The sequence below is a fragment of the Balaenoptera acutorostrata genome, chromosome 10 (assembly GCF_949987535.1).
Source record: "Balaenoptera acutorostrata chromosome 10, mBalAcu1.1, whole genome shotgun sequence".
In the NCBI taxonomy this organism is placed as follows: Eukaryota; Metazoa; Chordata; class Mammalia; order Artiodactyla; family Balaenopteridae; genus Balaenoptera; species Balaenoptera acutorostrata.
The window spans coordinates 74,338,496-74,610,127 of record NC_080073.1 but is presented as its reverse complement, the minus strand read 5'-3'; the positions used below and the strand labels follow the sequence as shown (position 1 = coordinate 74,610,127).

At 39.3% G+C, this 271,632-nt stretch overlaps 4 protein-coding genes, 1 long non-coding RNA gene and 1 pseudogene across 14 annotated transcripts in view; 3 read left to right on the top strand and 3 right to left on the bottom strand.

The window, feature by feature from the left end:
• The window catches only part of BICRAL (BICRA like chromatin remodeling complex associated protein), a 106,855-nt gene extending 85,095 nt beyond the window's left edge, over nucleotides 1-21,760 (bottom strand). Inside the window, exons 1-2 of one of the 4 annotated variants that reach the window (XM_057554415.1) lie at nucleotides 21,689-21,708; nucleotides 12,569-12,650 (exon numbers count right to left, since the gene is read on the bottom strand). The gene's annotated coding sequence lies outside the window, so the exon portion shown is untranslated. Of the gene's footprint in view, nucleotides 1-3,799; nucleotides 4,055-12,568; nucleotides 12,651-21,637; nucleotides 21,656-21,688 lie in introns of those variants that run through there. The other 3 variants (XM_057554416.1, XM_057554417.1, XM_057554418.1) reach the window with 3 other exon arrangements.
• TBCC (tubulin folding cofactor C) lies at nucleotides 21,411-24,485 on the top strand. The gene has a single exon (XM_007197855.3). It carries the CDS (start codon nucleotides 21,661-21,663, stop codon nucleotides 23,005-23,007), a length of 1,347 nt encoding a protein of 448 aa, XP_007197917.2. The 5' UTR covers nucleotides 21,411-21,660; the 3' UTR covers nucleotides 23,008-24,485.
• A 17,328-nt stretch (nucleotides 24,486-41,813) lies between these two features.
• On the top strand, nucleotides 41,814-55,453 carry PRPH2 (peripherin 2). Its single transcript, XM_007197856.2, has 3 exons — nucleotides 41,814-42,394; nucleotides 52,123-52,369; nucleotides 55,241-55,453. The coding sequence occupies exons 1-3, from the start codon at nucleotides 41,814-41,816 to the stop codon at nucleotides 55,451-55,453; spliced, it is 1,041 nt and encodes a 346-aa protein (XP_007197918.2).
• A 4,380-nt stretch (nucleotides 55,454-59,833) lies between these two features.
• On the bottom strand, nucleotides 59,834-176,793 carry UBR2 (ubiquitin protein ligase E3 component n-recognin 2). 6 transcript variants are annotated; one of them, XM_007197858.3, is made up of 47 exons: nucleotides 176,406-176,790; nucleotides 166,498-166,757; nucleotides 142,769-142,847; nucleotides 140,798-140,911; nucleotides 133,958-134,088; nucleotides 131,885-132,023; nucleotides 131,307-131,369; nucleotides 127,154-127,274; nucleotides 125,263-125,370; nucleotides 124,829-124,917; nucleotides 123,799-123,897; nucleotides 118,175-118,338; nucleotides 117,986-118,085; nucleotides 116,041-116,169; nucleotides 113,141-113,324; nucleotides 111,961-112,022; nucleotides 110,981-111,091; nucleotides 110,212-110,277; nucleotides 108,040-108,162; nucleotides 107,836-107,899; nucleotides 106,760-106,884; nucleotides 104,423-104,475; nucleotides 103,137-103,239; nucleotides 102,076-102,124; nucleotides 101,108-101,262; nucleotides 99,284-99,386; nucleotides 96,037-96,146; nucleotides 95,850-95,930; nucleotides 95,331-95,509; nucleotides 94,028-94,227; nucleotides 91,876-91,969; nucleotides 90,912-91,073; nucleotides 89,288-89,391; nucleotides 88,501-88,579; nucleotides 85,456-85,604; nucleotides 84,989-85,044; nucleotides 81,071-81,167; nucleotides 80,746-80,813; nucleotides 79,372-79,507; nucleotides 78,756-78,846; nucleotides 77,265-77,395; nucleotides 69,467-69,575; nucleotides 67,195-67,251; nucleotides 66,805-66,882; nucleotides 65,887-66,057; nucleotides 63,523-63,624; nucleotides 59,834-62,073 (listed from the first exon to the last, which is right to left on the bottom strand). In XM_007197858.3, exons 1-47 carry the CDS (start codon nucleotides 176,481-176,483, stop codon nucleotides 61,932-61,934), a joined length of 5,268 nt encoding a protein of 1,755 aa, XP_007197920.2. In that variant the 5' UTR covers nucleotides 176,484-176,790; the 3' UTR covers nucleotides 59,834-61,931. The 6 variants fall into 6 exon arrangements, 5 of the variants coding, with proteins under 5 accessions (XP_007197920.2, XP_057411046.1, XP_007197921.2 ...); XM_057555063.1 differs by lacking the exon at nucleotides 123,799-123,897 and adding an exon at nucleotides 123,630-123,728 and having other exon boundaries at nucleotides 78,756-78,843; XM_007197859.3 differs by lacking the exon at nucleotides 123,799-123,897 and adding an exon at nucleotides 123,630-123,728 and having other exon boundaries at nucleotides 89,288-89,388.
• Nucleotides 176,794-176,862: 69 nt separating this feature from the next.
• LOC130709072 (uncharacterized) lies at nucleotides 176,863-261,141 on the top strand. 2 transcript variants are annotated; one of them, XR_009009538.1, is made up of 3 exons: nucleotides 176,863-177,051; nucleotides 221,691-221,805; nucleotides 260,544-261,141. It is a non-coding gene; the product is annotated as an uncharacterized LOC130709072 (long non-coding RNA). The 2 variants fall into 2 exon arrangements; XR_009009537.1 differs by having other exon boundaries at nucleotides 260,541-261,141.
• Nucleotides 261,142-263,079: 1,938 nt separating this feature from the next.
• On the bottom strand, nucleotides 263,080-263,789 carry LOC103021147 (40S ribosomal protein S3-like; annotated as a pseudogene).
• Between the last annotated feature and the right edge of the window lie 7,843 nt (nucleotides 263,790-271,632).

Sequence of the window (271,632 nt, the reverse complement as noted above, 5' to 3'; positions counted from 1 at the left end):
TACAATTAAATGTTCACTCCTATGATGCTCGTCTGTGTATGTGACCTAGAAAGAAGGGCAACTGGACACAGGAGAAAATAAGAAGTTGTAATTATAATTTATATATTCTAGCATGTGTTTGGGCCTCTAAATAAACAGGTCCAATGTCCACATAACAAGTAAAAGTGGAAATGTTCCTCTTTTTTTGTGTTCTTCCTCCAAATGTTCCCCTTGGTTGGTTAGCTGTTCTCAGAGGGGGAGAATGCAAATGCTGGAGATTAAGTGGTGATATGCATGACCAGATGTGTCCAGATCACAGAAATCTGAAATATACCTGATAAGTTAGTAAGTGTTTGTGACATAAAAAATTTAAAGTTTTCAATGTGCATAAATAAGGTAGTTACTTTTATTTGTACCTTTTGAGGTACTTATATTCTGAGACTTAAGGGCACTGGCTGTGTACTGAGACTGACCAGGGTTCAAATTCCACCTTTGTCACACACCAGGTGTGTGGCTCTGGGCAAGTCACTTCACCCCACAGAGCTTCAACTTCCTCATCTATAAAACCGGGATAATTATAGTACTCACATCAGAGAGTTATTTTAAGGATTCGGGAACTAGCACACATAAAATGTTTAGCGTGGTGCCTGAAACATAACGAGAGGTCAGTATATTCAGCTAATATTCTATCGCCTCATTTTCGTTATGTGTCGAGTTGAACCATGTGAAGTCTTCCCATGTAAATTTCCAATGGCAATCTCACATGATTCCACCTAATATATTTCTCTCATGTTCTGTCCAGGATAGGGAGCTCCGCAAAGGCTTTTTATTTTCTAAGGGCCTAGCAGAGTACTTTGTATACAGTTAGCTCTCACAGTTAGCTCTCAATCAGTACTTGTGGGATAAAAGAAAAACAGGCCCAATCCACAAGATGTATAAGAATATAAGAAATCAGGGACTTCCCTGATGGCTCAGTGGTAAAGAATCCGCCTGACAATTCAGGGGACACAGGTTCGATCCCTGGCCCGGGAAGATCCCACATGCCTCGGAGCAGCTAAGCCCGTGCGCCACAACTACTAAAGCCCGCGCGCCTAGAGCCTATGCTCTGCAACAAGAGAAGCCACTGCAATGAGAAGCCCGTGCACCACAATGAAGAGCAGCCCCCGCTCGCTGCAACTAGAGAAAGTCCGCACACAGCAACGAAGACTCAACACAGCCAAAAATAAAACAAATAAATAAATAAATTTATAAAAAAAAAGAAAAAGAATCCGCCTGCCAATGCAGGGGACACGGGTTCGAGCCCTGGTCCTGGAAGATCCCATATGCTTCAGCGCAACTAAGCCCGTGTGCCACAACTACTGAGCCTGTGCTCTAGAGCCTGCGAGCCACAACTACTGAGCCCATATACCACAACTACTTAAGTCCGTGTGCCTAGGGCTCTGCAACAAGAGAAGCCACTGCAATGAGAAGCCTGTGCACTGCAACAAAGAGTAGCCCCTGCTCGCCGCAACTAGAGAAAGCCCTTGTGCAGCAACGAGGACCCAACACAGCCAAAAATATAAATTAAATAAATAAATTTATTTTTAAAAAAAAGAATACAAGAAATCAGTGTATTTCTACCTAGATACCTATATATTAAGAGGGCAATACAGTAAGTCTCCCTGAACCACATAAAACCATTGCCCAGTTGATCACAGGCATTATCACCTAACGGTTTAGAAGTTCTTCCTCTCCCTCTCTCTCTTCCTCTCTCATCAAGTAGACCTTTATCATTGCCACTTTTTAGCCATGTAAACTTGGCCTATTTTTTTTTTTAACTTCTGTCACCTCAGTTTACTCATATGTATAGTGAAGGTGACAATATGTATATCTCGGGTCAGTAGCAGGGAGAGTTCAATGATATTAGGATGCAAAACCCTTGTTTTAGTGCCTGGTATACAGTAAACATTCAATATTAGTTGCCATTACTGTTGTGGTTGTTAATACTATTATTAGAAGTAATATGGGGACTTCCCTGGTGGCTCAGTGGTTAAGAATCCGCCTGCCAGTGCAGGGGACACAGGTTCGAGCCCTGGTCTGGGAAGATCCCACGTGCTGCGGAGCAACTAAGCCCGTGCACCACACATACTGAGCCTGCACTCTAGAGCCTGCAAGCCACAACTACTGAGCCCGTGTGCCACAACTACTGAAGCCCGCGTGCCTAGAGCCCGTGCTCTGCAACAAGAGGAGCCACTGCAATGAGAAGCCCGTACACCGCAACGAAGAATAGCCCCCACTTGCCGCAACTAGAGAAAGCCCACGTACAGCAACGAAGACCCAACACAGCCAAAAATAAATTAAATAAAAGAAAAAAAAAAAGAAGTAATGTGGAACTGTTTTCAAAGCAATGGTAAACAAGCAAATTACTGGAGTAATTACAAATGTTTTCAATAACTTGCCTACATTATTATTTTATTTGATACATGAGTATAAACACTTTAAATCATTTTTGTAGAGACTAAGGCTATTCTAGTCCTGACACATTTCAAGTTGGTTATTTTCCTTGACAGACTTTAAAAAAAAAAAATCTGAACTCCTACAAGCTTCTAGTACAAGGATAAGGAATATAGCAGAACTGTTTAAAAAAATAGAGGCATTGGCACTCCCACTGGCCTTGCTGTCTTACACATCCAGCCTGTTTCCCCACAGAGTATGTGAGGGGGAGGACAGTCATCAGGTTAGGAGGATGCCACACACATGCCTTGGAGGTGTCACTCACCAGCTCCCAGGCCCCTGTGGTACCAGAACTCCCAACATCTCCTCAACAGAGCGTCCCTTCCACTCCACCACGCCCAGGAGGATGGTGGGTTGTAGAGGCAGTGGAAGAGAGGTCTCATAAGCTCAGAATTTGGTGAGAAAGTCAGCCTTCAAGATAGGATACCCATGCAAAGGGGCTTGCTCAATAAATAAATGTCAGTGTCCTTTCTGAAAATGAAACTAAGAGGTAAGACATCTGAAGAAAGAACCACCCCTAAAAGATGACTTGTAAAAACAAGTCGAATACAAATAAATAAGTCGGTACAAAGCAGGCACCAAGATATATCCTCAACAACTGAAGAAAAACACTGAAGGAGTAGAGACACTGTATCACCTCCACAAGTATTTCCATCACATTATGTGAGCATAGTAAAGTTAATAAGGCAATTGTAGAGCTCCCATGAAATACCCCTCAGACCATACAATTCTCTCTTTCCTAAATCTTCTAATTACTAGTGCCATTTCCCAGGTACTCTGATACTGAACAAAGGTACAAGTACTTTTGTACCCAAAAAGGTTTAGACGTCTCCCTCACTGTATATCATACTAATCAACCAGCAGTTTGGGTATATTGATCAGTCCCTTGTGAGTCAGATTAACTTGAGTCAGGTCTAAGACAGCAAGGAGGTTGTTCAGAGATGGGCAATCAGAGCAAAGGACATGTACTCTCAACATATTTTAGGATCGTGTATGATTCCTTCTTATTCTCTCACCTACCTTAACCCATGCAACCCACCTCCAAAATCTCCCTCAAATCCAGCCCCTTTTCGCCACTAACTGACTCACCTAAATTCAGGCCCTTACCTCTTGCTTGGCCTCCCAATTTTACTTCCCTCCAATTAATCTTCTATCTAAATTACTACCCAAAATCACCTTTTGAAAACCCAGAGTTGTTCATGTCACACCTCCATTAGCACCTCACTGCCTGGGGAAGCTTATTAGAAATACAGATTCTCAAGGCCAAACCCATCACTAGAAAAATGGAGTTTCTGGGGAGAGCTGAGGCCCTGATATTTGTACTTACAAGTGGTTTATTAGCTCCACCTGTCTTCCCAGGCGCATCTCTAGCCGCTCCTCTCCTGGTACCCTGCAGTCCAATCACAGAGAATACCTATCTCTGAACAAGAACAAACTCTTCTCCATTTGGGCATATCCTTTTCCCTCTGCCTGGAATGTCCTTCTTCTGGGGCAAGCCCGCCATTCTGCAAGGTCCAGTTCAAATGCTACCTCCTCTGGGAAGACTTCCTCCACCGCTTCATCAGTGGCTTCAAAACATTGTCTGAGATTCAATTTCAAGAAATAAATTTCACATTCCAATGCAATAGATATATAACTGAAATGAAGGTTTCAGAAAACAATACCTAAACTTACTGTGGAGGATGTAACTTGATCTATTTCATTCTATCATCCCATTTTAAAAAATGCTGTTTGCCACCTTATACATCATGGATTTCATGATCCACTAAGGGAGGCAACACTCATTTGAAAAATACTGCTGAAAGTGAACAAATGACTCCCTTCCCTATGCATGTGATATGTACTCTATTATACTATTTATCACACTCTACAGTAATGATCTGTTTACAGTCTGTCTCCCCCTCCACTTCCCTCCCCCCAACATGCACACACCACAAGGAAGTCAGCATATCCTTGGGCAGTTACCCAGCCGTTGACAAATGCAGAAATGAGAATATTGAAGAAGGAATAATTTAATTGCTTTTGCTCATGTCTAATTTTTTTTTTTTTCCATTTCTGGTTATGGTTCACAGCATAGTCTATCAGCAATTCCCATGAGCCTGGAAATCATATTAGCTTCAACCTTTTAAGTTAACAGCAGTTTTTAAAAAATAGCCATTGTATTTCAGTACAATTTAACCAAGGTGTAAATTTTTCTTCCCCTCAAAAATAAAAACCACGTATAGGCAAAACCAACCAGAAAATATTGTCGGGTTGCTAGCTTGCCAAGATAGTACAAATGTGGGCAAACAAATCTCTTACTTAAGATACTTAGAAGCAAATATTCAAAAACCTCAAAACCCTCCTTCCGTACCACTTCAGAAAGGAAACCCCCCTCCCGCAGGGCGGGTGCAGATATAGAGGCCTTTCTATCTGTGCTGCCTAAAGCTCCATGTCTCGCTAGGCTGTCCCCATCGACACAAGCACATGCAAAAAGTAGGGGAAAAAACCCAAAAAACAAAAAGAAACCAGACCAGCTAAAATGAACCGCAGCAATGAACCTAAGCGGCAAGTTCCGGTGCGAATTGTACCTGTGATGGATGCGCGGGGGAGACACCGCGGACTCGCAGGGGGAGGGATCCTTTTTCTGCAGCACGTGGCTCTATCGACAGGAAACCTGCCTCCAACACCCCCCAACTCTGCACACTGCTCATTTGCAGCATCGTCATTTGTGTGATGCTAATTTGCTCAATGTCCTCCCAAACGTACTGAGATTCAGTGAAAATATATTGTGGGCTTGGAGGAGCTGGCCCTAGGACAGGCTGGAAGTGCAGGAGGGACCAAGTGTCAGTGAAATGTTCTGGGGGCCAGAGGATGGAGCAGGCAAGTCTTTCCAAGGAGAGAGGGGAAGAGGGGTCACTTTAAAGCTGGGTTTTAAAGGATGAATAAGAGTTCTCCAAACCATGTGGGGAAGGAGAGGAGAGAGCTCCAGGTAGAGGAACTTTATGTGGGGGAGTCATTATTAAATATGAATGAGGGGGGAGCTGCAGACAAGTAGATGGTGAGGGGCTTTGCTGCTCATGGCAGAGAGTCTGTATGACCCTTTAGGCTGCCACTTTCCACTCTGCAGGTCACAATGCGATAGGTTGTGAAATCCATGACAGTGTGACCAGCTTTCACAAAAATGAAATTGCCTAGAATAGAAAATATTTGAATATATTGCGGGCACTGAGGGTATAAACTCTATTGTGAAATTTGTTCCCAATATAAATGTGTCTACGTATATACTGGTTTGTGATATAAAATGTATTTCTTACTGTGGTGGTGATTTAAACTTAAAAAAACAAAACATCTGGGCAAGAAAGGGACCCATTTGAGGATGATTAAATAAGAGACTGCTATGAACAGATGTGAATTTCATGAGGATAAGTGTGATAGCTCAGGAAACACATGGTGGTGTTTTTAAAAGGTATCCCCCCACCAGACAGTGAGCTCCTCAAGGACAGAAACTCTATGTCACATAGCTCTCAATTCCTAGCACCTGGCACACAAGAAGGCACTAAATAAATGTTGACTGAGTATGGTAACTAATATTCAAGAAGATTCCCAAAGAGCCTCATCTCCTGGCATCCCCACCTTTGTGTATCCCCCTACCACAGTGTACCAGGGTTGGTCTGTGTGACCAACAGAATAGGGCAGGTGATTGTCACTTCTGAGGGTAGGTTATAAGAGGCTGCAACTTCCATTTTAGGTGCTCTTTCTGGAACACTCGCTCTGGGGGAAGCCAGCTGCCATGTCCTAAGGATACCCGGCCTATGGAGACACCCATATGGCGAGGAACTGAGGTCTCCAATAGCCAAGAGCCAATAAGGAAAGGAGGCTTTCTCCCTGTCATGGAAGCAAATCATCCCCCAGCCCACCCTTCAAATGACTGCAGTCCCGAGGGACAGCTTGACTGACTCTGAGGCAGAAACACCCAGCTAAGCCGTTCCTGGGTTCTGGACTCACAGAACTGGGTATATAATATAATAAATGCTTATTATTTAAGCTGCTAGGTTTTGGAGTACTTTGTTATACAGCAAAAGACAACGAGTACAGTGAATTATTCATGAAGTCTAGAAAAGCTGAACAATAATACCAGTATACTAGAGTTATCCAGGGTTGACTACCATTTTTTTTTTTTCTCTAAGAATCTATCATGTCACATTTTCAGCCTGACTAGATTAGGAATAGGCCCCTGACCCAACTTGGACAAATGGGAACCTCTCTTCTATTATTAGTACTTGAGACACAGAAACTGGGTCAGCTGTGAAAAGCAGACTGTAAGTCTGGAAAGACTAGGGGTCAAGGCCACCAGTCTGGAGAAGTTATAATGGGGCCCATGCAAGTGGATGGGAACAGAAAGGCCAATGTGTCTGGAAGAAGAAGAAAGCAGATTCTCAGTGGACGTAGAGGGAGGGAAGTGGGGAGGGGAAACTGCCTGAGATATTCTAAGTCCCAGGAGGTCTGGCTGCTTTTCTAGTATTAGGGTTGGAAGATTCCCCTTCCTTATAATTATTTCCCATTTTACTTGCTCATTGATGACTGAGTTCCCTTTCTTGAAACCAAAAGATCCTCCAATACGCCTCGGGCCAGCTTCTCTCCAGCGCTGGCAAGGGGAGTGGCTCCTCCTGCTGTGGCAGGCCAAGGATCTCTCCAGAGAAGAGCAACAACTGGCCAGAGACTAAGCTGTGTTATTACTGCTATGCAAAAATGGCTATGGATGGAGCAAACGGTCCTTTCAGACCATCCAACTCCTTTTGCCTTAACTCCATTTTCACCAAATAATCCTTTGATTATTAATGTACTTCAATTTAAAAAGCTGTGTTCTGGCCAGCTGAATTAATCATTCGAGTGGTTGGGTAGGTTCATGCCCATTATAAATTCACAGATTGGCTTTCAAGTACAAATCATTCTGGAGTAACCTCCATTTCATTTCCACTGTCCTCGGTCAAGCCCTGTCATTCATCCAGTGACCCACTACAGTAGCCTCCCATGGCACTAGCCCTGCTCCAGTCCATCCTCTTCAACCTCTCTTCCTAAAACACAAAGAATCCGATGCCTTGCTCTCTGCTCAAAACCTCTGATGGTCCCCGGTGCCTTGGGAATGACTGCAGGCAACAGCCCCATCTTCCACCACACCCCTCGACACTCCTCCTGACTCCTTCTTGCCACGTGGCAATATTCCAAGTTCCTCAAATGCAACTGGTACCCACGCTGCTCTGCTCCTGTTCTTCCCATTGCTAGCATCCCTTTCCTCTGGGTACCTCCCCTGCCTGCTCACTTTCCCTCACTCCTCTCTGTGCCCCTCCTCCCTCTTCCCTTTGTACTTCCACAGAATTTCCTCTCTCCTTTATAACACATGCTGCAGTCGACTTGACTTATAATTAGTTGTCTTCTTGTCTGTCCCTGTATGGTGAGCCTCAAGGAGACGAGGACTAAGCTTTTTTCATGTTTATCTTTCTCTCATCGCAGGGCTGAATAAAGCATCTTGCATCAACACTTTAACATTCATTGAGTGTTTTCTGTATCCAGGTGATGGAGGTAGCAGTCACTCAACAAATGGTCACTGAATCGATGACAGTCAGTTAGGTGGCAAGAACAAGTTTCCCCTGGACCTGATGATGTTCAGGTGAGGTGCCCACTTAGCCTCTGCACGTGCAGAGGTGAGACAGCAGAGTCAGACTCCTCGTGACACCCACGGTGCAGCAATGAATGAATGAATCTCAGCCTCACTTTTTTTTTTTTTGAATAAAAAGCAAGGCGCTATTTCTCATTTCCTGATAAACTAACATGCTGCTCCCCTTTTCTTCTCTTTCCCCCTCTTCCTACAGTTGCAATTATGACTCACAGGCACATTACAGAATGGAAGCTTTAGGTCAACAACTACTGGAGAATGGGAATGGGGGCGACCTCCACAGTTATATAATTTACATGTTTTAGAAGAAGGGCACGTGGGTCAACCCACAAGTGACTTTATTGCCCTTCTTTCAAAAGAGTCAGCATCGACATGTGAAGAAAGAAGCAGACTCTGGTCCTGATTTGTCCACTGATAATCCTTCTCCTGCCCCCAATTCTTCCTCTCCCTCCCAGAGTTGTGGGAAGGACTAGCTCTGGGAAGACATGAGACAGACAACCCAGAATCCTAAAGAAAATAGCAGAGAAAGTCACACAGTCATTCCTAAAGCAATGGATCAAGAAGTATCGGAATTAATAAGCAAAAAAACAACCCCCCCAAAACCCATACACATGTTTTCTCTTTTTAAACAAAAGTGAAGATTTCTACATTCTAAATTCCTATCTTCCAGAGGCTATATATTAAATGAATATTGCCTCAAGTCAATGCTTACCCCACAGGTTCTAAAAAGGCAGCAAAGCATATTGCATAGACCCCTGACAGCCTCTAGAACTACCTACACAAAGCACCAGGAATCACCAACTTGTAGAACACCGGAATACCCGCAGCAGCTTTGGCTTTCTGGGGAATCACACTTTTGTCAAGAGGCTATCTTTCTCAGCTTATCTTCAGATCCCAAGTTTCACTCAAACTTCACCTTTCACTCTGTGGTCATTCTTCACACATAAACAAACTTTTTATTACTTTAAGAGAATTGTGCTCTTAAGACAAAGAATAGAAAAACTCTCATGCTCTGTTGAAATGCAGATGGAGGGCAGGGGCCGTGGCTCACTCATGAGCTAAATCGCTGTCTCTACCCAGCCACAGGCCTTCTAGGATGTGCTCAGATTTGTGCCCCAGCAAATTTCAAATTCCGACAGGTCACGGACCACTGGATCCCTCTCAGAGAGTGGAACTCACACATGTCAGAGCCACATGTGCCTTATGCTCTAGCTCCCGTCACACAGCCACATCCCTGAACTTTATGTGCCATTGTTCCCACATCCAAATTGGCATCTTTCACTTTTTGCAAGCAAACGTTCATTATCCTGACAAATGAAGGAGGAGAAAGTATCTGCAGCACAAATGCGTTCCCACTGTGCATCCACATTTCCTTATCGTTATCACATCATAATGACACAAAGACATCGCTTTATCCATGTCAATGAGCATGTTTGAACACCATAATGTGCAAGGTATCAATCACCAAACCATTTTTTTCCAAACTTTTTTGACCATAACTTATAAAAAGAAATACATTTTTATCCTGCAAGTCATGTATATGTATATGTAAAATGTATATGTACACTATAAACCTGCTTATGCAGTACAATGCACTCCGACATTTTCTATTCTATTTCTTTTGTCATTTTTAAAAAAAATGCAGACTTCCATCCACTAAATGGATTTCATGTCCTTATTGGGTTGGAACCTGTGGTTTGAAAACATATAGTATTTCACAGAAAAGTGGTGTTTTGTAGAAAATAATGAAATCCTATCTAAAGAAGAGAACCTTTCAACTTCTAGGCAGAAAAGTTGAAGAGGAATACTTTTTTTGCTTCTTCTCTAACTTTCAACTGCCAGGACATTTTAAAAGCACTTGATCTCAATAAATGAGCCATTTCTACAGAAACATATCTCAAAACTTTGTGGGTCACTATTCCCCTTACACTGAAGAAAAAAACTGAGGTTGAAAAGGTATTCCCCCAATCATGTGTATTAAAAGTGCACATCTGTTTGGGAATTAAAATTTGGCTGTATCTTTTAAAGAATCTTAAAATTGTGTTGCTTCAAATTTTTACCCTCCTGGCAAGGTTACCGTGAAGATTAAACGAGATAATGTGAGAGAAGGGCCTGGTGGCTCCTGCTATCTTTCAGGTTCTTGGATTATCTTTTCCTGGACATGCCTGAACTCTGTGTGACCTGGGGTCTCATTCACTGAACACCTACCCTGCTGGGCAACAGAGGACAGAGGATCCCACAAGGAGTTTACTGGCTCCATCAATAAGAATAAATATCATCACAAACTAGGATTCTAGAGTGCCTGGGTTGAGTATTTCACTTATTCCTCCAAAAGATAATTACTGTGAGCCTTCCATGCCAGGCATGATCTGCCTGTGTGCAGGGATTATGGGGTATGAAAAATAGAAGACACACCACAGCCCTCATGGAGCCTACAGTCAAGTAACAGCTTAGAGTTTGTGAAAATACTTCACATTCCATTAATGTTACATAGCATGCAAGTGTTTTACACTCCCTTATCTGTAAAGGGAGGTAAGATTAGATCAATGGTTCTCAAAACTGAAGCTATCACAGATAAAAAGGATTTCATAAAAGAAACTGAAAAAAAAGGGGGGGAGGAGAAAAAAGAAAAAGAAAGAATATGATCTCACAACACAATTCTTTAAACTGAATGACTTGTCACTAAAAAAAAAAAAAAAATCATTACATAGCCTTATTTTTCCCTTTTACTATATAAGCCAGTTTTTGTCCTGGAATTTAAGGATCCCTCAGGGCTTGCCCAGCTCTGACTTTAAAGGATTCTTTGGTTTTCTTTTGCAGTACTACTTACATGTAAATTCTGGCCAAATATCCCCCAGAATTGCAGAAAGGCCAGAGACCTGTTCCTAGGAGAATCATTACAGGGTCCTTTCTGAGAAAGTCATAATATACACAGCAAATTCTGGCTCCATCCTTGACCCTGAGCTCTGGGAAATGCAAAGGGACAAAGGTCCTGGTGACTGGAAGGCAGAAAGGAACACTCGTTGAGGATCTACTACAGGTCTGGCCCAAAACTTGGTACTTTCCCACACGTTACTTTAACATCACAACTATCCCATGAGAAATATATCTTTTTCTTTATCTCCACATTTTAGTTGGAGGAAACTGAGCTCAGAGAGGTTAAATATCATGCTCAATGTCACACAGCTAGTAATCAGAATTTAAACTCAGATCTGTCTACTTATTGCCACCATCACACCTCACTGGAAGGAAGAGACATCAGAGAAAGAACAGATGCAGAAAAGCTTTAAGAGATTTATGTGCCTTTTGACCTGAGAGAAATTTGAAACTATGTTCAAAAGACAATTCACACTTTTGGTGGGAATGTAAATTGGTGCAGTCACCATGGAAAACAGTATGGAGGTGCCTCAAAAAACTAAAAATACAACTACTATATGACCTGGCAATTCCACTCCTGGGGATATATCTGAAAAAAAGAAAATATTAATTTGAAAAGATACATGCACCCAAATGATGTTCATAGAAGCATTATTTATAATAACTAAGATGTGGAAGCAACCTAAGTGTCCATCAACAGATGAATGAAGAAGATGTGATACACACACACGTGTGTGTGTGCACATGTACAATGGAATACTACTCAGCCATAAAAAAGAATAAAATTTTGCCTTTTGCAACAACATGAATGGACTTGGAGGGTATTATGCTTAGTGAAATAGTCAGACAGAGAAAGACAAATACTGTATGATATCACCTAAATGTGGAATCTAAAAAATAAAACAAACTAGTGAATATAACAAAACAAAACAGACTCACAGATATAGAGAACAAACTAGTGGTTACCAGTGGGGAGAGGGAAGGGGGGAGGGGCAAGATAGGGGTAGGGGAGTAAGAGGTACAAACTATTGATACTATGTATAAAATAAATAAGCTACAAGGATATATTATACAGCACAAGGAATATAGCCAACATTTTATAATAACTATAAATGGAGTATAATCTTTAAAAATTGTGAATCGCTATGTTGTACACCTGAAATTTATATAATATTATACATAACTATACCTCAATTTAAAGAAGACAATTCAGATAGCTGACTACATATCGCTCTATCTTAGAGTCAGTGGCTTGACACCTCTTTAACTAGGCCTCTTTCCTGATCAGCTCAGCAAATATCCTCTTCTCTGTCCCTGGACTCCTTCCATCCTTTACCCTAGGAAAGAGAACAGCAAGCCCCCAGACCCACTTCTATTCACACTCCTAGGAGAAGTCTTGCTTCTGGCCCAACTCTCCATCCATTATTCATCTATTTAACAAGCATTTATTAATGTGTATCAGGTGTTGTGCTAGGCATAGCATAAAACACATTCCTCCTTGGAGGAGTCCAAGCTACAGAATAGATATCTGTAAATACAGTCAGGATACTGACAAACACTCACCCAGAGCCAATGGAGGGGAGAATCCAGATAGGCTTCCTGGAAGAAGAGATGTGTAAAAGAGGTCTTACAGGAGACAAGTGCCCTGTCATGCAGAGAAGAAAAAGCACAAGATTGCAGGCAGCAGAACAAGGGAGCAAGCAGCAGGTCCCACATGGACCCACCAGTTCTCTCTCCAAACCCGCTCGTCCTGGCACCAAGCCCACTACAGACCCAGCTCTCCAAGCTGGAACCTTCCACAACTCTTTGCCCTCCTGTAGCCCTTACTTCCAGTGAATCCCTGAGTCCTGTCTAGTCTCCTTCTAAGTCTCTCTCAGACATTTCCTCTTCCTTCTCTATCCTCACTCCCCTCACCATAGCCCAGTACCACCATTTCTCATTGGCTCCTGCAACAGCCTCCAAAGGGACATCAGTTTACTTTTGCTCCAAGTGAATCCATTCAGCACAGACAATCTAGACTGAGCCTTTGTTAAAGGGAAAAAAAAAAAAAAAAAAAAAAAAAAAAAGGTGGGTGGTAGGAATCACCTGATCCTGTCATTATCCTGCTTAAACTTCACTAGATCCCAGTGCCTTCAAGTTTAAGACAAAACTTCCTAACAGGATTTACAAGACCCGTGGTCATCTGGCCTCTGCTCACCTCCTTAACCTCATCTCTGATCTTCAGTTCCTCTAACACGGTGGCTTATGACCCTGGTTGCCCAGCAGAACCACCTGGGGGGCTTTAAAAAATACCAACGTCATATCCCACTCCCAGACATCATGACTGAATTACTCAGGGGAAGGCCCTGGACATCAGGGTGTTGTAAAGCTCTCTGTGTGATATTAACACGCAGCCAGGGCTGAGAAGCTTGCCCTAGTCCAACACATCTGACAGGTTTGCTGCACATGCCCCATCTCTGCTGCCAAGGGCACTGGAGCTCTCCAGGCTTGAGGTCCGGAACTTTCTGTCTGTTTTGTTCACTGCAGTATTTCCAGCACCTAGAACAGTGCTAGAATGACTCTGCTTTCTCCCTTCACCTGGTTAGATTTCACTAATTCTTTAAGATCCAGCTTCGATTTCCTAAAAGACACTCCCTCCCTTGATTCCCCTGTTCTGGGTTAGGTGACTCTGTGTGAGCTCAGCACCCAAGATTTCTCCCATTATAGTATATATCACACCACCTTGTAATCATCTGCATCCCTCACGTAGCCTGTAAGCTCCAAGGGAGCCCTGTCTGTGTGTTCATCAGTATAGCACCTCCATCCCCTAGCAAAGCGCCTAGCATAGAGTCAGTTCTGATTTAATAAGCACAGCATGAATAAACGGAAGTGAAGGAGCACAAGTATGGGTGTAACAGCACAGTATGGTGCAGCTGGGGTAATGGCAATGGTAGGAGATGAGGCTGGAGAGGCACACTGGGGACACGGCCTGGCATCCACACCAAAGACTCTGAACAGTATTAGACAATAGGGAGCCAGCAGAAGTTTTAGGTAAAGTGACACGATCAGCTTGAATTTTAGGGCAATAAGTGGCTGAGGCATGGAGGACTGGGGGAGTTCAGGGAAGCACAGGGGTCGGGGACCAGATGGGGGTCTAGAGCAACAGCCCAAGGAGGAGATGAGGAGGGGGCTGAGGCCTGAAGAGAGGGAGCCAGCTGAGAGAGAGAGAGAGAGAGAGAGAGAGAGAGAGAGAGAGAGAGAGAGAGAATTAATGGTATTTGCAGACTGGGTGGCCCAGTGAGGAGGAATGAGGCTCTGTGGATGACTGATTTCCTGCTTGTAAGAGTACGGATGTGGTGTCAGGAGTGTGATCAGATGTGGTATCAAGACCAGATAGGTGGTGTTAAAAGCCTGGACTCAGGAACTCAACTGCCTCAATTAAAATTTTGGCTCCACTGCTTACTAGCTTTCGGTCCTGAAGAAGTCACCTTCACCTCCTCAGTTCTTCATCTGTTCAGTGCGGATAACAAGTAGTACCTACACCACAGGGATGTTGTGAAGGCTCAATGGGGTAATATGTATAAATGCTCAGCCATTGCCTGGCACATAGTAAATGCCATATAAGAGTTAGCAAAACTATTTATATACAGCATGCTAGATTATCTGCAAAGAGTTATTGTCTGCCAACAATTCCCTCCATCCCTCTGAATGCCTGTGCTCCACCCATCAAGAGGTGGAGTCTCTTTCTCCCCATCTTGAATCTGGGCAGCTTTATGATTTGCTTTGACCAAATGAAGTGACATTGTACCAATTCTGGCCCAGGCCTTAAGAGGCCTGGTGGCACCTACTTTTGCCCCTTTGGGAGCCAGCCACCATGCAAAGCTGGAGCCCAATTACTGAATGCTAGGAGACCAAGTGGGAGAGAGGCTGTGTGGAGGAGATGAGGTACATAGGCCGACAGCAGCACCAAGGCCCCAGACATGTGAGGGAGGCTGTCTTGGAGACTCCAGCCCCAGCTCAGCCCACAGAATTGTGAGAAATAATGAATTATTGCTGTTTCAAGCCAGTAAGTTTGGGGTTGGTTTGCTACACAGTAATAAACTGAAACTTATGTAGAAGAAAAAGGACATCATCGGGACAATAAGGACTTCATTTTAAGCCATCTTAAAATATGAGATATTTTGTACAGTAAAAATATGGAGACACGGAAATATCAAAAAAGGTGTTGGAAGTTCAAGTTTGGGCTCAGGAGAGAAGTGGAAGGAGGAGATAGGGATTCGAGAATCAGTCAGCATAAGGACAGGACCTGGTGCCCTGGGAGGGGAAGGTGAGCTCAACAGAGGAGGTTCGAGGAACGAGAAAAGGGGTACCAGGATAGAAATCTGGCCCTGTGGATGCTTAAGGGGTGGATGGAGAGAAACTTATGAAGAAGACAAGGAACAGTGATCAGGGATGGACAGAGAACTGACAGGACCAGGGAGCCATACTTTGAGAAGAAGGGGTCATCCAGTGCTTAGAGCTACAAAGAACAATGGACTTGAACGTTAGGAGGGAATGGGGATTTTCAAATAAAGTAGCAGAGGCAGCAGTCAGATGGCTAAGGAAGGAATGAAATTGAGAATCTGAACATAGCAAATGTAGATGACTATTTTTAAAAGTCTATTGAATCTGGGGGCTTCCCTGGCGGTCCAGTGGTCAGGACTCCGCGCTTCCACTGCAGGGGGCACGGTTCGATCCCTGGTCAGGGAACTAAGATCTCGTCAGCCGTGCTGCTGAACCCATAGAAACAGAGAGTAGATTGGTGGCTGCCAGGGGTGGGGTGGGAGGTGAGGAGTTGGATGGAAATGAGTGAAGGCAGTCAAAGGGTACAAACTTCCAGTTATATGATGAGTAAGTTCTGGGGATATAACATACATCATGGTGACTATTAGTAACAATACTGTAATGTATATCTGAAAGTCGCTGAGAGAGAAAATCTTAAAAGTTCTTACCACACACACATAGACACAGACACAGACACACACACACACACACACAAAGGTAACTATATGAAATTATGCATGTGTTAACTATATGGTGATCATTTCACAATATATACATATGTCAAATCATCACAATGGGTACCCTAAACTCACACAGTGGTATATGTCACTTATAGCTCAACAAAGCTATAAAAAATAAACCTAATTACCTCCCCCCAACATTTTTTTCAAAAAATAAATAAAATTAAAAGTCTATTGACAAGAGAAGGAGAAAAGAGCATTCGCTTGGGTAGATGAAAGGACAAAAGGAAAATTGTTTTAAGTTGAGGGAACTTGCTTGCTCAGAGGCGATGCCAAAGAAGAGGCATTAAAGATCACGAAGAAAGAGAGGATGGAAGTGGCTCGAGGTCCTAGGAAATGGGAGGGAAACAGCTCAGGTGGAGGGCTTGGCTTTGAAGAAGGACAAGAGGCAAAGGGGTGGATCTTCACGGAGAAGTCATTAGTGAGATGGAGGCAAGGTGAGGTTCACATCTGATGGCCTTTTTTTCTCAGAGAAGAGTAGGTAAGGTCATCTGCTGACAGGCAGTGCAGGTCTTGGAAGAGTGATGTAAATTTCTGAAGATTTTGTAGGGAATGCATGAGGGGCAACAGAAGTCAAGCCTCTAGACTCTTCGACAGAAGCTGCTCTATGGGGATTCCTGCCTTCTGAGGGTCAGGCTCTCCACACCAGCTTCTCTCCTCTGGCCTGACCCAAACCCAGCTCCTTCCCCTGAGTCAGTCTAGACTGCCACCTGGAAGGTTTTTCACTCTCCAAGTATTTGCTGAACATACACACCTTGAGCCCCATTTCTCTGGGCAACACGCTCTCCCTCTTCCCACAGAGCTTCCAAACCTTCCCCCTACCTTTGCAGACACCCCCACCCCTTTCCCACCCCCCACTGTCTACAGAGCACACAGACACCATCAGACTCATCTGTCAACTACCAAACATGCAAATTTACCTACAGCTGCACCCTCTCCTGCTGATACACCATTTTAAAACTGCCATTGAATTTAGGGGGTCTTGACCAACATTTAAAAATACAATAAAAAGAATAGAAAACAGCATCTATTGTACATCCTAAGAGTATTTACTGTTTCTTAAAGCTTCTGTTTCAATTATGATGCATCTGTTACTATGAGTTGAGGTCAAAAAGTTTGTGTACGTTTGAAAACTTTCACAATAAAAAGTTAAAACAACACTGCCATAGAGAAAGCTGTCTTTCTCTCCATCTACGGCTAATCCTCACACCTGTGTTTTGGGTCCCATCCCCTCCAGGACCCTTATATTACGGACCTTATGTCTTCTTTCTCTGTAAAAAACAAAAACACCTCACTGGCCTCCTCATACCCCCCATTTATTCCCTCTTCCCCCCTCACAGTCAAACTTCTCCAAAGAGTTATCTGGGTTCAGCATCAACTCCATACCATGCTCCCACCCCTTCGTCTCACCCCTTCGGTGTGCCTCCTGCCCACAGCACTCCTGGGACACAGCTCTCCGCAAAGTCATCAGTGACCCCTGAGCCCACACGTCTAGAAGACACTTTCCAGTGTTCATGACTCCTTGTTCATTCCTGCTCCTTCTTCCAGCCTGGGCTCAACCCCTCCTCCTCCCTCCGGAAGGCTTCACTGACCTCCCAACAAGGTCAAACCTCCCACTAGGGGCACTCACTGTTCCTCTGTCCTTCCTAACAGTTGTCAATTGTCACTGTTACTATTTTACATGTTTTTGTAATTATCTGCCCAGATTAGGCCTCCTCAAGGAGGAAGGGGACTCTGCCTATCTTCATGCCCCTCGGCAGCCCAAGAGCCTCCCCGGCTCAGTGCTGGGCACAGTGCTTAATAAACTGACGTTAGATAAATAATCGGCACCAGCCCCTGTGCCAGGCATTACGTGTAAAATGATGAAAAACATCCCAGAAAGTGAAGGGTGTTGAGGGGGAGGAGAAAGCCAGGGGCAGAGGTGGAAATAAGGGGCAGCTCCTGTCCTGCTTCCCAGACCAATCTGGGGCCTTTTGCAGAACAGCACATGCCTTCACGGCTGACACCTTTCACTGTCTTTGGGTCAGAAAAGTCAGCAACTCAGGTAGGAAATTTTGCTTAATATTTCATACTTGACACGCAGAACTCTTAATGAATCCTTTTAAACCACTACATGTTCAATATTTGCTGAAAGATGAATAGGTGACACCTCCTTCTGGCATCGAGCTACTAGAAAACAGGGCCTGGATCTTTTCATTTGCCCAGGTGTGGCTGGCATGTCCCACCTGCACAGGGTCCCTGATAAACTCCAGAGAACACAAAAGGCCTCATTCTTCGCTGTCTAACCACACCCAAAGACTATCTTATTGTGTTACACACTTTTACTACTTGGTTACTGATTTCCTGTGGCATATCACTATACAAATATTCACTTAAGGACTTTAAAAGACCAAATAAATATGACAAGTATTTAAAATTAGAAACAAAGTATGGAGATGCAACCAGCGAAATCCAGACTGTGGGAAACTCTATTAAACAAATGACCGTTTGTTTTTTTTCCAACAAAACACTTGGGAGATGGGGGAAGGATTTAAAAGTGATTAAAGAGACATATTAACTAGGCATGTTGTATAGAACCTGTTTGGCTCCTTATTCAAATACAGTAACTTTTTTTTTTTTTTTTTTTGGCTGTGTTGGGTCTTCATTGCTGCGCACTGGCTTCCTCTAGTTGCGGTGAGCGGGGGCTACTCTTTGTTGCAGTGCGCAGGCCTCTCATTGTGGTGGCTTCTCTTATTGTGGAGCACGGGCTCTAGGGTGCGCGGGCTTCAATAGTTGTGGCACGCGGACTCAGTAGTTGTGGCTCGCGGGCTCTAGAGCGCAGTCTCAGTAGTTGTGGCGCACGGGCCTAGTTGCTCCGCGGCATGTGGGATCCTCCTGGACCAGGGCTCGAACCCGTGTCCCCTGCGTTGGCAGGCGGATTCGTAACCACTGCGCCACCAGGGAAGGCCCAAATATAGTAACTTTTAAAAAAGGAAATTATAGGATAATCAGAGAAATGTGAATATAGCCTGAAACTCTGATGATAATGAGGAAATAATCACCACTTTTTTGGAGTGTGGTAATGGTATTGCAGCTATGTTTTTAAAAGATAGTCTTGATCTTTTTGAGATACATATTGACATACTTATGGTTTGTAAAATATGAAATAATATAAGGTTTGGGATTTGCTGTAAAATAATCAGAGTGAGGTGGGGTGGGGAAGGGCTAGGGTTGTAGAAGGAACAAGACTGCCAGTTGGGAATTGTTGAAGTTGGTACACATAACACTCTGCTCTCCACTTTTCAATTTTCGAAAAGTTAAAAAAGAAATCTAACTAACAAACTGAACCATTAAAGTATCTAAATTTTTGTTAAATAATTTTTAAAGTCTGGAACACCTTAGAATTCTTTCACTTTCCAAGATGTCTACAATAGAGCAGTACTTTGATTCACGAGCTCTGTAAAGTATCTTTGAAAGTGGGATTCAGCACTCACAGGCTGCTTGCCTTTTGCCACATTTCCACTGTAATGCATCACCCTCTTTCCTTCCATCAGAACAGGCAAATACAGTCTGGCAATGCCTTCCTACTGCTTTTGAAATGCAGCTTTAAACCCATGTCTTGACCACCTACCTTGGCCTGCAGTTGTGCTGGGGTCTGTCAAGAACTGTCAAACCAATGCTTCATGATGAACATACTCCTGACCCCTGTCCATTCCCAATGGGGTCTCACATCAGTCTTTGAAGGTGCCTCCCACACACTGGGTCTACAGGGTAGCCTGTCCATTCTTGTCCTTTACTTCTCCCTTTCCATAAAAGTTTGAACTAGCCAACTTAAAATATTCGGAAACTTCCAAAGTCTACTGGACTCTATGCCAAAACCTCTTCATTGGGCAGAAATGAAGTTCTTGAAAGGGTTTAACGATCTTCCATTCCACATCTGATACAGACAACACTACCCCCTACCCATAGGTTCACTACAGCTAATTCAAAAATGTTGCCTAACTCCAGCTGCAACTCTCAAGGCCAATAAACTTTGTTTGGCTACAGACTTTCTTAATTTGAGTAGGACACATTGAACTGCTGAAAAATTTAAGGGAGGCAGGTCAGATTTTTTTCCCTAGCAAAAATAAATCTTCTCTAAACCTTCCTTGGGTAAATCAACCCTTCATAAAATAAAGCAGCTACTGCATTCCCCCGGACTACCCAAAGACAAGATAACCAGTTATATTTCATTCACCAGCCTTGGAACCATACCTCACAAAAAAACAAAAGCATCTATCTCGCCCATGAAACAAAGAGAACGAAAACTTAGAATATATACTACAAGCGCAAGCATAGGATTTTTTTTTTAGCAACCCCGTTTCCATCAGGTGCACGTCTACCCACACAAACACACAATAACCCTCACCACCACCACCCCCCGTGGAATTTGCCAGTGTGACTTGTGCTGACTTTCAGCGGAGGAACACGGGAATTTATGTTTAGTTGTGGTTTTGGCTTTCAATGGGAAGGAAAGGAAGAGTGTGGGGCGTGAAAAACTGGAAATGAGTCTTAATTCTTTTGTTTCCTCCCGTCCTTCTCTGCATCAAAATGCAGGTATATCATTGAAATTTCAAGTGAGTTTCTCGGGCAGTTAAATACCCCGACGGAGTCTGGGAACAGGGGGTGGAGATAAAGGTGAAACCGAAGACTGGAAGGGAGGGCCGGGTCAGAGCCCCCGGCGCTCTGCCGGGCTGCACCGAGCACGCGAGGTCACCCTGCGCCTGCTGCCGGCCGCGCCCTGGTTCTGGCCTGGCCAGCTGTCCTGGGTTTTGCCAGCGACTGCGCCGTCCGGGGTGCCCACTCACATCTCTGCCTGGTCCCGACTTTAGGCTAGGTTCATTCACTTCCGGTGACAAATCCCTCCCACCACTTCTAGAAATAATGTAACATTTCCCCCATCACTTTCCTAACAACCGACGGCCCCTCAGACAGCCGCCGAGTCCGGGGCTCGGGTCTCACCCCGGCGAGACCAGCAGCGCCCAGCTGCGGAGGGAGTGACGGCCAAGGTCGGGGTGGGGGGGAGGGTGTGGGAGGAAGAGGAAGGAGGTGTGGAATCTCACCTCCCCCCGCCCCCACCCCTCCGACTGCAGTAATTGGCAAAAAAAATAAGCCGTTTTTAGACTTCCCCAGGGCCCCCTGAACCTGGCTGCAGTGAGGAACCCAGTCTCTCCCATTCCGGTGCCCCTCGCCGTCTCCCGCCCCCGTAAGTGCCTGCAGGAATCCTGGAGCCCCAGGCCACGCGGAACTGCAGCGGCGGGGGGGGGGGGCGGGGCGGGGGGGTAGGATGAGGGTTTAGGGGCGGCAGGAATGGGTGGGGGGAAGGGGTGGTGGAAGGGAGAAGGAGAAAAACAGAGGCATGCAAAAGGCTCCGTAGCCAGCTGTTCCAGCTGCCGCTTCCTCCGGCGCGGGCCGGGCGGTGTAATATTCCCCCCCCTCCATCTTTCTCGCCACTACCTGTCCCACCCACCCACCACAGGCACACATTCCCCCCACCAGTAGCGGATCTCCGGCCTGTAAGGGGGTAGTAGGAAGGAGCTGGGGGGGAGGGGGAGGCCTGCGAGTTTCTAACCTTGTTCTTATAAACAAACCCACATGTGCAGCTGCCGCTGCTGCAACTCACCCCACAATCCCGGATATAAGTCCTGCCCCTTTAAGAGGAAAAAAAGCTTCCCCCGCCTGCCTTCCACCCTACCCATCCACAAGGACCTTTGTCTTCCCACCCCCTCAGTCAGTCGGCCCCGCCCCATATCCCCGCCCCCTCCGATGCTGAGGAACCAATGGGCGAAGAAAATAAGGCCGGGGCCTGACGTCAGCATGTCCGGCCAATCACAGGGCGCGTTGGTGGGAGGCCTCGCGGAGGGCGCGCCCGGAGGAAGGAAGGCAGGAGAAAGGAAGCTTGAAGTCAAGATGGAGACTGCTAGTGGCTCTGCCGCTGCTGTGGCGAACGGGGACTTGGGATCCCAGAGGGACCGGAGCCTGGTGCCTGAGCGGCTTCAGAGGCGAGAAAATGAGCGGCAACTGGAGGTGGAAAGGCGGAAGCAAAAGCGGCAGAACCAGGAGGTGGAGGAGGAGAAGAGCGACTTTTTCGCCGCCGCCTTCTCTCGGGAGCGATCGGCCGTGGAAGAGCTTCTGGAAGGCGGGGAGTCCGTCGAGCAGCTGGAGGAGGCGGCCGCTCGGCTGCAGAGGCTGCAGAAACTTCTAAACGACTCGGTTTTGTTTCTGGCCGCCTACGACTTGCGGCAGGGGCAAGAGGTGCTGGCGCGGCTGCAGGAGGCCCTGGCCAAGCGGCGCCAGGAGCTGCAGCCTAAGAAGCGTTTCGCTTTCAAGACCCGCAGGAAGGATGCTGCTTCAGCCACCAAAGTAGATTCGGCTCCCGGCGCCCCGGCAGCGGAAGGCATCCTGGCCTCCCCGCCGCCCTTGAAGGAGGAGGAAGGCTTCGGCTCCAGCTGGATCTGCGGCTTCTCCAACCTGCAGTCCCAAGTCTTGGAGAAGAGAGACGAGGAGCTGCACCAGCGGGACGTCCTTTTGACCCAACTGACTAACTGCACAATCAAACTGTATGGCAATCCCAACACCATGCGGCTGACCAAGGCTCGAGGCTGCACGCTGCTCTGCGGCCCGGTGTCCACCTCCGTGTTCCTGGAGAACTGCAGTGACTGCGTGCTGGCCGTGGCCTGCCAGCAGCTCCGCGTACACACCACGAAAGACACCCGCATCTTCCTGCAGGTGACCAGCAGGGCAATCGTGGAGGACTGCACCGGGATACAGTTCGCCCCGTACACCTGGAGCTACCCGGGGATCGACAAGGACTTCGAGGGCTCTGGTTTAGACAGGAGCAAAAATAACTGGAGCGACGTTGACGATTTCAACTGGCTGGCCCGTGATGTGGCCTCCCCAAACTGGAGTATTCTTCCTGAAGAAGAGCGAAGGATCCAGTGAGACTAAGCAGTTGTCACTCTTTTCTTCACTCCTACCAAATACACTCCTTTGTGGGACTGACTCCAGCTAATGGGACCCCAAAATTTACTTCTTGTCACGCTGTTTTCATTAATTTAAGACTTTAGATTGTGATAGGCTCCTACTTTCGATTTCCATTAAATTTGTGGCAGGTCTAGCACTTCAGAGAACTTTTGCTATTTTGGTGATGTTTCGGAGCTTTTGTTTGACGGTGATAATTTGAAGCCATAAGGGGAAGAGAGTGTGGTTGTGTGTCGGTTTTTAATGACTTGTGGTGCTTAAAACATTGCAGAATAAAGTAAGCCTTCAATAAATATTTGTTTAATAAACGAATTCAGTAGGGCTAGTAGGAGCTAGTTAATGTTGAAGTAAGGTATCAAACGTATTCAAACTGCCATTAACCAAGAGCTTTTTTGAATTGCAGGTTTGACTTCCATACGTATTTTTCAGTGGGGCAATGGAAAGACTCCTCTCTGGTCTTCAGTTACATGTTAGCTTGGGTTTTTGGCATCCAGCTAGTCATCGACTTATTTGGATCCAAACTTTTGGCACGGACCCCAAGAGCCTCATGAGTCTTAATCACCTGTAAAGCCAAAATAGTTATAGCTACCAGTTTTTTGTGCACTTAAAATGTTATCGACACCATTGTAAGCACCTTACTCATGTAAACTTGTTAAGTCCTCAAAATATTATGAGGGTAGCTTCTGTTAACTCCATTTTTCAAGTGAGGAAACAGATAAGTTGCCCAAAAGGCACACAGCCCAAGTGGTGGACTGGGATTTGAAATCATGTAGTCTGGCTCCAGAGCCCACGTTCTTAACCTCTACTAGATACTGATTTTTGAATAGTGTTAATTGAGTTCGAAAGAAAGCTTCCATAAGTAAAGAGGGCAAATTGCTTTTGTTAAATTCTCAGGCATAATGGCGCTACGTATCCTCATACAAAAAGAATTGAGGCAAACATCTGGCTGAGTCTTAATTTTTCCACTCATTTTGCTGTAATTCGCTACTGTTACAAATTTGGCTTTCTGCTCTATATACTACCACTCATTATTCTTAAATGGAAAGTTGTAAGATTTTCAAAAAGCTTTTTTGGGTCTAGTGGCCTTGTAACTGCAGATGTGCTTTTTATTTAATAGTTACCACAAGTATTAAGGTGCTTAAATATCTCAAGTATTTATGTATTTAATATTATATGTTCTCTTTTGTTCTGAAAAAGGATTTCAAGTGGCTTCTAGGATATGTGAAATGTAACAAGATAATAAAAACAAATGACAAGGAGGAACAAGGGTAGAATGACGGATTGGAGGCAGAAATGAAGCCAATAAAAAAAATGAGGGAAGAGATATGGGAACATATGTATATGTATAACTGATTCACTTTGTTATAAAGCAGAAACTAACACACCATTGTAAAGCAATTATACTCCAATAAAGATGTTAAAAAAAGAAAAAAAAAATGTAGGCTGCCAAGCCCTATTCCTTAGCTGGAGGTGAATCCAGATTTTTTTCCCCTCAACTATTAGCTAACTTGAAAAGGGATCCTAATCAGTTTCACAATTTGCAGCATCCACAAACAAGAGGGAAAATCGTTTGCTTGGGAGAGTTAATCCTGATGATAAAAAGAAATAACTTACAATGAAATTCTCAACCATATCTTTACATTAGAAACTGACTGGTATCCTAAAGCTGTGCCCCTAGAGACTGATAGTTTAACACAAGTGCACTTAAGAATAAACCATGCTTGTTTTTTTTTGGTTGCGCCACCTGGCTTGCAGGATTCTTGTTCCCGACCAGGGATCGAACCCGGGACCCCGGAATTGGAAGCGCGGAGTCCTAACCACGGGACCGCCAGGGAATTCCCAACCTTTTTTCTACTAAAGCTCACAATTTTACACCTGTAACTCTGCTGACCACCCGACCAGTTGTAGGCCATCCAACTAGCTGCCCCTGACTGACGTCCCTCAATATTTGAAAACATTTCCATCTTTGCTGGTCTTCTTCCTTACTAGAGGCATATCTCTTCTTGCCCAGAGATTCCTCTTCCGCTTGTGCCCATCCCCTCCAACCTCCTATGGCCTCCCTTTCCACTGGCCTTTTTTCTTTTAAGACACCGGATCCTGAGATCCTCCACCCTACATGTCACTGAATGATGTTCCAGCTCCTTCCCTGTGTGTCAGACATCTTAGAAGAATAGCTGTGTCCACATACACCTACATCTATTCCCTCTTTCAGTCTTTGTAATTTTAACTCTTCTCTGCTGAAACTGCTCTTTGATGGTATTAGTGGCCTAATCACCAAATCTACCGGCTCCCTCCCCTCCCCCTCCTTAGCTTTTTTACTCTTGGTACTGTTTACCTTTTTTGTTTGTTTGTTTGTTTTAGGTACAGTTTACTCATCCTTGAAGTTCTCTCTTTCCTTGGCCGTAACATTGCTCTAACCTGTTTCTCTTACGTCAGCTTCCTTCCCTTCATTGGGATTCTGATGATTTATAGCCCTTAAATATGAGTGATGCCCAAAGTTTTGCCGTTAGCTTCTTTGTATTCATTCTCTCAGAGCCTCAACTGTCAACCTATATGCATAGTCTTGTGTCTGTATCCCTAGCCTCCACCCTTACTGGGCTCACCTGCCTTTCAAATTCCATATATTCTTTTTTTTTTTTTTTTTGGCCACGTCGCGCGGCTTGCAGGATCTTAGTTTCCTAAGCAGGGATGGAACCTGGGCAAACAGCAGTGAAAGCACCGCGTCCTAACCACTGGACTGCCAGGGAATTCCCTCCCTCAAATTCCAAATATCCTTTTTTAAAATGAATTACTTAATTTATTTATTTTTGGCTGCGTTGGGTCTTTGTTGCTGTGCGCAGGCTTTCTCTAGTTGCGGCGAGTGGGGGCTACTCTTCATTGCGGTGTGCGGACTTCTCGTTGCGGTGGCTTCTCTTGTGGAGCACGGGCTCTAGGCGCATGGGCTCAGTAGTTGTGGCACACGGGCTTAGTTGCTCCGCGGCGTGTGGGATCTTCGCGGACCAGGAATCAAACCCGTGTCCCCTGCATTGGCAGGCGGATTCTTAACCACTGTGCCACCAGGGAAGTCCCTCCATATATTCTTAAAATCTCCATTTTCGCTTCTTTCCCTCCCAAGTTCCATGTTTATTTTAAGGATGTCACTCTTCTCCAGGCACCTAATGCTACCAGGGCCAGGCAGGTGAAGTCCATGAGTAAGGCTGCTGAGAGTAAGTCGCTAGGGAGTGGGGGACCAGATAACTTGGCAGACAGATTCAGGCATTTAAAAAACATTGGCGGGGACTTCCCTGGTGGCGCAGTGATTAAGAATCCGCCTGCCGGGGCTTCCCTGGTGGCGCAGTGGTTGGGAGTCTGCCTGCTGGTGCAGGGGACACGGGTTCGAGCCCTGGTCTGGGGGGATCCCGCGTGCCGCGGAGCGGCTGGGCCCGTGGGCCACAATTGCTGAGCCTGCGCGTCTGGAGCCTGTGCCCCGTGACGGGAGGGGCCGCGATAGAGAAAGGCCCGCGCACCGCGATGAAGAGCGGTCCCCGCACCGCGATGAAGAGTGGCCCCCGCTTGCCGCAACTGGAGAAAGCCCTCGCACGAACCGAAGACCCAACACAGCCAAAAATAAATAAATAAATAAATAAGAAAATCCTTAAAAAAAAAAAAAAAAAAGAATCCGCCTGCCAATGCAGGCGACACGGGTTCGAGCCCTGGTCTGGGAAGATCCCACATGCCGCGGAGCAAGTAAGCCCGTGCGCCACTACTGAGACTGTGCTCTAGAGCCCGCGGGCCACAACTGCTGAAGCCCGCGTGCCTAGATCCTGTGCTCCACAACAAGAGAAGCCATCTCAATGAGAAGCTCGTGCACCACAACGAAGAGAAGCCCCAGCTCACAGCAACTAGAGAAAGCCCATTCGCAGCAACGAAGACCCAATGCAGCCAAAAATAAATAAATAAATAAATATTTTTTTAAAAAACAAACAAAAACAAAACAAAAAAACCCAACATTGCATAAGACAAGCAAAACTTTTTCTGCAGTCTGCGTCTGGTCCTCGAGCTGGCCAACTTGTAACTAAAATAAGTGATGCCCCAAGTGATGAATGATGCTCATATCATGTCAGTTCCTTTCCTGGAAAGTCTTGCCTATTCATCCTGTCCTCTCAAGTCTTTCTGCCGTTTCAGGAAGATAGACCCTATATGTTTCCAGACGCTTAAACTGGGATGGATTTTTTTTTTTTTTTTACAAAGACAACAACAAGACAAAACAAATCTATATTAAAGTCACACCCCTGAATTAAAAGCATTGACTTAAAGTCACTTTAGTAAGTTTTTATCAAGCAAATCTAATGACAATGGTCATTGCAATGAGGGCATATTCACCAATAAGTGTAATGACCATACATTTTCATTAAGATCAACTCTGGAAAAGCAATAAAACTGCATATTAGTCAAGCAATCAGTTTATTAACCTTCATTTATGATCAGGTGTGTTAAATATAACTTAGTACAGTATTATATGAGTATTGTATAATTATAAAAGTGTCACTCCAGGGCTTCCCTGATGGCGCAGTGGTTAAGAATCTGCCTGCCAATGCAGGGGACACGGGTTCGAGCCCTGGTCTGGGAAGATCCCACATGCCGCGGAGCAACTAAGCCCATGCGCTACAACTACTGGGCCTGCACTCTAGAGCCCGCAAGCCACAACTACTGAGCCCGCATGCCACAATTACTGAAGCCCGCACACCTAAAGCCTGTGCTCCGCAACAAGAGAAGCCACCGCAATGAGAAGCCTGCGCACCACAACAAAGAGTAGGCCCCGCTCACCGCAACTAGAGAAAACCCGTGCACAGCAATGAAGACCCAATGCAGCCAAAAAATTAAAAAATAAAAAACCCAGTATGTACAAGATAATGCAAAATTTAAAAAAAAATTGTTACTCCAGTCTCAACCGCATAAGAATAGAAGAAATGGTCAATTATAAGTTTTAATGCTGAACTTCTGATTGCAATGCAAGAGTCATTATTTAACAAAAAAAATTTAGTTTTACTTGTGTTAATCAGGCAGAAATAAACAAAACCAGCAAGATGTAAAGATTCAACTTTCTATGGGTAATGTTACATGGTAATACGTTTTATAAACATTGTGGCAATTACTGTAGTACCACAGAAATTGGACAGCCAAATTATATTTAATTCAAAAGTTTCACCACCAACTCAAAGACTTAATCGCACTATTTGACAATTTTCTTCTCTTATAAAGAAAATGAGTTGGCCATTACAATTAGATGGTCAATTATTTACCAGCTTTAAGTTTCAAGAAGGGCAGGGACAATATGACACAAAAGCCATGTTCAATTCAACTGAACAAATATTTGAGCATCCACTATGCAGCTTTTCCATGTTGGGTGCTAAGAGCACAATGGTAAACAAGGTAAGCGTGTGCTCTTCCTTGATGGAGGTTACGGCCTAGTTGAAGATCAGATGAATGAAAGAACAATCATGAGAGAGAAACCCTGAGAGCTCTGATAGGGTGGTGCCCTATTATTATCAATATAACCTCTCCTGGTTAGAAGGGACCTTAAGTAAGGCTTCTATTTTAACCACCAATCCAGGGTTTGAATTCCCTGGCTGAACTCAGATCAGCAGCAGTCACAGAAGGAAGTAGTTGCTATTCAAAAGCCTGCTTTCCAAATTTTCAGATACTGTACACTCTGAACTTTAAGAACTGATAAGACCAAGCAAAAAATTCAAGGCCATTTACTCACCTGGTAACCAAGCTCAGCATTCTGTGCAGGCATTTAAGTACTTTATTATATTTTGAAAAATATTTTTTAGTTGAATACCTTTTAGTTGTGTTTATTTCACCAAGAAAGCTATACATAAACTAATTTTTAGAACTGATAACAAGGTAGTTGTTTGATTCTGAGATGATGGCACAATGGATTTTCAAAACAGATAATTCATGTACAGGTACAAAAAGATTAAAATAAAATCTCCCTCCTTCCTTTGATCCCAGCGATTCAGTTTTCTTTGGAGAGCAACCACCCTTTACCCTTTGTATTCTTCTGGTCTATGCATTTACAAAGTTATGTGCAATATATCCTTCTATCCTCCCACCCCAGTAGAAGCACACTATGTATACGCTTGGGCACCTTGCCTTTGTCCTTAACATTATATGAGAGATCTTCCCATATAAGTATGTAGTCATCTCATTCTCTTTAACTGCTGCCTAGTGTTCTGTTATATGGAATGTGCCGTACTTATTTAACCAGTCTCTAACTGATGAACATTTAGGTTGTTTCCAATCTTTAGCCAGTAGAAAAATGATACAATGAATATCCTTATACATAAATTATTTAGCGTATGTGCAGTGGGTTCTTAGGGGTAGGCTAAGTACCTAGAAGTGGAATTGCTGGATCAATAGGTTATGAACATTTATTATGTTGATAGATATTATCAAATTGCCTTCTGAGGAGGTTTATCAACTTACACACTCACTAGCAATGACTGAGAGTGCTATTTCTTCACATCCTTATTGACATACTGTGCTATCAAATTTTTGGATCTTTGCCAATCTGAGAGTTACAAAATGTTATCTTTCTGTAATAGTAATTGTCTCCTAACTTGTCTCCTCACCTCCAATTTCTAAAGCGTTCTGCATGCAGCTACCAAATGAGTTTTCTTAAAGCATGTCACTCCTGGTCTAAAACCTTCTGAGATTCCCATAGCCTGCTGGACTTCCTGGCTTGGAAGACAAGTCCCTCCACCACCTGCTTTCAGCCTACTGTTCCTACATGATGTTTTACTGTTTCATCACACACACTTCATGCTCTAACTAGTCTGAAATAAGACCCATTAATCAAACACACTGTATCAGTGAGGGACCTGGCAGGAAACAGATGGCACACTTAAAATGGATAATTTGAGAAAAGCCTAACACAGGAGCTATTTACAAAGCTGTGGGCAGAGTTTAGGAAAAGTAATAACAGATAGTGCAATACCTCTTATCACTCCTAGGGCTGAAGGGACAAAACTGTTACCTGAACCCAGAAAGAGAGCACGCTACGTGGCAGGAGCTGTGGCCTTCAGTAGAGGGATGTAGCCAATCCGTTGTGACCTGTGGGCCAAAGAGCAACAGGAATTTCAAAACTCTCTTCAATTGTGCCTTCCATTGGCTGAACCCAATTAGAATTTTAGGGCAAGGACGTCTGTTTCCCAATTTTAGGGCAAGGAAGTCTGTTGATGCAGTCCATATGGGCCAGCTCCCAGGACAGCTCCAGGGTGGAGAAAAGTAAAGAATAGATTTGGAGGAACAAATGGAAGATATTCGCTACAAACACCTTCTGCCATACTTTCTGGCCTTTTCTCAAGCAGTTTCCACACAGCTTGAGTCCATGTGCACTTGCCAAAATTTTGCAAAAGCCAATCTGGGAAGTCTTCTGGGATTTCCCTCAGTCTCTTTGAGAACAAAGCATGATATTTTGAGACAATAAGAGCAAGAAAGAAAAGTGAATGAGCCAGTCTCTGAGGCCAAGTTGTTGCATTCTCCAGTAGAGACAATTTTTGAGGGAAAGAAAAAAATTTGAAGAAAGTGAGAAGTGTAGGCCAATTCAGACGACATTCATGTGATGGCAGAACTTTAGAAGGCCTGGCAGCATGATTAGATACAGAGAATCCGGTATGCCTCTGAGTCAAGCAATAATTTCAGCAGTCATTGTCTTTTAAGAAGTTTAAGAAAAGATACGACATCAAAGGAAAAACTTCTTGGGACTTCCCTGGTGGCGCAGTGGTTAAGAATCTGCCTGCCAATGCAGGGGACACAGGTTCGATCCCTGGTCTGGGAAGATCCCACATGCTGCAGAGCAACTAAGCCCGTGTGCCACAGCTACTGAGCCTGCGCTCGAGAGCCTGCAAGTCACAACTACTGAGCCCGCATGCCACAACTAATGAAGCCCGAGCACCCAGAGCCCGTGCTCCACAACAAGAGAGGCCACGGCAATGAGAAGCCCGCACACCGCAACGAAGAGTAGCCCCACAACTAGAGAAAGCCCACGTGCAGCAATGAAGACCCAACGCAGCCAAACATAAACAATAAAATTAAAAAAAAAAAAAAAGGAATAACTTCTCAGAAAGACCAAAGAATGACCTCTACAGGAAAGGAAAAAGGGAAATTTCCAGTGCCAATACAAAAGTACCAAGACTTACACAAAAGTTAGCTGTAATCTTTGAGGAGAAGGAAATGGAGGAGGGAGGAGGGAGGAGAGGGGGAGGGGCATTCACACACATCTCGTTGGTTATGGAAATTTCCAAGAAAGATGCCTGGAACGTTGAAAGATTTTTAAGATCCCTGAGCAATGAGAAGGCTTATGGACATTCACCAAGAACATTTCATTGAAGCTGTAGTTTAAGAAACATTAGCAAACCCAACTTGTGCACAAATTTTCCTCAAAAAGAACATCAACAACTTAGCTTTTTGACCTCATACATACTTAGTTTATGTTTGCTGTATATTCATATTTTATTTTTATTTCTTTTCATCTTCAATTTTGGCATTTTTATGGTAGGAAATGTGTTTCTAGCACTGGAAATATGGGTGAGACCTGAAGTGGCTTGACTTGTAACTGACTATAAGGAACAAATTAACTTGTTCAGTACAGTAGCTCCTACTGACTGGGATATGTCCCCAGGGGGCTTAATAAAAAGTGCTGCTTGTGCCTCATAGATACAGAGAACAAACTAGTGGTTACCGGTGGGCAAAGGGAAGGTGGGGAGGGGATTAAGAGGTATAACAAAGGACTTCCATGGTGGTCCAGTGGTTAAGAATCCGACTTCCAATGCGGGGGAGGCAGGTTCGATCCCTGGTCGGGGAACTAAGATACTACATGCCGTGGGGCAATGAAGCCTGTGCGCCACAACGAAGAGCCCGAACGCACCCCAACGAAAGTTCCCACCTGCCGCAACCAAGACCCGACGCAGCCAAAAATATAAATAAATAAATAAATAAAAACAACTACTGTATTAAAAAAAATTCTGCCAATGCATCACTAATCTTTAAAAAAAATGTTCTAAGACCCTTGTATTATCCTAAAAGAAGGAAAATATACTTATTAAGTTTAGACTTTATTAAATATACATGAAAAAATTTCCAGGATAATTACTTAAAACATAGTAATAAAGTGTATAACTTGTAACTGGTAAAAAGGGAAAAGTTAAATGAGGAAGAATACCTTAACCAATCCTAAAGAAGTCAAAATAAAGGGAAGAAGAAAAATGAGAAGCATAGAAAAAGTTGGACAATGAAAAAACACTAAATAAGGTTGGTAGAAGTAAATCCAAATACATCAGTAATCACAGGAAATGCAAATAGAATAAGGCTTCCACTTAAAACACAGATTGTCAGTCTGCATTTTAAAAATCAACTATATACTGTTTTCAAGAGATAGATTTAAACATATGGATTGAGAAGTGTTGAAAGTGAAAGGCTAAAAATTATCAGGCAAATACTTTTAAAGAAAGCGGGCACAGATCTATTAATATCAGAAAAAACAGACTGTAAAGAATAACTTTACTAGGGATTAAAAAAATGTCCCTATAAGATGAAAAAGGCTCAATTCACAGGAAGATATAATAGGTCTAAGCTTGTATGCCCCATTACAGAGCTTCAAAATGTATAAAACAAAATTTGGCAAAATAACAAAGAGCAAACAACAAATTCATTGTCAACTGGGAGGATTTTAACCTTCTTCTCTCAGTAATTAACAGATAAGTAGACAAAATTCAAATATAACATGAAAGAGTTAAACAACATTAACACTTTTTAACAAGAGCATTGCATCCAACTATTATATAAGACACATTCTTTTCAAACACACATGGAATATTGACCACATGACAATTGGCTACAAACAAGGCCATAAAGCAAATCTCAAAATTTTTTTCTAGGTTTGGTATTGTTACATCATTTTACTACAATGCAACTGAGTTAGAAATCAATTTTTTAAAAAGAGAGAGAAAATCTGAAAGTTATAAGGACTTAAAAGAATGTAACAAAACTTACTCCGTGTGTATTATATGATCATAAGCATAAAAATTCCAAAATAATCTATAGAGCAATTATTAGTGCTAATAAGACCATCACATTTTTATACATCAGCAATAAACATCCAAGATATACTTTATGAAAAAGGAAAAGGTGTGTGTGTATGTGTGAGTGTGTTGCCTAATCAAATATGAAGACCTTTTTTTTTTTTTGGCCACTCCATGAGGCTTGCGAGATCTTAGTTCCCTGACTATGGATCGAACCCAGGCCTATGACAGCGAAAGCCCAGCATCCTAACCACTAGGCCACCAGGGAACTCGCAAGACTTACTTAATTAGAGCAGAATGATGATGGCACAGGAATACACAAAGTGACTAATGGGACAGAATAGGGAACTGAAAAACAGATCCATGCACGTATGGAAAACTAGTTCACGACTGGGCAGTTAAGACTATTGGGAAAAGGAGAGATTATTCAATGAATTGTGTGCTGGGACAACTGGTTATCCATATGGAAAAAAATTAAATCATATTCCTTCATCACACCATACACACAAATCTACTCCGGATACACTCAAATCTTAAAGAGAGAAAAAGTATAAAATTTTAGGAGGCAATGGAGGATAGTACCTTTGTTTCTACGTATGGGGTAAGGAATAATTTCTTAAACAAGCACTAGGAAAAGATTGAAAAATTCTACTATATTAGTAAGCACTTCTGATCTTCAAAAGATGCCATAAAGAAAGTGAAAAGTCAAGTCACAAATTGGGAGAAAATCATTGTAACACATATAAACACCAAATAAATATTATATGGAAAATATAAGGAAGTCAATCAGAAAAATATTAACTACTGATATGAAAAATGGGCGAAAGACAAGAACATACATTTTGCAGAGGAAACACAAATGGCAAATAAATTTATGACAATGTACACAAACTCATTAGTAACCAGGGAAATGCAAATTAAGACCACAGTCGAAACCGGGAAAACAAAAATTAAGAAGTCTTGACTCAATAGTAATAGTTGGAGAAATTGTGGATGATAAATGTTCACTGCAAGTGGGAGTAAAAGTTGGCTTGATCACTTTAGATAACTATTTGGCATCACTCCATAGAGGTGAAGATTTATATACCCTACTTCTCAGCAGTTCCCCTCTTTGGCTACACCCCAGAGAAACTTCTGCTCAGTGGGAGACAGGTACAGAATGTTGAGAGCAGCTCTGTTCATAAAAGCAACACTAGAAATCATTAAAAAATAAACATTAGAAATCACCTCTGTATCCACCTACAGGAGAATAGATCATATGTGTTATGATCAACATATGAAAATAAACTGAAGCTGCATGCAGCAACATGCATGAATCTTAACACATAATGTTGGGTAAAAAAAGATCCCTGGAGACTATCTACTCTATGATACAATTTTGTAAATCTCAAAAACAAGCAAAAATATATATACATAGGGAAACACTACATGCTTTTTATATGAAAAGGAAAAGCTAAGGCATTTAGAATAATGGCTACATCTTGAGCAGGAGGGAAGGTGTATTAGTCAGCTCAGGCTGCCATAACAAAATGCCACAGACTGTGGCTTAAACAACAGACATTTATTTTCTCACAGTTCTAGAGGCAGGAAGTCCAAAATCAAGGTAGTGGCTGATTTGGTTTTCTGGCAAGAACTCTCTTCCTGCTTTCTTGCTATGTCCTCACATGTCCTCTTGCTATGTCCTTTCCTCAGTGCCTGTGAGCCAAGAGAGGGCCCTGGTCTCTCCCCCGCCCCACCCTTGTTTTTGGCTGAGAGGCTTGCGGGATCTTAACACCTGGGCCCACAGAAGTGAAAGCACAGAGTCCTAACCACTGGACTGCCAGGGAATTCCCTCTCCTCCTCTTCTTATAAGGACACCAGTCCTATAGGATTACAGCCCCATCCTTATGACTTCATTTGACTTTAATTACCTCCTTATAGGTCCTATCTCTAAATACAGTCACATTGGGCTTCCACATATGAATTTGGAAGGGACTCAATGAGTCTAGAACAGAGGAGAATGTGATGAGAAGAATCATATATATTGATACAAGTTATGTGTGATATTTGAGTTGGGTGATGAGTGAATATTTAATGTATTATTATGATTTATAACTTATGCTACATATATTCTTTATATCAAAAATTATATTTAAGATTCAATGCATCCTATGAAAATTCCAATGGCATATTTCACAGAAATAGAACAAATAATTCTAAAATTTGTATGGAACCACAAAAGATCCTGAGTAGCCAAACAATCTTGAGAAAGAAGTACGAAGCTGGAGGTATCACACTCCCTGATTTTAAACTATACTACAAAGCTACAGTAATAAAAACAGTATGGTACTAGCACTAAAACAAACACACAGATCAATGGAACAGAATTGAGAGACCAGAAAGAAACCCACATTTATATGGACAATTAATTTATGACAAAGGAGCAAATAACACAATGGAGAAAGAATGGTCTCTTCAATAAATGGTGTTGGGAAAAATGTACAGCCACATGCAAAAGAATGAAACTGGACCCCTATCTTCCACCATACACAAAAATTAACTCAAAATGGATTAAAGACTTGAATGTAAGACCTGAAACCATAAAATTCTCAGAAGAAAAAATAGGCAGTAACCTCACCAACATCTCTTAGTGAAGTTTTTGTGGATCTGACTCCAAAGGCAAGGGAAACCAAAGCAAAAGTAAACACATAGGACTACATCAAACTAAAAAGCTCCTGCAAGGCAAAGGAAACCATCATCAAAACAAAAAGGCAACCTACTGAACAGGAGAAAATATTTGCAAATCATATATCTGATAAAGGTTAATATCTAAAATATATAAAGAACTCATACATCTCAACAACAAAAAACCCAAACATCCCAATTAAAAATGGGCAGAGGATCTGAACAGACATTTTTCCAAAGAAGACATACAGATGGCCAACAGGCACATGAAAAGATGTTCAACATTACTAATTATTAGGGAAGTACAAATCAAAACCACAGTGAGATAGCACCCCATACCTGTTAGAATGGATATTATCGAAAAGATAAGAAATAACAAACGTTGGAGAAGATGTGGAGAAAAGGGAACACTCATACACTGTTGGTGGGACTATAAATTGGTGCAGCCACTATGGAAAACAGTATGGAGATTCCTCAAAAAAAATTAAGAATAGAACCACCATATGACCCAGCTATTCCACTTCTGGGTATTTATCCAAGAACACAAAAACACTAATTTGAAAAGATATATTGCACCCCAATGTTCATTGCAGCTTTATTTACAATAGTCAAGATATGGAAACAACCTAAGTGTCCATCAATGTAGGAATGGATAAAGAAGATGTGGTAGGGCTTCCCTGGTGGCGCAGTGGTTGAGAATCTGCCTGCCAATGCAGGGGACACGGGTTCGAGCCCTGGTCTGGGAAGATCCCACATGCTGCGGAGCAACTGGGCCCGTGAGCCACAATTGCTGAGCCTGCGCATCTGGAGCCTGTGCTCCGCAACAAGAGAGGCCGCGACAGTGAGAGGCCTGCGCACCGCGATGAAGAGTGGCCCCCGCTTGCCACAACTAGAGAAAAGCCCTCGCACAGAAACGAAGACCCAACACGGCCATAAATAAATAAATAAATAAATAAATAAAATTAAAAAAAAAAAAAAAAAAAAAAAGAAGATGTGGTATATATACACAATGGAACACTACTCAGCCATAAAAAAGAATGAAATCCTGCCATTTGTGACAATAAGGATGAACCGTGACAGTATTATGCCAAGTGAAATAAATCAGAGAAAGACAAATACTGTATTACTTGACTCATATGTGGAATATAAAAAAAAAAAGAGCAAACCAACAAACACAGATATAAAGATCAGATTAGTGGTTAACAGAAGAGAACTGGGTTGGGTGTAGGTGAAATGGGAAAAGGGGGTCAACTGTATGGTGATGGATGGTAACTAGACTTGTAGTTTATATAGACCGCTTTGTAGCAACCTCTTTGTAGTATATACAGATGTTGAATTATAATGTACACTTGAAACTTACATAAAAATTATATTTAAAGATTAAAAATTAATGAACTATAGCTGTGTGTATTAATATCAGTGAAATTCAAAATAAAATGTTAATGCTGATTGTACGTTTATGATATGTGTGATTTTCTGTATGTACAAAAGATTTAAAAGTAATGTTTGGGTGAAAAAAACAAAAGCAAAAAGAATACTTACCATATGATTTTATTTATGGTAAGTTCAAAATCATGCAAAACTAAACAATATATCGTTGAAGCACACATGCATAGGTACTAAAGAAAATCAAGAAAAGAATAATTACCAAATTCAGGTTACCTCTGGGAGTACGGAAGGAGGGGCACCCAGGTTGCTTCACGGTGCTGGTGATATTCTATTTTTTATGCTGGGGGAGGGAATATGGGGGAGGGGGAATGTTCATTTGAGCATTATACTTTTTTTACTCATATTAATTTTAATTAGTCAAAGATTGTATATAATTGGTTCCTTAAGATGACTATTTTCCAAATGCTTATACTCTCCTTTGAGATACATAAAAACGAACCTGTTTAGTTACTATTTTCACTTCTGTCTTCTTCCTGCTTTAGTCTAAATTCAGCAAACAATTAAATATTTGTCAAGTGAAATCAAGTGGTGTAATCTCACTCTTCCACTCAGATTGGCACCTGTAGGAGGAACACTGCACTCCTCTGCTATCTTGGAGATGTTTACATTTTGGCTGTAAAGCTCGGGGACATTATACCTGCAAGCCAGCTCCAGGTCAAGCTTTTGGGTTAGCTGGCTGTTGCAGAGGGACACTCAGAGGGATATTTTCTTGCTCTTTAACTCTTTCTGAAATATTCTTTCATAAACAGTCCTTATGATCTTTATTTGTTTGTTCTTATCAAACTGGAGTTTGTATTCATTATGGAATTTTCAATTTTAAACTGGTTCTAATGGCTCTGTTTGATTTTCATTCTGAGGAGTAACCAGGACTATACCTGAAAGAGGGAGGGCAAAGATTCATGAGAAAAGGTTTTTGTTGCTTTGCAGTTCCTTCCTTTATTTATTTAATGAGCATTATTCTTTATGCTCTTTATGTATAATATATTTAACAAGAGGAAAGGAAGAAAGAAAGAAGGAAGAAAAAGAAAGAAAGAAAGAAAGAGGGAAGGAGGAAGGGAGGAAGGAAGGAAGAAGGAAAAAGAGTAAAGAGAAGTCAGGATGACACGGGAGAGAGGTTAAGAAAGCAAGAGTCAGTTAATTCTTCAAAGAGCCAACCTGTGCCTCATTCTTCCTTGGGTGGGAAGTCCAGAGAGATGATCTCTTGGGTTCCTTTATTTTTTGTTTTAAATGTATAATTTCATTATTTTCATTCCATTATTATAATAACATTAAAGGAAATTCTAAGGAAGAAAAACTAATCACCCCTAATTCAATTAATCTATTCTACTATCTTTGTAATAGATTTATAGCGTCTAGACTTACATCCATTGGTCCAGCAGGGGAGGTAGCCAGCTTTCCCCATTCTCCAGCAGGGATGCATTATTCCTTCCTCTGCAGTCTGTTTTTCTTTGCTCGTTCCTCAGCATATCCTGCCTTGCTTCCTACTTGAAAAGTTTGGCCAGGGACATTTCTGATGTGTCTGGTCTTTCTCTTTTGCCTTTCTACATAATTTAACATCCTCAGAGATTCTAGCCTGAGAGGTGAAATCTCCCTTTCCCATCCACTGAAGTCATTATATTTTTGGCCACCAGGGGGCATCCACAGACTTGCCATAGACTCAACCCCGCCCCTCCTCAGGATATACACCTCTGGGTCATTTGAGGAGAAAGAGGTCCTTGACTAATTGGTTTATCCCTGTAGAACTATTTTTAACTTTTGTTTCTGTTTTCTACAGCAAATCTTTCTTCTCCTTCCCTCTGATTGTCTCACATGCATGTGTGCTCCTAAGAGATTCTCTGAGACAGCTTCACACTCATTCATGTCCCTTTTCTCTTGGGACATTTGTCCTCAGATTTTGTGTATATGAGGTAGAAGTCTGGTCGTACTTCTGCTTGTCTGAACGTCCTCTCTTGGGGGGAGGGGGAACTTCAGAAACTGCAGCACATTCTATTCAATGTCTCCGATGATGAAGAGTTGAAATCCTTTGAAGGTCCAAAGCTACTTAGAAGCTGAATCTTGGCTGTTAGAAGAGTGATCATCCTGGGTAATATTGTTTTTGACTCAAAATGTGGTCTGACAATAAAATAACAAGACTGATTTCCCCAAATGGCTCAGGACCTGGCCTTGGAAATCACTCTCAAATTGGAGTTTAGACTTGGGTCCAGCAATGGAATAAGTGTTTTGTTTTCCGAGGTGACTACGCTGGAGGACAAAAAAAATCAGGTCCCATTGCTTTGTTCTCACACCTCCTCTATATGTGGAGAAATACTTCTTCGATTTTACTTAGTGATTTGGAGATCTTAAAGAGGAGTGTGTAGGTGATGAATCTAGTGGAACCAACAAACACATAGGGAAAAATGGAGATTCCAGGTTGGAGATTTGACCCTCTTACTGCCTTGAGCTCATGGGCCTCTTATTCTAATCATGAAGACTTCCTTGGTATTTGGTGGACATGAATTTGAGAACAAGATCAGTTTCTTCTTAAAACGGCTTGTGCTTATGCACAGGCTGTTCTGAGAAGTGGAATTGCTGGATCATTGGCAATGTGCATTTTAAATTTTAATAGAGATAGATAAATTACTCTCCCAAAAGGCTGTAAAAACTTACAATCTAAAGAAAATAATCCAATTAAAAAGTGGGCAAAAGTGCTGGACAGACATCTCATCAAAGAAGATATACAGATGGCACATAAGCATATGAAAAGATGCTCTGCAACGTATGCCATTAGGGAAATGCAAATTAAAACAAGTGAGATGCCACTACACACCTATTAAAATGGCTAAAATCCAGAGCACTAACAATACCAAATGCTGGCTAGGGCGTAGAGCAACAGGAACTCTCATTCATTGCTAGTGGGAATGCAAAATAATACAGCCACTTCGGAAGATAATTTGGCAGGTTTTTACAAAGCTAAACATGATCTCACCATATGATCCAGCAATTGCACTCCTAGGTATTTACCCAAATGAGTTGAAAACTTATGTCCACACAAAAACCTGCATAGTAGAGTTTTGGTAGCAGCTTCATTTATAATTGCCCCAAATTGGAAGCAATCAGGATGACCTTTAATAGGTGAATTGATAAACACACAATGGTACATTCACACTAATGGAATGTTATTCAGCGATAAATAGAAATGAGCTATCAAGCCACAAAAAGACACGGAGAAACATTAAGTGCATATTGCAAAGGGAAAGAACCCAGCCTGAAAAGGTTACATGCTGTATGATTCCAACAATATGACATGGAAAAGACAAAACTATAGAGACAGTGGCTGCCTGGGATTGGGCAGGGAGGGGAGGAGGAATGAACAGGTGGAACACAAGGATTACCAGAGCAGTGAGAATATTCTGTATGATACTATATGATATAATGGTGGAAACGTGACATTATGCATTTGGCAAAACCCATAGAACCATGCAACACAGAGTTAACCCTAATGTAAACTATGAGCTTTAGTTAATAATGTATCAAAATTGATTCATCAGTTGTAATAAATGTATCACACAAGGGCAAGATGTTAATTATAGGGAAATTGGTTGGGGGAAAGGAGTATTTAGGAACTCTCTGTACTTTCTGCTCAGTTTTTTTTTTGTAAACCTGAAACTACTCCAAGAAATAAATTAAAAATAATAATAAATTTACAGACTCATCAAGAATGTATATCTCATTTCTACTATCTTTGTTTACATTGGTGACAGAATTTTGACAGATGTGCAAGTTTGGTCTTTTATTATTGTTTTAATTGCATTGCCCTTTGTTCTACGCAGATTGACAAGTTTTCCAGATCCTTGGACTTTCCAGGTTTGCTTGTTATAAATCACCTGTTCCTTTCCTTTGCCTGTTTTTCCAGTTGATGATTTTTTTTTTTTTTTGATGTGGAACTGTGGCAGTTAATTTTTTCCCTTTTTTTGCTTATTCATTCTGTTTTTTACATGTTGCAAATGTTTTCTCACAATCTGTCATTTGTTTTTCAATTTGGATAATGATGTCTTTTGTCCCATTAGAAAGTTTTAAATTTTGAAGGAGTTTGGCCCAGAAACATGCTCTGGGGAGACACGTGATGTGATCTGAGCCAGACCTCCAGATAAAGCCCATTTCTCTGGCCAGCCTTGTCTTTTTTACTCCTGATTCTTCAAGCTGAACCCAGAGCTCTCTGCTCCAGGGTGTCCATGGAGGCTCCTCTTGACCATGTTCTGAAACTGGCACGGCTTTATCTAATGGGATGAACCTGGCTAAAGAGATTAGCAAGATGTCTTATGGATCCCACTTTTAATCTGCAGCCTTCAGGCTGTCCCTCCTCTGCTGGGAAGGGAGCTGCAGAAACGACACGTGGAGGACTGGCCCCTGCATGAGCTGTGACTCTGAGGCCCCTGCTCCCACTAGTGAGTTTATGGGGGTCCCAGGCTAGGGGACGCAGCATGGGCAGCCCCCAGAGCAGCTCCCTGCAGCTTGGGCCATCTGCACCCTTCCCAAGGCCCTGAGTCTTCAGGCTCCGGGCTTACTGAGGTCAGGAGTAAGAGGCTGCCTGGACTGCACTCTGCAAGTATGGCATTGCTGAAAGTCAAATTTGACCAGAAGAAGCGGGTGAAGTTGGCCCAAGGGCTCTGGCTCATGAACTGGCTCTCCGTGTTGGCTGGTATCATCATCTTCGGCTTAGGGCTGTTCCTAAAGATTGAACTCAGGAAGCGGAGCGATATGATGGACAATTCCGAGAGCCATTTTGTGCCCAATTCCTTGATAGGGATGGGGGTGCTGTCTTGTGTCTTCAATTCTCTGGCGGGCAAGATCTGCTATGACGCCTTGGACCCTGCCAAGTATGCCAAGTGGAAGCCCTGGCTAAAGCCATACCTGGCCGTGTGTGTCCTCTTCAACATTGTCCTCTTCCTGGTGGCCCTCTGCTGCTTCCTCCTGCGGGGCTCCCTGGAGAGCACGCTGGCCCACGGGCTCAAGAATGGCATGAAGTTCTACCGGGACACAGACACCCCAGGCCGGTGTTTCATGAAGAAGACCATCGACATGCTGCAAATTGAGTTCAAGTGCTGTGGCAACAACGGCTTTCGGGACTGGTTTGAGATTCAGTGGATCAGCAACCGCTATCTGGACTTTTCCTCCAAAGAAGTCAAAGAGTGAGTGGCCTCCAGTCCTGGGGTCAGAGTGATATGGGGACACGGAGACACGAGCCTGTGACTCCCCCTGTCCAGTGCCTTTTCCTCCCCATTGGGTGCTCTGTGTGCACAACCTACTACTGCGTGTGAGGGTGTATTTGGTTGGACCATATGTAATTGTCAATATTCTATCATTTTTGACCTATAAAAATAGCAGCTTCATATGGTCCAACCTAATGTTTGGCTAAGATGAGAGGAAAGTGTCAAGTTATAGAAACTATTTGAATGGGGGTCACCAGGGGGAGACCCAGCCAGGACTGTGTGTCTGCTTCATTCGGGAGGAGGGATTTCATGGATCACATATACTGAGACTTTATCTGGCTGCTTGTCTCATTCACTCAAAGTGAATGGATTCGGTCCTAAAAGCATAAATTTCTGGGTTGGTTCCCTTGTTTTCCAACCTTTCAACCCTGAGCAACCATTCTCAAGGTGTTTGTCCTTGGATACAGTGGAAAGAGCAGAGGATGGGGCAGTCGGGGGGTCTAGGCTGTAGTTTTGTCTCTGTTGTTAATTAGATGGTGATCTTGGATAAGTCATTTGACGTCCTGGGCCTTTGCTTGCCCATCTTTTAAAGGAAGGCACCAGGATACACAACTTTGGAGGTCACCTCCTAGCTCTGTCTAGAGCCTGGCATACAACAGGTGCTCAATAAATGCCTGCTGGTGTTTACTACTTAAATCATGATAGTGCAACTCGATCAAGTGTTTCTAAAGTGTTCTTAGCATGTGTAAATAAAATCCTGAGCGGTAGATGTAGGGAGGTGTTGGTGAGAAAGAGAATCTCACCCTTTGTGCTGATCCCAGCATACCCCTTCCCAGAGACCCACCATCGCGGGTCTTGAGTCGTTTTCCAGCGAAAGGTCAGCCTGTCCAGAGCCAGTGGCTCTCCCTCACCTCTTCCTTCTGTCCAACTCTACCCATTCCCTGCCTGAGGCTAGGGCTTCAATTGTTCATCCAGCTGGTTTATCCTCTGAGTGACGCTGGTGAGTCCAAGGGGACATGCACCCTGGGTGCTGGGCACACTGGCATCAGGACATGGTGGAAGCCCAGACAACACCGGTGAACCCCAGATGGCTAGCTTAGCTGCTCCTCAGATGGAAGCGAAGTCAGACTGAAGGTCACTGCTTGGGATTGTATTTTCTCTGTGGGTGGGGATTACTGCTACAAATCCCTTGTCAAGGAGGCTTGTAAATCACTCTGCCCTTCCTAGGGGACAGATCCTCAGGGACAGCACAAAGGGGCATGATTTATATGAGTTGCCCTAGGAGGGTGTGAAGCCAGAGGGACAAGCAGAATTCCTGGGGATGGGGAGAGTGGGGGGAGCAGAAGCTGAGGGTAGAACTAGCCTTTGTGATGGACGGGAAGGGGCTTCTCATCTTCTCCTCTGTCATTTTCCTTGATCATCTTCTGCACAGAGTCAGTCCTTGATGAGACTTACAAGATCTCTCTGTAATCCTCAAATCCCCTTCTGTCCCCTGGGGTGGAGAAATGCTCCAGGGTGAAGAAATGCTCCAGGCTGCTCCACTCCCAATGGTGGGCATATCCAAATTTTCAGGCAAACGTTAAACTTGATCAAAATTACCTCAAGGCCCCACACCAACTTACTGGTGTGAAACAATCTTAACTCTATTGATTTGGAAAAAATTTTCTCTGCTACACACACACACACACACATACAAATATGGTCACAAAATTAAGAGAAACTGAGCATCCCTAACTGAGCCTGGCACTTGTGAGCTTGGACAAGCATGGAGGGACGGCTGGTTTTTGGAGATTTCTCAGGGGAATATTTAAGGTCAACAGCTGGTTCCTGAAGGCTCCTGATCTAAACATGGAGATCAGGTGGGAACAATTCAAGATTTTTTTACAAGAATTTACAAGCCTTTGACCGCACCCCACCCCCACCCCAGCCTGCCCTGTTGCTAAGTTGCTGGGTCTTTGGGGAGGAAAAAGGCCCTTATTTGGTGTGCACAAAACCTCTCCTGGGTGGTTTGTATTTTTGTTGTTGTTATTGTTAATCTCTATTTTGTGGATGAGAAATCTGAACCTCAGAGAGCTTAAGGGATGTTCCTAAAATCTCATAGCAGGAAGTGGCAAGCTGGGGTTGGGGGTGTGGGGCAAATTTTTGGAAAAACCAACCAACCACCTTTATGGAGATATATTCCACACACCATACAACTCACCCATTTCAGGTGTGCAATTCAATGGTTTTTAGTACATTCACAGAGTTGTGCAACCAATACTGAGGTTGACTTTAGAATGTGTTCACCACCTCACAGAGAAACCCTGCACCCTTCAGTGTTCACTCCGGCCACCCTTGCCCCCAAGCCCAAGTAATCACTTCTCTACTTTCTGTCTCTATAGGCTTCCCTGTTCTGGGCATTTCCTTTGAATGGAATCATATAATATTTGTCCTTTGGGGTCTGGCTTCTTTGGTTTAGCATACTGTTTTCAAATTTCATCCATGTTGCAGCATGCATCAGCACCCATTCCTTCTTCTTTTGGGATGGTATCCCACTGTAGCGAGTGCCAGGTTTTGATTCTGCTCCTTCCACTCTGCCTCATACAGATTCGGTGTTAGGTGAGTGCTTGTTCTCCGACAGCTGAAACCTGGGGGGCGTTGGGGGGGGGAGAGGCCTCAGGTCTTCCCTCTTCCTCTCTCTGTCTTGCTCTCTTCTTCCTCCTCCAGAGGGACAGTGGAAGGTGTGGGCAGATAAGATACAAGCTCGACAAACACCTGTGGATCGTGATGGGATTCTGGTCCTTCTGTGCCAGGGTCTCAGATCATCATGAGGCCCCACAGAAGCCAGAACTGCCCCCCCCCCCCCCGCCCAGGCTCTCCGTGGGCTGTGGCACGTGGGGCCATTCTGTGCTCCACCCTCCTGCCTCTGTGTTTCCCTTCTCACTCCCTCCCCAGCCTGGTGGTCCTGGGGTGGGGGTGGGCGGAGACACTCTGTTATAACTGGGGGAGGCCCTCAGAGGGAGGAGTCCAGGAATGCCACCTCCCTCAGCGATTCAGTCTTCAGAGCGAGATATGGGGATGTAGATTTGTGATTCTTAACCACCAGAGCTGCTGTTTTTTTTTTTTTTTTTTTTTTTTTTGCATTTTCAACTTTTATTATGGAAGATTTCATGCATTCACAAAAGTAGAGAGATTATAACAAATCCCCATGTACCCTCCCTCCCCCATAACGTTTTCCCCCTTCTGAGTATTAAGAAGTAAATCCAGGGCATTGTTTCCTCTTACCTGTAAACACTTTAGGAGGAATTTCTAACAGATAAAGAGGGTTTGCTTTATTGTCTTTTTGTTTTTAACAGAAGCACAATATTAATCATGCCTACTAACATTACTATCGTCTCATACCCAGCCTGTGTTCAATATTCTCTGATTGTCTCAAGATGTCTTTTACAGGTGGTTTATTCAAATCAGGATCTAAACCAGACTTTGCATTTGGTTGTTTGGTCTCCTAAGTCTCTTTTACTCTAAATAGTTACCTTTTTCATGCCATGTGTGTCTTGGAGGAAGTTGGCCATTTGTCCTGCAGAATTTCCCACATTCTGGGGTTGGGCCATTGTAGCCAAGTGCTGTCTTCTAATGTGTTCTTCTGTCTCCTGTATTTCCCTGTAAACCAGTAGTCAGGGCTGAGGTGTGGCTGGATTCAGGTTCAGTTTTGGCAAGAGCACCCCCTAGGGTGCTGCTATGGGTACCTTACTGCATCACACCAGGAGGCACCTGAGGTCTTCAGCCAGTTTATAACAATTCCTTTAAAGTTCCCTCCTGTTTTCAGGATGAGCTGAGCTTCAGTGCCTTGGGGTGAGAGGCAGAGCATGAAGCAGCTCAGAGGTCTTGGCACTGTCAGCCTGAAGGAACTGTCAGCCAGGAAAGCCTGGCCTGGGGCCCTCAGTCTGAGAAAGAAGCTGGCACTAAGCTCTCCCACTTTACTGTCCTTCCCACGGAACCCACAGGCTATGACACCTGTTCCCTCTTCCTAAACAATTAATAGATATCTAGAGAATTCTGGACCTTGGCTAGGAGATTCCTGAGGGCAGGGCTGTCTCCCCTCAGACCGGGGCTCCCTGAGGGCGGGGCTGTGTCTCCCTGAGGGCGGGGCTGTCTCCCCTCAGACGGGCTCCCTCAGGTCAGGTCTATTTCTCCCGACAAGACCGGACTCTGTTGCCATCTAGATCTCCCGTCGGATTGGTTCTCCCTGATAGCAGCGCTGTGTCTCCCCTCAGACTGGGACTTCTTTAGGGCGGGGCCGTGTCTCCCCTCAGACCGGGGCTCCTCGTGGGCGGGGCTGTGTCTCCCCTCAGACTGGGGCTTCTTTAGGGCAGGGCTGGGTCCGCTCCTTCTTGTGTCCTCCCTCACCACCTGCAGTTCTTTATATCCAGTGACTACTCAAAAAAGAAATAAAATATTAGTATTTCAAAGAAATACTAATACTGCACTTGTTGTATACCAGGTGCTCTATGTGTATTATCTCAATTAATCGCCACCACACCCGTCAGAGACTTATATTGTCATTTCTCAGGTGAGAAAACTGAGGCTCGCAGAGGTCAAGTGAGTTGCCAAGATTCCACAGGGGCCACTCAGCTGCCATTCGGGTTGGGGATTGACACATTATCAGTTACACTCCAGGCTCCCTCCTCGCCCCTCCCCTGCTCATTTCCATATGGCTTTCCATATTGATTTATTGATTCACCTACTAAATTATGTTGCTTTTTCCAGGAAAACTCCAACATGATTTTCCCAAGTCATATGTAGCTTGGCTATGGGAGAGTGGGCTAAAAGAAAGCCTTATCTTAATTAAGACCCTTACAAGTCTTGGTGAGCCCTGAGCAGAGATTTGTCGCCGGGGAAACACTGATATAAATAGCCAGCTCACCACCTAAGGAGCTCTCCTCTGCCTGACTCTGTCTTAAGAGGGTGAGTGGAGCCTTAATCTGTGGCTGGAACCAGGGCAAGTGCTAAGTCAACAAGACAATGCTTCTGATGGAGAGGGAGGGCTAGTTTCAGAGATGTGGGACCCCAAGAGGTCCTAGGCTGGGGGTCTGGGGGAACCCCAATGTCCACCAAGCCGGGCCTACCCTCAGGGTCCCCAGTCTGAGGGAAGACACAGCCCTGCCTCAGGTAGTATGAGGCAGATCTGTAGGCTTCACCCCACCTTAGGGACACCTGGAGAGTGCATAGGAGAGATGATGGAGGACAACGAAGGGCTCCTGGGACAGGGAACAGGGGAGAGAACTCACACTTTCCTAGTAAGTTTAGCTAGAAAAGCCAACAGGCAGGAAGGACCTGAGAGGCTCTGAGGAAACTCAGAGGGGAGGGGTGGGCAACTGCTGTGGGCTGGACTTCCACTTACTGTGTAACTTTGGGTGAGGCCCTGCCCTGCTCTGGGCCCCACTTCCTCCTCTGTAGAACAGTCTGGTGGGTTGTAGGGTCCCTCCAGATGGCCATGAGTGGGGAGGAGCCAGCATTCTCCCAGGGCCTGTGTCAAGTACATCCTCCTACTGCCTCATTTAAACCTCCCACAGCCCCTGAGAGGGGGTGTGATTATCCCACCTCACACAAGTCCACAGCTCACAAATGCATATTTGAGACTCAAAGGCCAGCTCTCTGTGCTCTACCCACTCTGCTCCATGGGGACACTGGGAATGGCCCAGGTGGGACATTGTGCAGGTGGAAGCGGGCTCCAGGGACAGCCTGCAGGTCAGGAAGAGGGACGAACAGTGTTTGCATTTGGGGACCAGGCCTGCTGGGGTTGGTCCTAGAGGTAGGAGACTATGTCTGCTCAGTCCTGGGGGGGGTTGGCTGGTCCCTCAGGAGGGGGGTGGGAGCCCCAAGCTGAAGGGCCTCTGCTCCAGTCCTCCCACTGGGACCAACCAGGACCACCCCAGCCAGCGGAACCAGATGCCGTGCAGGGCTGTGCAGGGAGAGCTGCTCCCATGGCGCTCGGTGCAGTTGAGCTTCAGCAGCGGCCACTTCCGTCATTGGACAAATGTCTCACAGACCCTGCCTCGGGCTGGCAGTGAGCTCTGCCCCTGCAGTCTTTTTTTTTTTAATTTAAAAAAAATATTTTATTTATTTTTGGCTGCATTGATTCTTCGTTGCTGCATGGGTTTTCTCTAGTTGTGGCGAGCGGGGTCTACTCTTTGTTGTGGTGCACGGGCTTCTCATTGCGGTGGCTTCTTTTGTTGAGGAGCACAGGCTCTAGGCGCGCAGGCTTCAGTAGTTGTGGCAGGCGGGCTCAGTAGTTGTGGCTCATGGGCTCTAGAGCACGGGCTCAGAGTAGTTGTGGCGCATGGACTTAGTTGCTCCGTGGCATGTAGGATATTCCCAGACCAGGGCTCAAACCCGTGTCCCCTGCATTGGCATGTGGATTCTTAACCACTGCGCCACCAGGGAAGTCCCTGCCCTTGCAGTCTTGGTCACAGAAGGCACTCTTCTCCACAGCTGGCAGAGGCCACACCACCCACGCACAAGTGACTATTCCCCAGTGGTGTCATGTGGTCTGTTCCACTGTCACAGCTGCTCCCTGACGACACACAGAGATCACATGAAGTGAAGGCTCTTGTTCTGTCACCCTTCCCAGCCCCAGCCCAGGAGTCCACATTTCTTACACACTTAGTACGTACCAAGCACTCTTCTTAGCCTTTTTACATGGATCCCTTCATACAACTCTTATGTCAACTCCATTTTACAGATTAGTAAGCTGAGGCCTGGCGAGGTTAAGGAATTTTTCCAGAGGGATGAACCAGGAGTAAACTCAGGCTGTCCTGCTCTTATCATGATCCTGGTCCTGGACCACCTGTGCATCCAGGGCCAGCTGTTCTCTGGGCAGTTGGTTCTGTCCATGAAGCAGAGGGCAGGGACTACAGGGTGTGTGGAAATACGGTCGCCATAACCCAGGCGAGGATTGTTCTGGAACCAAGGAGGCCACATTTTTCAGAGCCTTTCTCAGGTCTTAATCATACCGATCAGCAGACAGTTCACTGAAAAGAAACCACAAATGGATCTTAAGCACATCAAAATATACTTAACTTCACTTATGAGAAAGATGGAAATCAGAACAACTCTGAGATACTATTTTTCATCTGTCAGGTTGGCAAAGATCAAAAACAGGACTTACGTGGGTGTGGCTGGTGGGGGTGTGACTGTACAACCCCGGAGAGGAGAAATACGGCAGAGCTCGGGTGCAATCACAGGTGGACCCTTTGATGCAGAGATGCCTCTTCTAGGAATTGATCCTCTAGATATATTCCCAATGTGCAAAATGACCCATGTCCATGTTTGTATTAACAAGTCACTGGGGGGACTTCCCTGGTGGCACAGTGATTAAGAATCCCCCTGCCAATGCAGGGGACACGGGTTTGAGCCCTGGCCCGGGAAGGTCCCACATGCCACGGAGCAACTAAGCCCGTGCGCCACAACTACTGAGCCCACACGTCGCAACTACTGAAGCCCGCGCGCCTAGAGCCCATGCTCCGCAGCAAGAGAAGCCACTGCAATGAGAAGCTCGCGCACTGCAACGAAGAGTAGCCCCCACTCGCCGCAACTAGAGAAAGCCCGCGTGCAGCAACGAAGACCCAATGCAGCCAAAAATAAAATAAATAAATAAATGTTTAAAAAAAAAAGAAAAAAAGAAAAATAACAAGACACTGGGAAAATCCCAAATGTCCATCAATAGGAAATGGATAGTACCCTATGGGCCATCTGCACAAGGGGGACACCATGCACCCCATTAAAAACCTGGAGAACACTCTCCATTTAACAGATATAAAAAGATCTCTAAGGTATGGCTAAGGAAAAAAAAGAAGATTCAAGACAGTGTGTATATAATGCTACCATTTGGATAAACAAACAAACATACAGGAAGAATAAGAACTCTGCAAAATCTGAGCTTGCTTATCCACTCTTGAAGCTTCTGTGAAAGGACAGACAGAGCTGGCCACAGTGAGGGAACTTGGGGGCCAAGGGACAAGAATGAGTGGGAGACTTTTGTATTGAGGGGATTTTATTTAGAAGTTGAACACGAACATCTTTTTTTTTAGAGTATAATTAACTACCATTTCAATGAACATTGTTGGAAACAATTTCTACTATGAACAATTACATGCTTCCTATTCTTGTGCTGTAAAAGTCTGCTGCTATTATGTAATGCATTGTTCATGTGCAACTTAAAAAAAAACTTTTCTACTCAAGATAACATGCACACAGTCAAGGGTGCAAATCTTAAGTGCACAGCTCCAAGAATTAAAAAAAAAAAAAAATTTTTGGCTGCGCCATGTGCCTTGTGGGATCTTAGTTTCCTGACCAGGGATTGAACCTGCGTCCTCGGCAGTGAAAGTGCGGAGTCCTAACAACTGGACCTCCAGGGAATTCCCTCCATTAATTCTGACACGTAAAGTTGCCTGGGTAACCACGAGCAGGTCAGATGGAACATACCCAGCCTGCCTGATGGGGAGGGAGTGAATTTTCATTGTAACGATGGTTGCCCCTTTTGAATTTTGAACCTGCATGAATGTATGGTGTGCTCTAACCAAATATATGTATAAGTAGAGAGATGCAAAAGTTGTGCAAGTTGCATCCTTCAGGTGAGTACGGAGCTCCCACCCAGCTGGGGGCAGAGGTCAGTGTGGATGGAGAGCAAGCCATGGGCAAAGACCCATTCTCTGCTCCTGCAAAGGCCCAGGGACAGAGCAGGCCTTCTGGAAACATCTGTTGAGCAGAAGTGATCTGGCCAGAGGGGACCCTGGTCCCCAGTGATCTGTAAGGAGGAGATGAGGTTGGGGAGGGGGCTGGGGGCTAAAGCTGATGGTCATGAATGCTAGGCAGTCTTGTCTCAACAGTCACCACCTGTCCTGCTACTCTTCCTACCAGCTTGGCATGGACCCAAGAAATCACTGCATGCCAGGGCCTGGCAGCACACAGAGTGGTTGATTTTTTTTAAAAATAAATCTTTATTTTGCACTTTACAATGCAGTACTCCATAGACTGGTGTTAAATGTTGTCTACAGTGCAACATCCATGTTCCAACACACATAATAATTGCCAGGAGTACAGTGCTCTTGTCGATCTTGTATTCAGTCAGGTTAAAACAATGGGCAATAAAAGAATGAACACGTTTCTCATGTGTGTGACTCACTCTTGTCTAAATGCCCCAACTTGTGACTTCTTTACTATCTATACCGTTAGTTATCCAGGATCTTGAAGAAATCCTGAATCTCTAATAGGCCATCCTCTGGCAAATCAGTCCAGTGAACAGCATTCTGGATCTTAGTTTTACCAAAGATTGCTCAGAGGCTTCCAGGGCGTAAATGCCAGGCAGTTTCAGGATCAGCAGGTCCGCAGAATTCTCGAAATGTCATTGTAAGGTTTTGTTGAATCTCCATTGCTCCACAAGGGCTAGAATACATATGTTCCTTATTTACTTGCCTCTTGGTTTATCATCTATCTCAACCCGCTAAACATAAGCTCCAGGAAGGCTGGGGCATTGGCTCTCTAGGGTCACTGCTCCATCTTCAGCACCTAGAACAGTGGCTGGCGCATAGTCGGTGTACAGCAAATATTTCTCAAGGCAGCAAATGAATGAATGAATATTCCAGATTTTCAGAGGTGGGGGATGGGAGGAGCTGGCCCCTGGCGAGAAGTTCAAGAAGCTGGTCTTAAGCCGTCTGTTTCTCCTCCAGTCGTATCAAGAGCAACGTGGATGGGCGGTACCTGGTGGATGGAGTCCCCTTCAGCTGCTGCAACCCCAGCTCGCCACGGCCCTGTATCCAGTACCAGCTCACCAACAACTCTGCACACTACAGCTACGACCACCAGACGGAGGAGCTCAACCTGTGGGTGCGCGGCTGCAGGGTCGCCCTGCTGAGCTACTACAGCAACCTCATGAATTCCGTGGGCGCTGTGACGCTCCTCGTCTGGCTTTTTGAGGTAGGCCCTGGGCCAGTGGGGGGCAGGGCAAGAGGGAGCCACCTGCCCCATTGGGATTTGATGGGGTGGAGCTGGGCCTGGGTCTCCCTCCTGGGAACCAGCCCTCTGCCCGCCGTGCAGGCAGGCCCAGGCTTGAATACCAGCACCTCTATTTTTTGTTTCTGTCCCGTCACTTAAAAAAAAAGAATTTGTTGAGTTGAAATTCACAGCACATAAAATTAACCATTTTAAAGTGAACAATTTGGTGGCATTTGGTACAATCACAATGTTGTGTGACCACCACCTCTACCTTGTTCCAAAATACTTCCATCACCCCCTCAAAAAAACCTCATACCCATTAAGCAGTCAGTCCCCCTCCTCCCCTCCCCCTAAGCCCCTGGCAACCACCAATCTGTGTTCTGTCCTTGTGGATTTATCTATTCTGGACATTTCATATAAAAGGAATCATATACTATGTGACCTTTTAGGTCTGGCTTCTTTCACTTTGCATGTTTCAGAGGTTTATCCTGTGTCTCCACTTTTTGAGTCTAAGGACTCGGAAAGTTATTTAACATCTCTGTTATAGGGGGCTGCCAGCATTTAGCTTTGGAACTACTGGGAGGCAACAGGAGATACAGGCACATCAAAGTGTTCAGTCAATGATTTGTGCTTCTCTTGAGATTCTGGTAGCAATTTACCTGGTATTCTAATTATTTGTAGGTTCATCTTATCTCATCTGTTAGGTTTAATTCCTCTCTGTAGCTGCAGGGCTTGGAATATAGCAAGCCCTCATTCATTCATTTATTGAAGAAATAGTTCTCAAACACCTACGAGTGCTGGGCGCTGTCCTGGGTGCTGAACGAGAGCCCACTGTCAGCGACGGGTAAACCAAGGTGGCACAGAGAGTGACTCATGGGCTCATGCTTTGAGCTGACAGCAGAAATCCAAACTCCAAAACCTAAATGTACAAAACCAGAAACATTAGGTGGGGAAACTTTGCCCATCAGAGAAGATTCACTGAAAGGTTCCCTTAAGTAAGTCAATCTTTAGTGCTATGGAAATTCACACACAGCTGGGCTCTCAGCTGAGACGCACCACTTCTAACTTACCACATCACACCAGAAGAACTGTACTGCCTGTTGAGGGGGTGAGATGGGGAGGGAGGCCTTCTTTTCACATTAAGGCAAACGCAAGCATATTCATGATGATTTATTAGTCACCAGCTCCTTGAGGCAGAGTCTTGGGAATAAGTGGGTAGAATAAGGAGAGAAGCTTACTACTAGAAGTTCAGAAGTTTGCATCCCTTGAAAACGCATGAAAAGAAGACTGAAAGGATAACTGAAGTCAGTGGGAAAATGGAGTTCCATTGGCTGCCTCTCAGTTTACCCACCTTTCCAGGAACCTAGTGACTGCTTAAGAAGAGGAACTGTTCACTGGGAACAGGGAGTTTGAATCCCCTTTCACTTTTCCCCTGAGGCTTTTAGTGGGCAGAGCTCTGTGATGGGCACAAGGGGGGCTGATAAGATTCTGCCCTCAGCCTTGCCCTCCTGGGTCTCACAATCCATGAGTCCACATCTGACTCATGAACCAAAGGGAGTACCATTACCTAGTGCAAAATTCATAGTGCAACAGGGGGCCTTCTTGAGGAAAGCAGGAAGGAATCAGAGTGGGTACACGCACACCAGGAGGACTTCCTGGAGGTGAGTCTTTCCACTGTAAAAATATCTTATTAAACTTTCAGTCAACAATAACAATAACCTAAAACTATTAGTTACTATTATCATCTACTGTTGTAACTATAAAATGCTCCCAGAGCATTCATTCAACAGATGTTTACTGAGGCCCTACCACCACTGGGTGCTGTTCTAGGGGCTGGGACAGCAGGTGAACAAGATGCATCAAGGCCACCCCTGCCCTCAGGGGGTGGATGTTCTCCATTAGTGGGCCTAGGCCTCTCACAGAGTTTGCTATACCATCAAAGGAAGACTGTAAGATGGCAAACCAGGAATTTGTGTAGAAACAAGTGGCTAACACAATACAGGGTTAGAAAAGTGGAAACAGTACTTACCACGCTCACTAATAACCAACTACAGCTGACATTCCTATTCATCCTTGCTGTGCACCAGGTACCATGCTCTACACATATTGAAGCATCACAGCATGCCCATGGAGCAGGTGGTACTTCATCTGAAAATCTGCAAACCAGATGAGTAAACTGAGGTTTCCTGGTCACATGGCTGGCTAAGTGCCAGGGCTGAGGTTTGAACCCAGGCATTTTGGCACCAGAGTCTGCTGCAGTGACTTCTAGTGAACAAATCCAGACAAATCACCCACTCATCCTCCAGTATCAAAATAACAGAAGTAGAGGGAAATCGTATTATCACTATTGTTTGCAAAAAAGGAGATGACTTTTTCTGTCCAGCAAATAGTTGCTGAGCACCCGCTATGTGCCTAGCAACTTGCCAGGAACGAGGTGGGGGTGGGGGTGGACACAGAGAGAAGAAGCCCAGGATTAATGCCCCCAGGAAGGGGGAGACCTGAGGGCAAGGAGGGGAGAATTCAGGTGCAGGGGCACCCATAATGTTCTAAGCAGAGAAAACAGCAAATGGTAAAACTGGAGAGGAGAAAGGCTGGGTGTGGGCAGGATCCAAAGAAACCCAGGGTGACTGGAAAGGGAGGAGAATGGGGTCTGAGATGAGGCTGGAGCACAGGCAGGTATCGCGAGCACCCAGGCCTTGCTGGGGCGGGCAGGGCCTCGCCAACCCAGCCCCAACAGAACCTTGTTTGAAGGGCCCCCAGGATGAGCAGGCTGGTGGCTGCCACGGTTTCCTGGTGACCCCTGCCCCAGCTACTTCTCCCAGATCTCCTCTAAGTCTCCTCTCCCCACACCAGGTGACCATCACCGTCGGGCTGCGCTACTTGCACACGGCGCTGGAAGGCGTGGCCAACCCCGAAGACCCCGAGTGCGAGAGTGAGGGCTGGCTTCTGGAGAAGAGCATTCCGGAGACCTGGAAGGCCTTTCTGGAGAGCGTGAAGAAGCTGGGCAAGGGTAACCAGGTGGAAGCCGAGGGTGTGGATGCAGGCCAGGCCCCAGAGGCTGGCTGACGGTCGCAGGACCCCCTCCCCTCTGAACACTGAAAAGTAGTGGACTCCAGGAAACGCGGATACCCCCTTGATCCAATCTGAATCTCCCAAGGAGGGCGGCTGTCTCACAGAGACTCTTCTGGATGGTGGGATTTAAAACTCAGGGTCCCTAAAAATTTTCGTTGAATGACTGTCTCAAAATGTGAGTGAATGAGTCCCACTCAGGCCCACTGCCCTAGGACGCACCCTCACAGTGGACTCAGCGGGGCCTCTCAGTGGATGATTCTTCATGGCACAGGAATTCAGTTCCACCCTGAGGCTGCTGGCTACACCTGAGGGCTGCTCCCTTTTTATGAGTTGGCTGTTACGATCAGCTCCAAGTTGCTTCATTCTATATCCAAAGTGTCACTTGATGCATAAGCTTAAGAGTCTGAAAAATGTACTGGCCATGCTGTCATGTTTTTCAAATGCGAAGATTGACACATCAGCCATTTTATTTAATTACAGAAGGTGAGGGACAGTTACACTTTTCTAAGAGTAATGGTCTCTCCAGAGCACTGAGGGCTCAAAAGAGGAATTCTCAATCATGAGGCAAGAGAACTTAAAGAGAGGGGATTATGTCCCTCAGCAAAAACAAAGCTTTTGTGTCACCTTCACAAGCCCTCAGTCACTTAGCCAGGAGTGAGCCGCGGGCTGAGGGAGTCGGGTTGTAGGCATGTTCTGGCTAAACTGCCGGGTCACCTCCTTTGGCTCATCTGTGGAAGCACTGGGTTAGACGGCTGCCCTTCTGTGGAAGAGGAGCAACAATCAGACAAGAGTCCACCCTTTGGAGACCAGGCCTCACCTCCTGGGACGCCCACACAGGTGCCGTGACGGGTCCCACGGACAACACTGTCTACAGTGCAGGACAGAGTCCTCTGTGAGCTTCGTCCTGCTTCTTGCCCCAGATACCCATCCTGCAAAACGATATTTCCCGAATGCCTCCGCATTAAAGAAGATTCTTTGAGACAGATCATCTTCCCATGCTAGCAACTGCGAAAGAAGTTTTTACTTCCTTCTGGAAAAAGAGAGAAAGGAAGCTTTCAGGGGAAGGAGGGAATGATTTCACTGCTGTCCTGAGTTTTCAGTGTGGACAAAATAAGACTTCTGGTGCTGCCTGGGGTATGTTCTGGGGCTCTAATTCTCCCAGGCTTAAGGCCAGATCAAAGATGTTTGGACATTCTGTCAGATTTTGGTCCCAGGTTTAATTCAATTCGACTTCTGAGTGTGGAGACCAAGGAATGACCCACATGGACAACACTGAGGGAGTCAGCCCCTCTGATGAGGGTCCCGGAGCTCTCCCCTCCCAGGAGCGCTGAGAACCATCAAGAAAATGCTGCTCTAGGCCCACAGGTGTAACGATGCTGTTGACAGCTGTACGATAGACATTAAAAATTATACTGTATGAAAATCACTTTTGTTAAGTGCCTGTCTTAAATGTATGTGCTACATGTATGTAGCACAGGATCCCTGATTCTTGCTAACATTTGTTAACAAAACCAAACCAAACCTGACACTGAAAGGTAGCACTGCTAATGATCAAGGCAGCTGTTTCAACAGCGTGGGTGTCACCTCTCTCCCTCTTGCTCTTATCTGCAAGAACAGGGACTATTAGGTTATCCAAATAATCTCAACATTTGCTAGTTTGGACCAGAGCTGAGTTCAATATTTCAGTATGTGAAATCTTAATTTAGTGATTTAAGCAAAAATCCCATTTTCTATCCCCCCCCCCCCCCCGCTCTGGTCAGAATCTGAGAGCTGTTGGGAGGATCAGGGGGAAAATGATCCCACAATAAACACCACCAGTTGGTTCAGAGCAGACTGTGCAGGGGGCCTGGAGCTGGTATACTGAACTAAGAACATGCAGATTATGACCCGCTGAATGAGGGGGCACAAGCCACCCACACAGGGTTGGCAGGTAGCTCCCTCAGCACCCCAGCTCCCACTTTGGGGAAGTGAAAACCCCAGGGTTGTTTTGATCAAAGGCAGTTTCAAGGCACTCATACAAAGGGAGTAAATTCACAAGGTCTATTACTCGCAGGTCCCAGAACAGAAGCGAGGGGTGTGTGTGCAATGAGCCAGTGGAAGGGTGGTTCTCCATTCCAGGTCTCGAGAGCAGGAGACAGAGAGCAGGGTAGCAAGCTCCTATTACTTAAGAGGTGGTTGGGACGGGCTCCACTCTAAGTGGTTATTTTGAAACGTGCCTCGGGAAAAGCAAAGCAGGAATTCCAGGGATGGGAAACCTGAGCTCAGGTCCTTATCTAAATGTCCTGAGCAGGGCTGTCACACTGTAAATGCTCAGGCAGCAACTCACACTAGCTCTTTTCTCATTACACAGACTTAGGGTGGGCTGCATCCTCACAGTCTTCTCAGGTAGCCAGGTAGTTGCTAGAGGAAGCTGCCCATCTCATTTGGTCATCTACCAGTGCCCAGCAAGACTGGGACCAGGTTTTTCCTTATGTCTAACCTCAGTCTTTCTTTGGGCCAATGTAGGTTCATTTCTCCCAAGGGACTCAGCCAGCTTTTCAAGTCCTGTCAGCCTAGCCCTGGGGAAGGGTGAGAGGTAAAGACAGTGCCTTAGAACTTTTATTTCTGAAACAATTACTCCATAGCTACTTATTCCCAACATTTAGGAAAATAAGTGTCCTAGTGTCTGCAGCCTCAGCTCAAAGAGCCCATAGCCTCTTGCAACATTTTCAAGCCCAGGACTGAGCCACCAGCCAATAAACCCTTAGTAACCTCAATTCAAGTTAATAAGATTAGAGGCTTGCTCCGCACACTCCCCCCCCCCCCCCCCCCCCCCGCCTCCCCTCATCCGGGCACCTGTAATGCTAGGTCAGCAGGTTTGCAGCTTAGCCAGGGGCCGGGGTGGGGGGGAGGGGGGCACTATGAAAATTATGGTCTCTGACCTGCTACTAGATAAAAAAAAAAGGCTCCTTATGTCAGTGTGGCAAGCCAGCAGCACCATGTGTTAAGGACTAGGAATGTGGGGGAATAACACGGAAGTTCAGGGGGAGAGCGGATGCCCTCTTGGTGTTCAGAGGACATGAGACTGGCTGGAGGGGAGGAAATATCAGCCCTTAACTCCTCATGGCATTATATCTTGTCCTTCAAATCAGAGGATGCATATAAGTAAGCAGCAAAGTCAAAGTGCAAAGTCAAAGTCAAAGAGGATGGTGTAGAGTGGATTAAGATATGAGTCAACTCCTAGCTATTTACCTGACGGGGATGAAAACTTAGGTCCATATAAAGACCTATAACAGGATTGTTTGTCATGGTTCTATTCACAACCACCCAAAACTGCCCAAATGTCTTTTACCTGGTGACTGGGTATACATCTGCACAATGGAACACGATTCAGCAACCGATTCAGCAACCAAAAGGAACGTGGAGGGCTCTCAAATGCATCAGTCTTCTTAGAGAGAAGCCAGACTCAAAACTCTACATATATATTTATATAACATTCTGGAAGAGGCAAGACAAAGGGACAGAAAAAAATTAGTGGTTGTCAAGGGTCAGGATGGGGGGAGAAGGTGCCCACAAATGGGCATGAGACAACTTCCTGGGGTGATGGAATTGTTCTATTCTTGAGTGTGGCTTGTTAAAACAACTGTATGCATTTGTCAAAATGCATAAAACCATCCACTAGAAAGGGTGAATTTTACTATTTGGAAAATAAACGTCAATAAACCTGACTCAAAAAACAAAAGTAGGGACAAAGCAAGGAAGGAGCACGTCAGAGGGAATTAATGAGTCCTGGAGCTGATGACATTAGGACCAGGGAAGGCAGTAAGCTAGCTAGGAGCAGCATTAATGACCAGGAGACACAGAAACCTATTTTTTTTAGTTTGATGCTTTCCTTTTAAGAGGATTTTCAAGAGCACAGCAGAACTTTCATAGGCAATGACTCCCTTGCAAATATAGGATGTAGCTTCCTTCGTACATGTGTCTTTTCTAATCAGAAAGTGTCTGGGGAGTGTGTTAGAACAGGGACCTGGAGATCACTACGTAAGGATAAGCAAGAAGAGTTTAAACCTTCTTGGAGGAAATGACTTGGAGCTGGGAGAGACTTCGAGTGCCCTGTTTTCCCAGTGATTTGAGGTCCACAGTGGTTCAGAAAGGTCACAAGCTGTCATAGTCAGTGAATATGAAACTTAATCAGCTGAAATGATGATCAAGCTTTCTTCAGAAGGTCAAGATCGTTTGGCCAACAGCCATAACTGACACTAATAATATAAGCATCTTAAATTTCAAGCTAATACAGGTGTCCCACTTTATCTATAGCAAGGTGACATGCGGAACACCTCCACTGCATTTAACTGTGTGAAACAAAACAGAAAGACAATGTAGGCAGATGCAAAGTAATGTCAACACCTAAAGCATTTATTTGGATATCTTTAAACTTTTTACATATGATACATTCCAAATTTTACAAGTTGTCCACAGATAATAAAGTTATAGCCAATTTTTTAAACAGATATGATTTTCCCTGATATGGAAAGCATGTTATATAAACATTTCTACAATAAACATAATACATGCGGAACAAATCATAAGACTAAGATGATTCATTAGTTAGGGAAGACAATTAGATTAATGATAACACACACCAGAAGATAAAAGGGCGCATGTGTTGCTATCTCATGTAAATTCATCTTCTCTCAGACTCCCTGACATTCTCAGAGAATGGAATCCAGGGACACCCTCTGCTAACAACAGGCTTATATGAAATCAGCTCTGAAAGCTGAAGTATTGTTATGATTTGGTGAACATGTTTATAATTCAACTACACAGGGAGAAACCTGGTCTTATCATTCTAAATTTAAGCTTGGTTAACAACTGGAGAAAAGCCAAAAGAAGCTGAACTTAAAAGCTAAAGGAATGAGGATGTGACAAAGGCCAAAATAAACATTAAAATCACGATGCCATCCACAGCCCATACCACCAGATCTTATGAATGGAAGGAAGGCCAGAAAAGGGGGGTGAGCGCTGTGTTCTAATGCAGATTTTCTTCCTCTTGGGTGAGAAGCGCCTCCTCTCAGATGGGTGACTCAGTCCCAGGCAAGAAGGGTCAAGGTCATCCTTTCAGAGGAAGGGGTTCTTCACACACCATCCTGGAGAAACAGTGAGTGTGGCTTCTACATCTCCACTTACTTTAGCTGAAAGTCTGGATTTCCAACCTTCCTCCTGGGTGTACCGTGGAGTGTGCAAAGCTGAGCAGGATGGAACTTTTAGATGCAGAGTTCAAAGAAAACTGAGTGAAAGGGTTATTTTCATTGGCTAAAAAAAATCCAAGAGCCTCTAATTATTCATTTATCCCTTAGCCTCACCTCAGAGAGGCTCTGTATTTATTCTTCCACCAAATCTGCCATCACTCTCCATGTACCCAAGCTCTCAGCACATGTGTATCACACAAGAGTGGTACATGGCATGTCATGGTTATAAACTATTTTACTAAGCGGCTATCAATCTAGGAAGGCACCTCTTAGTAAGAACAATAATGTTTAAAAATAATAAAAAGCCTGGGCGCACAGGTGTCCCAGAAATGTACTAAGTGAGTCAGCAGGTAAACAGCAATTCATCTATTCCAGGAAATGCTGGAAGGGGTGGGGGTGAGGGAATTTTAAAACACTGAATTCTCATTTTTTTGCTAGTGTTTGAGTCTAGATGTATACACTCTTTCAACTTAGTCTTAGAAATAAGAGACTATATCATCTGAAAAATTAGGATACTCTTAAGTTTTCAATAAGCCCTTTAACATGAGTTTTTTTCCTCAAAGCCAGAAGTCTTGCAAAAAATAAAAGGGGGGGGGGGCGGGGGAATCCCACCTTGTATAGCCCTGAAAATCACCCAGCACACAAAGACACCACCTTCTCTCCTTCTTCCCACAGGTTCCTCCAGCATGAGTGTCCCCCAACCCCCTCACAGCCGGTGGAGACAAGGGAATGCCACTTTTGAAATCCACTGTTTTGCTTAGAGGTAGGGTCCCATCAGCTGTGGGGACACTGACCCAGGCCCAACGTTGAGAGTCACTGGGAGGGATCAGGAAGTGTGACCCCAAAAGACCAGAGACTTTGTTTCCTGCTGCTGTTGCATCAGCTTCAGGCCTGGAGTTCCCTGTGTTCAGTAATGTGACACGGCTCAGACTACTGGGAACAGTCAAACGCAGTCAGATGCCCACAAAGGGGTTGAGTCCAGCCCAGGAAGAGAAGCTCCTTCCTGGATTCTAAAATTCAAGAAGTTACGTTTGAAGTACACAGCAAACGATGCAAGAAAATCTGCTGACAGAAGATGATTTTCATCAGTCTCTGGAGCCAGAAAACTATAAAAATAAAACTGGGAAGAAAAGCTTAAATAAAGAATTTATTTCCAAATTCAGTAGAACCTATTTCCTATTCTCTTTCTTGAAAAGCGAACTGGGTTACAAAAATCCAAATTTATGTATTTGGTAGTGAAGTAATTATAAATGTTGCCAGTCAATGCCAACCAGTGTCTGATTTGCTTCCTGTGCATGTCCAATCTCCTCTGTGATACTGTGCTGGTGCCAGAGCTTCTGAATCTTCTTAAATCGCTCTCTGCACAAATGTAAAGGATTTCCCCGTCTAGAAAGAAGACACAGGTCACTCAGGATGCATTCGGTTTATTCATCTATTATACTCCAACCTTTCCTGATTTAGGAAAAGTTACAAGTTATTGGTTTTAGATCCTCTGCAGAATATCTCTTTGGCAGGCGCCTGTGGCTATTAATGTGTTAGCTCTGACGGTTTGCTAGGAGCAGCTGAAGGGGAGTAAGTGCTGAAAAGAAGAGGAAAATGAACACAAGCTACACCTACTCAGACTGGGGTGAGGAATTGGGGGTGGGGTTGAGCAGGAGGGTTTACGTTGAGGCTAAAACTATGCATTTATTATCCATTTTGTTGGTAAAACGTAGAACAGGGAGGGGCAGGGGAGAGGATGGAAAAATTGCAGGGGTGAAAATGTTCTTCTAAGTACTGTCTTTCAGCTACAAAGTCTAAGCAAAGCAGTCAAATGTGAATAACTTTGGGGTCTAATTTAACCAAAGCACAGGCACTGGTGAGCTCACGCCTGGGGCCCTGGCTCCTGACTCAGAGCGCCAGTCCTCTCACTCTCCGTCCAGAGCTCTTCCTCCTAAGAGCCCACATTTCTCAGAGCAACGGTAAGAACCATCAACAGGTGGCACAAGCCCGTATCCTTGCAGTCAAGTGCCTGAGGAGCCCATCTACTTATCTTGCCTTGGTTTCCAGGCCTTCAACTTCTGCTCCCCAAGGCTGGGAAGTTACATCTAGGTTAAGACTTTTATCCCATTTGGGCAAAAAGAAATGGTCTGAAAGTTCTTTAACAGTGCTTGAAGGAACTGCTGTTAGCATTTTGCCTTTGATGTAACAGAAGCTATCAAAGTAGAAGTGATTAAGCCTCAAATACTGTTGTATTGCTCTATATGTTCTAAATCTTTGTTCTCTCAGATTCTTATGTAGTAAGATAAGCACATCTCTTATCAATCAAGATTTGCTCTTTTATATCGCTTGAAGAGGACCGGGTCTCCCATACAAAGCCGCACAAGTTACAAAGAGCTATCCCTGCAGTGCTCTGATGCTGTGGATGCCACAGGACAATTCAAACAGCTCTCTGGAGTAAGAAATGGAAAAAGGTTGCACTCTGTCCCATTTTTTCCACAAAGCCGCACAAGTTACAAAGAGCTATCCCTGCAGTGCTCTGATGCTGTGGATGCCGCAGGACAATTCAAACAGCTCTCTGGAGTAAGAAATGGAAAAAAGTTGCACTCTGTCCCATTTTTTCCCCTTATGTATCTTGATGGCCTTCAAGACACTCTGAGGGCTGGGAATGGGAATGTCAAACCAGACAGCCAGGGTAGCCTCCTTGGAAGAGTCCACAGACAACAGCCACTTGTGCTAACCCTTCAGGCAGTTAGCAGGCAGGCTTCAGGACCACAAGGTTCATTGTGTTCACCCCATGCTGAAGGCTCCGGTGGCCCAGAGCCAGTCAACCTAGTTCCCCAGGAGGGGCCTTACCTGAGTCCCTGGTCAGTCTCCCCATAGTCATCAAGGTAAGGAGGAGAATAAAAACAGCCTTTGGTTTTGCCAGCTAAAAATAGCACTTGACATTCCCGTACTCTGTAGAGAGACCATTTATACATTAGTAACCAAGGTTTGGATTCAGTTCCAAATGGACTGAAGTCTTATAAAAGTAAACAAAACCATTGGGAATATGGGGTTAACAGACACAAACTATTATACATAAAACAGATAAGCAACAAGGATTTACTGTATAGCACAGGGAATTATACCTAATAACTTGTAATAACCTATAATGGAATATAACCTGCAAAAAACAAAACAAAAAAACACTGAATCACTATGATGTACACCTGAAACTAGGGCAGTATCATAAATCAACTATGTATCAATAAATAAATAAACATAAACAAACAAAACCACTGTTGGAAGAGAAGAAATGGCATTTATAGCAGAGACACATGAAAAAGTATCAACACCCCTGCCTAAGTTTAAAAATAACTAAAAGGATTGTATTATAACCAATATAAGGAGGGGGAGGGACATTTAGGATTAGGATTCGACAGCTCATATAATAGTGGCATTTAAAAAATTAAGTGTGAGAAAGTTAACTACTTCTAAACATAAGGTAGTTATTTATGTATCAACCACTATTATGAGGAAATTATTCATTTACAAAATTGTACACAGGGCTTTCCTGGTGGCATAGTGGTTCAGAATCTGCCTGCCAATGCAGGGGACATGGGTTCGATCCCTGGTCTAGGAAGGTCCCACGTGCTGTGGAGCAACTAAGACCGTGCACCACAACTACTGAGCCTGTGCTCTAGAGCCCGCGAGCCACAACTACTGAGCCCGTGCTCCACAACAAGAGAAGCCACCGCAATGAGAAGCCCGTGCACTGCAATGAAGAGTAGCCCCCACTCGCTGCAACTAGAGAAAGCCCGGGCAGCAACAAAGACCCAACGCAGCCAAAAATCAAAAAAAAAAAAAAGGGTACACAAACATTACAAACTAGGTTGACCTGAAACACAAAGCAACACTCTACATGACTAAAAGAATTCTGAAATATGCCAAACAAGGTAAAATGCTACTTTTACATTTCTCCTAAGGGTTTTTAAAAAAATGTGTCTCCTGATCCCTTTGAGAGGTTTGCTTAACTTTTTCTGGTGTTAACAATTCAGCCCATCTCAACATTTATTGAGAACCTATCATATACAAGAAATTGTCAGGCACTGGGGGGTACTAAGATGACTAAGGTGTGGATATAATCTATGCCCCAGAGGAGCTCAAACTCATGTCATTTCTCTCCTTCAGACCCTGCGATGGCTTCCATCTCACTCAGAGACCTCGCTAGGACACACCAGGCCCATGACTCTCCCCCTTGTGCTCTCTACTGCAGTAGCAGCAGCCTCCTTGCTGTTTCTTTTCTTTTTTTATTTTTCTTTATTTATTTTCTGGCCATGCCGTGTGGCTTGTGGGATCTTAGTTCCCCGACCAAGGAATTTAACCTGCACCCTCAGCAGTGAAAGCATGGAGTCCTAACCACAGGACTGCCAGGGAATTCCTTTTTTTTTTTTTAAATAAATATTATTGAGGGATAATTTTTTTAAAAAGACCTATCCATTTTTACAGGACAGTTCGATGAATTTTGTCCTTGCTCTTTCTTGAACACGGCAGGCACACTCCCCAGCAATTCTGCACTTGCTGCTCCCTGCCTAGAATGTTCTCCCCACTTCTTTAGGTCTTTATTCAAGTCACCTTCCCAGGGAACCTTCCCTGGTTCCCTATCTAAAATTCAACTCTCCAGCTGCCATTTCATATTCCCCTCCCTAGTTTATTTTTTCTCTTCTGCATGGATCGCTTTCTAAATTCTTATTTTATTTTCTATCTCCCTCATTAGAAACTGAGCTCCATGAAGGCAGAGATTTTCGTATGCTTTGTTGACTACTGCATTCTCAATATCCATTACACAGTCACTGGTAAGTATTTGCTGTACGTTGTCAAATATACACAACTACATACATCAGCCTGTGATATGTATGAATCCAACCATGAGGATACAACAAAAGGAGTAATTCTGACTGTGCTTGGGTAGAAAACCAAAGACAGCTAGAAGTTTCACATTAGAATGAGGCACAAAGAAAGAACAGAATTGTCATGGGGATGGAAATGATAATGAAAGAACAGCACAGAGTTAGCATGAGACAAATATAAGATGTGTGGAGACAAGGCTCCCCATTTTCCTCAAATGAATAAAAGAGTGGCCTCAAATCTCTGCAATGTAGTAGTTTCTTGTTCCACCCCTCAACAGATGCCTACTGTGACAGATCCAAAGCTAGAAAGCTCCTTCCAGGGCCTTACCTCAGGAAGATGCCCACCCCAGAACCACAGGAGTAGGTGTGGGCGGTGCAAGCTCCCACGTCCTCCCCTTCCAACTCCGTCTGACAGCAGTAGCTCTGGGAGCACAGCAGAGTTCCACATACAAGGCACAGAGTTGGGGCTCTGCTCTTGTCACCACCTGATTTGGGGCACCTCCATGAAATAAAAAAGCACAAGTCAAGGCTCTAAAAGACTGGCTAAAGAGCTGAGGGTGGTAAAATTGCCCTGGAAAAAAATTCTGCAATACCAAGTAGAGCTGAAGATGCATACAGACTATGGACCAGGCAAATTTATTTCTAGAATAGGTAACATCTCACATACACACCAACACCAGGTACTGGAAACACTCAATCAACAAGTGGGGAAAAGAGAAATAAAATTATCAATAGGAGGAAAAAAATACGTAAATTAAAAAATTAAAAAAAAAATTACTGCTACTGTCATATAATGAAGTACTACACAATAGTGAAAACTGATGAATTAAAAATTATATGTGTCAAATGTATAAATAAATCTTACAAACAATGCTGAGTGAAAAAAGCTATAGGATAATGTACAATGCTATTCTAAAGCTTAAAATAATAATAATATATGCAAAATAATAATAACTGCTTAGGAATATAACCGTTTGTAGTTAATGTGTTATTTAAAAGTGCAAATTGTTTAGATAACCTCTAATGAATCAAACTTGTCCCTCATCACCCCCTTTCTCATATCTTATTCTGAAACATGGAATCATGCTTTTTACAAGTTTGGTAGTACAAGTTAGGTGGTACTACTGATGTTATGATTTACCTACCCAAACAAAAGAGAACAATGACAAAATCCTTCAAATTCTGTATAGAGAAGTGAGTGTTTCCAGTGGTAGGAAGTGCTCAATAAGCTAATATAAAAACTTACGAGAAATTAGATGCTTGATTAATGAGGCTGCTGTAATCCTCTGGAAGGTCTATTAATTTGTTAGATTCTCTTGGATAGCTAAAACAAAACAAAAACCACACAAAAAACCAGTTAATATGAGGACATATTGTAACAATGACAGGGAAACTCTTAACTTAGTCAAAATAAATAAAGGAAGACAATCTGAGTGACCGGGCACTACCACAGCAGCAAAAAGCCACAGTAAGAACTTTAAAATGCACGCTTAAATAACACAGGGCCTTAGGGTTCACATTTTTACTTGAAGAACTCAGGATGAATTATCAGGACAATAGACTGTACTGTACACTTATATCCTGCTTCCTTCCTACTTCTTGCCTCCAACCAAGTCTTTGACAATCTTCAGCTTACCTTATAGCGTCTCTTTCACCTTCCAGGTATCTCTTAACTTCAATGTTATGACACCAACTTTAATGTAAATGGAGAAAAAAACAATTTTTACTTTTGAAGGGCTAGAACTAAAAAATTTTCTTCTCTAAATCCAGTAAGAGAGAAACAGTCTTCTTGGCTTATTATATTTATCTCTTCATAAGAAGCTTAGAGGAATACCACATATTTTGCCTACCATATCTTAAAATCAGAAGAATATGACCTTTGATTTTCTAAAAGCAACAATGTTTAACATATTAAAATTTGCTATTACCCCCACTAATGGGACACTCTGAAAAACCAGTCTGGGGTATTCCCTGGTGGTCCAATGGTTAGGACTCTGTGCTCTCATTGCCAAGGGCACAGGTTCAATCCCTGGTCAGGGAACTAAGATCCCGCAAGCCACGCAGTGTGGCCAAAAAAACCAAACCAAAACCAAAACCAAAACAGTCTGAATCAATGAGAAGCTCTTATAATCTAGAGCTAGAACACTCATATAAAATAAAAATTTTAAAATTGTGGTAAAATACACAGAACATAAAATTTACTATTTTAACCATTTTTAAGTGTACAGTTCTGTGGCATTAAGTATATTGAAGTTGTTGGGCAATCATCACCACCTCTGTCTCCAGAACTTTTTCAGCTTTCTCAAATGAAATTCTGTGCTTGTTAAACACTAACCCATTCCTCCCCCCACCCCCAGCCCCTGGCAACCACCATTCTATTTTCTATCTCTATGAATTTCACTATTCTAGGTACCTCATATAAACAGAAACGTAATGTTTGTTCTTTTGTGACTGGCTTATTTCACTTAGCCTGCCTTCAAGTTTCATCCACATTGTAGCATGTGTCAGAATTTCCTACCCTTTTAAGGCTGAATAATACTCCACTGAATGCATATAACACATTTTGTTTATACATTCATTGGTTTATGGACATTTGGATTGTTTCCACCTCTTGGCTATTGTGAATAATGCTGCTATGAACATGCGTGTACAAAATTCTCTGAGTTCCTGCTTTCAATTCTTTTGCAATATACACCTAGAAGTGAAACTACTGGATCATAGAGTAATTCTGTATAACTTTTTGAGGAATCACCATACTGTTTTCCAGAGCAGCTGTACCATTTTCTATTCCTACCGGCAGTGTACATGGATTCCAGTTTCTTGACATCCTCACCAACATGTGTTATTAATATCTGCCTCTTTCATTACAGCAGTTCTAATGGGTATGAAGTGGTATCTCACTGTGATTTTTATTTGCATTTCCCTGATGACTAGTGATGTTCAGTATTTTTTCATGTGCTTATTGACCATTTGTATATCTTCTTTGGAGAAGTCCTTTGCTCATTTTATAATGAGTTGTTTGCTTTTTTGTTGCTGAGATGTAGGAAATCTAGATATATATATTCTGGCTATTACTCCCTTATCAGATATATGATGTGCAAATATTTTCTCCCATTCTGTGGGTAAATCAGCCAAATTTTATTCTTAACTTAGTCACTAACTTGACATGATTAACGGGTCAATTTCTCTAGACTTCAGTTTTCTCAAATATAAAGTGAGGACAGGCGGGTCCCTGGTGGCGCAGTGGTTAAGAATCTGCCTGCCAATGCAGGTGACACAGGTTCGAGCCCTGGTCTGGGAAGATCCCACATGCCACGGAGCAACTAAGCCCGTGTACCACAACTACTGAGCCTGCACTCTAGAGCCCGTGAGCCACAACTACTGAAGCCCTTGTGCCACAACTACTGAAGCCTGCGCGCCTAGAGCCTGTGCTCTGAAACAAGAGAAACCACCACAATCAGAAGCCCATGCACCGCAATGAAGAGTAGCCCCTGCTCACCACAACTAGAGAGAGCCCGCACGCAGCAATGAAGACCCAAAGCAGCAATCAATCAATCAATAAAATAAAATAAAAAAATAAAAATAAAGTGAGGATATTAGACTAGATAACCCTTAAGGTTTCTTTCAGTTTCAAAAATCTACAGAACACAGTACTTAACAAGTAAGTTAATATGAGGAAATAAATATTTCCACCACTACTCTCCTTCCAGGCAAATCTGCTTATGCTATTCAGTAGGCCTGGCAAAAATCTTACCATAAAGGTAAATCCTTAACTAAGAAGGCCTAATAAATCACATGGATTGAATTCTGCCAGGCTACCTGAGAATTCTGTAAAATATGTGATAAACTGAAGTTTGTTTCCATATATATATATTCCAATATAAAGAAGAAAAGTGTATAATCGTTACCTTTCAATCAGTAACTTCATTATCTCCTTATTTTCTTGAAAAAGGCAAATGAAGTTGTTTGGCAGGGAAAGGTAGTTACATAAATGTTCAAAATGGCTTGTTCCAGAAGCTGCAAATAGAGAAGAAAACAGTTTTGCATATAACAACTAAGAGTAGATCCTATAGGGCAGTAAGCAACAGCAGAGCTTAAAACAAAAAAGGCACGAGATGAAAGAGTTCAATTTCGCTAGGTACATAACCTGTAGGAAGTAAACAAGATGGCACATGGAAGGGAGCCACAGAAAATGACATAACTGAAAGTGGAGTCAGGCAACTCCTTTACCAAACTGGTCACAATTTCTTGATGTTTCAGTTTTACCATCTGCAAAATGGGGTACCTGTGTGATATACTTCATGGGGTTATTTGTGAACATTAAATGACAAAAATAACATATGGGTAGCTCTGGAAAAGTATAAGGCAGTATAGAGACATAAGATGATTTCATCACTGAGAGATGGATTTGAACACTAACTTAATCATCACTGACAATGATTAGGAAGGGTAAATTATTCTCTCAATGGTGCCTGGACAACTAGCTAAATGGAGATGCTATTCAACAAACTTTTAGAGAGCAGCATAACATGCAGGCACCCTATGACATGTGCCAGGCACTATGAGGTACAGTAAACTTTAAGTCTACCTTTACACTACTTTTATGAAATGAATTGAAACAAAACACAAAAAACAACTGTGAAATAGCAAATTAATTCCTACATTAAAATCAGATTTATGGGGCTTCCCTGGTGGCGCAGTGGTTGAGAATCTGCCTGCCAATGCAGGGGACATGGGTTCGAGCCCTGGTCTGGGAAGATCCCACATGCCATGGAGCAACTAGGCCCGTGAGCCACAGCTACTGAGCCTGCGCGTCTGGAGCCTGTGCTCCGCAACAAGATGGGCCGCGACAGTGAAAGGCCCGTGCACCGCGATGAAGAGTGGCCCCCGCTTGCCACAACTAGAGAAAGCCCTCGCATAGAAACGAAGACCCAGCACAGCCAAAAAAATAAATAAATAAATAAATAAATAAGTCAGGAGCTCTTAAAAAAAAAAAAGTAAAATAAAAATACAGATATATATTAAAAAAATCAGGGGACTTCCCTGGTGGCGCAGTGGTTGAGAATCCACCTGCCAACGCAGGCGACACAGGTTCGAACCCTGGTTCGGGAGGATCCCACATGCCGTGGAGCAACTAGGCCCGTGTGCCACAACTACTGAGCCTGCGCTCTAGAGCCTGTGAGCCATAACTACTGAGCCTGTGTGCCACAACTACTGAGGCCCGCACACCTAGAGGCCATGCACCGCAACGAAGAGTAGCCCCCGCTCCCCGCAACTAGGGGAGACCCACACGCAGCAATGAAGACCCAACGCAGCCAAAATAAATAAATTAAAAAAAAAATCAGATTTATGTGTAATTATGGCTATTTTGAACTTCAAGGCCACATGTTTCACATTAAAAAATACTTGAGAGGGGGCAGACAGCAGAAGCAAGAAGAACTACAATCGTACAGCCTGCAGAACGAAAACCACAATCACAAAGTTAGACAAAATGAAAAGGCAGAGGATTATGCTGCAGATGAAGGAACAAGATAAAAACCCCAGAAGAACAACTAAATGAAGTGGAGACTGGCAACCTTCCAGAAAAAGAATTCAGAATAATGATAGTGAAGATGACCCAAGATCTCGGAAAAAGAATGGAGGCAAAGATTGAGAAGATGTAAGAAATGTTTAACAAAGACCTAGAAGAACTAAAGAACAAACAAACAGAGATGAACAATACAATAATTAAAATGAAAAATACACTAGAAGGAATCAATAGCAGAATAACTGAGGCAGAAGACCGGATAAGTGACCTGGAAGACAGAATGGTGGAAATCACTGCCGCAGAACAGAATAAAGAAAAAAAAAGAAAAGAAATGAAGACAGCCTAAGAGACCTCTGGGACAACATTAAATGCACCAACATTTGCATTATAGGGGTCCCAGAAGGAGAAGAGAAAGGACCCAAGAAAATATTTGAAGAGATAATAGCTGAAAACTTCCCTAACATAGGAAAGGAAACAGTCAACAAAGTCCAGGAAGTGCAGAGAGTCCCAGGCAGGATAAACCCAAGGAGGAGCACACCAAGACACACAGTAATCAAATCGACAAAACTTAAAGACAAAGAAAAAAATCAACAAGGGAAATACGACAAATAACATACAAGGGAACTCCCATAAGGTTATCAGCTGATTTCTCAGCAGAAACTCTGCAAGTCAGAGGGAGTGGCACAATATATTTAAAGTGATGTAAGGGAAGAAACTACAACCAAGAATACTTTACCCAGCAAGGATCTCATTCAGATTTCACAAAGAAATCAAAAGCTTTACAGACAAGCAAAAGCTAAGAGAATTCAGCACTACCAGACCAGCTTTGCAACAAATGCTAAAGGAACTCCTCTAAGCGGGAAAGGGACTAGCAACTTAAAAAATAAAAAACATTGTAGATACATAGACTGCTGTATCAAAACTGCATGGGAGGGCTTCCCTGGTGGTGCAGTGGTTAAGAATGTGCTTGCCAATGCAGAGGACATGGGTTCGAACCCTGATCTGGGAAGATCCCACATGCTGTGGAGCAACTAAGCCTGTACACCACAACTACTGAGCCTGTGTTCTAGAGCCCGCGAGCCACAACTACTGAGCCCATGTGCCACAACTACCGAAGCCTGCACGCCTAGAGCCCATGCTCTGCAACAAGAGAAGCCACCACAATGAGAAGCCTGCACACTGCAATGAAGAGTGGCCCCCGCTTGCTGCAACTAGAGAAAGCCTGCACGCAGCAACGAAGACCCAATGCAGCTGAAAACAAATAAGTAAAAAAACAACAACAACAAAAAAAGTGCATGGGAACAGCAAAACCAAAACCTACGATAGATACACATACAAAAAAGAAAAAGCAACCCAAACACAACACTAAAGATGGTCATCAAAACATAAGAGAAGAGAACAAAAGAAGAAGGGAAGAAAAAAGACCTACAAAAACAAACCCAAAACAATTAAGAAAATGGCAATAGGAATACACATATTGATAATTACCTTACATGTAAATGGATTAAATGCACCAATCAAAAGACACAGACTGGCTGAGTGGATACAAAAACAAGACCCATATACATGCTGTCTACAGGAGACCCACCTCAGACCTAGGGACCTATACAGACTGAAAGTGAGATGGAAGAAGGTATTCCACGCAAATGGAAATCAGAAGAAAGCTGGAGTAGCAATACTCATATCAGACAAAATAAACTTTAAAATAAAGACTGTTATAAGAGACAAAGAAGGACACTACACAATGATCAAGGGATCAATCCAAGATGAAGATATAACAACTGTAAATATATATGCACCCAACAGAGGAGCACCTCAATATATAAGGCAAATACTAACAGCTATAAAGGTAGAGATCGACAGTAACACAATAATACTGGGAGACTTTAACATCTCATTTTCATCAACGGACAGATCATCCAGACAGAAAATCAATAAAGAAGCACAGGTCTTAAATGACACATTAGACCAGATGGACTTAACTGATATTTATAGAGCATTTCATCTAAAAGCAGCAGAATACACTTTCTTCTCAAGTGCACACAGAACATTCTCCAGGACTGACCACACGCTAGGCCACAAGGCGAGCCTCGGTAAATTTAAGAAAACTGAAATCATATCAAGCATCTTCCGATAACAATGTTATGAGGTTAAAAATAAACTATAAGAAAAAAACTACAAAAAACACAAACACATGGAGGCTAAACAATATGCTACTGAACAACCAATGGATCACCGAAGAAATAAAAGGGGAAATAAAAAAATACCTAGAGACAAACGAAAGCACAACGATCCAAAATCTATGGGATGCAGCAAAAGCAGTTGTAAGAGGGAAGTTTATAGCAAAACAATCTTACCTCAGGAAACAAGAAAAATCTCAAATAAACAACCCAAACTTACACCTAAAGCAACTAGAGAAAGAAGAACAAACAAAACCCAAAGTTAGTAGAAGGAAAGAAATCATAAAGATCAGAGCAGAAATAAATGAAATAGAGACAAAGGAAGTAAGAGCAAAGATCAATGAAACTAAAAGCTGGTTCTCTGAAAAGATAAACAAAACTGATAAACCTTTAGCCAGACTCATCAAGAAAAAAAGGGAGAGGACTCAAATCAATAAAATTCGAAATGAAAAAGGAGAAGTTATAACAGACACCACAGAAATACAAAGGATCATAAGACGCTACACGTGGCTATATGCCAATAAAATGGACAACCTGGAAGAAATGGACAAATTCTTAGAAAGGTACAGTCTCCCAAGACTGAACCAGGAAGAAATAGAAAATATGAACAGACCAATCACAAGCACTGAAATTGAAGCTGTGATTAAAAATCTTCCGACAAACAAACGTCCAGGACCTGATGACTTCACAGGAGAATTCTACCAAACACTTAGAGAAGAGCTAACACCTATCCTTCTGAAACTGTTCCAAAAAATTGCAGAGGAAGGAAAACTCCCAAACTCATTCTATGAGGCCACCATCACCTGGATACCAAAACCAGACAAAGATACCACACACAAAAAAAGAAAATTACATGCTGGGACTTCCCTGGTGGCGCAGTGGTTAAGACTCTGCGCTCCCAATGCAGGGGGCCCGGGTTTGATCCCTGGTCAGGGAACTAGATCCCACGTGCATGTTGCAACTGAGAGTTTGCATGCCACAACTAAGAAGCCCGTATGCTGCAACTAAGGAGCTGGTGAGCTGCAACTAAGGAGCCCACCTGCTGCAACTAAGACCTGGCACAACCAAATAAACAAATATTAAAAAAAAAAAAGAAAAAAAAAGAAAGAAAGTTAGAGGCCAATATCACCGATGAACATAGACACAAAAAGTCTCAACAAAATACTAGCAATCTGAATCCAACAATACATTAAAAGGATCATACACCATGATCAAGTGGGATTTATCCCAGGGTACAAGAATTTTTCAGTACCTGCAAATCAATCAGTGTGATATACCACATCAACAAATTGAAGAATAAAAACCATATGATCATCTCAAAAGATGCAGAAAAAGCTTTTAACAACATTCAGCACCCATTTATGATAAAAGCTCTCCAGAAAGTGGGCACAGAGGGAACATACCTCAACATAATAAAGGCCATATACAACAAACCTATAGTTAACATCATACTCAATGGTGAAAAGCTGAAAGCATTTCCTCTGAGATTAGGAACAAGACAAGGATGTCCACTCTCACCACTTCTATTCAACATAATTTTGGAAGTCCTAGCTATGGCAATCAGAGAAGAAAAAGAAATAAAAGGAATCCAAATTGGAAAAGAAGAAGTAAAACCGTAACTGTTTGCAGATGACATGATACTATATACATCAAAAATCCTAAAGATGCCACCAGAAAACTACTAGAGCTCATCAATGAATTTGGTAAAGTTGCAGGTTACAGAATTAATACACAGAAATCTGTTCCATTTCTATACACTAACTATGAAAGATCAGAAAGAAAATTCAAGAAACAATTCCATTTACCACTGCATCAAAAAGAATGAAATACCTAGGAATAAACCTACCTAAGGAGACAAAAGATCTGTACTCGAAAACTATAAGACACTGATGAAAGAAATCGAAGAAGACACAAACAGATGGAAAGATATACCATGTTTGTGGATTGGAAGAATCAATATTGTCAAAATGACTATACTACCCAAGGCAATCTACGGATTCAATGGAATCCCTATAAAATTATCAATGGCATTTTTCACAGAATTAGAACAAAAAATCTTAAAATTTGTATGGAGACACAAAAGACCCCAAATAGCCAAAGCAATCTTGAGAAAGAAAAACGGAGCTGGAGGAATCAGGCTCCCTGACTTCAGACTATACTACCTATAGTCATCAAAACAGTATGGTACTGGCACAAAAACAGATATATAGATCAATGTAACAGGATAGAAAGCCCAGAAATAAACCCACACACCTATGGTCAATTAATCTACGACAAAGGAGGCAAGACTACACAACAGTGGAAAGACAGTCTAGTCTCTTCAACAAATGGTGCTAGGAAAACTGGTCAGTTACATGTAAAAAAAAATGAAATTAGATGGTTCTTTAACACCATACACAAAATAAGCTCAAAATGGATTAAAGACCTAAATGTGAGAACAGATACTATAAAACCCTGAGAGGAAAACATAGGCTGAACACTCTGACATAAATTGCAGCAATATCCTTTTCGATCTGTCTCCCATAATAATGGAAATAAAAACAAAAATAAACAAATGGGACCTAATTAAACTCAAAAGCTTTTGCACAGCAAAGGAAACCATAAACAAAATGAAAAGACAACCCACAGATTGGGAGAAAATATTTGCAAATGATGTGACCAACAAGGGATTAGTCTCCAAATTTACAAACACCTCATGAGGCTTAATATCATCAAAACGAACAACCCAATCAAAAAATGGGCAGAAGACCATTATACAGACATTTCTCCAAAGAAGACAGATGAGAAGATGTTCAACATCACTAATTATTAGAGAAATGCAAATCAAAACTACAATGAGATATCACCTCACACCAGTCAAAATGGCTATCATCAAAAAATCCACAAACAATAAATGCTGGAGACAGTGTGGAGAAAAGGGAACCCTCCTACACTGTCGGTGGGAATGTAAATTGGTACAGCCACTATGGAGAACAGTATGGAGGTTCCTTAAAAAACTAAAAATAGAGCTATCATTTGACCCTGCAATCCTACTCCTGGGCATATGTCCAGAGAAAAACATGGTCCGAAAGGATACACGCATCGCAATGTTCACTGCAGCACTGTTTACGATAGCCAAGACATGGAAGCAACCTAAATGTCCATCGACAAAGGAATGGATAAAGCAAATGTGGTACATATATACAATGGAATATTGCTCAGCCATTAAATAGAATGAAATAATGACATTTGTAGCAACATGGATGGACCTAGAGATTGCCACACTGAGTGAAGTCAGTCAGAGAAAGAGAAATATCATATGATATCCCTTATATGTGGAATCTAAAAAGAAATGATACAAAGGAACTTATTTACAAAACAGAAAGAGGCTCATAGACTTAGAGAACAAACTTACGGTTACCGGGGGGAAGGGTGGAGGGAAGGGACAGTCAGGGAGTTTGGGATCGACATGTACACACTGCCATAATTAAAATGGATAACCAACAAGGACCTACTGTATAGCACAGGGAACCCTGCTCAATGTTATGTGGCAGCCTAGATGGGAGGGGAGTTTGGATATATGTATATGTACGGCTGAGTTGCTTTGTTGTGCACCTGAAACTATCACAACATTGTTAATCGGTTATATTCCAATATAAGATCAAAAGTTAAAAAAAAAAAAAGCAACAAAAAACCACACCTGAATTTGTCACTTTTCACTTTTTAAAATCTGAACAACCCAGTTTATGAATAATGTACAATTGAACAATTTTAACATCTGAAAGCAAAACAAGTACATTTTTGTACATGTACAAAATCAGTACATTTACTGACATCCAAATAAAATCAGATATTTACATAAATATGCATCTAATTCTATAATCTGTACATCACCATAGTCAATTAGCTATGAACTAAACTTTTAATAAGTTTTCATTTTTGCAATGCACTTTAATTCTTAACTTGCTAGAGTGAAAGACTACATACATTTCCTACATTTTGAAAGAAATTAGAAATTACCTTGAATTTCAGGTGGGGAAGGAACTCCATTTAAGTAATGGAAAAACAAAGCAGAACACCTAAGGAAAGGCATGATTCCAGCTCTGACATTCCTCAACAGATGCCAACCAGAGTGCATTTCTTTCAAGGCACTGTGGAAGAGAAAAATGATAACTGGGAAATGTAATTAAAAAATGGTCATTCTAGTTATAGCACAGTGTGAAAACAGACAACTACTATTTGGAATTGATAGCACGTTGGCTTAAAAGGTATGGGTAGCCCTAACTATTACAGGATGTCAGGTATAATTGGTGATATACCCTCCAATGCTGTTATTAAAATTTATAAAAGTTATATAGCTATATAAAGAGAAAATTTGGAAAATAAAAATACTATCCACTATTCTGTAACCTTATATCAGCAGGTATTACTTTGGCAAACTATTTTCATACTAATCTGTCTTAACACAGTTGTACTTGTAACATATAAAATTTAAAATTAACATGATTTTCAGATCATAAACCATAATTTTATTGGAATTTTAATATTCTGGATAACATCAATCATAACCTACACTAAATTACTTCCCTGTAAGCAAACTCTTAGATTGCTTTAAATTCTTTGCTAATATAAATATCAGTGTACATCTTTATGCCTATAGGTTTTTCTATATGTTGGATTATTCTGCTAGTGTGGATTCTCAGAAATGGGATAACTTAGTCATAGAACAAACAGTATGGTTCTTGACATATACTGTTAGAAAGCCAAGTGAAGGGACTTATCTGGTGGCTCAGTGGTTAAGAATCTGCCTGCCAATGCAGGGGACACGGGTTCAAGCCCTGGTCTGGGAAGATCCCACATGCCACCGAGCAACTAGGCCCATGCGCCACAGCTACTGAGCCTGTGCTCTAGAGCCCGCGAGCCACAACTACTGAGCTGGCACACCACAACTATTGAAGCCCACATGCCTTAGAGCCTGTGCGCTGCAACTACTGAGCCCACGTGCCGCAACTACTGAAGCCTGTGTGCTGCAACTACTGAAGCCCGTGTGACTAGAGCCAGTGCACCACAACAAAAGAAGCCACTACAATGAGAAGCCCGTGCACCACAAGGAAGAGCAGCCCCCGCTCGCCGCAACTAAAGAAAGTCCGCACGCAGCAATGAAGACCCAACACAGCCAAAAAAAAAAAGAAAGAAAGCCAAGTGAAACTGTCGTAACCAAATCACAATGACTCCAATAACATGAGGTTCTAAGAATGTCACTGCACTCCTGCCAGCCCTGGATATACCTTAAAAATGTGTGGGAAGTGCTGTATATTACTCCTCTCTCAGAGATTTCCAATCATGTTAGTATATTAAAAGTTGAGAAGTCCTGCAGGTCACTCCCCCATCTCTTATTTTAAACATGTTAACAGACAGCAATTTCCCTTATTTAACAAATGAATTCGTTTTTCATACTACCACCTCCTAATATTTGGGGAACTGCCTATCATGTAAAGATTACGACCTCACCTTCCTGTATACTGGTGAAGTGTTTTATACAAAGCAAGAACTGCTAATTCTTCTTCCCCAGAAGCATTTTCTTGATCCATGCCATTCTCTTCTGAAAGATAAGGCACTATTAGTACTCTGTATTTGCCTACTAAGTGGATTGATGACCACACCATTTAAGCACTCAAATATATTCATACACTCACATGTAATATGAAAACACTCTCACAAAACACACAGAACTTTAATCCCTCAGGTCGGAACACAGTATTGATCTCCATCCTAACAAGGAGCCCCTTAGGGAGAGGAAGCCAAAGTGCCTCAGGGTGCCAGGCAGCAAGCGGTGAGTAAAATCTGCTAAATATACAGCCTCTGGTACTCAAATATAACTAAACTTATGAAATAAAAAAATAAGTAAAAACATTCACATCACTAAGGTTTTTAACAGAAGGGAAATTGTTTCAAAAATTTTCACATGAGGATAAACAGGATTTTACTGTTTATTTTACTAATTACTACTACAAGTAGCCTAATTATAGTTTATATATTACTCTCATCCAAGCACCTTTTCCTTTAGTACTTTTTTTTTAAACTGAAAAAACGCCAGTGCTTCAAGAATCTGACAAAAAGGAGTTACCTGTACATGAGGTAAGTAAGACCTGTATGATGTGTGCCATAGTAACCAGATGGAAAACGTGAAGGTCCCCAGTGCCAAGGCTGATCCCTGAAAAATCTTGACACTGCAATGCCGGGAAGGCGAGCACCAAGCCCACCTGGATACCAAATACAGAAGGTCAGACGGAGCACCTTTCCTTTCACAGCTGAACACGTTTCCATTTTCTGAATGTGATCTCTTTGTGAGCTCAGTCCCTCCCCTTAAGAAATCTCTGTTCTTAAAGGGTACACATGTTAGAAATTCCACTAGGATTGACTAAAGAAAATTATTTAGAGCGTTATTATTTCATTTGATGGGCATTATTATTTCATTTATCCAGTGATTCCCCTATATATAGTTTATTGTTAATAATAACAAAAATAAACCTTGAAATCTTTCTAGGTAGTGAGCAATGGAAAAAGCATGAGTTTTGGACCCACAAAGATCTAGGTATGAATCCAAGATCCTCTTATGAACCTTTTAGACAATTCCTTTGAGTCTCAGTTTCCCTGTTGGTAAGCTGGCGATAATATACGTGTTTTTAATACCTCAGTAATAAGGATGTAAGGACTAAATGAAGATGAATGTGAAAGCAGTCAGGTATACAATAAATGCTAGCTCTCTTGTTAGCCTCCTGCTGCCTGTATGGTGGTGTCAGTGGTGGTGGTTTTCAGCGGAGCGATGGGAACAATAACAATGGCTAACATTTACTAGGGACACATTGCTCTAAGCTCTTTACATTGATTATCCCATTGAGTTTGGCACAGTTATATCAGGTAGGTATTAACCAACTTACAGGCACAGAATATGATGCCCAAAGAGGTTAAGAGGGCAGCACTTGGGGCTGCTGTGCATGGTGGTACACTCAGTGTCCTGAGTAAGGGGACCTGGTTGAGGTGGGGCTGAACTTCAGCCACCCACTGCCTGGCCAGCGCTGACCTGGCACCACCCGCACCTGCTCAGAAGACATGACTTTCCCTAAACCACACAAAGAGACTGTTGCTAAGCAGTGTTACCAGAGGGCTGTATCTGCCCCAAAGCGCCGTATGGGCTGGCAGCAGCCCTTACATTACTAGTGTTTTTTACTTCTCTAGAGTGAAAAGCATAGAGAGGTTACATTACTGACCTCAGCCACAAGGCAAAAATAAGACAGATTGGGTTAGACACCCAGGTCAAGTCTCTCAACTGGATTCCTTAACATTTTCTTTTTGAGGATCTTCAGAAAAGAATTATACTCAGAAGTAGTAAGAATAATAGGTGATAATTCCTCTTGTCTGCCTCTGCATTACTCATCAAGTCTAAGATAAAGCTATATAATATGATAAAAATTTCAAACACAAATTACAAGATACCCACCAATAAATGAAACATGTCGATATCTAATATGCATGGAAGGTCTCCGTGGTTGTCACCAGGCACCAATGCTAATGTTCAAAGAAAAATACATGAGCACATATTATATGTCAATGTAAGTATTAAATTATTTAAAAAATGCATATAATCTAGTTTAAATTTATTTTTTGCAAGCTATATATGAATTCATGAGCTAGAACTTGTATATAAGACAAACAGTATTACCAAAATATTTCTTTCAAAATGGAGGGAAGTTTCACCACTAAAAACAAAACTACAGAAGATGAGAAATTATCATAACATATATGGTACATGTATTAATACTCACATGCAAAAAGTTTACAAAAGTGTCCTTGTACCACTGAAAGTGATGCCACTGTCCAATGTGCTGCAGCAAATCTTGTTAGTGACCTAAGACAGTCATCCTGAAATAAAGAGACGACAAAATTAACAAAGAAGCCAGCATATGAAGTAGTTCTCCTCTTTCAGGAATGTTAGTTCAAAGCACAGCTAGTTGAAGTAAAGCTGGATGCACAATGAAATCTCTAGATGGTATGGAACTGAATCTATGACATCTTTAATGGCATGTCTCTAACATGGAATGCATGGAATGGAAAATATCTAATTGTATGCTGAATAAAACAAGGCTATCTCCTGTTACCATGCTGCTAGTTCTCTGTGGAAAAGTTAAGAAGGACACATGCGTCAAGACAGACAGCAAACAAAAGAGACTCCCAGGAATGTGATGCAGTATTTCTTTATATTTAGTCTAAATAAATACTCTAAAATGTGGGAAACACTTCAAATACTGGGGAAACTACGTGCAAGAAGATGGTTGTACAAAACAGGGTGCCTGTAAACATCAAAAACTGTTATGGAGACTATGTAGGAACAATGAGAAAACTCTTAATGTAAAGTGAAGAATAGAGTAGAAACAAAACTACATGTAAATATCTATTACAATAAAGTATAAACATGTTAATGAAAAAGACAGATGGGTGATTGACTTAAGTTTTTTCTTCCTGCTTAATTCTCTATTTTCTAAATTTTTTGTAATGTTGTTTGGTGCAATAGATATTGAGGACCTACCATACGCTAGTCTTGGTTTTGAAGATCTCAAAATGAAAACTCACTCCCCCACCCCCTGCTCTCAAGGAGCTCACAGCCTTGAGGGTGGGAAGGAAAAGAAAAGGTGGGGAGGGGACAGCTAAAGGAGGCAGCATCACAGATGAGGTACACCGCACTTCATGGCTCAGAAATTTCCCAGTGAAGGCAAAGCTTGAAGAACTTCTTAAAGAGGAGTTATCTGCTTAGGGCACTCGAGCAGAGGCAAAAGATTGGGACTAGCATTTGGGGACCAGTAATGATTCTGCAATCCTGGCCCATGGATGTGGGGATTGGCAGGAGGTGAGTGATAAAGGAGAAGTAACATTTAAGAGATATGATCGGGGTTACTTTTTAGAGAACCTCTCTGATAATATATTAGGAGAGAGTGAGATTCAGGGTAGAGACAGTTACAATAATCTAGGCAAGAAAAGATATAGGGGCTGAACCAAAGCAGCAGAAGTAGGAATGGAAGAACTAGGACAAATATGCAGGAGAGAAATTCAACAAACTCTGCTGATCAATCCGATACGAACATCCAGACCAAATGATGCATCCAAAAGGACTTGCAAGTTTCTGGCTTGGTCACCTGGATGGACAGTGGTGACATTACCTAAGACTCTAAATATAGGAAGAAAAATTAATTTGGATTGTTCAGTTTGAGGTATCCTTAGGAGATCCAGGTAAAAAAATGAAACAGGCACTGAGAGATAATAGATCTGGTTTAGAGATAAACAGGTGGGAATCATTTGGATATAACTGGAATCAGAGACATAGATGGGGCTGACCAGGGAAGAGTATCAGATGATTGAGTCATGGGCCAAACTCTGGGGGTTTAAAATAACATTTACAGCACAAAGGAGGGAAAGCAGACTGAGAAGGAGCCGCCAGAAAGGTAGGGAGAAAACCAGGAATGTCACAGAAATCAAGAGAGAAAATGAGTTTCAGAAAGAAGCAGTTATCAGAATTAAGTAAACAGAATGTCAAATAAGGGCTGAAAAATGCCCACTCACAATGATAATGAGATCATTTGGTGAACTTGGCAAGAGGTGTTTCCGAAAAGTGAGAAAGTGTTGGTGAGGGGTGGTGGTGGTGAAGCCAAACTGCAGGGAGTTGAAAAGTGAAGAGTTAGCAAGAAATTGGAGCCAGAGTATACATTATTGTTTAAAGACGTTTCGCTGTGTATAAAATTTCTCTTAGGATGTGAAGTGAAATTAAAAACTGTAGGTGCGGGCTTCCCTGGTGGCGCAGCGGTTGAGAATCTGCCTGCCAATGCAGGGGACACGGGTTCGAGCCCTGGTCTGGGAAGATCCCACATGCCGCGGAGCAACTAGGCCCGTGAGCCACAATTACTGAGCCTGCGCGTCTGGAGCCTGTGCTCCGCAACAAGAGAGGCTGCGATAATGAGAGGCCTGCGCACCGCGATGAAGAGTGGCCCCCACTTGCCGCAACTAGAGAAAGCCCTCGCACAGAAACGAAGACCCAACACAGCCATAAATAAATAAATAAATAAATAAATAAAACCCTAAAGTTTAAAAAAAAAAAAAAAAAAAAAAACTGTAGGTGCTATTTATCTGTATTTAAACATTTTTCATTGCATGGTGAAGTAAGTGAAATATGCTTTAAAATGGCTTGCTTGGTCATAAAAAGGAATGAAAAAGCTAGGGTGATAAAAGATAATATTGAGGGCAAGAGTAAGAGGAGGAATAATGGAGCACACTTGTGAACAGGGCAAGTGCCAGGAGTGAAAGAGGTAGAAGAAGGGGTAACTGATGGAGAGGGGATGGATTCCAAACAATAGATGGAAAGATAAGCTACTTTTCCCGGAGGTCCCTTATCCTCTGATGTAGGAGGGAAAGGTCAGTGGAGAGGTACGTAAATTTGAACAGCGCAAGTCAAAAAAATAGAATGAGTTCGTCCCTAATGGCTATATACTTTAAAAAATTAAATTTCTCTTATGAACGTAGAAAAAAAACTTAGATAAAATATTAGCAAATCAAATATAATCATATACAAAAAGGATACTCTACATGACCAAGTTGGGATTATTTCAGGAATGCAAGGTTGCTTTAACAATCAATATAAACAGAGTACACAAAATCATATTAGCAGAAAAATAGATGAAGAGCCAACAGTGTACCAAAGAGGCAGAGTGAAGTACACAGAATCAAGAAAATGTGTAAGAACTGCCTTAAAAACCAGACAAAATAAACTCTATTCTATACATTTGTGATTGCCTTTTCAATATCAGCATACTTACCAACTCTTATTTACTGTAGCAAAAGAATGTCAGTCAACATTGATAGTCATATCCCAATCCATCATATATCACAGTTAAGAACACAGGGAACTGCTATTCTGCTGATTTACCACAAAGATACAATTCAGGGCAGTTTTAATACCAGGGTCTACTCCTACATATTCCAATTTAATAAGTCAAAGTGACCAGGTATCTGTATTTTTAAAAAACTCCAAAGAGTTAGGGCTCTTACATCAGTGGTTCTCAATCCTGGCCTCGGGGTGGGGGTAAGCTTTTAAAAAAATATTAATGCCTGGGGCCTATCTCCAGAGATTCTGATTTAACTGACCCATAGTAGGGCCTAGGCACTTTTAAAAGCTCCCCAGGTGATTCTACGTGAATAAAATTACATGCACTTTTATGATTATAAGTTTGAATGGTTAAGTAGAAGAAGAAGCTAACACTAGCTACATTGTAAAAATTAGCAAGCTTTAATTGTATATTCCTTCACTTTTCTAGGCATTAAATGTACTGTTTTGACATTAATTTGTACTTATTTACATGTTGCTTATAATGGGTAGTCAAATGTGGTAGAGGGTATGTTCTGATCTCTATTTCCAACTACGGCACTAAAAATTCAAGAACAAGCACTTTGTTTTTAGTTCCCCATCCCCCCATCTTTTCACATGTTTAACCAAAAGAGATGAAGTCTATTTAAAAGAAAAATAATGAAAAATTAAATTATAAACATTACGTCTTCAGTATTGTTACAGAAAATGGGTTTTACCTCAAAAGGAGTGAACCTATGCTTAAATAACCATTTCAGGTTTTTTGGATTAAAAAAAGCAGAACAATCTAATTTCTACTCCACCATTCCATGAATTGAGTAAACTGATAACTTACCAGTCTGCAAGGCAAAGGACTGAACAACGGTTTATCTTCATCACTTAAAATTCTTTCTGAGGATTAAAAATGGTAAAGATGGTAAATTTTATGTTTTGTACATTTTATTACAAGTTTAAAAAAAAGTAAAAAAAAATTCTTTCTCCCGAAAGCACAATATTGTCAGGTTTTAAAATCTTTAAGTCATTTCACAAGAATTAACTTTGAGTAAGAAGTAAAAATGAGGAAACATTCCCTTAACTGACAAGAAGCTATAACCACCACTAAAATGAGTTCTCTGTTGCTGTGGTTAATTTATAAACTGTCAATCTAATATTTTGTCAGCACACTACATTTCCTGCTCCAAAGTCTTTATATTATTTGATATTGTTGCCCACTTTAAACATCTCTGTTTAAATACAGGATTCTACACACAACTCATGTCAATGTATGTTTGAGATTTAAAGACACAACTCTGAATCTCTTACCTATGCTTTGGATGGTGTATGCGCAACTACCCCAGCACATTATGGGGACACGGGGATCCTCTTCATTGGGATGAACCTTTAGTCCCACCTTATAAGTAGCAGTTCCAAATGTTGTTAGCATTTCTTTTATGCTTTCAGAATAAGGATTCCTAAAGTGAACATGTACAGGATTAGCTCAAAACAATGTGCTCACATCAATCAAAGGGCTCAGTTTCTTAACAGCTATTTTCTATGTTGGAACTGAACCACTGAAACTACCTAAAGATAGTTGTATGAAAAGGGGGAATGAAAGACATGCAAACGGTCCCTGCCTGAGAGGGGTTATGCTCTACTTGGGTTGGCAGCAGTGAGGCACAGGCCTGAAAACAAGGTATTAGGGTGAAGGTCTACACACTGAACTATTGGATCCTGGACCTCTTCTCCATCTCAAGAACATCAGCAATGTGTACCCACTGCCATAGATTTTAGTTTCTCCAGTGAAGAATTCTCAGGAAAAGTCGTTTTTACACATTGACATTTGGGGGTCCCAAGTGAAAGACTGGTGGGGGCCTGATCACCTCATTGTGAGGCTCATAGGTCAGCAAGCTCCAACCTGCCCACCAGGTATCCAGTGAGCTTCTTAGTGCCTTGTTCTTGAAGTCACCGAAGGACCAATAAATATTTAAGAAAAGAAACATCAAAGACATAAACACCAAAATAAGCAGAAAAAAGGAACTCAGGGAAAACAGAGACAGGGTAGAAAACAACCAATTTATAAAAAAATTAGGGGACTTCCCTGGTGGCGCAGTGGTTAAGAATCTGCCTGCCAATGCAGGGGACACGGGTTCGATCCCTGGTCCGGGAAGATCCCACATGCCGTGGAGCAACTAAGCCTGTGCGCCACAAATACTGAGCCTGCGCTCTAGAGCCCACGAGCCACAACTACTAAGCCTGCATGCCACAACTACTGAAGCCCATGGGCTTAAAGCCTGTGCTCCGGAACAAGAGAAACCACCACAATGAGAAGTCTGCACACCGCAACGAAGAATAGCCCCTGCTCGCTGCAACTAGAGAAAGCCCGTGTGCTGCAGTGAAGACCCAATGCAGCCACACATACATACCTACATACACACCTACATAAATAAATAAATAAATGAATGAATGAATGAATGAATAAGGGGATCAGTCCAAGAGGGCCAAGAATGAACTAACAGTAGGACTACCTCAAAAAATGGAAAAACCAAGAGGAGAAAATTATCTAAGGAACAAAATAAAACATTCCCCAACCTGAAGGGTATGAATCTTCAAAGAGCCTGTTGAAAACGTGGCGAAATGAATGAAGAAAGACTCACATGTCAAGGAATATCACAGAGAAATTTCAGAACATTGATAATTAATGAGACAATAACAACAGTTTCCAGAAGTAATAAAGTTACAAAGGAACAGGAATCAGAATGGTGTTAATTTCTCAGTGGGTGCTAGAAGTCAGTAAACACTGCCTTCAAAATCTAGATGTAAAGTTACTTCTAACCTATAATTCTATACCCAAACCATCCATCAAGCATATGGATACAATAATAAATGTATTTTCAGACATGGAAAATTTAACACCCAGGCACCTTTTCTTAGGAATCTGCTGAGAGATGCAACATGAGGGAGTAAATTAAGAAAGGAAGGAGAGGACTTCCCCAGTGGTCCAGTGGTTAAGATTCCACACTCCCAAAGCAGGCTGTGTGGTTTCAATCACTGGTCAGGGAACTAAAATCCCACATGCCACAGGTGCAGCCAAAAAAAAAGAGAGAGAGAAGGATACAAGATCCGGCAAACAAGAGGAGCAGGGCTAGGGGAAGTCTCAGGGTGACAGCTGTGCCCTGTCCTGATTGGCATGGGAGGGCAAAGGCTGTGGGAGGAGGGCTCCAGGAAGGAAGATCATCTGATGAATCTGAGCACTGATAGCTACTGCTAGGCGTCTGACAGGTCTATTGGAACGTTTAGGGGAAAAAAGAGTATTATATACATAGAAAACCAAGTATATGAAAAAAAATAAGGTAATTATTAACCACAGGAAAACAAAATTGTATAAGAAAGGAAATTTAATATACAACTTATCAGTAGAAACAATTATAATATAAAAACTGACAAATGATTTAACCAAAAATTGTGAAATAACTCTATAGGTAGACTGGCGAGGAATAGTGAATAGGGTAGAGGTCAAAGTTGAATCCTAAATTACTAGTCAACAGAAAGATACTGTTTAAAAAAATAATAAATCAAGACACAGCTGATTAAGCATTTTAATTAGAAATATGGAAGTACGTAGCAGAAGAAACAAAATGACAGGACTGGGGATAGGGAGGAGGAATTTGAGAGGCACAGGACTGATGTTCTTTCTGTTTAAGCCCTCCAGTAGTATTTTTACTGAGTAATTTAGTATTTGCCAGGCACAGCTTCCAGGTAACGTTAAATGTACTGTCATTTTATCTTTATAACACTTATGAGGTAGATATTATTATCTTCCCTTTACAAATGAGGAAACTGAGTGAGATACAGAGAGGTCAAGCAATTTGCACAAAGTTGCACAGCTTATAAGCAGTGGTGCTGGAACTGAACAAAAGCAGTCTAGCTCTAGAATCTGGGTTATACCTTGTAACTTACTGGCTATGGGTAAAATTGGGCTGAAAACACTCTGGTTTTGGTCCTGAGTTACTAAGAGGTTGGTGGGGCCATAAATAGAAAACAGAAGTCAGAGGGAAGCATGGGCTTTGGTGGGGGAGCTGAGCAGCTTAGGTTTAGATGTACTGATGAGGTGTTGTCAAGGAGAGCCAGATAAAGGGGTGTAGGAGGGAGTCAGGAACGTAGACTAGGAGAGGTTTGTGAGAATTAAACATGCCATGTAGCTCTTAGGTTTTTATCAATACACCTGCAGTAAATATTCTTAAGTCTCAGAATTCAAGATCAGTGTCCTATAACATTTTGCTCCCTAACTTGACAAACTATATTCTTACTAACTGCTCACTTAATTTTTCATTTCAAGTGGGCCAAATTTAAAAGGAATAATATACTCACTTAGGATGAAAATCAGGCCTAAATCCTTCAGGGAGCTGCAATTCATCCACATTTTCTAAATTCCTTGATAAGGCAGTATCTACAGAAACAAGCATTTTATACTATTATTCTTTAGTCCACAATATTTCTATAAATTTCAGTCATAAATTTCATTCTAAATTTAGGTCAAAGAAATTAAAAACAATGGGAAAAATTCCCATTAATGAAAACCAGTATAATATATATTCAAAGCATGAGAAACACTATTGCTCTGGATGACCTAGGTACCTTCTTCAGTCACCTGTGTTTCTCCTGAAAAGTGAAGCCACTGGAATGTAGCTAGGGAAGGTAAGAAAAGGAAGAGTATGCTGTTTTGTTTCCTTATAAACCAATGGTATAAATTCTGCTCAGACTGCTTTCCCTCAAGGTCGGAAGTGCAGTGCATGTCTATCAAACTTGGGAAGCCCTTGGTAATGCCAACAATATAGTGAGTCAGCCCACAGAGAATAAAGCCAGCTCTTCCATACTCAGTTACATCTCCCCCACCCCCAGAAGCTCTTCAATAAAATGGGGGAGTAAGTGAGAAGTATTTATCATAAACTTCACATGAGCTTGTGTGTTTTCAAGGAATAAGGAGTAATGTAGCAGATTCAAATTTAGTTCATTAAGACAAAGAAAATTAGAGAAAGTCAAATTTTAAAGTGAGAGGTTTCACTTTTAAAATATTTTAAAACAATTTATTCTGAAACTATATTTCCCAATGGTCTCAGACGTTAGGGAAAAATGAAAGCAGGTTATCAGAACTTACTAGGAGTATTTTCTTCTTTCCTAAGAACCTGTAATGCTTTTATTTGCTGAGATATTGTTCTAATCCACTGAGTCAGATTTGGTTGGTCTGAAAAATGTAACCTGCTAGAAAAGATTATAGAGAGTGTTTAGTATTCTGTTGCTGCTTAGTTTAAGATACAAAAAGACTCCTTAAATGATCACAGGTATATTTTAGACACACTTCAAATATTAAAAAAACAAAAAAACAATAAAAAAACCTAGGGGAAAATTTGTTGCTTTTTAAAAAGTCAGAATAGATATTTACCAATGGAAATGAAAATACATTATTCGTCAATATGATGCTAATAATTATTAGCAACACAGTGAATTATTTGTCAAATATTTCACTTTTTTGGTACTGGAATTTATTAGTATTTCTTAAATATCACAATCACCACACCACGGACACTATTTATTGAGTGCTTATTATGTTGCAAGCACTTAATTATGTTGTAAGCATTTTACAGTATTATATTTAATCCTCAGAATCTTCTTAATGAAATAGGTTGTATTATTGTCCCCATTTTACAGATGAGGAAACTGAGGTTTAGAGCTATGTTACTTGACTAAAGCCATATATGGGACAGATGTGGCATTCAAACCCAGCTATATCAGACTCCACAGCCTGTGTTCTTTTAACAAATGTGCCATAACTGACTCTCCTGGGAAAAAAAGCAAAACCTGAACCACAGAAGTGATTGTTTTCTCCTTACATGCAGAGAATTCTTAATCTAACAATGACTAATTTCTTTACCAGTTCAAATGCAGGTATAAGTCAGCACCATGATATGCTTTTTTGATTAAAAAGCATGAGCTTACATGCATAGCTAATGGTATTTTAAGAACACTGTGTGGTAGCATAGACTAAGACACCATGGTTTTAACTCCTAAAATCGAAGAGAAAAAAACTGACCCTGCTTTATTTAAACCCAAATAGTAGCACAGAAATAAACAGATGATTCATGTTCACAAAACTCAAATTAGTATTTGTGAATGTAAGACAGATACCATAACTGAGTAACAAAGGTCAGGTTTGAAGAGGACACACTACCAAATTCATATCTGAAATGAGTATGTCTAATACTCCTATTAACTAAAAGTGCACTAAAAATTATGAAATGACAAAAACTTTGTATTTTAAATACACTAACAGATTTTCACTTTTTGGTCCAATTTTTGAATTGGCCAGTAAATTGCAAAAAATTATATTTAATTGTTAGTATGTTCAATAATGTCACTTTGAGCTGCCCCTTCTACCCCTAGCAATTTACTGAGCATCTCTTAAAAAGTATGAGGGAGATATTTAAAGTGGGGTCTTAGAAATAAAGGAGACAGTTTTCATGAATACATGGGAACTTTATATCCTTTACAGTGCTTACAGGTGACCAAGAAACTGTTATATTTTAGCTTGTTCCTTTCTAAAAACCAAAATCATATTTCATAGGTCAGGTAGAAGAAATAACTAAGTAAAAAGTTTGGAAAGTACCTGGAAAACATTATGCATTTACCTAGAGTGATCTCCTCACCCAGCTGTGGTTTATTATTTCATTACCTTCAAAGGAAACTAGTTCTTTGATATAAAGGTTTTATGAGCCAAAACTTACGTATTAAAAATATTTCTTGGAGGAAGCAGCAGAGGAATAACAGTATTACTCAAGCATTCACAAAGGGGACAAAGGAATTCTCCATTTTCTACATCATAGCTTGTATGTAAGCGTAATCTCTGTTGCCTTCGCTGTTCTTTAGCTTGAACGGAATCAAAATACCTTTACAATTAGAAAACATGAGGCATCAAAAACAATGGTAATTTTTAAAAATGAGAGCCACAAGCTTCAACATTTTAAATAATTTGTTTCCACAAAAAAATCTAAAAATTAAAATCTTGAAATGACCTGAATTATTTTTAACAGTGATACTTTGAGTTGTTGTAATTACCAAAATGGGTTAAGAGTTCTGAAACAGGAGAATCGAAAAAAAGACTGCCTTGCAAACAATCATTCACAATGTAGCATATTTCTTGGTCCCAGTGCTCTGTGGTTACTCCCCCAGCCAGGGCTGGTGACTACTTACTAGGGGCAGTTCATAACAACTCGATGAGCAGAGTACTAGAATAACAGCACTAATTTGTTGGTTTTGCAGAAGCATAGAAAGCACCAAAGTAGAATAAGTTTGAAGTTATCCCATCTTAGTTCAGGGAGCCATGACAATCTTAGGAACTAACCAGACAAGTGCTAGCATCTTCAGAATCAAGAGTTGTTCACCCTGGACCCAAAGAAAGACATATTTCTAGGGTTTATACCACTGTGAAAATCCTTTACTTCATCTAGTCTGTTAGATCCCCACATTAAAAAATACACTTGATATACTATGAAGTTTCTAAGTCACTCCTTTAAATGTAATGACAAAGCAAATTAATTTTGTTATTTATTAGGCAGTAATACGGAGTTTTCTTCTTCAAACATCTTTAGTTCTTTTTCCCTTTTTCTAGATGGAATTTCCTTTATTAAAAAATTTAATTTTGAGCCTTTGGATAAGCTTCTCTTGACTAATATTAAGAATATAAATTACCTTTGCCAACAATGGGCATGCATAATGTGCCCACAGCTACCAGTATGTGTTCCACAAGACAGATCAGGGTGCATGAATAATGGATCATATTTTTCTGCATTATAAAATAAACAAAAAACAAAGCGAAAAACCAAGCATTTAATATTCCTGTAACAAATGTACAACTTTAAATTGTGAAATCCTTACTAAGGGCCTGTAAACTTCAAATGAAATGCTAGTTTATTCCTTTGATTTGAGATACCAATAATTTTACCAATAAATTTATAAAAATTTATAATAATTTATATTTATACCAATAAATTTATAATAATTTATGCAAGACCCCGGATTATTCAGAATACAAGACTCTCTAATTTTCATTACCCTGAGCAAGTTAATGAAACATCCCTGAATTGTTAACTGAAACTGGAATCCCATATTTAAGTACATCTAATCTTTTGAACATTTCACATTTTCAGGGCACTGAGAGACTCCTATTCCCTGAAAATGCCCTGAGCCTGAGGTAAAAGGGATATTCTTCAGGGAGAGGTCTTTAATACCTTCAGGGCAGCTGGGTCACAACGATCTCTAACAAAAAAGATGTCCTGGCCATAGAGGAGAATCTGCCTAAAGACAATCACGCAGAGACTAGCCACAATTACTATACCAGAGTCAAAGCTGCAGCAAAATATCTGGGACAGCAGCCCAGACCAGAGTAGGGAAAAACGTGCAATTCAGACAGTCTTCTGCTCTGGTACTAATTTTTTATATTTAAAGGAGATGAAAAATGAAGACAAACATAAAGTGGGTAGCTGGCTTCTTTGGGAATTCTTGGAATTCTCTACATAAATTAGTATAATCTTAGAAATTCCCTAACATTAAATTACTCAAGTTTCAATTTGCTTTATATAATGGAACAGTGCAAATTTCACAGCATAAAGAAAATCTTTTATGATATAAATTGTGAAAGCATTAAAAAAATCCACTTATAGGCAAGTACTAAATATAATTGGTGACTTTATCTTCAGCCTGGAATGAAATTTGTAAATCGCCTAGTACAAATGATCATTTCTTAAGGTGAAGCTGACCAATGTATCTTAACTAGGGTGCTTGAGAGCCACACTGTGAAGACTTTCATTATAGAGAAAAGGCAAACTTACCAGTGGTCTCTCAAACCTCCTTCCAATCATACAATGTGAAAAGCACTGGCTAAATAAGTGCTTTGAAAATTAAAACACAGTTCCTACTCTCAAGAAGTTTACTGGTATCACTGAGGCATATGCACACATAAACAAATGTAAGAGTAGAAACATAAAAGTATCTGCTGTGGACATAATAAGGTGTAGCCCAGAAGCCCCTGCAGGAATGAATGACTTACTCCCTCAGCTGTTAGAAGAGGGCACTCAACTGTTATCCCTCTTTAAGGGACTTTGCTCAGGGTCACACTACTTTGATCAAGGTCACACCTCTTTCCAGAGGTAGGTCACAACCAGTCACTGATCAGTGTCAGGGTATAAAGACCCAGCCCCCTTGCCCCAACTTGGGACACCTCTGAAAGGCCATCCAGCTCCAGACCTCCCATGGGGTTGGCTAAGGTCTTTTGGGGACTGCATCATAGCTCAACTTCTCCCTTTGCCCAAACCTGCTTCCTTCCCCTCCATTCCATAGATGTTGATCCCAAGACTCTCTTGAATAACATCCTGCACTGCATGGTAATCTCTATCTCAATAATCTAAATGAGAATCTGGCTCAAGGACAGCTTCTCACAGGGGTGACTTCACACCACTGTTCTCAAGGGATTCCACCCTGGATCTATCTATGAGATAAAATAATTATTGAGATAAAATAGTTATTGTTATTTCAGGGTCAACTAATTATTGGACTTTACAAATGTGAAGAATGGGAAAGACTGTTAAGTACCGAAGTATGTTAATGAAACAAAGAACAGCTTTCTTTTGAATCCCTGCTATTTATCAGCTGTGTAATTCAGGCATAATACTTAACTTTCTGGAGTGTTTCCACATCTGTCAAGTTCATTCCTGTCTAAGTTACCTGCTCAAGATACCACCAAGCCTACAGTTATTATTAGGGTAATAAAATCTCTGTATATCACCTACCATACTATGTGGCAGTCATTATTAATAGGGAGGATGAGGATATAGCTATGACTTACCTGGATCCTGAATGAATTTACTTCTGTTTTTTGATAATACAGTTGATCTCTGAACAAATGCTGCCAGGACCATTGCCCTGCTTTCCACCTTGACCTCTTGCTCTTCTTGACACAATATACAGGTAACAAATTGTCTCTGTTCAGGGACCCGAGTTTGTGCTGGGCCCAATGCCGTGAGAGTCTTATCTGAAACCACAGGGCTGCAATAAAAAGGTTAGGAGTAGGGCTTCCCTGGTGGCGCAGTGGTTGAGAATCTGCCTGCTAATGCAGGGGACACGGGTTCGAGCCCTGGTCTGGGAAGATCCCACATGCCACGGAGCAGCTGGGCCCGTGAGCCACAATTGCTGAGCCTGCGCGTCTGGAGCCTGTGCCCCGCGACGGGAGGGGCCGCGATAGAGAAAGGCCCGCGCACCGCGATGAAGAGCGGTCCCCGCACCGCGATGAAGAGTGGCCCCCGCTTGCCGCAACTGGAGAAAGCCCTCGCACGAACCGAAGACCCAACACAGCCAAAAATAAATAAATAAATAAATAAATAAATAAGAAAATCCTTTAAAAAAAAAAAAAAAAAAAAGGTTAGGAGTATAATTAATGAGCCTAAAAAGTTTCTATAGAATCATAAAACAGTAGATTCTAAGTAAGTAGACACGTATTTAAAACACGCAGTTTTTTGTTTTTTTTTTAAAAAATATTTATTTATTTATTTGGCTGTGCCGGGTCTTAGTTGCGGCACGTGGGATCTTTGATCTTTGTTGAGGTGTGCGGGATCTTTAGTTGTGGCATGTGAAGTCTTAGTTGCGGCATGTGTGATCTAGTTCCCTGACCAGGGATCGAACCCAAGTCCCCTGCATTGGGAGCGCAGAGTCTTAGCCACTGGACCACCAGGGAAGTCCCTAAAACACACAGTTTTGATGACTTGATTTGAGAGACCCAAGTCTTTCATATGTATCAAAACCATCTCCTTCAATCCTCATAGCAATCCAATATGCAACACATAAGCCAGACACTAAGTTAACTGAGCCCAGTGTATTCATTCTTTTATGAATCTCAAGGGTCTTCTGTATAACTTACATTTTAAGCATACATATGAATTCTCTTATCTATAGTCAAGAGACATGCTCATAATCATATGCTAATAAACTCAGATTTCTAAGATTAAGTCCTCTAACTACGAGGCCACGAAGTTTATCTATCAACTCTTCTAAGTTATTCTAGGATTAAGTGTACTTACAAAGAAAAAAAACCAAACATCTTCCTCAGTGGAGAACCATGGTCAAGAGTTTCAAAAATTGTGATTAATTTTTACCTATTATCAAGAACAGCAGAGATAGAGGCATCCAGTTCTAATGTCTGCTGAAAGAGTTCTTTGTTCTCATCAATAAAGTGCCGCTGCATCTCAGACATCTGGGCCATGATCTTCTCTCTGCGCAGTCTGGCAATCTCGGCTTTTCTCTTCCTCTCAGCTTTGTCTTTGTCTCTCGAACTCTGAAATTACGCTTCATTTAATTAGACCATTAGAGGCTAAATGCACATCTTTTCCCCCAAAGCAGAAACATCTTTATTGTAAATACTAATTAAAAACTATTCTATAATCTCACTTATCTAAACAAAGAGAAAAGATTTCTTAATCAACCTAACATGTTAAAAGAAAAAAAAAAAGGCAGTCCAAAAAGACAGCTACAAAAATATAAACAAATAGTGGCACACTTCTTGGGATTTACATGTTTGTGAATAATATCAACTACCAACTTACTGCAGATAAAATTAATTGTTTATAGTGAGCTTGCCACAATTTTTCAGTATTACCACAATTTACATCTTATACCTCTTCCATTATGGTTCCTTCTGTCTCTGCCACAGGACTGGTGGATGAACTCTCCCTTATCTTCTTAATAGCATTAAAAGTCTATGAAAACAAATATCATTATTCTGAAGCTATGAAACATTATAAAAATTTAAAGATAAACATGTAATATTTCTCACAAAAAGCAGAGTGATGCAGGAAATTTTACCTTTAATATCCACCTAATCATATCTTTGTGGACTTCTAGGTAGGGAGCATTTTGTAGTGTTTCCAGCATAGCTAGTATGCTCGGAGAGTTGTTTGGTGCTTCACCAGGTTCTGAGGTGGAAGAAAAAAAGGGCACACAAACAACAGCTAAGACTTCATAGTGCTTATTACTATGCACAAGAAGATAAATGAAGTTGCTTATAACATTTGCCCATCATTTGATTACAGCTCTACTTAGAAATTTTCAATACCTCTCGAAATGTGATATATTTGTATTCTACAAACAAGTTGTTAACAACTAGAATGCTTTAATCATTCAAAACTGACATCTTATACAAAATGATTATTTTAACATAGCCTCTAACAAAATTAAATAAAAACCCAGCTGAAAGGTCTACCTGAGATTTTACAAGTCTAAGAAAATGAATTAGGATTATAGGAGTCCATGTGTATATAACATGTATCTATTTGTTTTGACCTTTTCTTTAATGAAAACCTAGATTCAAAAGAAAACAAATTTCTTCCTCTATGGATTACTTTTTTATTTTGAGAAAAAGATACAAAAGTCCATTACTCTCAAGAGTACATTTAATCCAATATTAGCTAATTTGGTTTTATAGTGGGAAATACCCAATTATTAATTTTCTTGATTTAAGAAACATTTCTGGCAAAATATTACTCTAAGAGGGTAAGAGACTGAACTATGTGATCTTTTTGAAAAAATGTAATTTAATTTAATTGTTATTTTTTGGCCGCACCACATGGCTTGTGGGATCTTAGTTCCCTGACCAGGGATTGAACCTAGTTCCTCAGCAGTGAAAGCTCCGAGTGCTAACAACTGGACCGCCAGGGAATTCCCTGAACTATGTGATCTTTAATACTCTTCCAGATCTGAAATTTGGTGGCTGTGGATTAGGGATCTGACTCTAAATAGTTTGTCTTTTGTTTGTATGTATGTATGTATGTATTTATTTATTTATGGTTGCACTGAGTCTTTGTTGCTGTGCGCAGGCTTTCTCTAGTTGCGGCGAGCGGGGGCTACTCTTCGTTGCGGTGCGCTGGCTTCTCATTGTGGTGGCTTCTCTTCTTGCGGAGCACAGGCTCTAGACGCTCAGGCTTCAGTAGTTGTGGCTCGCGGGCTTAGATGTTCCACGGCACGTGGGATCTTCCCGGCCCAGGGCTTGAACCTGTGTCCCCTGCACTGGCAGGCGGATTCTTAACCACTGTGCCACCACAGAAGTCCCAATAGTTTGTTTTAATTATATAAAATGTTTAAAGAGAAATAGGAGGACTGTCTAGAGAAAATGATGATTGTTGAAAGAAAAAGAAAGAAAGAAGCAAAAGAGAACCTGAGATCAAATGAAATTAGGGAGTTTTCTGTGTGGTTATCCCAAAGTAAAAAAACTGCAGATAAAGAAGGTACAACAGATACAATGTTAATGTTAATTGATAGAAAGAAACACTGGCAGAGAAAAGAGCTGGGAAAGGCTGGCACCCAAGAATATAGTCTTCAGTGGGGAAAGACAGCTCCCCTTCTTCCTCCCACTTACCTGGATGTGGGCAAAAAGGGAAAAATAGAGATTTAGCAGCAACCAGGACTATTCCTCCTCATCCCCCAGTAGAGCCTAGTATTCTCACAGTCATTATCTTTTAGGAAGAAATGGCAGAGAACACAATACTAAACAAAGTTACAGAAATACTCCCTTGCAATCAAGGAATTCAGAAACTCCTATTATACCACCACAAATTCATTTAAGCATCTCAGCAAATCACTGATTGCAGGTCTGGAGCAGGGAAAGTACAAGATGAGCCTCAGACACCTTTTGTGCCAGAAAGCAAGGTGGTGCTCAAATACTAATGGGGTTGGGTCAAAAGGACACAGAGCCAATTGAACAGACTCCCACTGCCCAGAAGTGGCACAGTTTGAGCATCAAAAGGAGTATTGATTATAACTGACTTTAAAACACTGAAAAAAAACCCATGAGTAATATTAAAAAACAAAAGAACCGGGCTTCCCTGGTGGCGCAGTGGTTGAGAATCTGCCTGCCAATGCAGGGGACACGGGTTCGAGCCCTGGTCCGGGAAGATCCCACATGCCATGGAGCAACTAGGCCCGTGAGCCACAATTACTGAGCCTGCGCGTCTGGAGCCTGTGCTCCGCAACAAGAGAGGCCGCGATAGTGAGAGGCCCGCGCACCGCGATGAAGAGTGGCCCCCGCTTGCCGCAACTGGAGAAAGCCTTCGCACAGAAACGAAGACCCAACACAGCCATAAGTAAATAAATAAATAAATAAAATAAAATAAAATAAAAAATAGGAATCTACCTTTAAAACAAACAAACAAACAAACAAAAACCCAAAAGAACTACAAAAAAAAAGTAAGCAAACAAAAAAGATTCACAGTTGCCACTACTTCAGGTAACTATTAGAACAACTGCTTATTCTGAAAACTAATAAAGGAAACGTTTTTATTCAGAGATGAAATATTATGACACCTGAAACAAATGGTTCAGGGAATTCCCTGGCAGTCCAGTGATTAGGAGTCTGTGCTTCCACTGCAGGGGGCCCGGGTTCGATCCCTGGTTGGGGAACTAAGATCCTGCATGCTGTGCAGCACAGCCAAAAGATAAATAAACAAAAACCAAATGGTTCAAAAAAAGTGTTCAAATATAAAGCAAATATAGCAAAACACTAACTACTGAATCTAGGTGGCAGGTATATAGATGTTTACTGTACAACTCTTCCAACTTGTCTGTATGTTTGAAATTTTAATATTAAAAAGCTAGAAAAGATATTTCTTTGGTCTTCTCAAAAAAAGTCACATTACTTTATATAAAACGTAATCCTCTATAGCTAATTTTCTTATTTTCATTACTTTTTATAAGATAATAGCAACAATTTAAAAGTGAAATCCTAATAGCAAACTCTGTGTTTTTAAAAGTATATACTAGAGTTTAAATGTATGTGCTATACTGATTTCAAACTAAGGACTCCTCATTACTTTTTCCTGTTTATGAATTAAAATTTATGTTTTTAAAGTATGGGTAGGCCCTAAGTATTTTTATAAAAATGTATCAGGATCTGATATAGTACACAGGATCTGATATAATACACGGGTGAATACAGACAGCCTCAGAAGTTTGGATCAATATAACCTACTTAAAACTTACATGATCAAATAAAAGAGGTTATACTACATTTAAAAATCACGGACATGTTGAGTTAGTTTAGTAAAAACTGTATACATACTCGATATCTTCTGAGTGAAGGTAAATGTTACTACATGCTCCTCCATGACATTCTCTAAATGCTGTTTTTCTTCTTGTAGTGCCATTCCAATTAAATGTAACACCTAAAATACAATGTTTTGTAACTTTTAGTGAAACAAAAATCAAGTACATATTTTTATAAGAAATAAAAAAATTCACTATTGAAAAAAGATAAACTATTAAACACTAAGTGCAGTAAATAATAATTCGAAGTACGAATTTTCATGAAATCCAAACGCTAAAGTTCATTTTCTAATAAAGAATTCTCGGCAAGGAAACAAAAATTTCTATTTCAGTTAGGAAGAAAATTCAATTGCAAATTCTTAGGGTAAGTTAAAATTACTAACAGCTGTGACCAGCAATCCATATAATTTTCAGTTTTATTCCATCCCTACACTACAGTCTTAAAAATCACTAATTCTAAGAATCAGTGGCCAAATAATTAGACCTGAAAGCATCTATCACGCAATGATCTAATCTATAATACTCCTAGTTCAATTTCTCTAAGGACTAAAAATCTTAATCATCTAAGAGACACACTTTTATCTCTAATGCCACATCATTTATAAACATGCTCAGCATACCTCATGAAAAATTCCTTACTAGACTTCTAAGAATATAACTACACTAATCTATTTGCACTTTTATTGTTCTTTATCCTGCTCCCCAATTTTTGAAGGAGATACGCGTGTGGTGTCTCTGTATCGTTCCCTACACATAGGGCTACTGTGGTTGTCAGACTTGGAAGAACTAAGTTAGCCTGAATGACATAAAGCAAATGTATATATAAGATAAATGATGTTCATTCCTCTTTTCACCATTTCCCATACATCTTTTGCTCATACAATACTGATGGTCTCCAGTATACTGCAACTCCATGCTTTTACATTTTAAGTGTATGTTTGTAAACTGGAGGGGGGTATACATATACAAATATCTTAGCCAATGAGATACTTGAGCCTGCTGAGACAATGGGAGGAACAGTAGCTTTGAAGGAAGGCTCTGGAGGATGGCTCACCTTCATCTGAATTCTGGCTTCACTGCTTTCAAGTCCCACTAAGCCTAACTTCATCATCTTCAAAATAAAAAAAAAAAAAAAAAAAAAGCTTTCCTCTAGAGTTTTGAGGGTTACAAATACGGTACATAAAAGTGCCTAGCATAGAATAAGGCACAGAGTAGGCTAATTGTATTAACTGAGTATTATTATTATGTTACTTACTAGTTGGGTAACATAGACAAGTCTATCTCACTGAAACTTGCCTTCCTCATCTATACAGTGGAAAAACTACTGATACTCATAGGGGTATTACGTGAATTTAATGAGATAATAATTTATGAATGACTTACATTCAATCTATAAAGTAAAATACAAACAAGGTTCTAGACTTGCCACTAATTAGTTATAGGAACATAAGTCTCTGACTTTCAATTTCTTTAACTGCAAAACATAAGTATTAATGAACTCACAGGTTTTTAAAGAGAATTAAGTAAAAAACAAATGCAAAGATAACACATTATACAAATATCAGAGTACTGTATAAACAAAGACATATCAGGACCAATCAATGAGAGCAAATCTGCCAACAAGACCAAGGTAACCACAACCATGTGGTGGTGTAAAAAAATCTGCCAGGCTCTCATTTTTATGGTCAGACACAAATAGTAACAAAATACTATATTTCAAATTAAGTTAACACTACATTTTATCCTGTTTTCTGTGTACAGATATTGACAGGAGTATTTTGTATTCTGGTTTTTACTACAAGACCACTAAAATATAAATAATAAATGTCTTCAAACTTACCCTCTGCAGCATGGACTCAGACCAGACATGTCCGTTATGTTCTACAGTCCATTGCAATACTGTTCTCATGATTAACAACATGACATCTGACTGCAAAATGTTAACCAGACTTGCAAACAGAGGGCAGAACGGGGGCAAAACTGGAGGTGGAAGTGCTGAAAATAAAGTTATAATTGGCTTCTTTTGTAGAACATGCTTTAAAAAACAAACGAACAAACAAAAAAAACACCAAAAAACTATCCCTTTGTTACATACTTTTGATAGTCTTCAAAGAATATTCATTTACACACATCTTAAAGCTGTATCTTACCTTCTCAGGTCAGTCAAATGCATAAAAACAGCTCTGTAAGTAGCAGTAGTACAAAAGAAGGCCTTTCTTTTCCCTAGAAATGTCTTAGGATCCGAGATAAAACCATTAACCCAAAGGTGACTCAGTACAGACTATGTCTACATTAGCGTATTTATTAGCCCTTCAAAGTTCACTCATGGGGCTTCCCTGGCGTCCAGTGGTCAAGAATCCGCCTTCCAATGCAGAGGACGTGGGTTTGATCCCTGGGTGGGGAACTAAGATCCCACATGCTGCAGGGCAACTAAGCTTGTGTGCCGCAACTACTGAGCCCACGTGCTCTAGAGCCCAGGCGCCACAACTAGAGAGCCTGCGCGCCACAACTACTGAGCCCACATGCTCTGCAGCCCGTGTGCCACAACTAGAGAGAAGCCCGTGTGCCACAACGAAGAGCCCACGTGCTGCAGTGAAAGATCCTGCATGCTGCAAGGAAGATCCCATGTGATGCAACTAAGACCCAAATCAGCCAAATAAATAAATAAATTAAAAAAAAAAAAAGCTCACTCAGAAAGCTTGTATTTAAATCTACCACTTCATTAAGAATCATCAACATAGTCAATAGGAAACAATGTTTAACAAGTAAAAGAGACTGACATGAGATTTTGGGAAAGATTAAAAATACCTGTATCTTCCTTATTTTGTCTTTTCAATTTCCGCTGGGCTTCCTCTGCCTAATAAAAATGAATGTAATTTGGACAGGGAATTAGTAACATGAAACAATTTAATATCCAAAACTACTGATATATGTTAATCTTTGCCATACTAACTTCTGATTTTAGAAGATTTCTATCCTTAGTTTTGCAACCCCCCCCCCGAAATTGGTATCAAGATTAATTTCCCCCTGCCACTACGAGAATCCCAAGTGGATTCTTTCTTGATTTAAAATGCAGGGGAAACATGCACCAAACAAAACCAAAAACTTTTTCAGATTTGAGCTCTATTTCATGCATCAAACACTAATACACACTGCTATATATAAAACAGATAACCAACAAGGACCTACTGTATAGCACAGGGAACTATACTCAATATCTTATAATAACCTATAAGGGAAAAGAATCTGGAAAAGAATATATACATACGACTAAATCACTGTGCTGTACACCAGAAACTAACACAACATTGTAAATCAACTATACTTCAAAAAAGCAAAAACAAAAACAAAACCCCAGAAAACTAATAAACAAAAGCTTCATGCTTAAGTTTTGTTTACTGCCATTTATTGAAAACTTATTTTTAAGAGTAGACTGCTAAAAGGCAAAATTTAACCCGCTAAGAATGATCAGGAAAATTCCTTAAGTCACCATGGAAAAGCATACTGTTAACTACTAGCAATTCTGAAATGAGTGTAAAATAGGTTAACTGATTAGAATACACGTTGATGATGTCTTCAAAAGCCAATAAAATACATACAATTAGATATGTGTGGGTATGTATATAATTATATAGATCTTTTTTATGTATGCACAAAATAGGGGAAAACCTCAAATGCTACGTGGTGGTATTATAGGTAATCTGTACTTTCTTCTTTATACCTTTTCATATTTTCCAAATTTCCTACAATAAAAATGTGTCCTTTTTCAATCTGTGAAAAGCAGTAAAAGTTGTTTAGGAAAAAACAAAATAAAAACAAAAAAACTCCAAGCAACCCTTTCTCAGTACACTTTTAATTTTCTCAATTACCTTGGACTGCTCTGCCCTTGAAAAGTGATAGAAATACAAGTTGAACTCTTTGGCACATTCTGGTTTCAGTTCATACATGCCTCGTCCTGTTAATCCAGGTTTCCTTTGGGGGAAAAAAAAATTCTTAAATCTCATATACTGTTGGTGAATGTAAGCTGGAACTACTTTCTGTGGGTTCATTTAATCATCTACATCCAAAGCTTTATGTGCGTCCACTTTATCTAGCATGTCCACCTTGAATTTATTCTAACTGGACAAGTGAATGTGATGGTCACTGTAGTGACAACAATTTAAAGTCTAACAACAGGGGACAGGTTACACACATTATGACATCTCCAAACAACTGAACACTATTAAAATTGATGTTAACTTGTATATTTTGACAAGTAAAGATGTCTGTGATAAGTTCTACCAAGTGAAAAAAAGCAGATGCAATTTTAGGGTTTAGAGAATCTTTTCTATAATTTTTTCTATATTTTCCCTAAAAATATGCATTGTTTTTATTTATTTATTTATTTATGGCTGTGTTGGGTCTTCGTTTCTGTGCGAGGGCTTTCTCTAGTTGTGGCAAGCGGGGGCCACTCTTCATCGCGGTGCGCGGGCCTCTCACTATCGTGGCCTCTCTTGTTGCGGAGCACAGGCTCCAGATGCGCAGGCTCAGTAATTGTGGCTCACGGGCCTAGTTGCTCCGCGGCATGCGGGATCATCCCAGACCAGGGCTCGAACCCGTGTCCCCTGCATTGGCAGGCGGATTCTCAACCACTGCGCCACCAGGGAAGCCCTGCATTGTTTTTAAAATCAGCAAAAATAAAGACAATGCCATTGGAATGAAGAGCACAGAAAAAGCAGGATTAAGAAACTGCCTCAACAACCTTAAGGGGATAGACTATTGATAGTTTACTGATTGGGCAACACACTGGACACCGAAGAAAGCATTATTCAGAGGCTATCCCACAACTTAGGTGGCACATTCAAATGGAAACAAAGAAAGCACAATGCATTTACTCAGATCACCTGCTCAGGTTAGTTTCAATTATCTGAAACTATCAGCTAGGGAACACCTGAAAACTGAAAATTCTCATAAAGCTACTTCAAGTTGCTAAGTGCAGGGCTAGATCATAGAAGCGAAATGTCAGTGAGAAATCTAGTTCAGAATTATATGTTTGAAAGTGGTTGTCACTCTCTGAAAACAACAATTTTATTCTCAGTTCCATCAAGGGAAACACCCTAAGAAAAATTAATGTATAAAATAAAATTGAATGTGAAAAAGCAGAAAATAAACTCACTTGAAATGGGCAACTGCTTCAATTACACTCTCCATGCCAGTTTCCTTGTTCTCCTAAAGGTACAGGAAACAAATAAGTGTGTTTCATGTTAATAATAATATCTGCTAGCACTCTGAGCATTGTGCTTTTATCTCATTAAGCTTCATACAGCAATCGTATAAAGCAGATATACTATTCTTCCGATTTTCACAAATGAGGATTCCATAGTAAACATAATGATTAATAGGCAGTTGGGGAAATTGAGTTGGTAAGCTAACATTCATTCAGACTGATATAATTAAAAACAAGTTACTACCATATGGAATCAAGGTGACAGCTTTCAAAAGGAATAAAATAAAAACACAAAGTACACATAACGTTTAAATTTTATATTTTAAATTTATATATTTGCAATATTTTGTGAAATAGCTACACTAATTTCTTATCTATTTTTGTTAAAACATCATTTCCCAAATCATATCCCATTCACGACAAGCTGTTCATAGGAATTCTGTGAAATATTCTCTGGTCAAAAATGTTTGGTAAATATAGATGCCATCACTTTGTACAAGGCAGTTACACTTTTAAAATACTGTTTTAAATTTTATTTCTTCCTTATTCCGATGGTCTAAATGAAACTGTAATTGTTTCCTCATTTCCTGCATTAAAAAGTACATGTATACACAACTAGAAATGGAAATGGCAAAAGTAGCCCATTAACAAAGACCTATTAAAAAAAGTACATGTAATTTTTATTCTGACTAGATATTCAGTGATATTAAAAAATCATTAATTATTATTTTTTTAGGTGTGATAATTGGCATATGCATATTAGGTTTTTCTAAAAGCTCGTATCTTTTGGATCAACGTTGGCACTACTGACATTTGGACGAGACAGTTTTTTGTTGTGGGAATCTGTCCTGTGCACTGTAGGATGTTTAGTAGTATCCTGGCCTCTGCTGAATGGATGCCAGTAGCATCACACACCCTGCCCTGAGTAGTGACATTGCCAAATGCCACCCCCCCAGGTGGGGGGTGGGCAAAATCATCCCCGGTTGAGAACCACTGTTTTAGATATATACAATTCTATTTATAGATGGAAATGGTAAACCTGGTATTCTCTACAAAATAACCCAGTGAGGGTGTAGAGATCAGTGGCTGGGGTATAAATAAAATAAGATTGGTCATCTGTTGAAGCTGGTGATGGTTCACTATACTATGTTTTCTATTTCTATAGATGTTTGAAGTTTTTCAAGTTTGAAATAATACAAAGTTTAAGAGAAGTATTACAATGCAACAAATAAAGGTTTAAATCCCAGAAGAATGAACATTAAGGTTAAGAGTTTTGATCTATGTTTCAAATTCGGGAAAACATTTTGAAAAGCCTCCATGAAAATAAAGTCCTTTCCCAACTGTAATCTGGGTCTCTGAAAAGCCCCAGGGCTGAAAAGTAGGTGGCAGAGGAACTTAAGATCCTGGCAGGAAAAATAGTTACAACTGAATCTATGAATGCCCATATGAATATTAATTTACATTCACTAAAATGAGAGAGATGGCTTAGCATAGTCTTTGGATGCTTTAGAAGGAAAAAACTCTAGCAAACTTTAGTCAACACAGCTGAATAGGTATTTCTAGGTTATAAAGCATTATCTCTACCCATGGCAACTTTGTACTAAACACCCTATAAAAACCCCTCTTTAATGGATATATAAATTCCATTCTAAGGAACAGGTTTTTTTTCTTTTTTTAAAAAAATTGATTAATTTTATTTTTGGCTGTGTTGGGTCTTCATTGCTGTGCGGGGTTTCTCTAGTTGCAGCGAGTGGGGGTTACTCTTTGTTGTGGTGCGCAGGCTCCTCATTGCCGTGGCTTCTCTTGTTGCGGAGCACGGGCTCTAGGCGTGCAGGCTTTAGTACTTGCGGTGCGTGGGCTCAGTAGGTGTGGCTCACGGGCTCTAGAGCACAGGCTCAGTAGTTGCGGCGCAGGGGCTTAGCTGCTCCACGGCATGTGGGATCTTCCTGGACCAGGGCTCAAACCCATGTCCCCTGCATTGGCAGATGGATTCTTAACCACTGTGCCACCAGGGAAGTCCTGGAACAGGTTTTCTTTTATTCAGCATCCTTATCTCTTTCAAGGCTTCATTGTAAATGATTCTATTCCTAGGCTGCTTTCCACTCCCAGTCCCTAGTATTCTCTTTTTCTAATTATTTCTAATAACAGTGACTAGAGTTACACACGTTCTAGAATTGTAGTTTTTACAACTATGGAAAAGGTACAGAGAAGTAAATCTATACATGCTAGACTGGTAGGTAGGGAAGGATTTCCATAATTTTCTTTTCTTAAAATGTAGGTACTTACGTCTTCAGGTAAAGACTTTACCAATTCACTATGAGCCATAGGTTTGATGCTCAACTGATGGATAATCTCTCGTTTAATCTCATCTGTAGCATTTACCTGTCCAACTCCAGGACTAAATCTCTCTCCTGTCAACAGTGAATAAGTACATATACACACACTTAACAATCATAATACTTATAAGTGATATATATTTATAGTTCATGCAACAGAATATATTTTTCTTTCTGTGCAATGGGAAAGCAATGACTGGTCTGGCAACAAGGTAGGGTGAGAGCAGCTCCTAACCATCTTTCTGAGTCTCTGACACAACAGGTGAGTGTAGTCTTCAGCAACAGAGAGAGAACTCTGGCTGCTGTTTTGAAAGAATGGGATCAGAAGGTGGGAAAGGATTAGAAGTAGTCAAGAATTGGTACAGCAGTAGCTGTACTAGCAGCCTAGGTAGGAGGGAGAGCCTTCCTTTGTCCTTTTATCTAGTGGCAAATAAGATATCACCTTCTGAGACCTTCTTCATTGGTGTTACCTCCTGACAGTAGCCAGGATTCTCTGCTCTATGGACTGTAGAGAGACTGAAATAGTACAGGAGGTGGGAGAAAGTAAAGGATAAAAGAATAGGAAAGATGGAGGCAACAGGACTGAAAGTTTAGGTAATAAGAAAAAAAAAATCTGTGTCTATTAGCCATAGGTCTCTATTAACTTGGAATTTTCATATCTGAAGTCAAGAGGACACTTTTGTACCACAAAACCATGGAGAAAAACATAGCTAAGATATAAAGTAACTGTAAATAGCTCCCAAATATCCTATTCTTGTTTGCTAAATTCTCCTGTCCCCCGTTTTATTCCCAACAGAGTCTTCTCGTTTATCCTGCTTTAGCAGTTGTCCTCTCTCCTTCCAAAGGATCACAGTGCTGTTTCTCTCATCATTACAGTAACCAGAGGGGAGATAAAAATAGACACTCTCATCTCCTTCCCCTAAAACTGAGTAACTGCTCAAATAGAGGAAACAGTTCAGATTCTAAACTATTTGCTACCACAAAAGTCAATATAATACATAAATGTTCCAAAAGATCCAAACTTACCAACAAGCATTATAATGAGGTATAGCATTTCTTCTATTAGAGTGTTGTTCTGCTGAACTAAATCCTGTAACAATCGGGGATAGTGGGAGAAAGTTCATAGATAAGAATAAGAATACTGTATTACCTCAGATGATCAAAATAACCAAAAAGAATGAAAGATGCTTCTCTAACAGTGTATTGTGGTCTCATAAAGCATGCTCTTACCTTATGAGTAGTCTCAGAACTAATTTTTTTTCCATAGTCTGGAGTACTGAAAATCTGATGAAGTTCAAAGCGGCTAAGCATTATCATCAGGAAATGATTTGGATCCATCATGGAGACACCTGTCTTTTTTTAAAATGTTTGAGATAAAGGAAAAGAGGAAGGTCAAAAGGGCGACTAAACAACTAGTGAGAGATATTTTGGCTTGCACAAGAGAAAGCAGCTTACTCGTTCATCAATTCCAATAAAAGATGAAAACCCATTTAGCCCCAATCTCTACTTGTGGTAGCTACAAGTGTGGACAGGGATCTACGCTGGTAAAACAAATCAAAATAAAACACTCCCTAAACCCACATATCATAATCCCTATAAATTCAGTTCAAAGATTTGTGTCAGGGCTCTTACCACTGCCTGGTGTATGGACAGAAACGTGGTATGGTAATAAAAATTCTAGCATTTAAAAAAATATGTATCATATTAAACTCTTATCAAGAACTCAAACTAGGGCTTCCCTGGTGGCGCAGTGGTTGAGACTCTGCCTGCCAATGCAGGAGACACGGGTTTGAGCCCTGGTCTGGGAAGATCCCACATGCCGCGGAGCAACGAGGCCCCTGAGCCACAACTACTGAGCCTGCGCGTCTGGAGCTTGTGCTCCGCAACAAGAGAGGCCGCGATAGTGAGAGGCCCACGCACCGCAATAAAGAGTGGCCCCCGCCTGCCTCAACTAGAGAAAGCCCTCGCACAGAAACGAAGACCCAACACAGCCATAAATAAATAGATAAATAAATAAAAAATTATAATAGCTTTACCTTAAAAAAAAAAAACTCAACTAATTTTTAGTGATAAATGCTATACTAAGTGAAATGACAGCTTTTAAATATTAGTTTTAATTCTCCTATAATTCCTGTATAGCTTCTCAATCAACTTGAATTTTAATTTATTTTGAACCAATAATTTTTTTTTTGAAATTTACATTTTGTAACTTTTTCTATAATTTCTAAATCCATTCAGCAATAATATGGAAACACTACTTTGTGACAAGCATTGTGCTATGTAAAATGGACATAAAAAGGAACAAGACAGAGTTGCCACAGTTTAGTGCAGGGGACGAAAAGTCAATAGGCAACCACAATCCAGACTTATGACTGCTATGGTGGGGGTGAGCATCATGCTACGGGCCCTCCCAAAAGGGACACAAAGCCACATTTTAGTGTGTCAGGGAAGGCTTCCTGGAGAAAGCGACTCTAAACACGAAGACACGCAGGAAAACATTATACGTGGTAAACAGAAAAGGAAGCGGGTGGGGTGGGCAATCTAGGGAGCAAAAGAAATAAATGTGCAGGGACTTCCCTGGTGGCACAGTGGTTAAGAATCTGCCTACCAATGCAGGGTACATGGGTTCGAGCCCTGGTCAGGGAAGATCCCACATGCTGCGGAGCAACTAAGCCCGTGCGCCACAACTACTGAGCCCGTGCTCTAGAGCCCGCGAGCCACAACTACTGAGCCCACGTGCCACAACTACTAAAAGCCCGTACGCCTAGAGACCCTGCTCCACAACAAGAGAAGCCGCCACAATGAGAAGCCCACGCACCGCAACAAAGAGTAGCCCTGGCTCGCCGCAACTAGAGAAAGCCCACGCACAGCAACAAAGACCCAACACAGCCAAAAATAAATAAATAAATAAAAATTAAAAAAAAAAAAAAAAAAAGAAATAAATGTGCAGATTTTTTTTTTTTTTTAATGTGCAGATTTTAAGACTTAAGGGAGAGTATGACAAATTCAGGGAATTTTAAACATAGCTAAGTACTGAAGGCCTTGAAAATCAGTTTGAGGGATTTGGGTCTTTAATCAGACGACAGTGAAGAAAGGATGGCTTTCAGGTTTCTGACTCTAATAACTACAGATTGTTGAATAATTCACTAAGGTAGGGAAACCTCAAAGATAGGAAGAAGGTATGGAGGACACAAGAGGAGTTATTTTGAATATGTTAACTGTGAGATGTATCCAGGAAACTAGATGGAAATGTTCTATCAGCTGTTAGCCATATGAGTTTGGAGCTTAGTAGATAAGGGCTAGGCTGCAGTTATAGATTTGAGAGTGATCATAAATGATTGGGTCCTGTGGAAATAACAAGAAGAAAAACTCCCCACAACCTTTAAATTTAATTCTTTTTACCTGAAGCATTACTATATCCTTGTCAAACATTTCACGTCTGCATTTCACATTGTGGTAGTAATAAATCTAAAAAAAAAAAGTAATTATATTGGGTAAACAGGTTTTTATTTGTGCAGTTCCCTCCTCTCCCCACTCACCAAAACAGCACATGGCTCTTGTGCATGTGAGCATGAACATGGAAATGTGCACACATAATGTGGTTTCCCCAGCAGTTAATGCTATCTTAGTAGAGATTAATTAATTAGAAATTTCCAGATTATAGTAGTCACTCTATGGTTCACATTTTGCAGCCAACTTTCTGGGTCTCCTAACAAAGTGCTTTCAGTGAGATTTATTATAGCTATCAAAAACAGAAAAATCCTATACCAAGCCTTGGTGAGGTTTAAAAATTAAAACCTCAATTTCAGAGCTATACTAACAGAACTTTTATCTTTTAACCCAATTTAAGTAAGTGAAATCCAGATTTTTTATGTTTTTAAAGATATCCAACTTTGTTCTAAAAATGACTGCAAGTGAAAATAAACCTCATTTCTACTTTTGATATTGTTTCTTAACAAAATATGAATAAAAGCTCTAAAAAACTTTTTGGTTTAAGGTTACATTTCTTTCGTCAAACAGTTTTTTTAAAAAAAATTCTTTTAAGGTTCGTTTCCAGGGGCCACAGTTTTAATATAGATGACTTTCAGTGACTAAGTACACTGAAAATTATAACCTTCATAGAAGGTAAAGAATGGACTGAAAACTCTTCGTAGAATTAAAAAACACTTACTTGATTTACAAGAGAGAAACCATTTCTTCTCCACATTCCTGCATGTACTTGGGCACATAAAACAAGGCATCTAAGAGGGTGTTCTATCAACATGGGTGGGCTAAGTTCACTCTGTGTACACAAAAAAACCACAAAAATCTCAACTCTATAAAGAAGATTGGTTTATAGGGACGGAAGCTTTATATAAAACACACGTCAAAATTATTTTAAGGTATGTTTGTGTGATAGTTAATTTTATGTGTCAACTTGGCTGGGCCATGGTACCCAATTTTTGATTAACACCAACGTAGATGTTGCCGTGAAGGCATTTCGTAGATGTGATCAGTATTTAAATCAGTAGACTTTGAGTAAAGCAGATTACTCTCCATGATATGGGTGGGCCTCATCCAATTAGTTGAAGGCCTTAAGAGAAAAGACTGAGGCTTCCCCAAGGATGAAGAAATTCTGCTTCCAGATTGCCTCTGGACTTCAGACTGTGACATAAACTCTTAAACTCTTAGCCTGCCAGGTTGCCAGGCTTATTTCAAACTTGCCAAGCCCCATGACTATGTGAGTCAATTCCCTACAATAAATCAATCTCTGTTTCTTTCTACACACACACAAACACACACACACTCACTCACTCATTCACTCACTCTTTATTGGCTCTGTTTCTCTGGAGAACCCTAGTATTTTGTTTCAAAGTGATTTCAAGTACGTGGAACATAGTAAATACTTACTTTTATTTATTTGTTTGTTGATTACTGAAATATAGTTGATGTATAGTATTATGTTAGTTTCAGGTGTACTACATAATGATTTGATATTTGTATACATTATGAAATGATCACCGTGATAAGTCTAGTAACCATCCGTCTCCATACAAAGTTATTATGATATTATTGACCATATTCCTTATGCTGGATATTATATTCCCATGACTTATTATCTAACTGGAGGTTTGTAATAGATATCTACTTTTAAATGTCAGCACTACTTACTAGAGGTAGGAGCTCTGGAAATTTATATGCCACTTCACTTTTGCTTACCAATACATGCAAACCTGCACGGAGAACAAATAAAAAAGTATTTTTATAAGTGAAAATCATTCAGATAAAAAAAAACCCCTAAATATTCACTCAACTTTATAGCTAACTTCTTTTCTGTTTCTCTTTGGGAACCTATCATGTTACACATTAAGATATAAAATGAATTGCATCCATAAATGAAGCTTTTCAATTGTTATTCTCATGAACCTCAGAATTAAAGGCACACTTGAACTGGAGTCTTAATTACATGTACCAACATACACTGATGACATTTTACAGAAGTAAATGTTAGACATACAAACATAGCAAAAGCAGCTATATAACTATCAAAGCAATTTGTATACCAATTTTAAGAGTCATATTCCACTGGATCATGGAGTTTGTTCCATTTAAAGTATAGTAGTGAGAGATCCTCCTGGCAACTGAACAGAGAAACTGGCCATGGAATTCATGGTCTGCACTGATCCTGACCTCAGAATTCAGTTCCCCAGAACTTCCAGTTTAGGATCAAAGCCTCTTTAGTCCCTAATTGCAAAGGGCTCTTTTATAGCTCAACCTTAGTTAATTCCGTTAACTAAGAATTAATTGTCCTGTTTGTTGTTGTCTAAACAGAGAATGCTTTTTACAATCTTATCACCCCAATTTGGGACTCACTCCAACCTGCTGATTAAAAAGGTTATCAATAAATAAGAAACAGCTTAGAGAGAGAGGAAGTCTAGGGTGGTTTCAATTTATTAGCAATCACTTAAGTGACAGACCAATTTGAATCCTAACAACACAGACTTAGAAGCTGGGTTGAGATAAACAATAAAACATGTGGTATATGTAGTTAAGAAGTCTGAAGAAGCACTATGGTATGGTCATTACAAACATGGTTTCTGGTAGCAAACTACCTCAAAATCCCTACTCTGACTTGTTGCGGTGTGATGCTAAGTGAGCCACCTCCATGTCTCAGTCTTCCCATTTGTGATAAACCTAACAACAATACCCACCTCACAGGCTGTGATGATTAAATAAGTTAATGCATGTAAAACTCTCAGAAAAATGCACTGTAGGTATTCAATAAATATTAACCACAAACAACAATTTAAAAGACAATTTCAGGGTTCTCTTTTAGGGAGAAATGCTTTACCTGCAAGTAAGCGAGAAACTGGGAGGTGAATGCTAACTTTTTCTTTGGAAACACAGTATCTGATCGTTTCCACTGAATGTCCACAAATGCTTAATGTGACTGGCTGTTCACCATCAGTAAAACCACCGTGACACTGCGTCAATACAGCAAGGCATTTCTTGTAAGCTTCAATTAATACTTTTTCCTAAAAAAGACAGTTTTCTGTAAGTTACTCAAAGGTTTCTACAACATTAACCAAGCACCTCAAATTCAATGATGTATAAGTACCTCAAATATCAATATGGGCAAAATTAAACTCAATCTTTTCTTCCCAACTTGCTCCCTCTTCCAGGGTCCTGTCTCAGTAAATGACATCTTTATAGAGCTGTAGAAATCTAGAAGTCATTCCAAAATCCTTTCCCTCCTTCCCTACTTTTTTTTAAATTGAGGGATAGCTGATTTACAACATTACATTAGTTAGAAGTGTACAGATAGTGATTCAAAATTTTTATAGATTATATTCCATTTACAGCTATTTTAAAATATCAGCTACATTCCTTGTGCTATAGCATAATCCTTGTAGCTTATTTATTTTATACACAGTGGTTTGTACCTCTTAATCCCCCCTATCTTGCCTCTCCCCACCTTCCTTCTCCCGCTGGTAACTACTAGTTTGTTCTCTATATCTGTGAGTCTGTTTCTGTTTTGTTATATTCATTAGTTGTTTTTTTTTTTAAGATTCCACATATGAGTGATAACATACAGGATTTGTCTTTCTCTGTTTGACTTATTTCACTAAGCATAATACCCTCCAGGGTCCATCCATGTTGTTGCGAATGGCAAAATTTCATTCCTTTTTATGGCTGAGTAATATTCCATCACACACACCTGCACACGCACACACCCCCACATCTTCTTCATCCACTCACCTACCGATGGACACTTAGGCTGCTTCCATATCTCGGCAATTGTAAACAATGCTTTAATATACGAAATTTGTTTTTCTCTTTCTGACTTACTTCACACAGAGGAATGGATAAAGAAGATGTGGTACATATATACAATGGAATATTACTCAGCCATAAAAAGGAAATTGGGTCCTTTGTAGAGACATGGATGGACCTAGAGACTATCATACAGAGTGAAGTGAGTGACAAAGAAAATAATGCTGCTATGAACATTGGGCTACATGTATCTTTTTAAATTAGTGTTTTCGTTTTCTGCAGATAAATACCCAGAAGTGGAATTACTGGATTATATGTTGGTTCTATTTTTAGTTTTTTGAAGAAACTCCATACTGTATTCCACAGTGCACCAGTTTACATCTATACTAACAGCGTACAAGGGTTCCTTTTCTCCACATCCTCGCCAACATTTGTTATTTGTGGTCTTTTTGATGACAGCCATTCTGACAGGTGTGAAGTGATAGCTCACTGTGGTTTTGACTTGCATTTCTCCAATGATTAGCGGTGTTGAGTATCTTTTCATGTGCCTATTGATCATCTGTATGTCTTCTTTGGGAAAATGTCCATTCAGGTCTTCTGCCCATTTTTAAATTGGGTTGTTTGTTTTTCTGATATTGAGCTATTTATATATTTTGGATAATAACCCCTTATTGGGCATATCATTTGCAAATATTTTCTCCCACTCAGTAGGCTGTCTCTTTGTCGATGGTTTCCTTTGTTGTGCAAAAGCTTTTAAGTTTAATTAGGTCCCATTTGTTTCTTTTTTGCTTTTGTTTCCTTTGCCTTAGGGGACGATCCAAAAAAAAATGTTGCTATGATTTATGTCAAAGAGTGTTCTGCCTATATTTTCTTCTAGAAGCTTTATGGTTTTCAGTCTTGCATTTAGGTCTTTAATTTGAGTTCATTTTTGTATACGGTGTGAGGAAATGTTCTAATTTCATTCTTTTACGTGTAGCTGTCCAGTTTTCCCAGCACCACTTACTGAAGAGACCATCTTTTTTCCATTGCATATTCTTGTCTCCTTTGTCGTGGATTAATTGACCATTATGTGTGGGTTTATTTCTGGGCTCTCTGTTTTCCTCATTCCCGGTTGTCCAGTCTGGCAAGCTGGCAATTTCATCTAAATTTCTCTCAAACCTGACCACTGATTATTTCCAGTAACTCAAAGGAAAGCCAACATGTCTCCACTGAACTCCCTGCTTCTACTCTTACCCTCCTCCATCCATTCTCCACACAGAGTAACTTTTAAAAACATGTAAATTGGATCATGTCACTTTTCTGCTTGGGAGTCTCGAATGGCGTCCCACTTTAATTAGAATAAAATTCAAACTTCTTTCCATGGCTTCCAAGGCCCTGCAAAGCCAGGCACCTGTTTACTTCTCTATTTTCAACCTCTGTTCCGACCAGAGCCTTCTCACAGCTCCTGGAACAACCGTACTCGTTCTCATCAGAGAGCATGATGCAGCTGTCCCTCAGTCAGGAATATTCTTTACTCTTTCATCAGTTAACTCTGACACATAGTTCAGATCTCACAGAAGCCTTCTCTGACCTCCCAACTTACACAAGCTCTCATCTAGATTTTATAGCCAAAGGAATGCCAAAATAATTTTAAGACATAGGACAAATGTACCAATAGTAAAATTTCATTTTTGGATAAATTTATAACCTTCTTTTTATATGCTCAAAATCTTGATGGGATTATATATATATAAAAAAGATAGTAACATAAAAGAAGAGAGAGTGTGGATTATATCCTCCTTTATCTATTTTCTAAGAGTTTTCTAAGGTTTCAGAATTTGAACTTTTATTGAATATACAGGTGAAAGCAGAAAATATGCTGTTTTATGAACATATCACCACTATCCTCTCCAAACTGCCTCAGATTTTACTTAGGAAATTGTTTATCTCTGTCTCTCCTCCATTTATCTCCTATCCCTGACCCCAGAAGAGACTCACATCTAAAGCACACCAGTCCTGCATCATTGAAATGACATGTGTTAATTTCATTTGTAGTGTGAAGGCTGCTTCCCACTCTGGTTCCATTTCAATATGCTGTCCTACTTGACGTGTAACTGGATCCATTCCCTTAAAAGAAGTGAAAAGATTTTTAAATAAACTAAAATTACATCTGTTCTTTCACATCGAAACTTAAGAAATAATGCAGGAGAAATATTGATTACAAAAACTTATAAAGTAAAAGTTCTAACAGGAAGTTTCAAGTAGTATGAGAAGTCCAACTTCTTAAATAACATGTTTATGTAACATTCTCTAAAATTTTATAAATAAAAAATCCCAGTAAAATATAGAACAACTTATTTTAGAGGCAATCTTCTATATGTTTTAGACAATAAAATGTATATAGTTCACTGCAACAATCCTTCAAATCCCTTTTTAGCTCTATCATCCATAGAAAAAACTGTCAGAAGAAACTTGACAGACTTTTAAAATGCTACTGAATTTATAAATATGTTCTATAATATACTAAAATAAAATTTTTATATTTATTTGTAACCTGTAACTAAAAGTTTTCATAGGGCTTCCCTGGTGGCGCAGTGGTTAAGAATCCACCTGCCAAGGCAGGGGACACGGGTTCGAGCGCTGATCTGGGAAGATCCCACGTGCCGTGGAGCAACAAAGCCCGTGCTCCACAACTACTGAGCCTGCCTTCTAGAGCCTGAGCTCTAGAGCCCGCGAGCCACAATTACTGAAGCCTGCATGCCTAGAGTCCGTGCTCTGCAACAAGAGAAGCCACCAAAATGAGAAGCCCGCGCACCGCAACGAAGAGTAGCCCCCGCTCGCTGCAACTAGAGAAAGCCCACGTGCAGCAACGAAGACCCAGTGCAGCTATAAACAAACAGACAAACAAACAAATAAAGTTTTCATAGAGACTGAAAGAAAGCAAAACATGAAAAAGATAAACAGCTTTTAATGCAAAAGAATATAACTTTTTTAGAAACTAGCCAAACTACCCTGGTGCATTGGAACTGATTAAAAATAACAGAAAATACAGGACACTTCAAGTATTCAAAATGACCAAGGTAGATACTGTTTCCATAGGTACAAGGAAAAAAATAGAAGTACTATAATAAAACACCCAGAAACTACCACCAACGTGGGAAATAGAATATATCCTAAAAATGATAGGTTAACTTTACTTATTCCTTTCTTAAGAAAGCCAGAAAGCTACTAAAGGAATCATAATGATATTCCTCAGGTTTTCTGCAACGTCATCTATCTTTTTACAGTTAGGGGAATTCCCTGGCAGTCCAGTGGTTAGGACTCTGTGCTCTCACTGCTGGATTTAATTCTTGGTTGGGGAACTAAAATCCCACAAGCCTCGAGGCATGGTCCCAAACAAACAAACAAACAAAACCAAAACAACAAAAAACTGGTTAACTATACCAGTTTCTGCTTCTAGATTCTATTTTGTATACAGAAGTGTTTCCAAAAAGAAAATTAAATGCGGGGGGGGGAGTTCTATACTATATCATATAAATATGGTATCAATGAAAGAAAAATATGGAAACATTAAGAAGACAAACATTATAGTTTCCTAAATAACTAATTTGACAATACTTCCACCTAAGCATATTCAAAACAAAACAAAACAAAACAATCTGCAACCCCCAAGGAAAGAACATTAACGGTAACCAAAAGAATAACCAGATACAAAAGTACAGCAGATGTCAGAACCTCTGCTGGGATCTCATGCATTCTACACCTTTCTAAGAGTTTCCATTTAAGAGGAGCTTCTTGATCCTAACTGTAGCTATCCAAATTATTCTTTTAAAAATGTGCCCAGTATGAAAAAAATGCATAGACAGAAAGGTATTTAGCTCAGTGAACCGAAAAAGGGGGAAAGTAAATGTTTCACTTTTGAAATGTGTCAGCTTATACATACCTGCATACATTTGAGTAATTCCAAAAAGGCATCAAATCCTTCTAGGAACTTCTGCCTCAGATCATCTGACCATTCAGTTGGTTTGCTAATTAACACATACCTGAACAAGACAAAAACAGCAATGAATATATGGACAAACAATGACCTTTTACAAGTTGCAACTGGTTCAATAATTAAGCGAAAACTTACTTAAGATCTAAAATAAGGCTCTGAACTCTCCTAAACTTGAAGGCTTGTAAAGCAGTATATCGTTCAAACTGAAACCTGCCCTGGGCATCTCGATGTCTCAAATGATCCATAAAAGTCTTAATGATAATGGTCATTAGGTTTTCTTCTGTGATGAGCATCCGAGCCTAGGACAAAGTATATCAGAGTACATGGTAATAAAAAACTATTTACCAGAAAGCTAAAAAAAAAAAGTCACCAAAATTGGTTAGCTCTTTCAGTTTAGACCTTTTTCAACACAACTATGTAATATCATAAATGCATTTTTGTGTATTTCTAAATAACAATTACTTACTCCAATTGCCACGTCTATGAAGCAACAATTATATCACGGAGAAAGATGCCAGAATGTAAGGAGACAGATCCAAGGCTCATTATTCAAAGACAATTCAGGGTGGGGGATCTGAACCAGGCTGCAAATTTTCCTTAACTGAGACATTTAGACACCTATAATAGTACGGTATAATTATTCTAGGATCCACAGGTTTATATCACAGATTCTGTAGAACTCAGTATGAAACCATACTTCCTCTTAATCTTAGTTGAGATTTATTTTTTTGTTTTTCTTTCTATATAGATATATATATTAATGTATTTTTTAATAAGCAAATACACTTAAATGATGCAAAAAACAGGTAAAAAGTCTAGCTCCCAAAGTCCCCCTTGCAAAGGCAATCTCTGTTAGCAGTTTTCTTGCATATACTTCCAGAGATGGTGTGTATATGATATATACGTGTATGCACATATACACACATATATACATTTATAGGACATGGATAACTGTTATTAAGTAGATATAAGTATGGGTATGTATAATGATCTCCCCCCCTGCCCAAAGGATAGCATATTATAAACACTGTTCTGCACTTGGTTTTTTCACTTGATATACTTTGGAGATTGTCCCATACCAGTTCATATAAATTCCCTCATTCTTTTTAATTATCCCCAGTACTCTTTTCTATCATACTTTATTAGCCAGGCCCTTACTGGTGAGATATTTGGGTTTTTCCCAGTCTTATGCTATTTATCACAAAAGATACTGCAACAAATATCTACTATGTACAGTTGCAAGGATATTTATAGGATAATTTCCCAGAAGTGGAATTACTGGGTTAATGTGTATAATATACATTATAAATTTTGACTGATATCACCAAACCCCTCAAAGAAGACAAAACAATGCAGAAGTTGGATGTCTAAGAATATAGTAAAACTGTATTCTAATGTACAGGTTAAGTTGTAAAGTCATCAGATAAGGAGAAAATCGATACAGTTAAACATACCTTTGAAAAACTCTTAAATAATCATCCCATTGCCAGGACTTAGGCCCCAAAAAGCTCAAAAGTCAATAGGATTAATTTCTGTTAATTTTCCTAGACAGTGAAGACTAAGTTCAAGTTCGAAGGAGGGGAGGTGTTGACAAGTTAAGTAAAAGGATTTTCCTTCTTGTTTGCTGTATTAGTCAACTTTGAGACAATTAAATGAGTATATGTGATTTCACTGACCTAAGAAAAAACTCTGGTCTCGGGAAAAAGCTTTTACTATTTCGCCATCAAGCATAATGTTTGCTTTGGGTTTTTACTTTTTGCTTTGTTTTCAGGTATTTTTATCAGATTAAATAAATTCTTTCATTCCTATTTTATTTGCTAAGAGGTATTTTTCGTTCGTTTTAAATCATGAATTCAGGAAAAGCATCTGATATGATCTTTTCTCTCCTTTTTGTCTGTTAATAAGTTGAATTACGCCAGTTGATTTTTTTTCCAAATGGTATACTACTCTTGCGTTAAGGAAATAAAACCAAACTTGGTTGTGATATATTATCCTTTTTCTATATTGCTTGATTCAATCTGTGCAACCTCGTTTGTGAGAGAGATTAAATGGTAATTTTCTTTTCTTGTAATTGTTGGGTTCTGGCATCAAGATTACAGAGGACTTAATTAAATTGGCAAGTATATTCTCTTTCTCTGTTTTCTAGAAAAAGTTATATAAGACAGGTATTATTTTTTTCTTGAATATTTGGAAGAATTCCCCAGTATAGCCTTTGGGCCTGGGGACTTCTTTGTGAGAAGATTTTTATATTAATTAAAATTTTCTATTTCTTGTTTCTCTTCTAACGACCTGTGTTTTTTCTTAGGGATTTGTTCGTTTCATCCAAATTTCCAATTATATTGATTAATTTGATCCTAATATTGCCTATTTTCTATTTAAAATCTGTAAGGTTTGTAGTTTTTTGTAGTCCTTTTTAAATAAAAATTTTTCTGTTTTTCTTATTAGACTTTCTAGAGATCTACCCCCATCCTTTTTTTTTTTTAAAGAAAAATCTTTTTTGTACATTTACTTTGTTTTATTGATTTCTGTTCTTTACTATTTCCCCTTTTCTACTTTCTTTAGACAAAAAATATAAGTACTTGTATTACAATGGCCTTCAAGGTCTGGCACTAATCCACTCCCATGTTCCCTTATCCCCAGACTCAGTGACCTCATGGATCATTCTCCTCCTCACTCACTCTAGCAACACTGGCCTGTTCTGGGTTCTTTCTTCCAAAATGCCAAGTGCACATTCATCTCAGAACTTTGCACTTGCTGTTCCCTCTGCCTAGGAGGCTCTTTCACCAGTTAGTCACATCACTCACTCCCTCATGTCTCTGTTCAAACACCATCTCTCTGAGAGGCCTTTTTTGATAACCTTGCATAAAATATGACCCTTCCACTGTCACTCTCTAACCCCTTAACCTGCTTTCCTACTTTACAGCACTTCTCAACATTTGATTTATAATAAATATATAAATATGTAAATATTATATACATCTGTCTCTCCCCAATTGCACTATAAATCCCATGGGAACAGGGTCTTTTGTCTTTTTTGTTTACTGCTATATTTATCTCCAGAGCCCCAAACATTGCCTAGTTAATAAAGGTGCTAAATAAATATGCTCTGAATAAATGAATACATATGTTATTTTTCTAGTGCTTCTAACTAAAGGAGTCAGACAAGAAACATAAAAGGTTGAAATATCGGAAAAAACCAAAAATTATTATTTGTAGATTACTAGAAATTCCAAGGAATCAACACAAAATATTAGAGAAAATGTTAGTAAGAAAACCAGACTGATACAAGATGGATATATAAAAATCAGTAGTTTTCTTTCATACTAGCCATAGTGAGATTAAAAATATGAATAATTTACAATAGTGTCAAAAATATAAAACATAAACACTTCTAAGACAAGTTATGTTCCTAGATGGGGATACTCAGTATTGCAAAGATACCAGTTCTTCCCATATTATCTATAAATACAACATCTTTTCAGTCAAAAACCCTAATGTGGTTTCTGAAATTGACAAACTGATTTTAGTTCTTCTTTAAAAAAAAAAGCCTAAAATAATTAAGAATTTTTTTGAAAAGAATAATGAAAGAAGATTTAGCTCTATAAAATATCAAAATGGAATAGTAAGCTAATATTATTAAAACTGGGTACTGGCATGGAAATGGACAAAAGGATCAATGGAGGAGAGAAACAGATTTGAATACACATGGGATTGTCTCAGAGGCTTCTCAAACTCATCCCTGACTAAACTGAAAGCAACACTTTCCCTTTTTATAAGTTCTACTCATTCTCCTCTTGGTTACAAAAGTCAGAAACCCAGAAATCACCTTTATATTTTCCCCTCAAACCCAACAACCAATCACTCACCAAACCTAATATTCCTCAAACCCAACATGTGGCCCGTCAGTAGATTTCACTACTTACATATCTCTCACAACTTCTATACCCGCTGCCACAATCCCCACAGGTTTCCCACACCCACTACTGCTCCTGCAAATTTGTTCTCCAAATTACAGGAAGCATCATCTTTTAAAAATCACAAACATGATGCTATAAGTGCCACCTAAAACTCTTCAGTGCCTTCCAATGTTCTTAAGAGAAAAACCAAAATCCTTAATTTGGCCCAAAATATCTCATTAGTGGCTAAATAGACTTCAGACAGCTTCAACTGTCCTAGAATATACCCTTGAACATAAAAATAATCTGGGGAAAAAACAGTCGTTAAAAAAAGAAGCTGGAACATAACACCTTGTTAATAAAATAACTGTAGAATACTCTTAACTCCATACAATTAGGCCCTTGCCTATGTTTCTGGTCTCATTTAACTCCGTGTTCAAGGATCTTCGACCGTACTTCTTCCCTTCTCTTCCCTTCCCTACTTCAGGATTTTCTCAAGTGTTGGTTCCTCTGCATGATTCCTCTTCACGCTCCTGCATAAAGTTACCTTCCCTACAGAATCCTCTTCTGAACTGTGGGAAAAGGTCAGATCTCTCCTACTCTACCAAAACAACAGAATTCTTCAGTTTTTATTATAATTTTAATTACCATTTACGTGAGTCTTTCCCTCCCTACTGTAAGTTTCATGAGGGCAAGGCCCATGTCTGTTCACCATGCATTCCCAAAACCTAGAATTGTGCCCAATAAATAATTGGTGCTCAGTAAATTTTTTTTAATCAATTAAATATTAATAAATTATTCAGTAGAACTAAAACATAGTGATGCCTCCTGGAACAACTAGCGAAACTTAGTACAAGATCACCCAATCATCATGATTCAATTGCCTTAGTTATCCCTTCCCTTAGCAGGGAAAAGGAGGCTTCTTAGAATGTGAGATTATATACAATATGCTGTTTCTTCTTTTTTTGGACACGCCACGCAGCTTGCAGGATTTTAGTTGCCCGACCAGGGAGTGAACTTGCAGGCAGTGAAAGCACTGAGTCCTAACCATTGGATGGCCAGGGAATTCCCACAATATGCTGTTTCTAATGGATAAATTTGTTAAACTAATGACTTTAATTTTAACTCATCAGTTCAAAACCTCGGGGAAGTACTATGAGAAAGTACAGATTAAGTTCAAATGACTTTCCCCCTCCAGATTACACATTCAAAGATACATGTTCTGGGCTTCCCTGGTGGCGCAGTGGTTGAGAATCTGCCTGCTAATGCGGGGGACACGGGTTCGAGCCCTGGTCTGGGAGGATCCCACGTGCTGCGGAGCAACTAGGCCCGTGAGCCACAACTACTGAGCCTGCGCGTCTGGAGCCTGTGCTCCGCAACAAGAGAGGCCACGATAGTGAGAGGCCCACGCACCGCGATGAAGAGTGGCCCCCGCTTGCCGCAACTGGGGAGGGCCCCCGCGCAGAAGCGAAGACCCAACACAGCCAGGAATAGATAAGTAAATAAATAAATAAATAAAATAAAAAAAAAAAAGATACATGTTCTAGTATGACTGAAGGCATGTGAAGTCTGATCACCCATTAATAAAATATTTTTCTATTCAGGAATATACAGATCTCAGTTCTCTATTATTTTAAGGCTTTACTTCTTCTAATGGAAAACAAGAAAATTCTTCTTAGTCTTTTAGTACTTACAAGTGAAGGGACTGTGAAAATCTGAACCGAGAGGTCTGCGACTGAAAACTCTCTGTCGTGGTCATCTGTCACATAATCACTCTGCAAACGCTCATAGTTCTATTAAGAAGGCAAAAAAAGGCAAGGAGTGCCAACTATCAGTTACAAAGAAAAGGCAAGCACTACTCACCAGAGTAGGTGCGGTGAAGAACTGGACAGACAGAGCAGCCACGGACACTGCTCGCTCGTGATCATCCTCCATAAAATCTCTCTGCAACTGCTGGTAATTCTAAACAACAAGGGGGAGATTCACCTCTAATCCACAATGACCAATGTTTAAGGATTATAATGAAAAATCAGTGCTGGAGGAGTCAATAAGATATTCTATGAGAATGATGACTGGAATGTGCCAACTAAATTCTGTGTAAATATCAATTCACTATACAATCTTCTTTAGCACAATGGCAATTTGTGAGCTCAAATAGGAGTAACAGCTACTAAAATCCTGGGACGTCACTGTACATGGGTGGAACCAAATCACAGTAGCTTTACACTGTCTCTGATGAAACCAGACTTTTGTTACTTCTGGATGCCTATCAGAGTCACCTGATGGCTCTTTCAAAGTATACATGCTTGGGCCCCATTCTTGGTGAATCTGCTTCAGTAGGTTTGAGAATGGAACCCAAACACATGCATTTTGAAAGAGCTCCCCAAATGATTCTTGTATGTTTCCTTGGTTAATAACCCCTAATTCAGGTGAATAAAAAACCCAAGCAGTTAGCTTAATCACATGCTGCTGAAAGGGAGAAGAACATAATTCAATAATATCAACAACCTAGAGTTATGATTCTTAAATCACATCCAAATATACAGGTCGTTTCAACTAAAATTATCTTTTCTTACACAAAATTTAATAGGAATAACATAATTCAATGACATAGGTTTAAAGTCTTCATTTATCATTTCACATCATACACACTGCATAGATGGATATTCACATTATCATGGCAGATGATAAACAAGAAAAACCTCACTGCTAGAATTTTATTCTATTGATGAAAGATAAAAAGATCATTTATGAAGTTTCTTAGAATTTAAAATCAACTCACTGACATATTACTATCAGCTGTTAATTTTACAAACACTGGATATAATCATGGACTACAGTTACTCTGCATATAACCTATTTCGTTAATCTTCAAAAGTGAGAAACTACTTACCTTTGCAAATCGAACAGCAAACAGTTTCTTGTATTTCAAATCCATAAGTAGACTGCTCATGAACAACTGATGATACACACTCCTAGCACCTTTTACAAAAAGAGCAGATGTAAGATAAGGATATATCTAACAAGCCAAAAATTACATTTCCAAAGTTTTCATATGATCAACTGTATTTTAAGTGTCAAGAGCAACACTCTACATGTGTTCCTTAATCAGTTTTTCTAAATATATTTTTCAAACAAAACATAAAGGTGATTTAATTTGGATCATGGATCCCCAAATCTGTTTTTTCCCCAAAGAATAAGACTGCATGTGTTAATTCTAAAAACCATAAATATATTTATTAAATACCTCCCCAAATGAAAAAGAAACTAACATCCCAATTACCTGTGTAAGTTCCCCTATACCTTAAAAGTAGTTAAGATATGTACCTTTCCACAATTTGGAATCACTAAGCATCAACCTATCCACTAGAGAAGAGTTTTCACCATTTGGCCCTTCTTGTAAACCAACTTGACATAAAATTCGGCGAAGACCATCTTAAAACAAGAAGAAAAGTAGTCAAGAAACAGTAACTTCAAATATTAAAATAAAATGACATATTAGTAGAAATTTTCAAATGGATCTACTATAGAGTCTTACTTTTTCTTTTTTAACTAAAGGTCAAATTTATTCAGAAAAAGTAAACATACTATTTTATTAACATGTTCACAAAATGGAGAAAAATTCCAAATCTTGCATTATACACCAACTCTTATTCCAGAATACCAAAATACATGTGTATCAGAATGGCAATGATCTCTTATGCTGTAAAGAATTTAAATAAGCAACAAAGAACCCAAAAGCCACTGAAATAAACATGGTTTTTTAAGCATCTATGCTAATTAAACCAGGTTACAGTAAAATTGTTACATATCCCATGATAACTGAAGATAGGTATAATATAAAATTGTGCTACCATTTAAAAGAAAGAATACATTACCTCTGTACTTTTATACCAGTCCATTTTATTAATGTTATGCAAAATGTTCTTCATTAAACAAAAATACACTATGTACTTATGTATACCTACTATATGAGGGGCTTTGGAAGGCAAATTCCATTATATTCTAAATGTTAAACTTAAAAACTATATATAAGTATTAACAAAACCACAACTTTAATACCTTCTAGTTTCATATTTAAAATCCACTGTTTTAAAGTCTTCTACAAGCATGCATAATAATCGGAAAAAAAACAAAAAATAGAGTAACTTTAAAATTTAATTATAAGAGTCACCAAATAGAAATTGTTTACAAGGCTAAAGAGAAAACTTTATATATGAATTAAATAATAGATAAGGTCTTTAAATTGTTGATGATAAATAAATTTTCTCAAAGAAAATTTTCAGCAGAAAACTGCTTCCATGATACTATTCATTAATGCTGTAGCACAGTACTTGGCATACAGATATCCAATGGAAAACACCAAAGCCAAAAAATAAAAATAAAAAAAGAGAGAAATAATTGGAAAGACATTTAGATTAAACAAACACGTTCTCCTAAATTTCCACACCTCCATATTTTCACCTGTCAATTCACAGTGTGGCAATACTCTTTCTAGTAGCCTTTTAATACAAATGTTTTAGAAATTTTCTTTATAGCAAACATTGGAATGTCATTTATTCAAACCACCTCCCTTGCCTGAAGAACAGTATGACAGCTTAGATCTATTCCTAGTTTACTCTTCAGTGTTACACAGCAAACTTGTATTTTTGGCATTGGACGTGAAGGTTCTTAATTCTGTTTATCACTACTTTTAAAAGATTATCTAATTTGTAGACTGTGGAAAAACAAAAACTCAAATACACAGTAACTTCAAATTTGCAAATTTTCAGGGTTGCAAATTATTAGTAACCACAAGTCGTAGAAGTCAAAACAAAGACATCCTTTAAACAGTTAATCATTTAGGTTTTATATACAGTAGCATTATGCAGCTTGCTTTGTGGAAGAGAATTCCACAGGATACGCCATTAAGAAATAGGTTCTTTTATCAAGTTGGTAAGATTTAGGTTTCATTAGCATATTATAGTCATTTACAATTGTTTAACCCACTGTTTCCTGCATTTATTTGAACACAGACTCCTCTGTGTGCATATAAAAAAGATCCCGTGGATCAAAACTGGGAAACAGATTTTTTTCTATGTATAAAGATATTATGAGATGGTGTTTTAAAACATGAAACTAAAGCAAAAAAACGATTCCACCTGCTATTTTTTCCAAAACAGTTTGGCAAAGGCATATGAGCTCATTTTTAAGTCAATTAGCACAAGTATGAACCTACCTGAATATCCAATAATACTTCCCAGCCAAGACAAAAGTTTCAAACCAAAATTCTGATGTGCGACAATAGACGAATGCATAACTTGAACTTTGAGTGGCTTTGTCTGTCTACTGGTATTTCTCTTAAAAAGAAATGGCAGGATGAAAAAACAAACTTAAAAAGGCTATTTTAGAGAAAGAAGTTAATATTTTTATTTAATATAGCTACACTCTCATCATTATAGGGGAGTTTTCCATGTATGTGTGTAAGAAAAATACCACGTGGCTTGCTTTATTCAGATTCTAATTTTCTAGAAGCAATCTTAGGATTCTTACAAAAAAGTAAGAAGTTACAGCTTTAAGTAACCTGAATTTTTGGTCTTATATTTGAAAATCTGCCCCACCAATTATAAATTATTTCAATGCTTAAATTGGCTTTATGTCTTTAAACTAATTTTTTAATGTAATTACACACTAATTTAAATAATTTACTTCATTGCACAAATGTGATGTTATCAATACTTTAAAAAAAAACTGTAGTAAATACACACAAAACTTTCCAACTTAACCATTTTTAAGTGTGCAGTTCTGTAAAGCAGATTGTTGTATAACCAGTCTCCAGAACTCTCTGTCTTGTGAAACTAAAACTCTGTACCCATCAAACACTCCAGGTACCTCATACAAGCAGAATCATACACTATTTATAGTATCTTTTTGTGACTAGCTTATTTCACTTAGCATAATGTCCTCAAGGTTCATCCACACTGTAGCATGTATCAGAATTTTCTTCCTTTTTAAGGCTGAATAATATTCTATTGTATGTATATAGACTTTGTTTATCCATTCATCCATTGATAGACACTAAAGTTGCTTCTACCTTTTGTCTACTGTGAATAATGTTGTTATGAACATGAGACCCTGCTTTCAATTCTTTTGTGTATATACCCAGAAGCAAGACTGCTGGATCATATGGCAATTCTATTTTTAATTTTTAAAGGAACCACTATACTGTTTTCCATAGTGGTCGCACCATTCTACATTCCCACCAATAGTGCACGAGGGTTCCAATTTTTCCATATCCTTGCCAATACCTGTGATTTTCTGTTATTGTTTTGTTGTTGTTGTTGTTTGTTTTTAATAGCCATCCTAATGGACATGAGGTGGTATCTTATTGTGGTTTTTACTTGCATTCCCCTAGTGATTAGTAATACTGAGCATGTTTTCCTGTGCTTTGGCAATCTGCATATCATCTTTGGATAAATGTCTATTTAAGTCTATCAAAACTTTTAATTTAACATGTTTTCCCCCCCTTTTCCTTTTTTGCTTGGATCATCTTTCTACCTACCAGTTCATCCCATCTCCATAACCCACATTAACACAGTACACCTTTGCATACTTTATCCATCTATATGTATTATATATGTACACATTTATAAAGGTTTTTATTTGATTTACAAAAAATGGGATACTACACATATTCTGTCGAATCTTTGTGTTAACAGTTTTTTTTTTTTGGTTAATGACTCATAAAATTCTGTGGTGTGGATTTATTTAGACATTCTCTAGAGAAGGGCATTCATAGTCTCTTTGTTTTCAGTCTTCTATGACTACAAAAAACGTAGTACTGGACATTTTGTACACACACTAACTGGTGCTTGTATTTTTACAGGATAAATTCCTAGGAGAGATAATAGATGCTACTAGATTGTTTTCCAATTATGTGGTAGCAATTTATTTTTACACGAGTATTTCTGTTCTCTGCATCTCTGCCAGCAAGGTACTTTATCACTCTAATTTCTCCATCTTGTTGGGTATGAAATCTCCGTCACTTTACTAAACTAGTGAGTTTGAGTCTCTTTTTACATATGTTTACCACCTAGATCTTCTCTGTTGTGATCGTCTTTTCATATCTTATGCCCATTTTTCTATTTTGTTGTTTGCTCCCTACTTGATAATCTATGAGTGCTCTGTTTATCATAAACATTAAATGTCTATCCTTTGTGTTAGAAATAATTTTTCTAAATCTACTGTCTACTGACATTTTTTATAATATTTTGCTATGCAAATTTTTTATGCAGCCAAAAAAAAAAAGTTCTTTTCTAACTCCTGGGGTTCTAGTCTTGGTTAAGAAGCTCTCCTCCTCCCTTAGAATGTACTTGTTTCCTAGATTTTCCTCATACTAGTATCTATTTCTGGACTTTCTATTCTATATTATGCATATAGTATATCTATGCAGACACTACCAGAGATTACAAGTACTGATTTTTTAGGGAAAAACTGAAATAACACTATGAAGCAACAAATGTAAAGGGAAAAAAAACACCTTCTCCTTTACCTGGATTCATCTACTGTAAACATTCTATTCCAATTGCTTTATCATTTGCACATTATCTTTCTTTCTCCACACAGACACACACAAGCATTTAAAAAAAAAAAAAAAAACCACTGAAGGTTACATTATATGCATAATGTCCCCTTATCCCTAAAAACTTCAGTATACATTTCCTAAGAATGGGAATGTTCTTTTTATACAACCACAGTATAGTTTCTGATGTATTATTAAATTGAGCATGCCCAGTTATCAATAAAGAATTTCTTAAATAAGACACAAACTCATGAAGAGAAAAATATATTTTGCTACATTAAAATTAAAGCTTTTGCTCAAGGAGAAGCATCACAAATAAGCTTAAAATAAGTCACATATTAGGAAAAGACACTGCAACAAAAGATCAGGATTCAGATTATGTGAAGAGTCCTTACAAATCAGTAAGAAAAACACAAATAACCTAACAACAAAAAAATGGGTAAAGAGTACGAACAAGAAATTCACAGAAAACTTAAATGACCAATACAATAAATATGAAATAAGATACTCAGTAATCAAGGTAGTGCAAATTTAACTGATGAGATGCCATTCATACACATCAGGTTGGCAAAATTTTAAAAATTTGACAATATATAGTTTTGACAAAGCAGTAGAGATATGGGAACTCTACTTCAGTGCTGGTTGGATGTATATTGGTACCACCATTTTGGAGATTAACTTGGCAAAATCTAGTATAGCTGAAAATGCCCAAAAGCTAACAACTCAGAAATTCCATTTCTTGGTATATACCCTAGAGAAACTTTTGCTTCTATGCAACAAGAGGACAAAAAAATGACCACAGCAGGACTGATAGTTATAGAAAAAAATTGGAAATATCCTAATTGTCCATCAACTGGAGAATGTAAAAATTATGGTATAGTCATCAATGGAATACTTACAGATACATGTATCAACACAGATAAATCTAGAAACAACACTGAAATGAAAAGGCAAATTGCAATATAATACATTCAGTATGAATCTTGTTATATAATGTTTAAAGACTTCCAAATCAATACATATAATATGGATGGATATTTAACAGATGAAATATAAAGGCATGTATGAAAATGAAAGATAAATTAATGAAAAGTAGTTATCTCTCAGGAAGGAGGAAGGGGAATGGGATTTAGAAGGGATAATACAAGGGCTTCTATACTATTTTATTTATTTAAAATACGTATGAAGAAAATAAGGTATAATGTAGCACACAGGCATTTTCATCTGTATATTTAAAATATTTCACAATATATAAAATATATAAAATTATATTTTAAAAGGACATTTACATAAAATGCAGTTACATGGAATAGTTAAAAACAATAAATTCTAACTTTTAAAAATAAATCTAAATGTGGGGAATAGTTTTCTTTCAGATAAATTATACACTAAATGCTATTAGGATATGCAGCATACCTTGCTATTAGGTACCAAGAAACAACTTCCCTTGAATTCTAATCTTGGTGCTAAAGGTCAGTATAATTCCTAAAAAGTAATGTGAAACCCTATCAAAAACAAAACAGAAAGCAAAAAACTTTCTAAGACGTCTCTGATGAAAAAATAAGAAGACAGAAATATATACATATATATCTCATCTAAACATTCATTTTCTGTATCAATCTTACATAGTTTAAAAAAAACTAGATAAAGCAATAAGCAATGCTCAAGTAACATATATTTAAACATGATTTTTGATTGATGTGGCTTTACATTCAGGAAGGCAGAAAAATGTGTTCATAAACACCAAAATGTGGGACTGGTTTTATACTAATAAAAAATAAGAGTGTAGACATATTTTTAAATTACTTACCACAATTACTGATTTTGCTTGTTCACAATACTGGAAGTCTCCATATCGAACAGACCTACGTCCCTGTAAATAAAGATATTTGAAATTAACTTGTAAAAATATTTATATTCAATATTAATAACTTTTGAAACAGTAAACAAATAAACACAGTGTTATCTGAGCACATAACAACTCTGGTCAATTTTTAATATCTACAATGTTTATTCTATTCATTAATTAAATAGTAAATTAAAATATTTTCCTTCAAAGCTATCCTAACATTTTTCAAGCCATTAATAAGTTCAAGTTGTTATCCTTGAACAATACAATATTTATTCTTCTAGGCTGCTATAATTTCTATTTTCATAACTGAATATTTCTAACCACTGTGTAGGATGAGAGCAACTGTATCTACGTTTCCTCCTAAACTTTCTGATAATAGCTTACAGTTATATCTAATATATATTTGGGCCAATATTCATATGAAATTAAAGAAAAATAGCCTAGACATATATACCTCTAACTCAATTTTCTAGGATAACTTATCTGCATTAAAAGTTTAATTTATTATGTGACATCAATATAACGAAATTACTTACATCTCGATCTACTGTAGTTGCAAAGCCAATGGCTTCTTTTTGTGTACAGTTAACAGCTTTCTGAAGAGTATAAATAACTTGTTCATAGGTATGAACCTCATCATTAAACAGCATGCAATAGTAGGTGTCACTCTTCTCTCTGTGGGATAAAACATTAATTATATGTTATCTATATGCATATCACCTTGCTCCAGGATGATTTATTAAGAACACACTTTGTTCTAGGGAACGTGCTAGGTACTAGGCACATACCTGTAATGAAGCCATCTGTGGTCCCCACACTCTATGACACTACTGGCTGGTGGGAAAGATAGATACTATACATATAATCTATGTGAATTCGCTTTTATCAAGAATAGGATGCTAGAGTGGGATAAAACCAGTATGGGAGTTCAGAGAACTGCCAAAGAAGTAATTTGAGAGCTGAAGTCAGAATTGGCTATCAGTGGTGCTCAAGTGGGGGCAATTCTCCTCTACCCTCCATAGATGACCACTGGGCAATGTCTGGAAACTTTTGGTTGTCATGACTGGGGTGGGAGTGCCACTGGCATCCAGTGGGTAAGGGCCAAGGATGCTGCTAAAAATTCTACAATCCACCAGTTAGAGACCATAATATCTGGGCCCCAAAGCCAAGAGTGCGAAGGGCTAGAAGAAAGTGAAAGCAAAGGCCCTGAGGTGGCAAAGGTAAATACTGGGAGCTGGAGCACAGGGAGGAAGGAGGAGATTAGTTTGGAGAGAGGCAGAAATCTTAAAGAGCTTGTAATGGATTTCGATTTTGCCATCCTAAGGGCAATCAAAGATTTGAAAGTGAAATAGGAGCTATGGTCAGATTTGTCTTAAAGTTCACTTTGGCTATATGTGGAGAATGGACCATGAGAGACACGAGTGGATATGGCAGTCTAGTTAGGGACGTCATGTTGTCCAAGGATGAAATTAACGCAATGTGGACTAGCATAGTAGTAATGGAGATGAACAGAAGTAAACAATTTGACAGAGGGAGAACCAGCTGGACCTGAAATCTAAGTGGATATGCATGACTCAGGTTTCTGGGTAGATGAAATGCCATTTACTAAGATGGGAAAACATTACAAGAGACGCAAGTTAGATTCTTTTCCCTTCTATGCTGGTGGTCCCAAACTTACAATGGAACAGAAAAATAAAAACACAACTCTTCTATTCTCTATGGTCTAAATTTGGATCTCAGATTTAGATCTTAGTTGGTCCCCAACTCAAAATACATGAAGATAAAGTTATGAGGTAACTAAGCCATTTTCAACATTTCCAAAAAAGGAATACTAACTCTTCATTTTACTAAAAAACAACCTACAACCTAATTATTTGGAACACTGTTGAGAAAGCAAAAAAGAAACACCACCAATGTCCTTTAGACTCTCACTTGTATTCAACCTTAACTGTGAATACAATTCCAACAAGCTTGGCTAGAATTAAAAGTAGAAGAGAAGGCTGCTTGAGGCAAGCACATTCATGCAGAAAAGTAAGCCCTTAACCTTAATACAGCTATAGCAGAATCCAGCTCTCTGGTCACAAATTTGCAATCTCCTCAATAAACTAAGAACAAATGGTAAAAATGTTAGATGTACTGTAGAAGAATCACAAAGTGTAGAATAAATTTTATACAAATTTAGAATCAAAAATGGTTAAAATTGAATTTGTGCATTTAGTCAAACCAGAAAACTCACTTAGATCAAAGTGCTCATTCCCTAATCAAATCTCATAAACAAACAAAAAGAACTGTAGAGTTAACTTAACAGCTTTATCACACAAAGAAGAGAAAAATGCCTCTGCTTGAAACCAGTGGTAGAGCCTTGATGTGGCTAAAATATGGCTATAAATCAGCGAAAGCAACAACAGGGAAAAACCTTTACCAATAAATGGCTCACACATATTTAAAAACTATAAAACCAAGGTTATTATTATGCTGAAAACTAATTATTAAAAAAGATTATGTTCTATCCTAGCTGTATTAAAGTTAATTTGAGGAATTAGAATCAAAATGCTTAAAAACTGAGTGTGAGCAAATACCAATACAAGGAATAAACGGGTTGTACTTACACCATCTCTAAATCTGGTGGCAATTCACTTTCCTTTTCCCAGGTTAATATCTCTACTGCATACCGAAACATAATAGCAAAAATGTTATAAGTTCTTGCTATCACATCTTCTGATAAATGCACAAGAGGATCCTGAAAGAACAGAAAAAAAAAAATGCAACCATGTTAAATGTACATTAATTCTCCTTTTTCCCATTCTGCCTCCCTCCTCAAAATACTACTGTAAAAAGCTGACTGATCTTCCAGCTTCAGCTTCTCTTCAATTTGATCCTATATGTTACATCTCAGCAAGTCAAACTTCCTAAAACATTCTGTTCATAATAATCCCTATTACTGAATCATATGAACCACAATATTCCACGGCACTCCAATGCCTAATAAATAAATCTAAAAATTTTAGAATGGCATTCTAGGATCTTTAAAACCTAACATCAAACCATGGTTACAGCTTCACATCCCTCTAATCCCCAATTTCCAGAATAAACAAAGGAATGTTATCTAAGGATGGACAAGTAATATTTAGTTTTATAGGTCTAAAGGAGAGCCTGATTTTGAGGATTCTAAAGGGGAGAAGTCAACAAGGTCAGAAAACTGCTCCTCGATGTTAAGAATCACTCACTTTCTCTCAGCGAGTCAAGTTGTGTATGTATTTAACAGAGAACTTCGTACATTAGAGTTAACAGTGAATAAGTCACTAAATTTCAAGGTTAATGTAAAAAAGTATTACTATAAACATACTCTAAGGTTATCTTTCAGTCAAGGTTGGCAAAATGTTTTATACAATCTAATCTTAATGCTTTATCAAATCTAAACATGTTATTTAGCTTAATGGCTAAATAGTGTTATATTCATCTCTCAATAAGAAAATCAATATATTCCAACATCATGGAATGGGAACCAGCACATTCTTGAAAATATACATAAGGATACAGAACATTTTTGTGCATCCTCACCAAGGATCAGCTTAGTGGAACTGATATAAAACAAATGGAGAGGAGAATAATATCAAGGATGAAGGAAAAAAGACAAAGATTCCTAAAGGAGATGGGTCTAGGACTTAAATAATGTAAGAAGTAAAGTAAGAAAAAGATTTTCCAAAGTCTTACAGCACTTTTTACCTACAACTCTCCTCAATACACTGCTTTATATGTCCCATCAAAAAAAATTTTTTTTATACTGCTACCAAGGTTTGGTACTATTTCTTATGGAGACTTTAGAAGTTAACATGGCAAAACCACCTGTTACAAAGAAGGTATTGGAACTGGTACCTTCTGGGGATTCATAAAAGAGTGGCTATTAATCGTAATACGAACCTCACATTGTACTAAAATAGAAAGTAGAACCAAAACTCAGTTTTCTTCGTGATACTATCTCACTATACAGTTATTCCATTTCTTACAATTACATCCCATAATACAAGACATTTAGAGCATTGAAGAATTAAATGGTGTTGGGACAGAAACAACCGCCAATTCTTGAGAATCCAAGCCAGTAGTGTCCAAACTCTGTTCTAAAAATCCCAGGGCCTGGTAGAGATGTTTCCTACTTGAAATACACACCAGTTTAAAAACATATGATTATCCATATTTTTAAATGGCCTATGGATACAGATTCTTCTGCCATCTTTGTATGCACATGTTAACTTCTTGAGAATGGGTTACTGATGAAGAAACATTATTTCTGAAGTGAAGAGATGCTAGGCTATGCAAGTCTACTCGTGTACAATGGTAAATTAAACGCTATTTGAAAAGACTTCTGTTCCAAGTGCTCGTATCACAGCATAAGTCAGTTGGAATGAGAAAATAAATAACCATCTTATCCTATGTTGTATTATCTAAGACTAATAATTGTTTTTGGTGACATTTATGTTAGAGAATGCAAGCCTTTGTCAGTGAGTCAACTTTGATTTATTATTCTTCCAAACTAGAAGAATAGCATGCTGTTAAAAAGGTTACCTGTGGTTGGGACTTCCCTGGTGGTCCAGTGGTAAAGAATCTGCCTTATGATGCAGGGGACGTGGGTTCAATCCCTGGTCAGGGAACTAAGATCCTACATGCTGCAGGGCAACTAAGCCTATGCGCCACAACTACTGAGCCTGCGTGCTGCAAACTACGGAGCCCATGAGCTCTGGAACCTGCGAGCCATGATTACAGGGCCCACGCGCCCTGGAGCCTGCGTGCCACAACTAGAGAAGAGAAGACCTGCCACCACAACTAGAGAGAAGCCCACACACCACAATGAAGAGCCTGTGCGCTGCAACGAAAGGTCCTGCGTGCAGCAACTAGACCTGATGCAGCCAAAAAAATCAATCAATCTTAAAAAAAAAAAGAAAAAAAAGTAAGCACATATTATAATAGAGTTTAACTGTTGTCATATGCAAATAAGGTATGAATGAGGGTTTTCTCCACACTGCCCAACTAAAACTAGAAATAAACTAGAAACCAAAGTTATGAATCGACTTTCTAACAAGAAATAAATATACATTCCAACTTATAAAAAATAAATTCATTAGTAATACTGCTTTTATCTGTTTTATTATTGGGATTTCTTAATTAAAATTTTATTAAAAAAAATTCCACTGCCAAAAAACGTTTTCAAAAATCCAGTATACTGTACTGTCAGAGTTGTCTATACTACCTAGGTTTAAAGCCCAGCTCTAGCACTTACTGTGTGGGACACTGTAGGCAAGTTTCTTAATCTAAGACTCAAGCTTCCACAGCTATAAAATATGGGTAACAGTAGTATTCATCTTACAGGGCTGTTCTGAGAATTAAATGAGATAAACCAAGAATCGTATTTAGCATGATATTCAGCTACTAGTTACCACTGATCTATTTTCAAATGGGATGAAAGCAGCATTGATAAGTGAAAATTTCAGATAAAAAATTTTTCACTGAGGTTGTTCATTCAGTTAATATATGTTATTGAATTAAATTTCATTCCAAAAAGGATTTACAGCAACTTTTTTTGGCCAAGTGCAGCTTGCGGGATCGTAGTTGCCCGACCAGGGATTGAACCTGCGCTCTTGGCAGTGAAAACATGGAGTCCTAACCACTGGACCTCCAGGGAATTCCCCTTCAGCAACTAGAATACATCCAGTGTAATAAAACAGTATTAAAAAATAGATATACAGGGCTTCCTTGGTGGCGCAGTGGTTGAGAATCTGCCTGCTAATGCAGGGGACACGGGTTCGAGCCCTGGTCTGGGAAGATCCCACATGCCATGGAGCAGCTAGGCCCGTGAGCCACAACTACTGAGCCTGCGCGTCTGGAGCCTAGGCTCCGCAACAAGAGAGGCCGCGATAGTGAGAGGCCCGCGCACCGCGATGAAGAGTGACCCCCGCTTGCCACAACTAGAGAAAGCCCTCGCACAGAAACGAAGACCCAACACAGCCAAAAATAAAAAAAAAATAAAAAAAAAAGCATCAGCCTCAAGTCCAACCCATTCCTTAAAAAAAAAAAAAAAAAAAAAAGATATACAAAGCAGGTAAAATGAAAATAAAGGAAGGAAAATAAACTGAAGTCAAGATAACATCTATTTATAAATGCCAATCATATAAATTTCAGCTACTTATCAGCTACTACAGACAAGCTGTTTTCAAGACGCCCCAACAAAAGGAAACACAGTCAGTTACCAGACTCACACCAAGAGAAACGTAACATTTCCTAATGCAGAGACCTAAGAGAAATTTCTTACGGTTTTTATAAAGATCAACAAAGGAGACACTAGGAAAGGTACCATCCCACCAGCCTCCGTACTCACCCCCCGTGCTCAAGGGCCCATTTGGAAACCTAGTTGGGCATTTATTGTTGTCACAGTGATGGAAGATGCTATTACCATTTAATGAGTGGGAATTAGGTATAATAAACACAGTGCTTCTGACAGTGTACATCTGGGGTCAGTAAAGTTTTTCTGTAAAGAGTCACTAAGTATTTCAGTTTTTGCAGGCTACAGGGTCTCTGTCATAGCTACTCAGTTTTGCTGTTGTAGTGGAAAAGCAGCTATAGACAGTACATGAACAATTAAGCGTGGCTGTGTTGCAATAAAATTTTATTTATGGATAATGAAATTTGAATTTCACATAATGTTCACATGCCACAAAATACTACCCTTATTGATTTTTCTTCAACTATTTAAAAATATAAAAACCATTCTTCGATTATGGTGGTGCCAGTAACAGGTTGCAGACAAGATCCGGCCTGTGGCGCCAGAGTTTGCTGATCCCTGGCCTGTACAAGGAAGAATGTCCCACCCCAAATGCCAAAAGTTGAGAAGACCTGTGGAACTTCTAAACACTACCCCAACAGAAGTATATAATCAAATTTTTTCCAACTTTTTCTTAAGATGTAGGCTGAATGTATAACAAAAAAATTATATTCAATAAAAACAATTCTATGACAGGCTAAAAAGGTTCATTTCAAATATTATATAGCCTTCTTCCATTTCAAGCATAAAATAGAAAAACCCTAGATAATGTATGGATTTAATGAGTGGGGACCAGGTATGCTAAATATAATGTTATTTGTTATCTTTTTAATATCTTATAGTCTTTTCTCGAAGACTTCATTTCTCTTAACTGAATTCTTAAATAGGAATTAAATGGCAAAGTCTGGAGGTTCGATTCTCTGTCAAGTTGCTGGAATATATATTCTCCAGGCAGGACCATACAATTTCAGCCAGGCAGGTTATTTTGCTGGTATCTTCTAAAAATTCAGGAAACTAACCAGAGTCTTCATTATTTGATAGCTACCCCACTAATGTATGAGGATAAAGCCAAGAGAGTAACTGCAGGCGGATTCATAATTTTTCTTAGAAAATTTAAAGTGAACAATCTGGTGGTATCTAGTATATTCATAATGTTGAGCTACAATCACCTCTATCTAGTTCTAAAACATTTCTATCACTTCAACAAAGTAAAACCCCTTACCCATAAAGCAGTTTTTCTCCATTTCTCCCTTCCCTATTCCCTGGCAACCACCAGTCTGTGTTCTCTACAGACTTATTTATTCTGGATATTTCACATAAATGGAATCATACAGTATGTGACCCTTCGTGTCTGGCTTCTTTCACTTAGCATGATGTTTTGAAAGTTCATCCACGTTGCAACATGTATCAGTACTTCATTCCTTTTTACAGCTAAGTAATATTACACTGTATGTTTATCCATTCACATACTGATAGACATTTTGACTGTTTCCACCTTTTGGCTATTATGAATAATGCTGCTACTAATGTGTGTGCATGTACTTATTTGAATACTTGTTTTTAATTCTTTTGGGTATATACCTAGAAGTGAAATTACAGGCTTACATGGCAATGTTTAACATTTGAGGAATAGCCAAACTGTTTTCCACAGTGCTAAATCATTTTGCATTCCCACTAGCACTGTACAGAGTTCCAATTTCTCTACAGCCTCGCCAACACCTATTTGCCACTTTTTTGATTACAGCCATCCTAGTGGGTGTGAAGTGGTATCTCACTGTGGTTTTGATTTACATTTCCCTAATGACTAATACTCTTGAGCATGTTTTCATGTGTTTGTTGGTCACTTGCATTATATCTTCTTTGGAGAAATGTCTATTCAGGTCCTTTGGCCATTTTAATTGTGTTGTCTTTTTGTTGTTGAGTTGTAAGATATATATTCTGGATACCAGACACTTATCAGATATGACTTGCAAATATTTTCTCCCAGAGTCCTAAAGTTTTACACTAGCTTTCAATTATTTTTTAAAAGCAAAACCATTTTTTCAAATATGTCTTTGTTTGCCTTACTTATATTTTTATATACAGAATGCCAACCCAATATGTAAGAGATAAAAACAGAGCTGCTCCAATTGCAGTAGAGAAATCTGAAACCCTGATCACTTGGCATCTCTCTGTAGCAAATCCTAGAACACATGCACAAAGCAAATGAAACACAAATATATATGTTTTCTATAGCACTGAATCATTTTGCACAAATTTTCATCTGTCTAAAACACAGTGAAACACAGTCTAAAAGATACTGTCCTACACCATAAGTTTTCCGGTCATTCTGTTAAAATATCTGAGACCAGGAAGACATGTGCACTAGGAAGGACTATTAATGTCCACTTGCCCCAGATTGGTATCAGACCTACTTACTAACAATGCGTAAGTTCTTTTAATGTACCCACCTCTCTGCCATTTAAAATTAAAATCTGAAATAAGGATCTTAAATCAAACATCAGATTGTCACAAATGGCAGAGTTTCAAGTATTTATTTAGTGAGAGCCCATTATTTCATAACAAATATCATTTAGAGAAAAATAATAAAGGATCAACAACAATTTTAGAAAGCACATATTTACAGCTGGAACGAGTATAACTTGTACTGAGCTATCATCCCAATGTTTGGTCCCATCACATATCCAATGACATTGATTTACCAGGAGATGATGAGTAGGATTGGCTGCCATGTAGGACTACAGAAAAGAAAGGTATCTGATCTACAAAGTCTTAGTCACAAAACAAACAAAAACCAACTAAGTTAACTGATCTACATATATAGGAAAAATAATCCCTTTAATAATAAATGAGGACTTAAAAAAACTCATATATGCTTAAAATAAAACAAACAAATGCAAAAGTCCAAATTAAATTAAATTTCTATAATTTCAAGTGTGTTCTACTAGTAATGGTATGCCATCCATAAAATGCAAAAACTTTCGAAATATATACTTGGTCACTGTTAATAGTGAGAGGACTATTGATATTTTACTTATCCATTGCTATATTATAACCTAATTCTTATGTCTGAAAATATTTCAAACACATGGTTAACAGTACTTCCTTAGGAACAATTTTGTGAAAATGTTTTTACCTCTTCTTCCTCAATTTCAGAGGTGTTAAGTTCATGTTTCTGACAGTAAGGACCCTCTTTCCAAGCTTCAGTATCACCACAGTCACAGAAACCTCCACCTCCTGATGTTGTCATCTTGAAAAAAAATTGTAAAGTATCTTGTCAATAAGTATTTACTGAGGGCTATCGGATTATAAATAGGAATATCAAGTGCTAAGGAAATAACATTGCTGAAGTGTTAATTTCTTTGGAGGGATAAAATTAAATAAAATGCCAAACCTCTCAATGTTTTAAAGCTGATTTTAAATAAGCCTATAGGCTAATTTAAGTGATTTCAAAATAAAATAAGCTACTCTGTAGTGTCTAGCAAGCTACAGCTATTTTAAAGAGGTAAAATATGTCCACTTGCATGACTTCCTAATTAGGAAAATAACAAGGGTTTTCTTGCTAGGTTTTGGCTAAATTGGTATACTGTTGGTATCTATGCTACCAGGTTATAACATAACAGATTCAAGAGTGACAAAAGATTCCTATAGCTGCTGTCTTCTACAAAAGTCTAATAAGAGTGCATCTGCATTAGAGAAAGTGACCAAAAAAACTAGAAATAGTTTATTTTTCTTTTCTAACACTCTCTAAATAGCATTCTTTGAAAAGGAAGGAAGCTCTGGAAACAGAAACATGGAGTGCCTAGTCATAAAACCTTTTACCACCTGTGGGCTTCAAAATTATTCATGCTTCCTTAAGATGTAGCAATGATTCAAGGAATCTGGCAAGATAAAACCTATTATTTAATAATTAGTAGACTGGAAATTCTGCTTTTTTAAAAAATACTGTGAGAGTTCATAGATGGGTATGAGAAGGAAATTTTAGAAAGAGCCTTTCATATCTTGCCCAAAGTAAGTATTTGTGTGTTACATATCACAAGGTAATTAATGTAAACTCACAAATGACAGTTATTCTTAGGGGCTGCAAAGATATATGCCAAGAAACATGGGCAGGCAGCCATATGGAAAATGATAACCTCACCCTATAGCTTTTATGCATGTTCTGGTAACCAAAGATAGGTAGAACAGTTTAAAGGAAACTAGGATTCTCTTACTGATTTATGAAAATAAAAAGAACATATAAAAATATGAATTCAATTTTGCAGCTGTTTTAGTTCACTGTTAACAATACTCGGGTAGAGTAAATAAAAACAAACAGGAGGAAAAGTCCTGAATCAAAAGTCTTGAATTAATAAGGAGATTGCAATATTTCTTCTCTATCTTTATTTGAGATTAGGGTGAAAAGTTCCAGCTACTAACAGTTCCCTAAATTTTTGAATGTTCATAGCTCTGTCTTCAGCTTCCAGTAGAGGAACCAGGACAGGCTTAGCAATAATCTGCCTACGTATTTTGTATCCCTGACTTAAAAGCAAACATACTTGATTTTTGGAAAAGTAACGATTGCATTACAGCAGTTAAAAAAAAATTGGTTAGTCTTTTGTTCTGAAGTTGGCCCTTTTCTACATTGTAGTAGATGCCTCTTTAATATTAAGAAATGACAAATCTTCTGCAGAAGCTGACCAATAGATAGAACCATTTCTTAAAGGTATAATCCTGTCACTTTTACTTAATTGCTCACTCATCTCCCTTCAGAACCTCCCTCTTGCATTTTAACTCTCACCTTTATCCTCTAATTTTTGATAACTTGCTTTATAAACCTAGAATTATAAAGATAATAAACATTAAAAAAAATAACAAAACAAACTAGTTGAAAACCAATACTGAAAGAGCTTCTATCTATAGTCTTTTCATCTTAAACCATGTGTTCCATGAAATCTGGATTCATAATTCATCTCTACACTGCCATCGTATGTTTAATGGTATTTGAATAACACATTTCTTAAACCACTCTCCCCTGTTTCAGTGTTAAATCTTGGAATTTTAAAAAGAAAAGGTATTGAATATAAAATTCAATACTAGGTGTGGTTATTATCTGGATATTACTAACCCTATATCGATGGTCTCTGTGAATACTTCCCAAAAAGCACTCCATGCATAAAACACAAGTTGGATCAACTGCACAGTCTCTGTAAAGTTAAAGAAAAAAAAAATCAGAGTGTCATAAAATAACTGTATATTTTACCACATAATATTTCAAATTGGAATCCATCTTGGAAGAGCCAGAATAGTGAAATGCCTTAGTGTTAGAAGAAAAGAAATTATTTTTCCCAAAGATCTGTGAGATCTTTGATCAATGGAGTCAGCTTAAGAACCTGCTTCTCATACTGGATGTGTACTAGGGGGTCTTAGAAGGCACATATTACTAGAATGGCAATTTTCCCTAAAGATTTGGGGAAATCCTATTTTATATTAAAACACACAGATGTATATGGAATAGATTTTAAATATTATAAATTCTTAAGATATTTTAACTAATTAAAATGGCAATAACATATTAAGTGTTCAATATACAGGCTGACGTGGGTCTCCACACTCGGTCTGTATATCTGATGGTCACACAACACTTATGGTTCATAAGACATCCTGATGGGGGAGTAGGAGTTCCACAAAGTGAATGGGTTGACAGTGGTGCCTTCGATCATTTCATTTGCTTTTATCATACTGCCATTTAGATACATTTACAGATCATATCTTAACTAATTTCTACGATTCTATGAAATGAGATGGGGCGTCATGAAAATCTTTAAATTTCCCCTTATCCTTGTTTCTGTATCCTCATAGGCAACCACCCTACTATGCGTATTGTGTGCCCTTTAATTTGTATGTGTTCTTGCAAAATGTTTTTGAATGCATGTATTTAAAAAAAATTTTATTTTTTAAATTGTAGTTGATTTATAATATTTTATTCGTTTCACGTGTACAGCAAAGTGATTCAGATATGTATGTATGTGTGTGTGTATATATATATATATAGTTCAGATTCTTTTCCATTATAGGTTATTACAAGATGCTGAATATAGTTTCCTGTGCTATACAGTAAATCCTTATTGTTTACTGAGTGCATGTATTTTTGATGTGTGCAAATCTTACTGTGTTATATCTCATTCTGTTCTTTTTCAATTCTGTAACATAATCCATTCATTTTGTCTGTGTACATTTGATTTGCTGCTTCTGATTGGTATATAATATGCCATGGCATGTATCCAAAACATTTTTTCTCTCTACTATCCATGCACCGGACACCTGGATTATCTCCAATGCCTTTCTACCACAAATAATGCTGCAATGAATATTCCTGTAAATGTTTTCTTATGGATCTGATTGAGATTTTCTTCAGCATATAAACTCAAGAGCAGAATTGCTGGGTCATATACATACAGAGTTTTAATTCTGAGTGCCATGCTACTGTCCAGAGTGGCTACATGTGCCCCAGCAGTGTGTAAGAGTTTTTATAACCTGCATCTTCATCAGCATTTGGTTTTTATCTCGTTTGCTAATATGTGCCAGCTTAACATATATGAAATATCTTACTGTCTTTTTTGTTTTTTGGTTGTTGTTGTTGTTGTTTTTTTTTTTTTGGCTGCATTGGGTCCTTATTGCTGCACGTGGGCTTTCTCTAGTTGCAGTGAGCGGGGGCTACTCTTCATTGCAGTGCATGTGCTTCTCATTGCAGTGGCTTCTCTTGTTGCAGAGCACGGGCTCTAGGTGCGTGGGCTTCAGCAGCTGTGGCACGCAGGCTCAAGAGTTGTGGCTTGCGGGCTCTAGAGCGTAGGCTCAGCAGTTGTGGCGCACGGGCTTAGTTGCTCCACAGCATGTGGGATCTTCCTGGGCCAGGGCTCGAACCGTGTCCCCTGCGTTGGCAGGCGGATTCTTAACCACTGAGCCACCAGGGAAGCCCCTATCTTACTGTTTTAATTTGTATTTCTCTGACTGCTAATACATTTGAGCAACTCTTCATATGCTTACTGCTTTGAGGATTTCCTTTTCTATAAACTGCCTGTTTATATCCTTTGCCCATTTTTCTGCTGGGATTGCTTTCTTTATCTTGTTTATTTGCAGGAGTTTCCTATATAGTCTAGTTTAGAGGACATTAATCACTTGGCAATTAAAACATTGCAAATATTGTCTCCCATTTGTCACATGTGTATTAGTTTTGCCCATGGGGTCCTTTGTTAAATAGAGCTCCCTCTTTTGATGCAATTAAATTTACACACAAATTGTTTGTGCTTTGAGGTTTTAGAAGTTCCTTCCCCAACCCTAGGTCACAAAAATATATATGTTTTTAAAGAAAATAATTTTCTTCTATTAAACCTTTTGGTTTTATCTTCCACATTTAGGTGTTTAATCCATCTGGAATCTACCTTTGCATATGATACAGGATAGAGATACTGTTTTATTTCTCCATATATAATGAGCTGCTTTTTCTAAAACCATCTACTAAACAACCTAACTTTTACCTATTGATTGTGGTGTCACCTTTATAACATACTAAGTTCCCATATATCCTTGGGTCTATTATCTAAGTTCTCTAAGAGTGATCTATTTGTTTGTTCTTGTACTATACCACACTGTATTACTATGGCCTTTTGTAGTACTGATATATCTTAATATCTGATAGGGTAAATTCCCCTTTACTCTCCTTTTTTAAAGGTTGATTTAACTATTCATGAATTATTATTTATTCTTCTACACAATAAGTTTACAGAGTTCCTCGAAAATACCCAGCTAAAATTTTGACAGAGATTACTTGGAATTTATTGATAAACTTCAGAAGTAATAACATCCTTATAAGAGTAAATTATCATGTCCACGATTATTTCCTGTATCTTTTATTGAAGTTTTAAAGTTTTCTTAATATGAGTCCTGTGTATTCTTGATTAGACTAATATATTGGCACTTTCTAGGTTTTGTTGTTTAAATGATACACATTTTTTTAAAATTTCATTTTCTAGTTGGTTAAGGATGATGAAAAGAAATGGTATTGATTTTTAAGACCCTTGATGAACTCAAGGCAGTTTTAATAGTTTGCTGATTCTGTTTTATTCCCCTGAAGTAAATGAGTATACAGTCTGTACATAATGACAATTTAATCTTTTTCCTTACAATAGTTATTCTTCTTCCCTTGTACTGTTGACAAGGACTTCTAGTAATATGTTAAACAAGAGCAGTAATAGTAGGCATCCTTGTCTTGCTTTAGATATTAAAGTAAACACATCTAAGTATTATGTTCACTGTAGGTTTACTAAGAAAGTGCTCTTCTAGAAAGAATCAAGCATCTATCTTGTCTTTCCTATATAAACTGTGCCTCAGCGTTATCGATGAAGGACTGTTTCTTTCATAGAAGACTAGCTTATAAACAAAGAAGAGATGATAAATTAGTAGATGATAAAGAGTAGCACCATTTTGCTACCCCCTAACGAATAACGGCCCAGGCAGCAAGCATCAGTGACTGCTAAAACATTAGGTAAAAAGGCTGATGGAGGGACTTCCCTGGCAGTGGTTAAGACTCCGTGCTTCCAACGCAGGGGGCACAGGTTAAATCCCTGGTTGGGGAACTAAGATCCCACGTGCCACGTGGCGCGGCAAAAAACATAAATAAATAAGAGGCTGCTGGAGGCCTTCACGATGGTTGCATGTGCCAGGTACCTAAACCCACTGATCAATTTTAACAAAAGCAGCCAAGCATCATATACCTCCTGATATCAAGAATTAAGAAGTTATGGGGCTTCCCTGGTGGCGCAGTGGTTGAGAGTCTGCCTGCTAATGCGGGGGACACGGGTTCGAGCCCTGGTCTGGGAGGATCCCACATGCCGCGGAGCGGCTGGGCCCGTGAGCCACAACTGCTGAGCCTGCGCGTCTGGAGCCTGTGCCCCGCAGCGGGAGGGGCCGCGATAGTGAGAGGCCCGTGCACCGCGATGAAGAGCGGTCCCCGCACCGCGATGAAGAGTGGCCCCCACTTGCCGTAACCGGAGAAAGCCCTCGCATGAACCGAGGACCCAACACAGCCAAAAAAAAAAAAAAAAAGAAGTTATGCATCAGGCTTCCTTGGTGGCGCAATGGTTAAGAATCTACCTGCCAATGCAGGTGACACAGGTTCGAGCCCTGGTCCGGGAAGATCCCACATGCCATGGAGCAACTAAGCCCATGCGCCACAACTACTGAGCCTGCGCTCTAGAGACCTTGAGCCACAACTACTGAGCCCACATGCTACAACTACTGAAGCCCGCGTGCCTAGAGCCTGTGCTCCACAACAAGAGAAGCCACCGCAATGAGAAGCCCGCGCACCACAACAAAGAGTGGTCCCTGCTCCCTGCAACTAGAGAAAGCCCGCGCAGCAATGAAGACCCAATGCAGCCAAAAATAAATAAATAAATAAATAAAAATAATAAAGTTCCCTTAAAAAAAAAAGTTATGCATCAATAATTATGAAACTATTATCCACCCCCCCAATAATAGAAGTTAATCAAGCCTAACTACCTGTTTTGAGGAAAGATAGGGAAAAAAGAAACATTTAAGCAACACCATGGGGCCACAATCAGCCAAATCTAGAATGTGGAAAATTCCATAGGACAAATGACCTGGTTTCTTAGTAACATAATGGAAAAAAGAAGGAAGGACAGAGGTAAAAGAGCTATTACAGTTTAAAAGAAAAAATGAAGAATAACAGCCAAATGCAACTTTGAACTCTGAATTCACAGTTATGAGTCAATCAGGACAATTTCAACTCTGCTAGACAGCAGATAATATTAAGGAATTAGTGTTAATTATTTTAGGATATTAATGGTTATAGAGAAAAAAGGTACATATTGAGTATTGATTAAAAAGAGCATGTTGTCTGGAATATGCTTCAAAATAATCTAGCAGGGCAGGAAAAAAGTGTATGAGAGTGTATGTGTGTGTATATAGATTAAAAAGAGTTGCCATATATTGATAATTGCTGAAGCTGAGCAATGATTATTACCTGTCACGTCTATTGTACCACTCACCCTACCTTTATTATGTTTGAAACTGTCTATAATAAAAAACTTTTAAAAATCCAATACACAAATACTCAATAAAGTTCCCTTATATATTCTTTGTTTGCTAAGAATTAAATCACAAACAATAATTGAAATACATAAAATGCTTTTCTGAATCAAATCAGAAAAACACTTTTCTTTTCTCAACTATTAAAATGGTGAATTACATCAATAATTGTTTTAAAGATGAACTATCTTTGGATTCCTGAACTAAATTCCGTTTGATCATGATGCATCACTCTTTTAGTATATTCTTGGATTCAGACAGCTAATATTTTATTTAGGATCCCTTTCATTTACATTAGTAAGGGAAAAGGCTTTATAATGTCTCCTCTTGAATTTATCAGGGTTTCAAATCAAGCTTATTAAGTAGCCGCATAAAGAGTTAGGCAGTTTTCACTTTTTCCCTCTTTTCTGCAGTAACTTGTTTAAGAAAGGAATTAACTGTTCCTTCAAAATTTGATAGAACTCACCCATACACAGTCATCCAGGTATGCGATTTTTGGGAGGGAAGATCTTTGATTACCATTCCAATGTTTTCATACTATATTCAAGTTGCCTATCATTTTTCTACAAATTTATCCATTTCATCTACATTTTCAATTTTTTTTTTTTAGCATTTACTTATTCGTAATTCTCATATTTCAGAGGTTGTCAAACTTTCTTAGTTCATAGCATCTTTAGTGTCTCAACAGTTTCTTTCAGGGTATCACTAGACCAAATGAAACACCTAATCATTCTATTTATCAAACAGTTAGACTCAAAGAACTTAGTACCTGTTAGGCACCGCACAATTTCTCACATCTTAGAATCAGACTGGATACCACCACCCTCATTTCTTATTCCACAGGTATTTGCTTTTTAATCACAACAATGGAGAGGACCCAGCTTCGGCAAGAAATGACATCACTAAAAGGAATGCAGTGAGTGTACTTCTCAATCTTCATTCTGAATTTTACATATGTGCATCTTCTCTTTTCTTACTCAGTCTTCTCAGAAAACTACCTTAACAATTCCAAAAAGTATCTCAACTTTTTACTTTTGCTTCATTTTCTGATCTTTTTATTTCCTTTCTTCTTTTTCCTTTGAATGTGCTCAATTCTATTTCTACAAACGTCTTGAACTCAATGTTTACCTTGTTTATTTTTCTTTTTTATCTTTGAAATAATTTTATTTATAGAAAAATTGCAAAAATAGTAGAGTTCCTTTACACCCTTACCAAGCTTTCCTTAATGTTAACCATAGTACAAGGAAATTGTACAAGGAAATTGTACCAAAAACATTGGTACAATATTATTAACTACAGACCTTATTCAAATATCATTGGTTTTCCCACTAAGGTCCTTTTTTTCTCTTCTGGATCCAACACAGGCTCCCACATTACATTAGATGTCATTTCTCCTTAATCTCCTCTAATCTCCAAAAGACTGACAGTTCCTCAGTCTTTTCCTGACTTTGAGACCATAACCCTTTTGAAGAGTACTGGTTAGTTATCTTGCAGATGTTCCACAATTTGCGTTTCTGATGTTTTCATGATTAGACTGAGTTATGCATTTTTGGCAAAAACACCAGAGGAATGATGCTGTGTCTTTCTCAGTGCATCATAACAAGGGGCACGTGTTGATTTGATATGTTTTATTACTGGTGATGTTACCTTTGCTCACCTCATTAAGATGGTGTCTGCTGGATTTCTTCACTGTAAAGTTGTTATTGTTCCTTTTGTAATTAAATATATTTGGGGAGATATTTTGTGACTATGCAAACATCCTCCTATTTCTCCTCAAAATTTCACCCACTAGCTTTAGCATCTACCAATGGATCTAGACTACAATTATTACTGTGTTATTTGCCTAATGGTGATTTTCTGTTTTATTTATTAACTGTAACTCTTCAATACAGGAAAACTACTGAAAACATCCCTTCTCTCCTGTTTATTTACTCAAAGAGTATGGACTCATGGATATTTATTTTATTCTATGGGTTATAATTTAATACTATCATTACTTATTTTGTTACCCAAATTGTTTTAGCTGTGGCCATTGGGAACTCTTTCAGTTTGGTCCCCATGCCCTTTCAACAGGCCCTGTTCCTTTTTGAGCACTTTCTTACCTCTGGCAACATAACATGTTCCAGGCTTATTTTTTATCTTCCTTGTCCCAGCCCTGGAATCAATCATTCCTCCATGGAACTCTGATTCTTTTTATTGGACAATGGTATTTAGAAACCAGTATTTGGGTACCGGGTATGCTCACTGCTATGGTAGTTTCATTGTTTCTAGGCCCTTTCAGCAGACACAGCCAGGAAATGTATGTTTGTATAGTTTATTTTTAACCTTTCTTTTTTTTGGCAAACATTTTAAAGTTATACATTTCCTTATAAATACTACTTTAGCTATGTCCCCAAAATTACAACCTGTAATCTTATATTCAGTTCTGTTTCTAAATTTCCTCAGTAATTTCAGTGATTTTCTTTTACTTAATGTTAGCAATGTTAGTTCCCAAACTTTGTTTAACCTACTCTTTTGTTATTTGTTTCTAATTTTTTTTGCAATACATATAGTGGGAGAACAATCTGCATGGCTCTAAGCCTTGAGAATTAAGTGAGGTTTGGCCTTTAAGACCAAATATACAGATCACTTTTTAAAAAATTGAGATATAATTCACGTATTGTAAAATTTGCCTTCTTAAAGTATACAACTTAGTGGTTCTTAATATATTTACAAGGTTGTGCAACTATAACCAACCCGAGCATTTAGAGAAATGTCTATTCAAATCCTTTGCCCATTTTTTAATCGGGCTGTCTTTCTGTGTCCCTTACGTTTTCTACCATAAATATTGTATTTGTCAAATATGAAAACTGCTACTTTAGCTTTCTTTTGTATCGTATTTTTTGCCTGGTATATTTTTCTCCACTGTTTCTATTCCTATTTTTAGCGACTTTCTGTTTTACTTTGCCTCTCACAGGTAACATTTTTGGATTTTTAAAAATCTGAGAACCACTGTCTTTATATTTTTATATAATTATTAAGAAAAGTAAAGCCAGTGGCTTGTCCTCTAGGAGCCCATCATTTAACAGAAAAGACAAATGTGCATAGTTACTGTACCAGTTGTTAAATGCCATTATATTAACGGTAACTTGGGGGTTGGTGAAAGCACCCATCTCCAAACTCTCTTGATCATGGATCCCTTTTATTAAAATGTTTAGAGCACGCACCATCTATCTATATGTAAATATACTCATATTACATATATATTTATATTAATAAGTTTATATTGATAGGTTATACATATGCACTGCTGTACTAATTAGAGTCCCTCAATTATACTGTAACTGGAGTTCCAAGAGTGACAAAAACAAGGCAGAAAATATATTTGAAGATATAGTAACCTAAATTTCCCAAATTTGGTTAAAGACATCAACTTACAGATCCAAGAAACTCAAGGAGCCCCTAGAAGATAAATACAAAGAACATATAGCTAGGCGTATCATAATCAAACTGTTAAAATTCAAAGATAAAGTAAAAATCTTGAAGGCAGCTTGAGAAAACCAACACATTTCACATAAGGGAATATAGATATGCTAATAAAAGCTGACTTATCATCAGAAATCATAGAGGTCAGGAGTGGAACAGGATCTTTAAAACACTGAAAAGGAAAAGAAAGTATCAACCCAAAATTCTATATTCAGGAAAATATGCTTTAAAAAAATGAGCACAGACTTGCAGTTTCCAGCCCAGCATGTAAGAAGTTTGGAGGTCGCCACTGTCCTAACAACAGTAAAAAGCTGAACAAACTGAAATATCAACAACTCTTCTTAGATCTGTAAGACAAGTGAAGTCATAGGGCAAACTGCTAACCCCAAAATTGGAGAGACCAACAGGTGAATACAGAGAATCACAACTTATGAGAGCAGAAAGCCACTAGCACAAACCTCCACAGGAACCAGTGCTGAGGTAGGGAAACACGAACTGTAATTAACCAACTGTTGAAGGCTCAGTGTGATCAAGTTTGAAAAATTAAAAATTCCAGGGGGACTTCCTTGGTGGCACAGTGGTTAAGAATCCACCTGCCAATGCAGGGGACACGGGTTCAATCCTGGTCTGGGAAGATCCCACACGTCGTGGAGCAACTAAGCCCGTGCACCACAACTACTGAGCCTGCGCTCTAGAGCCCGTGAGCCACAACTATTGAAGCCCGTGAGCCACAACTACTGAAGCCCGCGTGCCACAACTACTGAAGCCCGCACGCCTAGAGCCCGCGCTCCGCAATAAGAGAAGCCACCGCAATGAGAAGCCTGTGCACCGCAATGAAGACCCAACACAGCCAAAAAAAAAAAAAAAAAAAAAAATTCCAGCGACCCGGTCATTGGGGGTCCCACACTTTAGTGAGTTTAATTTCCTGGAGTTCTACTAGGTTCTCACAGTGAATATCAGAGAAAAATTCTCTCATGCTTCCAGCAGAAGAAGGGTAAAAGGAACCACTTTGAAATATTCCAGAGCATTCTGTTCTTAACAAAGTCTGCCTGCAGAAGAAACTATTTAATCAGAGCCTAACCTGCTGGGGTATTATCAGTCAAACTGACCTGAAAAAAGGGAAATACCCAATTCCAGCCCGCTCTAGCCATCCTGTCCCAACTAAAGGGGGAATGCAGGGGCACTGAGAAACACATGTGAAGTTCATAGCTCAGAGGTACAGGCACACTAAAAGACTGAGACTTAATCACATGGCTACAGAATGCTTCTACTCCCTGACCCATTACCACCACGTTATTTTTTTTTCTGTTATACATTTTCTAGCAGATGCTTTTTTTAAAAAAAATTTTATTGAAGTATAGTTGATTTACAATGTTGTGTTAATTTCTGCTGTACAGCAAAGTGACTCAGTTATACATATATATATTCTTTTTCATATTCTTTTCCATTATGGTTTATCACAGGATATTGAATATAGTTCCATGTGCTATAATGTAACACCCTGTTGTTTATCCATCCTATATACAATAGGATTGCATCTGCTAAGCCCAAACTCCCAACACTTCCCTCCCTCACACCCCCGTCTCCCTTGGCAACCACAAGTCTGTTCTCTATGTTTGTACCACCACATTATTAAAGGACTATTTACAAGATCCCTTTTACCCAGTATATCACATGCCTAGCGATCAAGAAAAAATTATAAGACACACGAAAAGACAAAAAAATACAGTTTGAAGAGACAGAGCAAGCATCAAAATCAGACTCAGATATTGGAATTACCAGACCTGGAATTAAAAACAATTATGATTAATATGCTAACGGCTCTAATGGCTACAGTAGACAGCTTGCAAGAGCAGATGGGCAATATAAACAGAGACTGAAATCCTAAGAAAGAACCAAAAAGAAATGCCAGAGATCAAAAACACTGAAACAGAAATGAAGAAAGACTTTGATGGACTTAATTGGTAGATTGGATATAGCCGAGGAAAGAATCTCTGAGCTCAAGGATATCTCAACAGAAATGTGTATGTGTATGGCTGATTCCCTTTGCTGTGCACCTGAAACAATCACAACATTGTTAATCTGCTATACTCCAGTATAAAATAAAAAGTTAAAAAAAAACAAACCTTTAAATATACGTCTTGGGGGAAAAAAGAAAGCTCTAAGGCTGAAAAGCAAAGAGAAAAAAGACTAGAAGGAAAACACAACAGAATATCCATGAACTATGGGACACCTACAAAAGGTTTAACATATGTGTAATAGGAATACAAAAAAGAGAGGAACGAGAGAAAGGAACAGAATATTGAAAACAATATTTATTGAGAATTTCCCTAAATGAATAGCAGGCACCAAACCACAAATCCAGGAAGTTCAAAGAACATCAAGTGAGATAAACATCAAAAAATCTTGTACCTAGGCATATCATTTTCAAACTACAGAAAATCAAAGATAAAGAAAAAATCCTAAAAGAAGCCAGAGGAGAAAAACAACTTACCTACAAAAGAGCAAAGATAAGAATTACATCTGACTTTTCCTCAGAAACCATGCAAGCAACAGAAAAGCAGAGTGAAATGTTTGAAGTGTTGAAAAAAATGCCTACCAACCTAGAATTCTGTACCTGCAAAATTATCCTTCAAAAGTGAAGGCGAAAGGAAAACTTTCTCAGGCAACCAAAGTGGACTTGGGTTAGCTGTAATATATCACAAGTTCTAGGGCAACCACTGAAAGAGGTAAAAAATATATATAACACTGATATGTTATGAAAGGAGTGGCTATATCAACATCTGACAAAATAGACCTTAAGACAAGGACTAGTACAAGAATTAATAAAGGTCACTGACATTTCATAATGATAAAATATATCAGTATATAGCAATTATAAATATCTATGTATGTGGTTAATAAAAGAGCTTTTAGATACAGGAAACAAACTGATAGAACTAAAAGAAGTAAACAAATCCACAATCACATTTGGAGATTTTCATACCCCTTTCTCAGTAATTGAAAGAACCAGTCGTAAAAATCAGTAAGTATAGAAGACCTGAATGGCACAATCAACCACCTTGTCCTAATTGACATTTATAGATTACTCATCCAGCAACTGCAAAATACACCTTCTTTTCAAGTGCATATGGAATGTACAAGACTGACCATGTTGCTAAGTCATAAAACAAGTCTCAATGAATTTAAAGATTGCAACCTTACAGAACTTTAATTGTGTTAGAAACCAATTACAATATGATATCTAGGAAAGTCTCAAATATATGAAGATTAAACAATGCGCTTCTAAATAACCCATGGATTAAAGAATAAAATATGAGCACATTAAATCAAAAGTAAGTAGAAAGAAGAATAAAAGTAGAAATCAAAACAGATAAAAAAGAAAACTAACAAAGCCAAAAACTGATTCTTTAATCCGTTTTATTAATCTTTTCAAAGAGAGAAAACAGAAATTACTAATATCAGAATGGAAGAGGGAACCTCACTATAGATACCACAGATATCAACAGCATAAGGAAATATGCACAGCTCTATGTCAATAAATTTGACATTATACAGTGAAACATATTTCTTGAAAAGTACAGTGTACCAAAATTGCACAAGATGAAATGAAGTTCTAAATAACTCTAGTAAGTATCAAAGAAATTTATCAAAAACTTCATCTGAAGAAAATACCAGGCCTTAGTGGTTTGTTTTACTGGAAAATTCTTCAAATGCTGAAGGAAGAACTCATACCAATTTTATACAAATTCTTCAAAAATATAGGAAAAAGGAATACTTCTCAATTCATTTTATAAGGCCAGCATAACTCTGCTCTACCAAAACCAGATGAAGACATTACAAGAAAGTGACAGGCTTATATATTTTCTTTTTTAATTTTTAAAAAACATATAAATGAACTTATTTACAATACAGAAACAGACTTACAGATATCCAAAATAAACTTATGGTTACCAAAGGGGAAACGTGTTGTGGGGGGTGGTGGTGATGATAAATCAGGAGCTTGGAATGAACATACACACACGACTATATAAAAGACAGATAACCAACAAGGACCTACTATATAGCACAGGAAACTCTACTCAATATTCTGTGATAACCTATATGAAAAAAGAATCTAAAAAATATATGTGTATGTATAACTGAATCACTTTGCTGTACACCTGAAACTAACACATCACTGTAAATCAACTATACTCCAATGAAATTAAAATATTTTTTTTAAAAAAACAACGGCAGAGGACAGGGAGAAGGAAGCTGAGCCCTGAATGATATGACTGAGCCACTGAATCAAGCAACCTGAAAGCTTGCCCCATTCTCTGCACTTGCTGTTCTGACAGATTTATGTTATAAGTAACAGTGTTATATTAAGGTTTTTTTGTGTCTGTAATCCATGAAATGTACAGACACAAAAAACACTTTAATGTAACACTAGCAAACTGAATCCAGCAATATATAAAAGTTACAATACATAATAATCAAGTAGAGTTTATCTCAGTAATGAAAACCATTTGGAAAAATATCAGTCAATGCAATCATTAATGGAATAAAAAAGGAAAATTATGACAATCTCAATAGATGTAATAAAAGCACCTGACAACATTCAGTCATTTATAAAAAAACAAAAAACAAACAAACAAAAACACCACTCAGCAAACTAGGAATAGAAGGAAAAGTCCTCAATGAGATAAGGGTGTATATGAGAAAACTATACCTAACATCATACTTAACGGTAAAAGACTGAATACCTCCCATCCAAGGCAAGGATGTCCTACTTTTACCAGTGCAATAAGGCACAAAAAAATAAAAGGCAGAAAGGAACAAATAAAACTGTCCATTCAGAGAGGACACAATTATGCAAAAATCCTAAGGAACAAAAACCAGAAGATAAAAACTACTAGAACTACTAAGCGAATTTAGCAATGTCACAGGACATAAGATCAATATCAGAACCCAACTGTATTTCTTTACATTCACAGAAGAAAATTGAAATTAAAACTAAGAAACTAAAACTAAGAAGAAGGAATACCATCATAAAATACTTAGAGGTATGTACAAATTCTACATAAAAACAAAAGACATGGTTAAAAGAGATTAAAGAAGACCTCAATAAATGGAAAGATATAAGATGTTAATGGATTGGAAAACTCAATATTGTTAAAACGTCAATTCTTCCCAAATTGATCTATAGATTCAATGCAATCCTGATTATAATCTCAGCAGTCTTTCTTAAAAATAAACATTGACAAGCTAATTCTAAAATTTATAAAATGTAAAGGATCTGAAACAGACAAATGAAACTTTAAAGGAACAAAAATGGAATCAACTCAAAGTTTACTACAAAGTTACAGTAATCAAGTTAATGTGGTTATTGGCATAAGAACAGCCATATCAATGAATGGAATTGATTAGAGTGTTCTGAAATACACCCGCACTCATATGGGCAAATGGTTTTTGATAAGGTACCAAAGCAATTCAATGGGCAAAAGAATAAACAGTGCTAGAACAACTGGATCCCCACATGTAGTAAGTAAATGAAACTCAACCCCTACACCTCAAGCCATACAAAAAAAAATTAGTTTTGAAACAGATCACAGACCCACAAATAAAATCTAAAATTTCCAAGTTTATATAAGAAAACCGAGAGAATGTCCTTGCCATCTGGGAGAAAGCAGACATTTCTTTAACACAGTAAACAATCATCATAAAATTTGAGTTGGTAAGTTAAAACTCCATCAAAATTGAAAACCCCTGCCATCAAAAGACACCATACAGGGACTTCCCTGGTGGCCCAGTGGTTAAGAATCAGCCTGACAATGCAGGGAACATGGGTTCGATCCCTGGTTCGGGAAGATCCCACATATCATGGAACAACTAAGCCCGTGTGCCACAACTACTGAGCCCGTGTGCCACAACTACTGAAGCCCACGCGCCTAGAGCCAGTGCTCTGCAACAAGAGAAGCCACCGCACCACAACGAAGAGTAGCCCCCACTTGCCGCAAATAGAGAAAGCCTGAGAACAGCAACGAAGACACAATGCAGCCAAAAAAAAAGACACCATATAGGCCAAGTCACAGACTGGGAGAAAATATTCACAAAACATGTCTGACAAAGGACTTGTACCAGAACACATAAAGAACTCCAGAGAATTCCCGGCAGTCCAGTGGTTAGGACTCTGCCCTCTCACTGCCAAGACCCCAGGTTCAATCCCTGGTTGAGGAACTAAATCCCATAAGCTGCACAGCACGGCAAAAAAAAAAAAAAAAAAAAAAAAACACACACAAACACAAAGAAACAGAACATATAAAGAACTCCAAAACTCAGTAATAAAAAATATAAAGAAGCCAATAAAAAACAGACAAAAGACTTGAACAAAAACTTCATTAGTTAAATGGGCAAAGAACACATGCAAAATTGCACCAACATCATTAGTCATTAGAGAAAATTAAACCCATATTGAGATATCACTATATAGAACAGCTAAAATTTAAAAGACTGACAACATCAAATGTTGGTGAGAATATGGAGCAAGTGGAACATTACTGGTGGGAACAAAAAAATATTTTAGAAAAAGTTTTGGCCGTTTCTTATCAAGTTCACATATACCTACCTGCCCCTTGACACAGCAATTCTACTCCTGGAGATTTATCCATGAATATTTAAATATATGTCCACAAAAAGACTTGTTTTGCAAACGGTTGTAGTCAGCTAAGAGTGTCCTCTCTTAGATAACGGTCTAGAAAAGCCTATCTTAATGGTGTCTTAATATTCCTAAATGTTTCATAAAAAGCTGAAGATTTTTAATAGTGCAAGATTTATTATTTGGTATTTTATTTTATTTTATCTTATCTTATTTTTATTGTTTGGCTGTGCCGTGCAGCATGCGGGATCTAGTTCCCCAACCAGGGACCAAACCTGTGACCCCTGAGGTGGAAGTGAGGAGTCCCAACCACTGGACCGCCAGGGAATTCCCTTATTTGGTATTTTAAACACACAGATTTATAGCTGAGTACAAAATAATAATGCCTAATACTTTAATATGTTGCATTTAATATAATGTTGGCATAAGCTGATATGATTCATGAAATAAACCATTTTCCTTAGCTTTAAATATTTAAAATACCTACCAAAAAGTAGAATGAGCTGATAAAAAAGAAGTCATAGAAGCCTTATTTATGATACCCTGAAATTGAAACAACTCAAATGTTCATCAGTAGTACAATGGATTATGGGCAATTACAATACACTCATACAATGGACAACCACTCAGCAATAAAAATGGAAACAATTTCTAATAATCATAGGATCATGAATGAATCAGATATATATTATGCTGAGTAAAAGAAGCCAGGCACCAAAGAGTATGATTTCATTTTGATGAAGTTCTAGAATGGACAAAACTAATCTAAGGTGAAAATATCAGAATAGTGGTTACCTAAGGGCTGGAGCTGCTAACAAGGATATCTCTAGTTAGATGGAAATGTTCTCTATCTTGGGAGGATGTAAGTTACATGAGGTTAACTATTGTCAAAAATGTACAATTAAGATTTGTGCCTTTTGAAATATGTAAATTTTCCCCTAAAAAATAAAGAACTCAAATAGGGTATCAATAGGAAAATTTTGGTGATATAAATCCAAGTCTCCTTATCCGAAAGGATTACCAGTAATCTATTCATACCTCTATTATTTCCTAACATCTGGACAAAGGCATACGTGTAAAGTTGATATTATACCCCACATACTCCTATGTTCGATCTTGCACCAAACTGGTGCATAAAAAATAAATAAATAAAAATGATCACAAATATCCAAACAAAGAATACAAGATTCATTTTAGACAACCACAGGAATCCAACCTATCTAGGAGATATCAACTTCCCACTCCCTGTTATTTTCCTAGGTTGGAGAGAGCAAGGTAGACAAGGGAAATTCCAATATATTGAAGGCCACAGTAATAATACACAGCATTGAAATTTTATTTCTAGGTATCTCCCTTGGAAAATACTGAAACTGGTATAAAAAGAGATGTGTACAAATAGGTACACAATGTTCTTTGTGGTGCAGTTTGCTACAGAAAAAAAAAATCCTAAAATTTACCGATTTCTAATTTCATTAATAGGGCAATCAAATAAATCATGGCCTGTCCGTACTATGGAAATACAGCAGTTAAAAGAATGATGTAGACTTATATATACTGACTGGGAAAGATCTCTTAGACAAATTGTTTCATGAAAAAAAGCCACATTTACAATACATACAGTATAATTTCATTCATGTGTCACATCCATAATTAGAGGTAACCAATATTTTTTAAACTAACACAGCATTCATTTCAATCTCTGGACCATTCATGTTAAAAAGAAACAGTCTTAGGAACTTCCCTGGTGGCGCAGTGGTTAAGAATCCACCTGCCAATGCAGGGGACACGGGTTTGAGCCCTGGTCCGGGAAGATCCCACAGAGCAGCTAAGCCTGTGTGCCACAACTGAGCCTGTGCCCTAGAGCCCGCGAGCCACAACTACTGAGCCTGCGTGCCACAACTACCGAAGCCCACGCACCTAGAGCCTGTGCTCTGCAACGAGAAGCCATCTCAATGAGAAGCCCGCGCACCGCAACGAAGAGTAGCCCCTGCTCGTCGCAACTAGAGAAAGCCCGCACGCGGCAATGAAGACCCAACGCAGCCAAAAAAAAAAAAAACCAGTCTTAAAATAGAACTCTCCTAAAAAGAGATCAAGTGTTCAAGTTTTTTCAAAAGCAAGAAACTAACAAACAACTCTTCTTACTAGAAATAAGTGGTTCTTCCATATTAGAGCTTTATATTTCCAAACAGAAAAGGAATGAAACCATCTCTATCCCTCTGCTTAAGGTATTTATTACTCATGGCTCAGTAATGTATTTTAAGACTGAGTATTCGGCTTAAAAAATCTTACATACAAAAATTCCTTATAGTTCCCCAAGTGCTTTTATACACATTATCTCATTTTATCCTAACAACTCTGTGAGGGAGGAAAAATAACCCCCAAACCCTGAAGATCACTGAAAACACTTCTAATGTTCATCCACTTCCAAGTTTGCATCTCTTCCAGACATAGGAGAATTACACCTCCCTGCCCTGTTTTGCAGTTGGACAGAGGCCTTCTAACTAGTTCTAGCTAAAGGGATGTAGGCATTGTCATCATTTCTGAGCCAGAGCAATTTATTTGCTGTGCAAGACCCTCCTCTTCCCTTGCTGTGGTGAACCCTAAAAACATTAACTTTATGGAGATGTTACATGGTATGAAGTAACTACCTAAAGTAGAACCCTCCACTCATCACCCCCACTGATCTGAATTGGTCACACAGTCTGAATAATAAATGTATTTTGGATATTTAAAGTCTCTGAGATTGTAGGGTTGTTTGTTATTTTTAGCATAACCTCATCCATCATTATTGACAGAATCGGAGTTAAAAAAAGTTAAACAAGCAAAACTGTTTAATAAAGTTTATAATAAAGCATCATAAAGTACTATCTGGAAACATATGCTAAGAATATTCCTAACTGATGGCAGCATAACTCCCAACCCCAAATTCTGGTAATCTATAACACTCACGCAGTAAGTTTTTAAATGTTAAAAAAGAATGTTTTTAATTTAACTATACAACAAAAACAATGGAACTAAATCTAACTTAGTTTAAGTTAAAATGTAAACCATACACCAAAGTATGATTTCATATTTTACTAGTATTTTATTTTTCTTAATGGTTATGAGATGTCAAAATATACATAGCTATGATCAACATCAACACTAAGATGATTGCCCCTAATAACAACCACCTCACAGGGGCAGGACAGGAATAAAGACGCAGACGTAGAGAATGGACTTGAGGACATGGGGAGAGGGAAGGGTAAGCTGGGACGAAGTGAGAGAGTGGCATGGACTTATATATACTACCAAATGTAAAACAGATAGCTAGTGGGAAGCAGCCGCATAGCACAGGGAGATCAGTTCAGTGCTTTGTGACCACCTAGAGGGGTGGGATAGGGAGGGTGGGAGGGAGAGGCAAGACAGAGGAGATATGGGGATATATGTATATGTATTGCTGACTCACTTTGTTATAAAGCAGAAACTAACACCATTGTAAAGCAATTATACTCCAATAAAGATATTAAAAAAAACACAAAAAAACAACCACCTCTATTTAAAAAGAAATAACAAGTGACAGGTTTGATTACATTTTTCCTAATAGAGAACTAAGTACAGACAAATATAAACATTAGTCCACTGCCTGAAAACACAGCTTTTTCTGACATCACAGAGGCTTCAGAGAGATAATTTGGGACCTACACAATTTTAGAAACAATGAACAAACAACAGAAAAATTAACCTAATTCCCTTCACAGATTCCTTTTCTAAGTACTAAACATAAAACACTCCTGAATATCATTTTTTCTGGTTAAAGAAAACCTCCACCCTATAGACATAAGTCACCTTTATCCTGAAGGGTCTAGTTTACAAACTCTCCCAGAATTCCAACAACCATATTTCATCTTTCCAAGTAATAGACTCCATTGTCATTTTATCAGGTTCCTAGGGTTTCATGGGAACACCTACTTTTTTTTTTTTTTTTTTAAATATATTTATTTATTTATTTATTTATTTTTGGCTGTGTTGGGTCTTCGTTTCTGTGCGAGGGCTTTCTCCAGTTGCGGCGAGCGGGGGCCACTCTTCATCGCGGTGCGCGGGCCTCTCACTATCACGGCCTCTCTTGTTGCGGAGCACAGGCTCCAGATGCGCAGGCTCAGTAGTTGTGGCTCATGGGCCCAGTTGCTCCGCGGCATGTGGGATCTTCCCAGACCAGGGCTCGAACCCGTGTCCCCTGCATTAGCAGGTAGATTCTCAACCACTGCGCCACCAGGGAAGCCCGGAACACCTACTTTTAACATAAGACATTCATCCTCAGGACCCCAGCATGGCCATTTACTAAGAGTTTACTATGTACCAAGTATTGTGGAAAGCACTACACAAAGGACCTCATTTACCTTCTCAACAACTGTGTGATAAAGAATCTGGCTGACCTTTGTCTAGGGTTCCTAGGAGGTAACCTGTAAATCCTCGAAATTTCCCATGTGATAGCAGTGTCTTTGCTAGTCATGCTCCCACCCCTCCCCCACATATCTGAAAGTTTATACTAATGTGATAACTTAGAGTGGAGGTTGGCCATATCAGAAAAACCAACCACGTAATTAGAGGGCTGGGGTTTTCAGGCACATAATATTAGCCCCACCTCTGGGAAGGGAAGTGGAGCTGGATATTGAGTCATGTGGGCAATGATTCAATTAATCATGCCTGTATAATGAAGCCCCAATAAAAACTCTGGACACCTAAGCTTGGGTGAGCTTCCCTGGTTGGCAATACTCTGTGTGTTCTCAAGCATTAATGTGCCAGGAGGATAATAACATGTCACTGAGGACAACAAAAACTTTGCACTTGGAAATCTTGCCCTTTGGCTGGTTCTGATTTGTGTCTTTTTGCTATGATAAAACTTTAATCATAAGTGCAGCATTTTCCTGAGTTGTGAGTTGTTCTAGTGAATTATGCAACCTCAAGTAGTCTATGGAGATGCCTGAAATTTGTAGCCAGCTGATGAGAACTGAGGATGGCTCTGGGGATCCCCAAACTTGCAGTTGTATTTTAGACAGTCTTGTGGAAGTCTGGGCCCTTAACCTGGAGGTGGCCAACTTCAAGTCACAACAAAGTTTAGAAATATCCTCTAAGAGTCTGGTTCAAACTTGAGTCCTAGTGGGGCCATCATATATTATATCCCTCTCCCCCATTCCAGGCTACTTGTCTGTCCAAGTGCAAGTCCCCAGATACTGCTTTCTTTCTTCAATAGTTCAGGGAATTGGCCAATCTGCCTCTTCTTTCTGGCTGCCACAGCCTATCCTCTGCTCCCCGGTTTCTTCCCCTCATAAGGCTGGCTGAAAGACATTTTCTAATCTCTTCCATCATAACTATAGCAGTTTCTGTTGTTTGTCCTCCACTCTGCCTTTCCTCCTCCAACTAGCATATTGTATCTCCTTTTCATTTTGTAAGTTTTTGCTACTGGCTGTTAAAAGGAAATAAATGCATGCATCCTTCGACCCAGAAATTCTACTTCTAGGAATGTATCCTGTGTATATACTTCTACACGTGCACAAAGACACACACAAAGTATAATAATGCAGTATTATTTATAGTCCCAGAAACAACCTAAATGTCTACTAATAGAAGACAAGTAGGTAAAGAACAGAACATCCATACAAGAGAATAATAACCGGCCATTAAAAAGATAAGACAAAGTCAGCTCTCTCTATATATGTTATATAACAATCTGAAGGACAAATTTTAAATGAAATAAGCAAGATGAAAACAGTTTATGTGGTATGCTAGCATTTACTGAAAAAAGTATAAATGTTTGGATCTAGATATTCATATGATATCTAGATGAATACACAAGAAACTAGTAACAGTGGTCACTTCTGGATAAGGGAACAGGGAAATTAAGGGACGAGTGGGAGAGGGTACCTTTCATGGCATATACTTTTGTACCTCTTGAGAGACATAACCAAATACATGTTTTGTCTATTATATTAGTTTTTCAAGTCAATTTTTAAAAAGCAGTGGCTAATGCTGTTCTTGGTGTTCTCTATCCTTAATAAATGTATCCTTGTGACCCTTTAGATGATGTCATGAAAATGAAAATTCTCTCCTCAAACCATGAGGCAATCCCCTTACCCAAGGTGCCTTCCTTTTCATTAATTCCATACATCCTCTAAATATACAGTTAGAGTCCCAGGATAGGTATGAATGGATTAACCTATACCTCCACGCTCTAGTGAAATGATTTTATATCTCAAAGAAACTCCAGACTGACACATCCAAGTCCAAACTCCACCAGGCACATACAGGAAAACTCTGCTGAGATCATCCCTGACTTGGTTTCATCCACAAATCCTTTAGGCACACTTAATCTTCAAGTACAGGCAAACAGCTTTTCAGTGCACCACTTTCATTGAGGGGATAGATATACTCCTCCTCCCGTCATCCCACCTCTACTCCTCCGAACTCCCAAAAGCCTAGTCCATGAACACTGTTGAAAACACAATTCTTCCTCCTTCTTCTTCTAGTAATGGAAGCTCTCAGAACTCTGTCAATTTAATCAAGGCCTTCCTACAAAGCATTCAAACCTGCACCCAACCTGTTCTCCCCTGGGATGGACCCACACATAGACACATATGACATCAGCAGAGAAGGGAGTTAAAATATGCAAAGGAAGAAAACAAGAAAGAATCCTGTGGTGTTGGACTGGAACTAGAGGGACCTACAGATACACAGATCCACTGACAGGGCCTGGGATTAGTGACATACCAATGGCAACAGGCACACTTAGTATCTTATTTCTGAACATTAATCTCTACTAAAAAAGAACTAGGCTCCTTAGAGAAATGGTTGATTTCAGGGCTGGGGTAGGGAAAAGCCCAAGATGTGTCCAAAATATCTTGTGTCAGAAAGAAAAAGGAAGTGCTCAAAGAATGATGGGGACATGAAAAAGAACAAAGACAGACTGAAGGGCCTCCCACTGGTCAAATCTAGAACAATTTTGACCACAAGAATAATGGAGCTCCATGAACATATACTGATATAAATAAATTAAAAAACTGAACATTGATAAGAAACAGGATATTTAATAGTCTCAAAGTATCTCCCCACCAAATACTTACTGATTAAAGAGGGAAAAAGAATAACTTTACAGTGGAGAAGCCTTGCAGAAATCCCCTTAATCAAGTGATCAAACTTAAGAGTTATTGAACCAAATCAAAATCATATACTACTAGATAGGATACAATGAGAACATGTGATTTCTGCAGTATTTCTGTGAAAGAGGCAACCTGACTCTAATCATGAAGAGTATCAGACAAACCCAAGTTGATGTACATTTACAAAATAAATGGCCTGTAATCTTCAAAAGTGTCAATGAAAGTCATGAAAGTCAAAGAAAAACCGAGGCAACATTCCAGATTGAAGATTAAAAGACATGACATACAAATGCCTTCTTTGGAACTGGATCTTTTTGCTACAAAGGATGGTACTACAACAGTTGGATCTCAGTTTTCTCAAATCATGAGGTTGAACTAGATCTATTGCTCCAAACACCAATAAAGGACTCAAAGAGGTTTCTGTATAGACAAAAAACTAGATCTAACAGCCTTTCAATATATAAAAAGATCTCTATCGGTATTCTAACCACGCTGATAAAGAAAGATTACAATAGACACCCGGAGGTCTTAACCAAAATTAAGCTTATTAATTTTAAGTTGTATGGGAAAAAGTCTTAAGAAAAAAAATGACTCTATCAATAGTATATCCAAACAATGGAATATTACCTAGCTATATCAGCTAATATGGACAGATGTCAAGGTCAAGATTTTGTTAAATAGAGAAAGGAAAATTTAGCCCAGTATAGCTAACATATTTCCTTTTCAATGTATGTCTACGTATGTGTGTGTTTAAGATAGCCCCATATGTGGGCATGTATATGCATAGAAAATTTCTGGAAGGACACATAAAAGTATGTTAACAATGATTAGTTCTGAGAAACAGGAGTAGATAGTCATAAAGGGAGACAGAGCACTTTCCTCTCCATCTTCTACCCTTGTATACTTAATTCTCAACAAGAAATCAAAAAAAAAAAACTCAACCTAGTAGCAGTAAGTACATATAGCACCCAGATCATGGTTTCTAACTAACATTCCCAACTAAAAGGAAATTCCCTGCATAAATGGCTGATTCTACATATGGGTCAGAGTTAAGTACAAAGTGAGGTGTGGACATCTTATGCCAGAAAGCAAAGAGGCACTCAAAAACTAATAAAGGCATGTGAAAAGGACAAAGAAGCTAGTGTGATGGGGCTCTCAAAGGCCAAATGTAGGATAATTCGAACATCAAAAAGAATCACTGTAACCATCAAGAAAAGCAAGGAAGTGATTATTACAAGAGTCAAGGTAGGAGCTAATTATGGGGGAGGAAGAAAGAATACAATGGGTTTCTGGAATGCTGGTGATGTTCTATATCTTGACCTGGAAAATAATTATATAATATTTGTTTATAATAATTTATTAAAACATATATATTTGTTGTGGAAACTAACACACATATATACATATATATAATACTGATATTTCATAATTTGAAAACAAAAACGTAAGGTTTCAGGAAAAAAAAAGTCAAGTAAAGACAAGGAAAGAAAGAAAATGACAATATCTTACCTGCAGGAGTATGTAGGTTCTCCCACTTTAAAAACGCGACCACAAAGATGAGAAGGTTTATTTGTTTGTTCAAGTTTTGAAAATCCCAACTCAGGATCTTCACCACAAAGGTACCATTCCATTGGTCCCAACAAAACTTGGTGTGCCAACATGTCTTCTTTCTGTGGAAAAGGGTTGGGACCCCTGCAGTAGATTTTGGGTACATAGTAAGCCAAATGTTGGTTCACTTCTCTAGTGAGGTCAGTTGCTTGCAGCCATTTCTTTAAAAAAAGAAAAAAAGAAAAAATAGTTTTAAACAAGGTCAATAAACTGCTAATTTGAATAAACATACTCTACTTTCTTTTAGGTGCAAAAATAATGATGAATCTTATAAATTATTTTATTGACATTCATCACTGCATGTCTTCTTTCCAAAAAAGGATAAAACTCAATTTAGAATTTTACTAAAATGCCCAGTATTTTAAAATTCTACTTAAAGTGAAAGTAAAGTGAAACGAGCCCATCTCCTCAAAATGACTCTTGAAGCAACCTTCTGTAGGCAATACAGGAAAATAACCACAACATATCATCTTATAAGACACTAGCCATTGAGCCCATCTGACTTCCTTTCTAATTTCTAATGCTTTGCTCAAATGATATTCTGATTGTGATTTGGATTCTCCTGTCGGTTTGCTGACAGGAAGAGCATACAGTGAACATGAACAGCCAATACACTAATTCTATTTCTCAATGATTATAAAGGACACGCCAGTTTCTTATGAATGTCAGTCCACAAGAGAGTTTGTTCTATCGATTATATCTTTATTCCCTGATCAACCTCTCTATAAGCCCTTTCTCCTTTGCTCTCCCTGTTAAAAACATTTTAAAAAGTCACTTTTCCCTGTCCCCAAACTTTCATGTCCTACTACCTGTGATAATTACACTTAGATATCTAATAGATACTGTGATATTGTAATTTATGATAAGAAAAACATATTTGGTCTTCTCATTCCTAGCACAGAGCTCTTAAAACTCTTCAAATTTCCTAAGTGATAAGTGAGATAAAAGTGAAAGGAATGTCTTGTTATTCATAACAAGCCCCCTTCAATCAGACCTGAGTTGATATTACTAAGGTGACTTTTGGAAAGCCCCTAAGGATGGGAAGCTAGTTGCCAGGGGAACTAGCCACATGATTAGTAGGGTGGAACTTACAGCCTCCACCCCAACCAACTTCAGGGAAGGGAGAGGTGCTGGAGGTGGAGTTAAGCACTAATGACCAATCATCTGATCATCATGCCTATGGAGGCACAAAGCCTCCATAAAAATCCAAAAATGTCGGGGTTCAGAGATCTCCTTGGTTGATGAACACGCAGAGGTGCTGGCATGCCCAGAGAGGGCATGGAAGCTCTGCACCCCTTCCCACATACCTTGCTCTATTCCATCTGGCTGTTCCTGAGTTGTATCATTTTATAATAAACAAGTAATCTAGTAAATAAACTGTTTCCCTGAGTTCTGTGAGCCATTCTAGAAAATTATCGAATCCAAAGAGGGGGTCATGGGAACCCCCTAATTTGCAACATAAGTTGTGGGTAACCTGAGGACCCACTGCTTGTGATTGGCATCTGCAGTAGTGAAGGGGGGCAGCCTTGTGGGACTCAGCCCTTAATCTGTGGGATCTGATGCTAACTGCAGGTGTACAGTGTCAGAACTGACTGAGTTGTAGGACACCCAACTGGTGTCTGCTGAGAACGAGAGAATTGCCTGGTGTGGGAAACCGCCCTCCCCCCATGTTTGGCGGCCGGAAGTATTGATGTGAGAGTAAAAAGAAAAGGAAGAAACAGTTTTTCCTTTCAGACGCCAACTCAATATGTCCAAAATTGAACTCATGATCTCCCACACCACAAAAAACACCCTGCTATTTTCTCCATTTCTCTCTTTTAGACACCAGCATCTACCCAGGTATCCAAACCAGAAAAACTCAGAAATCTTTTTTCCTCACCCCAACATCCAATTAGTCATCATGTCTTGTCTATTAGGCCTCCTAAGTATCTGTTGAATCCATCCACTTCTTTCTCTCCATCTCCGGTGGCACTACTTCCACTACCCTAGTCCAAACTCCCCACTCCTGTCTTCTGCAAGGATTAGTGCAACTGTGTCCTAACTAGTAATCCCCACTAGTCTGGTCCCTCTACAGTCCATTTTTCCAACCTCACTACCAGAGTGTTTCTTGCAAAATGCCAGTCTGATCATGTCATTCAGCTTCCCCTTCTATTTAGGATCAAATCAAGTCCACTGACATGGTTTATAACAGCAGTCCCCAAACGTTTTGGCACCAGGGACTGGTTTAATGGAAGACAATTTTTCCACAGATGGGGGGTGGGGGGGTGGTTCAGACGGTAATGCTAGTGATGGGGAGCAGCAGATGAAGCTTCGCTGGCTCGCCTGCTGCTCACCTCCTGCTGTGCAGCCCAGCTCCTAACAAGCCGCAGACCACTACCGGTCCTCAGCCCCGGGGGTTGAGGACCCCTGGTTTACAAGGTCCTTTGCCTTGTATCATACTTTCCAGTTTCCTCTCCTGATCAGTATTGCTCCTCTCTCTCTGCTTTACAGGGCTATTATCTACTCATTCTTCAGATCTCAGTTTATGTTTCACTTTCTCTAAGACGTCTTCTTAGCCCATTCCTCACCCCCATCTCCTGTTCCCCTACCCCCCATGTCTAAAACAGAACCAAGCCCCAATGGGCAGTTAGTAAAATCCGTTAACTGAATGACTATAAATATGTATATACTACTGACTGTCATTTAACATTGACATTACAGAAAGATGTTTGGCTTTAATGGAACGTGGCTTCAATGGACGCAGAAATAAAGCAGATCCAGGCCTGCAGGTTCTTAAAAACCAAACCAAATAAGCCCTATATAGGCATCCTTCAGCCACCTCCTTTCTTTTCCCTTTCTATTTCCTTAAGTCCTAAGACTTTCCCCTATATTCTGTCGTTTATTTATTCCTGCCTCCCATGCCAATTCCATCTATGTGTTTATTTGTCCTCCAAATAAACATAATTTATTTAGTTATAAATTATGTAATTAAGACCTGCTCATTTTGGCTCTAAACCAAGTGAAAATTTGAAATCAGAAAATATGAAACAGGGCTTCCCTGGTGGCGCAGTGGTTGAGAATCTGCCTGCCAATGCAGGGGATATGGGTTCGAGCCCTGGTCTGGGAAGATCCCACATGCCGCGGAGCAACTAGGCCCATGAGCCACAACTACTGAGCCTACGCGTCTGGAGCCTGTGCTCCGCAACAAGAGAGGCCGCGACAGTGAGAGGCCCGTGCACCACGATGAAGAGTGGCCTCCACTTGCCGCAACCAGAGGAAGCCCTCGCACAGAAACGAAGACCCAACACAGCCAAAAATAAATAAATAAATAAATAAATAAATAAATAAATAAAGGAGTTCCTTAAAAAAAAAAAAAAAGAAACAACTCACTTCTACAAAAATGCAGTTAACTGTTAACTCATAAGTCCAATGTTTACCTATAGATTACAACCTAAATTTCAAATTACATCCTTGTTAAAAAAGAGTTTATGAAGATTGGGATTGACACATATACACTATTGATACTATGTATAAAATAGACAACTAATGAGAACATACTGTATAGCACAGGGAACTCTACTTAATGCACTGTGGTGACCTAAATGGGAAGGAAATCCAAAAAAGAGGGGATATATGTATATATATAGCTGATTCATTTTGCTGTACAGTAGAAACTAACACAACATTGTAAAGCAGCTATACTCCAAAAAAAATTAATTAAAAAAAAAAGTTTACGTTTATGTGATGTCTAACACTGTTAAGACAAGAGTATAAGGTCTTCTTTTTAACTATTACTTGCACAATCTTCAGCTCACTTCCTTCCTTTGAAAAAATAACATATATAGAGAGATTTTATATATTCATGAGGTGATACAGACTACCTTTCTAGTCAATTTCACATTTTAGAGAACTTTTCCTAAAAATGTAAAAATCTCATTCATAAGTTAAGGGGCTGGATGGAAGCTTATAACAGTGAAAAACTTTTCACCCTGGAAGTGAAACAATCCTTTCTAAATGTTACTAATTTTGCTGTGTTTGCTTTATGCAAGTAGGAAAGAGACTAAATTACTCTTAAAACAGTACTTCCAGGGAGACAATCCCATAGGTTTAAGGATTGTTCAAGTGATGTCTAACACTGTAAGACAAGAGTATAAGGTCTTACAAGGAGAAGTGGAGAAGTGGCTCCAAATCAAAATTATATACACACACACACACATTAAGTTCAGTAATTATAAAACAAACAAGAAAAAAAAAAAAGGATAGTCAATAGTAAAAGACAGAGTCAACCAAAAAGCAAACAAAAACCTAATTCTTTGAGCTAAAAAACATATTTTTGGCCACATCAAAGGGGTTTTCACCCACTGTCAGCAAACCCTAATTCAAAATATGAATGAAGGCAGTCAAATTATCCTAAGCAATTTATTGTTTATGGATGAAAAATTAAGCATTAAGATTCAAGAATTCACCTCCACAATCCTAGGAAACTATGCTTCAATTTTAATTTACAACACATTTAAAGGTTTTATTTTAACAGCAATTTTTTGTTTTATATTTTATGTTCCCATTTCTCTTAAAATTTCACTTTTGCAGAATTTTAATCCAGGGAGGATAAAGGGTGATGCTTTCTAAAAGAAATTATGTTGTCTTGTGGCTCCAACAACACTGATGGGTCAAATCTGTTCATAGATTTCTTAAACAAAAAATTCAGAAACTAATATCAGCTTCTGGTTAAGAAAAAAAAATCAGCTGCCTTATACAAAATATATTATTAGTAAAACAAGCATTTCACTCTAAATATCTTTTATTATACATTATTATAAATTATTAACAAGACACAAAAGTCTGTTTCAAGAAAGGCAGGCATACGCTCCATTTAAAATCACCTAACAGGACTTCCCTGGTGGCACAGTGGTTAAGAATCTGCCTGCCAATGCAGGGGACACGGGTTCAAGCCCTGGTCTGGGAAGATCCCATGTGCCACAGAGCACATAGAGTGCACCACAGCTAATGAGCCTGCACTCTAGAGCCCGTGAACCACAACTACTGAGCCCATGTGCCACAACTACTGAAGCACGCATGTCTAGAGCCCATGCTCCGCAACAAGAGAAGCCACCGCAATGAGAAGCCTGCAAACCACAACGAAGAGTAGACCCCGCTCACCACCAACTAGAGAAAGCCTGTGCGTAAAACAAAACAAACAAAAAAACACCTAACAGATTTGGGATTTTAACTTTATTAAATCTAAACACTTAATATATAAAGCAAGACACCTTTACATGAAAAAACCTATACCAGAAATATAGAATTAGTGGTTAGCGACACTACAGATTAAAAAAAAAAAAGTTGTGAAGAGAAAATGAGTAGGAGGAAAAAATTTCTGGCTGCCTTTAAGAATAATGGTTCACATATTTCTCAAAAGAAAGAAAACCTATAGCTTTTCATATCAGTTCTCAGTAACATAAGCTAACTGTAACTGTTTCTTCAACATGAAAAATTATTGATATTTCTAATTTGGTTGCATGTTAATCTGTCCTTATTTCAGACACCTGTGGCGGTCACACTAATGTGCACACCAGAGTAATAAGCACTATCTTATTAGAAGTCCTCAATAACGGAAGTAGAGAAACTGTCAACTCATTCCACTAAAGTAAACATGTTATGACAATGTTTGCAGGAGCTCTCCTTTTTCTGAAAGCTAATTTCAGCCTTGGGATAGAGAGCAAGTACAATAAACACAAAATTCAAAGAATCCCTAGGGGTTAGTCTTTTATCACAGTATCTAATTATTATTCTATGCCAAATTAAAATTGTATTCTATTTAAGCACATTTGATTTTGCTTTCGAACAAGGATAACCAACATGTAAGTTAACTACAAAACAACAATCTAAAACAACAATCGCTAGGGCTGAAATGGAGCTTTCGGGACTCTACTAAGAAAAAATTAGAACTAAGAAAAATTTAAAACAAATCATATTAAGAGTTCTAGAAATGAAGTAAAAACATTCACAAATCAAAATAATATAGAAACTCAGTAATAAAAAACAAGAGAATCTAATTTAAAAATAGGCAAAAAAACCCCAAAAAAACAAAACGAAAAAAATAGGCAAAAGATCTGAATTGACACTTCCAAAGAAGAATACAAATAGCCAATAAGCTTATGAAAAGATGTTCAACATCATGAGTCACGAGGGAAATATTGATACAAATCAAAACTACAAGGAGATCTCACTTTACACCTAACAGAATGGCTATAATCAAAAAGACAGACAATTAACTAGTGCTGGCAAGGACGTGAAAAAACCCACTGAAAACTTCACATCTGCTAGTGGGAAGGTAAAATGATGCAGCCATTTTAGTCTAGCAATTCCTGACCCAGCAATTCCACTCCTGGGTATATGCCCAAGAGAAATGAAAACATATGTCCCCACAAAAAATTGTACAGAAATGTTCATCATAGCACAATTCATAATATCCACAAAGTAGAAATAATCCAAATCCATCAACGGATGAATGGATAAATAAAATACGGTATATCCACGTACTGGACTATCATTTGGCAGTAAAAAGGAATGAAGTATTGATGATACATGCTGCAACATGGACGAACCTTAAAAACTTACGCTAAGTGAAAGAAGCCAGTCACAAAAAAACAACATATTACATGATTCCATTTATATGAAATTTCCAGAATAGGCAAATCTATGGAGACAAAGAAATAGGTTAGCAGTGGGCCTATAGTTTGGGAGGTTAGGAGAAAATGGGGAGTGTATAGCTAATGGATATAGGATTTCTTTTTTGTGGTGATGAAAATGTTCTAAAGTTGATTGTGGTGAGGGCTGCACAACTCTGCATATACTAAAAACCACTGACTTGAGTTGTAAGATATGTGAATTTTATATAAAACTGTTGAAAATTTTAAGGCAAAAAGTAACCAATATAGGTATAATACTCTACATAAGACTTCTATAATGAATATGTATTTCTTTCAGATTTGGGGAAAAACAATATATGTACTTCTTAAATCATAATCATCCACTGGAACATATAATCAAATCTGTGGAGCATGAAATGTAGATAGACTCAAGAAGTGTTGGGCAAGTCATACTTGTAGAATCAACTCTATCAAGGAAAAGAAAAAACTACAACAGAGGGCCACTTTAATATCCTAAACTTAAAATTATTGAAGTGAGTACTTAAATACTTTTATTTGTGAGGCATTCTAGTAAGAATAGATGGGATCACAAAAAGTCCTTCCTCCTCATAATACAAGTAAGAAAAGCAAGTGTGTAAATAAATTGTGCAAAAAATGCCACTAGTTGTTATTAAGTAACTTTAGATGGATATGATCCCAACAAATTACCAGCAACAGAGGTCTAAAGGCTGTAATAACTGCTTTGCTTGTTTACCCTCTCTAAAATTTACTTTTACCGGAGAAAACTTTGTTAATTAATTTTAATTTTTTTAAAAATATTTATTTATTTTTTTGGCTGCGTTGGGTCTTAGTTGCGGCAGATGGGATCTTCGTTGCAGCATGCAGGATATTTAGTTGCAGCATGCGAACTCTTAGTTGCAGCATGTGGGATCTACTTCCCTGACCAGGGATTGAAACTGAGCCACCTGCATTGGGAGTGCTGAGTCTTAACCACTGGACCACCAGGGAAGTCCCCCAATTAATTTTAATTTGTGATAAATGGCTGGGCTGGGGCCTAAGCTGAAAGAACAGTAAAGTGTTATGCTGTTTTAATCAAATACAAACAATAAACCCCTCACAAAGTAAGGGCAAATTATACTGCTGGAAGAATCCTGTATTTTAATATTAAATGAAATCTTATTTAAGAAATTTTGTTGGCCTTCAGACTAAATTTTTTTTTTAATCTTATTGTTCAGAAAGTCATTTAAAAGTAAACAGAGTAAAGGGACTTCCCTGGTGGTCCAGCGCTTAAGACTCTGTGCTCCCAATGCAGGGGGCCTGGGTTTGAGCCCTGGTCAGGGAACTAGATCAAGCATATCGCAACTAAAGACCTGGTGCAGCCTAATAAATAAATAATTTTAAAAAGAAGAGTAAACAGAGCAAAACTAAAATGTAGCTCAGACTGTGAACTTCACACACTCGAATTAAGTCGAAATTTATAAATTTTGACTGCATTTTCCTTAATTTCCCCCACTACATCTGAGAATTTCACTACACAAGGACTAGGAACATTGCTCTCTAGCACCAGTTTTATAACTAGTTTCCTCAGGAACCTCAACAAACTGGAGAAGCTCTAATCACTTGATAGCTTGCACTTTTATTTGTTTATAATTTTTATTCTATATTGGAGTATAGTCCATTAACAATGTTGTGTTAGTTTCAGGTGTACGTACAGCAGCTTGCACTTTTAGAATTGGAAAAACAAGAGTACGTAGCCTGTATCACTGGGTCAACAGACAAAATTTGGTGGGAGTAAAAAAAAAATTTTTGAGGTAAATAACAGGTTAGCTATCAATTTAGATATTGATAAGATCACATGGATAGGGAATAGCTGTCATTACCATTTTACTGTTTACTTTGAACACTGCTTTCGTTTTCTTTTTCAAACCTTTTGATAAATGAAAAGGCAGATGGGGAAAATCCTTGGGTTGTTGCAATACTAAGCAGAAAGTAAATGAAAACAGAACTAGACTAAACAAGTTGGTTTAAAAACAAACAAACAAAGATGCATCATTCAACAATGTATTTCTTTAAACTTTTCACCTCTACTCCTGACATTTATTTCCACTATGACTTTAGTGTCCTCATCAATTCACCCAAAATAACTCCTCACTAACCAACAGCCCCACAGCGCCCCACTAGAATTTTGTTCCTAACATTCAGATTGTTGACTGGTGCTCAAAGGTCACTCCCTTCCTATCAGATTTTTAAATTGGAGGCCCTAGAGGTGGGGCCTCAGCTGTTTTGGCCCATTCAGAATCATTCTGGACAATCTGTTCTAGGGGGTGTTCCCTGTCCTTGAGGAAAGATACCATCGAGTTTTATTAATTATTTTACAACTCTGTTACTTATACAGTATATTCATATTATAGTTTAAGTACAAGACTAGGTTTGAATGCTTTAAGTTTGGGGCATAACTGCTCCCACTACACTGTGACCAAACCTCACATTATTAGCTTCCATTTACTGAAAGCTGCTCTCTCAAAGTTATATAACGTTTGTTCTCCATCCAACTACCCCCAACTCCTAGACAAATTATTGTTTTAATCTCCCAGTCTCCAATACCACTTTCTCACACTCAGTTAGCATGTCAAGACACTACTTTCCGCACATTCATCAACGTTGCAGACTGACCAAACCGGTGCGAAAACGCACTGAAGGGGTAAAGAGGGTGAACAGTGTCGCTGGCATCCTTTGGTGCCTAGCGCGGTCCCAGAAACAAAATAAGGTAGCAAGTTTCAGAGGAGGAGGCAAAGGAATCAGGAAGACAAAGTACCCAAAAAACCAGGAAGCGTCTTTCCCTCCCCTCTTCTAAGAGTTGACATAAAGGGCAAAGGCCCTGTGCTGGGGGCTTACTGGGAGTGTGGGGGAAAGCAAAAATAATGGAAGAGCGAAAGGGAACGTGAGGGTGGCTGGTGCACCCAGCAGCCCTGCGGGCTACTCGTGGATAAAGGAGGAAAGAAAGGGGCAAGATCTGGGGCCTCCCCAGGCCGTTACCCACAAGGCGAGGCCGGCGGGGCCAGCGCGGTCGTCACCCCAAGTCAGGGCCCGGCCGCTCCGGGATTTCCAGTAATCTGTTCCTCCCCCGGGGCGCGGCCTGCGACGGCCGGACGTCCCCGCCCGGGTCCCGGCACTCACCCCCGCGGTCTCCTCAGCCGAACATTCCAGCAAACTCCGGTCTAGGCCCTGCACCTCGGGCTCCAGCTCCGACGCCATCTTCCCTCCTTCGCCTCCCCAGCGCTGGCGCCGCTACCGCCGCCCCGAGGGCCGCGACCTCGCCACAGCCCCGGCGGCCGAGACCGCCACCGCTGCCCTGGGCGGTCGGTCCCGAGCCGCCCAGGCGGCCGCGGGTGGAAAAGACAGAGAGTAGCGTGAGGTGAGCCGGGCAGAAGGGACGGCGCCTCCTGCGCTCCCTCCTGGGCTCTGTGCCCAGAGTCAAGTCACTGCCTCGTCCCTGCCCCGGGGAAGGACACAGAGAACCCCGGACCTGGCACTCTTGCCCGCTTCTACCGCGTCCCGCACCGGGAAAAGGGCAACAACACCCAAAAGAGGAAGCAGAGCACTCTGGGAACTGTAGTCGTCCTCCGCACGGCCAGGGAAAAGGTGGAGCCCTTACAAGGAGGCCCCAGGATGGCATTGTGGGAGTTGTAGTCCATCTCCTCCTAAGAGCCTGAACAAACGGCGGATAAGCGGGCGGGCGGGGCTTTTGTGCCCAGCAAGAATCATAGACTAAGTGGCGAGAAGCGCCCACCAGGGAAGAGGCAGAAGCGCGAGATCATGTGTGGTACTGAGTTTTATTTCCTTAACACCCTTTGTTCATTTTTGTATCCCCAGAGCTTAGAACAGTGCCTGGCACGTGGCAGAACTCGAGTACTTTTCAAAGCCTGGCATATGGAGGAACTCAAATACTTGTCGAATGAATGAATTACGTTCTATCCCTATTGTTCTATGGCCCTGTCATCCATCAACCCCTCATTCTTTAGACTGGTAACCGAGGTGTACATTTCTCAGATTTTTGAAGGTTTTAAAACATGTTAAAATGGTGTTAAAGGAAACGTTTCCAAGTGATTTAGATATGACCGTTTATTAAAATTTATAACAAATCTTGCTGCAGAGGAGAAGGAGTCTACCAAGCCAATTCAAAGGTTTACTCTTGATAGGGACATTTTATAGAAATAAATAATCATTGTTAGATTAGATACAAAAGAAAATTACGTTTGGGTAGAGGTAATTAGGCTCTTGACTGATAGTTGGGTGAGTGGATTTCTTAGAACAAGTCTCCAACTCCTTTAGAGTTATCAGAAAATTGCTTAACATTTTATTAGGCATGCTGATTTATTCCCACAAAGAAATTGTGAATTACATTAGGCAAAAAAAATTCTGATCCAATCCAGGTTTGGGACATGTTTTTGTTGTTATTGTTGTTAACAAAAGTATAATATTAACCAAGTTTTTTTTTTTTAAGGAAATAAAAATTACCCATCATCCCACAGTCCAAATAAGCCTTGTCATCACTTTAAAAAATAAAACTAATATACGTATAAGGTTAGAACTTCAAGCTCAATGGAAATATTCAATATTTTTAAAGGAAAAAAATTAAAACTATGCCTCTTACCCCAAGTCCCTCTCCCCAAAGAAAAGCCTTTTTAATACTTTCTTATGATTCTATCCAGAAAAAAATGTATGCATCTATCTGCATAGATATCTAGAATGAGAGATCTTGAAATGTTCTTCTATATGTTACTTTCTTCTTTGCCCAACTTCCTTGCACTGATGCACTCCCTAGTCAGAGTCAACCTGGAGGAAAACTGGGGTTGTTACAACCCAGAAGCAAAGATAATGCCTCTTTAAGAGTCCTAATATAGAATTAAAACTATTAAAATACATTGTAAAGAAATTTTTATTATTTTTTATTCTTTTTGGATTGATTTTAACATCCTTTTTTCAAAATTGTTGAGTTGGATGTTTGCCATTAACCATTCTCTTTTTTTTCAGTATGTACATCTAAGGCAGTGGTTTTCAAACTTGAGCATGTATCAGAATTACCTAGAGGTCTTGATAAAATACAGGTTTCTGGACCCCACTCTCAGAATTTCTGATTCAATAGGTTTTGGGTGGAGACTGGAAATTGCATTTCTGTCAAGTTCCTGGTCACTCTGTGGGCCTGGGGACCAACTTCAAGAATCACAGATTTATTAACCCAGTACATTTCCATTATATAATGCTTTAATTACATTACACAAATTTGGGTATATAGTGTTTTCATTATCATTCTTTAGTATATTTTTAAATTTTCATATGTGTGTGGCATTGTGATCTTTTCTTTTCTTTTCTTTTTCATATACTTGACTCATTTATTTTGCAACTGGAAGTTTATACCTGTTAATCTCCCTCACTTTTTTCTTTCCTCCTCCCACCCACTCCCCTATGGCAACCACCTGTTTTTTCTCTGTACCTATAGCACTGTTTCTGTTTTGTTATATTTGTTCATTTGTTTTGCTTTTTAGATTCACATATAAGTGAAATCATGCAGTATTTATTTTATTCTGTCTGACCTATTTTTCATAGCATAAAACCCTCTAGGACCACCCATGTTGTCACAAATGGCAAGATTCCATTCTTTTTTTGTGGCTGAGTAATATTCTATTGTATATATATACCACATCTTCTTGATCCATTATCGATAGGTGCTTAGGTTGCTTCCATATCTTGGCTATTGTAAATAATGCTGCAATGAACATAGGAGGGCATATATATTTTCTAATTAGTGTTTTCATTTTCTTCAGATAAATACAGAGGAGTGGAATTTCTGGATCATATGGTAATTCTATTTTTAATATTTTGAGGAATCTCCATACTGTTTTCCATAGTGACTGTACCAATTTACCTTCCCACCAACAGTGCATGAGGGTTCCCTTTTCTCCACTTCTTGTTATTTATTGTCTTTTTGATAATAGCCATTCTGACAGGTGAGAGGTGTTATCTCATTGTGTTTTTGGTTTTTTTTAATTTTATTTTTGGCTGCACTGGGTCTTCATTGCTGCACACAGGCTTTCTCTAGTTGAGGCAAGCAGGGGCTCCTCTTCGTTGTGGTGAGCAGGCTTCTCACTGGGGTGGCTTCTCTTGTTGCAGAGCATGGGCTCTAGGTGCACAGGCTTCAGTAGTTGTGGCGTGCGGGCTTCAGTAGTTGTGGCTCACGGGTTCTAGAGGCTCAGTAGTTGTGGCACATGAGCTTAGTTGCTCCGCGACATGTGGGATCTTCCCGGACCAGGGCTCAAACCCATGTCCCCTGCATTGGCAGGCAGATTCTTAACCACTGCGCCACCAGGGAAGCCCCACTCATTGTGGTTTTGATTTGCATTTCCCTGATGATTAGTGATGCTGAACATCTTTTCATGTGCCTGTTGGCCATCTATTTGTCCTCTTTGGAAAAATGTCTGTTGAGATCCTCTGCCCATTTTTTAATCAGGTTGTTTGTTTTTCAGATGTTGAGCTGTATAAGTTCTTTGTATATTATATTTTAGATTTTAACCCCTTATCAGATATATCGTTTGCAAATGTCTTCTCCCTTTCAGTAAGTGGCCTTTTCACTTCGTTGATAGTTTCCTCTGCTGAGCAAAAGCTTTTTAGTTTGAGGTAGTCCAATTTGTTTATTTTTGCTTTTGTTTCTCTTGCCTGAGGAGACATATCCAAAAATTATTACTAAGATCAGTGTCAAGGAGCTTACTGCCTATGTTTTCTTCTAGAAGTTTTATGGTTTCAGGTCTTACATTTAAGTCTTTAATCCATTCTGAGTTTATTTTTGTGCATGGTGTGAGAGGGTAGTCCAGTTTGGTTCTTTTGCATGTAGCTGTCCAGTTTTCCCAACACCATTTACTGAAGAGGCTGTCTTTTCCCTATTGTATATCCTTGCCTTCCTTGTCACAGATTAATTGCCCATATAATGTGGGTTCATTTCTGGGCTACCTGTTCTGTTCCATTGATCTGTGTGTCTGTTTTTTTGCCAGTACCACAATGGTTTGATAGTTTAGTTTGAAATCAGGGAGCATGATAACTCCAGCTTTGTTCTTCTTTCTCAAGATTGTTTTGTCTATGTGGAGTCTTTTGTGTTTACATACAAATTTTAGAACTATGTATTCTAGTTCTGTGAAAAATGTCATTGGTATTTTGATAGGGATTGTATTGAATCTGTTGATTGCCTTGGGTAGTATGGTCATTTTAACAAAATTAATTCTTTCAATCCATGAACACAGTGTATCTTTCCGTCTGTGTCATCTTCAATTTCTCTCATCAGTGTCTTATAGCTTCCCAAGGACAGGTCATTTACCTCCTTAGTTAGATTTATTCCTAGATATTTTATTCTTTTTGACAGGATTATAACTGGGATTGTTTTCTTAATTTCTCTTTCTGATAGTTCACTGCTAGTGTATAGAAATGCAACAGATTTCTGTATATTAATTTTGTATCCTGCAACTTTACTGAATTCATTGATAAGTTCTAGTAGTTTTTTGTGGCATCTTTGGAATTTTCTACATATAGTATCATGTCATCTGCAAACAGTGACAGTTTTACTTCTTCCTTTCCAGTTTGGATTCCTTTTGTTTCTTTTTCTTGTCTGATTGCTGTGGCTAGGACTTCCAATACTATGTTGAATAAAAGTGGTGATAGTTGACATCCTTGTCTTGTTCCTGATCTTAGAGGAAATTCCTTCAGCTTTTCACCATTTAGTATGATGTTAGTTATGGGCTTATCACATATGGCCTTTGTTACATTGAGGTATGTTCCCTATATACCCATTTTCTGGATAATTTTAATCATAAATGGATGTTGAATTTTGACAAAGGTTCCTCTGCATCTATTGAGATGATCATATGGTTTTTATTCTTCAATTTGTTAATGTGATGTAGTATTGAACCACCCTTGCATCCCTGGGATAAATCCCACTTGATCATGGTCCTTTTAATGTATTGTTGATTTTGGTTTGCTAAAATTTTGTTGAGTGTTTTTTAAAAATTTATTTATTTTTGGCTGCATTGGGTCTTCGTTGCTGCTCTAGTTGTGGCGAGTAGGGGCTACTCCTTGCTGCGGTGCGTGGGCTTCTCACTGCAGTGACTTCCCTTGTTGCGGAGCAAGGGCTCTAGGTGCGCGGGCTCCAGAGCACAGGCTTAGTAGCTGTGGCGCATGGCCTTAGTTGCCCCGTGGCACATGGGATCTTCTTGGACCAGGGATTGAACCCATGTCCCCTGCATTGGCAGGCGGATTCTTAACCACTACGCCACCAGGGAAGTCTGTGTAATTGTCGTTTTGTTGTGATATCTTTGTCTGGTTTTGGTATCAGGGTGATGCTGGCCTCATAGAATGAGTTCGGAAGCCCTCCTTCCTCTGCAGTTTTTTGGAATAGTTTGAGAAGGATAGGTGCTAGCTCTTCTCTAAATGTTTGGCATAATTCACCTGTAAAGCCGTCTAGTCCTGGACCTTTGTTTGTTGGGAGATTTTTTTTTAAATTTTTATTTTATATTGGAGTATAGTTGATTAACAATGTTGTGTTAGTTTCAGGTGTACAACAGAGTGATTCATTTATACATATACGTGTATCTAGTCTTTTTCAAATTCTTTTTGTTGGGAGTTTTTTTTTTATTACATTCAATTTCATTACTGTTCATATTTTCTATTTCTTCCTGGTTCAGTCTTAGGAGATTGTACATTTCTAGGAATTTGTCCGTTTCTTCTAGGTTGTCCATCTTATTGGCATATAGTTTTTCATGGTAGTCTCTCATGATCCTTTATATTTCTGTGGTGTTCATTTAATTTCTCCTTTTTCATTTCAGATTTTATTGATTTGGTCCCTCTTGCTTTTTCTTTTGATGAGTCTGGCTAAGGATTTATCAATTTTGGTTATCTTTTCAAAGAACCAGCATTTAGTTTCATTGATCTTTTCTATTGGGCTTTTTTAGTCTCTATTTCATTTATTTCTGCTCTGATCTTTATGATTTCCTTCCTTCTACTAACTTTGGGTTTTGTTTGTTCTTCTTTCTATAGTTCCTTTAGGTGTAAGGTTAGGTTGCTTATTTGAGATTTGTCTTGTTTCCTGAGGTAAACTTGCATCGCTATACACTTTCCTCCTAGAACTGCTTTTGCTGTGTCACATAGGTTTTTGATTGTCATGTTTTCATTTTTATTTGTCTCTAGGTATTTTTTAATTTCCTCTTTGACTTCTTCAGTGATCCATTAGTTGTTTAGTAACATAATTTTTAGCCTCCACGTGTTTGTGTTTTTTGCAGTTTTTTTCTTGCAGTTGATTTCTAGTCTCATAATGTTGTGGTGAGAAAAGATACTTGATATGATTTCAGTTTTCTTAAATCTACAGAGGCTGGTTTTGTGGACTACCATGTGATCTATCCTGGAGAATATTCCATGTGCTCTTGAAAAGAATGTGTATTCTGCTGCTTTCAGATGCAGTGCTCTATATATATATCAGTGAAGTCTGTTTGGTGTAATGTGTCATTTAAGGTCAGTGTTTCCTTATGGATTTTCTTTCTGGATGATCTGTCCATTGATGTAAATGTGGTGTTAAAATCCCCTAGTATTATTGTGTTATTATCAATTTGCTTTATGTCTATTAATATTTGCTTTATGTATTTATGTGCCCCTTTGTTGGGTGCATATACATTTATAATTATTATATCTTTTTCTTGGATTGATCCCTTGATCATTATGTATGTATAATAATGTCCTTCTTTGTCTCTTGTAACAATCTTTGTTTTAAAGTCTATTTTGTCTGATATAAGCATTGCTACCCCAGCTTTCTTTTGATTTCCATTTGCATGGAATAACTTTTTCTATTTTCACACTTTCAATCTGTGCATCTTTAGATCTGAAGTAGTGTCTTGTCAGCAGCGTATAAATGGGTCTTGTTTTCATATCCATTCAGCCACTTTGTGTCTTTTGGTTGGAACAAAGTCCATTTACATTTAAAGTAATTACTTATAGGTATGTACTTGTTTTGGGGTTGTTTTGTAGTTCTTTTTTGTTGTTGTTCCTTTCCTCTTCTTTTGCTCTCTTCCCTTGTGATTTGATGACTAACTTTAGTGTTACGTTTGGTTGGTGGTTACCATGAGGTTTATATATAGAAATCTATATATATGTGATTATTTTAAGTTGTTGATCTCTAAAGTTCAAATGCATTTTAAGAACCCTGCATTTTTACTGTCCCCACCCACGTTTACTGTTTCTGACATCATATTTTACATCTTTTTGTTTTGTGTATCCCTTAACTACTTAGTATGGATATGGCTGATTTTACTACTTTTGTCTTTTAACGTTCCTACTAGCTTTATACATAGTTGATTTAATATCTTTACTGTATATTTGCCTTTACTAATGAGATTTTTCCTTTTGTAATTTTCATATTTCTAGTTGTAGCCTTTTCTCTTTCACTTTAAGAAGTCCCTTTAACATTTCTCGTAAAACCGGTTTGGTGGTGCTGAACTCTTAGCTTTTGCTTGTCTGTAAAACTTTTGATCTCTCCATCAAATCTGAATGAAAGTCTTATTGGGTAGAATGTTATTGGTTTTAGATTTTCCTCTTTAATCATTTAAAGTATATCATGTCACTCCCTTTTGTCCTGCAGAGTTTCTGCTGAAACATCAGCTGATAATAGCCTTTGGGACTCTCTGTGAATCCTGGACCTGGATATCTGTTTCCATTCCCAAGTTAGGGAAGTTTTCAGCTATTATGTCTTCAAATATGTTCTCTGCCCCTTTCTCTCTTTATTTTCATTCTGGGACCGCTATAATGCAAATGTTAGTATGCTTGATGTTGTCCCAGAGGTCTCTTAAACTGTCCTCATTTCTTTTTATTCTTTTTATTGTTGTTGTTCATCTTCAATGATTTCCACTACTCTGCCATCCAGCTCACTAATCTGTTCCTCTGTATCATCTAATCTACTGTTGACTCCTTCTAGTGTATTTTTCATTTCAGTTACGATATTCTTCATCTCTGGTTCTTCTTTATATTTTCTAATTCTTTGTTAAAAACTTCCAACTTCTCACTGTCTTTATCCAGTTTTCTCCTGAGTTTTTTTTTTTAAAGGAATTCCTTTATTTTTATTATTTATTTATTTATTTTTGGCTGTGTTGGGTCTTCGTTTCTGTGCAAGGGTTTTCTCTAGTTGTGGCAAGCGGAGGCCACTCTTCATCGCGGTGCGCGGGCCTCTCACTATCGTGGCCTCTCTTGTTGCAGAGCACAAGCTCCAGACGCGCAGGCTCAGTAGTTGTGGCTCACGGGCCTAGTTGCTCCGCGGCATGTGGGATCCTCCTAGACCAGGGCTCGAACCCGTGTCCCCTGCATTGGCAGGCAGATTCTCAACCACTGTGCCACCAGGGAAGCCCCTCTCCTGAGTTCTTTGAACATCTTTATGATTACATTGAATTCTTTATTGAGTAGATTGTCTATTCCCACTTTATTTAGTTCTTCTTCTGGGGTTTTATCTTGTACTTTGTTTGAGATATATTCCTCTGTCGTCTCATTTTTGCCTAATTTGCTGTTTTTATTTCTGTGTATTTGGTAAGTGCTTATGTTTCCTGACCTTGGAGAGGTGGTCTTTTTTAGGAGGCATCCTATGTATCCCAGCAGTGCACTCTTCTTTGGTCACTAGAGCTATATGCCTTAGGAGTACCCCCTATGTGGGCTGCATGGGTCCTTCTGTTGTGGCAGGCTGATTACTGTGGGTGGTCTGATAGGTGTGGCTGTCCCCCTGTCTGGTTGTTTGCCAGGCCCTGCATTGTGTGGAGGCTGCCAGATGCTGATGGGTGGGGCTGGGTCATGAGGCAGCTGACTGTGGAACCCCATGGGGCCCCAGGGCTAGTGCTGGCACACTGATGGGTGGAGCTGGGGTGGGTGGTTGCAGGGAAGAGGGTTCTGGGTCTAGTATCAGCCCGCTAGTTGGTGGGGCTGTGTTCCCCATCCCCCATCTAGTTGCTCACCCTGAGGTGTCCCAGTACTGATGCCAACAGGCTGGTGGGAGGGGCCAGGTCCCAGCTCTAATAAGCTAGAGGGAGGATTCCAAAATGGCCCTTGCCAGCACCAGTGTCCTCGTAGAATGAGTTCCCCAAAATGGCTACCACCAGTGTCTATGTCTCCAGGGTGAGCTCCAGTTGCCTCCTGCCTCTCCAGGAGACTCTCCAAGATCAGCAGGTGGGTCTGACCCAGGCTTCTTTCAAATTATTGCTTCTTCCCTGGGTCCCAGAGCATGTGAGATTTTGTACGCACCCTTTAGGAGTGGAGTCTCTATTTCCCACAGACCTCTGGTTCTCCCAAAAGTAAGTGCTGCTAGCCTTCAAAACCAAACATTCTAGGAGCTCATCTTGCTGATGCAGGACCCCTGAGCTGGGGAGCGATGTGGGGCTTGGACCTCTTGCTCCTTGAGGAGAACCTCTGCAAGTGTAGTTATCTTCCTGTTTGTAGGTCACCTACCCAGGGGTGTGGGTGTTGACTATATCACGTCTCCACCCCTCCTACCTGTCTTGTTGTGGTTCCTTCTTTATATCTTTAGTTGAAGAAGATCTTTTCTGTTAGTCTTCCAGACTTTTTCATCAATATTTGCTTAATTTTATCATAGTTCTGGAGTTTGTAATTTTGGTGTGCCCATGGGAGGAGGTGAGCTTAGGGTTTTCCTTCTTTGCAATCTTGGCCACTTCTGGCATTGTTATCTTTTGTTACTGATTTCTCATTGTATTGTACTGTGGGCAGAGAACACAGTCTATATGATATAGTTCTTTGGTATTTGATGACATTAACTTTGTGGACTAAGGTATATGGTCAAGTAACTCTACAAAGCCATTATTTCTTCAAATATTACCTTCCTTGCATTCTCTCTATTTCCTCTTTGTGGAATTCTTTTTTTTTTTTATTTTTATTTTTTATTTTTTGCTCTGTTGGGTCTTCATTGCTATGCGCAGGTTTCTCTACTTGCGGTGAGTGGGGGCTACTCTTCGTTGCAGTGCGCGGGCTTCTCATTGTGGTGGCTTCTCTTGTTGCAGAGCACAGGCTCTAGGTGCGCAGGCTTCAGTAGTTGTGGCATGTGGGCTCAGTAGTTGTGGCTCGCGGGCTCTAGAGCTCAGGCTCAGTAGTTGTGGCACACGGGCTTAGTTGCTCTGCGGCATGTGGGGTCTTCCCAGGCCAGGGCTCGAACCCGTGTCCCTTGCATTGGCAGGCAGATTCTTAACCAGTGAGCCACCAGGGAAGCCCTCTTTTTGGAATTCTGTTTGACTTCCTTTTATATTTTCCATGACTTTCAATCTCTTTTTCATTTTCCCATATTTTTAACTGTTTTGCATTCTAGTTATATCTTCTAGCATACAAATTCTCTCTTCAACTGTGTCTAATCTGATATTAACTATCTACTGAGTTTTTATTTTCAGTGACTTCATTTCTCATTTCTAGAAATTATATTTAATTCATTTTCGAAGATTCCTGTCCTTTCATAATGTCTTATTTATTTATGGCTCTAAATCTTTCTTTTATATCTTTAATATTTAAGAAAATGCTTATTCAGTAGTGTTCAGTAGATTGTTGTATTTATAAAGACCTTGAGAATTGAATCTTACTTTGTGTGTCTCTGTGGATCCTCATTTAAATGATTGTTCCTTTGTGCTTTGTGATTATTAAATTTGAGATCATTTTCACTTAACATTAGCTGTGGGAATCTTAAGAGGCCTGTGTTAAGAGCATGTATCTTCAAAATAGTTTTCCCTTTGCTTCTACAAGGCCAGATGTTCTAGGAATATCATATACTCAGGACCAGGTACACTAGGAGCATCATATACCCTGGACCAATTTTTACATCAGTTTCTTGGCTTGGTGATTCCCTAACAGTATTAATTCAATTGTGTGGCATTGTTCCTGTTTATAAATTCCTAAGGGAGAGTTATTTTTCCTACTCAGAGTCCAGTTTAAAAGCTTCTTTGTCATTTTCCTCTGCCAGTCAATGAGTTTTTTCCTAGTCTATCCTTTCACTGATATTCCATTCCTTTGAAAGCTCTGGCTTTATGTGGGGATCTCAGTTTCAATTCATGTTTCTTGGGCCCAAAGTGTTCTCTTCTGTTCCCCTGTGGGCATTAAACCCTAATCTCCAGCTTTCAGTTAGACATGGCACATTGAATACCTCCTGACAGTAAAAGGGGAAAAAAAAGAAAGGTAGACTAGGTATGGAGATGACAGCACCAAACTTTTGGAAGATAGAAAGCCCATGGATGAGAAGTAACTGACTTAGCAATCAGTGAATGCTGAAACCTAAGACAGCAGTAGAGCAACACAGACTCAAGCAAATTCATATCCAGAACTCCGAAAAACTTAGAAAAATGAAGCACCATGTTACTCTGAAAGTGGGTGAGGATGATGCTGAGAAGAAGAATATTGTTTGAAAGTCTGTATAACAAGAAGTTAGGGACTTCCCTGGTGGTTCAGTGGTTAAGAATCCGCCTGTCAATGCAGGGGACACGGGTTTGATCCATGGTCTGGGACGATCCCACATGCTGCAGAGCAACTAAGCCCGTGCGCTACAACTACTGAGCCTGCGCATCTGGAGCCTGTGCTCCGCAACAAGAGAGGCCGCGATAGTGAGAGGCCCGCGCACCGTGATGAAGAGTGGCCCCCGCTTTCCGCAACTAGAGAAAGCCCTCGCACAGAAACGAAGACCCAACACAGCCAAAAATAAATAAATATTAAAAAAAAAAAAAAAAAAGAATCCGCTTGCCAATGCAGGAGACATGGGTTCGATCCCTGGTCCAGGAGGATCCCCAATGCCGCTGAGCAACTAAGCCCGTGCACCGCAACTACTGAGCCTGTGCTCTAGAGCTCACGAGCCACAAATACCGAGCCCGCGCACCACAACTACTGAAGCCCACGTGCCCTAGAGCCCGTGTGCCGCAACTACTGGGCCCATGCACAGCAACTACTGAGCCCGTGTGCTGCAAGTACTGAACTGAAGCCCAGGCTCCTAGAGCCTGTGCTCTGCAACAAGAGAAGCCACCAAAATGAGAAGCCCGTGCACTGCAATGAAGAATAGCCCCCGCTCACTGCAACAAAGACCCAACACAGCCAAAAATAAAACAAAATTTAAACAAAAAAACCTTTCAGATACATGTTATTATTTTCAGTTAAGATGTGATGAAACTGAGGCTCATGAAGATAAGATAACTTGCCCAAAGTCACTGTGGTAGTGATTCAGTTTTACGGCCCTAATTAATGGCCTTCCTGTACTTACTCCCTTGGCTGTGTAACTCTGCCAGTCTTTGAGTGGTGTATTTTCCCAACCTTTGAACCTGGGCTGGCTTTGTGACTTGCTTTAGAGAACAGAATGTGGTGAAAGTGACAGTATACCAGTTCCAAGCCTAGGTCCCTAGATGTGGTCTTGCACACTTCCACCCTCTCTCTTGGACCTATGCTTTCTCCGTGAGAACATATTTGGACTGACCTACTGGAGAATAAGAGCACAGGAAGGAAAGCAGCAGTACACAGGTTAACAGCCAGCCAACCCCTGGAAGCAGAGCCACCTAGCTGACCTGTGGGTAGCTGCAGGCACCTGAGGGACTCCCGGGAGACCAGTAGAACTGGCCTAAATTACTGACCTGCAGAATTGTGAACTAAATGATTGTGGTTTTAAGCCACTGAATTTTGAGGTGGTTTTATACGCAGAAATATCTAATCATTTCAGGATACATAGTTCGATTAGTAGCAGAGCTGGCGTTTGAACTCAGGTCTCTTCTGAGTTCCAAGGTCTCCAAGGCTCATATTCTTTCCATGCCATTTTGCTCCCCCATGGACCTACTTCTAGGGAAATTAATTTATTATTATTTTTAATATTCAAAATAACCAAGCTCAAGTATAGTATGCCAAAATCCAGTCTCCCTTTTCCTTGACAGATCCTAAAATAATTAATTGACCCTTCTTAAAGGCCATGGGTAAAAGATTGAGAACTTTTGTTCTTGAATTGTTTCAAAACACTGAGCTGAGATCTTCCCATCTCAGGAGAGTCACACCAAGGTAGGTCCATCTACAGTTAAGTCTGTGGATACCTGCTCTGCTTTTCTTGGGGACAAGGTTATCCACCTCCCTCTTTCATACTGAGATAATTGACCGTGATGACAGTAAATTGCAACTTTTTTTCTCTTTGGGGGTTAAGAGTAGCTTTCGTCTAATTTTTAATAGGAAAGTTATAAAGCAGCTGGTCTCTAAAAAGTCCTCAGGCAGTGAAAAATAGTAAACAAATGAATACATTATATAGGCAAAGATTTTGCAGAATATTTCATATTTTCTGTATCTGTTGTCACTGATATAAATGATCTCCTACAAGTGTGGTTTTCTTTTTTTTTTTTTTTTTTACAGGGTCAATAGTGAAATTTTAATTATATATATATTTTTTTTTTAAAATTTTTTTTTCCACACACACACACTGTATTTTATTTTTACAAGAGATAAATAGACTGACACCAAGCATTGTACATGGATGACCACAACAAAAGCAACAATGATTGCAATTACCAAACATGAAACACACTCATACTATGTCATAATATTGACATTCAGTCCAGTAATCCTCCACTGTAACAGCTCCTTTACTTTGCAGTGAAAATTGATTTGTATATTCTTTGCCTCTGAGTCCTTGTGGGATTTTTTTTTTTTAAATTCAGACAGAAAGTCACAAAAATTATACTCATCCTCATCAGTTCACTCAGTCCCATGTAATTAATTTTTTTTTTTCATCTTGATCTTTTGTTAGCACTTTTATGAGTTCATCAGTTTTTCATTAGAGTTCTGAAAATGCTTATTCATTCAGTTCAGCAGTACAGTCAGTTACCAGAAACCTGTACTTGTCAGAGTCTTTTCCATGAATTTCTTGAAGATGAAACCCTTTTATAGGAACATATTTGCAAAATCATCAGAGTACACCCAGAACTGTCTGTAAATGACAAAAGACTTAAAAATGACCATGGTTAAAGATTTGATGAAAGTTCATAATAATGCAGTTGACAAGAAAATTAGTTATTTCTGAGATATACATTTTAAAGTAATAACTAGGATTATTACTTATAACATTATACCAGAACATATAAGATTTTTAGAAGTTTCCTGTAATGTCTGAAACATTTATATTAACATATTTCCATACATATTTCCATACAAATACAAATATAAGATTTTTAGAAATTTCATGTAATGTCTGAAACATTTATATTAACATATTTCCATACAAATACAAATATAAGATTTTTAGAAATTTCATGTAATGTCTGAAACATTTATATTAACATATTTCCATACAAATAACCCAATGAAAGTTTAGTATTAGTTGTTTTGTTTGTTTTTTTTATACTGCAGGTTCTTATTAGGCATCAGTTTTATACACATCAGTGTATACATGTCAATCCCAATCGCCCAATTCAGCACACCACCATCCCCACCTCACCGCAGTTTTCCCCCCTTGGTGTCCATATGTCCATTCTCTACATCTGTGTCTCAACTTCTGCCCTGCAAACTGGCTCATCTGTACCATTTTTCTAGGTTCCACATACAAGCATTAATATACGATATTTGTTTTTCTCTTTCTGACTGACTTCACTCTGTATGACAGTCTCTAGATCCATCCACGTCTCAACAAATGACTCAATTTCGTTCCTTTTTATGGCTGAGTAATATTCCATTGTATATATGTACCACTTCTTCTTTATCCATTCGTCTGTTGATGGGCATTTAGGTTGCTTCCATGACCTGGCTATTGTAAATAGTGCTGCAATGAACATTCGGGTGCATGTGTCTTTTTGAATTACGGTTTTCTCTGGGTATATGCCCAGTAGTGGGATTGCTGGGTCATATGGTAATTCTATTTTTAGTTTTTTAAGGATCCTCCATGTTGTTCTCCATAGTGGCTGTATCAATTTACATTCCCACCAACAGTGCAAGAGGGTTCCCTTTTCTCCACACCCTCTCCAGCATTTGTTGTTTGTAGATTTTCTGATGATGCCCATTCTAACAGGAGTGAGGTGATACCTCATTGTAGTTTTGATTTGCATTTCTCTAATAATTAGTGATGTTGAGCATCTTTTCATGTGCTTCGTGGCCGTCTGTATGTCTTCTTTGGAGAAATGTCTATTTAGGTCTTCTGCCCATTTTTGGATTGGGGTGTTTGTTTCTTTGATATTGAGCTGAATGAGCTGTTTATATATTTTGGAGATTAATCCTTTGTCCGTTGATTCGTTTGCAAATATTTTCTCCCATTCTGAGGGTTGTCTTTTCGTCTTGTTTATGGTTTCCTTTGCTGTGCAAAAGCTTTGAAGTTTCATTAGGTCCCACTTGTTTATTTTTGTTTTTATTTCCATTACTCTAGGAGGTGGATCAAAAAAGATCTTGCTGTGATTTATGTCAAAGAGCGTTCTTCCTATGTTTTCCTCTAAGAGTTTTATAGTGTCCAGTCTTATATTTAGGTCTCTAATCCATTTTGAGTTTATTTTTGTGTATGGTGTTAGGGAGTATTCTAATTTCATTCTTTTACATGTAGCTGTCCAGTTTTCCCAGCACCACTTATTGAAGAGACTGTCTTTTCTCCATTGTATATCTTTGCCTCCTTTGTCATAGATTAGTTGACCATAGGTGCGTGGGTTAATCCCTGGGCTTTCTATCTTGTTCCATTGATCTATGTTTCTGTTTTTGTGCCAGTACCATATTGTCTTGATTACTGTAGCTTTGTAGTAGAGTCTGAAGTCAGGGAGTCTGATTCCTCCAGCTCCATTTTTTTGCCTCAAGACTGCTTTGGCTATTCGGGGTCTTTTGTGTCTCCATAGAAATTTTAAGATGATTTGTTCTAGCTCCGTAAAAAATGCCATTGGTAATTTGATAGGGATTGCATTGAATCTGTAGATTGCTTTGGGTAGTATACTCATTTTCACAATGTTGATTCTTCCAATCCAAGAACATGGTATATCTCTCCATCTGTTGGTATCATCTTTAATTTCTTTCATCAGTGTCTTATAGTTTTCTGCATACAGGTCTTTTTTCTCCCTAGGTAGGTTTATTCCTAGGTATTTTATTCTTTTTGTTGCAATGGTAAATGGGAGTGTTTCCATAATTTCTCTTTCAGATTTTTCATCATTAGTGTATAGGAATGCAAGAGATTTCTGTGCATTAATTTTGTAACCTGCAACTTTACCATATTCATTAATTAGCTCTAGCAGTTTTCTGGTGGCAGTTTTAGGATTCTCTATGTATAGTATCATGTCATCCGCAAACAGTGACAGTTTTACTTCTTCTTTTCCAATTTGTATTCCTTTTATTTCTTTTTCTTCTCTGATTGCCGTGGCTAGGACTTCCAGAACTATGTTGAATAATAGTGGTGAGAGTGGACATCCTTGTCTCGTTCCTGATCTTAGAGGAAATGCTTTCAGTTTTTCACCATTGAGAATGATGTTTGCTGTGGGTTTGTCATATATGGCCTTTATTATGTTGAGGTAGGTTCCCTCTATGCCCACTTTCTGGAGAGTTTTTATCATAAATGGGTGTTGAATTTTGTCAAAAGCTTTTTCTGCATCTATTGAGATGATCATATGGTTTTTATTCTTCAATTTGTTAATATGGTGTATCACATTGATTGATTTGCGTATATTGAAGAATCCTTGCATCCCTGGGATAAATCCCACTTGATCGTGGTGTATGATCCTTTTAATGTGTTGTTGGATTCTGTTTGCTAGTATTTTGTTGAGGATTTTTGCATCTATATTCATCAGTGATATTGGTCTGTAATTTTCTTTTTTTGTAGTGTCTTTGTCTGGTTTTGGTATCAGGGTGATGGTGGCCTCATAGAATGAGTTTGGGAGTGTTCCTTCCTCTGCAATTTTTTGGAAGAGTTTGAGAAGGATGGGTGTTAGCTCTTCTCTAAATGTTTGATAGAATTCACCTGTGAAGCCATGTGGTCCTGGACTTTTGTTTGTTGGAAGATTTTTAATCACAGTTTCAATTTCATTACTTGTGATCGGTCTGTTGATATTTTCTGTTTCTTCCTGATTCAGTCTTGGAAGGTTATACCTTTCTAAGAATTTGTCCATTTCTTCCAGGTTGTCCATTTTATTGGCATAAAGTTGCTTATAGTAGTCTCTTAGGATGCTTTGTATTTCTGCGGTGTCTGTTGTAACTTCTCCTTTTTCATTTCTGATTTTATTGATTTGAGTCCTCTCCCTCTTTTTCTTGATGAGTCTGGCTAATGGCTTATCAATTTTGTTTATCTTCTCAAAGAACCAACTTTTAGTTTTATTGATCTTTGCTATTGTTTTCTTTGTTTCTATTTCATTTATTTCTGCTCTGATCTTTATGATTTCTTTCCTTCTGCTAACTTTGGGTTTTGTTTGTTCTTCTTTCTCTAGTTTCTTTAGGTGTAAGGTTAGATTGTTTACTTGAGATTTTTCTTGTTTCTTTAGGTAGGCTTGTATAGCTATAAACTTCCCTCTTAGAACCGCTTTTGCTGCATCCCATAGGTTTTGGGTCGTCGTGTTTTCATTGTCATTTGTCTCTAGGTATTTTTTTATTTCCTCTTTGATTTCTTCAGTGATCTCTTGGTTATTTAGTAACGTATTGTTTAGCCTCCATGTGTTTGTCTTTTTTACGTTTTTTTCCCTGTAATTCATTTCTAATCTCATAGCGTTGTGGTCAGAAAAGATGCTTGATATGATTTCAATTTTCTTAAATTTACTGAGGCTTGATTTGTGACCCAAGATGTGATCTATCCTGGAGAATGTTCCGTGTGCACTTGAGAAGAACGTGTAATCTGCTGTTTTTGGATGGAATGTCCTATATATATCAATTAAATCTATCTGGTCTATTGTGTCATTTAAAGCTTCTGTTTCCTTATTTATTTTCATTTTGGATGATCTGTCCATTGGTGTAAGTGAGGTGTTAAAGTCCCCCACTATTATTGTGTTACTGTCGATTTCCTCTTTTATAGCTGTTAGCAGTTGCCTTATGTATTGAGGTGCTCCTATGTTGGGTGCATATATATTTATAATTGTTATATCTTCTTCTTGGATTGATCCCTGGATCATTATGTAGTGTCCTTCCTTGTCTCTTGTAACATTCTTTATTTTAAAGTCTATTTTATCTGATATGAGTATAGCTACTCCAGCTTTCTTTTGATTTCCATTTGCATGGAATATCTTTTTCCATACCCTCACTTTCAGTCTGTATGTGTCCCTAGGTCTGAAGTGGGTCTCTTGTAGACAGCATATATATGGGTCTTGTTTTTGTATCCATTCAGCCAGTCTATGTCTTTTGGTTGGGGCATTTAATCCATTCACGTTTAAGGTAATTATCGATATGTATGTTCCTATGACCATTTTCTTAATTGTTTTGGGTTTGTTTTTGTAGGTCCTTTTCTTCTCTTGTGTTTCCCACTTAGAGAAGTTCCTTTAGCATTTGTTGTAGAGCTGGTTTGGTGGTGCTGAATTCTCTTAGCTTTTGCTTGTCTGTAAAGCTTTTGATTTCTCCATCAAATCTAAATGAGATCCTTGCTGGGTAGAGTAATCTTGGTTGTAGGTTCTTCCCTTTCATCACTTTAAGTATATCATGCCACTCCCTTCTGGCTTGCAGAGTTTCTGCTGAGAAATCAGCTGTTAACCTTATGGGAGTTCCCTTGTATGTTATTTGTCGTTTTTCCCTTGCTGCTTTCAGTAATTTTTCTTTGTCTTTAATTTTTGCCACTTTGATTACTATGTGTCTCGGCGTGTTTCTCCTTGGGTTTATTCTGTATGGGACTCTCTGCGCTTCCTGGACTTGGGTGGCTATTTCCTTTCCCACGTTAGGGAAGTTTTTGACTATAATCTCTTCAAATATTTTCTCTGGTCCTTTCTCTCTCTCTTCTCCTTCTGGGACCCCTATAATGTGAATGTTGTTGCGTTTCATGTTGTCCCAGAGGTCTCTTAGGCTGTCTTAATTTCTTTTCATTCTTTTTTCTTTATTCTGTTCTGTGGCAGTGATTTCCACCATTCTGTCTTCCAGGTCACTTATCCATTCTTCTGCCTCAGTTATTCTGCTATTGATTCCTTCTAGTGTAGTTTTCATTTCAGTTATTGTATTGGTCATCTCTGTTTGTTTGTTCTTTAATTCTTCTAGGTCTTTGTTAATCATTTCTTGCATCTTCTCAATCTTTGCCTCCATTCTTATTCCGAGGTCCTGGATCATCTTCACTATCATTATTCTGAATTCTTTTTCTGGAAGGTTGCCTATCTCCACTTCATTTAGTTGTTTTTCTGGGGTTTTTTCTTGTTCCTTCATCTGGTACATAGCCCTCTGCCTTTTCATCTTCTCTGTCTTTCTGTAACTGTGGTTTTTGGTCCACAGGCTGCAGGATTGTAGTTTTTCTTGCTTCTGTTGTCTGCCCTCAAGTGTGGTTTTCTGCTTCTTAAAGTCAGCTTGTCAAGGCCATCTTTCTTCCAGGTGTGGGAAGGATTGTCACATGGCATGTTCTGAGGCAGAGTTGTCCAACTAGCACATTCTATCCCCTCTCCAATTATTTCTGTCCATTGGGTACTGAGCAGTGTGACAAAGACTCTCTCCCTGACCAATCTCTCGTCAGGTTCCTCTGAGTCCTCTTTTTGGCTAGAAATTGGGCTCTGTCCTTGGCCTGCTTCTTCCAGTTTTAGCAAGAATCCTGCTGAGTCAGTTTAGCAAGAAACTCCTACCCTTGGTCTGATCACGTTGATATTTGATCAAATTCCTCATCCCCAATCCTTGCTGTCTTATCGCCCTGGCCTGCCTTCAGCAAGAATCCTGTTGAGCTGGTCTAGCAAGAATCTCCCTAGCCCTGATGTCTCCTCTTAGTAATTTTCCACTCATTGACCCCACTCTGCTCCTTGGCTATGTTTGTCCTTGTTGTTTTCAGAGTTGAGCTCGTTTCCTATCCTCAACTGCAAAACCCCATTGTAGTAGCCCCTTTTGAATAAAGTCTTCCTTACCATCTTTAACAAGTGTCAGAAGTAATTTTTTTTTCTTTGACAGGTGCAATATATTCTTTAAGGCATGTAAATTATTGTACTTGGTCATTATGGGAGGCAAAATGAAAGAAAAGTTCTGGTGTCTTTCTGGCTTTGCAAAGGTATTAGAAAACTAATGACACTGAGCCCAAAAAGGACAAGGGCTTAAGGCTGCCAGGTATGGGTACTATTATATCAGACTCTCAGAAACCACCTTCACAAGTTTAGTTACTGTGGCAAATGCTGTGGATTGGCTTCCCCAGACAATGTCATCTCCTGATATGCTTTCATTTACTATAAAGTGTGGTAAGCTAAACATATTGCCCACCCTCCTTTGCAACTAGAGTCCAGGAAACAAATTAAATTTCATCAATTATATGTGCTCTGGTGAGATTTAGAAGTTGGAAGTGAATTGGAGGCTATCTCTTCCTGTGGCTGTTACTGACATCAAGCTTGGTGGTGGAGATATGTACCTATTGGTTCTGTTTCTCTGGAGAACCCTGACTGATACAGTTACTAGTTAGCAAATATCCATTTGCCTTGTCTTTGGGTTCATTTAATTACTTCTGTGTTTTTCCATTTTGTATTAAAGTTTTTTTTTTTTTTTTAAATAAATTTATTTATTTATTTATTTATTTGGCTGTGTTGGGTCTTTGTTTCTGTGCAAGGGCTTTCTCTAGTTGTGGCAAGCGGGGGCCACTCTTCATCGCGGTGTGCGGGCCTCTCGCTGTCGTGGCCTCTCTTGCTGCGGAGCACAAGCCCCAGATGCGCAGGCTCAGTAGTTGCGGCTCACGGGCCCAGTTGCTCCGCGGCATGTGGGATCTTCCCAGACCAGGGCCCGAACCGGTGTCCCCTGCATTGGCAGGCAGATTCTCAACCACTGCGCCACCAGGGAAGCCCTTGTATTAAAGTTTTTTAATTAAAATTTTACTTTTTTAATAGATAACGTCACATGGTCTGCAGTTTTAGAAGTACAAAAGGGTATAGTTATGAAAAGTAAGTCACTCTCCTATCCCTTCCATTAGCCATTAAGTTCCCTCTCCTGGAGACAACTACTTCCATTCCTTGTGTGTCCTTCTAGAGAGTTTCTGTACATTACAAGTGTATTTATTTTTGTTTTTATACCAGTGGTAGCATATATGCAAATTTTCTGCATTTCGCTTTTCATTTAGGAGATTCCTCTGTATCAGGATACATAGAGTTGCCTCATTTTTAACTAGGCTACCTAGTATTCCAATGGGTATATGTTTCATTTATTTAACAATCGCTTATTGATGATGTTTAAATCATTTCCAATCTTTTGTTCTCACAGACCATATGGCAATAAATGACCTGGTAAAAATGTAATTATGCACATGTGTGAGTATGTCTGTGGGATAGATAAAATCTTAGAGCTAGAATCCCTAGATTACAGGATATGAGTGTATTTTAATTTTTAATTTTTGTCAAAATTATTTACGTGCAAATTTCAACAGTTATATTGTTCTACAAAGTTTGTTAAAAAACAAAAACAAAAACGAAGGAAGAGATAAAGGAAAAGAAAGCAGAGCAGTCCCTAGTCCCTTTCCCCCCACTTCTGCTTTCTCAGAGGCAAACACTGAATTATTTTAACTGCTTCCACATCTCAAAATAGCTTCCTTATATTGCTTCTTTTTTGTTGTTTTGTTTGTTTTAAAGATTTTTTTTTTAATTTATTTATTTTTGGCTGTGTTGGGTCTTCATTTCTGTGTGAGGGCTTTCTCTAGTTGCGGCGAGCGGGGGCCACTCCTCATCGCGGTGCGCAGGCCTCTCACTATCGTGGCCTCTCTTGTTGCGGAGCACAGGCTCCAGAGGCGCAGGCTCAGTAGTTGTGGCTCACGGGCCCAGTTGCTCTGCTGCATGTGGGATCTTCCCAGACCAGGGCTCGAACCCGTGTCCCCTGCATTGGCAGGTGGATTCTCAACCGCTGCACCACCAGGGAAGCCCTAAAGATTTTTTTTTAATGTGAACCATTTTTAAAGTCTTTATTGAATTTGTTACAATATTGCTTCTATTTTATGTTTTGGTTTTTTGGCCACGAGGCATGTGGGATCTTAGCTCCCCGGCCAGGTATCGAACGCACACCCCCTGCATTGGAAAGCAAAGTCTTAACCACTGGACCGCCAGGGAAGTCCCCCTTGTACTGCTTCTTGATTTTTTTTTCCATTTTAGGCATCATTTATGCACTTCCTGTTAGGAAAGATGAGGATTTCACTCTCTTTCATCCCCTGCCCGCACCATGTACATATACCCTTCATATTCCTCCACCCTCCCAATGCAGTTATATTGTAATTTAGATAGGCAAACTTTCAGAGCTTACATTATTATGCTGATAAATATTACTTATAGCTGAGCCATCCAGTAAATTATGATGACTTTTCTTTCCCTGAACAACTTTTTATTTTCCATGGAGTTAATAATTGTCTTATTTTTCATTTTCATCATTTTCTCTGAGCACACCAGGATGTTCAAGCCCTAATTCTCCACCAATTGTCGAAGTCTCTCGTTATCCTGAGTCACATCCAGTTGTCTATAAATTTTATCTTGTAGAAATCTCTGCTGGAGTTTTCTGACCTCTTCCTAAATGGACTGGCTACCCTGTCAGCCTAGATTTCCCATGACACTCTGAAGCTTAAGCTTCAAGAGCTTTCATTTGCCTTAGCAATGTATCCACATGATGAGTTCTGTATAGTTTGCAAAGTAAGATATTTTAACTTTGGTTAAATACATTGTCTCTTTCCTAGCCAGCTTTCCCTCTGTCACAGTTTCTCTCACATTGCAGTTTTGGAATCCAACCAAGGGGAAGTAAGTTGGAAATCCATTTAACTTGGATTTAGTTGGATTTATTTATGTAGCTTGAAGTCACATCTGTATAAAGTTAAGTTATTGTCAGTCATCCCAGTAGGAATTGCTATAGGAATATTCCTACCTTCTACTGTGCTAACTCACCCTGGGTTGTAACATGAAGGTGCAGGATCAGAGGTTATAGCAAGATATGAACATGTCCTATGGTGCCTGACAGCAGAAATAGGTGAGTAGAGGCAGAGAAACTAGGTCTGAATGTAAGGAGCCAGAAACTAGTCAGTAGAACAGTTTTTTCCATTCACCAGATGTAGGAGATTATAAGTGACAGATTCAGTTTCCAGCAATTTAGTTTTCTCCTATCAGGAAGATACTGATTAGTGCACCACATACAATTATAAATGCACTGTACAGTTTTTCTTCTTTGGTGGGAAACACATAAATAGAATTTATCAGAATTCTGCTTAAGCCTGTAGCACTATTACAAACAGTACTGTGTATATGTAAATGTTGCTTATTTCATATGTCTCTACTATTGATAATAAAAACAAATTTTGATTAACCACAGTGGAGAAAAGACTGAATTATCTCCATATTCTCTCTAGAGAAAAATATCACAAAATCATTGTCATATGTAGAGATGACCAAAAAGTATACAGCGTATGCTTAAGATTTTTACATTTCATTGTATATAAATTTTACCTCAAACGAAAAAAAGGCAAGGATTGTAAAAAAAAATATTGATCTCCTATTAAGGATAGGCATGCTGAGGTAGTTGGTGGGAAATGTACTGACATCTGCAAATTATTTGGTCTGATATGCATCAAAAAAATAAGATGAACTGATGGACAGAGAATTGGATAGATGGACAGATTTGTGATATAGTAAGTATAGTAAAATGTTAAATGTAGAACTTAGGTGGTAGGTATATGGTATTTATTGTAAAGTTCTTGTAAGTTTTTCTATAGGTTTAAAATGTTTCATAATAAATTATTGGGGGAAAAATTATGCAGCTGAAAAATATAGAGAAAAAAGTATTAGAGACATGAATCAAGTAGGTGACTCATAAAAATAATATTCTATTTTTCTGGATTTGTGTGATGTTTGTGGTATTTGTCAGCTCTTTAAAATTTATAGTTTGTTATGATTTCTTTTCTCATTCTACATATTCATTTTCAAGCCCTACTTTGTATTTTGTATTTTATTTTCTTAAAGGGGATCCCCAAACTGTATAAGCTTCAAGCTCCACAAAGCCTGGATCCACCCCGTCTGGTACACAGCCAACATTCTGAAATCTCTTTTCACATTCTCTTTGGAATCTCGTCTCCATTGTCCTTAAGGTTCTCTTTATCCTTCTTGTGTTGAAGCTCCTGTTTACTGGATTCTATGTCTTCTTATCTTCTTCATTCTTGGATTCACCCCCGTTTTGATGGACCATATATTCCAGTAGTTTCCAAAGAAAGGTTGCATGAGAAATTCATTTTTGGGACCTTGCAATTATGAAATTATCTTTATTTTATTCTCCAAGTTGACTGATAGCTTGTCTGAGTATAGAATTCTAGGTTGGAAATAATTTTCCTCCAGAATTTTGAAGGCAGTTCCCACTTATCTTCTATCTTTCAGTATGTTTATTGAGAAATCTAAAGTATTCTGATTTCTTTTCTTTTTTTTTTTTTCTGGCTGCGTTGGGTCTTCGTTGCTGCGCATGGGCTTTCTCTAGTTGCAGCGAGCCGGGGCTGCACTCTTCATTGCAGTGCGCAGGCTTCAGTAGTTGTGGCACGTGGGCTCAGTAGTTGTGGCTTGAGGGCTCTAGAGCGCAGGATCAGTAGTTGTGGTGCATGGGCTTAGTTGCTCCGTGGCATGTGGGATCTTCCTGGGCCAGGATTGAACCTGTGTCCCCTGCATTGGCAGGCGGATTCTTAACCACTGCACCACCAGGGAAGCCCCCGCACCACCAGGGAAGTCCCCATTCTGATTTCTGATTCTTTATTTATGATCAGTTTTTCTATCTCTGGAAGTCTAAAGGAGCTTCTTTTTATTCCTAGAGTTCTGAAATTTCACAACGATGTGACTCAATGTGGGTCAATTTCCATTCATTAATGCTGAGCACTAAGAGGGCCCTTTCAGTATGAAAACTCACGTCCTTACCATCTGGGAAATTTTAAAGAATTCATTTTTAAAAATAGTGTTCTCTCCTGTTTTTCTTTCCTCCTGTAATTCCTGGGCTAGTCTTCTATTTCTCTTATCGTTTGTCTCTTATTTCCATCTCTTTGCCTCTTTGCTTTTCCTTCTGGGAGATTTCCTGAATTTTATCTTCAGTCTTTTTAATGAATTTTTCATTTCTTCTTCCCATTTTTCATTTCCAGGAATTCAGTTTTATTCATTGACTCCTTTAAAGAACATTTTGTTCTTTTTTTTTTCTTTGGAATTTTATTCTATTTTTTATACAGCAGGTTCTTTTTAGTTATCTATTTTATACATATTAGTGTATATATGTCAATCCCAACCTCCCAATTCATCCCACCACCGGCCCTCCACCCACCCCCCCCACCGCCCCGCTTTCCTCCCTTGGTGTCCATATGTTTGTTCTCTATATCTGTGTCTCTACTTCTGCCTTGCAAACCAGTTCATCTGTACTATTTTTGTAGATTCCACATGTATGCGTTAATATACGATATTTGTTTTTCTCTTTCTGACTTACTTCACTCTGTATGACAGTCTCTAGGTCCATCCACATCTCTACAAGAACATCTTGTTCTTATTTTATGGTTTCAATAGTGTGTCTCTGAGGATATCAGTTATAGGTGTGGTTTTGGCTTGGTTTTGTTTTGTTGTTGGAGCTTTCTTCCCTCCTGTATAGCTTCGGTTTTATCCAGATTTCTTCTTTCTGTTACTTTTGGTCTCTATTTCTCATATTAGAGGCTGTAATCTGTGGTTGTTGGCTCATTTTTAAGAGTGGGAGACTAAAAATCTGATGAGATGCTCTGAAAGCATGAGTAGGGTGTATCAATTGTGAAATTTGCTGTAGGATTATCTGTCTGGGATGTTTTGCTGGGAAACCTCTGCTGTCAATATCTTTAGGTCTTTCCTCTTAGTCTTGCCAGATTTCTTATAGGAGACACTTATTCTCTTGCCTGGATGGTAAATGGCCTTATCTTTTCCCACTGTCAAGGGAGTAGTTCAGTATGGCATCCAATATCAGAACTTGCAGGAACAGAATTCCCAGCCTCCCAAGTTGTGTCAATTAAACTCATTGTAGACTAGAAGGGATGGATGTGTTCATTTTTATTGCTAAAAGGGCACTAGTATATATATATTTTTAAAAATCACATCTAGTCATCTATGGTCTGTAAACATCAGTTACTATAGGCATTTGTTTCAGTCCATTACTTATTGTTGCCAATGGCTACAATAGTTGAATCCTTCCACAGCTGAGCTTACACCCATGTAACTTTCTGTCTGCAAAGACTGTAAAATTGAACATTATTAATTAGAGTAAGTGGCTGTTCTCTATTATACATCCCACCATGGTTTGGGAGATTCTTATATGTTCAGTTTGTCCACAGCTGATGCATAAGGAGCGACCTCATGCTGTAAGGTTATGCTGCTTCCCAACGGAGGGAATAATGCCACATACATCAAGGATTGGTCTTTGACCAGCAGGAGCCATCATGAAAAGATACAAGATCAGAGGAGCTATACTAGAAAAGAAAAATTCAATCAAAGACTTTTCAGATGATTTGGGGGATACTAAATTTGTGATTGTGATCATATTCAGGGTTTCCTGGGCCTCCCTACTTCTCACCTTCCTGATTTGATTCTCGGATAGTAAGTTTATTATTTACCTACCATTTGGTTATAAGGAGTTTTAATTTTACTTTAATATTTCTGGTGAATTGTGAAATCATAAGTTTCTGTCCCAGATTACTCAGTGAATTATCATCAGACTGGTCGCCCATATTGTGTAAAACCCAAAAGGGAGAGGGAACTTTCATTTTAGACTCATGTGTTTAGTTGTTATTTTTCCCAATTCATAATTCTTTTCCCACTCTGCCTCAACCCTTCACTTGTGCTTTATCAAAGCTAAGTTTAAAACTCCTTATTTGTATTTATCAGGCTCCTTCATAGATGGCATCACCAGATATAAGGTATCCGGAATGTCATATTTCTGCACAACTTTCTAAGTAAGCTCCCTAAGAGTTGATTCCATAATGGCCGTTTTTACCTAGTTAAGCATAAATTTTTCTGAGGTCATACTTTTGGCCTTGATAGGCTGGGCAGCAGGGAAAATGATCTACCTTTCAGCAATGGGCAGGGCGTCACCTCCAGGCACAGAAGTAGGTAGGGGAAGGCCAATCTCACAGGGCTGTTGAATGTAGCACATTGGTTGTTAAATACTTCAGACCCTTGCCCTTGCCAAGGCAGCATCCATTTCCCTTTGATCACTGTGTGATCACTCTTGTGTCCACTTGCCGGCCTCCCTCATCTTGTCAGAATGTCTCCAGCTTTGTTCCAACAGGATTCCTTACCAAGGATTTGGTGGCATCCACAAGAGGAACCAGGAGCTTAATTTTGTCGGAATTGCCAGTCAGTTGAATCAAGCAGCCAAGCCAATGGTCTAAACATTAATCACTGCCCAGGAACTTGAATACCTGAGAGAATTTCCTGTGTTTGTCTCTAGAGCCCAGGTTCATGTCATGGGACTGCCTTTAATCTTGCAGTGGGATGAGACCCCCTCATTCTCCTCTCGAAACAGCCCCCTCCCCCCCAGGCTAGGTGTAGGTTTAAAGTGAGGTGGCAGAGCCACCCATACATCCGGCAGCGGCTCTAAGAAGACAGCGCTTCCTCGGCAATGATGCCGGTGTCTGCAGGGGGCGCTCTTGCCCAGGGTTGGCCTCTGCAGCGCCGGGAAGAGCGACGAACATTGGTGGGGCTGGGCTTTCCTATCCCTGGGGTTCCTCTTCTTTAACAATGGAGCTTGCATTTATTTGAACGTGACCTATTCCCACTGCACAGCTTGGGACGCAGAAGTACTTGATGTCCATTTGTTGTTTTAGATTCAATAAGCAGCTGGTAACTGACATTCAAAGGGAGAAAGGGGTCCGGCATCCTCAGGACCGGAAGCCTGAGGCCAATTCCTTCCTCTCCCTCAGGAATCCCAAAGAGGCTCTAGCCTCCATTAGCCAAGGAGGCACACCTCCTATACTGATGGATGATATGGACCCAGAGGAAGAGCAGCAGGTACAGCTGTCTATAAGGCTTCCGAGGCAGTGTGTGGCTCAGACCCTATACAAATTCTGATACAACACCCAAATGTGGGGCGTCTGTCTCCAGGGTCCAACATGACCATTAAAATCTATGCCTGCTTTTAGGTGGCAAGGTGCTTGAAGAACAAAAGCCTCTGCCTGGTCCCAGGTGAATGCCTCTATGCTCCAGAGATAGAGCCAAGCTGTATCTTTAAGGGCCCCTGAATTTTCTCCTGGTGGATAATGCATCCCTTTTCAGTCAAAAAAACAAGGGAAGGGCTTCCCTGGTGGCGCAGTGGTTGAGAGTCTGCCTGCCAATGCAGGGGACACGGGTTCGAGCCCTGGTCTGGGAAGATCCCACATGCCGCGGAGCAACTGGGCCCGTGAGCCACAATTGCTGAGCCTGCGCGTCTGGAGCCTGTGCTCCGCAACAAGAGAGGCCGCGATAGTGAGAGGCCCGCGCACCGCGATGAAGAGTGGCCCCCGCTTGCCGCAACTAGAGAAAGCCCTCGCACAGAAACGAAGACCCAACACAGTCAAAAATAAATAAATAAAATAAAATAAAATGCCCTCACTCTTTCTCTACCCACCCTTAAAAAAAAAAAAAAAAACAAGGGAAGACAGAGCTTCAGGCACAGTTGTTTCTGAATCATCCCTAATTAATATGTCATAAGTTAATCAAGTAACTTCAATATCTGAACTAGGCCACCTGTTGAAATCCTGCTTTATCAGATGTGGCTCCTGGAGAACTAATGTTTCACTGTGGCAGGACCAAGGGAATTGCTGCCCTTGCCAAAGGAAGGGTCATTAAAAGTAGGTTGTCAGATTTAGCAAATAAAAATACGGGACACCGAGTTATATTTGAATTTCAGAGAAACAAAAAACGATTTGTGTGTGTGTGTGTGTGTGTGTGTGTGTGTAAGTATCTCCCAAATGTTGCACAGGATGTACTCACACTGAAAATCATTTTTTTTTCTAAAATTCAAGTGCTAAGTGGGTGTCCTGTATTTTATCTGGCAACCCTAACTGTAAAAAGAAAGTTCAAACAATCTAAAAACTAAGATCCTGCAAGCAGCGCAGCGCAGCCAAAACAAAACACAGCAAAGCAAAACAAAACAAAACTTAGATTCTCAATCTCACTGGGCAGAGATAACCAGCATTAAGTTTCTCTGGATCTTAGTTTCCTTAACTGTAAAATGGGGATAATAATAGTATCAGCCTTATAGAGTGTCAATGGGGGTTAAATGAGTCTGGCACATAGAAGGCACTGAATTATATGTTATCAATTATGATAATTATTAATAATTAATATCATATATCATTCTTAAAAATTCAAATGGAGACATGTTATATGAATTGTTCTATACCTTGCTTTTGTTCACCTTTTATATCTTACTTATTCTTTTCCATAGATGTATAGAATTCCTTTTTAAAAATTAATTAGTTGCTATTGATGGTCATTTATTTTCAACCCTTTTCTATTTGATTACTGCTTCAGTGAACATCTTTGTGCTGCAAGGATTGTCCAAAGGCACTTCTTCTGGGTAGTCTAGGCAGTGAGCCAGTCACAACTTGGAGCTGACCTCCACTCTCCTTCTCCTAGTGGGCGGGGCTACAACTGAACTCGTTGCCGGTGGAACCGGAAACTGGTCTCCCTCATCTAGGTGCTGGCACTTGGCTTTCGCAGAGAACACAGTAAACAATGGCAAAAGGGCTGAGACTAGGAGGCTTGGATGCAAAATTAAGAGGGTACTCAAATCTCAGTAATCAAGGAAAATAACATTTAATGCAATACTTTTAAAAATTAATGTTAATTGCAAAAAAAATCCATGATGAGCAAAATATCAAAATTTTAAATGAAGACAGGATCAGTAACAGTGCTATGCCAAGTCCTTTTGGATTATACATTAATTTTTATTTTAAAATATTTTATTAAAATATAATTTCTCCTGATTACTGTGTTTTTTGGTGCCCTCTTAAATTTTGCACCAGAGATGAGAGCCTTACTTGCCTCACTCTAATGTCTAGACTCTGGCTGGCACCATATCCAGGTGGCACAATGTCCAAGCTTGTGCTTCATTGATAAGGTGGTTCTCATGCTTGCCCTAAAAGAAGGGAGCCCCTCACGGCAAGGGGGTCCCTCCTATGGAACACAAACCCACATTGCATATACAGTAGGCTGCTTGGTTCCTAGCACACCTCTCCAGGGGCAAATGGGTTGATGAGGATCACAGGCCTTCCCTTGCTGGCCCTGACTTTTCTTTTTCTTTCTTTCTTTCTTTCTTTTTTTTTTTTTAGTAGAAATGTATTTTTATAAGCTCAAGTTTTAAAAATGTTACTTATTACAGATTGATTCAGGGGGAATGCTAGGTGTACTCAGTTGAATGCAAAAATATGCATTCTTTAAATGTCTATTCTTTATCCTGAGTCCTGTTACACAACAGGAGTCACTCCTGAAGTGATCTGAGACGACAAATCTTGTTTACATGGTTTTGTAAACATATAAGAATATATCTACAGTATAAAGAACTGCCAGTCCAAATGGTGTGTACACCACAAGTTTTGATAAATACAACCAATTTCCTCTCCTATGATAATGTATTAATTTACATTCCCACTAAAAGTTTGTGAGAATAACTGTTTCCCCATATTCTTGACAACATTGAGGATTGTGGCACTTCTTAATCTTTGCTAATTTTACAGATAAAATAGTATTTCATTTTTGTTTTAATTTATAGTTCTTATTTATGAGCAAAACCAAGCACTTTAAATCTTTTTATGTGTTTATAAAACATTAATATGTTCTTCTGTAAGTAAGTTCCCTGGTCCCATTTTTCAAGTAGATTATTGATTTGTTAATACTCTTTATATATTAAGGAAAATGACTCTGGCTGTTATATGTATTGCAACTATTATCCCTGATTTTTTTTTAATTGGTCTTTTGACTTTTCAATGATTTTTTTTCACCTGTAGGAATGCTTTACATTTTTATGTAGTCAAAGTTATTAATATTTTTCTTTGTTGTACTGGATTTTGTATTTTATTTAAGTTGTTTCTCACAATGTTTATATGCTGTCTACCTATGTTTTCTTCTAGTACCTTTTATGGCTTTATTTCATCTATTTACATCCATCTAGGATTTACTTGGGAATAAAGTAAGAAAGACATCTACCTCTTTTCTCCTAAATGACTAGCCAATATGATTCATTGAGAAACTATTTTTTCCCCCACTGATTTGAAATGCCACCCATATCACATTTAACATTCTCATTTGTATATGGGACTTTTCCTGAATTCTTTAATCTGTTATAATTGTGCATTCCTGAACCAGCACCAAATTGTTTCAAATAAGGAAGATTTGTAATGTGTTTTAGTATTCAATATTTGTTTTCCCTGGAGTTAATTATTGCCACCAGCCACCCCCCTGCATTTGTTTAGTTGTTTTTCTTAATGTCTTTATCATTAATTCACTTCAAATTCTTTGCCAGTGTATAAAGCTCTTCTCAAGATTGATTATTTTATCAGTTTTAGCTTCCTGAAAAAAAATCTGGACTTGCTGGTCTGTATGCCTGGTGCATATTTGTTTGTCTTTGTCATTTGCCCTGGGGATTCCCTTGGCCTTTCTCCTGTGACAGAGCTCCAATTTTTGGACATTAGACCTTCCTTTTTCTTGGTTTACTATCATGTTTTAGTAAAGCATATCCTTCAATAGCTTCATAAGGAAGGATGCTTTGGAGGTAAATTTTTTCACAACTAAAAATGTTTTTACCTTACTCTCATACTTGAATTGCTAGGCATGGTACTCTAGGTTGAAAACCACTTTACTCCAGAATTTTGAAGACATTGTTCTGTTGCTTTCTAGCTTTCTCTTATAGAAGTCAGAGCTATTTTTATCCCTCATCTTTTATATAGGCCTTTTGTTTTCCTCTCTAGAAATTTGGAGGATTTTTTTTCTTTGTCCCCTTTGCTCTGAGATTTCACAATGATATGCCTTAGTACAGGTCTATTTTAATTCTTTGTTCTGAACGCTTTCAGTTTGGAAACTCATGCTCTCCAGTTCTGGGAAATTTTCTTGAATTACTTCTATAATGGTCTCCTCCCTTTTATGTTCACTGTTTATTCTTTCTGGAACTCGTATTGTTTTTGTATTGGGCCTCCTGGACCAGGCTTCTAATTTTTCTTGTCTTTTCTCTCTTATTTCCCATCTCTTTTTTTCTGTGCTGTACAGTCTGGGAGATTTTCTCAATATCATCTTCCAAACCTTCTGTAGGTTAAAAACAAATCTCTGATATCATGTCTTTAAATTTCAAGACCTCTCTCTCACTGTTTTTCTCTGAATATATTTTCTTTATAGCAACGTATTCTTATTTTAGGGATGCAATATCACAATAGCTTTTCATTTTTCAAAGGATGTTAATGATAGTTTTTGTTTTGTTTGTTTTTGTTTTCCTCTCCTTGCATAATGGCCGTAATCCATTTCCTCCAAGTTCCTTTTTCTGTTTTCACATTTTGGTTTCTATGCTTCATGTTAGAAGTTTTCCTCGGGTGCCTGGTGATCTTTGGTCATCTGCTCCTATTTAAGCTGATTGGAAGCTTTGATGGTGCTGAGAAGGATTTGTTGGGTGCTGTCCTTTATATATCTTCATGTCTTTCCTTGTGAGCTGGTCAGATTCCCCAGGTAAGTCTTCTCCAGTCTCCTCGTGGAATGGTGAAAGGCAGGCTGACATCTTCTAGGAGCAGAGGCAGAGGAGGGCAGAGGTTTCAGCATCCAGTACTTACACCTAACCCTGTTTTCTCTCTGGTACCCCTGCCCTCAAGTGTGCCTAGTGTCCTCCAGACCAGAAGAGCCGCCCCCTGCCCCCCAGATTTTCCCTTTACAGAGAATAAACCTCCAGTCTTTTGCTGTGGTGGGACAGGTAGTTGGGAGAGTATTTAGGGCTCTAACTGCCTCTTAAACAGTATTTCAATCAGTTTCCTTTGTTTTATCCCTCCTTCAACCTCCAAATGTAACTAGTTCCACCAATTCCTGAGCCTTTGGGGGATTCTGTGGTATAATTGGTTTGCTTATTTTTCCCACTGCCACCTTAGAATTCTATTCTCTCAGGTCTGAGTCCTTTACTTATAGAACAGCTGTTCATTTTTGTACATTTATTTTGCAGTTAGACACTGTAGTGCATTTTCTTACTCTTAGGTCTTCAAAGTATACAATCACAACATCTGCAAATAATGAAAATTTTCTTTCCCTTAACAATTTTTATACTTTCTATTTCTTTCCCTTCTATAATTGCATTGCCTTATACCTTCAGTACAACGTGAAAGAGCAGTGGCCATGTGGGCATCTTTGCCTTTTTCTAGGTTTACTGGGTGTCCTTTTAGAATTTCACCATTAAGCCTGATGCTGGTTTTGATATGACTGCATACATTTATTATGTTGAGGAAATATTCCTCGTTTCTATTAAGAGATTTTTATCAGAAATTACTGTTGAATCTTTCAGATTCATGAGTGAAATTTGTCTGTAGTTTTCTTTCGGCTGCTGTGTTTTTCAGGGTTTGGTATCAGTGTGATACTGGTTTTGTAAAACAGTCTGAAAGCTTGCTTTCTCTCTTATGCTTTTGAACAGTTGAACAACATTGGAACTATCTGATGAGTAAATTTTAAAAATAATAGTGTCCAGTACTTGAACAGATTGGCGCTGCACCATCCTTCAAATCAAATTATAGTTTGTAGGGTGATGCCTACCTCTAAGCAGATGCGTATTATAAGCTGTAGTATCAGCAGGCACAACAGAGGTAATATTGAATGAAAGATATAAAAAATTTACTTTCTGGAAGCTTCAGGGAGCCGGAAAAGGAGGAGAAGGAAAAGGAAAAGGAGGAGGAGGAAGTTAATTGTATTGTTTGGACAAGAATTTAGTTCAGCAGAACCATGCTTCTCTTCAGCAGGCCTGATAACATAGGACAAAGGAAAAGGAATAATACTACTCCTTTCTCCACAGTCCTCAGACTTGGCCCACTATTCTGTGGTCTCCCCAGTCACCTTTGTAGAAACTTTCCCAGAGGAAACATGTGAGGCCCTCTCTGTACCACTGGAACAAGGTCTGGGGTTGCCACGTGCTGACAAACAGAAAAGCTCTGTGTTGGTTTAGGGACTCGATCATCCCTTTCCGTGATGAAAGATGGTGTTTGGTACATTCTACCAGCTTGACTTGGCTGTCTAATTCAAGACCTAATGGCTTTTCAAAGTTTGTCTACCACCAGGAAAAATGCTGAGGTGGCAGGTTCTGGAAAGAGTTCAGTATGTTGTAAGTGAGAAACTTCTGGCTCTGTTTGCAAATGGAAGTTGCTGCCTCTAGAGGCTGAGCAGGGTGTCTGGGTGACTCTTGTAATTCTCTAATGTCCACAACTCTATGACATGGGGATGTTTTGAAGATGTCTTCATATTTTAATTGGGGCTTTGCACTTAGATCGTCTCTACACTCCCTTTAACTGTCATAATTGATGAGAGAGTCAGTAGAGTTCAAGTGACCAAGAACATAGACTCTGGATTCAGATAGACACAGTGTGAATCCCATTTCTGCTCTAATTAGCTATATGACCTTGGTCAAATTAATAAGCCTCTCAGAGCATCAGTTTATCTATAAAGAGGAGACGTCCTAGTACCTACTTCATAAGGCTGATGTGAAAATGGAATGAGATATTGGGTATAAGGCTTCTGACATGGTGTCTTATTACAGGACTTATTATATAGAAGCTATTGTTAATGCTGCTAATATTATTCTATAAGCCTTCTGAGACTGATACTTATATCACGAAATAGGAGCTTTTGGAGAGATACTGGTAAAATCCAGGCCTATCTGGGAGTAGATGGGAGCTGAGGACCTGTCAGTCAGTCCTGTGGTCAATCAGAAGACCCTGATCCCTGACTCTCCACTTCTTGCTCCTGAGTCTTTTGTCTTAGGGAAAATGGCAGAGACTTTTTGGATGCCTAAGTTCTGTCCTCTGAAAGTAGACCAGACTCTTTTGTTTCTGGCTAGAGACTGGACTCTAGGTCTGCAAATCTGGTTGCTACTTCTGATTGGTCATCAAAAGAACAAAGGCCACCTCAGGGGAGTCGCTGCTCCCTGTGCCATCTGAGCTTTCTCTGGTCATCACAGTGCCCCCTCGCACCTTCTGGATAACACTGTGCAGCTCAGCTTCCCTTCCCTTTGACTCCAGCCACTGTTGAGTCCTTTTTCTGACTGGTCAGCTAGGTTCCCGGGAATAGCCTAGACTGGCTACAGATGAAGAAGTTTGTTCCCTTCTTCCCCCACTCTACCTTCTCTGCAATGTCCCCTCTTGCTCCCCCAGGGATCCCCCAGTCCCCATCTCCTTCCGTTACCCTGCGTTTACATTCTTCTTCCCATTAAAATCAGATTTTATATCTTCTATTCACAAAATTTAATAAGTGAATCAAATTACTGGGAGTGCGTGTTGGGCTCTTTTGCTGGTAATAAGGAGTCTTCCTCGGTTTACCACAAATAATTCCCTTACCCCCAGTGGGAGGGTGGGGTACACAATTATTGCAAGGAGTCCACATGGTAATTAATCAGGGCTCTGCAGGCACCTACAGTAGTTTCCCAGCTGGGCTTCATTGGAATTAGAACACAGCTCAGAGACCGGAAGGGGGTTCAGGACCCAGAGCTCTAAGGACAGTGACGTGTCCCCACCTGGGCAGGAGACTGCCCACTCCCCAGCATGACAGAGACACAGCCCCCTTCTGCCTCTGCTTCTCACACTTCTGTCACTACCAGCCTACCTCTCACTCTTCTTTTCTCTGCCTCATGGCTTCTGTTCTCTCCAAGCTTCTGCTTATTGAGAGTTCTGGGCCTCTATGGCGTCTACTACCTCGTGATACTGCCTCCTGTCTGATGAGCAGGAGTTTTCATAGCGTAGCTCTGTGCTGGCTGGGCCACACTCACTGTGTTGGTTTCCCACCTCTGGTCCATCCATCTGTGGCCATGGAAGACATGTGGTTCTGTCTGGGGCTTTGCTCCTCTGCACAGGGATGTGGCAGGGCCATGACTGTGCCCAGCACTCTGAACTTGGCTTTATCCAGGAAACACTGTTATCCTTCCCACAAGCACAGAAGGGTTAAATTGGAATTTCAGTGATTCCCAAACCAAGTGAAAGCAGACTCTTATGGGCAAATTTTTACAAATGCAAATTTCTAGGAGCCACTCATCTGTAAAATGGAGACAGTAATAACACTTACTAGATTGATGTGATCTATTTTTTTTTTCCAGAATTTTTTGTGTGCTACGTTTGTTATGAAAAACAGTTGGAAATCTAATGCCCCCCAAATAGGAATTTATTAAATCAGTGGTTTTCAAGATCTGGGAAGAGAGAGAGGAACAGTATATCAGAAATGCTTGGGGAGCCCCATCCCTGATCTATGTCACCAGAATGGAGGCAGGGATTGAACTTCCCAGATTATATACTAGCTGCAAACCCCAGCCCCCAACACACTGCACTAAGTGACCTACAGTAATATATCCTTAAAATGGGATCTCATGTAGCCAGTCAAAACGATCTTGCAGGCGTGTATTTTTTTTTTAACATGCAAAGGAGGTCATGATGGATCATTGAATAAAAAGAGCAGATTATAAAACAGGGGTAGGAATTTTTAGAGAAAAGGTACATATAGGTATTTATGAATAATGAAGCATATGGAATATTAAAAGTATGTTTGGCAGACCTGCTGCATTAGCATTACCTGGGAGCTTCATAGAAATGAAGAATCTGGGACCCCACTCCAGACCTACTCAATCAAAGTATGCATTTTTGACAAGATCAACACCTGGTTGGTGTGCAAAGTCTGAGACTCATTGCTCTAGGACACTGGCTCTTGTCTTGGGTGCTCATCAGAATTCACCTGGGGAGCATTAAAAAAAATCCTGATGCCCAGGTAGCACCCAGGCCAATTAAATCGCAGTCTCTGTGGGTGGGACTGGGCATCGTATATCTTGGAACTCTCAGGATGCCGAGGAGCAGCCAGGGTCGGAAACACCAGCTGTGAGACTACACCCCAGCCGTCAGAGTGCTTATTCTGTGGATGGTGCCAACCTCGTGCTTCTGATTTTGTTCTTTCTGCTTTTCTATATTTTCTGATTTTTGTTTAGGAAGCGTGCATTATTTTTATAGTGATAAATAAAAGTTATTTTAAATTAAAAAACCCGAAATGAATGCAAGGCTCATCTGAAGTTTAGACAGCAACCTTGAAGTGAGGAAGATGTTTCAGAGCAGGATTCACCATAGAAAGGGGAGTAGAGGGCACATGCTCCCAGGTTGGGGGAGGGAGAGTGATAACAAAGCAATAGGTTGTGCTATTTCTTTTAGTTTTAGTCATGATATTGAACTTTTAAAATTCTGTTTCGAAATAAAAACGATCAAAGAAAGCATGAGCTTTTTTTTTTTTTTAAAGAAATTCACGTTCTTTTATTTATTTATTTATTTATTTATGACTGTGTTGAGTCTTCGTTTCTGTGCGAGGGCTTTCTCTAGTTGCGGCAAGTGGGGACCACTCTTCATCGCGGTGCGCGGGCCTCTCACTATTGCGGCCTCTCCCGTTGTGGAGCACAGGCTCCAGACGCGCAGGCTCAGTAATTGTGGCTCACGGGCCTAGTTGCTCCGCGGCATGTGGGATCCTCCCAGACCAGGACTCGAACCCGTGTCCCCTGCATTGGCAGGCAGACCCCCCAACCACTGCGCCACCAGGGAAGCCCGAAAGCATGAGCTTTTAATGTTTAGCAAAAGGGAACATGGGTTAAATGTTGAAAAACCCTGTTTTAGAGGAAAAAGAGAAGTCATTCCACTTGCCACCTGACCTGGTGCATCTCTTTCCCTTAGAAGAAGCTAAACGTTGCTGAGAGCTCGCTAACCACCAGCATCATAATAGGCATTTCATTATCCTTGCAATAATGCCGAAGAGCAGCATTACCATGTCCCCATTTTAAGGGAGACTGAGCCCTACAGAGGTTACTTAATTTGCATGTAACCCCTAGCCTTGCCAATATGGCAGCCACTGGCCACACACTGAGCACTTAAAACAAGGCTGGCCCGAATTGATATGTGCTGTAAGCATAAAATAGGCACCAGATTCCAAAGACTTAGTATGAAAAAAACTGTAAAATAGCTCATTAATAATGTTTCATATTAATTACACATGGAAGTGATATTGTTTTGGATGTATTGGGGATAAATAAGATATATTATTAAACTTTATTTCAGCTATTTCTTTTTCCCCTTTTAAATGTGGCTACTCGAAATTTAAAAATTATTTACGTGGCTTGCCTTTTGTGGTTCATACTTTATTTCTAGCCAGGCAGAGGCAACTAGGAGTTAGACCCAGGGGGATTATTTGTTGTTTATTCTCTTTGGAACCCTTCTAAGAGCAGAGGAAGAGGTGAGAGAGGAAGCAGCCTCTCCCTGTCTGATTGAGGATTGGCTGGAAAAGAGGTTAAAATCAGTTTGAGGGCATCCCTGCCAACTTTCTTTAGCATACTGGTTCTCAGCCTCAGCTGAACTTTTGAATTTCCTGGAGAGCTTTTTAAAATCCTGATGTTCAGCCACACTACTGTCTGATCAAATCAAAATCTCTAGAGAATCTCTATTTTCCAAGATACCGAGGTTCAGCCAAGATTGAGAACAACGGCTTTAGCCAGATTTTTTTAATCCTTCCTCCCTGGGAACAAACTACAGCTGTCTAGGAAAGTAGGCTAGCAACTTTTAGAAAGCAGAGACCTTAGATGATATTGAGGGGTGTTATTTGGGTCGTTATATATTTTCTTTAAGATAAAAAAAAATGAGGTTGCTTTATTTCTGTTTTGTGAATTAATCTTGAAAGAACAGGGTTGGTTTAGTTATCTTGAAAATTCAGTCTCTTGGCCACTAGGGGGATTGGATTAAAACACTTGCAGAAGGATAAGCCTTTGTCCCTTGGAGAAACTCCTTAGAGTGGAGGTAAATTGGCACTGTCATCCTGGTAGGCAAAGGAGCAGCTTGTATTGCTACTTTTTAACTTTTATTTGACTTAAATCCTATAGCTGAAAGGGCTTGACCTTTGTTTTGGTTTTTTTTTTTAATTGGGGTATAGTTGTTTTACAATGTTGTGTTAGTTACTACTGTACAGCGAAGTGAAGTAGAGTTCACTGTGCTATACAGCAGGTTCTCATTAGTTATCTATTTTATACATATTAGTGTATATATGTCAATCCCAATCTCCCAATTCTTCCCACCTCCCCTTACCCCCCTTGGTGTCCAAACGTTTGTTCTCTACATCTGTGTCTCTATTTCTGCCTTGCAAACCGGTTCATCTGTACCATTTTTCTAGATTCCACATATATGCATTAATATACAATATTTGTTTTTCTCTTTCTGACTTACTTCACTCTGTATGACAGTCTCTAGATCCATCCACATCTCTACAAATTGAAAGGGCTTGACCTTTGTGTCAATGAAAAGTGATATAATCTTTCTGAAGATCACTTTAGCAATATAATTATAGAAAATATTTATGGAGGGCTCGCTCTGTGTCAGACACTGTGCTCAGTCCTTCACACACATTATCTCATTGTGAAATCCTCACAACAACCAGATGCAGCAGGTACAATTATTATCTTAATTTCAGATTAAAAAAACACAACGGCTGGAGGGATTAGAGAACAAACCCCATGGCCACAGAGCTGGAAAATAAAAGATTTGAACCCAAGCAGTCTGTCCCTAGAACCTGCCTCTTAACCTCTAAATGATATCATATAAAATATACCTAGACTTTGCCCCGTGATTTTAGTCCTAGGACTTTACTCAAGGAAATGATCAGACAACAGCACAATTCAGAACACAACTAGATCTAGAAAAATCTCAGTGTCCCTATTCTTGTAGTAGACTAAACAGATTAGTGTAACGCCATAAAATGAAAAAATATGTAACAGCTAAGAGTACTGATATAGAAGTGATGTATTGAAATGGAAAAAATCTTCATGAAGTATTAAGTTAAAAAAGCAATTTAGAAAACACATACAGCACAATATCCAGAAAGAAAAAGCCAGCGGGTATGTGTGTAGGCGGGAACACTAAAACATTAACAGTGGCTATTTTTCGAGGGAATATCAGGAACTTTAACTTTCCTCTTTACATTTTTCCTTATATTCTAATTTTTTCATAATGTCTTTTCAGGCAGTAATTTTTTTAGAGCAATGCAAACGAAGATATTTCAGGATATGAAAGAACAATGCCTGCTTAAAGGAAGTGAAAGGAGTTAGTGGGAACATCTTTGAGGTGGTCCTGGGCACTAAATTTAGGACTAGAACTCTGGTAGCCAAAGGAAAAAGAGAAACATGTTGGTTGTATAAATTTCATAGTATTTCATCTAGTGTTTTATGAGAGAGTCTCTTAGGTGGTTTTCTGCATTTCTAACTGTTTACTCTTGTGAACTTCAGAGTGTGCGACCCTAAATAGATGCTCCACGCATATCCCAATTCTCTGTTACCAAGTGCCCTGAACTTGATTGAACTTGTGTTCACTGAGTACCTGCCATGTACCAGGCTGGGGGCCGAGTGCTAAATCTTCTCTTCCTTGCAACAAAACTCTGATTCATACCTTCCGCTCATTCCCCACCTGGAGTCCCATCCCATGCAAATGCTTCTGGTTCTAAAGTCTAGTTCAAGCACCACTACTAGAGCCTCCAGTGCAAGCCAATCGTCCCCTTTTGAGATGCCTAGCATACCCCCAGTCCTCATGGGACAATTCAGTACATACACATTCCCTCATCTTTTCATAAGCATTCACTATGTCTCCACTATTAGACCGGAAACAACCTGGGAACATGGGCCTGTTTTCTCTTATGTATAGAACTCTGGAATTCTAGCATTTTAGAGTTTGAAGGGGATGCCTGACAGCTGGGCTGACCGATGCACCCTGGTTTGCCTGGGTCTTTCCTGGTTTTAGCACTGAAGGTCCCATATCTGGAAAACCTACTTAATCCTGGCAAGACAGCTGGGTACTTTCTGGGTACTCACTAATTATTACTTGATTAGTTGGGTTATTTTATATGGTAAAATGCCTACTGGGCGCATTCCCATTTTTAGCTGTATATTGACAAAATAATAACCCCTGTATTAACATGGCTCTCTCTACTGCTGTGTTAGTATAATCTTCAGGCAAACTCTGAAAGCAGGAAAAGACAGGGGTTATTAGTCCAGCTGAGAAAAGTAAGGCAGAGAAAAGTTTTGTAAATTTTTCCAGGTATTAAGTGAGTAGTCAAAATTATGAATTGGGTCTTTTGATTCCTATTCAGGGCTCCCTGGAATTTGAAAATACCCACCATGGAGCTTCCATTGTTTTAAATAATTGCACAAGATTTTTGTGAAGAAAAACACAAATTGTAGTTTGAGATCCAAAGGGCTTGCATAAATGGAACGTGGAATATCATCATCTTTCTAAATGGAACAATTCAATATTATGAAGATTATTTCCCCAAAATTAGTTAATAAGTTGAATGCAGTTTTAACAAAAATTCCAACAAGATTTTTCTTAGAACGTGACAAAATTATTCTGAAGTTCGTCTGCGTACAATACCCACTGAAGAAGAGTTCAAGAAAATTTTGAAAAGGAACAGTTGTGAAGGGGGATAATTGTACTTCTAGGTTTTAAAAGTTATTAAACCACAGTGCTTTAAGCAATGAGGTGTTGGCACAGAATTGAATGATCAGTGGAATGAAATAAAAAGTCCAGAAAGATAACCCAAAGCATCTTAGAAATTTGGTATATGATAAAGCTGGTTCAGGTCAGTGGGGAATGATTATTTAGTAAATGATGTTGGGCAAATAGACCGATCATTTAAATGCAAATAGGGACTTCCCTGGTGGCACAGTGGCTAGGTCTCTGTGCTCCCAATGCGGGGGCCTAGGTTTGATCCCTGGTCAGGGAACTAGAGTCCACATGCATGCTGCAGCTAAGAGTTTGCATGCCACAACTAAGGAGGCCTGGAGCTGCAACTAAGGAGCCCGCCTGCTGCAACTAAGACCCGGTGCAACCAAATAAATAAATAAATATTTTTTAAAAATAAATGCAAAAAATTTAGGGCTCTATCTCTCCCAAAGTGCCCAAATAAATTAACTATTAATGTAAAAAAAATAACGCTGCAAAAGAATCAGAAGAAGAGCCAGTGAATGTTGATGTGATCTTTGGGAGAAGAAAACCTTTCTAAATATAACATGAAAGGCAGACATCATAAGGGTGAAAACAGATTAAATTTGACTATATGAAAAATAAATTTTTAAAAGGTTTAATAGAGATGACAATGTGGGAAAAACCTTTGCTGTGTATACGACAATTTGAAAGAAGTCTTACGAATCATTAAGAAAAAGATAAACATACTAATAGAAAAATGGCAAAGTACACAATTTGCCACAGAAGTACAAATTATTAAAAGTTCTATCTCCTTAGTAAGCAAATGAAAGTACATAAAAACCAAAAAGTTCTCCCCCTCCATTTTTTATCTTACCTAATCATATTGAAAAAAAACAATTTAAAACCATAATATCCTTTGCTGATGGGAGAATAAATCAGCAGCCTTCCTGTAAGGCCAGTTGTAATAGGAATTAAAGCCTTATTAACCTGTGTTCATTTTGATCCAGCAATTCCACAACTATATATATTTTTAAGTAATAATCAAAAATATGTGCAGATACCTCTTTATAACTATGTGTGTGGGAATTTTATTTATTGTAGTTAAAAGGAGGAAACAACTTAATGTCTAGTTCTAGGGAATTGGTTGCATAAATGACAGAATATTGCTCCAGTAGAATGAGAGGCAATTATACAAATATACTTTGCAGTTAATGTTGTAGAAGAATATTTAAGGACATGAAAAATATTGATGATGATGTATATTGCTAAGTGAAAAAAAGCATGTTACTAGGCTGTATTCATAGCATGATCCTGTGTTTGTTTACACACATATGTAAACATATACACAGAACATGACTTGTGCATTACAAATGATTTGTTCTTTATTTTTACGTCTTTGCATTTCTACTGTACACATTTATTGACTTTTTAATAAGAAAAATTAATAATTACTATTAATTACTGTTAAAGAGAACTTAGATCCTGGGTCAGTGTTTTTTTTGAGGGTATGGAATTGTTTGTGTGCTATGATATATACTTCTGTAATGCTTGAATTTTGTTTACTGAATTTGATCATTTTTATAGTCAAAAGGAAACAATTTTAAAAAATTAAGAAATGGCTGGGGAACAAAGAAGTTCATACTCTTTAATCCAACAATTTAATTTTTAGAAACGTTCTTAACCCTGAATATAAGTAAATATTTATACAGAGATTGCTCATCATAGCAGTATTTACAACAGAAAAAACAAACAAAAACCTGATAAAAAACATATAAGCACCATTTAAACAATACAGAGCTAGATAAATTATGACAGGCCCATTAGGTGAACCTACAGCAGCATAGTGAAGTCAACATGAATCCAGCCTGCCTAGATTCAAATCTCCGCTCCCCCACTTACTTGCTGTGTGACTTTGCACAAGTTACTTAACCTCTCTGTTTCAATTTCCTCTAGTAAAATGAGGATAACAATAGCTCCTACATCATTGGATGGTTATGAGGATTTTGAAGTCAGAGCCCATGCAGGAAACAGATGACACACTCAAATTAGATAATTTGAGTAGAGTTTAATAAAAGGACTCTTTACAGAGGTGTGGACAGGATGTAGTGAAACCACCAAGGATAGTGCAGTACTCTGGGCAAGTAGTAGTAGGAAGTCATAGGGAGCAGTTGGGCAGGTATTGGAACCTGGAGAGAGAGAGAGTTCCTAGGAGGAGCTGCGCTCTTTGTGAAAAGCCCAGTGACCCTTCATACCTTAACCTCACCCTCCAGGCTTCTTCTGAGACATCTGTGATAAGTCTGCCACTGCTGCAATAATGGTGCATATAAACAACCCCAAATCTCACTGGCTACAAACTGCAGACATTTGTTTTTCTCACTCCCAGGTTGACTGAAGCAGCTCTGCTTCAGGCTTTGGGTTGTTTGGGTTCAGGTCAGCTTCCTGGGCCTCTTATTTTGGGAACAGCCACCAAGAGGCCAAACCAAACAGGCAAGTCCTTTTCAGGCCTCTGCTCACACCAAGTGTGCAAACATTCCATTGGCCAAAGCATGTCCCATGACTGAGACTAAAGTAAATAGAGTAGAGCTATTTATATTCCACATACTCTAGTAGAAGGCAAACTCCCATGGCAAATCCTAACACCGGGAGAGAGGAAGAGAGTGGAGTTGGGAATGATAATCCAATGACAACTTGTCATTGGCCAAATCCAAGGAAGTGAGAGGGCACAGAAGCCGGGTGATGCAGTCTGTACAGGTCGGCCTTCGGGGGCACAGAGCAAGGTGGAAGAAGGTAGAGTGGTCTGGAGAGGCAAACAAAAATATCTGTGCAGGATTACATGAGTTAATATTTTTAACGAGTTTAGGATAGTGACTGGCATGTAAAAAAATACTATATTAAGTGTTAAATGAAATAATAAAATATGGTGCCACTGGAAATGATGTTTTCAAGAATATTTAATTAAACATTTAAAATGTTTATAATTAACTGTTAAATGAAAGAGGTTATAGAGCAGGTGTACATTATAATATCATTTAAAAATACAATATACCTAGAAGAAAGACTGGGAGGAAACGTAGCAAAATAATAATGTTGTTGCTGGGAGGTAGAATCATGGGGAATTTTTTCCTTTCTGTGCTCTATGTTCAGAAATAGGTTGCCACATACGATCTCATCGGTTGTGCACTGCACAACTCCAGGAGCCCCATTTGTCCCTCTGCACACCTTCAGCTTATACAACCTCCTTCATTGCCCACAGCTTCTAAAACACATGTATTCCTCTTGTGTAAGCAAATAAATGCAATAAAAATTGCAACCTTGCTTTTTCTCCCTAAAACTCTTCAAAGACAACAGAAATTGACCTAGTTTGGCATTTTCACTAGAGTGGCAAAGAAATCATTCCAGTATAGTTGTCCTTCAGGATCCTGGGGGAATGGTGCCAGGACCCCCATGGGTACTAAAATTCATGGATGCACAAGTCTCTTTTATACAATGGTGTAGTAGTTGCATATAACCTACACAATCCTCCTGTACACTTTAAATCATCTCTAGATTACTTATAATACCTAATCCAATGTAAATGCTATGTAAATAGTGTGCAGCAAGTTCAAATTTTGCTTTTGGGAACTTTCTGGAATTTTTTCCCCTGAATATTTTTGAATATTTTTTGGTTGAATCTGCAGATGTGGAATCCACGGATAAGGAGGGCCGATTGTGCTCTAAGATGATTGTTACAAGGCACACTCACCAACGCTTGAGGCAATCGAGGTTATACAGTCACCGTTGCAGAACTGAAAGGTATTTCTTCATGCATGTCGTATAAATAGAGAAAACATGTTCGGCCTGCGTGAGTTACTACAACTTTTAAAATCCTGTAATATATCTTCTTCAGCGGAGAAATTCAGAACTGCTGGATCAGAAATGATGAATATAAGAATGGGATATTCCTACTAAATCCACAATGGAGAAGATTTAAAGTAAAATGAAAGCTTCCCTCTCCATGCCCAAGATGAAATGAGCCTAGCTCTTTTTTTTTTTTTTTTTTAAAGAAGAATTTTTTTTTTTTTTTTTAAATTTATGGCTGTGTTGGGTCTTCGTTTCTCTGCGAGGGCTTTCTCTAGTTGCGGCAAGCGGGGGCCACTCTTCATCGCGGTGCGCGGGCCTCTCACTATCGCGGCCTCTCTTGTTGCGGAGCACAGGATCCAGACGCGCAGGCTCAGTAGTTGTGGCTCACGGGCCCAGTTGCTCCGCGGCATGTGGGATCTTCCCAGACCAGGACTCGAACCCCTGTCCCCTGCATTGGCAGGCAGATTCTCAACCACTGCGCCACCAGGGAAGCCCGAGCCTAGCTCTTAAAGACATTCAGGCCAACCCTGCACTTCCTGTCTCTGTATTTCTTGTTATATGAGATAATAAGTATCTTTACTACTTAGGCCACTGTATTCTATTACTTGAAGCCAAAAATTATATGTATTCTCTTCAAAGCCCTCCCTTCCCAAGATAGAGTTAAACATCCCTTCCTCTGTGTGTCCACAACCCCTGTGTATGTACCTCTATTCTAGAATTTAACATATAGTGTAATAGTCATTGACATGACTTGTTTATGAGATCATCCAAAGAATTCATGGATTTTCCTTTCATTTTTGTGACCTCAGTATCCTTTCTGGTACCCAACGCAGAAGCATTTGTTGAGTAGGTGTCAAGACTTCCTATGTTCACTGTTCTGGGAGGCGTGGAGGGCGCTGTCTCTTGAGAGTGTGGGACAGTGGTGGACAGCCCATGTACATACTCGGGTGAGCCTGTTGGGAAAGGCTGAGTCACAAATACCCTACAGAACCTCCAGCCCTGAGCTCCCGACAGCACACTCCTGAAAACTGGGAGACAGAACCAAAAGCCATCCTAGATGTGGGGTGGGGCAATTCAGAAGAGTGTGTCTCTTTTCGCATTTGGTTCTTAGGATCCTTTTTAGGTATTATTTTTATTTTTTTATAAAAATATTTTTGGAGATTAAAATGTCGGTTTCATTGCAAAGTTAGATTGGAGGGTGTGGCTTGGTTGTGAAGTCAAATGGGTTTGCTAATACTCTCCTGTTTTGAACTTAACCCTCCAAAACTCCATCCTCCACCCCTGCTGGGACAGAAGCTGTCCTCTTTGGCTTATCACACGGCTGGGGGTACAGACCAGAAAACACCTGCACTCCACAGAGCAGGTTCCCAAGCAAAAGTGAAGTCAGAAAGCCAGGCCTGCCAGGGGAGCATATACAACGACATGAACTTCTACACTGGAGAACTGGTGCTGCACATTCTTTGTAATCTTTTTCACTTTCCTCTCCTGGTTTGGATCATTGAGAGGTCACAGTATTTAAACATTTCCCCCAACCTTGGTTTGGCTTTTGCTTTCTTACAATATGAAGAAAGTAGCCTCCGAACCAGCTGAGGAATGTGGGTGGCAGAGTGTGGACTGTTTCATGTTTGATATCATCATATTTTGATACTTTCTCCACAAAGTCTCAGTGTGACGGCTGGAATGATCATTGGCAGAAATACACAGGATTCTGAATTTGAAAGTTTGGGCCACAGGTTGCAGTAAAAGTAACCAGACCAGGGTGCTATTTTCAGAGTTCAAATATCCTAACGGACAAATCTGCTAAACTAATTTGAAAAGTGTTAATGGGAAAGAATAGGTTTATATGTTAGACCACCCAAACCTCATTTGCTTTTTCTTTTTTGATTTTTATTGGAGTATAGTTGATTTACAATGTTGTGTTAGTTTCTACTGTACAGCAAAGTGAATCAGTTATACATATACATATATCTGCTCTTTTCAAGATTATTTTCCCTTATAGGTCATTACAGGGTACTGAGTAGAGTTCCCTGTGCTATACAGTAGGTCCTTATTAGTTATCTATTTTATATATAGTAGTGTGTATATGTCAGTCCCAATCTCCCAATTTATCCCTCCCCCTGCTTTCCCCCCTGGTAGTAAGTCAGAGAAAGACAAATATCATATGGTATCGCTTATATGTGGAACCTCATTTGCTTTTCAGCAGTCACTTTCAATGTCTTGCCTGAAAGGAGGGTGTCCCGTAGGAATGGTAAGCCATGTGGCAGGTGTCTTCAGGGAGGCGGCTTTATCTGGAACCCCTAAATCACGGCATATAGGAAGCTCCTACTTTATCCTCCCCCGCACAAGGCTGTGTAAGATTGTAAGAATGCAGTGGAAAAGGGGGAATTTTCCAGGTTTAATTCAGAAGGAGCAAAGCACAGATGGTCCCAGAACAGGGACCCTTCCAGCCCCATGCCATCATGATACACTTCACCAGCTTGGGCAGAAACAGGAAGTAGGTGAGGGCAACACAGAGCCCTGAGAATGTGACCAGGGCACCATTTCTGGGTTCTGTAGAGTAGGTTGACCGGACCAGGCTCTCTCCAGACAGTTTGAGACTCAGCCTCTCCTGTCAGCCTCCTCAGCCTAATACCGCCCTGGGCCCCAAATGTCCGCAGTTCAGCAGCCCCAGGCTCCATGACACAGCCACCGTCCCTGTGCTGCTAATCCTGGCCAATTGTCAAGTTAATGAGTCCCCGGGGTTCTTAGGGGCCTGGGCAAGAGTGTGGATGACTCAGTGTGGCCCATCCCCGTTATTAGAGAAACAGCGCAAAGCAAATGGTTTGTGACGGTGAGTTAGTAATGTCAGCTTCATTAGAGAATATCTTGTGGAAGGTGCAGCAGTGAATAGCAATTGCAAACCTTTTAAGACTAATTTTTGTGTCACGGAAGAAAGGGGAAGTTAGAGTAAATAGCCTGAGACTCAGATGATTTATTTCTCAGTTTAGACTTGTGTGTTTCATTCACTTCTGGGACGTTTCTTCTCGTCTATCTGCCTTTGGGGATCAGCATTGAAAGAGGAGTGAGTCATCATTTGGCCACGTCTTCTTTTCTGTGTTTAATCCCTTAATGTAAAAGAGAATTAGGCAAGAGGATTAAGAGAGATTAAACAAGATTCATTATTGAATTATTAAAAAGTAAGCTCTGGCTTAAAACAGCTTAAGAGGAGGTGCATACAATAATGTAAGGGACACAAAAACTCCACAAAAACTCCTTATTCAAACACAAGAGATGGTATCCATTTGTTCTTGATAAAAATCAATGATTAACAATAATACACTCAAAAGATATCATAATGTCTCTTCATTCACGAAGAGACCCTACCAACCGCCTCTGGGAGGGTAAAGACTTAGAGAAAAATAACTCTAGTCCTGAGATGGGTTAACCTGATATTTCTCTTCATCTGCCATAGGACCAGGTCTTCTTACCCAGTGGGTACTCAGCGTTTCCAACCGATACGCCATCAAACGCTGGTAGGAATTATAAACCCCTAAGTAGTACTCTAGGGCAGGGCTTGAGTGAGATACTGAAAATGAACAAACTTCCCCTTCCTCCTTTTGAATCACAGATGTAGCCCCTGAGGTCAGCTTCTCAATCTCTTCGGGCCTTCAAGTCTTTATGTGGGAGAACCAGGGAAAATTCTGAAAAATTTAAAATTAGGTTTTTCTCAGAGAACCTCTCAAAAAATGAAAATTTTAGATTATAGAAAGATGTATAAAACCTTTAAGATAAGATGGTCATGGTTTGCACATTCAGCTTTATTCCTCTGAAGACTTTTTTTAATAAATTTATTTATTTATTTATTTATTTATGGCTGTGTTGGGTCTTCGTTTCTGTGCGAGGGCTTTCTCTAGTTGCGGCAAGTGGGGGCCACTCTTCATCGCGGTGCGCGGGCCTCTCAGTATCGCGGCTCCTCTTGTTGCGGAGCACAGGCTCCAGACGCGCAGGCTCAGCAGCTGTGGCACACGGGCCTAGTTGCTCCGCGGCACGTGGGATCTTCCCAGACCAGGGCTCGAACCTGTGTCCCCTGCATTGGCAGGCAGATTCTCAACCACTGCGCCACCAGGGAAGCCCTGAAGACATTTCTTTTTAAAATAATTTTTTAAAATATTTATTTATTTATTTACTTGGCTGCGCGGGGTCTTAGTTGTGGCATGCGGGATCTAGTTCCCTGACCAGGGATTGAACCCGGGGCCCCCTGCATTGGGAGTGTGGAGTCTTAACCACTGGACCACCAGGGAAGTCCCCGAAGATATTTCTTAAACCACAAAATAAGGGAAATTTCTGTAGGGTTCGCTCAGTCTCAGATTACACTTCGAGACTTTAGAGGCAGACTGAGACTCTCAAAAGACAAAATGTGTGTTTGCCTTCAGAGCTGCTGTGATTTTCATGCGGACTCACTGCCTTCTCTTTGTGGGCTTGTGGCTGCTGTGTTTAGTCTAGAGCAAAGGTTTATATAACTCTCTACGAGGACCATGGATGGACAACTAGGGGTTTTTGAACCCCATGAACTTGTAGCAATTTTCATGATACATGTATTGGTTGGGGCAATGTGGAGGATCCAAAGCTCTCATTAGATTCTCAGAAAAGTCCATGACCTCATATGGAAGAGGGTTCCAAGGCCTTTCCAAGGCTGGAGCATCTGCATGCTTTCTGGTTCAGCAGTAGCCCCACACCTGAAATATAGGTAATGTTATTATACTCACCTTACAGATGAGGAAACAGGCTGACAGGGTTTAAAAAACCCGTCGAACCTCCCACAGCTGGTAAATGGTAAAGCCAGGTTATAAACCCAGATCTGTCTGACTTCAGAAACTGAGCCTCTCATTAGTGGGCAATGCTTTGTCTACACTTAACAGGTTTAAAAGAATAAGATCTGGAATTTGTTAGGGCTCTTCCAGCTTTCCTGAATCTTTACGGTAGCATCCCTGACAGGTGACCCAGCTCTGTCCAAACCCTTCTGGGGATGGGAGCTTCCTACTTCACCAGGGATCAGTTCTGTTGTTGAACTTAATGAGCGTTTTTCAAATATTAAACCCCAATTTACCTTACGATTGGATGCTGGCAAGTTGCTTTCAAATGTAGTGAAATGCAGAATGTCTTCAGGTGTGCTATCCAGGACTGGAGTCTGAAATTCTGAAGCATGAAGACCTCTGCTTCTCTCCCTCTTCAAAGTGGGGCACATGGGGGAAGGTGGCCTGTGTTGGAAAATCCAAGCATGCACATCAAGAAAGAATCTAACATGTGAAATGATGGACAAGGCAATCATTCAAAGACATCAGAAGGTGTGCTTTGAAAATGAGAGTGACCTGACAGTTTCCATATACAGCAAAATCTTTATTAGCTGACATTAGAGGTCTTTTTTTCCTCTAGCTTCTTTGGTAAAAATGATCCTTTATGTATCTCCTTTATGCTTTAGTGAATAAGAAATCTGGAAGGTGGTGGAGGATGCTTTCTGAGAGTATTGGTGGTTTCCTGTGAGCTCAAGTTCTTTCCTGCCTCTCAAAAGGTCCTCAATGATAGATGACTTAAATGCCTTAAAAAATGGAAAGCATTTAACAGTAATGTTAGTAAATTAGAAAAATTATTATTATCGCCTGAGTAAACTATTCTTTTTTGGGGCAGTTAATCTTCATAGATGGTCACTAAGGGTCCATGCCTCCCGGGACTCATGCCTTGGAATCTAGACTGGCCCAATGGAGTGTGGTGGGAGTGATGCTGTGCCAGTTCCAAGCATCAGCCTTAGAAAGGTCTCAAAGCTTCCACTTTTGCACTTTTGGGAGCTCTGTGCTGCCATGTATCAATCCAATTACTCTCATGCTTGAGGGGCCATGTAGAGAGAGAGAGAGAGACGCCCCAGGATGATGTGGAAAGAGAGAGAGTCCCAAATGCTCAAGTATTCCATCTGAGTTCAGCCTTCCAGCCATCCCTGTGAAGTCACCAGACATGTATCTGAGCTATCTTGGATGTTCTGTGTAGTCAAACTTTCAGGTGACTGCAGCCCCAGCCGATATCACACAGAGCAGAAGAACCACCCAGCTGAGCCTAGCCAACCTACAGAATCATGAGAGAGAATAAACTGGTTGTTATTTTAAGCCCCTAAGTTGTGGGATAGTTTGTTACATAGTAATAGATAACCAAACACTTTTCATATTCATATAGCAAAACTGATTATTTTTATGGGTAAACAAAGTTGATATAAATGCATATTACAGTAAAGTGATTAAAAACACTCACTTATCTTGCAAAACACCCAATCAGAAATAAGCCTCATTAAAGCAGTATTCTAACCACAATGAGATAGTGCTTTATAACCACTAGGATGACTACAATCAAAAAGACAGATAATAACACGTGCTGACAGGGATCTGGAGAAGTTGGAGCCCTCGTACACTGCTGATGGGAATGTAAAATTGTGCAGCTGCCTCAGAAAGCAGCCTGGCAGTTCCTCAAAATGTTAGTCATAGAGCTGGCATGGGACCCAGCAACTCCACTACTAAGTATATATCCAAGAGAAATGAAAACATATGTTCCCGTAAAAACTTGTACAGAAATGTGCATAGCAACATTATTCATAATTGCTGAAAAGTGGAAATAACTCAAATGTCCATCAACTGATGAATGGATAAATAACATGTGGTATTATCTATACAAGGGAATTGTACAGATAAAAAGGAATAAAAAGGGATGAAGTATGGATACATGCTACAGCATGAATGAACCTTGAAAATGTTAAGTGAAAGAAGACAATCACAAAGACCAGATACTGTATGATTCTGTTTATATGAAATGTCCAGGCAAATCTGTAGAGACAGAGTGTAGATTAGTGGTCGCCTAGGGCTGGAAAGCAATGGAGAGTGACTGTTAATGGGTACAGAACTACTTTTTGGTATAACGAAAATATTCTAAAATTGAATGGGTTGATGATTTCAACCTCCATGAATATACTAAAAACATTTAATTGCACATTTTAAATGGGTGACTTGTATGGTATGTGAATTGTATCTCAGTAAAAGTGTTACCAAAAAAAGAAAGTCAATCTCCTATAAGACTGATGTTCATTTTGTTTTGACTGCTTTGGGCACCAGACTCTTGCCTATCATCAGATAAGGCTAAATCAACCCAGATAGCTAACAGCAGTTGAATAGGCTTTTTGATGGGGGAGTTTATAGAAACAACATATGAAGCGAGAGCTGAATGACGATTTATTATACAGCTAATATAGTGTAAACTTAGTTATATTCTTAGCTTCTTCTTATCAATAAGGTGAAGATCAATACAGAGATTTGGTCTGAATCCTTAAATTCTCTGATTGTGAGGTTTGTTAAGTCACCTCTTGGGACCCGCTGTGTTCTAATCATGACGTGATATTAGCTTGTCAGTATGAGGGCAGTATTGCCCCCTCCTCAATTTCCCAGAAAACAAAACAATGTTCATAACTATATTTGCAGGAACTGTCAAAAGTATCTGAATTCATTACCTACATAGAAAACATAAGTTCCAGTTAGACTATCCTGCTGCAGCGTAATAGCACATTTTTCGTTGTCTAATGGCTACTGAATGGTTGACTTTTGTAGATGTTTTAGGTGGGTTTTTTAAAATTTATTTTTTATTTTATTTATTTTTGTCTGCATCGGGTCTTCGTTGCTGCATGCGGGCTTTCTCTAGTTGCGGTGAGCGGGGTTGGGGGGGCGGGGGCGGGGGGTGCTACTCTTAGTTGCCATGCGCGGGCTTCTCATTGAGGCGGCTTCTCTTTGGTGCGGAGCGCAGGCTCTAGGCACGCAGGCTCTAGAGCGCAGGCTCAGTAGTTGTGGCGCTCGGGCTTAGTTGCTCCGCGGCATGTGGGATCTTCCCGGACCAGGGCTCGAACACTAGTCCTCCGCGTTGACAGGCGGATTCTTAACCCCTGTGCCACCAGGGAAGCCCCGTTGTAGGTGTTTTTGAAAAAAATATGTATGCCCTATTTGTTGTGATGTGCAATTTTATACGTATCCATTAATTTAAGCTTAATTGTGCACTTATGTCCTCTATAGCCTTATAATATTTTAGCTACTTCATTTAGAATTATAAATATAATATTTACTCATTGATACCCTAAAATGTGTCAGGTCCCATGCCAGGCTCTGAGGATTCAGTCCTGAGCAGTACACAGCTCCTGTCCTCACAGAGCTCACAGTAGATGACAAATGTCTCAGTGAATGAGGATATAAGACCTGCAATGCCAGTTTGTATTTACTTTGAATGTATATTTTCAATTTATAGGTATATTTAATTTAAAGCTTTGCCTTTTTATCTACTTTTTTAAATAAATAATGTTAAAATCTATGGTCATGAAGTCATCAAATTCTCCGTTAGATCTGTTAATTTTTGCTTAATATACTTTGAGTCTCCTTTGTTAGATGCACCAGTTCAGGATTTTTATAACTTGCTGATGAATTCTCTCTTTTATCTCCTGCAGTGTCTAATCTTCACACCATCCAGTAAAACTTTCATTTTCATCTCTAGAGGTTCAATTTGGGTCTTTTTATATCTTACCATGCTCAATCTTTCCTCTACGTTCTTGAATTTATAGAATATAGTTACAATAACTTTTAATGTTCTTATCTACTAATTCTGTCATCTGCGCTGTTTCTGGACGTGTTTCTATTGATAGATTTTTCTCCTCATTGTGGGTCAGAGTTTCCTGCTTCTTTGCATCCCTGGTAAGTTTTGATTGGTTGCCAGACATTGTGTATTTTACCTTGTTAAATGCTGGATGCTTTGTATGCCTGTAAATGTTCTTGAGCTTTGTTCTGAGACACAGTTAAATTACTTGGAAACAGTTTGATCCTTTTAAGGCTTTTTTATTTTCAAGCTTTGTTAGGCGGGATCCAAGTAGACTTTAGTCTAGGGCTGATTTTTCCCCACTACTGAGGCAGTACCCTTCTGGTTACTCAGTGCCCTATGAATTACAGGGTCTTCCATTCTGTCTGATGGGAGCCCAATTCTTCCTAGCCCTGTGTCCTCTTCCTGGATTGCTACCTCTGCTCTTTTTGGGTCATTCATTCTCTGGCTGTGGGTAGGTTTCTCACACTCATGGGCTGATGAGCATTCAGTTGAGGACTCAAGGGGGATCCTGTGTAGATCTCTGGGACTGACTTTCTCTGTGTGCAATTTCTCCTCTCCACCACTGTGCCTGCAAACTCCAACAGCTTTGGCTTCCTTAGACTCCCGGGATGTATCCCTTCAACTCGGAGACCCTGCGTTTGCCTGGGTTCCCCCTGCCTGGCTATGGCCTAGAAACTCTCCAGCACTAAACTGAAGCAATCATAGGGCTCACTAATGTGTTTCCCCTATCAGGGATCACTGTGCTGTGTGATGTCCAAAGACTGAAAGACCTTTGTTTCAAATATTCTGTCCAGTTTTTTAGTTGTTCCAGGCAAAGAGGGTAAATCCAGTTCTCGTTACTCCATCTTGGCTGGAAGCTGAGGTCTACTTAATTTCTAGTAACACTTTTTGCCTTAATATCTATTTTTGTCTGGTATTGCCACACCAGCTTTCTTTCCACAAGTATTTGCCTGGTGTTTATACATCCATCTCTTTACTTTGAGCCTTCTTATATCATTATGTCTCAGGTTTGTCTCTTTAAAAAGAACTTAGCAGTTGGACTTTATCTCCTAGTCTGAGAATTTTTGTCCTTTAAACACTGGGTTTAATCGTTTAAATTTATAGGGGTTAGTAATCTATTTGGATTTATTTCTATTTCCTTTTCTGTGCTTTTCCTTTATTATGCTTTTTATTTTTTCTTTTATTGCTTTCTATTGTATTAATATAGTTTTTCTTATGCTCCCCCTTTTTATTTCTACAGGTTTGGAAGTTATGTATTCTATTTTTGTTCTTTTAGGAGTTACACTCTGAATTTTAATATGCATTCTTGACATAATAAAGTACAAAGCTAATTGGTATTGCCATCCCCCTAAAAAAATACAAAGTCTTATAAAGATTTAATTCCTTTCTCTGTCTCCCACATTCCACATTATTGTGGCCTAAAATGTATTTCCATCTTGTTTTTAAACATCCCCAACAAATTAGTAATTTTTAATAGCCAGTGTTTATTAGGGCTTAGATTACCCATTTGCTCACACTGCTTCATGCATCACACTCTTTCAACTATAATACCATCTTACTGAAGAATGTCCTTCAGGAATTCTTTCCCTGAGAGTTAGTGAGACATGAACTCTGAGTCTTTTGTTTGTCTGAAAATGTCTTTATTTTATTCTGTGCTCAGTGTAAAACCATGATTTTGCTGAATATAGAATTCCAGGTTGACAATTACTTTCCTTAATACATTGAAGATATTGTTTCATTTTCTTCTGGCATTTGTTATTTGATGAGAAGTCTGTTCTCAGTAATTATTGTTCTTTTGTAGATGGTCTGTCTTTCCAGTTTGGCTGGATTTATCTCTTGTCTATATTATTCTGCAGGTATGATGATGTGTTTAGGTGTGGATTTGTATTATTTATTCCACTCAAGACAATTTACTACTTCAATTAGAAAGACTCATTATGTTCAAAACTGTCCTGCACCACCTGGATCCCTCGTCAGGACTGAAGGACCTAATCCTCTAGATGCTAGGAGCTGGGGGTGCTTCCAGAAGACAACGCTCAGATGTCAGCCTTCTCCAGGAATTGCCCTCAGCTGAATAGTGCTGTTTTGCTCAAGAGGTTACACCCCTTCCTAAGGGCAGCCGGCATCCAATGATTCGTCAATACAGGGGTACAAAGAGCCAGCCCTCTTGTCTCAATGTGGGACAATTCTAAAGGTCCTTCTTAGCGTCAGAGCTCCCTCTGGTAGAATAATCAACCAGTCCTTTGCCAAGGACTCGTGTCTCTAAAACCTGTCAATCTTGCATCCTGGGAAACCCCTCGATCCTGGGCAAACAGGGACAATTGGTCATCCTTCCCATGAAGTTGGCCGAAGTCTCTGTTGAGGCTGCATCACACCTCACCTTCTCCCTCTGCCCAGTCCTGCTTCCATCCCTTCCACTGGTATTGATCTCAAGAGCTCTCCATAATAAGCCTCCTGCACACTAATCTCTGTTTCAGTCTACTTCCCGGGGAACCGAACCTACAACATTAATGTCTTTCTAAATTTAACTATAGAAAATTCTTAGAAAATTTCTCTTTATAGTGCCTTTTCACATTCTCTATTCTTTTCTTCAGGGACATCCACTAAATGCACATTGAATCTCTTCATTCTATCCTCCATTTCTCTTAATCACTCTTCTTTTTCTAATTGTTAATTTTAAAAAATATTTATTTATTTATTTATTTGGCTGCACTGGGTCTTAGTTGCAGCATGCAGGATCTTTGTTGCCATGTGCGAGATCTTTTAGTTGTGGCACGCGGCTATTTAGTTGCAGCATGCGAACTCTTAGTTGCGGCATGTGGGATCTTGTTCCCTCAGGGGACAAACCCAGGCCCCCTGAATTAGGAGCGTGGAGTCTTAGCCACTGGACCACCAGAGAAGTCCCTCACTCTTCTAAAGAAAAACATTCCATCTCTAGTTTTGAATTTGCTGATTTCATCTTCATGCAGGTCTCATTTGCTGTTTAACCCATCTGTTTACTTTTACACCTTAAAAACTTCCTTCATTTGGCTTTGAAGACACATACTCGTCTGGTTTTCTTCCTCTATTTCTGGTTGTTCTGTTTCAGTCTTGTTTGCTGATTCCTCTTCGTCGTCCCTACTTCTAAATGATGAAGTCCTAGGGCTCAGTTCTTGAGACTCTTCTCTTTTTCACAGTTTAAATCACTTTCCAGATGAAGTCATCAGTCTTGTGACTTCAAATACCATAGATATGCTGATAACTTCCAAATTTATAACTCCAGCTCAGACGTCTCCCCGAAACTCCTGACCCACATATCCAGCTGCCTATGAGACAGCTCCACTTGGAAAGTTAAAAACTGAGCCCCTGTTCTTCATTCCCAAACCCCGAAGTTTTCCCTATCTCAGTTATTGGTAACTTATTATAGGCATTCAGGGTAATATCTTGGAGTCATCTTTATTTCCTCTCTTTGTCTCACACTGCAAATACTGCAAATCCTATGGATTTTCCTTAAAAATGGATCCAGAATTGGACCACTTCTTACAATCCTCACTGCTTCCCCCCGGGTGCAAGTCACCATCACTTCCTGCCTGGATTATTGCAACAGCCTCCTGACTGGTCTGCTTTCAGCCGATTCTCAACATGGCAGAGTGACCTTGTTAAAATCTTAGTCAAATCCTTGCCTCCCTCTGCTCAGAACCCACCAGTGACTCCCTTGTCACTCAGAGCAAAAACAAAGCTCTTACTGTGATTGCAAGTCCCTGCATGATCCAGCCTGTTGTTACCTCCTGGACTCGTCTCCCACTGCTCTCTCTCTCTCTCTCTCTCTCTCTTTCTCTCTCTCTCTCTCTCTCTCCACACCCCAGCACACCGAGTTCCTTGCTGTTATTTAAAAATACCAGGCATGGTTCCCCATCAGGGCCTTTGCTCTGGCTGCTTCCTCTGCCTGAAAAGTTCTTCCCCACACATCCATATGGTTTGCTGTCTTACTTCTTCAGGTCTTGAATAAACACCACTTGCTCAGTCAAGCTTTCCCAGGTACCTTATCTAAAACTTCGACCCCTCCCTCTTAACATTTCATACCCTTTTTTCCTACTTTATTTTTACTCCTTAGCACTTATCCCCTACCTCATATACTATATATTATATTTATTATCTATCTTCATTAGTAAAATGTAAACTCTATTAGACTAGGCTTTTTTGTCTATTTTGTTCACTGCAATGTCCCCAGAGCCTTGAACTGTGTCTGGCACATACTATGGGCTCAATAAATATTTGGTGAATGAATGAAAGAGTGACTCTTTTTCATTTCTAGAAATTTGACTTTAAAAATCTGCATGTTCTTATTAAATAGTGTCCTTTTGCTTTTGATTTATAGTGATTTATAGTGATGAACAGCTCTAGAACTAGACTGCTTGGGTTCAAATCCCAGCTCTGCTACTCTAACAGCTGTGTGACCATGGGCAGATGTCCTAACATCTCATCTATAAAATGCAGAAAGTAATAGTAGCTGCTTCACAGGGATTTACCGTATAGCTGTAAAAAAAATTAGGAAGCTTTTTTTTTTTTTTTTAATGTTATCGATTAACTTTTTTTTTTTTTAAGTTTAATTTTTATTTATTTATTTATTTATGGCTGTGTTGGGTCTTCGTTTCTGTGCGAGGGCTTTCTCTAGTTGTGGCAAGTGGGGGCCACTCTTCATCGCGGTGCGCAGGCCTCCCATTATCGCGGTCTCTCCTGTTGCGGAGCACAGGCTCCAGACGCGCAGGCTCAGTAATTGTGGCTCACGGGCCTAGTTGCTCCGTGGCATGTGGGATCTTCCCAGACCAGGGCTCGAACCCGTGTCCACTGCATTGGCAGGCAGATTCTCAACCACTGCGCCACCAGGGAAGCCCAGGAAGCTTTTTATGTACTGATATGGAGAGAACTTCAGGATCTATTTTAAGTAACAAAAGGAAGGTGTAGAATAGTAATATATAATTTTCTGTCCTTTATGCAAGAATTTGTACCTGCATAGACACATTTTGGAAGTATTTAAAAGAAATTAATAAAAGTGCTGAACTACAGAGAGAAGGAGGGAGTAGGGGTAGCATATCAAGAAAGAGAGTGACTGGATTTACTGTTCAAAGAGGAGGATAAAGATGTTGATTAACTTCAGGTTTTGTTGATCAAGTCAGGATAGGCTTGGTTATATGCTAGTTACAAACACACCAAAGTCTCAGTGGTCTTCACCCCCAAGATTTTCTTTCTTTCTCTGACTAAATGTCCAACCCGGCAGACTGGGATTTCTATTACATAGTTCTGGAATGGGCATATAACCTAATTCTGTCCAATGAGAGGTGACAAAATATCCTGAAGTGCTTCAGGGAAACATTTCCCCATTCTTGAAAAGAAACAAACAGGAATAGATACCCCTTCTGCATCCCAGATTTATATAGGATGCTTGGTAATATGGGAGCCATCTTGTTGCCTTGGGAGAGGCAAGCTTGGAAGATTTACAAATCTGACCTCCAGGGGATGGTAGAGTTAAAAAATAGAAAGAACCTGGGTCCTTAATGAGGTCAGCAAACCACTGAATTAACCAGCTCTGGAGACTTCCTACCTCAGGATTTCTTATTATGTGAGATAATAGAATTTATTTATTGTATAAGCTATTTCAAATTAGATTTTCTCTAATTTGTAGATGAAAACATCCTCATTTATAGGTTTCTCATTCATTTTTCTTATTTCATTTTACTGACTAGATCTCCCAGTTTAATGCTGTATAGTAGCATGAAAGCAGCCATCCTTGTTTTATTCCTGATTTAATAGGATTACCTCTAAAATTGCCCCTAAGTATTATAATAACTGTAGGTTTTCATAAGTTGTTTTATTAAGATAAGAAATTTCCCTTCTAGAGCTAGCTGCTTAGAGGTTTTTGGGGGTTTTTTAAATCAATAATAGATTTAAATTTTACCAATTATTTTTCAGCATTTGTTGGTATCATCAGATGCCTTAATCTGTAAATGTAGTGAATTATATAAACTTTCTAAGTTAAAATTAGATTCTTGGACTTCTGTAATTAACCTCCCTTTGTCATAATATATTCCCTTGCTACACTGTTGTATTTGCCTTGCTGAAATTTAAATAGAATTTTTGCATCTATGTTCCAGGTGAGGTTAATCTTGCTGAGTTTTGGCGTCAGTGCTTTGCTGGATGCACAAAACGAGTTAGATACCTTTCCAACGCTAGAATAATGTATATAACATAGAAATTATCTCTTTTTGGAAAGTTTACTAGTACTTGTCCATTAAACTTCTTAGGCTTAGTGTCTTTTTTTCCTGGCCATGCTGTGCGCCTTGTGAGATCTTAGTTCCCCGACCAGGGATTGAACCCGGGCCCTCTGCAGTGAAAGCACGGAGTCCTAACTACTGGACTGCCACGGAATTCCCTCACAAATTTTTCAAAAGTTAGAAAAAGACACTAAGGGAATTCTCTGGCGGACCAGGGGTGGTCCATCCCTCCCCCATCCCCCTTCCCCCTTGGCAACCACAAGTCTGTTCTCTATGTCTGTGAGTCTGTTTCGTAGATAAGTTCATTTGTGTCATATTTTATGTTCCACATATAAGGGATATCATATGGTATTTGTCTTTCTCTTTCTGACTTCCTTCACTTAGTATGATAATCTCTAGGTGCATCCATGTTACTGCAAATGGCATTATTTCATTCTTTTCTATGGCTGAGTAGTATTCCATTGTATATATGTACCATGTCTTCTTTATCCATTCATCTGTCAATGGACATTTAGGTTGTTTCCATGCCCTGGCTATTGTGGATAGTGCTGCTATGAACATAGGGATGCATGTATCTTTTTGAATTCTAGTTTTGTCTGGATATATGCCCAGGAGTGGGATTGCTGGATCATATGGCAACTCTACTTTTTGTTTTTTTAGGACCCTCCATACTGTTTTCCACAGTGGTTGCACCAATTTATATTCCCACCAACAGTGTAAGAGGGTTCCCTTTCTTACACATCCTCTCCAGCATTCGTTATTTGCAGACTCTTTAAAGATGGCCATTCTGACTGGGGTGAGGTGGTACCTCACTGTAGTTTTGATTTGCATTTCTCTAAATTAGTGATTTTGAGCATCTTTTCATGTGCCTGTTGACCATCTGTATGTCTTCTTCGGAGAAAAGTCTATTTAGGTCTTCTGCCCATTTTTCAACTGGGTTGTTTGCTTTTTTGTTATTGAGCTATATGAGGACTCCTAAGTGGTTTTGATACTCTCTGTGGCCTTTGGCTTTCTTATCTCTGATATGACAATTTGTTCCAGACTCATCTTGTACCTTTCCTGCCCCAGACCTGGAATCAGCCTTTTCTCAAGTGAGCCCTAATTCCTTTTAGTGGTAAATGATGTTTAGAGGCCACTATTTAGGTATCAGGGGTGCTAACTACTACTGGGTCCATTTTCCAGCTCTTCCTTGAATTTTTTTTTTAATTTATTTATTTTATTTATTTTTGGCTGCGTTGGATCTTCATTGCTGTGTGCAGGCTTTCTCTAGTTGCGGAGAGTGGGGGTTACTCTTCATTGTGGTGTGCAGGCTTCTCATTGCCGTGGCTTCTCTTGTTGTGGAGTGTGGGCTCTAGGTGTGCGGGCTTCAGTAGTTGTGGCTCGCGGGCTCTAGAGCACAAACTCAGTAGTTGTGGCTCACAGGCTTAGTTGCTCCGTGGCATGTGGGATCTTCCCGGACTAGGGATCGAACCCATGTCCCCTGCATTGGCAGGCAGATTCTTAACCACTGTGCTACCAGGGAAGTCGCTCTTCCTTGAATTTTATTTTATTTACTTTAAATATAATCACACATAGTTTCTTTTTATTAATTTTTATTTGAATATCTTTTTCCATCACTTTATTTTCAACCTTCTTAGATGATTTTTATCATTTTTTTTCCCACGTGGCTTGTGGGATCTTAGTTCCCTGACTAGGGATCCAACCTGGGCCTTCGGCAGTGAAAGCACGGGAGTCCTAACCACTGGACCGCCAGGGAATTCCCTAGACAAGTTTTAGATGTGTCTCTTGCAATAGCTAGATTTTTAAAAATCCAATATAATATTCTCTTTTCATCCATGAACTGAGCCCAATCACATTCAAAGTGATATTGATACATCAGAACTCCCATCATATTTTGCCTTTTCTACTTAGCCTGGATTTCTGTTGTTTCCTTTTGTCTTTTGTAAGATTGATTGACTTTTCTTTGTCCTATTTTATCGTTCTTAAAATCTGGAACTTGTATCTGCTATTTCTTCGAGTGGTTACCCTAACATATATGGATTTTACAATAAGTTTCACTGATTTCTTTAATAAGGTACTGCTCATGTGTCTCTCTAGGATTACTATTTTTCCTTTTTTTCTAGGTAAGTACATTCTCTATTAATTCTTTGTGGATGGCAAATGTTCTGCATTCTTGAATATCTATAAATATATTTATTTTACATTCACATTTGAATAATAGCTGAGTATAGAATTCTAGGTTTGTAACCATTTTTCTCTCAAAATTTTGAAGATATATTTCTTCTGTCTTGTATCCAGCATGTTTCCAGTGAGAATTCTGATTTGTAGAAATGTTTTTTAAAATCTTTTGATGATTTTAAGAATTCTCTTTATTGCTATTGTTCTAAAATTTCACTCTGTATATCTAGATGTAGTCCTTCCTTTCTTCTTTTTTAAAAGATTTATTTATTTACTTATCTATCTCTCTATTTATTTATGTGTAGTTATCTCTCATTCATCTTACTCTGTTCCCAATCTGAAGATTTGTGTCTTTATTCAGCTCTGGAAAATTTTCTTTTATTATATTTTGAATTATTCTTCCCCTTTATCATTTATGTCTTTTATTTTTTCTGGAACATGTATAAATAGGTTGGGAGACTCTGGCTCTATTCTCCATGTTTATAAATATTTCTTCATACATTCTGTCTTCTTGTACCACATTCTGGGAGAATCCCTCAGCTATTGTTTCTCGCTCATTCTGCTATTTCCCCTTCTTCTGAATACATTTCTTTTCCAAGATCTCTACTTGGTTCTTTGTTTTCCTTTTTTTTTAAACAGTTATCTTCTTTTTTTAAAACTTTTTAAAAATAATTAATTAACTTTATTTTTGGCTGCGTTGGGTCTTTGTTGCTGCGCGTGGGCTTTCTCTAGTTGTGGTGAGCGGGGGCTACTCTTTGTTGTGGCGTGCAGGCTTCTCCTTGTGGTGGCTTCTCTTGCTATGGAGCACAGGCTCCAGGCGCACGGGCTTCAGTAGCTGTGGCAAGTGGGCTTAGTTGCTCCGTGGCATGTGGGATCTTCCCAGGCTAGGTCTTGAACCCGTGTCCCCTGCATTGGCAGGCGGATTCTTAACCACTGCACCACCAGGGAAGTCCTCTATTTGGTTCTTTTCATAACTTCCTTTTTGTCTCATGAATTCAGTTATCTCTCTTATCCCTGTGAAGATTTTAATTATATTTCCCTTAAACTCACCTTCTGTGAGTTCCATTAACTGTTCCTTAGATTGGGCTTCCCTGGTGGCGCAGTGGTTGAGAATCTGCCTGCCAATGCAGGGGACACGGGTTCGAGCCCTGACCCAGGAAGATCCTACATGCGGCGGAGCAACTAAGCCTGTGCGCCACAACTACTGAGCCTGTGCTCTAGAGCCCGCGAGCCACAACTACTGAAGCCCGTGTACCTAGAGCCCGTGCTCTGCAGCAAGAGAAGCCACTGCAATGAGAAGCCTGCGCACCGCAATGAAGAGTTGCCCCCACTCGCCACAATTAGAGAAACTCGCGCACAGTAACAAAGACCCAATGCAGCCAAAAACAAAACAAAACAAAACAAAACAATTGTTCCTTAAATATTTGTCCTGTGTTGCATTTTGGCTTCTCTTTTATGATATATTAGTAATTCTTGTCTCTGTACACATCTCTTCCTTTGAGAGTCTTTATTACCCTGGCTATGGGAGCTGTTTATTGAAACTCGCTTCCAGCAGCTATTGGGGAGGAAGATGGGGATGGACCCATTATCTGGCCTTTTGAGTATGGGGAGCCTCCCAAGATGCTGCCTTGCCTATTGGAACCAAGTATCTCCCTTCACTGTTTAGGAGCACATACCTCTGCTAACTACTGCACAGCACAAAATGGGAAGTGGTGAGGGGCAGATTATCAGTGTCCTCCCACCCAAGTGTACTGGGTTGAGTAGTGTCCCCCAAAATTCATGTTTGCCCAGACCTTATTTGGAAATAGGGTCTTTGCAGATGTAGTCAAGATAAGATGCTGGATTAGGGTGGGACCTAAATCCAATTTGACAATAAGTGGGCTCCCTTATCAAGAGAAAGAAATTTATCACACAAGACAGTCTTTCCTGCTTGGTGTCTCTGCAGTCGAAATCACTGTCCCCTCCTAGCTAGATATCAAGTCATAATGATTCAACTCTTCAAGTCTCAGTTTACTCATCTAGAAAATAGGAATGATAATACCTCCTCTACTCTATAGAGTCATTATGAAGATCAAAAAAAGATAAGGTTGATACAAGAGTCTGTATGAATTGGGGCATTATATTTTTCCTTATGCTAAGTTCCACACAGATAAGATTAGCAATAATGACACATATCGAAAGTAATATATGTTATCCTAACATTTGGACCAATAACCCTAATTCTGTGAATATACCTGAAGAAAACAACAAACTACAGAACCATCTTTATGCTTGAAAACTGTTCATTATAGTAATCCTTATAAAAGCAAGACAGAGGAGGGTGTTGGGGGACAGGAGAAATAGGGAAAGGAGACTGAGAGGTGCAAACTTCCAGCTATAAAAAAAATAAGAACAGCATAGGGGATATAGTCACTAATATTGTAATAACTATGTATGGTGACAGATGTTACTAGACTTATCGTGGTGATCTTTTCATAATGTATAAAAATATTGAATCACTATGTTGTACACCTGAAATTAATGTAATATTGTATGTCAATTACGTTTCAATTTTTTTGAAAAAAGACAAGACATTGGCAGTAACCCAAATAGCCAACAATGAGGGAATCATTACATAAATCTGCCTTTCCCTGCATATGTATATATATAGATATATAGCTTTTTTTTTTTTTACTTCGCAAGTCTCCCTTGTCAACTCATATACAGTCTCATAAAATTCATAGTATTTTAAAAATCATTCCATAATTTTTGCATTGTCTTTATTTAACAAACATATATGATGCTTAATAAGTGCCAGGCATTGTTTTAAGCACTGAAAAATATTTAAAATATTGCGCTTGTAAATACTAACTCATTGATACATATTTTAAATTTTTCATAAAATATTTTATTTTTAACAAAATAGTATTAAAATTGTGTGATAAAGATTAATTCACTGCAACCTTTGTTAATATCCATGTTATTAAGACAAAATTTAACTTCCTATTAACATGTGACAAACACTTTAAAATACTTACAAGAGAAAAAACATAATTTGTGATATACATTTTTAAATGGAATCATTTATTATGCTTAGTTTAAGGACAAAATCTATATTTAATATAGGTTGAAAGAAACTACATGCTATATTTAATATGGATTAAAAAAAACAAAAAATTGTTTTCATTGCCTAATGTTTAGAATTCTTGCATTTTAACTTAAAATATCAATGGTTTTATTTTTATAATTTTCTTTTTAAGAAAGATGCTGCATATTTTGCTACCTCTGATTATAGTTATTCTATTCTTTTTTTTTTTTTTTTAATTTTTATTTATTTATTTATTTATGGCTGTTTTGGGTCTTCGTTTCTGTGCGAGGGCTTTTCTCTAGTTGTGGCAAATGGGGGCCACTCTTCATCGCGCTGCGCGGGCCTCTGATTATCGCGGCCTCTCCTGTTGCGGAGCACAGGCTCCAGACGTGCAGGCTCAGTAATTGTGGCTCACGGGCCTAGTTGCTCCGCGGCATGTGGGATCTTCCCAGACCAGGGCTCGAACCCGTGTCCCCTGCATTGGCAGGCAGATTCTCAACCACTGCGCCACCAGGGAAGCCCTATTTTTATAATTTTCATATTTTGTTTCCAAATGAAGAGTTGAGAGAGATTTCAGACTGTTATTTGCAAATACTTCTCTACAAATACATTTGGGAATGGAATTTGGGTGTGGATGACTGTTATTCCCAGTAAATGGATTGCTTCTCCCCACTTTTAAAACAGATTTTAAAGTATAAGACATATTTTGAAGTTTGAACTCATGTTATTAGAGTTATAAAATAAAAACAACTTACATATCTGGTAAAGACTATCTCAAGGAAAAATTTCAGAATTATAATTTTTTTATTGTGGTAAAATACACACAATATAAAATTTACCATTAATGACATTTAGCACATTCACAATGTTGTGCAACCATCACTGCTATCTAGTTCCAGAACATTTTCATCAACCCAAAAGGAAACCCCATAACTATTAAGCAGTCATTCCCCATTGCCCCATCTCCCAGCCCCTGGCAACCACTAATCTTCTTTCTGTCTCTATGGAATTACCTATTCTGGATATCTCATATAAATGAAATCATACAATATGTGGCCTTTTGTGCCTGGTCTCTTTCATCTAGTATGATGTTTTCAAGGTTCATCCATGTTACAGTATGTATCAGTACAGAATTATAATTTTAATGCTTTTCATTCACTTTCTATATTTTAATAACAGTATTCCTTATTCTTTCTGTTGATAGTCTATAATAATTATGAGTGTAGACTAAATAATGCAATAAGGAATAAAGACTATAACTGTCCAATAGGTTTCTTAGGTATTAGTGCCCATGGTGTTGTGTTGAGCAGGGTAAGGACTGAGGGGACGGTTCATGACCTCCTCTAATCCTGTCTGTGCAGCTCACTTAACACATACCCAGAGGTTCTCTCATGGTGGTCTTTAAAGGGGAAATGTTTTAAATAACTAATTGAGCTACTTTTTACTTTTTGAAATTCAAACAAATGCTATTGCCAACTTTGAATGTGGAATAATGTTCCACATTCCCCGGAATTCCCTGGAATAATGTTCATGGACCTTGCAAAAGGTCAAAGACACTTTATGGGATTCTCATGAGGTAGAATGTTTTGCAGACATTAAACATGATGCTCATGAAGACAATGGATTACAAGAAAAATATTTATGATCTAATCCCAGAGGGGAAAGCAGGGTTCAAGCTTGTAAGTATGCTACGGAAACGAGAGCAAGACCACTTAAAACTATGTAAAACACTTCTAGGAAAAAGACAGAAAGGAAATATGCAAAATAATAACAATAACATGGTGGATGGTAGAATTATGGGTATATATTTTTCTTTCCTAAATTTTCCAAAGATCTGTAATGTGCTTAAATTACTTTCATTAGGTAACAATTATACATGAAGAAAGGTAATAGCTCATGATCATTGACCTTTAGCAGCTTTCTGCTAAGTCATCCTTGATTCAGGCCATCTTAAAAGGACATGCAGACCCACATGTACTCTATAGATAGAAATCTTGAAGTTAAATGATTGGAAAATTACACAAGAACTTCTTTCTAATGTTCATTTTGGAAGGATAACTGCCATTGGCTTGCCTTGTAGAGGACAACTCCTTTTAATAAGGTTCTTTTTGTACTTCATTAATCCCCCTTGGATGGCCTTTAATTAGACCAAATTCTGCTTACTATCTGCTTCTTAAAACAAAAGCACATGGAAGGTACCAGACCATCTATTATAATGTGCTGGGAAGGACGTTGGCTTGGGTGTTAGGAGGCCTGAGTCTGAGCCTTAGCTGTGTGGCCTCGGGCAAGTCAACTTCATCTCTGAACTTTATCTTCCTCCTCCGCACCATGGGGATGGGGGTCCTGACTTCTATGGAGCTCTAGATGAGAAGGAAATTCTCAGCTATTTAAATGACCTTTGACTTCTCCTAAGTAGGGACAATCAGAAAGGTGTCTGACTCCTACTAAAGTAGAAACAGCTGCAGAACAGGAAAGGGAAGAGTGATCAAAAAGGATACACTTGAAAATAAGCAAGAGCAGAGCACTGGAGGGTGACTCTCAGGAGACCTGAACTCTAGTCCTAGCTACGCCACTGGCTGAGGGTGTGATCCTGAGTTAGTCATTTCCTTTTTCTAGGGTCTGGCTTCTTCCTCTGTGAAATAAGGTGACAGGTCTAAGGCCCCTCCTGATTACAAATTCTATTAATATATGATTCTATATTATAGGACGAGGGGTGCCTGTTGTAGCCTCACTTGGTTCTTACAGGGCCTCTTTGTTATTCAAGAGACTCAACGCAATGTTGACTTTTTAATCTTTTAATTAATTCTCATGTCATCCATGAAGTAAATCAGAAGAGAAAATCCAGATGAACATTCCCATTTAAGCCAGTTTCTTGAGGCTGATATTTCAACAAACAGTAAACTGATGAATCATGAGATGACCTTGGAAAATATTAGACTCTTAAATCTTCTCAACATTTTTCAGGAAATAGGCTGTAAATGAGGGAAGAAAAATGTAAATGTGTTCAAGATGGGGAACTACCTTAAATAAAAATAACTACATTTTACTTTTAAATAAAAAAAAGATCTCCTCCTGAAAGAGTACTTGGGATGGGTACAAACGTAGTATCAGGGATTTTTCTTTAGATCCCACAACCAGCTTTTTATTTGCTAACCAGAGCATTTTGGAAAATTTGCATCATGAATGCAGACCCAGGCAAGGAGGCCGGTTGGGATGGATGACTTCTCCAGCCACTTTCTCAGTTATTTGGTTTTCCTGATAGTCAACTCTGCCCTAAAACCAAACTCATCATCATCAGGGGAAGCTGTGGGGTAAAAATGTGAGGGTGGCAAGATTTATCTTCTGGTTCAGCATCTAGTTCTCCCTGCTCAGTGTCAACTCACCAAAGCTGCTTTATATACCTGTAGTCTTTCCTCTCTCTTTCCTCCCACCCTCCCTCCCTCCCTCTTTCCTTCCTTTCTTCCTTTCTTTCTTTTTCTTTCTTTTTTTCTTTCTTTCTTTCTTTCCTTTTCCCCTTTCTTCCTCCCTCCCTTCCTCCTTTCCTCCCTCCCTCCCTCCCTCCCTTCCTTCCTTCCGTCCTCCCTTTCTCCCTTTCCCTCTTTCCCTTTCTTTCTCTCTTTCCCCCTTCCTTCCTTCCTTCCTTCCTTCCTTCCTTCCTTCCTCTCTTTCTCTCTTTCTTTCTCATTCTTTTCTCTCCACACATTCAATATATTTTACCAGGAGAAATTTTCTGCGTTTATTGTTCTGACCTATAATTGGTTGAGAATATCCTACAATGGGTTATATATCCCCATGTTTGGTAAGCTTATAGGATTAAAACGCTCGAACAAATGGAATACCTTTTCCACCCACAGCCTTGAGGGAAGGTGGGGGTGTGAGAGGAAGTGGCATTTATAGGGTCTATCAATTAGGGTCCATTTGCAAATAGCAGAAACCACTCTGGCTAATTTCAACAACCCTTTAATAAGGGAATTATGTGCTTACAAAATTGTTTGAAGGGTTATCAGAAGAGCCCTAGGTTGAGCTTCCAAGAATGACCCCTAGAACAAGATGGTAGAAGTGGCCCACAAAGGGAGCTGTTACTTCTGTCTAATACTAGTAAGTTGGGGGATCAGGAAGTGCTAGGACCACATTGTTCCTGACACCTGCAGAGCTAAGAAACAGACACTGGGACTCCTGCCACTGCTGTCACAGAAGAACCCAAACCATCTCTGTTTTCATGTGTGCCAACAGAAATAACAGAAAACAGCAGAAGCGTGGCCTGTACCTTATTTCTGCCTTCCAAATCCCCAGGTGTGTTTCCTTGATGGACTCAGAACTCTCGCTGTCAAGGAGTCTAGGAAATACATAATCTATCTTTTTTTATCTGAAGTACTTAGTGAAGCATATTACAAGGGAGTTGGAACGGAGTTGAGTGAGCCTAACTGTGATATGTAACATGGGAGGAGGGAGGGGGAACAACTTCATTTTCCCCAAGGGCCCTGGAGGTTCACTCCCATACGCCAAGGCCAGCTATGAACATCATCATGGGTATAGAAAGAAGCCACATGGAGCGTAAAGCCCTCTGGTAGGGTAGGACTCAGAGTATAGAGTGTAAGTCACTGCTGGCTTCCTAGAGCTTACACTGTCTCACCTGAGAAATGGAAACACAGACTCACAGTCTGACAGGCCAGTTATATATATAGATATGTAGATAATGATATATCTATATATATAGATAATTATATATATGTGAATATATATATATATATATATATATATATGCCTTTGAAAACAAATGCATTTGGTAATTTAATTTGCATTTTTAAAAAAAATCAACCTTAGGTGCCATCCATATGTAGAGACATGTCCAACTCACAACATCGACTTGTTGTGAGCCTGCTAAGTGCCAAGGAATGCTTTCACATGTGCTTTCTCATTTAATTTTCATAGCACATGAATTCAGAATTCCTGGGGTATGAGCTCTATTGTATATATGAGACAGTCATTAAACTTCTTCTAGGGGGCAAGGAGGGACTACCCTTAGTATGTGTGAAGGCGATTGATGTATTGTTACTGGAGAAAGTGAAAGTTGAGATATATGTGCAACTATTTAGAGAAGATGTCAGATTTCCAAAATCAGAATGTGTGAGGAAATTTAAATATATGTCTAACCCATGTGACAGTGGACTGCCGAACTTTAATTTAATGGTGTTGCAAAAGAAGTGTTATGACCTTAGTAGTATTGTGTTCTGGTGTGTGAACAGAGCATAGTTTATTTAACCAGTTCTTTATTGATGGGCATTTGGTTGTCTCTGATCTTTTTCTATTGTAGACAATGAAGCAATGATGAATTATCCTGTACGTGCATCATTTTGTCAGTGTGGAGGGAAACATATAAAATCTCCAGAAGTGGAAATGTCAGGTCAAAGGGTAAATGTATTGCAAATTTGGGAAATATTGCCAATTGCTTCCTATTATGGTTGTGTCACTTTTCACTCCCACTGGCAATGGTTGAGATTACCTGATTCCCCACAGCCTTGCTAACAGAAACTGCTGCTTAACTTTTGGGTTTTTCCTAATTTAATAGTTATCTCAGTTTAGTTTCAATATGCTTTTTTCATATTATGACTTGAAGAAAGTTTACTTTCTTTTTACATGTGTAGGGGCCATTTGTATCTCTTTTTCTATGAACTTTCAGTTCACGTACTTTGCTCATTTTTCTTTGAAAAGACTGATCATTATTGGTCTTTTTTGTATTGATTTATTGTAATTCTTCATATATTTGGATAATTAGCACTTTGTCTAAGATGCAGGTTGCAAATATATCTTTCCCAATTTATCATTTGTCTTTCAACATTGCTTTGGCATATTTTTCCATGTACTTTAAAAAGTTCTATGTAGTAAAAATTACTATTTTTTGTGTGTGTCTTCTGCATTTTGAGTCATAGTTAGCTTGTAAAGAAGTTACTCATGTTTTCTTCTGATAGTTTTATAGTTTCATTTTTCAATATCAAGATTTTAAAGATAGTTGCCTTTTTCCTGGTACATGATGAGAGGAATAGATTCAACTTTATTTTTTCCAGGTGGCTACTCGGTTGTCTTAACATTTATTTGAAACTTTTTCTTGCCATTCTGATTTGAGTTACCATCTTTTCATATACTAAATTTTTGTATGTATTTGGCTCTATTTCTGCAACTTAAATTCTCCTCCTTTAGCCTATTTAGTCATGCACAATTATTGGGACCTGTTAGCATGTTTTAATATCCATTTGGGATAGCTCCACCACATTGTTCTTCATTTTTCAAGTTTTTTTGGTTACTCTTGCTTATTTATTTTTTGGAATGAATTTAGAAAAAGCTTATCTATTTCTTGGGAAAAAAATCCGTTGGTAATTTTATTAAGATCAGGTTAAATTTATAAATTGACTCAGAGAGAACAGACTTTTTGTCCTGTTGAATTTTTCTACCAAAGAATAAGGCATATATTTCCATTGTTCTGTTATACTTTTTTTTAAAGTAATCTTTTATTTATTTATTTATTTTTATATTTATTTTTGGCTGTGTTGGGTCTTTGTTTCTGTGCGAGGGCTTCCTCTAGTTGCGGCAAGCGGGGGCCACTCTTCATCGCGGTGCGCGGGCCTCTTCACTATCGCGGCCTCTGTTGTTGCAGAGCACAGGCTCCAGACGCGCAGGCTCAGTAGTTGTGGCTCACAGGCCTACTTGCTCCGCGGCATGTAGGATCTTCCCAGACCAGGGATCGAACCCGTGTGTCCTGCATTAGCAGGCAGATTCTCAACCACTGCGCCACCAGGGAAGCCCTGTTCTGTTCTAGTTTTGTGTCCTACAGCAGCGTTTTGAAATTTTCCTCATAAAGATGTATATTTCTTGTTAAGTTTATTCTTGTGTTTTATCTATTTGTTGTTGTATTTGCTGTTGCAGATGTGCTTTTCTTTTCCATTGTATTTTTAAAACTAGTATTGTTTTATATGAGGAAACTATTCATTGCTGTATATTAATTTTATAACCTGCAATTTACTGCATTCTCTTATTATTAGTAGTAGATTTTCAGTTGGTTCTCTTAAATATAAAATCATATCTTCTGAAAATAGTGACAGTTTTACAATCTCTTACAATTCTTACACTTTCTCTTGTCTAATTGTATTTCTTAATATCTTCAGGACAATGTTAAATAGCAGTGGTGATAGGGAGCATCTTCAGCTTGTTTCTTACCTTAGCATGAGTTCTTCCATTGTTCTCCATTAAGATTGTTTCTCGTTTCTGGCTTAATAAATCATGTTAAATAAATCATCCATTTATATTTCATGGGGTGTTTTTTTTTTTTCTGAAATTCACGTTCTTTTATTTATTTATTTTATGACTGTATTGAGTCTTCATTTCTGTGCGAGGGCTTTCTCTAGTTGCGGCAAGTGGGGACCACTCTTCATCGCGGTGCGCAGGCCTCTCACCATCGCGGCCTCTCTTGTTGCGGAGCACAGGCTCCAGACGCGCAGGCTCAGCAATTGTGGCTCACGGGCCCAGTTGCTCCGTGGCATGTGGGATCTTCCCAGACCAGGGCTCGAACCCGTGTCCCCTGCATTAGCAGGCAGATTCTCAACCACTGCGCCACCAGGGAAGCCCCATGGGGTGTTTTTTAAAATCAAGAATGTGTTTTTATTTTTTTCCAAATCCTTATTAGCATCAGTTGAGATAATTTTTCTCCTCAGATATATTAATATAGAAATATCACTGATATTAAACTATCTTTTCATTCATGGAATAAACAACATTTTATTATTTTAAATGTACCCCTTGATTCTGCTTGCTAATATATTATTTAATGTTTTTATGTTGATATTTATAAGTGAGACTGGCCTGTAATTTTCTTTCTTTGTGCAATCTTTGCCAGGTTTTGATATCAATGTTATATTTGTTCTGAAACCATTAAGAAAGAAATAATCAGATCGAGATTTCTCAGAAAACATGGGCCTTGTGAATTTTTATTTTTTTAAAATTTAATTTCATTTATTTTTGGCTGTGTTGGGTCTTCGTTGCTGCGCACGGGATTTCTCTAGTTGTGGTGAGCGGGGGCTACTCTTTGTTGCAGTGTGTGGGCTTCTCCTCATGGTGGCTTCTCTTGTTGCAGAGCACGGGCTCTAGGTGCACGGACTTCAGTAGTTGTGGCACGAGGGCTCTAGAGCGCAGGCTCAGTAGTTGTGGCGCACGGGCTTAGTTGCTCTGGGACATGTGGGATCTTCCCAGACCAGGGATCGAACCCGTGTCCCCCTGCATTGGCAGGAGGATTCTTATCCACTGCACCACCAGAGAAGTCCAGGGCCATGTGAATTTAAGCCATGAACCTACGTGAAGCCTAACTGTGGTTCTATATTTTCAGAGGATATTTTTATTTTCCCTCCCATCCACCATCAAGATTGAAGCAGGTAAGTTTTCTTACTGTACTTTTCTGTACGCTGGATTTTTCTAGCTCATCTTTTGGTATTTTAGCTTTGTGCATGGGTCTCCTATCCATCTCCCTCACTTTGGAAGGACTTCCATGCTCTAGACATTGGGAGGGTGTCAAAATAGAAACTCGAGGTCATAAAAGATGACTTTAAGGCACCTGGCATTGCACTTGGATTTCTCCTTTCACCCATTTGGCCTATGTAACTTTTTGTAACTTTATTGCTAACCTATTCTTAAAACTGAAAACAAATCTATTTTGTCCAGAATTTTTACTTGTCTTGCAGAAAGAAGCTGTTAAGGCTATCTGGCCCACCATACTGCTAGAAACAGATATTAGGACTTGCCATATGAAATATCAAAATATTTTATAATACTAAAGCAATTAAAACTGTGTGGTTTTGGCATAGAAATAGATAAATAGGTTAATGAGGCAGAATGGAGACTATAGAAATAGATCTGTCTCTATATAAGAACTTAGTATATATCCTTGCCACATACAACTTCTAGAATTAAATTCCAGATGGATTAAAAAAAACCCAAAGCTACGAAAGTGTTAGATAAAAATACAGACAAATATATATATAACTACTGAAAAGGAAAGATCCTCTAAGTCAAACACACATACACTCATATAACAAAATAATTTTGTAACAAATATTTGTAACCCATGGGGTAGAGAAATTCTCTAAAGCAAGACATATTCATGCTTGCACAAAGAGCTTTACAGGAAAAGTTGATAAATTTGATTACTTCAACATCAGAACCAAAGTGAAAGAATAAGCAAGAGCCTAGAAGAAAAGATTTTCGTCATATATAGAGTAACAAAAAATTACTGCCACAAATCTGTTAGACAGTCAGTCAACAAGAAAAAAAAGCAATTCAGTAGAAAAATTGTCAATGGCTATAAAGAAGTAAAACAAAAACCCAATAAAGATATTAAAAGATATGTCCCTTTTACAGTTAATCAGGGACATGCAAATCTTAACAATGAGAAACTATTTGTTAACTATGATGTAGTCAAGAATTTATACTGGTTATATCAAGTGAAGGCAAATAGGCAGAAAATTGATATCCTAATTTCAGTTGGGAATCTAAATTGATATAATCTTTTTAGAGATAATTTAATGATATCAAAATTCTAAAAATGCATACCCTTTTATGTAAGCATGCTACTTACACAGCATACACTATAAGAATATATGCACATATGACAAAGAGATTCTATAATAATAAAAATTTAAGACATTATTATTCTATAATAATAAAAATTTTTAAAAATTTGTTAAATGATCTATGGATTGTACATGTGCACAAGGAGACATGTACAATAATGTTTATTGCATCACTATTTGTGATAGCAAATAGTCAAAAAGAACTTAAATGGTAATGATGGAGGAATGGATAAAGTGTGGTCTAATCGTATGATAGATTACTATGTAGCAGTTAAAAGGAATAAACAGACATGTTTATCAATGTGGATGGGTAGCAAATGTAATTTGCATGATAAAAGCAAGTCTTAGAGTCATACAGAAAGAAGCCATTTTTGTAATAATTTTTAAGCTCACAAAATAATGCTGTATGTTATCAAAGAAGTATATGGCAGGTGGATTAGAAAGACACACATTAAATATCTGAGAGTAGATGTCTATGGTGAAGGCGGAAGAGTGGGGGGTAAAGGAATAAAACCCCAAATTGGCTGTAACTAAGGTGTATGAATAATCAAATCATGTCAATCCATTTGTACAACTGAGGTCTAACAATTTTAGAAAAACAAAACAAACAAATAAACAAAACTCTGATACAACCATACCAGTTCTTAGGTGAGAATTAAAAGTTAAAAAAGCAGAATCAAGGGACTTCCCTGGTGGTCCAGTGGTTAAGACTCCACTCTCCCAATGCAGGGGGCGCGGGGTTCAATCCCTGGTGGGGGAACTAAGATCCACAAGGCCAAAAAAAAAAAAAAGTCAAAGAACCACGTGTACAGTGCAATAAAACATAAAACAAACCTACAAAAACTCTCTTTATACACACATACACACACACACACACACACACACGCATGCAAATGCATAGAGAAAGTTTTGAAAAACTACTGGAAAACTATAAATAGTGATGTGGAAAATTTTCTTACATTATTCATAAAAAATTATAAATAGTATAGGATAAAATAAATGCAGATAGAAACTCCAGGAAAAACAAAAAGCAGTAAGAAAGGAAATCTAATGATCACTGCTTCTGTAATGAACAATATTTTCACAGTCACAATAATGTAAAGAGGTTTTTTTTTTTTGGCCGTCTTTCTCTCACTCTACACAGGTGTGTGTGAATGATGCATATATATATGTTACATATGTGAGTATTTAATTTTCACAAGGATTTTATGCCCCAAATATTCATGCCATAGTAAAATTTTTTCATTTATGTATAGAATATAACTCCCAAGCAGACCATATCCTTTCTCTTTTACAGTCACATCATCTGTATCTATCTGAATGTGTCTGTCTCTCTGTCTTTGTCTCTGTCTCTCCCCAATATATATATATATATATATATATATATATATATATATATATATATGTATGTATGTATGTATTTCTCAGCTCTACAGCAGGTCAAGTTTTTAGAGACTTCCATGGAGTTAAAATGAAAGGAGATGGACAATGCTACTATTGAACAGTATCTGACTCTGTAATCATAATGCATTTATTGCCAAGAGCAAAGAGTTTTAATTGATTTTTAGTTGTTCATAACCAACCCATCGGTAAAGCTTAGGAGACCTAGTTATAAACTTGATAATGCAAAAATCAAGTATGGATGACAGAAGATACAAAGTGAAGTATAGAATTACTGAGTGGATTTGTTGGGGAGCTAGTACCTTAACTCTATAAAAAGATAGTTGACGAAACAAAAACTAAAGGTGTTAGGATGTTATTTATAGTTATAAAGGTATAGAGCAACTAAAAGGGAAGGTAGAGGAGGTGTTGGAAAATGAGCTGAGTTTTTCATCTATCATAGGACAGGTTAAATAGATAATGTCTAACATTGATAAACCAAGAAATGGCAATAGAAGCATATTTAGGAATATGGAAATATAGCAGAGTGCCTTTTTTTCCCCAATAACAAAAATAACCCTAATTCAGTTTGACTTGGATTGTCAGGAAATGTATTGGCTCTCATCACTGAACTTCCAGAGGTAGGGCAGGTTTAAGATTGATCCAATCCAGTATATCTAGCTCTGTTTCCCTGCATTTCTCTTGACCCTGAACTTGTTTGTGACTTGGCCTCTCCTCAGGTTGGTGTTAAGATAGCTGGCATTCTAGGTCTTTCCACATTTCCAAGTCCTGGAAAAACTGGTCTGTAGTTCCCCAGAAGGAAAATGAAATTTCCTCTTTCTCTCTCATTTAAGGGTCTTCTTCCATTTTTTATATTACGACTGAAAATGAACCTATTTACATGGTGATTGATGGTGGGAACACCATTCTTCATAGAAAGGAAAGACTTGGCCACTTCCATGGTAGAGGTTGAGCTGCTTGGAGCAGGCCAGGAGAATGGCCATGGACTTGCTTAGACTTAGGAAGTAATTATAAGTTGTTCTTGAGTAGTACACCCTGCCTATTATTCTCAACCTCCAGTAGGTGTTATATTTTTAATTAATTAATTAATTAATTTATTGGTTGTGTCACGTGGTTTGCAGTATCTTAGTTCACCAACCAGGAATCGAACCTGTGCCCCCTGCAATGGAAGCGCAATGGTCCTAGCCACTGGACCGCCAGGGAATTCCCTCCAGTAGGTGTTATTAATGTTACATCTCGGTCTCAATGTTGCTGGGAGAAGTTAGGAAAGAGCTGGTGCCCAGGCTTGGAGCAAAGAATTACAACTAAAAGTGGAATCCCTAACCCCTAGATGGAGATGGTTAGCAATATCAGTCAGCAGAAGAGAGCTGGGTCCAGGAGAAAGGTGAGCCATGACGTGTGGACTAAGGAGAAGCTTCTCAAACACATTGGGGGATATGTGTGGTTATTTATAGCAAGGAGTTTGCTAGGGGCTTGAATCATAATTATGGGTATAATTACTTGGGTATAAAGAGGATGAATGACCAAATTTTATATATGGGTTTCAAATAGATTGGCTTTCAACCCAATTTTTCATCAATCCTTCTCCCTTTTGGAAGAATATTTGGAAAAAAAAATTCCCTTATTTTACAGAAAGTCGCTATCCTCTGTAAATGAATTTCCTGGACAGAATCCATTACCTGGACAGTGGAAGGAAGGCTCCTTATGTAAGGCATGAATACCTCCTTGTCCACTTAGCTATTGATTTGATTTTTAAAAAAACCTCTACCATTTGTGTGCAGGTGTGCCTGTTCATGTTCAATCAAAAATTATAGCAAGACAGAGATGGGACCTGTGAAATTCTCCTTCCACAATGCCTGACATTTCACTACGTGTAATTGGGCTTCTAATAAAAGATTCCATGTACTGGTGTTCTTCTAGGGGAGATTTCTAGGGCAGTTGTGGGGCTGGAGATGTAGATATTCTGGTCAAATATGAATATAATATTCACTTTTAAATTCTGGAGAAGACTATCTGGGATAGCAATGTATTTCCTGATTCCTAGAGATTATGAATGGAATGGACTGTAACTTGTTTTGGATAGTTTACCTGTTCATCTATCTGAAGGAAGAGTGCAAAATCAGATACACTTTCAAGGTCCTTTTCTAGTTCTGGCTTTTTACATATTTAAAATTCAAGAGCACAAAAAAATTTTAAGCTTCCCATTTCATTTTGCCCCCAAGGTACATAAGTTTGATGAGCGCATGGGCATGGTAAATGGAAAGAAAAATTATAAACTTGGGTTTAAACTTGTTTTTCCTTAAAATGACAAAGCTATGATTTGTCACGTATTCTATGTAGCTTTGGAAGAGAATTCTCCCTCCATTTACCCCTAAGAATTATTATATTCAGGAGAAAGGCATAGGGAAGAGTGTTTCTAAATAAAATTTTATTCAAGGTTGGCAGCCATCGATGTTCAAGGAAATAATAATAGGGCAATAATCATTTGTTCTTGCAAAATGCTTTTCTATGGAAGGATCTTGAAGAACATTTAGAAATGGTGACCTTATTAATCCCAGCCACATTTATGTGAGAGAACAGGCACACGTGTGACAATGTTGCAGACAGCCAAAGGGCTGCAAAGGAAAGTTAAATGATTTGTCAAAGGTCAACTTACAGATCCCTAGGAAGAGTTTGACGATTATTTTAATCACTGGCAGTGGCTTAATATGTTTCTCTTCCAAGAGTATGGGAAGATCGTCTTAAGTCTTTGGAATAAGCATCATCTTTAAAATATAATTTGTTTTACTTTCTCGGATTATGAAAGTAGTACATGATCATTGTGGAAAATTTGGAAGACATAAGACAGTAGAAAGATGGGAAAAAGTCATCATCATCCCACACTCTCAAAAACAGTATCTTTTCTTTCTTGTAATAGCTGGAATGGCTTTGATTTCTTGACCAGGCTCTGACCGATACACTGGATAGCATGGTTCAAAACTTCTATAGCACTACTTCCTGCTAAGTGACTGGGGTCCATATCATAGATCACAGATGCTGATTCAAGTAGGTCATTATCAGAAGGTCAAGTAAATGAAAGAAGGTGGGGTTACAGAGAATTGTACAGGTATATAAATGCCTTGTTTCTCCTTTGCCTGAAATGGAGCAAAATTAACCAGATGAAATTAAACCCATGAAAGACATCTTTTACATGGGCTCCTCTGCGCCATAGGGTAAACTTTCCTCCTTCTCTCTGTTATCTAATAATGGCCTTCTCCCTTTTTTTTCCTGCTATCTCTTCTATTTCTTAAGTGACTTCATCTGTAAGGATAAAAAACTTTTTATGCAGTGGAAACAATATCAACTTTTGAAACTGGAGCGTAAGACCAATGGGCATGATTTTAAAGAGAGAAATTGTAATATTAATGACAATGAAAACTGTTATGAGTCAGAGGGAAAATATTTTCAAGTTTTAACAAATAGCTGTTCAGAATTTATCATGTACTGTGTCAGGCACTGCTGGCGATGCAATGATTTTTTTTTTTAAGATGTATTTATTATTTATTTATTTATTTTTGGCTGTGTCGGGTCTTAGCGGCAGCACGCGGGAACATATATTGGGAAGGGCCAAGCAATGAGTTGCCGAAATTTGGAGGAGGAAGAACAGGTGTGAAGGCAGTTTGCTTCTTGGAAGAACTGGGATTTGAACTCCCCTTTGAGGATAAGAAGGATTCAGTAGGCACAAAAGCCTGGGGGAGTCATCCCAGCGGGAGGCACTGACTTGAGCAGAAGCCTAGAAGCTGGACAATGCAGAATAGCCTCCGGACAGGAGCAACAGAGACCAAATGTTAAGCTGCAATGTAAGGGAGTCTTTGGTTGAAAGGCAAGGAATAGGACTGATTTTTTAAAAATTACCCAAGGCAAAAGTTCCAAGACCACTTGGCCAGGATAAAATGTGACTACTGAATTTGCTTCCCTGTTACTGGAATCGACACTCCTGTACTCTATACACAACTCATGCCAGCAGAAATGATCGCATTGTTTACTCTAATGAGTTCTCCTAATTTTTGGATTGTCCAAAATAACGCAAAGAATGTAACCAGTGAATATATGACAACAGTAATCAAAATAAATACATGGGACGCCCGAGACCACAGCCCAAGGCTATTATTCATTAAATGGGGGAAGAAAAAATCCTACAAATACAGGGTTCTGGGTCCCTTTCCTAAATATTAATTGTTTATTTCATGATTCTCCTCCACTCTAAACAGACCTTAAACCACCCCTTCTTAATATGCTCCCCTAAAGGATTATAAACTAGAAAGGAGGTTGGTTTAAACAAAGTAATCAGAAAGTAAGCAATCTTCTTCTCTTTCTCTCTGGCTCGAAGCTTGTTATGTCTGTTAAGGAACTTTTCTCTGCACAGACCTCAAGGTCAAACAGAGGTCACTCTTCTGCTTTTTGAGGTATGGGTGCTTTCATGTTATTTGCTCATTTTTATTGCTGAGAATAACCATCCATTTGCCCACATAACCAGGGCCTCCCCAACACAAAGACTTGAGAGTGGGCTCTGGCGGGGGGTTAATCCCATTCAACACAAAGCAAACAAGTTCAAATCTCATTAAATGTTGGACTTTGAAGCAAGAATACAAATATTTCCAATTTAGAAAAGGAAGATAGAAATGTGACAGAAGTATTCTAATCATTTAGTAGAATAAATCGTACCAACATAATCCTAAAACTGTCAACTTGGTGGAAAAAACAATAAAATTCCATTAATAATACAACAGCAATGCTTACTTTTTCACATGAGGAAAATTTTATTATAACAAACAGCCTGAGGCTTTTAAATTGCTTTTGTTCTAGATCAGTGGAATATTGTTATGAAGAATATATTGCTAGCAATGATGGTTTGGATCTGAAGATGAAAACTAGCCAATTTTTTAGTGTGAACCAGCAGAGATGGTGGTGGTTGCACATGGGGCCATGTGTGAATAACCTCCTTTGTGCAAAATTTTAAAAGGTAGACCCTTCATTTGGGCACACATCTTGGTGTGCAGAATGCAGGGTGGAATTCAACTCCATTTGCCCCCTCAGCCAGGGCACAGCTATACAACCTTCTGCAGAGGCCCCGGTGGCATGAGATTGTTCTTTTAAGACCTATTTATAAGTTGATCCTCTGAAATTATTTCCTTGAGTCTACCCCAGGACAGGCCTCACTATATGCTTCCTTTTTAGTTATAAGGTCCTCTGTGATAGAATTTCCCATTTAAAGATTTGGACCAATGTTTTTTTTCCCTGGTTTTGGAAGCACTTTAGATTCATCCTACAAGGGTCTTGTAGGTCTCTCAGTTACCAACTGTGGCATCTTGGGGTAAGTTAGGGTTATTTTTTTACTCTCTTAGCCTAGCTTTCCTTAACAAGGTACTATTAGTTCACTGGTTCCCAATAAACATTTTGTAATGGCCTTTTTCTATACCAAAACGAAATTCATAGGTAATATGATCATTCGACACACAAAATTTTTAAATAATTATAATGTCCACATATAAAGGGGAAAGAAAAGAAGAGCTGTTTATCATAAAACTATATAAAATGCATAGGCCTAACTATAATAGAAAACGTAATGAAGTTGTCAGTGCTGAGCAAAACAAAGTTAGAATCTTCTCTCAGTTTAAATAGTAGTTTACATTTCTGGAAAAATCAGTGTAAACCCACAATACACTTTGTGATTATGTGGAAAAGAGTTAGGTGCTAGTCTTGATCATTAGAACAGGCTTTCCACCCATATAAATGGGCTTTTGAAAGTTGTGTGGAGCATTCATGGAAATTGTTTGTTGGGTAGTACTGTCTCATACATGGAAGGAGGTATAGCACCCCTGGTCCCAATCTCCTAATGCCAGTAACTCCTGATCATTGTGATAGTCAAAAATCCCCCCAAATTTCCACAACATACCCTAGTAGGGATGTAATTCTCTCATTGACAACCACTGGATTAACTAGTCTTGAATCCAAGAAACCTGAAAAACTCAGGACCAGAAAAGGCCTTCCTCAGTGAAGATTTTACTACAACTTCCACTTTCCTTCAGCCTCTCCCAGGGATTCCAGCTCTTAGGGGAAGGGAACACAGCTGATGCGACAATTGGCCAGGACCAGCCCTGAAAGGACCTTGAGGAAGTCAAATGATACCTCTACCTTCTCCCCACTCCATCTCCTCCCATCCCCACAGGGATTTTCCCACTTATTCTTCCCTCTCAGGCTTTCTCCCTATCAAAAATCACTTTCAGGAGTAGAGATATGTTAGCGATTTATACTTCTGTGTGAATATGTGTTAATTGTATGTCTCTTAAATCCAAATGGCTTATGAGCATATAAAAAGGTGCTCAGCCTCACCAGAAATTAAGGTAGTGAGAAATTTGTAATAAAAATGAGATACCATTGATATTTCATACTCATCAGGTTGGCAAAAGTCTAAAACTCCAACAATACCAAATGTTGGAAAAGAGTGGGGAAATTGGTACAGCCACTTTGGGGAGCAATTTGATTTTATCTATTAAGATTGGAAATGCTATTAATCCTACATCACAGGAAATCGACTCTTAGGTCTATACCTTAGAGGAAAACTATTTGATTGTACCGGAAGATATATATGTTTGTGGCAGCATTACTTTTAATAGTGAAAAACTAAATCAACTGGAAACATTTAAATGCCATTAATGGAAGATCAGATTCACATATCATTGTGTATTCATACAAGGGAATATTATACAGCAATTACAATGATGACTCACAGCTTTGTGTCTGCACAATGATAAATCTCAAAAACAATGAAGAAAAGCTAATTGCAGGGTATGTAGAGTGTGACACCATTTAAATAGTTTAAAAACCTGCAAAACAATGCCATATACTGTTTATAGATATATGAGTATGCAGTAAAAGCATAAAACATGTATAAGAATGATTAATGGGCTTCCCTGGTGGCGCAGTGGTTGAGAATCTGCCTGCCAATGCAGGGGACACGGGTTCGAGCCCTGGTCTGGGAGGATCCCACATGCCGCGGAGCGACTAGGCCCGTGAGCCACAATTACTGAGCCTGCGCGTCTGGAGCCTGTGCTCCGCAACAAGAGAGGCCGCGGTAGTGAGAGGCCCGCGCACCGCGATGAAGAGTGGCCCCCGCTCGCTGCAACTAGAGAAAGCCCTCGCACAGAAACGAAGACCCAACACAGCCAAAAATAAATTAATTAATTAATTAAAAAAAAAAAAAAAGAATGATTAATTATTCATGATCTTGGTTATTTCTGAAGAAGGAGAAAGAATGAGATTGGGAAGAGGACACACAGAAAGCTCTCAGTTGTATCCGCAATGTTTTTGTTCTCCAAAAAAATAGCTAAAGGAAATGTGGCCAACTGTTAAGATTTAATTTGCTATAGATAGTGCTGGATATACTAGGTACTCATTATATCTTTTACATATTTTGATGAGAAATAATACCATAAAAAATAATTTTTAAAAGTGATGCATCGTTAAGGGGTATTTGTATTCTTGATTTAGCAGATTCTTCACGACCTTCTAGGCACCAGGTGCTGAGACAGAGAACTCAACAATGAACAAGATACGCTCCCAGTCTTAGATGGTGGTTCTTAAACTTTATTGTGCATCAGGATCACCTGGAAGGCTTGTTAAAACACAGACTGCTGGGCCCACCCCCCAGAGTTTCTGATTCAGTTAAGTCTAGGATCAGGCTTGAGAATTTGCATTTCTGACAAGTTCCCAGGTGATGCTGATGTTGCTGGTTCGGGGACCACACGTCTCCTGAAGTTGTTTTAACACTATTGTGGAAGGACTTTATTCCTGCTATAAGGATTCCAAGAACTGATGGGAGAAGTATATTTTCTGGACAGCATGCTTGGCCAAGTCTCTAAAGCACACTTATGCTGCCCGCCCTGGGCCACAAACAGCACATCATCTTCCTGGCGTCTCAAGAAATGTCACTGCACCCTCTTTCCCCTTCTAACTTGTGGTTGTGTATCTTTCAATTTATTCCATTAAAACTTTAGCTCCTCTATACATCCTATTTGGTGTACACCCTATACAAAATGTCAACAGCAGGTTTTCTCTGATATTGGAATTATGGTTAATTTTTAAATCTTTTTGCTTGTCTGCATCATCTAACATTTCCATAATGAACATTTTCATTATGAACAAGAGTTAATTATGTAATAAGGATATTAAAGTAAAATAAATATATATCAAATTGTGTTAGGCTCTGTGATGCGGGCGGAGGTGCTAAGAAGTAGTACGGATATGGACTTGCCTTTAAGAGGTATATGATCTCATTCATACATACATTGGAAAAACATTTAGCAATAAAACAAGCTATTCAGGAAAGTGTTCACTGAGAACTAAATGTACAGTTGGCAAGACTTTGGAAGGAAAAAATGACAAGGCTGAGTGGCCCTAGAAGGAGCATTTGGGCCCAGCCTTGGATGATAAACCTGCCAGAGACTAAGCAGAGGGCGAGGGAGGATGCAAGGGTCTCTGCAAATCCCCAGTATACATATAGGTGCTCAGTGAACACTGAAGAATTGAACACTTATTGAATTCATACAGAAACTTCACTCAGGCACAAACAAGTACATTCAGCATAATAGTGGCTCATACCCAAGGCGCATAAATTGAAACCAAAATTAATTTCATTGTGGGTTTATGACAAGTCAAGAATGGGAGAGAATGTCATCTTCTTTTACGTGATTTCTGCATTGATGATTACATCTCAAAAGTGCATCTGTGGGTTTGCAAAGAAAGACCCATCTGGACTGGACACCTCTTAGGTGTGTTCTCCTCCCCTTTTGCCCTTAATTAAGATGGGGGAGTTCTTATTGGTCTTCTAGATCCTCTGTTCAAAACCTTACTGGTCTTCTAGTTCCTCTGTTCAAAACCATACTCACCCTAAAAGAGCATCTCTTTACCTCTTTATGTTTGGATTGATTATATTTTTCTCTGTGTTAAAAAAGCCTGGAGGCATCTACTTCTGGACAAGATGAAACAACAGGGTCCAAATTTATCCTTTTGCCTTAAACAACTAGAAAAGCAGATTAAAATATATGAAAAAATGGGGGCGGAGGTATAAGCAGGGGCTGGACGGAAGAATTACAAAGGTGCATGAGGAAACTTTTGAGAATGATGAATATATTCATTATCTTGATTATGGTGATTCTTTTGCAGGGGTATACATATTTCAAAACTTAGACTGTATACTTCAAATATGAGCAGTTTTTGTATGTCAATTATATCTCGATAAAACTTTTTAAAAGTACTGGAGAGAGAGAAAAAAAGAAGCCTGGGAGCACAGGTACCATCAAAAAAAATACTCCCGTGCTATTATTAGTTGGATAATTTCCCTTTCTTTTAGCAGATTTTAAAAATTACTGTTAAGCAGAGGTGAATATACAGAGAAAAATAATCCTATGTTATTTAATTGAATAATTTCCCTTCTTTTTATCAGATCTGTTTTTCATGTTAAGCAACTGGGTTGCTAATGAAGTTAAAGCTTCTGGACCCTCACAAGTTCTTTCCAAAGTTCTATAGCTGATTTTCTGTTTGTAATTGTGTTTTCTTTTTTAAAAAAAGAGGCCCCAGACTTCCCTGGTGGCACAGTGGTTAAGAATCCGCCTGCCAATGCAGGGGACACGGGTTTGATTCTGGTCAGGGAAGATCCCACATGCTGCAGAGCAACTAAGCCCGTGTGCCACAATTACTGAAGCCCGTGCACCTAGAACCTGTGCTCTGCAACAAGAGAAGCCACTGCAATGAGAAGCCTGTGCAACACAACGAAGAGTAGCCCCCGCTCGCCCCAACTAGAGAAAGTCTGCGAACAGTAACGAAGACCCAAAGCAGCCAAAAATATAAATAAATTAAAAAAAAAAAAGGCCCCAGATTGTATAAGATTCAGGCTCCATGAAACCTGGATGCAACCCTACTATTTTAAAAAAAATTGTATTAAAGGTCTTTATAGAGCAACATCAGACTCCAAATCCAGCTGCCAAGGAGACTGTGTTATGCAGTGGGTACTTGCTGGCATGGCAGGCATCTATGGCTTCCCTCCCTTCTGTTCAGGGATGGGGAAGGTGACAGTGGGCAGTGTCTCATCTATGAGTTCCACCATGCTCAGTGGTCAGGCAGGGGCTTCTTAAGGGCCCATCTTTCCACTTGGGTCCCAAGGCAGCATGATCTTCACTTTGATGCCCAGCACACCCTGTCTGAACAGCATATGGCAACCGGTGGTGTCTGTGTAGGAGCTAACAAGGTCCTCACTGTGGGTCATCAGGCCATCCACAACTTCATGGATTTAACCCTCTGTCCTTGGAGTTGCCCGGGCATTACGACCTAGCAGCCCTTGTCCCCACTCTCCATGATGACCTGCAGCACACCACAGCAAGCCCTCCTAGAAGTGTGTACTGCAGATCCCGCCTGGGTGATGTGCACAGAGCTCTCGTATATTCCTTTTCCTCCTAAAGCTCTACACTGCCCTCAGGGAAGCCAAATCTCTTCTGAAGCACAGCGGTCAATACCTGGATCCGCCAGCCCCTCTCACCAAGAACACTGTGCGTCCTGGAGGCCAAGATAATGATTTCCGTCCTGGTTGGTGTAAATCGGACTTCAACTCTAGAGTAGTCATCTTTGGCCAGCACCTGAGTGAGACACTTGTTCAATTCAACCTTGAGGACGCCATCAAGGTTGGAAATTGACACTGCCATCTTGCCACCTGGCAGCACCTTAAGGAATGGCCCAGTGCTGCTGTTAAATGACCTAAGGAGTGTGATGTGAGCAAATGGTTCCCATTGCTATTGCAGACAGAACACAAACACCCAAAGAACTTTAGGACTGTGGTGGCCTAGAGCACCATTCTCCCCTTGGATAAGCCTTTGTGTGGACTTGGTAACAGCAGCTGAGGGGCTGTGAATAATACTTCAGACTTCCTCACTTTCTTTTTCATCAATTGCTCTATCTGGAGGGACCCAAGTGTGAAGGAGAAAAATGACCCAATAAATACAATTCAGCTTCAGCAGCTTCAGAATGCCCATTCCCTGTCTCTTCCATCCACACTCCAGAATTGAACAAGCAAGGTAGGAGAGGAGAGCTTTGCCTCAGGTGCTCTTTGTGACTCAACATTGGGGAATTTCAGATCCAACACCTCCAGAGAAGGTGTCTTGAAATGATCATGGAAATAGGCTCTTTTACTACATTTGGGCCACATTTCACACTGTTCCTGAGTAGAATATCCTTGCTCTTCCTCTCTGTCATCCAGATCCCACTAGTTCCTCAGTACAAGCTCAGTGCCTTCCTCCTGGAATTGCCTTCCCAGATCTATCCAGTGCAGAGTGAAATCTTCCTTCCCTAAACCGAGCACTTAAGATATGACAATTCTTGAAGCTGTTAGGAGTTTAGACCCCGACTCCTATAACCATGTGATCTTGGGTAAGTGATAATTTTTCTGAGCAGAGAGTCCCCAATAATAATTCATTTTCCACACTAATATGTGTTAATTTTATAATTAAAATGTTTTATGATGGCAATAACAATTCCTACTGATGTCACGGAGCTGGCATGAAGCTTAACTAAGATAATATATGTAAATATCTTTTGTAAACTATAAAATGCTGTACAAACATAAGGTACCGGCAGAGGTGATATTCCAAATATTTAATGACCGGTACGCACTGGCCTTGACCAATCCGAACAGTTTCAATCACAACACTGGAGCTCAGTCCAGTAAACTCCCTGTGGGGTCAGACATTAACTCTTTAGTTGCTAAATTAAAGGAAGATTTGGGGTTTCCTGAAGGAGAAACTAAAGTAATGGGGGTCTAGTGGAAAGAGACTCAGGGGGCTAGGGACTATATTCTTTTTCAGATTCTCTTCCCTTATAGGTTATTACAAGATATTGAGTATAGTTCCCCATGCTATAGAGTAAGTCCTTGTTGGTTATCTATTTTATACATAGTAATGTGTATATGTTACTCCCAACCTCCTAATTTATCCCTCCCCCCACTTTCCATAAGTTTTTTTTCTATGTCTGTGAGTCTGTTTCTGTTTTGTAAATAAGTTCATTTCTATCATTTTTTTTTTTTTTAGATTCCACATATAAGTGATATCATATGATATATGTCGTTGTCTGGCTTACTTCACTTAGTACGATACTCTCTAGGTCATCCATGTTGCTACAAATGGCATTATTTCATTCTTTTTTATGGCTGAGTAATATTCCATTGTATATATGTACCACATCTTCTTTATCCATTCATCTATTGACAGACATCTAGGTTGCTTCCATGTCTTGGCTATTGTAAATAGCGCTGCAATGAACATTGGATACATGTATCTTAGAAAATATTTTTGCCTGGACAAAAATGAAGCACAACACATAAAAATTTGTGGGGTGAATTAAAGCAGTTCTTAAAGCAAAATTTGTAGCATTATAAAGTAGCTTATCTTAGAGAAGAAGAAAGGTCTCAAATCAACAACTAAGCGTCCGTCTTAGGAAACCAAGGAAAGCAAAATAAACCAAATGCAAGCAGAAAGAAAGAAATAATAAAGAGCAGAATAAATGACCTTGAAAACTGAAAAACAATAAAGAAAATCAATAAAATCAAAAGCTGATTCTCTGAAAACATCAATGAAATCAATAAACTCTAGCCATACTAACAATTTAAAAAAATAGAAGAGACACAAATTACCAACGTCATTAAAGACCCCACAGATATTAAAAGGCAGTGCTCTGAACAGCTCTATGCACATAAATTCAATAACTTAGATGAAATGGACCAATTCTTTAAAAGCCACAAACTTCCAAAACTCACGCAAAGAAGAAATAGGCAACATATATATTAAAGAAATGGAATCCATAGGTAAAAACCTTAAAAAAAACTCCACAAGCCTCCAGGCCCAAATGGTTTCACTGGTAAATTCTACCAAACTTTTAAAGAACAAACAGCACCAATTTTACACAATCTCTTCCAGAGAATAGAAGGGAAGAGGACACTTCCCAACTCATTTTATGAGGCTAGAATTGCCTTGATACCAAAAAACTAGGCAAAGACAGTACAAGGAGAGAAAACTATAGACCGCTATCCCTCATGAACAGTACACAAAAATCTTCACAAAAAAAATACTAGGAAATCAAATCCAGCAATATATAAATAGAATACTACTCCGTGACCAAGTGGGGTTTATCCTAGAAATGCATGACTGGCTCCAAATTCAAAAATCAATCAATGTAATTCACCATATTAAAAAACTAAAAGGGAAAAATGACATGAGCATATCAAACAATGCAGAAAAAGCATTTGAAAACATCCAGCATCGATTCATGATAAAAACTCTCAGCAATATAGAAATAGAAGGAAATGTCCTAAATTTGATAAAGGCCATCTACAAAATACCTACAGCTAATGTAATGTTTAATGGTGAAATACTGAACGCTTTCTCCTAAGATCAGGAACAAAGCAAAGATGTCCTCTATCAACACTCCTATTCAGTATAGTACAGGAAGTCCTAGTCAGTGCAGTAAGGCAGAGAAAGAAAGTAAAGACATACAGATTAGAAAGAAAGAATACTGTACCTATCTGCAGGTGACATTATTTTCTACATAGAAAATCCCAAGGAATTTACCGAAAAAGTCTTAAATTAATAAATGAGTTTAGCACAACTACAAGAGATAAGGCTAACTCACAAAGAAGATTATATTTCTACATGCTTAAACAATTTGGAAATCAAAATTAAAATACATATTTCATTTGAAATTTTTAAAAGAGAAATACTTAGGTATAAATTTAACAAAGCTTGTGCAGGATCTGTATGCTGACAACTATAAACACCGAGGAGAGAAATCAAAGGACATAAATAAATGGAGAGACATACTGGATTCATGGGTTGGAAGATCCAATTTAGTTGAACATGTCAATTTTCTCTGAAGAAATCTATAGATTTAATACAATTCCAATCAAAAGTCCAGTAAGATTTCTGCAGATATAGACAAGCTGATTCTAAAATTTATTTGGAAAGACGAAGGGACCAGAATAGCCATAACAATTTTGAAAAAGAAGGATAAAGTGGGAGAAATCAGTCTACCTGATTTTAAAACTTACTGTAAAGGAACAATAATCAAGGCACTGTGGTACTGGTGGAGGGATAGAGACATAGACCAATGGATCAGAATATATCAAGCAATTGAGTCACAAAATGTCAATTGTCTACAAAGGTAAGAAAGCAATTCAATGGAAAAAGGATAGCCTTTTCAATATATGATGTTGGAATAACTGAACATCCATATGCAAAAGTATGCCACAAAAAGCTAAAGACAAAAAAAACTTGACCTCAGTCTCACATTTTATACAAAAATTAACTCAAAAATGGATCATAGATGTAAAACGTAAAACTATAAAACTTTTAGAAGAAGATATAGTAGAAATGTTTATGACTTGGGATCAGGGAGTTTTCTTAGACTTGATATCAAAAGCACAACTCATAAAAGAAAAAAATTGACAAATCGGACTTTATTAAAATGAAAACCTTTTGCTTTGTGAAAGACACTAAGAGAAAGGAAAGCTATAGACTGGGGAAAAATATTTTCAAATCACATATTCAACAAAGGACTTGTATCTAGAAAAACTCTTAAAACTCAATAGTAGGAAAACAAACAACCCAATAAAAAATGAGGAGAACATCTTGTTATAGTTTAATTCTTATAATCCTTAAAACAAAGGTACCTATCCTGATAGGAAACAAAGACCAATGCCTTTTGTTTGTTTTCAATGCCATTTTAAAATATAGTGCTTTCTGGATAATTTACATTACTGTAGATGGGAACAAAGTAATCGAGGTTTAAATTTAATTCTGTTTAATATTATAGGAAAAGTATAAACTAAGCATTTTATTCCCTTCAGTTTGATTTAAGTGATCACCTCTTCTAGAAAGCTTTCCTTGACCCTTAAGTATGAATTCCGTATTCCCCCACTGTGCTTTGCCAGGTTCCTGTGCATATCTTTATCACAGCACCTTTCTTATGTTACAATATTAACCTGTCTCCTAAGGTTAAACCTCCTAAGGTTTCACTTTATTCCTAAGCCCTAGCACAGTAACTGGAAGGTAGTAACCACTCAGTGTGTTTGTTGAACAATTAAAGACTTGTAAAGAATAAATAAAAATTATTGATGAAATAATAAAATAACAACAACACTAATAAAATCTGATAATATTAGGATGCTTTTAGAATGGTCCCTGACACATAGTAAGTATGCAATAAATGCTCATTTATTCAACAAATATTATTGTAGTTTTCCTACAATGTATGAAGCACTGTTATAGTTGATAGGTAAATTACATGCATTTTTGGTTATAGCCATTAGAGCAAAAACAACACAGACCAAAACCCTCGCCCTCATGGAATTTACATTTTAATAGGAGAGACAAACAATAAGTAAAATAAATAGGTGAAATATGTAGTTTGCTAGATGGAAAAAAAAAGGCGAGGGGCAAAAGACTTAAACGTCTATGTACGTTCACCAAAGAGGAAATAGCACATGAAAAGATGGTCAATACAATCAGCTATTAGGAAAATGCAAATTAAAATCACGATGAGATACTACTACACAGCTATTAGGATGAAAATAAAATCAATAGCAACAAAAGCCTGACAGCAGCTACTGATGGCGACGTTGTGGAGCAACTGGAACTCTCATTTGTTGCTTGGAATATAAAATGGTACTCAGGTAAACAATTTGCCTGTTTCTTATAAAGTTAAACACATACTTACCATATGACATGGTATGATCCCCCTCCTAAGTATTTACCTTAGAGAAATGAAATTTATGTTCGCCCTAAAACCTGCATGTGAATGTTTATATCTGCTTTATTCTAATCATCACCTAACAGTGGAGACCACCCCAAAATCCTTCAATGGGTGAACAGATAAACTGAGTACATTCATACTCTTTAGCATTAAGATACTATTTAGCAATAAATATTATTGCTAGTAGAGTATGAACACTGTTGAGCAATAAAAAGGAATGAAATACTATCATTACATGTAGCAACATGAATGAGTCTCAAAGACATTATGTGGAGTCAAAGAAGCCAGTCTCAAAAGACTGTATACTTTATGATTCCATTTCTATGACATTCAGGAAGAAGACCAAGTGAAGGAGTAATGGAGAACAGACCAGTGGTTTCCAGGGGTTACAACGGGGGGAGAGCAGAATTCTAAAGGGATTTTTTAGGGTGAAGGTGATAGAACCATCTGTATCTTGATTGTGATGATGTTTACACATAGGACTGTACACACACACACGTCAATTTTACTTACTATATGTTGATTTAAGAAAAGAAAGCCTACTGCATGCAGCAATGAGGACCCAACGCAGCCAAGAATGAATGAATAAAATAAATAAATTTATGAAAAGAAAAGAAAAGAAAAGAAAGCCTATATCTAGGTAGCACCTCTGAATCCATCTGAAAGAGAGTTTGTCAAAATTCTGTGTTCCTCAACTCAATTCCAAAGGAGAAAACAAATATTATTAAGTCAAATAAATAAATTTTAAAAAAACAAGAATAAACAAACCAAAACCACACCTTCTATATGCAGGCTCAGTAACTCAAAGTCAGAGTTGATTTACTAGGTAATTATCCTACACAACCATACAATCATGCTTCAGGTTATTACAGCAACAGGCTGAACTGAAAAAACTAGGTAAGTGTGCTTTCTGATGTGAAATTGTTACCATTCACAGGTTTACTGTGTTGTTTTTCTTCTTTGACTTAATTTCATTTTCTATTTCAGGCTGGATTTATTGATAATCGCTCTGATAAGCTATTTTTGTAAAAAAAAAAAAAAAAAAGAAGTGTGTGTGTGTAAGAGTTCACAGTGGGTACGAGTGATCTGTATTTTCTTTTTGCCTCTTAGTGTTTTTTTAAAAATTTCTTTAATGAGCATGTATTACTTTATAAACCAAAAACCTAAATAAATTATAAGAACTCAAGTCAATTGCTAACTAGAGTGTCTCCCACAAAGAAAATTTTTTAGAATGTGTTTTATTGTGTAGGCAAGAACGGGCTTAGTTACTCTAGGTATGATATCTAGTGGTTGTAAAATGGGTGCTTCTGAAAGGATTTCAGAGTTCCCTTAAAAAGGTTGTGTAAACAATTTGGCAGTTCCTCAAAAAGTTAAACATAGAATTACCATATGACCCAGCAATTCCACTCCTATGTGTATACCCAAAAGAACTGAAAATAGGTATTCAAATAAGTACCTGTACACTCATGTTCATAGCAGCGTTATTTATAATTGTCAAAAGCTGGAAACAACCCATATGTCCATCAACTGATGAATTGATTAAAAAAATGTTGTATATCCACACAAGGGGATATTATCCAGCCATAAAAAAGAATGAAGTACTGACACATGCTACAGCATGAATGAACCTTGAAAACATTATGCTAAGTGAAAACAGCCAGACAGAAAAGGTCATGTATTTTATGATTCTATTTACATGAAATATTCAGAATAGGTAAACCTAAAAACAGAAGGCAGATAAGTGGTTGTGAGGTGCTAGGGGGAGGGAAGAATGGGGAATGACTGCTTAATGGGTATGGTGTTTCCCTTTGGGGTGATAAAAATGTTTTGTAACTAAAGAGACGTGATGATTATACAACATTGTGAATGTATTAAATGTCACTGAATTATGCACTTTAAAATGATTAATTTTGTGTTCTGTGACTTTTACCTCAATTTTTAAAAAAAGATGACGTGTGTCCCTGCAATCTTATTCACATTTGCAGCAAAAATCTTTATTTTTCAGGGAAATTATAAAGGATAAATATAGTTTAGCCCGTATCTACACAGTTAAGAACTCTGAGTGGCATGTGAATTAATAAGTGATATGCACTTTTTGGAAAGTGATCTGAATAGTCTTAAAATGTTCAGAGGAATTGAGTAGTCAGAATGGTTACAAAGCAGCATAATGAACTCCCTTTGTACAAGCTTTTCAATGCTCCTCATGTGTGAAAGGTATCTACAAATATTTAATTATACCAAAATCCTCGGTTGGAATACATTCTATTAAGCTGCTATTGCCCTAGTTGTCCTTGCAATTCTTGGGATGCTGTGCCTGTCAAAGGTACTGTTTTGTTGTGATGTTGGCCTAAGGGTGAAGGGGAGTGGGGTGTTACCTACAAAATTTGACTTTGGGGCCTGGAATGTTTCTAAAAATTTTGAAATCCCAGGCTTCTCTCTTCACTTAATGATGGCTCTTTCAAACATCTAATTTTCTTGAAAATTCTTGGATCATCTTGTTTTTCCTTTGAAAGTATGTAAAACCTTGTGCATGATGCATACCAAATGATTACCCTTTAATAATCAATACAGAGTCCTTTACTGAAATTCATTGTTTGAATTTTCCATTTTCATGTTATTTACTCTTAACCATGATCCTGAAAATTTCAGGTAAAAGTCCTGAGCTGGCTATTCTCTGCCCTTTCCAGAGTCACTCTTACCTTTTTCCACTGTACCCTATGCCCTGGCAGGCTGCCCTCCACAGATTTCATCAACAGGCTCCCAGAGCCCCTGGCTTCCTATAGGGTTCAGCCAG

Coding starts and splice junctions, on each gene's coding strand:
- TBCC (XM_007197855.3), top strand. CDS start 21,661: ATGTGCAGCTGCCGCTGCTGCAACTCACCCCACAATCCCGGATATAAG.
- PRPH2 (XM_007197856.2), top strand. CDS start 41,814: ATGGCATTGCTGAAAGTCAAATTTGACCAGAAGAAGCGGGTGAAGTTG. Junction 42,395..52,122: donor TCCTCCAAAGAAGTCAAAGA/GTGAGTGGCCTC, acceptor TTTCTCCTCCAG/TCGTATCAAGAGCAACGTGG. Junction 52,370..55,240: donor TCCTCGTCTGGCTTTTTGAG/GTAGGCCCTGGG, acceptor TCCCCACACCAG/GTGACCATCACCGTCGGGCT.
- UBR2 (XM_007197858.3), bottom strand. CDS start 176,483: ATGGCGTCGGAGCTGGAGCCCGAGGTGCAGGGCCTAGACCGGAGTTTG. Junction 140,912..142,768: donor ACAGAGACCATCGATATAGG/GTTAGTAATATC, acceptor TTTTTTTTCAAG/ATGACAACATCAGGAGGTGG. Junction 78,847..79,371: donor CTTACTTACCTCATGTACAG/GTAACTCCTTTT, acceptor CTTATCTTTCAG/AAGAGAATGGCATGGATCAA.